Source organism: Cervus canadensis, chromosome 17 (genome assembly GCF_019320065.1).
Source record: "Cervus canadensis isolate Bull #8, Minnesota chromosome 17, ASM1932006v1, whole genome shotgun sequence".
NCBI lineage: Eukaryota > Metazoa > Chordata > Mammalia > Artiodactyla > Cervidae > Cervus > Cervus canadensis.
This window is the reverse complement of record NC_057402.1, coordinates 12,422,795-12,711,152: the sequence shown is the minus strand read 5'-3', so window position 1 is coordinate 12,711,152 and position 288,358 is coordinate 12,422,795. Positions and strand designations below refer to the sequence as shown.

The 288,358-nt window shown below is 46.8% G+C and overlaps 1 protein-coding gene across 3 annotated transcripts; it reads left to right on the top strand.

The window, feature by feature from the left end:
• The first annotated feature begins 78,108 nt into the window (after nucleotides 1-78,108).
• Nucleotides 78,109-263,616, top strand: SLC24A4 (solute carrier family 24 member 4). Of its 3 annotated transcripts, none has more exons than XM_043434429.1 (17): nucleotides 78,109-78,871; nucleotides 80,938-81,048; nucleotides 198,853-198,929; nucleotides 202,059-202,133; nucleotides 204,904-204,988; nucleotides 205,518-205,621; nucleotides 206,442-206,516; nucleotides 209,257-209,282; nucleotides 211,763-211,816; nucleotides 213,672-213,757; nucleotides 218,911-219,080; nucleotides 222,534-222,738; nucleotides 246,265-246,431; nucleotides 251,629-251,743; nucleotides 257,170-257,282; nucleotides 257,620-257,685; nucleotides 259,079-263,616. In XM_043434429.1, the coding sequence occupies exons 1-17, from the start codon at nucleotides 78,742-78,744 to the stop codon at nucleotides 259,229-259,231; spliced, it is 1,812 nt and encodes a 603-aa protein (XP_043290364.1). In that variant the 5' UTR covers nucleotides 78,109-78,741; the 3' UTR covers nucleotides 259,232-263,616. The 3 variants fall into 3 exon arrangements, 2 of the variants coding, with proteins under 2 accessions (XP_043290364.1, XP_043290363.1); XM_043434428.1 differs by having other exon boundaries at nucleotides 213,672-213,814; XR_006262956.1 differs by lacking the exon at nucleotides 259,079-263,616 and having other exon boundaries at nucleotides 213,672-213,814; nucleotides 246,243-246,431; nucleotides 257,620-257,646.
• Nucleotides 263,617-288,358: the final 24,742 nt, after the last annotated feature.

Below are 288,358 nucleotides of genomic sequence, written 5' to 3'. Positions count from 1 at the left end.
ACCCGAACACAGCAGCTGTTATACGCTATCCCCTCATTAAGCTTAGCTCACCAATCGGACTTCAAAGGTACAGAGCGACTCTGGGAGTGAGGACAAAGGAAAAAGGAGGAAAAGACAATGACCTCTTCTCTCTTTAATGGTGCAACATCAAGACAGTTTCATGGGCCTAGTGTCATTTTTTTCTCTTTTATCATGAAAGCATTAAACATCACCTACACCTTATTAACTTGGATTTAAAGGAGGGGAAGGTCTGAATTACAGCCTCTGTTCAAAGGAAGGCAGTTGGTTTTTACTCTAGTTTGAAGTGCACAGTAACTGGACCAACACAGGGTAGCGGTCCTGCGGGCCTGCTCCCAGGAAGACGCTATTAACATATTGTTGCCATGCCAACGCGAATCGCGTCTTTGGGGGAGTTTCTGCCTCAGGTCTACAGGCAAGGATGGCTGAGTCAGCAGTGTGCACCCGGGAACAGGGGCGGTGGAGGAGCGTTTAACCTATTTCAGGGAACAGACCGCTTGCGAGGAGCCTGTAGCCCCTGGCAGAACTACACGGTGCTAACTACGCATGTATTACAGCAGGTACTGCCCAAATGCTCACGGTTTTAAACCCGAGGAACCCTGACGGACGAGGCTCCGGGGCACATGCACCGGAAGCTATGCACACGCCTGGACTCACGTTCACGGGCCGTGACAACGCAACACACACGAGATCGGGCGGAAGAAACTTGCTTGGGCCTCGTGTACTGGCAGAGGATTTCTTCTGGGAAAGTGGCTACGTTTGCGTTTTTTTTTTTAGTAACCGCGGGTTACCAAGGCAGCGTGTGCGTGCATGTATGTGTGTCTGTGCGTGTATGCGTGTGAGGGAGAGATTGAGCACCAACTGGCAAGTGCTTCACTTGAATTGTAGAGATTTTTCCACAAGCCCTCAGATCCCGGAGAGAGATGCAAGTCCTTGGTGGAGACCCCAGTTCAGTTCTGCTTGTTGGCCTCCCAGATTGTCACTGAAATCTTAAAGGCTAGAGAAAATCAGACTATTGTTTTCCTAAGCAGATAAAAACTCATTCATTTTAGGAAAAGCAGCCATCTAATACTGGTGTGTATTTGGGAGGCAGTTTGTGACCCTATGGACTGCAGTCCACCAGGCTCCTCTGTCCATGGAGACTCTCCAGGCAAGAATACTGGAGTGGGTTGCCATGCCCTCCTCCAGGGGATCTTCCCAACCCAGGGACTGAACTCAGGTCTCCAGCATTGCAGGCGGATTCTTTACCATCTGAACCATCAGGAAAGCCACAGCTGGGGGGAAGGCCCCTTTTTAAAATAGGAAGCGCTCATGGACGAGAGGGCATCCCTCGGCACCTGCCAGGTGTTGAGCTACCTGGGAGCCAGGTCGCCCTCCTCCCTTCTCCATCAGGTGTGATTTGAGCACCTGAAAATGTCAGGCACTGTGTGGTGCGGATGCGGAGATGAGTGAAACACAGAACCTGACCTTGAGGGGCTCACAGTATAAGGGGAGGTGAGTGCGTGCACAGACACACAGACACACACACAGACACACAAGCAAACATGCAGCTCTAATGCGTGTGAAGATGTACGAGGAACACCGTGGAGCATTTAGGCTGGAATTTGAGGTACAAGGAGGCTTTCCAAGTGCAGGAGGAAGAGTCAAAAGCACATGCAGAGGCAGCAGGGAGAGCGGAGAGGTGGCTTGTTGGGGGTCCTGGGTTTCCCCCAGCCTGGCCACGTGGTACAGGGCTGAAGAGTCTGGGCATGGTAGGCAGTTAGGTGGGATGCTATCAATACCACAGGATGAGGGGCCCTTCATCCACTCTCTTGAAGCTGTTCTCTTGTCTGTGAAAGGAGAGTAGTAATCAAGATTGTAGAGGGCGACTGTGATTAAATGAGATGATGCAGGTAAAGTGCTTAGGACCCTCCGGGCAGGGTGTAAGCTTGTCACCCGTTCAGAGTGTTTCACAGGCATCAGTGTCAGAGGAGTTTGTGCGCTAGTCCTTTCTGAAGCCAGCACTCCCCCAGTTCTTCCAAGGCACTTTGGTCCTGCCAGGTAAGGGATGATCTTAAAAACTATATACTGTTTTCTAAAAGTGGGATTCCACAAGACATTATGTTGGATTGGAACTGTTGATATAAATCCATAGTCTCACAAAGAAATGTTTCCAACTGTGGCCAGATTTTGGCTTTTAACATTTGTTCTCCACTAATGGAATCAGGTCTCCTGGGAAGGTAGGTGATCATGTCTTGAATGGGGGAGGGGAGAAGACAAATCAAGCTGGAAAGTTCTGGATCATCTTATTATTGTCAGAAAGGAAAGCATGCTATCAAGGAGGTCAAGGGCATCCTGAAGGTGCTCACATGGACAAGTTTGACAATTTGACCTTCTAATCATGTGGTATATTGAGAGAACTCGTGAAAGGCCATGGGTTTTTTATGATATGCAAATAAGAATGGTTAGTTTGACGTCGAACAAAAGGGTAATTGAATGATTTGAGGTGGATGACTAGTAGGGTACAGTATTCACTTTTTATTCCAAGATTAAGTGATTGTTAATGTGTGTGTATTTTATTTCTTCTCTAAGTCATGTGACTGGTTGTAATAACTAGGGATGAGTGTGAGAGCCTTAGGTTCACTCCTGGCCTCTTTCCTCTGCGGCTTATCACATCGGCACTGGCTCCCACAGGCTGTGTTTCCCAGGCTTCTGGCTGGGCATGGCCAATTGGGAGGGAGGCTGGAGAGTGAGAAGGAAGGACAAGCCAGGCTGTTTCTCCCCACGCTTCTGTCTCCAGCGTCGGCTGCCTCACCTCCCAGCACTGCTTTCCATAGCTCCGGCTGCTGTCCTGTTGGAGGCTCCACACTGCCAGGTTCTTTTGAGGGGCCCCCAGTCCCAGCCCCAGGGCTGTACTAGCACCTTCTCCTTTGTCCCACCAGCCCAAAGGTGCTAGCAATTTCCTTGAATCACTAATCTCATTGTCCTCTGTCTTCCCAGCTGTATAGTCAATTCTCTTCAATGAATCCCTTCCATGTAAATTACTGAAATGACCTGTTTCCCAGTTAGTGTCTAATAGAATATGTCATTATTTCTATCCACACAGGCAGGAAAGAGTAAACAGCAGGAACTGTGAGTAAACCAAATAATCCCAGAATAAACGGACACAGTGGCAAGGGTGAGAAGGGTCAGTGAGCACTTCCATTGGCATAAAATCCAGGCAGGGGACTCAAAGCCGAGAGGCAGTCCATGCAAAAATCGAGGCGGGAGAGGGTTCTGCAGGACGTTCCTGGTGACATATTCAGCACGTCTCCTAAGGAGGGGGCTCACTTTGCACATTCAATCCCAGGAGATGCAATTTTTAGATGAATTATAATAAAATGCAAATAAAAGAACAATAAATTTCAAATAATATTGTTGGACCAAGTCAGTACATCCTAATAAGATGATGGGTTAGATGCTGTCAGCCAAGAGACGTCTAAAAGTGAAATCAATTCTGGGAAAACTGCCAAGAGAGGCAGGTGTCATCTGTGTCCTGTCCGGCTCCCTTTGGTAACCATCCTTTCCTTACCTGACACTGGACAGCTTTGGACCACCAGCCCTGCCACTCTTTGCCTGAGGTCTGTCTCTGGCCACTGGAACCTACATGGTCCACATGAGCAGCCTAGAAGTGTCTATCTCCAGGGCAGCCCTCAACCAATATCTGAGGAGAAGGGTGAATAAATATTCCAGCACCCCTGCCTACCACTTGGGGTAACTGAGGTGCCGATCTACCCCATCTCCCATGTTTCTGGGCAGGACTGCTCCTGGTCACCCACAGTGGTCACCTGCTTGCTGACACAGCCTCTCTGGATTCCTTCTTTCCTGGTCTCACGTCCCTGAGTCCTGCTGGGTGATTCCAGGAATCGCCTTCTAAAAAAACAACTTCCACTTATATTCTTGTCTCAGTGTCTGCTTCTGGGGGAGAGGAGACTAAGGCACCATTTAAAAGATAAAACTCATTTGGAATAATTTTAGATTTGGAGAAAAGTTGCAAAGATAATACAGAGACTTCTCACTCAGTTCCTTCCAAAGTTAATTCTTAAAAAAAAAAACACTCCAACTTTATTGAGGTGTAATCTATATACCAAGAACTGCACATATTTAACCTGTACAGTTGGATGTGTTTGGAAATATGCACACATCAGAATACCATCACCTCAATCAAGGTAATAGACATACTCAACACCTCCCAAAGTATCTTTGTATCCTGTTCCTTTTTTTTGGGGGGGGGGCTGATAAGGACACTTAACATAAGATTTGCCCTCAACAAATTTTGAAGTTCACCATACATAGTGGTAATCATATGTACTATGTTATGCAGCAGATCTCTAGAACTTATCCATCTTGCATAACTGAAACTTCATATCCACACATTATCATTTGCCATTTGTTAAACCTAAGAGGTTAACCCTGAGCATTACTGTTGACTAAACTCCAGGATTTCATCAGATTTTATCAATTGCTAATGTCCTCTTCCTGGTCAGGATCCCATAGGATCTGTGAGAGTGTCTCAGTCTTTCCTTATTTTTCATGACCTTGACAGTTCTGAGGAGTACTGCTCAGGCATTTTGTAGAATGTCCTTTGATTTGGGTTGATATTTTTCTGATATTTTTCTCAAGGTTAGACAAAAATGATGGGTTTAGAGGAAAAGTATTTCACAACTTAAGTGCCCCTCTCAGTGGATCATCTCAGGGAAGACACCAAATTTAAAAACTTAAAAAAAAAATACTTAATAGGGACTTCCCTGGTGGTCCAGTGGCTAAGACTTTATGCTCCCAATGCAGCAGGCATGAGCCTGATCTCTGGTCAGAGAATTAGATGCTGCAACTAAGAGATCGAATGCCACAACTAAAGATCACACATGCCTCAACTAATAGCCGGCACAGCTAAATAAATTTTTTTAAAAATCCATAATAAAAACCAGATGCTTAAAATTCTCAAGTCATCACAAGTAAAAAAAAATTTTTTTTATAAAACAGGATCCAGCTTGGAGTCCAGGGACTCATGTTTGCATCACCTTACATTGGACATCCTGGTCCTATGTCCCGGCCAAGAACCAATTAGCCAATTGCCCAATTCTATGTCCTCAGCTTGTTTGAGAAATTGTCCTCTGTCTTTTGGCTCTAGTAGGACTCCTCAGGAAGGAGTAAATATTACTGAAACCCTAGGATGATAGAAGAAATGCAGTAAAGAATAAATGTAGCAATAATCCTGGGAAGGTAATATATCAGGTGCAGAATAATGAATTAAGGCCATGGTGTGTATGTGTTCTAGGCTGGACATGAGTAGGTTCAGTAATAAGTTGTGTAACCATTGCATTTCTGAATGTTTTGTCTGCCATTTGAGATCTTTGAAAGAATTCTTTTGATCTTCAAAAGAATCAAATGGAGTGTTTGAAATGGAGCATTTCAAATTAAGAACATATCATTCATTATATTTGTAACTGAGAAAAATAGGCTTTCTGAGTTCTCTTAATTAAAGGTAATTGTAACAAATTAAGAATTAAGAAAAGCTTCTTTTCCTCCATAAAAAAGCCCCTTAGGCATTAAAACATCTACCAGTGGGTTACAATAGGACTAATAGTCCCTCCCCATTACCATCAGTAAAGCTGTTAGATTTCAGGCCACTGAAATACTAAGCCTCTCATGGATGTTTTAGGCATTTTCTCATCTTTCATCTCATTTTATCCTCATAAGAACCCGGTGGTATTATCTTCATTTGAGAAATGAAGAAAACTAAATGTGTAATTTAGGATGCATTTGATCCTGAGAAACAGAACACTGGACCAAAATGACTTAAAAGCAATAGGTTTATTATTTCCTTGAGAAGTAGTCCTGGTAGCTGCAGGGCTGGTTAATTCAGGGACTCGGTAACACCAATTCCCAGCTTCTCTGTGTGTGTCTTGACTACTCTTCATGGTCACAAGCTGGCTGCAGCAGTTCTAAGCTGCTCACACAGCCCTCGAGGAAAGCAGACTCTCCCAGGGGTCTTGTGCCGTTAAGGAGGGAATCCTCTCCCAGCTCTGCCTTGGTGACTTCTCCTCATTGGTCAGGATTGAGTCCGGTATTTAGGTCTAAGCCAATCACCAACTGAGGGGCGGAGTTATGACTGACTTGGACCAGTCAACCCTGATCCCCCGAGGCTGGGAGCAGGAATGGGCACCAGCACCAGCAGGGGAGATGGTAGGCATGGCTTGCCTCAGTTCACCCTTTCAAACCAGGACTGGATTCTTCGGTTCCAACTTACAGTTTGGCCTTTCCTAGTAGTCCTTGGAATTCCCTCCAAGTCCTTGGAATGAGCTCATAACTTTAAATGGTCTTCAACTTGGAAGGAGCCTCCAGGGACTTTTGGCCAGTCTCTTTCTGACCAGTTGGCATAGATGGGTTTAAACTCTGCAGAACAGAGTTGTCTTGCTTCTTCCCAAAGACTGTCACAGCTTCTGAGGCTCAGGGTCCATGTAGTGCTTTTATAGCACAAATGGGAGCACTGGGGTGGGTGTGGGGTGGGGAGAAGGGGCTTATGGTCACAACATGAAGGGACTGGAATCTGCGCCTTCAACTCCTCATTCTCTTTTTTTTCTTTAAATTAATTTTTTTTTTTGTTAGCTGTACTGTACATCATGAGCTTTCCAGGTGGCTCAGTAGTAAAGAATACACCTGCCAATGCAGGAGCTGCAGGAGACATGAGTTTGATCCCTGGGTGGGGAAGATCCCCTAGAGGAGGAAATGGCAACCCACTCCAGTATTCTTGCCAGGATAGTCCCGTGGACAGAGGAGCCTGGCAGGCTACCATCCATGGGGTCACAAAGAGTCAGGCATGAGTGAGCATGCACTAGTGCACGTGCAGCATGTGGGACCTTAGTTTCCCAACCAGGGATCAAACTTGCACCCCCTGCATTGGAAGCATGGAGTCTTAACCACTGGACCAATAGGGAAGTCCCTCAGCTCCTGCTTCTTGCTGTGTTGCCCTTTCTTCTCCACCTGGCTGTTTTGTAGGTGAATACTAGTAAAAGTCAGAGGGTATTGAAATCACTTTAGAGCAGCATTTGAAGTCATAGACAGTGGAGCTTGACTTCTGGCTTTGTATCCTTAGGTAAGTTTTATAATCTTTCTATTCCTAAGTTTCCTCATCTGAAAAAGTGGGTATAATAACTGGACTGCTTCCTCCAGTTATTGTAAGGAATAAATGAGTGAAGGCATGTAAGTTTAAAAGTAAGCCTTTACAATTATTATTTAAAAAGTAAAATTATTATAGTGCTCCTGCTATGTGCCCAGCACCATGCTCTGTGTTTGCACTTATCTAGTCCTTGTGTGCTGTGTACTAAGTTGCTTTAGTCGTGTCCAACTGTGTGAACCTATGGACTGTAGCCCACCCGGCTCCTCTGCCCAAGGGATTCTCCAGGCAAGAATACTGGAGTGGGTTGCCATGCCCTCCTTCAGGGGATCTTCCTGACCCAGGGATTGAACCCGAATCTCCTGCCCTGCAGGCGGGGTCTTTACTGCTGAGCCACCAGGGAAGCCCTCCATAGTCCTTATAGCACCTTTATTGTTAGCAGATTTGTCTTACAGATGAAGAAATTAAAGCCCAGAAGTGTCAGGTGACTCAGAGGGTCCCGTAGCTGAGGCCACACTGAATGTCAGACTACATCTGGCTCCTGTTAATCACTTTGCTCTCCTGCCTTCTTTCCCTGGTGTTTGGCCTCTTGGGTTCTCTACTGCAGATAAAAGAACTGAGGCCAGTCAGGAGAAGCCCCCTCATTCATGGTCACCTTGTTAGTCAATAAAAGAGCTAGGATACAGGGACCTTTCACCAGCCCACCCTCCCCTGTAGGGATAGAGGCTCCTCAGATTGTCAGCAAGATTTGTCTCAGCAGCTACTTCATCAGGCGTTCTTCCTCATGTCAGACCCAAATCTTTCCTGCTTTAATTTATGTTCATCTTTTGCTGCATCTCTACAGAGGCCTTTTTCTAGTCTATTTGGATTGTTAGTTTATGAGTCAATGAGCCTTCCCACCTGCCACTCAGCCCGCTGTGTGAGTCCCACGTCCACTTCAGCGCCTCTCCCTGAGGGTGTGGCCCAGGCCTTCTCATGCCACCTTCAGGGACAAGAGGACCAGGGGTCTCTAGGGAATGTCCACTCCTGCCACGGTCTCAGCTCAGCCTCAGCGGGATCCTGTTTCTCCCCAGGCCTGGTGATGAAGCGTCTCTTTCTGAACATCTCATGTCCTTGTGCTTCTCCTGACTTCCCACCTTCCAGCTGGTTAGGGAGTGATTATTTCTAATATGTGAAGTAGGGGTGGGAGACACTGTCCTCTAGACCTGCACTGTCAACCGCTTGTCACACCTGGATATTTAAATTGATGAAAAGTCAATAAAATTTAAAAATCCAGTTCCTCCACTGCACTAGCCATGTTTCAAATGCTTAACAGCCACACATGACTGGTGGCTTCTATACTGGACAGGGCAGACATAAACACTTGCACCACTGCGAAATGTTTCATTGCATGGCGATAGAGCTGTGGTTCTCAAGCTCAGAATCATCTGGAGGAATTGTTAAAACATCTAATACTGCCCATGCTCTCCCCCAGCCAACCCCAGAGTTTCTATCTCAGTGGGTCTGGGACAGGTTGGAGGATTTTCACCTCTGATGATTTCCTAGGTGATACTATAGTGGTTCCTCCAGGGCCCCTAATTTGAGAACCGCTGCTCTGTTCACCAACCACTGGAGAGCCTGGTTGGAAGGCCCTGTGTGCTGATCCTGAGTTGATGGTGCAAAAGAAGAACTGGTGGACACAGCTCCCTGAGCCAAGCTTCCAGATGGAAACTGGGACCAGTTTTCTAAAAGCAAACATTGGTGGGACAGTGGGGTGTGTTTTTGAATTTGCCCAAGAAACCCCCACCCCAACCCAACAGAACATTCCTGCACCCCATAGACTGGCTGGGCTTCATTTCCACTTGTCTGTATGTTCTCAGAAGGAGCCACTTCGTTCCAACCCTGATCACTGTTCTTCTCCAAATTCATAAAAAAAAAAAAAAATGAAGACTACAAAACAAGGACTCAGGGCTTCCCTGGTGGCTCAGTGGATAAGAATCAGCCTGCCAGTGCAGGAATCATGGGTTAGATCCCTGATCTGGGAAGATCCCACATGCTGCGGAGGAACATGCACCACAACGCTTGAACCTGTGCTCGAGAGCCCAGGAGCCACGACTGCTGGAGTCCAAGCACCCTCGGCCTGTGCTCCACAACCAGAGAAACCACCACGATGAAAACACACTCATCACAACCAGAGAAAACCCAGTGCAGCAGCGCAGACCCAGGACAACCAAAAATAAAAAAGTAAGTAAAAATGTTAAAAGATTAACAAAAAACGAGGAGCCACTCCAATGTCCCCAAGGATACTGGCCTTGGTTGCAGTTTTCTTTTTACCTTGATCTTTTCAAGACTCACAGGCACTTGTTAGCTTCTCTTTCTGAGAGGCCATTGAGGGACAGGAAAGCACTGGATTTGGAGTTGAAAGGTTTGGATTCAAGTTGTTGTATGATCTTGGACATTGCTCCTCTGAGTTCAATAATGGGGTAACATGGTCATGTTACTTACTTTGCAAAGCAGTTTTATGCTCAAGTGATACAGGATGTGATTTTAAGTCACAGAGTACTGTCCAGACCTCAGGTCCTATAGCTTGGTGTGTAACTATCAGAGCACAGACTCTATATGATTTAGAGTTATTTGTTTATATGCACATCTCTCGACAGCCTGAGAGCTCCTTGAGGCAGGGCTCTGTCTTAGTCATCTATTAATCTTTGAGCCCCCTAGTGCTTGACTTGTGGTCCAGGGAACAGTTATACTACTAGTGATCATTATACTAAAACATACATCCATGTATCATGTGTCAGACTCCGAACTAATATATTAATTCATTTCAGTCTTCCTGCTTCCTAACAAGGTATGTGTTACTGTTATGAGATTATACATAACAGATGCCAAGTAAATATCTACTGAAGCGTCTAGGACCGCCCTTCTCCAACTTTAACACAAACAGGAATCATCCGGGGATCTTGATCCTGTTAAAGTACATCCTGATTCAGTGGGGCTGGGGTGGGGCCTGGGATCCTGAATTTCCAAGAGGCTCTCAGCTGCCAGGTGATGCTGCCAGTCCACAGACCACACTGTGGGTTCAAAGATCTAGATCATTTAGCAAGTCATCAGCTAGAAAACATCCAGTTCCTTGCAGGGTGGATGCAGAGGTGGAAAACAGTCAGAAAAAAATAACTCATGTCTTACTTTGGTGGTAAGAGGATTACAGATCCTCAGGATAGACATTCTTTGAGGGGATGATGAAGTGAGTCAATCAAAGGCCACTTTTTAAAGTCTCATTGGAACAGTGTATTCTCACAGTTTCCAGGAAAGGTGCAGGGTAAATACTTTCCAACATTAGGAACAGAGCTTAGGTCTGGGGCTACATGTCTGAACTTAGCAGGGAGCCCAGCACTTGCTGCCAAATTGCCTGGAGTCTACTCTCCAGGGAGGGCTGTGAGACCTTCTCATGGCAGCCATGGTACAGGTGGGACCCAGGCCGATTCCCCCAGCAGGTGGAAGGATGTTCGAGGGCAGTGGGAGGAAGTGCGTGGCAGAATCAGACAGAGCCAGATTCCAATCCATTGCCACTTGCAGGCTGTTCAACCCATGGCAAATACCTTATACCTGTGGTTCTGTTTCTTTAGGATAGCATACAGATGATGCCAGGTTTGATCAAAAAAAAAAAAAAAATCAAAACTCCTGGAGGATTTAAAATAGAGTGATGTAATGTAGGGAACTGGTTACAGAGGAGAAGGCAGACTTGGGAAGCCATGTGGGGGAATGAGTGGCAATCAGAGATTAGAAGGGAGACAGCTGTGGGCTGGAGGCCCGGGGAGGAGGCGGTGTTTCTGCAGCCCAGGGGTCAGGTCATGGAGGGGGAGCCGGAGCCACAGAGAACACAGCCTTGCCAGGACGCTACCTGAACCAGGACTAAGCAGGAGGAATATCCCTGTTTTCCCCTCCACCACCCTCCAGTCTCTGCCATTGCTTCCCTTGGCTGAAAGGAGCTGGACGCTGGGAAACGGCCTGCTGGTGTCAGCCGTGCTGCAACCCCAGGGCAGAGCAAGAAACGGGAGGACCGGCTCCGAGGATGAACGCGTTCAGGACCTGAATCACAGGGTCAATGACTGGGCGGGGAAGCCTGTGTAAACGTCCCGGCACAGTGCCAGCCACATCAATGAAGCGCATGTCCTTCCTGCCCCTGGCAACAGCCAGCCAGGTTAAACAGGGGTTAACCATGTCTTCTGGGATGCCATCTTGACTGCCAGCGGTTTCCCTTGTCACCCCTGTCTATGTGGGACTGCAGGCTCTGTAACTCAAGAGAATCCATCTCCACTGGCCTGTCCTGATCCTAGGACAGGTGGGGAAGGGTTCTTCAGACCAAAGGACCAGGGAAGTACCTAAGGCTGGATGCGGGGACACTGGCCAGCGGGGAGGGCCTGGGCAGGCCTGTCGTTGTGCTGTCTATTCGTTCATTCATCTGTTCTTCTCTTACTCTTGCTTAGTTGCTAAGAACTGTCTGACTCTTTGAGACCCCATGGACCATAGCCCACCAGGCTCCTCTGTCCATGGAATTTCCAGGCAAGAATACTAGAGTGGATAGCCATTTCCTTCTCCAAGGGGATCTTCCCGACCCAGGGACTGAACCCATGTCTCCTGAATTGGCAGGCGGATTCTTTACCACTGAGCCGCCAGGGATGCCCATTCTTCTTTTAACAGGCAGTTATTTAGCCAGAATCACATCAGGTGCTAGAAATGCAGACGGTGTCTGGTGGGCAATACAGACCTGCAAATTAATGTTTCAGTCAAGGCTGTCTTGCTTGTAAGAAACAAAAACCCATTAAAAAAACTCAAGGAGTCTTATTGAAAGGGATAAGGGAATGTGATGGAATCAAAGTTCAGGAAATACAACTAGATCTCAGGGATCTGGCCTCATCTTGCTCTCTGCCTCTCTGAGCATCTGCAAACCACATCACATGTGGTTCCTGCTGCCCCAGAACATCTGCCTGTGGGGCAACGCTGGCTTCCCTGCAGTCCGCCGACTCAGGCCCTGACTTCCTGAGATTGTACAAGTCCAGCACAGTCTCACCAACCAAGATCACTGGTCTCTCTGATTACATTATGGAGAGTGTGCCTGGCCTTGCCCAGCTCTCTAGAGTCAGATCGCACATCCCATCAGGATGGCCTGGACAGGACAGACAGTGGGGAGGCAGGAGAAGGGCTGTGTGGGCTGTTCTTGGGAGGGGCAGGTTCTGACAAGGGGGTTGAGGGCGGGCAATGAAACATGCTTCCTGCAAGAAATAATTACAAATCTGGCTTAAGAAGTATACTAAATACAGAAGAGCATTTAAAGTGATAATAGTGACCATTTATCAATTTATCAAACTTTTATGTGTCAGGCATTATATAAGTGCTTTTTATACGTTCACCTCTTTTAAGTCTCACTGTCAGTCTCAGAAGTCAGCTTGATTATTTCCCAGCTTTGACAGATGAGGAAACAGGCAAGAATACTAGAGTCGATAGCCATTCCCTTCTCCAGGTGATCTTCCCAACCCAGGGACTGAACCCATGGCTCCTGGATTGGCAGGTGGATTCTTTACCACTGAGCCACCAGGGATGCCCATTCTTGGGCATGTAGGAGGGATATAGGAGGTTGAATACATTGCCTGAGATCAGGTGGTAACAGCAGACTTGTTCCATGTAGCTGAGCCACATGCCTGCGTCTTGTGTTTCTCTGCTTCCACCACGCACAACCTCCCAGAATGCTGCCTCTAAACCAAAACTTTCTTTTGTTAAGGAATTTCAGATGCACAGACTTGGGACATTATTGTCCCATTTTATGACTCACCATCACCATCCACCTGTGCCCAGATCCTCTTTTATCTTGATCATCTTTTCTCCTTCACACAGGTCCCCATCCTAGGCCCTTCCCCCTAGAGCTGTCCACTCTGCAGTCAGTAAGATGATGAGTCACTTTAGTCGTGTCTGACTCTTTGCAGCCCTAGAGACAATAGCCCACCAGGTTCCTCTGTTCGTGGAATTCTCCACGCAAGAATACTGGAGTGGGTTGCCATGTCCTCCTCAGTGGATAACACATGCTTCCAACTTACCTCTTGTAGGTTTCATTGATATATGTTATCCTTTGAAAGTGTATATGTGTTTGGGGGCTTATTTTTCAGGGAGTGTTTATTTTTTATTTCTTTTTTAAGATCATAATAAATAAATTTCCCTCTAAGCCCTGTTTTTGCTGCATTCCACAAATTTGTTGTGTTCTTATTTTCATGCAGTTCAAAATATTTTTAAATTTCTCTTGAGATTTATTCTTGGACCCATGTATTATTTAGAAATAGGTTGTTTAATCTCCAGATATGTGGGGATGGAAGTAGTCCATAGATGTCCTTTATACACAGCTGAATGATGGTGTTGATTTCATTCATGTCCTTACTGATTTTCTGCCTGCTGAATCTGTCAATTTCTGGTAGAGGAGGACTGAAGTTTCTGATCGTGGATTCGTGTATTTCTCCCTGCAGTTCTATCAGTTCTGTCCTATGTATTTTGTTGCTCTGTTGTTAGGCACATACACATTTAGAATAATTTTGTCTTCATGGAAATTGACCCCTTAACATTATGGAATGCCCTTATTCAGCCTTGATAGCTTTCCTTGCTCTGAAGTCTGCTCTAATATTACTATAGCTACTCCTCCTTTCTTTTGATATCTTAGCAATGTATGTCTTTCTCTATCCATTTTCCTTTAATACATATGTGTCTTTATATTTAAATTACATTTCTTGTAGACAATGTATCATCGTGTTTTGTTTTTTGGATCTCTTCTGATGGTCTCTTTTAATTGGGTGTTTAGACCACTGATTTAGTCAAAGTGATCACTGATACAGTTTGTGATACCACACTTATTTTTTTCTGTAAGTTGTCCTTGTTCTTTGCTTATATTTTTCTCTTTTTCTTTTTTTGTGGTTTTAACTGAGCATTAAAAAATTTTTTTTAGTGGTTTTCCCTCAGTGGTAAAGAATCCGCCTGCCAATGCAGGATCAGCCAGAGATGCAGGTTCGATCCCTGGGTCGGGAAAATCCTCTGGAGGTGGAAATGGCAACCCACTCCAGTATTCTTGCCAGGATAATCCCATGGACTGAGGAGCTTGGTGGGCTACAGTGCATGGGGTCACAAAGATTCGGACACAGTTGAGCAACTTAGCATATACATACACACTAGAGTTTGCAATATACATTTACAACCAATCTAGGTCCACTTTCAAATAATACTATACAGCTTCACGGGTAGCGCAAGTACAAAACAATAACAATAATACTAATTTTGCCGGTTTGTCCCTCTTATCATTGCTGTCATTTATTTCATTTATACCTAAGCCATATATATAGGTAACAAATACATTGTTAATGTTATTACTTTGCACATACCATTGTCTGTTAGATCAATTGAGTTTTTTTAAAGGTTTTTATTTTACTTTCAATTATTCTTTCTCCAGTGCTCTTTATTTCTTTATGTAGATCTGAGTTTCTTTCCTATATAATTTTCTTTCTCTCTAAGGAACTTTTAACATTACTTCCGTAGAAGCCTACTGGCAACAAATTCTCTTAATTTTTGTTTGTCTGAGAAAGTCTTTATTTCTCCTTTATTTCTGATAAATTATTTTGCAGAGTACAGAATTCTAGTTTGGTGCTTTTTTCTGTCAGCACTTTAAATATTTCACTTTACTCTCTTCTTGCTTGCACGGTTTCTGAGGAGCAGTTGGATGTAATTTTTATCTTTGTTCCTCTGCAGGTAATATTTTTTCTCTCTCTTTTTTTCAGGATTTTTTCTTTACCTTTGATTTTCTATGGCTTGAAAATGATATGCCTAAGTGTCGGGGTTTTTTTTTTTTGTTTGTTTTCTATGTGTGTGTTTAATTTATCTGGCATGTTCTAAGTAAGAGCTTCCTGGATCTGTGGTTTGGTGTCTGGCATTAATGCAGGGGAAATTCTCAATCATTTTTTTATTCATTTCTTCTGTCCCTTTCATCTCTTTCCTCTCCTTCTGATATTCCCATGATGTGTATCTTACAACTTTTGTAGCTGTCTCACAATCTGGATATTCTGTTCTGATTCTCAGTCTTTGTTCTCTTTGCTTTTCAGTTTTGGAAGTTTCTATTGCTGTATCCTCAAGCTTAGAGATTCTTTCCTCAACTGAGTCTGGTCTACTAATAAGCCCATTACAGGCATTCTTCACTTCTGTTACTGGTTTTTATTTCCAGCATTTCTTTTGGTTCGTTCTTAGAATTTTCATTTCTCATCTGTTTCATTTCCCATCTGTTCTTGCTTACTGTCTACATTATCAGTTAGCACCCTTAGCATATTTGGAGAAGGCAATGGCAACCCACTCCACTGTTCTTGCCTGGAGAATCCCAGGGACGGAGAGGCCTGGTGGGCTGCCGTCTATGGGGTCGCACAGAGTCGGACACGACTGAAGGGACTTAGCAGCAGCAGCAGCCCTTAGCATGTTAATACTAGTTGTTTTAAATTCCTGGTCTGATAATTCCAACATGACTGCCATATCTGAATCTGGTTTTGATGTTTGCTCTGTCTCTACAGACTATGGGGTTTTTTTTTTTGTTTTTGTTATTGCCTTTTAGCATGTCTGGTAATGTTTTCTTGATAACTGGACATGATATACTGGGTGAAATGAGCTGCTGTAGACAGACCTTTAGTGATGTAATGATGAAGTGTGTGTTTGAGGTTGGGGAAGCATTCTGTAGTCCTGTGACGAGGTATTGGCCTTTCCATGAGCCTGTACCTCTGGATTGTGAACTTTACTCATGCTTTTCAGTTTTTTTCTTCCCTTAGGTGAGACAGGATGGCTAGAGGTTGAGTATTTCCCTTTTTCCATTTGGAATGCTAACGCTACACAAAAGTCTAGGGGCCTCCTGATGATGGGGTCACCCTGGAGTGTTTTATTCCCAGACTTGATCACACTGAGCCTCCAGCAATTTGTTAATTACAGGTCATGTTTAGAGGTTGCAGCTTGTGGGTTTCTGCTCCAATAAGTTGTGATTCTCTATGTTTATCTATTGGCCTCTACAATTTGGGGGGCAGTGGTTTGTTTGCTGCGTGACCTCACTTCTTTTACAGATCTAAGGAGAGGTGTTGATTTTCCCGTTTATTTGACATTTTGCTTGTTGTTAGGATAGTTTGGTGACTTCCAAGAGCTTCTTATATGGTGAAACAGAAACCAGAAGTCTCCTATCTCTGGTTATAATTGAACATTTTCTATTATTTCATTTAATCTCTCCTCTTAACTTATCAATTATAACTCCTTTGTTTTGGTGGGAGCTTACAAAACACATTTTTAACCGATGTTAGTCTACTTTTTTTTTTTAAGTTTATGTATTTATTTGGCTGCTCTGGGTCTTAGTTGCAGCATCTGGGATCTTTGATCTTTTTATCTGAGGAATGCAAGATCTTTAGCTGTGGCATGTGAACTCTTAGTTTCAGCATGTGGGATATAGTTCCCTGACCAGGGATTGAATCCCACCGCCTGCATTGGGAGCATGGAGTCTTAGCCACAGGTCCACCAGGGAAGTCCCAATGTAAGTCTACTTTCAAATAACACAATACCACTTCACATGTGGTGCAGGTACTTTCCCCCCAATTTCTCCTTCTATTCCTTTTGACATTGCTGTTATGCATTTCACTTAGCATATGCTGTAATAATATATTTTATTCTTGTTGCTTTAAACAAATTTATTTTTTAGATCAATTAAGAATAAGAAAAGTAAAATATTTTCCCTCTCTGATGCTTTCCTTTTCTTTATATCATTTTCTTGCTGCCTACAGAACTTCTTATATCTTTTTTTTTTTTTTGCAGGGCAGGTATGCTGGTGTTACATTCTCTCAGTGTTTGTTTGCCTGAGAATTTCTTTATATCTCCTTTACTGCGGAAGAGTAATTTCTCTGGGTATAGAATTCTAGGTTAGTGGGCTTTTTCTTCCAACATTTAAAATATTCCATGCCATTCTCTTCTTGTTGGGAAGTCTACTGTAACTATTCTCTTTATTTCTCCTCTATAGATTTGTCCCCCCTCCCCCCCCAGCTTCTTTGAAGATTTTCTCTTTGACTTGGGTTTTCTGTCATTTAAACATGATGTGTCTAGGTGTAAAGTTATTTTGCTTGTTTGCTTGCTTGTTTGTTTTGGTGTTTATTCTGCATAGTGTTCTTTGATCTTCCTAGATCTGTGATTTGGAAAGGTTTTGGCCATTATTACTTCAAGTGTTTCTTCTGCTCTATTTTCTCTTTCTTGTCCTTCCAGCATTCCAACTATGCATATGCTATACCTTTTGATAGTGTCCCACAATTTCTGGATTTTCTGTTTTTATTCATGCTTTTTTCTCTTTGTGTTTCAGTTCAGGAAATTTCTATTAATCTGTCTCCCAGTTTCACCGATTCTTTCCTTGGCTGTGTTTACTCTCCTGATGAGCTCATCCAAGGTATTCTTCATTCTCTGATGGTGTTTTTGACTTTCAGCATTTCTCTTTTGATTCTTTCTTAGAGCTTCCATCTTTCTGGTTATATTATTCATATGTTCTTCTATGTTGTCTACTCTTTCCACTAGAGCCCTCAACACATTAACCACATTTATTTCAGTACTCTCTGATATCCAACAGGTGTAGCATGTCTGAGTCTGGCTCTTATGACCGCTTTGTTTCTTTGGACTGTTCTCACTTGCCTTTTGTCAGACTTTGTTATTTCTTCTTGAAAGCAGGCATGCTTTCATTGGGCATTATCATGCTCATTGGGCAATGAGGCATGGGGTAAATGGCCTTTAGTGTGAGAGTCTATGTTCATCTGTCTAGGAGTTGGACTATGTTTAATGTTTGCTGCAGCCCTGTGTTCCAGAGGCTTCAACTTCCTCTAGTTTCCTTGTTTTTGTTCCTGTTTGACTTTGGGCATTCAGTAGAAGATATCAAGAAAAGATGGCAAGAATATACAGAAGAACTATACAAAAAAGATCTCAGTGACCCAGATAGCTGTGATGGTGTGATCACTCAGCTGGAGCCAGACATCCTGGAGTGCGAGGTCAGGTGGGCCTTGGGAAGCATCACTATGAACAAAGCTAGTGGTAGTGATGAAATTCCAGTTGAGCTATTTCAAATCCTAAAAGACAATGCTGTGAAAGTGCTGCCCTCAATATGCCAGCAAATTTGGAAAACTCAGCGTGGCCACAGGACTGGAAAAGGTCAGTTTTCATTCCAATCTCAAAGAAAGGCAATGTCAAAGAATGTTCAAACTACCACACAATTGCACTCATCTCACACGCTAGTAAAGTAATACTCAAAATTCTCCAAGCCAGGCTTCGACAGTACGTGAACAAGAACTTCCAGATGTTCAAGCTGGTTTTAGAAAAGGCAGAGGAACCAGAGATCAAATTGCCAACATCTGTTGGATCATAGGAAAAGAAAGAGAATTCCAGAAAAACATCTACTTTGCTTCATTGACTATGCTAAAGACTTTGACTGTGTGGATCACAACAAACTGTGGAAAATTCTTAAAGAGATGGGAATACTAGATCACCTTACCTGCCTCCTGATAAACCAGCATGCAGGTCAAGAAGCAATAGTTAAAACTGGACATGGAACAAAGGACTGGTTCCAAATTGGAAAAGGAGTACATCAAGGCTGTATGTTGTCACCCTGCTTATTTAACTTTTATGCAGAGTGCTGCTGCTGCTAAGTCGCTTCAGTTGTGCCCAACTCTGTGCGACCCCATAGACAGCAGCCCACCAGGCTCCTCTGTCCCTGGGATTCTCCAGGCAAGAATACTGGAGTGGGTTGCCCTTTCCTTCTCCAATGCATGAAAGGGAAAGGTGAAAGTGAAGTCACTCTGTCGTGTCTGACTCTTTATGACCCCATGGACTGTAGCCTACCAGGCTCCTCCGTCCATGGGATTTTCCAGGCAAGAGTACTGGAGTGGGTTGCCATTACCTTCTCCTTCGTGCAGAGTACATCATGCAAAATGCTGGGCTAGATGAAGCACAAGCTGGAATCAAGATTGTAGGGAGAAATATCAGTAACCTCAGATATGCAGATGACACCACTCTTATGGCAGAAAGCAAAGAGGAACTGAAGAGCCTCTTGACGAAAGTGAAAGAGGAGAGTGAAAAAGATGGCTTAAAACTCAACACACGAAAAACGAAAATCATGGCATCTGGCCCCATCACTTCATGGCAAAATAGATGGGGAAACAGTGGAAACAGTGACAGATTTTATTTTATGGGGCTCCTAAATCACTGCAGATGGTGACTGCAACCATGATATTAAAAGACACTGCTCCTTGGAAGAAAAGCTAAGACCAACCTAGACAGCATATTAAAAAGCAGAAACATTACTTTGCTGACAAAGGTCCATCTAGTCAAAGCTATGGTTTTTTCCAGTGGTCGTGTATGGATGTGAGAGTTGGACCATAAAGAAATCTGAGTGCTGAAGAATAGATGCTTTGAACAGTGGCGTTGAAGAAGACTCTTGAGAGTCCCTTGGATAGCAAGGAGATCCAACCAGTCAATCTTAAAGGAAATCAGTCTTGAATTTCATTGAAAGAAATGATGCTGAAGATGACACTCCTATGCTTGGCCACCTGATGTGAAGAACTTATTCACTGGAAAAGATCCTGATGCTGGGCAAGATTGAAGGCAAGAGGGGATGACAGAGGATGAGATGGTTGGATAGCATCACTGATTTGATAGAAATGAGTTTGAGCAAGCTCTGAGAATTGGTGAAGGACAGGGAAGCCTGGCATGCTGCAGTCCATGGGGTCAAAAAGAGTTGGACACAACTAAGCAACTGAACTGACTGAAGTACTCTTCCTTAGAAAGAGTCTGTGTCTGGCATCCCTTTCAGCTATAATCCAGTATTATCATATTGGGGCACCCTTGGTGTGGCTTTGTGATTCACTAACTTTGGGCATGTTTCTTCACTGAGCTCATGTCCTAACCTCTAAAATAAGAATAGTGATATACCAAGATATGGAAGCAACCTAAGTGTCTATCAACAGATGAATAGATAAAGAGGATGTGGTATATATACAATGGAATACTACTTGGAATACTACTCAGTCATAAAAAAGAACAAAATTTTGCCATTTTCAGCAACATGGACTTGGAGAGTATTATGCTAAATGAAATAAGTCAGGCAGAGAAAGACAAATACTATATGATATCACTTCTATGTAGAATTTTAAAATTACAACAAACAAGCAAATATAACAACAAAAAAAAAAGCAGACTCACCAATATAGAGAACAAACTAGTAGTTACTAGTTGGGGAGTAGTTTAGGGGTAGGATGGTAGAAGGTACATACTATTGAGTATATGATGTATTTTCAGGGGTGTATTGTATAACATGGGGAACATAGCCAATATTTTGTAGTAACTGTAAAGGGAATGTAAACTCTAAAGATTGTATCAATATTTTTTTTTGGTCATGCCAAATGGCTTATGGGGTCTCAGTTCCCCAACCAGGGATTGAACCTGTGTCCTTGGCAGTGAAATCATAGAGTCTTCCACTGGACCACCAGGGAATTCCTAAATTTTTTTAAGTGGAAAAAATTCAATGTGGAGTGTTCTTCCCTGAAAAAGAAGAAGAGCTCCTTGTAGGGTTGTGCTGAGGATCAAATGAATTTCTAAATGCAGCACTGAGCACCATAGCCAGTATAGATTTGATTCTTGGCTGAATCAATGGGCCTATTTAGTTTTACATTGTTCATTGCTACTGGTTTAGTTGAATGGTAACCCCAGAGTATGGCTTTGCCTCCCTCAACTGCATAGTTAGAACCATCATCTGTCTCTCCTCATCCCAGTGGCTCAGCGGTATGAATGTTGCAATAGGTGAGTTTCTTAAAAATAAATAAAGGGTGACTTCTAGGTACCCCAGATGCTTTAAGCATCTAATGACATATTTAAGTACAGAACCTGCCGGAACCACCTCTCTCTCCTGAGAAAATAATAGCCTCCTTAATTGCACACTGATCCAAGATACATTCTCCCAAGTAAATAGTACTCTGTTCAGAAGCATCCTAATTAGGTATTTATCTAAGAGATTGCAACGGCTTCACCCAACTCCCCAGGGAAGTATTAAGCATCATATCAGGGCCGACAGGGCTGAAAAACAAGCCAGCATCAAGAAAATAAACCCTGTCATTGATTTTCCATGAGAAGCCAGAGGGCTGGTGCTCTGGGGAGGGGAGTCGTTGTCCAGCTGTGGGTGGGGCACCCTGCTGCATGAATGGCGGCAGCTCCCTTCAAAGATGGTCACAGGCCGGGCTCAGAGGCAGCCCCTTCTTGTGTTGCCTCCCCAGAACTAGCAGTTGAGTTTCTGCAGGGGAATGCCTTTGGTGCAACTGCCGGTTGCTGAAACAACAGATGTGGGAGCCGCTGAGGCTCCACATTTGATGCGAAGGGGAGGGGTCCTCTCTGTGTTCTCCTGGTGCTCATTGGCCTTGGGTCATGGAAGTTCCTGGAGAAGCCAGAGAGCCTTGGACGGCCTTCGCTGAAGGCAGAATTAACCGCTCACACCCACTCCCCTTTTCTATCTTCTCTTTCTTCCTCCATTTCTCTCCTGTCTCCCATGTCTATCTCATTCTCCCTCCATCTCCTTTCTTTTACCTTCTTCCTTTCTGCTCAACAATCCCCTTCTCCTTTGTCTTCACCTTCTCTCCCCGCTGGGCTTCCTTCTCCTCTCCTTGTCCCCCAACTCTCTTCCACTTACTGGCTCCTTGTCATGAGCTCCAGGGCGTCCAGACCCATCCTCCCCAGGCCCACAGCTCATGCCTCCTGGCTGGGTGTGGTACCCCTGTGGCAGGCCCTTGGTGCTGGGAAAGTGATGAAAGCTCAGGAAAAATGAACATCAGATTCTCACCAGGAACTGGCAGGTGATACTCCTCAAACCTCGCTCTTTTCCTGGCAGGCACCATCCACTGTGCCCTGGGATCAAGGTCATAAACCCATCACTGTGAGGTGCACAGGGGCTGCCCTCAAGAGCTTGCAGATCGTGCACACTCTCAGAGGTGAGAGTATGTGGGTGGTGAGATTCCTAGCAAGCTGGGGACCACCAGCCATCCCATTAAATGAAGGGGGCCCAGAGCATGTGGGAATCCTTCTCCTTCTGTCCTGTGACCTAAAGAACATGTCCTTTCACCTTCATTCTCAGAGCCCTTCTTTTACCACATTGAGAGCTTTGTTAGCATGGGCAGAGTCAAAGGACCTTAGGGACTGTCCTGATCTGGAATTCTTTAAAAAAAAATTTTTTTTTAAAGTTCTATTGAAGTATAGTTGATTTACAATGTGTTAGTTCCTGGTGATTCAGTTATACATATATGTTCTTTTCCATTATGGTTTACTATGGGATACTGAGTGTAGTTCCCTGTCCTATATAGTAGGTCCTTGTTGTTTATGATCTGGAATTCTTCAACTGGGTCTATGGCTTGGAGGGTTATATTAGTCTGCTTCTGCTGCCATAACAAAGCACCACAGACTGGGCAGCTTAGACAACAGACGTTTATTCTCTCAGAGTTCTAGAAGCTGGAAGTCCAAGATCAAGGTGTCCGCAGGTTTGATTTCTCCCGCGGCCTCTCTTGTTGACTTGCGGACGGCCGCCTTCTCCTGTGTCTTCACACACTCTTCCCACTGTGGTGCCTGTCCTGATCTCCTCTTTTCATAAGGACCCCAGTCCTGTTGGATTAGAGCCCAGCCTAGTGATCTCATTTTAACGACCTCTTTAAGGACCATATTTCCAAATATAGCCCCATTCTGAGGTCCTGGGAGTTAAGACTTCAACATAACCTATCTAAGGGTGAGGGACCACTCAGCTCCCAATAGGGTTTGTGGATAAAACTAGAGGAAAGTAGAAAGGAAAAAAAGTGACATTTTTATTTTCACAAACCTCTAACTGAAATGTGACATTTCCTTCCTACATTACAAATGTGGGCAATAAACCATGGTTGCACTGACAGCACCTGTGACATTATTACCAATAAAAGTCACAAATATTTTCACATCAAATTATAGTTGTCACAGATATCCTAAAATATTGTTTATATTTATAACTACTTTGAAATTGCAGTTGTTAAGCCCACTGCTGCTGCTTCTTCGTTGCATTTATTAGGAAGCCTATATGTTACTATATAACATGGTTTTCTCAGTATGTTGATAACTTTATGATAATTGGTTTCCCTTGCAAATTCAGTTTTATTTTTTGCACTTAAAAACATTATTCTTAGAAGGGGTCCAGAAGCCTCACCAAACTGCCAAAGGGATCCATGGCACATAAAAACCCTGGACCTAGTTGAAACCTTCATTTTTACAAGGGAGAAAAAGGGAGCCCAGAGAGGGAAATTGACTTATCTGTGGTCCCACAGCTTGGTTGGTGGGAGGGCTGGGCAAGAGCTGAAATCTTCTGATTCCTAGCCCACTGCTGGGTCCACTCCATCACATTTGCTGGGTATTCTCCCCTGGTGAAGATTAGTATAAAATCATTAGCTGTGATACAAATTTTGAAAATACCTTCAGATTATAGTGGTATATCCTGCATGTCCCCCAGATGGGCAGCCTTCAAGGTTACCCATCCCTTTACTAGCCAACTAGCCCCGTCCCCTTTCTGAGAGATGGAAAGAAGGCCAGCTTTTAACTGCTCCTCCTCCTGGCAGGTTAGGGAGATCTTGGAGGAGTGTTTACAGGTTTCATGGGCACTGGTTTTCTCTGATCACCCCATCTAGTTGGTTTCTCAACTTATCCTGGTTCGTCTGGAACTTCCCCAGTGTTTGCATTGAAAATCCTATCACCTGGGAAGCTCCTCCTTCCAGGGCAAGCAGGGGTAGTCGGCTATCCTCCGAAATCAACTTCTTACCTGAACAGCTGCTCCAGGCCCCTGGGGTCTTTCCTTACTCTCTCATTACTCACCTATCCAAGCTGATCCTTCTTTGCCTACCTTGAGTGCTTCTCCAAAGCCCAGCCTAAACCAAGCTGTCTCTTGCTTTGCAATTTCTCCAAAGACCTGGGAATTATATTATGGGTAAGAGAACAGCCTAATATCTTATTGTAGATCTCAAGGCCCCTGGCCAGCTGGGACGCTTGCCCAGACTGGTTCTCTCTCCTTGGTCACCAGCCTGCTGCTGCTTGGCGTGGATCACTATGGCCTCTGCTGAGGGTGTTCAGCCCCATCTCTCCTGAAGAGAGGACCCTGACCTCTTGGGCCCCAGATTACTAATATTCATGTCCTTCTTCCCAATCACTATTCCAATCTTTCTTAGAGGTGCTTCTCTAGAGAACACTGGCTCTGACATTAATACCATAGCACAGTTCAGCCTCTGATTTTCACGCCCCCAACTTGGCTTCACTTCTGCCAGTGAGAAGATTCATAGAAGTGGTTTTTCCAAAACAATCAGAGCTTCCTTCCCTCCAATGTGACTTCTTCAGTCATTCCTAGAGCAAGGCAACATTAAAATAGCAGCCTGCTCCTGACCCCTGGGACAGTAAAAAATAAATCATTGTTGCAGGCATTCATGTATGCACTCAAGACATTTACTGAGACCTACCATGTACTGGGCAGTGAGTTGGGATGTGTTTGTCAGAGGCATTTAAAGGTGAATGTTCTATTTGCAGCTACCTAAATTAGGTAATGGGGTTTCCCAGTGGCTCAGATGGTAAAAAATATACCTGCCAATGCAGGAAACACAGGTTTGATCTCTGGGTCAAAGACCCCTAGAGAAGGAAATGGCAACCCACTCCAGTATCCTTGCATGGAAAATCCCAAGGACAGAGGAGCCTGGTGGGCTACATACAGTCCCTGGGGTCACAAAAGAGTTGGACACAACTTAGTGCCTAAACAACAAAAAACAAGGAAGATAGATCATCATATGAGGCAGCCGTGGTTGTATGGTGCAATCTACCAGGTATTGGGTGAAACAAGTGAGGCTGTGGTTATTTCCACTCTGGTGACAGGATAGAGAGAGGGGAATGGAAGAGAAGGTGACTCTCAAAGAATGAATCTGGACCAGCTGCATCAGCATCACCTGGGAACTTGTTAGAAATGCAATTTTTCAGTCCAACCCAGACCTCCCGAATCAGAATCTCTAGGACTGGGGCCCAGTGGTCTGTGTGCTAAGAAGCCTTGCAGAGACTTTTACAGACACTCAGGTCTGAGACCCATCAGCACAGTGGATGTTGCTGGTGCCCCTCCCCCAGTGACCTTAACAGATTAGTGCAGGCATCGCCCAGCTACTGCAAGTGCTGGCTGCTAACCCCTCACTGATGCCCATTTCCCTGCAGCGGTGCCCTCTGGCAGGAAGGAGTTTCCCCTGGGAGGTTACCTCCATCTCTACCGTTACAGTTCACGGGCAAAGACGGACATGGGCTACAACCCAGCTGCTATCTTTGCCACAGTTCTGTGTGGGGGTAACTCTGGGGTACAGCTACGATTTAGAGCTCCCGTAAGCTCCAAATGAAGCTGGTCCCAGCTGAGTCCACATTCCTGCTTAGTTGGTTTCCCACCTCCATCCTGCTTCCCTCACACCTTTCTCCTGAGACCACCCTCAGAAGTCAACCTCATGCACCCCAACTTTAACTGACCTTCCAGAGCAGAGGGTGACAACACAGGGAAGCTTATACACAGACACACATATATAACGCATCCCAAAATCTAGACTCCATACCTTGGGTGGGTATTAGTGGATTGATTTGCACATATCTGGACAGAAGGGTGATCATTGAATACAGCTGACGTTATTCAAACATGCATTTTTCACCGGTGAAAATGCAAGGATGCTGGCCGAGGCAGTTTTTGGCAACGCTTTAAAGCAAAGAACTAATCAATCACTTCTGATTCGCTGGCTGTTTATTGGAGCCATCAGTCATGCTGAACTCTCTTGGCATTAATGGCAGTGTCATCAATGCTTTTACAGGATTCTCCCTGTGCCTCTGCTTTAAATAACAAGATTATTATTTTTGACATGTTATTCAAGCTGGGATTTCCTCCCCCACCATTGCTTCAAGTCTGGGAGACCCTCACCTTGGAAGTGCTTCTCCTTTTGGCCCATTGGAGGAAAGTCAATTTGCCTCGGATTTGAGGAAGAAACTAAGCCAAGATGCCCTCACACAGACTAGTCAGGGTTGGCTTTTAATTACAGGTGTTCTAACATCTTTGCAAAGGCTGCCACATGACTCTCCTGATGTTGGATGCTTTTTCCCCGAGGCTGGGAGAGGCCACGTGCTTGGACTTCCCCAGGGGTCTGACAAGTCTCTGGGGCTCCTGGTGAACTTTATGTGGTTGTAGTGATGTAGTCTGGGCCCTGAGACCTGGGACCCTTTACTACAGAGCTTGCACCTGGACAACCAACTCCTCGAGCAACAGGCTACCAAAAAACCCTAAGGGACTACGCATAATTGCACACATGCACAATTGGGGCTAATTATGAACAACACGATACAGAAAGGCCAAAACCTAACTGCCACTTCTGAGTGCCCGGAGCAAAAGCAAGGAACGGCACATGATTCCTACACACAGCATCACCAAGGGGGTGGGCAGAACACCGAAGCCACTGATCTGCCCCTGCCCCTCACCCCAATTAAGGAACCAGCTCACCTACCCCCCCCCACCTCAGGGAACAAACAAGGGTACCTGTTACTTGTTTTTGCTCCCCCATGTTGCAGCACTAACCCCAATAAAGCCTTGCCTGAATTTCTCATCTGGCCTCTTCTCAATTGCTGCTGATTAAAAGGAGTCCAGGAACCCAGGTTGGTAACAGTGGTGATGGTAATCTTGGTGATCTGTGAAGTGGGCTTTCTTCAATCACAAAAACTGATATAAAAATAGCACCCAGCTGTTACTTGCCTGTGATTATTCTCTTTGACCAAGAAAAATCTGTGAATCAGAAGAACAAATGCATGGATCCCCAAGCTAGTCCCCCAAAGTGAGCATTTCCTGGGGTCTTGTGAGATTAAAGGACTCAACAGCTGGGTGAGGAATTGAGTGAGTAGAGGGGGGTTGGGGTGATCTGGGGTGGAGCAGAGAAGAGTAGGGGAGCATGCGAGGCCAGGGTTGGCGTGCAGAACTGAGGCCCGCTGAGCAGTGCAGAATGGGGTCTGGTTTCCATCTCCACCATAGTTTTGTCTCATCAACCTTGACTCTGACCTTGGGTCCAAAAATGCCTCCTTGACAATCGTCCTTGTCAGCCCTTGGTTATTGCTGTCCGTCTGTCCAGTTCAGGGGTTACTGGACCCCTGTTATATTTCTACTTTTGGGTCCTTCTCTCCAGGAGTGGTTGGTGAAGCACAGCTGTGCTGGGCACAGGAAGAATGCAGCCCAGGTTTCACTCCCCAGGCAGTCTTGGAGAAGCCATGCTGTGGACAAGATGGTTTGGAATGGCATTATCTGCTGAGGTTTTCCCATTTGCACCTTCTCCTACCCCCACTGCCATTTCCAAGGGAAGAGAGTATGGGTTGAGTGAGTGGATGAATGAATGAATCAAGTTGATCTGCACCTTGCTTATTCTCCCCACCAGACCCTCATACTCCTTCTTAGTTTAGAATGTTCTTCACATACTCCATTTTCCAGCCCCTCCTATACCACCCTCGACTCAGGTCAAATATTGCTTGTACATGTCACTCTCTTGCTCTTTCTGAAAGACAAACATGATGCTGTCACCTCTGTGTTTAAAACTTTTAAATGACTTCCCATTGTTATGAATTTATTCAACAAATACACGTGGAACTCCTTCTGCAAAGATTGCCTTTTGGCTCCCTATGCCTGGGATTGATGCTGGTTACAGGCAAGACTGCAGAGGAAGTCTGTCTTCTTGTGGGACTGACCAAGTGAAAACAAACCAGAACATTCCAGACTGTAGCCTTCAGAGCACGTAATCTTGGACAGACTGGCAGATGGAAGGCCCATATTTAGTGCTTCTTCGTGAACCGCACTCTCATCCCATTCACCTCTGTTGTCTGTGTTTCTATCTCTGAATCACTTTCCTTCTCTTTGACATACACAGCTCCAGTTTCCTCTAATGTCATAGGAAGCTAGAAGAAGCGTCTGGATTGGCACCTTTTGCCAACATGAAATGGCCTTCCCAAGGGGGACCTGCCAGAGATATTGGTTTAGGCATGAGGAAAGGCCTTGATCAAGTGACCTCAGAAAGGGACTATTTGTCTCGGGGGCCACACCCCTATCTTCCAGCCTCTGTCTTCCCCTCCACTCCTTTCAGCCCAGGGTCTGTTCATGGATGGCAGTGGGTGAGCCATGGAGAAAATTCTGGTTTTGGTCCTAGGAGAGCTGGGTTCCAATCCTGCCCCTGAGGTGACCTCAGGGAAACCTCCCGTGGGCCCCGGTTCTCGACCCTGAGAAGACAGGGCTGTATTAGATGACATCGGTGCTCCCTTTCAGATGTGGGTGAGACCCGCGTCTGGCCTTCCTTGAAGCTTGGCGAGTCACTGTGCTTCAGCACCTCCCTTGGGGACAGCTCTGCTCTGAGGGTTAGTTTCCTGATGTGAAAAACACAGCGGCAGGAGCATTCATTCAGTGACGACTTTCTGGCGATCTGTCACACCTTGCAACACCTGCCCTCTCCTTCCACTCTCTGCTACTGGAGATCAAGAGGAAAGTGGAATTCCAGAATAAGGAAAGCACTGGCAGAACGGAGGGACGGGTCTCTGCTGAGGTGGTCAACTGCTAGTGCCAGGGTTTTCCTGCTCTCTGCCTCCTGGATAAGCAGTAGGGTTGCACTTCCTAACCGCTATGTGTTTGGATGGGACCATGTGATTAATTTTGGCCATAAGTTGTGAGGGGAAGTTTTCACATGACTTCCCAGCCAGAGCACGGAGGTGAGAGTGGCCACCCTTCAGTGCTCTTCACAGTGTTTGAGAAGCAGTCTGTTCAGTCAGTCTGGGCCTCTGGGTGACTGGGTTAAGCAGAGCATCCAGCTGACCCTAGATAGACATGTAACAGAAGAGAGAAATACCCTTTTTCCCTTAGGTCTCTGAAACTTGGGGGCTATTTGTTACTGCAGCATAACCCAGTATGTCCTGACTATTACACAAACCTAGATTTTGTCAAGAGAAGTAGAGAACATGGCTAATTTCCTCTGAGCAACTTTCACTTAAACCTTCATTGGTGAGAGCAAAAAACACAATATGCCCATGTGGAAGCTTAACTGAGTCTTTCCTTCCCATATTCCAGGGTGCAATTTTGAAGGATAAAGAGGCCTCGGAAATCCTGCATGAAAGTGAAGATCTGTGCAAATTCCTGCTGCATCCGTTTAGACCTTAGGATGTAGGGTCTGCCTGTCCTCTGCCTCTTCTCCCCAGCCTGACTCTGTACCCCAACACAAGGAGTTTCCTTTTCCTCTGAAGCTCTCTCTGAGTCAGATGGATGAGAAAGCAGTTGAGGAGGGGAAAACAAGACAGTTTGATCTTTCAGGAATGAGTCTACTGACATTTCCTGACTTAGTACTTTACCTGTCAGGGGTAAAAAAAGAAAATATTCATTAGGAAATTATCTTTAAGAGTCATGTGATGGGTAAGAACTTTCCTCATTGTTTTCAGTAATGTTGGTAGATTACATGATTTACTATGAATAATATAGAGAGGGATTATTACTGCTGTCCATCTCACTGTTTGCCTCAGGCATTTATTACCAGGGAAAGCCGATTACATGTGGAAGAATTTTCATGTCTAACCAAATAGTAGTTGATTTCAGCAAAGCGAATGTATGGACTTAAGAAAGAAATTTTAGCAGAAAATTTCCTGTTGAGAAAATTCTACAAATATAAAGTTTTTAAGTCCTATCATATTGGTTCCTTATCCCTGAAGTAGAACTTAGTGTGTTTCTAGTATGGGACCAACTAATGTGATTCCCAGTGCGTCAGTGGTAAAGATTCCGCATGCAAATGCAGGAGATGCAGGTTTAATCCCCGGGAGAAGAAAATGGCAACCCACTCCAGTATTCTTACCTGGGAAATCCCATGGGCAGAGGAGGCTGGCAGGCTATAGTCTATGGAGTTGCAAAAGAGTCAGGCATGACTTAGCGACTAAACAACAACAAAATATTTTGTTTGACAAAAGATGTCTGTGCCATCATGATTATCAATGATAGAATGTATATAAAACCCTTGGGCTTGCCCCATTGGTACCAGGGTCCCTGACTGGCTCCCAGATTTGGTGTTCAAAGGCTCAGATTCAAGACCCACCTCAGCTACTGATTAGCTCAGAAACCTTAAATGAATCAGTTCATTTCTCCAAGACCTGATTTCCTCATCAACAAAGTGGAGATAAACACAGCCACTTCCTAAGGTAGTTTGGAGACTCTGCTGCTCCTACGGCCCAGTTCTGGTCAGGTTCTCTCACCGAAAACTTTCCATTCCCATTACTGTGTCGTCCAGTATGGCGGCTGCAAGTGGCTATTTCAATTTCAATTTATATTAATTAATGTGAAATATAACTGGATATCGGGTTCCTCAGTTGCACTAGTTACATTTCAAATGTTTAACACCCACCTGGGGTGGGGAGTAGAGGTTACCGTATTGAACAGCACAGAAAGTTCTATCAGACAGCACTTGATAAAAGTACCAAATTCTTGGTTAAAAATGAAATCTTGTGAGCAGCTCCCCTGTGTTAAACAGATCAAAAGAGATATTCTGATTGAAACCAGATGGAGCTCAGAGTCCTGCTCTGCCCTCCACCTCTCCTGTCCACCTTTTGAGAGGCTGTAAGGAAGTAACCCCACGGGGGCCCTTGGAAAAGAGTTTGAGAACCCCTAGACGGGGGAGCCTGGTGGGCTGCTGTCTCTGGGGTCGCACAGAGTCGGACACAACTGAAGCGACTTAGCAGCAGCAGCAGCCGCAGTTCATAGGTAAGGTTCAGACTGCTTTGCTTTACGACCTGGCCTTGGCCTATTGTGTTTTCCTCCTCCATCTCCAAGTTGCCACCCCATCCCCAGCTTGAGTTTCCCCTCCCTAACATGCCCAGCCCCCTCCTCTGCTTGTATCATGTAAATCATCTTCCAGGATCCAGTTTGAATGCCCTGAAGTAGACCTCACTCAACTAGAAGGGTTAGTCACCGTCCGCATCCTTTCCTGGTGCCTTAACTGTCTTGGATTGGACCTGTCTCCCTAAATAGCCTGTGAGCTCCTGGAGGGCAGGGGCCATGCCCTTTATCTCTGTATGCCTGGTACACGGGCAGCACTTAGGGAATGTTAGTGAGGGGCATGGACGGAAGTTGGGTGGGGCCTTGCAATGGGCCTGTCTCCCCAAGTATACTTATGGAACCGGGATGCTGTTCTATTCTCTCAAGACAGCAAACTCACACTGACCACTGCATACGCACAATCCAGCCCCGTTTCTGGACTCCACGGCTGCCTGCAATTCTCCGGCCTGTCCCCAGTGCTAGCGGGAAAGGACTCTGTGGCCAGGCCAGGCCTGGAGCGCCCAGCTCCTCATTATTCCCTCCCACAAACATTTGTCAGCACCTACTGCAGGGATGGCAGTAACCGGGGGAAGGGGAGTGGAGCCCTGGCAAAGCAACACCATCCCCTGCCCTCAGGAAGTTCACATTCTAAGTAAATTAAAGAATAAATAAGTAAAACATTTATTTTGTCAGATGGTACAATGGAGAAAATGAAGCCTGGAAGGGGGAGAGGGAGGGTGGGTGTGGGGTAGGAGAGCCGTGCTGAGGGGGTCACAGTGTGAAGAAGGGTGGGCAGGTGGGTTTCATGGAAGGTGAGTGATATCAAGGTCATGTGGATGTCTGGGTGAAGGATGGTCTGGACAGAGGGGACCACAAGGACAAAGGCCCTGCGGTGGAAGGGTGCTGGGTGTGCTTGAGGTCAGATCAGGCAAAGCCATGTAGGTCTCTTACTGTGGACTGAGCCGCGTCCCCTCCAAATTCCCATGTTGAAGGCCTAACACTCAAGGTGGCTGTGTTTGGAGGTAGGACTTTAGAAGACAAAGTTAAATGACAGGGGGATGGGGGGTGTCCTAATCTGACAAGTGAAAGTCACTCAGTTGTGTCCAACTCTTTGCAACCCTGTGGACTGTATGTAGCCTGCCAGGCTCCTCTGTCCATGGAATTCTTCAGGCCAGAATACTGGAGTGGGTAGCCATTCTCTTCTCCAGGGGATCTTCCCAACCCAGGGATCAAGCCCAGGTTGCCCACATTGCAGGCGGATTCTTTACCGTCTGAGCCACCAGGGAAGCCCCAAATCTGAGAAGATTCTATAAGCAAAGGGAGAGAGGTATCACATCAGTGAGAACACAGTGAAGCCAAGCAGAGGGTCTCACCAGAACCTGACCATGCTGGCCTCCTGATCTTGGCCTTCCAGCCCCAACTGTGAGAAATAAATGTCTATTGTTTAGCCCCCCAGTCTGTAGAATTTGTTGTGGCCACTGGAGCCAACTAAGCCACCTCTGTAGGGACTTTGGCTTTTACTCTGAGTTGGGAGCCCTGGGAGGGTTTGAATTTGAGTTGCATGTACTGACCTATGGTTAAAAAAACTTGTCTGGCTTCTTGCCCAGAACAGAGGGGACAAGGGGACAGGGAGACCCAAGAGAAGTCTGTTGCAAACATTAGTCAAAGTCCACACAAAGGGATATACTTCTCAGCAATAAAAAGGAACAAAGTGAAACCTGCTGCAACATGGAAGAACCTCAAGGACACACTGCTAAATGAAAGAAACCAGACACAAAGACCACAGACTGCATGATTCCACTTACATGAAATGTCCAGAAAAGACGTGATGGAATGTTCTAAAACGAGACTGCGGTGATGGTTACATAACTATAAATTTACTCAAAATCACTGGGTTGAACCAGAGTGATAAGAGGGGAAGTGGTGAGAAACAGTCAGGCACTATTTTGTGGGGGCAACAAATAGGATTTGCTGACGGATTAGATGTGAGATGTGAGAGAAAGAAAGAAGAGGCAATTAGTGTGCTCATTCAATCAGTCATGTCCGTGCTCATACTAACAGAACTTACTATGCTGCAGACCCTGGTCTCAATCCTTCACAAACCCATTTAATCCTCATAAAAATTCTATGAGATAAAGACTATGAACCCCATTTTACAAATGAGAAAACTGAGGCACCACAAGGTGAAGCAACTTACTGATGGTCATGTAATTAGCATGAGTCCAAAGAACTAGATGAGTGGAGTGGATGCGTATTGAGATGAGGCAAGCCTGTGACAGGAGCTGGTTTGTAGGGACAGAAGATCAGAAGTGCTGTGTGGACATGTCAAGTCTGAGAAGCCTGGTGGACACACGTTTCAAGGAGGTTGCTTTGCTGTGGGACCCTCTTGCCTAAGTTTAAACCAAAGGTGTTTTTATTTGGAAATGCAACTTGGAGCTGTCCTAGCATGGTTAGATTGAGATGGAGGGCCTGAGCCCTAAATAGCTGGGAATGGGATGTCAGAGGTGGTAGTGGATTGGATCAGGGGAATCTGGCCATCATGGGTGGGGCACTTGATTTTTTGCCCCACCCTCAGGACAAGCCAAATGTGAGGACAAAAATTCTGATTTCCAGACATGAGTCAGTATACCTGGTGCTTCTAAGAACCTCAGGCACTGAGTAAGTTTCTCTTTAGCCGAGCAGACAGAGCCTCAACACAGAGATTTGGGTAATTAAAATCATTTGGGGAATTAATTGACCTGATTTGGTCTCATCTGGGTTATACAGGTCTCGTCAACATTTGCTTTAAATTAGAGGTTGTTCCCTGTTGACCCGCTGGTGGGAGACTCTTTCTGAGTTCACCTGGGGGGGTGTGAATGACTTCACCTGGATACAGAATTAAGTGCAGCGTTTATACTTTCAGCCCTGTGGTGTGTGAACAGTAGGTGGGAACCCATCAGACTGGCTGCAAATAATCCACAGACCACTTACACAGAGGGCAGGCAGTCAGGCTAGGTGATCTTCAAATCCCACCTGTATTAATCAGCTAGGGCCACTGTAACAGAGAACCACAGACTGAGTGGCTTAAACTGAAATGTATTAGCTCACAGTTCTGGAGGCTAGAAGTCCAAGACCATGTTATTGACAGGTTTTGTTGTTTCTGAGGTCTCTCCTCTTGGCTTGTAGATGGCCGCGTTCTCCCCGTGTCCTCACGTGGTCTCCTTTCCATGCCTGTGTCCTAATCGATTCTTATAAGAACACCAGTTATATTGGATTAGGGTCCATGCTAATAACTTCATTTTAACCTAATTACCTCTCTAAAGACCCTCTCTCCATATACACTTGCATTCTGAGCTACTAGGAATTAGGACTTCAACATATGTATTTGTAGGGACACAGTTCAGTCCCCAGCTCCATCCACGGTTCAGGAATTCAGGGTCTCCTCTCTGTTGCTAACTCCCCATGAACCTAGGTGTGACATCCTCCCTTGGGCCTCAGTTTCCCCATCTGCTCTGCCTCCCTCACCTGGGAGGCTCAAACTAGTTACTGTTCAAGAAAGTACTTGGTCATCTTCAAAGAGGTGGTCCTGGGAGGGACAGCAGCACCCCCCAGGGAATATTTTTAAAAATTTATTTATTTTTAATTGAAGGGTAATTGCTTTGCATTATTGGGTTGGTTTCTGCCATACATCAACATGAATCAGCCGTAGGTACACACATATCCCCTCCCTCCCATCTCCCAGCCCTCTAGGTTGTCACAGGGCCGCAGTTTGAGCTTGCTGAGTCATAAGAGCAAGTTCCCACCGGCCATCTACTTTACACGTGGTGACGTCTTTGTTTTCATGTTGCTCTCTCCATTCCTCACGCCCTCTCCTCCCGCCGTGTGTCCACAAGTCTGTTCTCTATGTCTTCGTCTTCATTGCTGCCCTGCAAATGGGAACATTTTTTTAAGTCTACAGCTTCATGCTTTGGGTTGTCACCATCGATGGAAGACCTCAGGACCTTCTGAGGGCAGGAGCCAGGAGCTGTCCTGCTTTGTGGGGGACATTTCCACACCAAGAAGGGTCCTCTGTCACTCACGACTTTCTAATATCCTCTGTGTGTCCATGTAGGTGAAAAAGACAACCGATAATCATCTGAACCGAGCACCTAATTCTATTTTACATGTAAACAAAAGGGATTTTGTTTTGCAAAGTTTAAATGTATACTTTTTACAGGGAGGCACTGCCAGGAAATCAGGGGAAGATTGTGCCTTGTTTTGTTTGGAACTATATCAAAAATTATTCATCACTTTAGAAAACGCACATTTTTAACAACGTACGTTCAGAAAACTGCAGTGCTGTGCGTTGGTGCTTGCATCACTGTTAAGACATATTTGTACCAGGTTGCTTGTGTGGCTGCCTCGTCCATTCCAGCTAGAGATGCAGGTGTCTCCTCAGGCTGTCTCCTAGCCTAACTGTGAAATGAAAAGTGAAACTATTAGTTACTCTGCTGTGTCCAACAACCCTGTGGACTGGAGCCCGCTGGTCTTCTCTACCCATGGGATTTGCCAGGCAAGAATACTGGAGTGGGTTGCTATTTCCTCCTCCAGGGGATCTTCCCAGCCCAGGGATGGAACCCGAGTCTCCTGCATTGCAGGCAGATTCTTTATCTGTCTAAAGCCCTGTCTAAGCCACCAGGGATGTCTGTGAAATATATTGTCCTAATTTACTTTCCTTCCATCCCTTTTACTTTTTTTTTCCCATCCCAGGGCATCATATATTTTCTTGAAATTATGATTTGGGTAGTTATATTATCTATGAATTTTACTTAAAGATTGTAAAGTGAAAGCTAAATATTTCTAAATGGTGCCTCTGATATAGGGGTTGAGAAATTCTGCTCAAAGTTACCACGTGGGTACCGACCTGTGTCTGGCTGGTCAGTGCGGCTCTCTGGGGATTTTGCATTTCTTCAGCACCAGGGCACGGGTGCCCTGACATCCCCAGTGATCTGGTTGCAATGGTGCTCCCTCAGAGAGGACGGAACTTCTTTGCTCTTGTCATTTCTCCTGCCTCTTAGCCGGTGAGGTGCTGGCATCTGTGTTGGTCACTACTCATCACTTTAGACAATAGAGTCGGTCATGGCTGAGGTCTCTGGGCTTCTGTGGGTGAGGGCACGGCTGAAAGCACAGCTCCCCCGAGCCCGGCTACCTGTGCCAAGCAGCTGGCAACAGCCCGAGAAGCCCGGGTCACCCGGAGGCTCGGCTGGGACAGAATCCTGGGGACAAGGTCGTCACCGCAACGTCACTGGGCAGGGCGGGGTGTGTGTGCAGCCTGCACCCTGGGGCTGGCCACCCTGCCGCCCTGACACTTGTTTGTGCTCCAGCCCGCTCCCAGCCTGGGTGCCAGCCCCTCCTCAGCCCTGGGGCCTCAGGCTTCATTAGCCGCACAGCACAGAAATGAAGTCTGGCTCCCCTGGGACGGCCACCCTCCCTGGGGTGCTGCAGATCTTCCCCCAACCTCTCTCCCTGGCCCGGATTGGCCTTACTGCTCCAGGTGACAGAGAAGGTCCACCAAGGGAGGCCTCTTTGGCAGCAAGCCAGAGATGGCCCTGCAGTTTCCCTCGGGGCACCTGCTCTGTGTTTCCTGTCTCTCTGTGATGATCTCTCTCCACTGCCTCTTCCTCCAGGTTATTTTCTCTGAACTTCCAGCTGAGAATTCCCAAACACAATGCCCTGCCCCTTCCTTGAAACTCCACAGCAGTTCCTGGGCTTCTACGAGAGATTCTTCAACATGTGGATTGCCTGCCTCACTGCTTATCAACATGCAGATTCCCAGGTTGCCCCTTGGACCCGCAGAATCACAGTTTCTGGGGATGTGGCCCTGGAATCCACACTTTATATATTATATGAGCTCCCTGAGTGATTCCGGTTTTTTGTCTAAATTTGGGGCATCCTGACCTACAGAATAAAGTCCAGTTGTCTTTGCGGCACTAGTATCTTTGACGGCTAGGCTCTGGTCTAATTATCCAGCCTTATTTGTCACAACAGGACTCACAGTGAACTTGTCATTCTTCCTTGCAAGTGTGGGCCCTACCCTTTCCACATTCCTCTGCACATATTCATCCTTCCGTCTGAAAGAACGGTCCCTCCATTCCCCCTTGCAAACTCCTACACACCTTTTAAGACAAGACCCAACAGCACCTCCTCTGGAAGCCTTCCCTGATTGCCTCCTGATAAGTCCTTGTGGCTGCAGTGCAAGGTCATACTGCTCATAACACTTTCTAGCCTGTTCTGTCCTCATCCTTCAACCCCACCTGGCAATGCCCCCGCTCCCTGTCAGCCCCAGGCGACAGGAGGACAGTCTTCTTTCTCTTTGAAACCCCAGCGACTAACATACTTTCTGGTATATCCTCGGTGCTTGGTAAATATTTGTGTAACTTTAAGTGGTCTCTTGGATATTAATTTCCCATCTCTTCTTAATTGGGATTCTGCCTTAGGGTGCTGGGCTTCATTTAAACCCTTGGTCATTAAAGAGCAGTTCCTTTGTTTCTTCTGCGTGGTTCATATTTAGCCAAAGAGATTTATTTCTCCAATAAACCCTGCTCTCCAGAGAGCCACATTCATCTGCTCCTCCTACTGAGAAACAGAGGGACAGGATGCACCTAGATCTCTGGTGCTGGGGAATGCAGAAGAAAGGGACCAGGAAAACTTGGTTCAGTCTCACCCCCAGCCAGCTGCTGATCAAGGCTGCTTCCCTGGCATTTGTTTCCTGTGGTTGCAGGGTTAAATGAGATTCTTTAGGGGGAAAAAAAATCGCAGAACTCTTTTCCTTATTCTATTGACTGCTCTAATTTTTAATATGGAAAAAAGAGAATCTCAGATTCGAGTTCTGAGATGGTGGCTAAGCTGTCAGGGAAAGCAGAGCTGACGGGTGTGTTGCTAGCAAACCCAAATGACTCCAAATACTAAGCTACAGAAGAAATGCAGGCTGGGGATATTTCATACCTCCTGGTGACCCAAGATTGCTGGAGAATTTCTGCCTGACATTGTGAATTCACGTACAAATTTGGTTTTAAGAGTTGGCTTGGGACATCCCTGGTGGTCTCGTGATTGAGAATCTGCCTTCCAATGCAGGGGATGTGGGTTCAATCCTCGGTTGGGGAACTAAGATCCCACATGCCTTGGAGCAACTAAACCTGCATGCCACAACTAGAGAGAAGCCCACTCACTGCAACTGAGACCTGATGCAGCCAAAAAATAAAAAATAAATATGTTTTGAAAAAAAGAGAAAGAAGAGTTGGGGTTGATACTCATCTGATTTCTTCTGCATGGATCTCTTCCTTTCTGTTTTTCCTGTGTGAGAATTTGATATCTTGAAGGCTTCCTGCTGCTAAACTGTTTTCATAGATGCAAACCAATTGTTCTGGTGGCGAGGCTATTGTATTCCCTGCTAACTTATCTCCAGGAGAATTAAGGGGTTTGGGGAAAGGGGAGGATGGCAAGCACTAAATGGATTGGCCAGGTTCTGAATTGGACACAAACAATACGGTCTTGCTCCTAGAATTCTGGAAGTTCAGGGTGAGAAGGAACTTTGGAGGTCACCTTGTCTAGCCCCTCTTTCCACGCTTGACCTCCCTTTGTGACATTCCCAGCAAATGTTGATTATCTAATCCCCAGGCAATCACTTCCCATGCCAGAGAACTCATTACTCTCCTAGGCAGCCCGTTCCATTTTCTGATTGCTCTGCTTGCCAGTTTTCTTATAGGGTTCAATTCAGTTCAGTCACTCAGTCATGTCCGACTCTTTGTGACCCCATGGACTGCAGCACCCCAGCCTTCCCTGTCCATCACCAACTCCCAGAGTTTGCTCAAACTCATGTCCACTGAGTCAGTGATGCCATCCAACCATCCCATCCTCTGTTGTCCCTTTCTCCTCTCACCTTCCATCTTTCCCAGCATCAGGGTTTTTTCCAAGGAGTCAGTTCTTCACATCAGGTGGCCAGAGGATTGGAGTTTCAACTTCAGCATCAATCCTTCCAGTGAATATACAGGACTGATTTCTTTTAGGACTGACTGGTTTGATCTTACAGTCCAAGGGATTCCCAAGAGTCTTCTCCAACACCACAGTTGAAAAGCATCAATTCTTTGGCGCTCAGCTTTCTTTATAGCCCAACTCTCACATCCGTACATGACTACTGGAAAAAACCATGGCTTTGATTGGATGGACATTTGTTGGAAAAGTAATGTCTCTGCTTTTCAATATGCTGTCTAGGTTGGTCATAGCTTTTCTTCCAAGAAGCAAGCATCTTTTAATTTCATGGCTGCAGTCACCATCTGCAGTTATTTTGGAGCCCCAAAAAATAAAGTCTGCCACTGTTTCCATTGTTTCCCATCTATTTGCCATGAAGTGACGGGACCAGATGCCATGATTGGGTAAGCTGATACTTCTAGAGGAGGGCCTTGCTTGGCCTGCTTGTGTCATGTAGAGAGAAGCTTAAGGACTGGAGGTTTTCTCTTGCTCAAACTAACCATCCCTGGTTCTGTATACTACCTCTGTGGGGGTTGGGAACCCACATCATTGTTACAGTTTTCCCACTTAAAGAGGTGTTGTGACAGGAGCCCTTTGCGGAGAGCTCCCCAGTGGCACAGTTCACTTACTTCCCAGGACAGGCATGTGAATTCCATCCACAATTTTTCACATCCAAGTGGCGGCTGTCACTACCTCAGTACTTAGTACCTTAATGCTGGGCACATACAGGGTACTCAGTAAATATTTACCGGATGAATACAAGGATAGACAGATGAATAGTTAGATGAATGGGTGACTGGCTGAGTAAATAAATAGATTAATGGATGAGTAAATAAAATTATGACTCACTAAAGTGGAGAAGGCCAACCTGGATGTGTTTGGATCAATCAATAAATATCTATGGAACCTCTGCTATACCTATATCCTGCTGGGTAGAGGGAAGGAATGCTGGGGAGAAAAATGAGTGGTTTACAAAGAAGTATAGATATGATCTTTGTCCTAATGAAGGAAAGAAGCTGGACCCAAACCTATGAAAACAGCTTCCTCCCTCTCTAGATCTGACTGTTGTTGACATCTGTCTGTGGCAAGTTACCACCAATGTAACTTTGGCTCTTTGGAATTCCATCCTGTGATTTGGGATTAAAAGAAGTTAGAGCTGTAAGGGGCTTCCCAGGTGGTGCTAATGGTTAAGAACCTGCCTGCTAATGCAGGAGATGTAAGAAATGTGCGTTCAATCCCTGGGTTGGGAAGACTCCAAGGAGGAGTCCACTGGCATGGCAATCCACTCCAGTATTCTTGCCTGGAGAATCCTGTGAACAGAGGAGTCTGGTGGACTGCAGTCCATAGTGTTGCAAAGAGTCTGACATGACTAAGCGGCTAATACACATAAGAACTAGAAGGGATATTAGTGATCAGTCAGTCACGCCTTCTCTTTACAGTGAGCATCTGGAGATGGGAGCCAGTTGCCCAAAGTCACGTAAGTCGTTAGTGACAGAGCTGCTCCTAGAATTCCTGTTTCTCAACTCCCAGTATAGCACCTCTTTCCAGCATCCTTTCTTTGCTCAGAGAATATCTGTTTCAATCCACATTCATTGTGAACTTGCTCCAAAATGTCTGCTTTGCAATGACTTTGCAGACCTAGCTGGCTTTGGATTCCATAGATTTCATTCATTCGTTCATTCTCTATCCAGTCACACTTGGGGGAATATTTGTTATTTCACTTAGACCATTAGTATTAAGGATAAATGATGCTCTGTGTATTTATTTTAAATAACTTGGAAAATAATCTCCTTGGTTTTTATGTAAGGTTTGCAACAATCTCCCTTGGAAGCTAGTGTGGAGATGAAGAAGGCTACATATGATTTAAATTTAAGGATGGGCCAGATATGACCTGTGATCAATTTTCAGTGGCTGTTGCGCACTTGGGTTGCAGAGACATTAAGGAAAGCTTGTAAAATACCTAACAGAGCACTTAAAAATCTAATAAATAAGAAATACAATGCCACTGTCAGAAGCCTTGATGGAGGTTGGAGGGAGCCAGGGAAGTAATTTGTGCAATAAATCCTGTGAATTCCTATTATTTTTTTTCCCCTTCAGACAGGCTAAAAATAGAAGTCCCAAATAAATAAATATATATTAGAGGAAGAAAAGAGAAAATTGTGATTTGGAATGAATTGCTTGATGGTTTAAGCTGACAACCTAGAAACTGGAAAGAGAGATTCTAAGTATGGGGTATGTATGATACCACCATGTTTTTTAGGGAGCCATATTTGATTTGGCAAAATACCTATTAATTAAGGGTTAGTTGGGGTGAAATGTTGCCATGTACCTTAGAAACAGATCAAGGCAAACAAGGTAAAGACCCAGGAAAGTCTGAATTTAGTCCTTACTTGGCTGATGTCTTCTGAACATTCCAGGGTCTGAGTTCTTCTTTATGGTCATTAATGACCATGATTGAAAATGTTTCAGCTCTGATGTCTCAAACCATCTGGCTTCCCTTCCTATCGTACAACTACTCTTCTGATGACCATCAGTGACCTCTTTTTCATTGAGGCCAATGGACACTTATCATATTTTACCCCTTGCTTCCTGTGGCACTGATATTGACTCCCTGAAATGTGCCTTTCTTAGCTCTCATGATACCTGCATCTTGTGCTTTTCTTCCTATTTCTCATCCCTGTGTTCTTAGTATCCTTTGCCGGCTCCTTATTACCACTTGTATTTGAATATTAACATCCCAAGGGCTATCCTTCACTCTCCTCTCACCCCACACATTCTGAGCAGCTTTGAGACTCTCAACTTTCTGTCTTCACCCATTATATGTCTTAGCTCCATGTTTTCAAATTCTTTCTTGATCTGTGCTGTTTAATATAGTTGCTGCTAGTAACATGTGGCCTTTTAAATTAAAAATCTCAAAATAAAATAAAATTTAACAGTTGGATTTTCATTCGCATAAACCACATTTTAAAAATTGAAATATAGCTGACTTACAATGCTGTATTAGTTTCAAGTGTACACTCTTTCTATTGTATAACTAAAGCTCTTTCTATATAACTAAAGCTCATATATATATGTACTCTTTTTCAGATTCTTTTCCATTATAGGTTATTACAATATATTATATATATAGTTCTCTGTGATATTCTGTAGGTCCTTGTTGTTTATCCACTTTATACATAATAGTATGCATCTGTTAATTCCAAACTCCTAATTTATTCCTCTCTGCCCCCTCTGCCCATTTGGTAACCATAAGTTTGTTTTCTATGTCTGTGAGTCTGTTTCTGCTTTGTAAATAAGCTCATTTGTAGCATTTTTTAAGATTCCACAGATAAGGGATATCATATGATATTGTCTTTGTCTGGCTTACTTCATTTAGTATAGTAATCTCTAGGTCCATCCATGTTGCTGCAAATGGCATCATTTCATTCTTTTTTTAATGGCTGAATAGTATTTCATTACATATACATGCACCACATCTTTGTGCATTTATCTATAGATGGACATTTAGGTTGTTTCCGTGTCTTGGCTATTGTAAATGGTCACACAAACCACATTTTAAGGGCTTGATGTCTGTGTGTGGCTTTCATGTTGGACAATGCAGCTACAGAACACTGCCATCATTGTAGAAAGTTGTTTTTTTTTGTCCAGCCCTGTGGCCTGTGGGGTCTTAGCTCCCCAACCACAGATTGAACCCGGGCCCTTAGCAGTGAACGCACAGAGTCCAAACCATTGGACCACCAGGGAATTCTCTGCAGAAAGTTCTGTTGGACATGCTGTTCTAGTTATTGCTGCCTGAATAGTTGGAGAAGACTCTTGAGAGTCCCTTGGACTGCAAGGAGATCCAACCAGTCCATCCTAAAGGAGATCAGTCCTGGGTGTTCATTGGAAGGACTGATGTTGAAGCTGAAACTCCAATCCTTTGGCCACCTGATGTGAAGAGCTGACTCATTTGAAAAGACCCTGATGCTGAGAAAGATTGAGGGCAGGAGGAAAAGGGGACGGCAGAGGATGAGATGGTTGGATGGCATCACCAACTCAATGGACATGGGCTTGGGTGGACTCCGGGAGTTGGTGATGGACAGGGAGGCCTGACATACTGCGGTTCATGGGGTCGCAAAGAGTCAGACACGACTGAGTGACTGAACTGAACTGTACTGAACTGAACTGAATATCCCACAAACACCTCAAATTCATCCTGAATCAAGTGTATTATCAGATTAACTTTGGTGTGCATGGAAAAGGCTGACAAAAAGACATAAGAGAGAGAAAAAAAAAACCTTTCAGTTGTAAGTAATGTAAAACACATCTCAATGGTCTTAAATCATAAGGGGAGTTTTTTGAGCCACAAAAAACTAAATGATCTAAAAGAAGGGCGAGTTCTAGCAATTCAGCAACTTTTTCAAGGACTACTATCTCTCTACTGTATCTGTAGTGTTGACTTCATCCAAAGGCCAGCACCGATTATAGACACAAGGTGGCTTCCAGAAACTTCCAGAGCAACAAACTTCCTCACTCTTGTTCAAGGAGGACAGGGTTAGTTTCAGGTATAGAACAAAGTGGGGTTTTTTGTTCTTTTTGCAGATTATATTCCATTGTACATTATTACAAGATATTGGTATAATTTCCTGAGCTATACAATAGATCCTCAATGCTTATCTACTTTATGTATAATAGTTTGTATCTCTGGGCTTCCCTGATAGCTCAGATGATGAAGAATCTGCCTGCAATGTGGGAGACCAGGGTTCAATCCCTGAGTCAGGAAGATTCCCTGGAGTAGCGAATGGCAACCCACTCCAGTATTCTTCCCTGGAGAATCCCAGGGACAGAGGAACCTGGCAGGCTACAGCCCATGGGGTCACAAAGAGTCAGACATGACTAAGTGACTAACACTTTCACTTTCAGTTTGTATCTGTTAATTCCTTACTCTGAACTTGGCCCTTCCTCTCTCCCTTTCCCTTTTAGTAACCTCAAATTTGTGTCATATGTCTGTGAGTCTGTTTCTGTTTTGTATATAGATTCATTTGTATTAATATTATTTTTTAGATTCCACGTTAAGTGATATAGTATTTGTCTTTCCCTGACTTATTTCACTAAGCATTATAGTCTCTTAGATCCATCCATGTTGTTGCAAGTGGCAATATTTCATTTTTTATGGCTGAGTAATTTTCCATTGTATACATGTACTATATCTTCTTAAGCCAGCCATCTGTTGATCGGCACTTGGGTTGCTGCCATGTCATGGTTATTGTAAATAGTGCTTTTGTCTTGGCATTATCAATCAAAATCTTGAGATTCACTTTGGTTGGACCAGTGTATGCTGACTGCCTATGCCTGAACCAATCACTGTGGCCAGGGGCGTGGAAAGTATTGACTGGCTCAGTGCAATGGTCCATCCCCAGATCTGGAATCACTTGGAATGAGCTTTTCCTGATGCACGAGGGTTCTCAGACAGAAACTGGGGGCTGCAGGGAAGACATGACAGAAACATGAATCAGAGGTCTTACCCACAGATGTCTCATAGGAGGGGATAGCATGATTTTAAAAGGAGATTGATCAGTGGAGTTTATTTTGAGTCTGCTTTATTTTCTGGAGAAGGCAATGGCAACCCACTCCAGCGTTCTTGCCTGGAGAATCCCAGGGACGGCAGAGCCTGGTGGGCTGCCATCTATGGGGTCGCACAGAGTCAGACACGACTGAAACGACTTAGCAGCAGCAGCAGCAGCTTTATTTTCAAGCTTTAGAATTGGAACTTGGGTACTTTGGGTTGAACTTGAAGAAAGCCAAGCAGCAGCTGCTGCAGGACCATGCTTCTCTCTTGTAACCCACTGTTGACGCCAAGCAGGACTGGGCTCCTTCCATCCCGTGTGTTTCCTGAGAAAAGCTTTTGCTTCTCAGCCACAGAAATGATGGAGTTTTCTGTGGGATCCAGAGGACCAGCAAATAGGGTTACTTTTTTAAAACAAAAACAAAGTGGGGGAAAATGTGTATTGCCCGTTTACTGTGATATATTCTTCTGTTATTATCCATTTATGTGATCTATTCTTTCTCAGGGGCTTCCCAGGTGGGGCTAGTGGTAAAGAACCCACCTGCCAATGCAGGAGACATACGAGTTGCAGGTTCGATCCCTGGGTTGGAAGATTCCCCTGGAGGAGAGCTTCACAACCCACTCTAGTATTCTAGCCTGGAGAATCCCCATGGACCAAGGATCCTGGCAGGCTACAGTCCATAGGATCACAAGTAGTTGGACAGGACTGAAGCAACTTAGCACGCACACACACATTCTTTCTCAAGTTGGGGAAATAAATGCAAAGAATCAGGAAAGGGAATGAAAGCAGATATAAATGAGCACAGTACCATACTTACTGGTTCAGACTGACAAAAAGTAAAACTGCTTCTCCAGTGGCACAACCAATTGTGATAGATGTCAAAATTAGAACAGAAAGCTACTCTATAATTTTTATACTGCTTTATTTGTTTGCCAATACTCCATATCATTAGTAAGAAAACCAAAAAGTCTTCTTAAAATTTCTGGCAAAAATTCACTTCATTGCATGGGACCAGAAGACAGTAAGTTCACGTCTTTTCGGCAAGTATTCAAGTGGATCAGACTGAAACTGCTTTCTTTTTGCATCAATGAGCATCTTAAATGCAGAGAGAGAGAGAGCAGCCTCACAAACTCCATTAACAAATAATACTTTATTTAGAGAGCCTTAAAAACGTCTTTTAGCTTTAAGTATTTGTCCCATCTAGAGGGTATCCAATGGAGGGGCTTCAGTTTTAAGTAATTTAGTGCTGGGGAAAATTGGCCAGAACTTGTTGAAATTCTCTTTTTTGCATAACTGCAGGTAAAGATTTTTCTCTGAAGTTGCTTAAGGTTATCTTTTTCAAAGTCAAAACTTCTGAAATGTGTCCACTGTGGCAAGCCATCTGGATAATTGTCTACGAAGCTCTGGAAAGTGGTGGAATAGAAGGCATTCAGTGTTCTGGGTTCAACAGTATTCTTCAGAAAGATATGCTGATGTGCAAACCTCCAGAACTTGTAAATAAGATTTTATTTGCAAATGAGGTCTTTGCAGATGTAATCAATTAAAGATGAGGTCACACCCAATTGGGGTGGGCCTCAATCCAAAGACTGGTGTCATCTGGATACAGAAATAGAAGCAGAGGCAAGAAGTGAGGAAAAAGGCAGAGGTGGGATTGGTACAGCTGCCGGCCAAAGAACAATGAACATTGTTCGAAGCCACCTGAAAGCTGGAAAGAGGCAACGTAGACTTTGTCCCTAGACCCTTCAGATGGTGTATGACCCTGCCAACACCTTGATCTTGGACTTCTGGGTCCAAAAGCATGAAAGAAAGAATTTCCGTTGTTTGAAGATCCCCTCTGTGCGGTAGTTTGTTATGGCAGCCTAAGCAAACTCTTACAGCCACTGTGGGTTCCCGGGTCCTCTCCCAGTTAGAACAAGACCCAGTCTCTGCCATTCCTGGCTCTTCAGAGAAATTCAGGTCCTAAACTGTCAGACTGACTCAGAGTGACCTTGCAAATACCCCATTCTGCTGCTATGGCCGCCTGCTGGAGTTGCTGTGTCATTTTTTTGCTTCCCAATCTTTTTTTAAAAAATATTTATTTATTTACTTGGCTGTTCTGGGTCTTATTGCAGCATTCGTGACCTTTGTTGTGACATGTGGAATCTTTAGCCGCGGCATACAGGATCTAGTTCCCTGACGAAGTATTGAACCTGGGCTCCCTGCATTGGGAGGGTGGAATCTCAGCCACTGGACACCATGGTAGTCCACTGTGTCCCAATTTTGAAGAATCCCTCGACCTTCTGAGTTAAGTCTCAACAGCCAGGTAACACTATTTAGTTACAACAGGGGAGATTTGGAGAGAGAAACCATACATGATCCAGTTTTCGGGGTATGAATTCACTTCTGAGCCCAAGAAATTTTGCACCTTCTGGTAGAAGGCCATTGACTACAAGACCTACTTCTGAAATCTAATGACTGGAGCCTTGAATAAGATGCTTAAGATCTGTAAGCCTCCAGTTCCTCATCTGTAAACTGGATCTATAATTCCTGCCCTGCCAATTTCTTGGGGGTTTTTTGGGATCAAATGAGAGTGAATATGAGTGAACCAGTTTGAAATGGAAATTGCATACAAATCTAAGGTATTGATTTTATCAGGATGGCCACAAAACCCAATTTCTAAGGAGGGAGGGAGAAAGTGTTAGAGTGGGAGGCTGCGGGAATTTAATACCAGCATGTTTCTAAAGCGGAACTCAGAATGGAGATCCGCTCAAGGTCAACCAGCAGAACCAGAGATCTTTAACCAGAGTTTGGCTCTCTAAAATTCACCATTCTGCCCCATTCCTCACTCCAACAGCCTCTCAGTTCAGTTCAGTTCAGTTCAGTTGCTCAGTTGTGTCCAACTCTTTGCGACCCAATGGACTATAGCACACCAGGCTTCCCTGTCCATCACCAACTCAAGTTTGGAGTTTGCTCAAACTCATGTCCATCAAGTCAGTGATGCCATTCAACCATCTCATCCTCTGTTGAGCCCTTCTTCTCCCGCCTTCAACCTTTCCCAACATCAGGGTCTTTTCAAACGAGTCAGTTCTTCGCATCAAGTAGCCGAAGTATTGGAGTTTCAGCTTTAGCATCAGTCCTTCCGATGAATATTCACGACTGATTTCCTTTAGGATTGACAACATTTGTTTTTTGTTTGTTTTATTTATTTATTTACTTATAATTTTTATTTAGCAGGCAGGTCCCTGGTGGCTCAGATCCCCTGGAGAAGGAAATGGCAACCCACACCAGTATTCTTGCCTGGAGAATCCCATGGACTGAGGAGCCTGGCAGGCTACAGTCCATGGGGTTGCAAAGAGTGGGACACGACCAAGCGACTTCACTTTCACTTTCACTTTTTATTTTATATTGGGTATAGTTTATTTATGATGTTGTGTTAGTTTCAGGTGTTCAACAAGGTAGTTCAGTTATGCATATACATATATCCATTCTTTTTCTGATTCTTTTCCAGATTGTTGTTGTTCAGTTGCTCAGTTATGACTCTTTGCAACCCCATGGACTACAGCAGTCCAGGCTTCTTTGTCCTTCACTGTCTCCTGGTGTTTGCTCAGATTCATGTCTGTTGAGTCGATGATGCCATTCAACCATCTCATCCTCTGTCTCCACCACCCGCTACCCTTTCCCTCCTGCCCACAATCTTTCCCAGCATCAAGGTCTTTTCCAATGAGTCGGCTCTTCGAATCTAGGGAAATACTAGAATATTGAGTAGAGTTCCCTGTGCTATACAGGGAGTCCTTGTTGTTTACCTGTTTTATATATAATAGTGTGTCTATGTTAATCCCAAACTCCTAATTTATCACTTCCCTCCCAACCTTTCCCCTTTGGTTACCATAGGTTTGTTTTCAGTCTGTGAATCTGTTTCTATTTTGTAAATTCATTTGTATCTTTTTAGATCTCACATGTAAGTGTTATTATATGGTATTTGTCTTTTTCCACCTGTCTTACTTCGCTTAGTACAATAAAGACTATACTTTCAGGGATCATTTCTAATAGTTTGTTACACATTTTTTTCTTTAAATTATTTTTTATAATTTAGGAAATGTCTGCCTCTGCTTCTCCCCCTCTCAATTCCTATCCTCTCTCTGTCCTCTATTCCTCATCCTCTTTCTCTCCCTCTCAAACCCCATCTTTCTTCTGAAAGGTTTCAAGTAGAATGAATTCAGTGTTCTCAGCCAAGTCTCTGCATAAAGAGCTCACTATGTACTTTAACAGAAATTATCTTCTTTGAAGAATCCCTACTTTAATCTCCCCCAAGGCAGGTTTTTGTGGTGTTAGAACAAAATGACATAATTCTCTTCAAACTAAAAGCCTTATTAAGTAGCATTCAGAAAATCTTGCCGCTTCCTCTTCTTATCTTCCTTGTAATTGGAGACTTAATTAATTGGATGAGTTTCAATGATTTTTTAATAGCATGTGGTTATTAGGACTAATCAAATACTCCAGAATAATTGTCTCAACTTTTAGAGGGGGGTGATGAACATCTCTAACATTGTTAAGATTTAAGAAATACAGCTTGACTGAGTTAAAACTTTTTTCTATATCATGCATGTCTCAGTGGGGCTGAAACCAACACACATCTGAGCCAACAGCCTTTCCTGGTAGATGTGGACCCAGCAGGTGACCCTGACCAGGAGAACATCTCTTTCATGTGAGGTCTCTTCTTGGGCAATGAAAAGCTTGGTTGTTTCAGGGAGACCTGTTTGAAGATCTGATTACAGATATGCAGGAGAGACCTTTCGATTATATCATGTGGTGTCATCTCACCAGGGAGATAATAACCACCACCCCAGGCTGGAAACGCCTCCATCCCTACTATGGGACTTCAGAAAAGTGTAGGGGTTATGAGGTTCTCAGCAGGGGAGTGGAGCTTAATGATTCCTGCCCTTACCTGCCCTATCCGCAGGAGAGACTGAGTGTCAGCAACCTTGACATCAAACTGCAAAACTGTGTAAGTGGGAAGTGCTATCCTCCCTGTAGTAAATGATCTGAGCGACCACAGAGAGACCGGAATGGGGTTGGTAGATGTCCCCTGTACTATGATTTTTTTTGACTTAAACATCAAGTGAGCTTCCAACCCAGCCCCTTCTCGGGAGTTGGCCTTGACACCCTGATTCAAAGAGGACGACTCTTCAGGATTCCCTGACATGTCCTTCCCCATTGATTTTGCACTACCCACAAAGAAAGTGTTGTACCCAGAGATCTCCCACAGCAAACTTAGTCCTTCCCCCATGGTCCTGCGGCTCCCGTGGCTGCTCCCCTGTGGTTGCTGAAGGCAAAGCCTTAGAGCACCAGCGAGGGGGAGGCCGCCCTCAGTTTGGTACCTCCGGCCGCCTACTGCCAGTCCAGCCATGAGGGAGATGCCCCTGCAGGTCCAGACACTGCCGCCTGCCGCTCTTAGGTTTCAGGGACAGTGGGCCACACCACGCCTCCATTTCCACCGTTCATCAGAAAGATCAAAACAAAGCAAAGCCTGGCCCCAGGACACACGCCTTACCCTTGTCAAATTTCCCCTCTTTTCCAAGGCCCGGGGCACAAGGTGGGGCTGGACCTGTTTCTGGCAGGGACGGTGCTCTGGGAGGTCTCAGAGAACTGGTCCCCAGCAACTGTGACGTCCTTGGTCGGGGGCTTTGATGCAACCTTCCCTACCGGGGAAGGTGGTGGTGGTGGTGAGACCGTTCCTCAAAGAGGCTCTGCCACTGGCTGGAGCTCACTCTCCTTCTTTGGCACCCTGATCCATGCAGTGGGTTGGCGGAGAAGCGGCAGGGACACAGTGGTCCTGGGAAACTTGGGGGTGGCCATTCTGCAGGCAGTCCTTCAGAAGGAGAATGAGGCTTCTTCACTCTTGTCAGCGCCTGCCTCACCGTACCCCTCAGTGCCACCTTCCAGCACAAAGGAGGATCCCTTCCCCTCCATGGGCAGCTCTGGGACTGCCTCCAGTGGCACATGAAGGTCATCTCTGGTTATCCCCTACTTCCCTGCAGTTCTAGACCATGTAGTTTAGTTCCATTACTAAATTCCTAAAATTGAGACAAAGTTTAGCGGTCCGATTGGAACCTGTTTAAGGGGACGAGAACTGAACCTGGGCTTAAGAACCCAGGAAATGTAAGGTTTCCTGTGAACCTCTCTTCCGAGCCCATATCTGGTTCTTCCATATTCCCAAGACAGGAGCCTGGAGTCATCCTCCCAACTCCTCCCCCCCACCCCACTGATCTTCAATCAGTCAGCAACTGCAGTCGGTTCATCTCCTAACTTTCTTCCAGGTCCTAACCCTGGTGTCTGCCCATTCACCCCGTCAGGCCTAGTCCACACTTGGCTTCCTCCATCTGATTTCCTTTGGTCCCTCTTCAAACCATCTTTTCTTACAGGCTGCATAGTGATTTCTTTCAAAGTCAAATCTGACCATGTCACTCACTCACTCGTGCAGAATCCCCAAGGAGCTGGTACTGTCTCCAGGACATTAACCCAGCCCTGTGGCCTGACACCCAAGGTCCTTGAGGCAGTGGCTATGGCTGTCTTCCCCAGGAATGCTTCAGCCACTTCCTGGCACATCTTCTTTCTCCCTGTTACTGTTGATCCTCTATTCAGGGGTGTGCCTGATTTTTTTTTTAAGTGTAATTTTTCTGAAATTCATACATGTCTGAAACTGACACACATACTTTCACCCCCCACCCCACCCCTGCCCCTAGAAACTTAATAAATCAATGGTGCTTCACAGAATCAGAAGTGTTTTGGATCAGAGGAGACAGCGTGGTAAGTGGCAGAAGTGACCATCACTTTGGCAAGTGAGGCAGGAAATGGGGAGAGCTGTTGTATTCTGGACTTGATCTAGTGGAGCTGCCTGAAGGGGGATGGGAAGGGTCAAATTGGTCTTTTGACAAGATCTGTCTAGAAGTCCAGTGAAGAATGGATTGGGATAGGGGTTCCCAACCCCCTGGACCACGGATCAGTACCAGTCACACAGCAGGAGGTGAGTGGAAGGTGAGCTAGTGAAGCTTCATCTGTATTTACAGCTGCTCCCCATCTCTTCTATCATCTCCTGAGCTCCACCTTCGGTCAGGGCAGCGGCAATAGATTCTCGTAGGCGCTCGAAACTTACTGTGACCTGCACATGTGAGGGGTCGATGAGAGTCTCTCTAATCCTGATGAGAGTCCAATGCCTGATGATCTGAGGTGGAGCTGAAGCAGTGATGCTAGTGCTGGGAAGCAGCTACCGATAGAGATGATCACTAGCAGAAAGGCTTGACTGCACAGGGACCATCATAAATGAATTGCTTGCGAACTCTTATCAAAACCCTATCAGTGAGTGGAAAGTGACAATTAAGCTGCAGCTGGTGAGTTGTATAATTATTTCATTATATAGCACAATGTAATAATAATAGAAATAAATTGCATAATAAATGTAAAGCACTTGAATCATCCCCAAACCATCCTCCTGCCCCCGTCGGTGGAAGAATGATCTTCCGCGAAGCTGGTCCCTGGTGCCAAAAAGTTTGGGGACCACTGGATTGGATGATGGAAGGGGGATGGGAGAGAGAACAAGACTTTAGAAGCTGAAATGTCTAGAGGGCACTCTGCAGATAGACCTTAAAGTAGGGCCCCTTAATGCAGTTAGTGCACATCGAGTGTGAGCCAACTTTTTCTGAAAAGGACCAGATGGTATCTCAGACTAATGAACGTCTTTAAGATATTCTGAAAAGCCTGTTCCGTAATCCTGCTTTAGTAACTGAGTGCATTGCCCAGTCCTTTCTAGCCAACAAGCATTTCCCGAAATCTGAACCTCAAGTTTAATTGGTGTTGTATCCTCTTGCTGTAACACATGGATGTCAGGCACAGCTTTAAGTACTGCGGATAATTCAAAGGTAATTAAGACTCCAGGAACCCAGAAATCTAGTCGAAGGGAGAGATCAGCTGAACAACCAGAGAGGGATTCAAACACTCTGTACAAGAGGTGTGAACCAAGGGCCATGAGAATACAGAGGAAAGAGGGCTTAACTTCCTGGTCGAACAGAAGGCTTTGCAGAGGGCTAATACTGGAACTGGTCCTTGAAAGATGGAGTAGGGTTTGTCCCAGAAGAGGAAACAGCCTGAGTGGAGACACAAGGTGAAAGTGGCATGTTCTGGAAGAGAAAGGGGCCCCCAGGGAGGGAGCTGGGGTGGACTGAGTGAGCGCAGAGCCTGCAGGAGAGATTAGAAAGGCAGGTGGGGTCTGTGGGGGGTGGTGGTGTAGGCCTTGAAGGGCTTTGCCCACCCTGCCAAGGCCATGGAGTCTGATCCTGAAGGCACAGCTGATCGAACAAAGACAAATACTGATTGCGCCCCAGACCCTGAAATACTAAACTTTGGTATTAACAATTGTAAAAATTCTCTCTAAAACTCAGTTCTCCTGCCTTCTCTGCCCTGACATCTACCTCAGTTGCAGTACAGCCACGTCTCAGAAACACCCCCACCCCCACCCGCCCCGAGTTCTGTTCAGCTGCTCTTGGCCGTGACGTGACAACTCTTCTTCCAACCAGTTAAATGCAAAATTTGGATCTCCTCTATTTCCACTTATTCCCTATGGCGATTGAAAGATTTGCATGATGGAAAGTGGGAAGACAAATTGTCTTCTCCTTGGAGACATCATCTCTGTGCCTGCCATTTAGAAATGATTCCAAGTTCATGCTTCATGAGAAAAGTTACAAATTGCTCCCTGGCCTGGAGTTAGTGTACCCATCCATGAGTGACCTCGCCTGGGTCTAGGTGTGCTGTTAGCTGCAACACCCCATTGATGCAGCCTTGGGGAAGTGAATGAAGTCACGGATCAAGGTCACTGCTCTGCATTCATTCACTTAGCAAATATTTATTAACAACTGATTAGGTGCCCAGCACTGGGCAAGTAGGAGGTACATACATGTGAATCAAAAAGTGCAAGTCAAATAGCACCACGTTGTATAGAGACTGTACTCTAATAAAAATTAATCTTAAAAAACCACAAGTCCTCCCCCACTAGAATATAAGGTCCACAGAGCAGGGACTTGGCTTGTCTGAGTCACTGCTTTATTGCCAGTCCCTATCGTGGAGAAGGATATGGCAACCCACTCCAATATTCTGATCTGAGAAATCCCATGGACAGAGGATCCTGGTGGGTTACAGTCCCTGGAGTCACAAAAAAATAGGACACAACTTAGCAACTAAACAACAGCAATTATGGTACCCAGTACATAGTGGAGGTGGGCTGGCGGGGGGCGGGGCAGCCAATATTTTTCCAAATGAATGAAGGAAAAAAGGCATTTATGTTGTAATGGAAAGAATACTGGAAACCTGGGTTTGAATCCTGGAATCTGAGTGTGAGCAAGCCAGTTTCTTTATCTATAAAAATGATTAAGTAGCTGAAGCTTTGATCCTAATAATATTGAATACCTATAATTCTACATCATGTCCCCGTATATCTTCCTGCATGGGAGAAACCAATCTAACAAAATACTGTAAACGTCATGGGTTCTAAAATGTCATCATCTACTCTCTGGGTCCCAGATAATATCAACTGATACTAAAAACAGGGGAAACCAAGGCTCCAACAGAATAGAGAGAAAAATACAGAATGAGTAACTGCTGCTTTTCTTTGTCGGCATGGTGTTTAAGAGCCAGAGGAAGGACAGAAGCCCCACCCCAGATGTGAGGCGCGAGTTGATGAACTTTCTCTAGCCCCCTCGTTACACAATCAGCAAAGTGACGCGATCAGCAGAGAGCTGGGTGCTCCGCCCCCACTCCCCTTTGCTTTTTGGTCAAGTGAGTCGCGATGGTCAGCAAGCCCGCCCTTCCTGGGTAGTTATAACAGTTTGGATAATAGACCCACAGGCGTCAGCCCTGCGTTTATCCTCTCACAATGGCTCAGTTCTGCACCGCAGCATTATTCCAAGCCCACTTTGAAACAAACGCGCCTTGAAACACACATAGATGCGTCCCCCTGCCCCCACATCTGCTGGAAACTTGAAAAGACACCTCAGCGAAACCAAGCTGGGCTATAATGAGAAGGGGCTGTTCCTGAGCACGAGCTCTGGGGCCGACAGAACCTTAATCAATAAACTCAAATTCCAGGTGAGCTTGAGATGCAGGGGCAGAGTGAGATGCCAGAGCCTGCCTGGCTTGCAGAGTTCCAGCTGATATAGGGCTTCTCCCAGACTTGGTCACAAACAGATGCGGAGGACATGGGCGACCTAAGATGTTTCATGATGTCCTATTTAGATGAAAATGCCATCTTCTGCCTCTCTGACTATCTCCTTTCATGCCTGAAGTGTCCAATGGCAGGCCAGTCTTTTACATTATTGGAGGCACTGGGTCCCTAAAGTTTCTCTCTAAATAATGGAAGTAGGAGATGCACTTATCGTCACCACCATCCACATCACTGTCCCCATGGTTATAAGCTGTGCTCTGATTCGCGTTCACAGTTACAAGGGGCTCCTGTTGGTTTGCCATTTAACCCTCGCAATACCCCGATTGAGGTATGTGAGGCAGAGACTCCCACATTTATAGATGAAGAAATGAGACTCATATAGGTTCAGTGACTTACTCAGGGTCACCAGCAAATACACAATAAAAACAAGGACTCTCATGTTTGGGATGGACTCAGAGCTCATCTAGTCCCAGGCATCTCTTCTCAGATGCCTCTTAGCCTCCTCGGCAGGCAGTCGCTTCACTTCCACTTGGATGCTTCAGGCAGTGAATTTACTTCTGCACAAGACAAGTGCTCGGTTCCACTGTTTCTCAAGCCTCCTCGTCATTCTGTTCTTCTTTATATTACGGAGCCCACGTCTGTCTGCCTTTATTTGATAACCCTCTTCAGCTACATGGAGTAGGTTGAGCCCTTCTCCATGACAATCTTTTTTGTCTTTGAGGATACTTATGCCTTCCATTCCCAGGTGTTCTTTAAGCCAAACAACTCCCCAAAGTTTCAAGGAACCCTCACTATCATTGTCAACCTTTCTTGAATGTGTTAAATTGTCAATATTTCTTTAAAGATAGAACCTATCTGAAATTGACATGATAGTCTACCTGTGGCCTGAGAAACAGTTGAACTGTTACTATACCCTTCTTGGATTAGGACCCTGGGCTTGTATTAATACCACCAGAGTCTGCATAGAATCTACCCTTCACCTAGAATAATGATATGTAGGGAAGGTAAGATTTGATAAACAAATCATAGAATAATGAGACAAAGGAAAGGTAAGATTTACCAAAAGATCCTGGAACAGCAAGTGAGACACAGGTAAGGTGAAATTTGATAGGAAGAAAGCATGGAATGCAACAGTAGAGAGGTTACCTTGGGGACAGGATGGTGGGGATCTTGTGGGTGCTGGAGCTGCTAGAGAGGACAGGCAAAAAGTCTAAGAAAAGAGGCCCTTGGGTCAGCCATACACCCACCTTCTCTGCCCTCCCCTGCGAGGTCCCAAGGGCTGCTTCCGTCCCCCATCTTGTGATGGCCATGGTGACCGAGGACATGTACAGCAGAAATGGCTCATGGTCCACAAAGTCTGTGCTCTCCTGCCATTAGTTAGAGAACAATAGGGTCAGAGCTGGAGAGGCGGCCACCAGTTGAGATGATATTTCCCAGCCCTCCTTACGGGTGGGCGTGGCCATGTAACATCCTCACCCATGGACTGTGAGCCGCTTGCTGGTCCAGGTCTGAGAAAAATTGGCAGAGCTTCTCTAGGACCTTCTCTCTCTCCCCCTCCGTCCACCAGCTGGGATACAGGATGCGGCAGGGACCCAACTTCAACCATCCCCAAGAAGGTAAAATCTGTGGCAGTGGTTCTGAAACCCAAGCTCGTCAGAATCACCCAGAAGGCTTGTTAAAACACAGATTGCTGGGCCCACCCCCAGCGTTTCTGGGGTGGGGTCTAATAATCAATTCTAACAAGTGATTTCTTTTTTTTAAATAATTAATTAATTTTAATTGGAGGCTAATTACTTTACAATATTGTGGTGGTTTTTGCCATACCTCAACAAGAATCAGCCATGGGTGCACAAGTGTTCCCCATCCTGAACCCCCCTCCCACCTCCCACCTCCCTCCCCATTCCACCGGCTTTGACTGCCCTTCTTCATGCATTGAACTTACACTGGTCATCTATTTTATGTATGGTAATATGCATGTGTCAATACTATTCTCTCATATTGTCCCACCCTTGCCTTCTCCCACATAGTCCAAAAGTCTTTTCTTTACATCTGTGTCTCTTTTGCTGTCTTGCATATAGGGTGGTCATTACCATTTTTCTAAATTCCATTTATATGCATTAATATACTGTATTGGTATTTCTCTTTCTGGCTTACTTCACTCTGTATAATGGGCTCCAGTTTCATCCACCTCATTAGAACTGACTCAAATGTGTTCTTTTTTATAGCTGAGTAATATTCCATCGTGTATATGTACTACAGCTTCCTTATCCACTCGTCTGCCAATGGCTATCTAGGTTGCTTCCATGTCCTAGCTATTGTAAACAGTGCCTCAGTGAACATTGGGGTACATGTGTCTCTTTCAATTCTGGTTTCCTCAGTGTGTATGCCCAGCAGTGGGATTGCTGGGTCATATGTCAGTTCTATTTCCAGTTTTTTAAGGGATCTCCACACCGTTCTCCATAGTGGCTGTACTAGTTTGCATTCCCACCAATAGTGTAAGAGGGTTCTCTTTTCTCTGCACCCTCTCCAGCATTTATTGTTTGTAGACTTTTTGATGGCAGCCATTCTGACCAGTGTGAGATGGTACCTCACTGTAGTTTTGATTTGCATTTCTCTGATAATGAGTGATGCTGAACATCTTTTCATGTGTTTGTTAGCCATCTGTGTATCTTCTTTGGAGAAATGTCTGTTTAGTTCTAACAAGCAATTTTTAACAGGAGATACTGCCCCTGATAATGAGGGGGCAGTCTGCAAATAATACCGTAAGAATTTCTGCCTCGAGGGGTTGCCTGAGTTTAAGGTCCCAGTGAAGATATCAGAGACTAGACCTCAGTGAACCTGGGTACACAGAGGCACCTCTGAGCGATTCCTGAACCATACTGGGTGGAGGGCCCAGGACCAAAGTCTGGGCGTCTCTGGTCAAGTCAGCATGCAGAAGGGTGAGCCATGCTCTGGCCTCTGCTGTGTGGTGATACAGTTTGCAGCTCTGAGCACACGAAGCAGGATGTACCAATGACTCAAGATTTTGTTCCTTTCAGTTCTCTGAAACTGGGCTCTGCTCATCTGAAGAGATTTTAGGAAATGTCACCTTGGATGTGGGGTGCCGGCCCCACCCCTGGCCTGGGACAGGGAGACGCTGTTCTCCTGCCATCCAGCAGACCCTCTGCTGTCAGCCACGACTGTCCTCCTGGGATGGGGGCTGTTTGGCTGCAGGTTCCCCATGCTGACCTGCTGGGGCACCTGTCAGGACCAGCCGGGAGCAGCCCTTTGAACGCCCCCTCTGCCCTCAGGCACTGTGCCAACTCCTCTGTGCTTGCTCCCGTTTTGATCCACTCATCTGGTTTATTCATATCCTGAAGGCTGGATTTGCCTCAAAAGGATTTTAAGGTGAATTTGTTTTCTGGCCCTCACAAAAGCCTGTGAGGTAAGGATTATTATTTCCATGTTAAAGTCCTTGAACTGCTGCTTAGAGCGGGGACATAGCATAGCTAGTGGCCATAGCTAATGGCAGAACTGGGATTGGGACATTGATCTTTTTGACTCCAAATCATGTTCTCTCTTCTTCCCCAATAGGTTTGTTTGTTTGTTTGGTTTTAAAAAAATATATGAAGAATTGATACATATAAAAGAATATACGTAAACTTATGTAGATTATGTGCTATGCTTAGTTGCCCAATTGAGTCCGACTCTGTGACCCCATGGACTGTAGCCCGCCAGGCTCCTCTGTCCATGGGGATTCTCCAGGCAAGAATACTGGAGTAGGTTGCCATGCCCTCCTCCACGATGTAGGTTATAACCCATAACCAAAAAAAAAAAAAAAAAATGCCCCCTGTGAACCTGCCCTCCAGGAGCCAAGCTGAACTGAGGGCCTACTGGTTTTTTCCTTTGTTCTGTCACTCTCACCTCCCCTGGGAGTCAGGCAGGCCATGCTCAGCTTGGAGTCAGAGAAACCAAGGTGCTGAACCTCTCCCAACCAGACCAGGATCCCAGGCAGGGTCCCAAGGTGACCTGAGGTTCACAGAGCCCAGGGCTTCCTCACCTGGCTGTTTGTCACAACCTCTGGGCCCATTTTCGAACATGTGGATCCCTGATCCTCCATCCCTGATCTCCAGGGCTGTGGTCCAGGGCAGTATGTTTTCAGAAGTCCATAGATGATGACCTTGGTGCAGCTGGCCCACAGTCCAGGTTGGGGGACAAGGTTCTTGGGCCCCAGGCTACACCGAGCGACCAGGGGAGCTGGGGATGGAGCTGCAGAGCCAAGGCAAACACACCTACTTGGCTTTGCCCCATCCCAGCTCTGTGACCTGCGGCCATGGGAGGGTGGGGGTGGGATGGGCTCCTGATTCAAACATGTAAACCTTTTCCTCAGCACTCCCCCCCCAAAGGCTGTCATTGCACATAAGACCAAGGTTAATGAACGAGTGTCAAGGGTTTCTAATATTTGTTGTTTATAAGGTAAAATGAGCCTATTGCAAGAGCTGACTGGGGACTCTTTAATTCAGTATTCTACTGAGAAGCCTGGCTGTCACCCAGCCCTTGGCATCAGAAATGGCTGGGAATCCTGCAACTTTGGGAAGGAATACACACTGCCAGAGTCCCACTGGTGCTGCCTTGCGCTCGCTGCCTGTGTTTCCAGCTTCACCAGTGGCGTTGGTGGTGAGCTGTCTGGTTAACCCTACAGTATGCAGTGATGTCCATTTGCATCAGCCGTTTGGGGAGTCTATAATTTTCCAATAACTAGATGCTAATATTATATTTGGGCTTCCCTGGTGACTCAGTGGTAAAGAATTCACCTGCTCATGCAGGAGACATGGGTATGATCCCTGATTCACAAAGATCCCCTAGAGAAGGAAATGGCAATCTACTGCCATATTCTTGCCTGGAAATGCCTGCCCATGGACAGAAGAGCCAGGCAGGCTGCAGTCCATGGGGTCATAAAGAGTCGGACACAACTTAGTGACTGAACAACATCAATAACATTAAATTCACATGCAAACTATCCACATGTCTGCTGCAAAGGCAGATGTGAACATGCACTTTGGTACCCTCAAATTTGCTTGGATGGTGGCATTGCATGTTACCACACAGTTCCTTTTCTACTGAAAACTGGGACAGGTGGGGGCATCTTTTATCCAATCAGGTTGCCAGGCGACAAAGTTTGAGATGCCTGAGCCTCTAGGCATCACCTCCTAGAGTTGGGAGGGACTTCTGCCCCGAAGCCAGGGAACCTCAGAATCTGCTATGGTTTCTTTCATAAACTAGACCCAAGAGGTAGTGTCTTCTAATTTCTAAGACCAGGCACATGTACAGTGGCCGCCTGCCCAATAACGTGCTATTTCATTTACAGCAGCCCAAGAGCGTGGCTTGTGCGTGTTAATATTGGATTATTTCTCTTCCTAGTTAGCTGCCTCCTCACTTCTCTGTCTCCATGGCAACACTTCTCAAACACCACTTCATACTCTGAATACACAATGTAAACAATCTGCAGTTGAACATTTCCCAATTTAGGGGTTTGGAGCCACAGCCAGCAGGCCTGCCGTTAGAAAGAAAGGCGAGACTCCAATCCTGGGAAGCCGCTCAGAAGCAGCGCGCTGTGGGAACACACGACAAAAGATGCCCGAGCCAGATTCTTGATGGACAAGGAGCCCAAAAGTCACTCACCAATACTCTGTTCTTTCTTAGTATATGAGGGACTCAAGGTGACTCACTGAACTGGCAGGGACTCCTCTGTCATTTAGAGACAGAGGCTTGAGAGAGAGAGAGAGAGAAGGCAAGTGACTTTCCTATTGTCACACGGGTTGTGATGGAGCGAAGACCAGAACCAGGGGGAGTCCAGGGAACTGCACATGCTCACCTCACTTGCGGTGCCCCAGAACCCCTGTGCTCACGACAGACATTGTTGGTCCATCCTGGAATTCTTTCCTGTTGAGCCTAGACTTATGCTTCTCAATTCTAGCATTAACACTCTGGGAAGTCATTGCCAGTTGTTTGGAAATGGCGTGTGAGATGGTGATGGGTTGCCATCCAGCATGACCAGTACTAGATCCAGTACCACAAAGAGAATGGCATCAGTGTGGGTCACTCGTATGTTCCAGAAGCCTGGGGATCCAAGAAATAGGAAGAAAAAGCAGAAAGAAAGTAACTCAATTGAGCATTTTCTGGGAGCCAGATGCTGACCAAGGTTGGTGCTCCCCGATGCATATGACCCAAAAGATGCCCATTCAAGGGGCATCAAGGGTTAGCTCAGTCCACGCAACAATCAACAGAGGGGCAGAGCCAGGTGGAGAATGTCAGAGAGGAACTAAGCGTGGACATAACAAGAAGTATAAGACAAAGCGAGTCCATGAATGGGCTCCAAGGAATAGATGGGGGAAGCCAAGATAGAAGAACAACCCCAAAGGAGGATGGTGGAGCCAAAAACAGGAGACCAAGCCCAGTGCTGGTGGGTGTGGGGCCTGGGGGGAAGCACAGCTGATAGGCAGAAGTGGGCAGGAGTGTGGCAGAGTAGAGAAACCTTAGGCAGGAAACTGGTGAGGTTGCCCCCTTTCCTCCAGGGGTCTGGTACAGGGGCAATGCTGGTTGTCCAGAGCCGCCTGACTTGGGGCTTCCTCAGTAGCTAGGGGCCACTCCATCTGTGTCTCTTGTCTTGAGAATTGCCTCTTCTGGGCTTGCTGGCTGCAGGAATGTTCCCCGAGACATCCCAGATTGGCACCCCACCTGTGCTTCAGGGAAAGGCATTGATCCATGCAGGCAGGGGCGCCTGGAGGAAAGTCGCATGTCCTTCCCCCCCCCAGCCCAGAAGAACACCCCTGGGTGCTAGGAGGGCCTCAGTGGGTTCCAGGTGCAGGCAGCTCCACTGTAGGAACTTCCTCCACTAAAGAAAATAGGTACTCAGCCTGCTAGGTGGGGAACAGCTTAGGACCCCAGTAAAGGGATTGTTTTTTTCTCTTCATCAAAGGAGATCTTTTTCTTTCTAGTCTCTACCCACGTATAGTAATGCACACATTTTCCACATAGTTATAAGCATTGCAAGGATGATTGTTGGGTTTTTTAAAATAGAAAAATCTCAGACCTTTTACTTTCAAAGTCTTAGCAACCCTTAGCATCCTTTGATTTCTGAGCAAATGATCACATGATTGCTGTATCTTTAGCAAAGAACCAAAGTACACCCCTAGACTTAGAAAGTTGAAGAGAGACTCAGACAGTGGGTCCAGGAAAATGCCACCAGTGGTGTCTTATGGGAGGAGGACCCTTTGCCATTCCAAAGGGTCAAGACTCTGGGAAGTGGATGAGGAGGGGGGATCCCCCCGTTTAGCTGCCAAACAGGCTTTGGAGCAGTGGGAGGATGGAGTCCAGGATTTCCAGGTTTTAAACAAGCAAACAGAAGGGGAGGCTCATCCCCAATATAGTTGATGCACAGTTTCTGCCTTGTCATCCACCTCCCAAGGGCCCTGATCCTGCCCCCTCAGCCATCAGAGTGCTGAAGACAAAGGAGTGCATGGCCAGTGGGGTTTTGCCAGTTGTTTGTACTCCCAGGGATGGCACATTGGGTTTCCCCGGTGAGACCAGGGGTGGGGGTCCCAGATCTATAAATGTCCCTGAGAGTCAGGCCTGGTCTTCAGGTCCCCATTCAGTAACCTGTTCTGGGCTGGTCTTGCCTGGCGCCCTCTTAATGAGGAGGCAACGTCCTTAGGGCATTGTCATGGAAGGAAATTCACATTCACATCAATGTTCTAGGCTGTGATGACCTGGGGATCTCATCTGAGCGTTAGACCTGGGACGCTGAGAATGCCCTCCGCCCTCAGTGCCTCGGATACTGTTTCTGCTTTCTGTTCATTCTCCTGCCTCCTCTCTGAGGAAAGACAAGGCTGATTACAGCATCCCCTGCCAGAGAAGACCTCTTTGCTGGGGCAGTTTGCTGAATGGAAAGAACTCCAAGCCAGGACACAATGGTCTGGCTTCAACTCTGACTCACTATGACCTTGGGAAAGTCTTGCCCCTTTTCTGGGCCCCAGTTTCCCCATCTGTAAAGTGCAGGGATTATATAGCAGAATTCCTCAAAACACCAGTTCTGTGGGATTATTAACTGGAGATAAGAGAAGAAAGGAAAGTGGGGCCAAATTAGTTTGGGAAATGTAGAATTCAGCAACATAAAAATGCCCCATTGCTGTGGATGTTCTCAGCGTCTTTAATACACTTTGCAGATTTCCCAAAGATTATAGCGTAAGGTATTTCCAAAATTTAGGCTTCCTTAGTGGCTCAGTGGTAAAGAATCCATCTGCCAATGCAGGAGACACAAGAGATGCAGGTTCTATCCCTGGGTCGGGAATCCCCTGAAGGAGGGCATGACAACTCACTCCAGTATCCTTGCCTGGAGAATCCCACGGACAGAGGAGCCTGGCAGGCTACAGTCCACGGGGTCACAAAAGAGTCAGACACAACTTAGTGATGACAGCACATTTGCAAAATTTATTTAAACACAGACCTTCTAAACTCTTTCAGGGTCAGTATTAGAATTCTTTTTCTCTCCTTGGAGAGCCTGCGAAGTCATTGATCTTCACTTCTTTGAGCGTTTCAGGCTGTTTGGTTTTTCAGTTTGTTTCTAAAATATAAATAGTCCTTGCGAGGTCTTGGGGGTGGGGTGAGGAGTCACCTTAAACCAGAGGCTCTTGAAAGTCCTCAGAAGATGGTTTTGGTAGGGAAGGGTTTGGTAGGGAAGTTTCTGCCTCTCCTGCAGAAACTGTATTCCAAAGCAGGTGTGTCTACTTTGTACACTTTTCCAGGGGGACCAGAGTAAAGCATTTGTCAAATTTTCAAAGGCATTTATACCCCAAAGATGGTGAAGCATTGTGTTCTGGCTCTTGGCAGAAATGGTTTGATTCTGTTGGAATTTGAATGAGACTTTGAAACCTTTAAAAAGTATTTCTTTATTCATTTTTGGCTGTGTTGGGTCTTAGTTGCGGCACACAGGATCTTTGTTGAAGTGCACGGGCTTCTTTCTAGTTGCGGCTCGTCGGCTCTCTAGTTGTGGCATGCGGGCTTAGCTGTCCCGCAGCACGTGGGGTCTTAGTTCTCTGACCAGGTATCAAACCCGAGTTTCCTGCATTGGAAGGCGGATTCTTAACCACTGGATCACCAGAGAAGTGTCAAGATTTGATATCTTGATTGGAATCAGGGCAGTGAGGAACAGGGAGCAGAAGTGACTGCAAAGTGGACAGAGATGGGGAAAAGAAGAGGGTCCAGCAATGACTGCATGTGGGGCAGCGCACAGCATTCCTGGGGTTCTTTCCTCTTCCCCCTGTGAGTGCCTCTAAAAATCATCATGTGATTCTTAGCGATGGAACTCAGCTACTGAATATTAATGCTCCAAGGCAGGGAGAAAATTACCACTGCCCCAGACAGTCTACATCTCTTACAGGTCGCCAGGGCTCCATTTATTAAATTCTTGCTCAAGGGCACAAATGTCCAGAAAATATCTGTCTCCTCAAGGCCAGATACTTTCTCTTCCTCAAAGACACTGGGGCCCCCACCTTGGATTCTGTACATGAAAACCAGTGAGGTTGCTGAAAAGCTGAGAAACGGTGGCAGCAAACTGCCCTGGTTCCATAGCAGAGTCCAAACAGACCAATGTGTCTGGAGGCACTGGGGCATTCACTGGGGTGGCTCAAAGCAGATTCTGGTGGAACCAAAATCAGAAGACCACATCCACAGAAGAAGACTTTGAAGTGTTAATTCAGCAGAGTTCTGAAGTTTACCACTCTGACCATCCTTTGATCACTGGCCTTTGCAACAGAATACTAATCATAAGTTTATGCATTATTATTTATCAGCAGCTCGGGGGATTAGAATTCTCTCTGCTTGAACGGCCTCATGACTGTTCACACACATGACCCCAGGAAGCATGGGGTTAGCAGCAGTCAGAGGGGAGAGCGTCACTTACTGTGTGTGCTCTCACAAAAGCTCTTTCTTTATATCTTCGGAAATATCTCCACCCTGCAGGTAAGAATTGACGTTCAGAACCTGGGTCAAATGGGGGAAGACAGGAAGGTCAGACCCCAAAGCTAATTGACAGCATTCATCCAAAATCCTTTAAATTAATTTAAAATGATGAGTCATACCCACCCATCCACATTGCATAACAGTCATGAAAGTATTAGTGTTACTTTGGGGGGCTCTTTATTATGCAACCCAGTGATGAATCTCCTCTGGGCCTTCAATTCCCACAAAGAGTTGCAGTTTGCTAATTTATTTTCCAGTGGGTTGAGTCTGGGTTGATCCCAGCCTTCTATTTAGCTTTTTGTCTCAGCTTAAGAATCGTGGACCATGTGAAAGCTGGTGTCTGGCCTAAAAACCTTGCTTGATGTTTTAAAAAAGACTTTAAATCATCTACCAAAGGAAAATCACCCATCCATTCACTTAGCAGGTATTTACCAATGGCTTAGACATGCAGGTGTGGGGGGAAACACGGACTGAAACCACCCACCCTGGCCAGGCACCACAGTGACCATTTGCATGAGTTATTTTATGACGAGAGGTCCTGATAAGGAATATGGAACTGACAAGCCACCATCAACCGGAAGAATTCGGGGACAGGTCAAAAGGAGACACCAGTCCATAATGTCCTACAAACCTCCCAGAATCCTCCTTGCTGGAATCCACCTTGACTGAGCGATGTGTGCACCATCAGGAAGGAGGCTGAGTAAGAATGATCGTCCAGAGACAATCTGGAAACTAACTGTATCATCATCATGCTTCCCAGGTGGCGCTAGAGGTAAAGAACCTGCCTGAAATGCAGCACACATCAAGAGACATGGGTTCAATCCCTGGGTCAGAAAGATCCCCTGGAGAAGGGAATGGTAATCCATTCTAGTATTATTGCCTGGAGAATCCCATGGACAGAGGAGCCTGGCGGGCTGTAGCCCACAGGGTCGGAAAAAGTCGGACACCACTGAAGCACTACCACCGTGAAAGGTGAGTCTGGGAGCCATGTGTCAGAGCAGTTCTGCTCTCCACCCGGGCACCCGATCCCAATAAAGTCTCTTGCTTTGTCAGCGTGTGTGCCTCCTTGGACAATTCATTTCTGAGTGTTAAATAAGAACCTGCTCCTGGGCCCTGGAAGGGATTCCCCTCCGTGCAACACAAACGGGTGAGCTCTGAGCTTCCATCTTGCTCTGGCTTTTCTGGGTCTCAGTTTCCCTACCTGTCAAAGGAGGGCTTGGATAGGAAGCCACCTTCTTGGGGCAGGACAATGAAGAACAGAGATCCTGGATCCAGACTGCCTGGCTTTGAATCCCAGCTTTTTCATTTACCAGTTGGGTGACTTTAGGCAAATTACTTAACCACTCAGAGCCTTGGACTCCTTCATCTATAAACTGATGATTATAGCTACAATTATCAGTAAAGTGCTGATCACAGAGTAGTTGGGAGGATAAAGAGGGTCGATAGATATAAAGTGCTTTGAACACTGCTTGGCCCCTGAGCAAGGATTGATAAATGGGCTATACTGTTATGATTGTTCTTGTTGAGGCCCTGGCGAGATGACTCCGTGTGCAGGGCACAGACCCCTCGCCATATCCGGGGCTCCCCAGCTGTTCAGCTGGACTGCATTTCCAGCCTCCCTTGCAGCCCTGGCACGTGGCTGAGTTCTAACCTCCCAGTGTGGGTGGAAGTGAAATCGCCACGTCCAGGTCTGACTCATAAAAACCTCCCCTGGAGGTTGGATTTTTCCTGTTTCTCCCTGTCTCCTGCTTCAGTGAAGGTGAGCCTGGCACCCCTAGAAACCCAGTGCTGAAGATGGTGTGGCCACGAGAGGGAAGGGACTGGGAACTCTGTCTCACCACTTGGAGAACTGCTGCCTGCCTCGACATCCAGTTCAGACTAAGCCAGTGAGATCTGTGGCCAGGCACCAGGCTAGGGTGGACATTCATGGCAACTCAAACATCTTTCCGGAGGGGCCGGACCTGCTTGTGGGTGTTCAATGTCTTGTCTCCAAGTTTCTGATGTTATCTGGGTGACTGAGCCAAAGGACACGCAGTTCTCTGGCTGGGGACAAGAGTTTGTATGTCCAGCAAGCCCTGGACTTCTCTCTGGCAAGCTCCCTACAGACAACTGCCCGAGTCTGGCCACTCGGGCTGGCTGCCCTCACTTTCTGGACAATGGGGCTGTATTTCTGCTCAGATGCCACAAAAAGCTACTCAGGTTCCCCAGCAGCAGCCGATGTTCAAAGTATTCAATCTCAGTCATCAGGTCTTGGTCCTCGCTTGTCTTCCCCATGGTAGTCCCTTGAGTGGGAATTAGCAGGAGGGTCGTGGAGAAGCCTCCAAAGTGGGCAACGTGAAACTTTTCCTCATTAGAACTCAAACTGTAACACCCTCCCTGATGAAGCCAGGGCTAGAAGGATGCTCACCATGTGAAATTGGTTTCTAGTGGGGAGTGGTTTGCTGACAGTGTACCTGAGTTGGAGACACATGTGTCCCCGTGGTCCAGAGGCACTTACTAATTCCCCTTGGAATTAATAAGAGAGTGGAGAGTCCCTCTCCCTTTGATGAAAATCTCTTCCAACACTTCCTCTGTCCCTCTCTCCCCACCCTTGTCATTTTCCTCTTGGCATGACTGACATTTCTCCCCGTGTATTCAGGCCCTTCTGGAGATGCAGAGAAGTCAGGGCTTTTGAGGTCTGAGCCATTAGAAAGAAAGAAAAGTGAAAACAAAATAGAGCACTTCCACAGAAAAACAAGAACCCAAGCTGCCCTAGCCTTTGGCTGAGCGGTACACCAATTATAAAGGAAAACCCAGCTTTTGTGCAATGTCATGTTATATACTGAGGTGGAGAGGTCAATCCAAAAGCAGAAAATTAGCAAGGGTCTAAACTGGAGGGACCTTTAGCTGCATCCCTTGCCAAAGAGCCCTTCCAACTGTCCCTTGGGGTCAGCCCTACCTGCCTCATTTCTACTCTCAGATTGACAAGCGCCAGGTGGTCAGAGAGGCAGTGGGCAGAGGGCACTTGGGAGTCTGCACCTTTGAATGGAGACTTGGACTGTGGCTGGTTACCCTGGGGATTTTGGCCAAGTCACTTAGTCTCCTTAAGTCACAATTTGACATCTGTGTGGAGGCTGATAGTTGCCCACCTAAATCCCTCCTCCTCTGTTTCCACAAGAACAGGATCCTCCTGGGCACAGGCTGCTCAGGTAGGCGTTTTCAGCCTTCCTTGGGGAGGCTGATCATGCGACTAAGTTTTCACCAATGGACTGTGAGAAGTGACACAGACTGGGCTGGGACTTCTGACACCGGGTGTTTCTGTTTTGTGCTAGCCTCCTCCGTCGGGTGGACCGCAACCCAGGCATGCTGTTGAATCAGCTTTGACCTTGAAGATGCTGAGAATGCCCTGGAGGATGGCAGAACCACAGCGTGGCAGGAGTCTGCGTCCCTGAGTGACGAGGAGGAGCAGAGCTACCCTACAAACCTGGATGGCCCTATGGGGACTCTTGCATAACAGACACTACTTGTTCTCAAAGACACTCTTGTTTAGTCACCAAGTCATGTCCGACTTGTCTGTGACTCCATGGACTATAGCCTGCCAGGCTTCTCTGTCTGTAGGATTTCCTAGGCAAGAACATTGGAGGGGGTTGCCATTTTCTTCTCCAGGGGATCTTCCTAACCCACAGCTCCTGCAGCTCCTGCATCGTAGGCGGATTCTTTACCACTGAGCCACTAGCGAAGGCGCTCTAAGACATCCTTCAGTTCAATTCAGTCGCTCAGTCGTGTCCAACTCTTTGCAACACCATGGACTGCTGCACGCCAGGCTTCCCTGTCCATCACCGACTCCCAGAGCTTGCTCAAACTCATGCCCATGTTGGTGATGCCATCCAATCACCTCATCCAGCTTTGACTAGGTGGACCTGTTTAAACATCTTTCCTCTCCTAGTTGGCCTTGACTGAGGTTTCCCATCATAGTCAGTAACCAGGAGCTGAGCCAGGCAGTAAACAAGGACGTAATGTATAGCCTTCTAACTCTGCCCAGTGAACTAGTTAGCACACCTACGAGACCTATTAGAAGGAGGAGCTGTGGCTTGGTGTGGTAGGTGACGGGTATGGTTAATGGGCAGAATATGTGTGTACTTAGTCACTCAGTAGTGTCTGACTCTTTGCGACCCTATGGACTGTAACCCACCGGCTCCACTTCTCCTCCTGCCTTCAATCTTTCCCAGCATCAGGGTCTTTTCCAGTGAGTTAGTTCTTCACATCAGGTGGCCAAAGTATTGGAGCTTCAGCTTCAGCATGTCCTTCCAATGAATATTCAGGACCGATTTCCTTTAGGATGGACTGGTTAGATCTCCTTGCAGTCCAAGGGACTCTCAAGAGTCTTCTCCAACACCACAGTTCAAAAGCATCAATTCTTCAGCGATCAACTTTCTTTGCGGTCCAACTCTCACATCCACACATGATGACTAGAAAAACCATAGCTTTGACTAGACAGATTTTGTCAGCAAACAATCTAGTGCTGGATTTCTTTGCCATGGTTTTTTGTTTACTGTTTAAACTTCTTTCCTCTGCTAGTTGGCCTTGGCTGGGAGTTCCCATCATAGTTAGAAACCAGGAGCTGACCCAGGCTGTAAACAAGGACATTGTGCATGGCCTTCTATGTCTACCCAGTGAACTAGCTCGCACACCTATGAGACCTATCAGAAGGAGGAGCTGTGGCTTGGTGTAGTAAGTGAGAGGTATGGCTGTGGGCGGAGTATGTGTATACTTAGTCACTCACTGGTGTCTGACTCTTTGCAACCCTATGGACTGTAGCCCACCAGGCTCCTCTTACCATGGGATTTTCCAGCAAGAAACTGGAGTGGATTGCCATTTCCTGCTCCAGGGGAACCTTCCAACTCAGGGATCAAATCCATGTCTCCTGCATTGGCAGGCAGATTCTTTACCACTGAGCCATCTGGGAATGGGCAGAAGACTGGCTTCAAATTCTAGTTGTACCTCTAACTCCTTCTGCAACCTTAAGCACGGCACTTAATTGTAAGGATCCTTAGCTTCCTGAAGCATCCATAAAATGGGGATCCTAATTCTGGCTATGCCTATTCCCCAGGGCTATTATGGGGGTCACAACACAAGATGGTGAAAACACCACATATGGCGGTTGCCAATGGGAGAAACAGATCAAGTCATATATGCTGAATGTGGAACATTGTCTCTTCCTTCCATCTGTATTTGCTGAGCATCTACCTAGTCCGGTGAGTGTGCAGGGGAGATGTGGTTCCTGTCTTTACAGAGCTTGGAGTCTGCTCCAAGGAATTGGCCAATTATAATACAGCATGATGAAATCTTTGACAGAAGTACAAGGCACCAGAAAAACAGAAGAGGATGCTCTCAACTCAGACTTCAGTGGTTCTGGGAGGATTCTCAGAGGAAATGATATATCCTTTAAGATCAGAAGCAACAGAAAGAGTTAGCCAGGTATCTTAGTCCAGGCTGCTTTAACAGAAGTACACATGGCAAGTATAAATAACAGAAAGTTATTTCTCAGAGTTCTGAAGGCAGGAAAGTCCAACATCATGGTGCCAGCAGATTCAGAGACTGATGAGATCCACTTCTGATTCATAGATGGGTATCTTCTTGCTGTGTCCCTACAAGGGGAGAGGGAGCCCTCTGGGGTGCTATTGTGTGTGTGTGTGTGTGTGTGTGTGTGTGTGTGTGTATGTTAGTTGCTCAGTCATGTCTGACTCTTTGCAACCCCATGAACTGTATCCTGCCAGGCTCCTCTGTCCATGGAATTCTCAGGCAAGAATACTGGAGTGTGTTGCCATTTCCTTCTCCAGGGGTGCTATTATAAGGGCACTAATCTCATCTATGAAGGCCCCACCTTTAAGACCCAATCACCTCCTAAAGGCCCCACCTCCTAACACCATCATATTTGACAATAGGTTTCAACCTGTGAATTTTGTAGGGACACAAACATTCAGTCCATACCACCAGGAAACTTGAGCTTTGGAGGTGGCAAGGCATGGTCATGGAAAATGAAACAAGGGTCACCTTTGAAGAGCAAGAAAGAGCCTGAAAGATGTTTGAACAGCTGAAGCCTGGAGTGAAAGTAAAGGAATAATGAAAGATTGAACCGGAGGGGCCAGGAGGTTCTGGAGCAGGTTGGGTAAAACAATCTTGGCTGCACCTTGTATGAAATACCATTGCCCAGCTCCCACCCCCAGGTGGTTAAAAAAAACCCAGGTGAATTGAATGCAGCCAGTGTTGAAAGTACTGATTAGATCAAGCAGTATCTTATTTGTTTAATTCAGGAGCTGGAGGTCTAGCTTGAAAGCAGCAGGGTGTCTCTGAGAATTCTGTGGGAGGAAAGGACATAACTGGATTTTTCCTTTACCCTAGCTGCTGGGTAGTCATTTCCAGTAGTCATGTGCAGATATGAGAGTTGGACCACAAAGAAGGCTGAACACTAAAGAATTGATGCTTTTGAATTGTGGTGCTGGAGAAGACTCTTGAGAGTCCCTTGGACTGTAAGGAGATCAAACTAGTCATTCCTAAAGGAAACCAACCCTGAATATTCATTGGAAGGACTAATATTAAAGTTGAAGCTCCAATACTTTGGCCACACAATAGGAAGAGCCAACTCACTGGAAAAGATCCTGATGCTGGGAAAGATTGAAGGCAAAAGGAGAAGGGGGTGGTAGAGGATGAAATGGTTAGATAGCATCACTGACTCAATAGACATGAATTTGAGCAAACTCTGGGAGATACGAAAGGACAGAGGAGCCTGGCATGCTATAGTCTATGGGGTCACAGTCACACATGATTTAGTGACTGAACAACAAGAATAGCTGCTGGATGGAGGAAGGAACGTGATGTAAAGACTGGTTAAGAAGGCTGCTCTGGGGTGCAGGTGAGAAATGGAGCCAGAGCTGATATGGGGGTGACAAGAAGGGGACAAACCTGAGGCCTAAGTGACAACAGACTGGAGGGAAGTGGGGAAGAGGCAGGAAGACAAGATAAGAATGAGCCCCAGATTCCTGACACAGGACTCAGAATTCCTGAAAAGACTCCAGATATAGACATATGAGTCAGGAGCAAAGAGTGAATAACTTCAGCCAGAGAATTGATGAGCTTTTCCGGGAAGAGGGGTGTAAAAAGAGAAGAGAGCCTAGGACAGAGGCACAGAGAACCAAGGGAAGAGCTGGTTGGAGAAGGAAGAGAAAAACTATAAGCACACACTGTTAAGGTCTTAAGTTAAGGATGTGACTATTGTAAGAAGGGTGTGTTCAGAGTGTCCAGTTGTGTTGAGATGTATCCACAGGTCACTGGTGGCCTTGACAGTGAAGACAAATGGGAACTTGGGGTGGCATTGAAGTGATGGGGACAGCGGGCTCCACCTAACAGAGGCAAGTATTCTTTATCTTTTTCACATTCTAACCAAAACATGTTCATTTATTCATTCCATAAATACTTCATTTATTAAGCACCTAATGTGCTGGGCACTGTGTTCGGAGCTGTGGATAAGACTTCAGGTCCTTGAAGTCCTCACTGGCCAGGAGGAGGCAGATAACTCTCATCCATTTCACGAAACCACGTGATGGAAGTGCTATACTGGAGATGCACGCCAGGGGCTTTGGAACAAGCTGGACCAACTCTATCAGGGAGGCGGAAGGGGCAGGCAAGAAAGATTTCAGAAAACAAGGAAGCGGATTGAGGTTTGCACTGGTACGGCTTTAATGGGGGTTGCCCACTGCAGAATGCAGAGCTCAGCCAGCATGGGAGGAAGGGCACTTCCGGCCCCTCCCACGATGCTGGGGCCATGTGACTAACTTTAGCCAATGAGTGGTGAGTAGTGGTGTGCGGAGCCCAGCGTCCTCGACTGCCCCCTGAAGTTCCTCTAGAGGGCTTTCTACCCTCGGGCATGACAAGCAGCAGTCTTTGAGATTGTGGCTGCTGCCAAGCACCCGAGTAACTGCCCTCAAGACAGACACCTCTTTATAGACAAGAAACGCACGGGAGTAAAAACTATTTTCCATCCACCTGTCTTAGGTTCATTGGCTGGGCCCTTGTAAATTAGACCAACAAAAGACAGACTAACAAGAGGAAAACAAACAAGTTTATTAACATGTGCCTCATGCATACACATGGGATTACCCAGTAATGAGTAATTCAAAGGGGGAGGTAAGAACTTGGGCTTACATAACATTTTAATGTACATTTCATACATAGAATATAAATAAAGGTAATTTCATATACACAATAGAATATTACTCAACCATTAAAAAGAATGAAAGAATGCCCTCTGCAGAAACATGGTGGCCCTAGAGAATGTCATGCTGAGCGAAGTAAGTCAGACAGAGAAGGAAAAATATGACATCCTTTAAATGTGGAATCTAAAAGGAAATGATACAAATGAGCATATTTATGAAACAGAAACAGATTTATATTGCCAGGGGGAAAAATAGGGGGAAGGGATAGTCAGGGATGTGCACACTGCTATGTTTTAAATGGATAAGTAACACGGTCCTCCTGTATAGCAGAGGGAACTCTGCCCAGTGTTATATGGCAGCCTGGAAGGGAGGGGAGTTTGGGGGAGAATGGGTACATGTATACCTATGGCTGAGACCCTTTGCTGTCCACTTGAAACTCTCACAACATTCTTAATCAGCTGTACTCCAATATAAAATAAAAAGTTATAAAAGGTACATTTTCAGAGAAGTGAGAAGACAAAAGAAAAAGACTTTGTGTTTCTAGCGGTGGCAAATTGTGGGAAGGCAAATGTAAGGGCTTCCCTGGTGGCTCAGTGGTAAAGAATCTGCCTGCCAATGCAGGAGATGCAGGTTTGATCCCTGGGTTGAGACAATCTCCTGGAGTAGGAAATGGTAACCCACTCCAGTATTCTTGCCTGGGAAATCCCATGGACAAAGGAGCCCGGCGGATTATAGTCCATGGGCTCACGAAGAGCTGGACACGACTTAGTGACTGAACAACAACAACAAAAAAAATATAAGGGGAGATCAATGGTGGATAAAGGTGAGTTTTAGCAAAGTTTGTAGCTAGATTCCTCTGGTGCTGTCCCTAGGTTGAAAAGAATCTAGAGTTGTTCCAGTGATTAACTTCTGTCCTTCCTGGTAGAAAGGAGGGGGGAACATCTCTACAAATATACTTCCTACATTTAGGCAAATAGGGGAAAGGCAGGTAGAGGAAGCTTTTCTTGTATTTGCTTCTTCTTATTTACCTTCAACTCAAAATAATCCTTATGCCAAAGTGGCATGTTTTGGGGTCAAATATTCTGCTATCCTGAAGCAAACTTTTGTTGTTTTACCATTTGTTATGGTTATCAGGGTATAATCTAGCCCAGTGGTTCTCAAAATATGGTTTCTGGACTAGCAGCATCAGCTTCACCTGGGAACTTGTTAGAAATACAAATTCTCAAGCCCCACCCCAGACTTCAGTTCAGTTCAGTGGCTCAGTTATGTCCAACTCTTTGTGACCCCATGGACTGCAGCACACCAGGCTTCCCTGTCCATCATCAACTCCTGAAACTTGCTCAAACTCATGTCCATCAAGTCGGTAATGTCATTCAACCATCTTATCTTCTGTCGTCCCCTTCTCCTCCCGCCTTCAATCTTTCCCAGCATCAGGGTCTTTTCCAGTGAGTCAGTTCTTCACATCAGGTGGCCAAAGTATTGGAGCTTCAGCTTTAGCATCAGTCCTTCCAATGAATATTCAGGACCGATTTCATTTAGGATGGACTGGTTGGATCTCCTTGCAGTCCAAGGGACTCTCAAGAGTCTTCTCCAACACCACAGTTCAAAAGCATCAATTCTTTGGCACTCAGCTTTCTTTATAGTCCAACTCTAACATCCATACATGACTTACTGAAGCTGAAACCCTGGGGTGGGGCTCAGCAGTTGGATTCTGAAGCATGAAAACTGCTGTCCTAGGTGTTGCCAACTGACACTGCCATTTGGAAGACACAGCAGGAGGAGTTACAATTCATAGAGAAAGTCATTCTGGTAAACTTGCAAAAGCTAAGAAGAATTAAATGGTGAGGCTCTTCTTATCATAGGAATGAATTTTTAAGAAAAAATATATTTTACCTATCTCCACCAACTGAGCCTTCCTAACAGAATGGTGAAAACTGGTCACTTGGACTGTCTCCTACTGTGTCACATGACAGAAAACACTCTTGCAAAGGGAATACTCGGAATACAACGTCACTGAAGCCAGAACTAGGCTAACGAAGACAAACCCAGAAATGCGGTTTCCATTTGTCTCCATGGCCCTGCTTAGAGAATGCGCCTGGATGCTTTGAATTGAAAAGAACATAAGACCCAATTCTCTCTTCTGCAGGGTGAGTCATTAGAACTGCAGCAAAGGCTATTTGGTAATGGGCACTATTTAAATGAAGCAAAAAGTACAGTTTCAAACGAATTGCTTTTTAAACTGTCAAATAAAAGGAATCCATTTGTGCATGTGAAATTATTTCAAGGGTTCTATTAACTGAGAGCAGGTGAAAGATGTCAAAGAAACGTTCTATTAAAGAACAGGTTAAATGTTTAAAGGCAGACATTGATGACTCCTTTGGCCTGTTTTCTATTCAGAAATGTCTCTTTTCGCCAGCCCTACATGAGCTCCATGGACAATAGTTTTAAGAAAATATTGCATGCTCGGTGTCTAAGTCACATCCCACTCTTTGCGACTCTGTGGACTATATAGCCTGCCAGCCTCCTCTATCCATGGGATTTTCCAGGCAAGAATACTGGAGCGAGTTGCCATTTTCTGCTTTAGGGAATCTTCCCAACCCAGGGATTGAACCCAAGTCTCTTTACCACTGAACCACCTGGGAATCCTAGTAATAAGATTCTGTTTTTAAAGCTTCAGTACATTTTTTTAAATTGAAATATAGTTGATTTACAATGTTGTATTAGTTTAAACTGTACAGCAAAATGATTCAATTATATGTATATATGTGTGTATGTGTGTGTGTGTTTTCAGATTCTTTTCCCTTATGGGTTGTTACAATATATTGAGTATATCTTCCTGTGCTATGCAGTAGGTCCTTATTGGTTATCTCTCTTACATACAGTAGTGTTATATGTTTATCCCAAACTCCTAATTTGTCCTCCCCATCCCCCCCCCACACACTTTCTCCTTTGGTAACCATAATTTTATTTTCTATGTCTTCAGGTCTAATTCTATTTTCTAATACAAGTGAATAAGCTCACTTGTATTATTTTTTAGATTCTACAATAAGTGATATATAATATTTGTCTTTTGCTTATTTCACTTAGTAATCTATAGGTCCATCCATGTTGCTGCAAATGACATTATTTCATTCTTTTTAATGGCTAAGTAATATTCCATTGTGCAAAAATACCACATCTTCTTTACATGTTCATTTGTCAATGGGCATTTAGGTGGCTTCCATGTCTTGGCTATTGTATTATAAATGTGCTGCAATAAACACTGAGGTGCATGTATAATATGCCATTTTGTTCATTAGAGTTGCCTTAACCAATGTGACCTGAATGCTCTCTTGTGGATGGGATGAAAGCATATTATCACTTTAACTCTTTTTCCTTTGGCGAAAATAGGATGCCATCGGCTCTTTGATAGCTTTCCAAATGCCACATTTAACACTGTTTTATGGCTTTTTATTTGCTATTGCTAAATAGCAATCTTTGTACAGCCTGGTCATTAAGAAAACTCTTCAAACATATGAAAAGTGGTTTTTTGGTCACCGGCAGGGATGCTTGGTAGAGGTCACCCATATAGAGGGAGGTCCTCAATGGTAAGGCTGCTCTACAGGCAAAACAGAACTCTGAGCTGTTCTATACAAGGCCTGCCCAGCTGTTTCCATCTCATTTACTCTAGGGGTTTCCACTGCAATTAGTCTTGTGTTCATGCCTCCAGTATCCGTGGGTACTGAAAAGGGACATCGGAAAATAATTAGTGAAACTTCTCCCTCCCCTGGCCCTCCAGCTACCCCTCACTTGTGTCACTAGGCCAGGCCAACACAAGCAAGGCTTAGTCGGAAAGGAACTGTGCAGAACCCTAGAATCAGTGGGACAGATTGGAAAGGGTCACGCTCCTGACACTTGAATGTGCACACAAACCTCTTAGGAGGTCTGGTTAAAAATTCACAATTCTCAGTAGGTCTGGGCTGGAACCCTAGAGCCTGAATTTCTTGCAAGCTCCCAGGCAATGCTTATGCTGCTGCGGACCACATTTTGAGTAATGATAAATAAAATAACACACGTTCTGCAAAAACAGTGACTTTTGTAACTGACTCTGTTAAACCGGCATTTATCCAAGGGTCTGGCTCCCCTTTGATTTGGGGTTCCTTGAAAGCAGGAACTGGATCGTACACATATTTTGGTGGTTTTGTTCTCTGACTGGCACTTGGCACTGATCCTGCGCTCGGTGGGTGTGTATTTATTTAATTAAACAGACCTGGCCTTGTTCCAGAAAGGATTTTAAATGGACTTAACCCCTAGCACGCTGTAACTAGGTGCTCGATGGCCAGGCAAAGAAGTCATTCCCAGGGGTTGAGGCCCTCACGCTCAAGGTCCCCACCACCTGCGTGCACCTGGATTACAACTCAGCGGCAGCTCTTCTGAAATTCTGCCTCCTGCCCCATTTTTAAAGCGGTTTACACTACAGGGCCGATCAGAGAGAAGGAGGAAAAACAAAACCAAACCCAGAAAGCCCCGTGAAGCGGTACGGCTCCAGAACATCAAAAGCTCAACTCTCCGCGGCGGGGCGGCAGAACTCCCTGGTTTCTCTCCAGCGGGTCTCCTGCGTTTTGCAGGTCAGCGTTGCGCCCCCGCCGCCGGCTCTCCCGCCCGCCCCGAGAGCCCTGCAGGAGCCGGTCCCCGCGGGCGCGGGCCCCTGTTGGCTTGGTGCAAGCGTGTTTGTTAGCTCAGCTCGAGCAATTAATCTTCTCCTGCATCTCCCGCCCCGCGGGGGTGTGGGGGCCTCGGGTCGCCTCGGGGGTCGTGCAGAGCCCGGACTAGAGCGACTGCTCTACAGAAACCCTCGTTTCTGAGTCCCCGCGGTGCCATAACCTGTTCCTCTCTGCAGCAGCCCCGCAGGGTTAGAGAAGGGCTAGTTTCGGCTCTGTAGGGGCGGGGGGAGAGAAAAAGAGAAGGAGGGCGCTTGTGCGGGTCAGTAGTCGAGCCTCGCCGGGGAAGGGAGGAGCGCACCGGCGAGTGCGCCCTAGGGGAGGAGTACACGTGCTGGGGAGGAGGGGCGGGAGGGGAGGAGAAGGGAGGCGAGAGCTGCGGGCGGGAGGCGCCACGGCCTCGCAGACGCAGGCGCCGGCAGCCGGAGACAAAGTTCCCGGGGAGAGCTCGCTCCCGGAGGGCCGACGTCTAGGCGGCTCGCGGCGAGGGTCGCAGGTCCCGCGCGTCCAGTCTGCTTCCCCACTTGAGCGCACTGGGCCGGCCCGGCTCGGCTCGCCGGGAAGCAGGGGAGCATCGCTGGCCGGCGACCGCCGCCAAACTTGGAGGGGGAGGATGCTACGAGTGGGAGCGGCGGCGCGGCGCGCGGGGGCGCCCTGAGTGCTCCCGCGGGCGCCCCCGGGCACTCTCCCAGGGCTGCGGCCGGGCGAGGGCGCCGAGGCTGAGCGGGCAGGTAGCGGCATCAGCGCCGGGACTGCGCCAGCCCTGCGATCCAGGGCCGCCAGCGCCACCGTGCCGGCGTCGCCTCCTTGTCCCCGAGCCATGGTGCGCGGAGCGCGCACACCGCGCGCGGGACTCTGAGCTCCGGCCGCGCCGCGCGCCCCCCACCTCCTCTCCCGGCTTCCCTGCCGAGCTCGCCAGCGGGCCATGAACCTTTGGCCTGGAGCCCCTGGCCTCTGAGCCTCGCGTCGCCCGCTCCAGTCCACGCCGCTCGGCCCCAAATAGCACTCCGGCCGCTGGGGCTCCCCATCCTCTTGTCAGAGGCGGCATCCAGGCGCTGCGGGATGGCGCTCCGCGGGCCCCACGGGCCGCGCAAAGTTCGTAGGAGGCGAGAGATGCTGCCGCAGCAAGTTGGCTTCGTGTGCGCGATTTTGGCCCTGGTGTGCTGTGCGTCTGGCTTCTTTGGCAGCTGGGGTAGGTAATGGTGCGGGCCTGCCCGGGGAGTTGGGGGGTTTGGGCTGGAAAACCGCGGGGCAGTTCTGGGAGGTCTTCCCTCTCTTCCCAGCCAGGTTAGCTCCAAGGGTTCATCCAGTCCCCTCCCCATCGGACTGGTAGAGCGCACCCAGGAGGGCTGATGGCTACGCTCTGAGCGCTGGTGCCGGTTCCCCTGAGCTGCGCGCGGCCCCTGGGGGCTCAAAACGCGGCTGCAGGTCTGTGTTACTAAGGCGAAAGCCTGAACCACTGGCTCTTCGGCGCCAGAGTTCTGTCCCTGGGGGTGCCTAGGGAGTGTGGGCAGCGCAGCGGCGAGGTCCATGTGTGGATTCTTTTGGCCTGGGGCGGACGAGACTGAATGGACCGCCTTCCAGTTTTGCAGAGAAGGGAAGATTGTTCTACGCGTCCCTCAAAAACCCAGGTTTTGAGGCTGGGAACTGAGTCTCCCCTCTCACCCCCGCCCCTGCCGAAGGGGCGCCCGGGATGTCCTGACGCGTCCTCTCCAAACCCTAAAAATGGTGGGGCAGTCTGTCCCCTGGGGAGGTTGCTGCTGTGCTTCAAAATCACTTTTCAACTCCTCTTAATCCCCGCGGAATTAGTGTTGGTGCCTGGAACCACTATCCACACGCCTTCCATCCGAGAAGAGACAAGGAAATTTGGGAGTTGCTTAGGATATCCAAATTTAAGATGGAGAGAAAAAGAAACTTACAAAAAATGTTAGGGATGGAGTAGGGGATGTGAGCCCAGGTGGAACCTTCAGAAGACAGTCAGGGTGGCTAACGTTCCCATTTTTATGGATGCTAGGGACCCTTTAGTATTGTTTTTAATATTCTAATTTTTAATGTTCTCTGGCAACTTTATTTCAACTTTTAAATTGAAGTATCCTTGATTGATAATGTGTTAGTTTCAGGTGTATAGCAAAGTGATTCGGTTATACATATATGTGCGTATGTATATATGTGTGTATTTTCAAACATTTAAGAAAACGAAAGAAATGCTGTGATTTATCAATCAGGATATGGGGAATAAAGCAGATGCTACCTTCTTGAGTAGTTAGGGACAATTTAGAGAGGCTCATGTTGATTGATAAAAATCAGGAACTTCATTAAACTTTATTAAACTTCATTAAACTTTATACAGCCTTTCAAAACTCAAACTTTGTGATTTGAGGATGAAAGATTGAACAAAACTGGCCCTTTCCAAAAGAAATCCAGAAAGGTTATTTGAACACCATAGTACCTGGTGCTTTGCAATTGGGCAAGTTGGTGTGTTTTCTCCCTCAATTACACACTAGAAATAACAAAATACCTAGAGGCTCTTAGATGTCAGCATTATAGAAGAGGTATTATTACCCAGCTGAAGCAGTGTGCACCTCAGGAGAGGTAAATGAATACTTTAAAGGTCTTAAAGTGAGAATTATTTTTTATTTGCTGGATCAGGAAGGCCTTTAGGAGTTCAGCTGCACTTGGTCACCAGCGTCCACACCAGTGATCTTCCTTGTTACTCAGTATGGCCCTTGGACCATCGAAATCAGTGTCACCTGGGAGCTTGTTAGTGCGGAATTCCAGGTCCTGGCCCAGACCTACTGAATCAGAATGTGCATTGTAATAAGGTTCCCAGGTGATCTGTATGCACATTCAAGGGTGCAAAGTCCCGGGCCAGACCCCATCACCTTTCTCCACCTGTTTGCTGACTTTATCCTTCAGGGCAGGGATACCTGAGCATGTTTACTGGCTAAGAACTTAATGGTCACCTGTCTAAACCTTGTATTGCACTTGTGAGGGGCTGAGACCGAAGCAATCTTGGCCAGGGTCAGAGCACATGCTGACCTATCTGGGACTAGAAACAATGAACTAGACCTAGGAAACAGATTACTGAAGGTGAGCAGGTGATACTGTGCTTCCAGTCACTGTATCACTCCCTGCAGATGGCTTTAAATAGTCAAACAGGGCTGTTGCTGACAGAGCTAGATGTACGCTGTAAGGCCATTGTGAGGATGTAGGTGCCATGTTGATCTCATGGTGTTTGTGACTTATTTTCCAATCCAGGGCACAGAACAGCTTCTGTGAGCAAATATGTTCTCCCAGATACATGGAGAAATAGAAGGCTGATGGCACCAGTGAATGGGACTGAGGCAGCTAAGAATTGCACAGATCCTGGTAAGAGATTCTTCCCAAGGCATTTGACTTGGCCTCAAGATGGTATGGATGTAGACAGTCATAACCAGAGCTGAGAAAAGATGGTTTTGTGACCCTGAATGGGAAAGGGTAGCAATAAGGAGTTGAAAGGTAACATATAGGCATTAATCAGCTGTGCTGCTAAGCAACTCACATTCTTTATCCAACAACCGAAAAGGTCACATTTGAGAGTTTTCAATTTTCAATTTTTGTTCTCACAATGCTCCTAAAGGGTCAGGGTTCTGCCCCTGCCCCCCATTTTGTTTGTCTGGATGTCTTCGTTTTCTTTCCCTTTGATTGCTGAGTCCATCTGATGGGACTCCAGGGGCAGCACACCCAGCTGCTCTGGGAGAGGACACTTTGGGATGACCCACCAGGTCATACCACCCGGGGTCGCTGCAGGGGTCGGACACGCTGGGGTGCTGGGGCCCCTTCTTTGGGAGAGGAATTCCAGGTATTATTGCAACCTGAGAGATGGTTCTGCTCGCCCTGAGAGGTGGTTTGATGTTCCTCTTCTGACTTCTCCAGGGTGTCAGAGGCTGTAGGGACCCCTTCTTGTCTGTTCTCCTTGCCAGACGCAGGCTTTGCTTAAATGGGTGGAGATTTCTTCCTAGGCATTGTACTGGCCAGCGAATGGAAGCTCAGACAGGCCAGTCCTAGGTTTTAGCTTTGGCTTCCAAACTCGGGGCTCCTTGTGAGAAGTACTCAATGGGATGATGCATTTGAAAGCTCTTTGGGAACCATGAAGTTTTATCTTCTTACTTAAAAAAATTGAACTATAGTTCATTTCTAATGTTGTGTTAGTTTCAAATGTACAGCAAGGTGATTCAGTTATATGTATATGCCTATTCTCTTTCAGATTCTTTTCCATTTAGGGTATTACAGAATGTTGAGTGTAATCCCCCGTACTATACAGCACGTCCTTGGTGTTTACCTGTTTTATGTATAGTAGTGTGTATATGTTAGTCCCAAGCACCTAATTACCCCCACCTCCCCACTATCCTCTTTGGTAACTGTAACTTGTTTTCTAAGTCTGTGAGTATTTCTGTTTTATAAATAAGTTCATTTGTATCATTTTTTAAGCTTCCACATATAAGTGATATGATATTTGTCTTTCTTGCTTGATATGATAATCCCTAGATCCATCCACATTGCTGCAAATGGCATTATTTCTTTCTTTTTTTTTTTTTTTTTTATAGCCAAGCAGTATTCCCTTGTGTGTATATCTTCTTTATCCATTTATCTGTTGATAACATTTAGGTTGCTTCTGTGTATGGGTTGTTGTAAATAGCACTGCTATGAACATTGGGGAACATGGGGTGCATATCTTTTCAAATTCTAGTTTTCTCTGGATATATGCCCAGCAGTGGGAGTGCAGGATCACGTGGTAACTCTATGTTTAGTTTTTTAAGGAACCTCCATACTGTTCTCCATGGTGGTTTCACCAATTTACATTCCCACCGAGGGTGTAGGAGGGTTCCTTTTTCTCCACACCCTATGGAGGTTTTATTTTAGATGGATACCACTCAGCTTTTCCACCAAGTTGCCAAGCAAGTCAGTCTTTTTAGGTGTCTGTTTTCTTACCTGTAGAATGGGAAGAATAGAACTTGGCCTCCTACTCTAGAGTTGCTGGAAGAACCGGGTGGGGCTCTGCATATGGGGCTGTGTGAAAAAGGAACTGGAAACCCAGGCCAAAGGAGCGGGTTAGGAGGCCGTCTTCCCGTGACTTATTCTCATGGGAGTGCCAGCAAAGCAGTGCTGGGCTCAGTTGCATCCAGTACTGTGCGCCCCCACGGGCTGCAGCCCACCAGGCCCCTCTGTCCATGGGCTTCTCCGGGCAAGAATACTGGAGTGGGTAGCCTTTTCCTTCTCCAGGGGATTTTCCTGACCCAGGGACTGAACCCGCATCTCTTGTGTCTCCTGCATTGGCAGGCAGATTCTTTACCACTAATGCCACCTGGGAAGCCCTTATTTTCATAGGCAAGTCTTATCCACATTTTACAGGTGGGTAAATACCTAGGGAGGAAACTGGAGTCACTCAAAGTCATGAAACTTTTAAGTGGGGAAGCTGGTCCTGGACCTAGGCCTGTGGGTCTGAAATGTTTGGCTAGTTCCATGCACTTATGAAGGTCAGGCCCTTCCCTCAAAGCCTATTTTCGACACCATCAACTTCCCTTCCCTCAAAATGCTGTCTGAGGAATCCATTTGGGACACAGAGGTTTAGCTAAATCTCTGAATTGTTCACCTTCTGCTTGATGGGGATGGGACCGGGTGAACTTGCAGAGAAGCAGCTGGGATTCCCTTTGAACTCGCATCTGTCCTGGTGACCCAGTGGGCAGTGGTGCTGTCCTGTCATTTCACCTCCCTCAGCACATTCTTCCAGCAGCGGGAAGTGGCTGACGCATGTGTGGGACTAACCCGTGAACATGTGTACAGCCAGAAACTGTGGCGGGGGCCCATCCTCTCATTCCAGTCTCCTGAGATGCTAAAATCAGCACCATCCACGTGGGGAACGCTTTCTCACTCTGGGTAAAGAGGGGGAGTGGGTTTTGGACTGATTTCTAGCTCACCAAGCTCTCATCTTGGGCTGGCTATTCCTCTTGTAGCTCCTGTCACGTGTAGTCTGGGCACATTGGCTTACTCAGGACCCCATTTCTTAGGTTAGAGTCTCCTATGCCCTTCTGTGGCTCCTATCTCTTCAGTGTACTGTCTGATCAAAAATTATTCCACTAACTATGAAGCAGTCAGCTCTATTTTGGGATGTCTGGTTTTGTCCCCCTTCAAAGAGGGAAGCAGGGAAACTGGCAAAATGTTTAGCAACAAGTCACTTGGATTGGGCTTCCCAGGTGGCGCAAGTGGTGAAGAACCCACCTGCCAATGCAGGAGACATAAGAGACACGGGTTTGATCCCTGGGTTGGGAAGACCCCCTGGAGAAGGAGATGGCAACCAACTCCAGTGTTCTTGCCTGGAGAATCCCATGGACAGAGGAGCCTGGGGGGCTACAGTCCATGGGGTTCCAAAGAGTTCACTTTGTATCAGCTGTTTCTGGGATAGTGTCCTGCACATTAGAAAGGACTCAGTAAATATTGGTCAGGTGATGCAATGAAAGTGCCTTTTCCAACAATAAACACCTCAGTGTTTTTGCAAAGATGAGGAACACAGGCTCAAAAGTTGAGTGACTTCCCAGGATCTCTTGGCTGGCATGAGCATCCTGGAGTCACCTGGCTCTGCTTGCATGCCCTCCCCATTGCACTTGCCCCTGCTCTCCGCCCAGCCCAGAGAGGGTCGAAGCCTGAGTTCCCTTCCAGCCTCCTCATCCGAGGACCATGAGAATACCTAGCCCCTTTTCCATTTCACAAATGGGCACTTGGTGGAGGTAGAAGCAAGTATAAGAGGCAGCCCATGTCATCAAGTAGATGATCTACAGATCATAATCGAGTAGAGAAGACAGAGAGTCCCAACCCAGGGCACTCAGTGACACGGGAGGCCTGCAGAGGTCCTCCAGGCAGCAGCCTCCCTGGACCGCATCAGGGGCTCGGAGAATGGTGAGTTGAGTCCAAGGCAGTTCTGCAGAGTCTGGGGGTCTAGGTGAAGCAGGCCTCTGCTGCAGTGACAGAAAACCTCCCCAAACTGGGTTTAGCAAAAAAGGGGATTTATTGGCTGAGATCAGAGGTGAACTGTGATGCTCACTTTCTGCCTCTGAGCTCAGATATCATCCAGCGTGCGGTGACCCACACTCTGGCTTTAGGTCCTCCCAGACCCCAAAGTGCTGGACAGAGTGCTGCTGGCTGAGGCGTTTCTGCAGAAGCCCCGAGATTCTGGTGGGTTAGTGTGACTTGAGTCACATGACTTCCTTAGGCCAGCTGCGTGGCCAGGGGAGTGTTGGGCCTGGACGTGCCAAGAGTTAGGTCACAGGCTCTGCCTCTGGAGGGATGGGACTGAAGCTTCCTCCTCCAACCTGAACTCCCCCTGGGAGCCGGCAGGGGTAGGCATTTTCAGGAGGTGGCTTTGTAACAGTCCTGTTCTGGGGCTGCTGTGATGAAGGTGGACCAGAGCTTCCTACCAGTTAGTGTCAGGGTGCCGGGGGAGTGATGACGAGGTGGCATTTGCTGGCTGCCTTCTTTTCTACACAGTTACAGGAGCTGCCCATAAAGAACCACAAGTTTCTTGCATCCTCTGAGACATCCACTGTGCATCCCTCCCCACCAGCTAGACTGCCCCCTTTGTGATCTACCAGATGGGGTCTTTTAGGGATGTGGTCTCCCCATGTGGTCTCTCCACATGTTTCTTCATGTGGAGCTGGAAGAATGACGTGCTATGTCAGTTCCCAGACCGGAAGCATTGCCCACAGTAGGTGTTCAGCAAACATTAGTTCATGTTTTCATAACCTCCAGGAAGGAAATGTGTCTTATTTTCCCTCCCCTCGGAGTGCAACCTGTGTGCCTGTCAGAGAGATAGCTTTGTGTTCTAAAGACACAAATGGGACCCTGCTCTTGTCATCCCTTAAGACTTGAGGTGGAAAGTGGGCTCTTTTCTCAGCCTGGGGTCATTTCTTCAGATCTCGGTGGTGTTTCTGTCTTGTTATTTCTGCTTCAGTGTAATTCCCGCTTGCCCCCTTCCTCCGACCCCCCGCTGACCTCATCACCTTATCCCATGTTGTTTTTATGACATATGTCTCTGCTGTCTAAAATAATTTAGTTATTTCTCATCTGTCTCCCCCTAAGGGCTACCTAGCTCACTGCTCTGTGTCCAGAAGAGTGATTCTTAACCCTGGCCGCACGTTCAGATCACTGAGCACTTTATTTATTTTTGGTTGTACCGAGTCTTCATTGCTGCGCGTGGGCTTTCTTTAGTTGTGGAGAGTGGGGACTACTCTGCGTTGTGGTGCCTGGGCCTCTCTTGTGGGGCTCTAGGGTGCACGGGCTTCAGTAGTTGCAGCACGCAGGCTCAGTAGTTGAGGTCCATGGGCTTAGTGACTCCAAGGCCTGTGGAATCTTTCGACCAGGTATCAAACCTGTGTTGCTTGCATTGGCATGTGGATTCTTATCCATTGTGCCACCAGGGAAGTCCCCACTGAGCACTTTTGAAATGCCTGGGCCCCACCCTGGAGTGTCTGATTGCCTTTGTCTGGGGTAGAGCCCAGAAATCAGGGCTTGTTCAGACCTCTCCAGCTTATTCCAAGTTGAAGCCAGAGTTGGTGCATTTGCTGGGCTGGAGTCCTGCTGCTCAGGGTGGTTGGCATCACCTGGAATTGTTAGGGATGCAGAGTTTCAGGCCCAGCCCAGACCTACTGCAGGTTTGCATGCTAACGGAATCCCCTGGGGGGCTCCCATGCCCACTGAAGGCCAGGCAGCACTGGGTTAGAACACTGTCTGCCACATTTAGGCTTTCAGTAAGTGTCTGAATGTTAAATGAAGGCTCAGACTTGGTCTGACATAGTGAAACACAGTTTGGTTTCTTTTTAAATGTAGGGAAGCTAAAAAAAAGCAAAATCAAAAAAACAAAACAAGCTTCGTTTTGACCACTGAAGTCTATGGAAAAGTCATTTATTTTGCTTCCCCCAGAGGCATTGGGTCCCTCCCTACAAAATGCATGAAATAGGAATGAAGGGCAGTGGCGCCGAATCCTGTGGGAACTGCCTTCATTTGGGCTGACGGAACAAAGCATTACAGGCTGGGTGGCAGACATTTATTTTTTCAAACTTTTTTTGGAGGATAATTGCTTTGCAATATTGTGCTGGTTTCTGCCATACATCAACATGAATCAGCCACAGGTACACATATGTCCTCTCCCTCTTGAAGCTCCCTCTCGTCTCCCACGTCATCCCACCCCTCTAGGTTGTCACAGAGCTCTGGGTTGAGCTCCCTGTGTCCCACAGCAAATTCCCACTAGCTCCGTATTTTACATATGGTGATGTATATGTTTCCACGCTACTCTCTGAGTTCATCCCACCCTCTCCTTCCCCACCGTGTCCACAAGCCTATTCTCTATGTCTGCATCTCCATCACTACCCTGAAAGTAGGTTTATCAGCAATATCTTTCTAGATTCCACATGCATGCATTAATGTATAATATTTGTTCTTTCTCTTTCAAGAGCAGACATTTATTTCTCACAGTTCTGGAGGCTGGGAAGTCCAAGATCAAGGTGTTGGCTAGTTCCATTCCTAGCTTGCAGATGGCTTTCTTCTTGCTGTGTGCCCATATGGTGGAGAGAGAACTGGAGGTCTGGTCTCCCTTCCCTTTCTTAGACGGGCACTAATCCTCTCATGGGGATTCCACCCTCATGACCTCAAATGAATCTAATCGTTTCCCAAAGGCTGCACCTCCAAACACCATCCCATTCGGGGGTTAGGGATTCAATGTAAGAGTTTCAGGGAGACAGAGACCTTCAGTCTGCATCAGGACCCAAAGGGTTTCCACACATCTCTCAGTGGTGACACCTGGAGTGTTTGAAGACAGTTGAGAGTGGGACCTGTGACTCTGGGAGGTTCTGAGAGTTACAGATTGCCTGAGCCTGGCGCTGACCTGTGAGATCCAGAGATGGGCACATTCTGTGGCTGACTTTTGGAGCTTCTGGGGACCACTTACTCCTCCACCCCCAGTCTTCCAAGATGGGGTCTTTTGTGTGATTGCCAGCTCCCACTGGTCTTTCCTGATCACCCAACCCAAAGTAGTCTTCTATGTCATTGATTCTCTTGGTTGAGCTTTTAACAGACTCTGTATCTATTGTTACATTATTTGCCTCTCTCAACTAGGATATAAAAGACAAGGCTCATTTGCTCTTTAAAACTGTAATAGGTACTTCAGTGTTTCCTTTTGTAAAATGATGGTGGTAAGGGGGTGATAATTGCATTCATTTTGTAGGGCTGTTAGAATTAAATGAGTTAATACCCATCAAGCATTTATACACACATGTTCACACATCAGCTTCCATTTTCATGATTATTTTTTTAATCTACTTACCCTGGAGATGACACAGTGCCTGTGTATTATAGGGGCTGGAAAACTATCTGTCAATTGAATTTTATGAGGACAAGTTAAGAAGTAAACATCTTACCACACACTGTTTATTTTCTCTTCTGGAAATACGTTTATGTTTCTTATTTGTTTTTAACCTTTTGGAGGGATGCTGGAGGATGGTGTACCTTGCAGAACTTGCCTCTGGATAGAGAAACTGGTTTTTTCTCTTGGCATTTAGGTGGCGTTTTATCCTTTGGCTTCTCAGCTGGGGTGGGAATGCCTTCCCCCATTCTTATACTGCCTTTTTCTACACATTTGAGATGGAACCAGTGGCCCTGCCTCGGCCATGTCACTCCTGTTCATTTGGACTCCCAACATCCGATGCCTTGTGCTTGAAAAGGAAGAGAGGAGCTTGGTTCCCACCGTTGATGCTGGAGGAATTTTCTTCATCATGTTTGATTTTCCTGCTTTTCACATATGTCTTTTGAAAGGGCTCATGGTTCTGTGTCTTTGCTTGGGTGGCCATAACAAAAATACTGTAGATTGGGTGGCTTAAACAACAGAGATGTATTTCCTCACAATTCTGGAGGCTCGAAGTCCAAAATCAGGATACCAGCATGGTCAGGCTCCTGTGAGAACACTCTTCCTGGCCTGTGTGTCTCCTCACGTGGCAGGAGAGAGCGAGTGAGAACAGCCCTGCTGGCTCTTCCTGTGAGGCCACTAATCCCATCAGGTCCAAAGCCATCCTTCATGACTTGTGTCACCCCGTGACCTCCCAGAGGCCCCATCTCTAACACCACTACCTTGGGAGGGGGGCAGTTAGTGCTTCAACAAAGGAATTTTGTGGGGACACCTTCAGTCCATATGGAGTAGGAAATGACAACCCACTCCAATATTCTTGCCTGGAAAATTCCATGGACAGAGGCGCCTGGTGGGCTGCAGTTCATGGGGTCACAAAAAAGTCATGACTGAGCATGCATGCATTCAGCCCATAAGAGTGTCCATAGAGGGAAGGCTGGGGGGACGAGAGGGCAGACAGGTTCTTGAGAGGCATGTGAAGATGAAGGGAGGCTCTAGATTTTCAGGAAAGCAGAGGCGTTGGATCACATTCTAGGTGGAGGATCTTTTGCGGTCAGCCTGCCTCTGATTACTTTCCCTTTCTGTTCTGGGTCAGGGCTGATGTACAGACCAGGGGGACAGGAGAGGGGGTGGGTGGAGGGTATGATGTCCTGCACGCAGGAGCTGGCGTTGAGCTGGGTTAGGAGGACACGTGATCACGGAGCAGGAACCCACTGCTGTGGGTCCCTGTAGGCGCCCCCGGTGTAGGGAGCAGAGGTGCAGAAAGCACGAGAAGGCAAGAGTAGGAGGAGGGGACCCAGAGCTGCAAAAAGTACATCAGGCCGCGTGGGTGTGGAGGTGAGGTGGTACCGGAGACGAGATGAAGTGTCTGGATTCTGAACGAACGTCTGTTCAGAGGCTGCTCCAGCAGGCTTGGGAGACAAGTCACACATCCCAAGTTTGAAAGTTGTTATGTAAAAGCAAACGCTGCTTTGGAAAAGCAAGAATTGAACTTATCCCTGTGGGCAGGGAGATCACGGTTCAGTTACTGTCCCAGGCGGCAGAGTAGGCTGTTCAGCCTGGGCAGGGGCTTTCCTGCAAGGAGCAACCTCCAGAGGAGCCGGGTGACTTCTTGGGGCCGTTGTCACCATCTGCCTTGGAACAGCGATAGGCTGGCAGAGCCACCACCCGGATCACAAGTGGAGGCCAAGGAAGAGAGCAGTCTGTCATCACAGCCAAGGGTGATCAACCAAGGGTGATCACTCTTGGCTTTTCTATGTGGGTGGAGTGGATATGTTAATGCAGCAGATCAAGTGGTTTGGGAGCCAAAGTCTGGGTTCTAGTACTGGCTCTGCCAAGATCCTACTTGGCCTTTGGAGTTGGTCTCTCCCCTTCTACCCCGCCTCCCTCTCACATACCCCTGTCCCTCTCTCACAACCCCCACCCTCCAAAGCGAGATTACATAGGATAAGTGCAAAACCTTCCAGCAGCCAGACAGTGGCCCTGTCCAGGGAGCACCAGATCTTTCCTTCTTGGACATGGCAGCTTGTGATGGGGAAGGCAGTCGTGTGGGTTTGAGTCCCAGCTCACTCTTACTGACCAGCCATGTGACCCTCAGCGAGTTATATAATCTCTCTAAGCTTCAGGTTTTCTCTGTTGTAAAATGAGGATAGCAGCATTTCCTACCTGCCTCATAGGGCTGCTGCAAACCTTAAATCCCATGATGGATGATTGAAGTATCTCAGGATCACTGGCACACGGTATCTGTGGCCATCATTGTAATCATGGCTAATACCAGCGTACTATGGGCAGGAGCTATTCCTTCTGTGTATTAACTTACTCCTCATAAAAACCCTTTGGGTCAGCTCTATTAGCTTCTTCATTTTGAAGATAAGGAAAAGGCCACTCAGGTTAAGTGACCAGGTCAAGGTCCCCCAGCCAGCAAGAAGAGCCAGGTGTGTGCGTGAGAGAGAGAATCCACAGACTTTGTTTTAGAGTCATTTTAGGTTTTTAGAATATTCGAAAGGAAAATAGAGTTCCTCTATTATTCCTCTTTTTCCCAGCTTCCCCGTTAATCCTTGGCATTACTGCGGTACATTTGTTGCAGTTGATGAGCCAATATTTGTACATTATTGTTAACCACATCCACAGTTTACACCAGGATTCACCCTTTGTGTGTGCATTCTCTGAGTTGTGATATAGACCTGTGATGACGTTGTATCCACCAGGACAATATCCTGCAGGACGCTTTCACTGCCCTAAACGTCCTCTGTGGGGCCAAGCTTTTTAATTTGGATGGTCTGAATTGTGTGCCTACATCCTTATGCATAGTTATGAATAAACCAAGTGGAAAAAAGATAATTTAGAGATGAGGACTTGCGTTGCAATCCCAGCCTCCGTCACTGACTGGGTGCCCCCCCAAAGGAACAGGGAATGCCTGCCCATCGCAACAGCAAACATCTGTGTGGGCCTCTCTTCTTGGTATGCTTCTAATACCAATTTGTTTGCAATCAAAAGTTTTTTTTTTCTTTTTGCCTTATCCAAACTATGGGGGCCATCTGCTAGCAATCTCGCCTCCTTGCTGGGCCATCTGCTCCCCCCGTTGACTTCCAGATTCTCCGCTCCTGACGCCATGCGGGCCTCCCGCAATCCAGAGCGCCCACTCGGCTTCCTCTTGAACTCTGAGGAACGTTCCTCCTTGAGTTAAAAATGGAAATCATTAAGCATTGCCATGTGTTGCCTTGGGTGGAAGAGATCCAGCCGTTCAACTCAATAGCAAAGTCAAATACTTGAAAAGGGTTTAAAAAAAAAAAAAAAAAAAAACAAGCAAACATCATCCATTATGAAGAGGCCATTGGAGCATAGCATTTGACCAAAAAAGAAGGAAGATAAATGTGCCGGAATAATTTACAGTTTCTTCTGAAAGGGCAGTGCATGTCCCCTTTGGGAAAGGAACAGGAAGGTCACTATGTGGCTGAGAAGCAGAGAAGCTCGCTGCCCAGTGGCTTGTCCCCTTGCACATAGGAAGGTGCCCCCAGATTCTGAGTCCATGGCAACCTTTGCTAATTCAGCACAGGAGGGGGCTGCAGCTCTGGGTCTCAAGACATTGCCTGAGGACATAATGGCAATGTGCATTTCTCAACTGTCTACAAAGCCTGAGATGTACTAGGCTGTGAAGCTGGGGGGAGCTAGTCTCCGCTGTCAGGGAATAGACTTTGCATGGAGGAGTCGGGGTCTTAAATAACAGAGTCACCTATGGCAAATACCTCTGGAGGAATGAGTAGGGTGGATCAGGGCAGGGGTCCCCTCCTTGGAGAAAGTGATGCCTGATCGAGCACTGGAACAGTAGGAGGTGGCGGTTGAAGGGTGTTCTGAAGTGGAGGGCTTGGTCCATAGAAAGTGCTGCGCAAGAAATCACAGCTTTATCTCCTACCTGAGCAATGCTCACTAGCAACCACCGCCTCATGCTCATTGGCTGTCCAAGGGGAGAGAGAAAACAAACACCTCCTAAGATTACCATGCACAATAGTTAAGTAATTAGGCTTTGGGGATTTAGCAGGGAGTCAGTGCTCAACCAGGGCTAGGCTGAATCAGATTACTTTGATTTTTTTTTTTTTAAAGCAGAAGGAGGCAGGGTCGGACAATATGCTGGGGCTGCTCAGGATGAAGTTGGTAAGCGGTTTCACGTTGCCCCCACCCCAAGTCACAGTTCAGGCAGTTCACCCCAGTTCACAGGTGGGGCTGGGCCCAGCACAGATGGTAAACTAATAAAAATATTTGCTAGTCTTCCCACACTAGCCTGGGAGCTTCTTAAGGGCACGGCTGTGTCCCCTGCATCCTTGGCTCTAGAACTGAGGCCAGAGTCAGGCATGAGCTCAGTTTGCGGCAAATAGTGATTGGACAACAGAGGTCCCCGTTCTGCCTGGCAGGGAGCTGCAGCCCACGAAAGCACTGTCCCCACTTGCCTGTTGATGCTTTGGGACAGATCAGGACACCCAGCCAAGAGGAATTAAGAGTTAAGAGCTCAGAGGTTAAGAACATGGACTCTGGAGTCAAAGTGCCTGGTTTCCAATCCTGCCGCTGCCCTTACTGCTTACCTGACCTTGAACTAGTTACTTTATCTTCTAACCTCACAGAAGGGACAGGGTTTGTTTTGTTCACTGATATAGCCCAAACTCTAGAACAGCGCTGTATGTGTGTGTGTATGTGTGTGCATGTAGAAGCCCATACAGTACCTTCCTCATGGGGTTGCATGTGCTTAGCGTGTTAATCTATGTAACGTACTTACAGGAGAGCTTGGCACAGAACAAGTACTGAACAGATTTTTGCTGCTGAAATTTCCTCCAAAAGATAACTCAAATGGAACATAATTTTACAGGATGAATTTTTTAGAACCAAAGGAATGAGGGTGAATTTTGTAAAGGCAGCACTTGCTTCATTTCGAGTAGAAAGGTTAAGAAATCGATATCTGGGCCTATGTGTGCCGTTGGCCTTTTGCATGGTTGATGCTGAGATGGCCCGGACTGTGCAGGATGAAGGAGGCCGCTGTGTGTTCCACATCTGGTCCTTTCTGTTGGTGAAGGGGGGACTTGATGAATGCGATCTGGAATTTGGAGATCAGAGTCTGCATTCTGGCCCTGATACAACCTGCACAAATGAGTCATTTTGGCTATTACAGCCTTGGTTTTCTGCCTGTGAGATGGGCATCCTGATGACGCTGTTTATCCTAAGGCTTTTAAGGATCAAGTGCCAGGTGCTGCACAAGTATTATTACTACTCTTTGCATAGCTATGTTGTTGTTTAGTCCCTAAGGCATGTCCGACTCTTTTGTGACCCCGTGAACTGTGGTCCGTCAGGCTCCTCTGTCCCTGGAATTTCCCAGGCAAGAATACTGGATTAGGTTGCCATTTCCTTCTGCAGGGGATCTTCCTGACCCAGAGATTGAACCAGTCTCTCCTGCTTGGAAGGTGGATTCTTTATCACTGAGCCACCAGGGAAGCCCTTTGTGTAACTATAATATATGCTTAACCTTTTGAAGAACATTCCTTCATTGTGAAATGGAGAAAATCAATTATTTGGGACTTTTCAGAACTGACTCATTAAACCACAAGTAGGATTTGGTGCAAGTGCTGCACATGGCCCATATGCAGGAAAGGCTCCCTTCATGGAATGTCTGGCTAGAAAAAAAAGATGCAGGAGGTCTTTTAGAACATCATTCCAAATACCAGCTTTTATGACCCCCCTCATTGGTTTATCTCATTTCACTTTATAAATGTCTGACTGTTGATTCCATTATACATGCCTAGTTCAGGGACTAGCCTTTTAGCTGGTTCAATCCCATACCAGCTCGTTCAACTCTGTACTTAAGATTTATGAAAGATTGAAGATTTATTAAAATAATCACATGGATGAAAAAATTACTTAGAAGGCCTCCTGAGAGCAGTTTCTTTGAGCTCAGGTAGGAAACCATCTTTGAGTTTAGTACTTGGTGGCCAGATGAGTGTTGATCAAACAACACTATCTTCTAGGCCCGTGGGGAAGTGAAAACTGACCTAGATGTGACCCTGCCTCCAGGGAGCTCTCATTCCAGTTGAGAGGCTCAAATACAAAATCAAGTATAATACAAGTAGGAATATGAAGTGTTCCAATCCTGCAGATTAGAACCCAAGAAGGACAGGTAGGTCGTAAATATCAGGATCCAAGAGCATCCTGTCAAAAGAGGGCCCTGAATGTGGGCCTACACATTCCCTTGCTGAGCATTGTAGCAATCCTAGGAAGGTAGGTGGTAGGTGGGTATTACTATTGTTTTTATTATATTCAGTTTACAGAAGATACGAGGAAGACACAGAGAGCTTAAATAGTTGGCCCAGGTTCTCCTAACTTGGAATTGGCAGAGCAGAAATTGGAACTCAGGCCACCTGGCCCCAAAGCTTGTATTCTTTGGGGAAGATGAGGAAGGGTCCCCTGGGTGAGGGACAGTTAGGTCTTGGGGTAAGCTTGGAGCACAGTGTGTATGGGCGGGTGTGGGAGGCTAGTCATCGTGTAACAAGCATGTTGGACCAAGAGACTCAAACATCTGAAAGCCTTTTGACCCCTACCCTGTACGCAGTGAGGGCCACAGATGGTTTCTGAGCAGCTGTGTGTTTTAGGAAGATGACTTGCTGACAACATGGGGGATAACTTTAAGGTAATAACTTTAGGGTAATAAGGTGAACATTCTTAGCATCATGCCTAGAAAAAAAAGTGAAGACAGGGAGAACAGTTATGAGCTATTGGAAAGAAATTAGGCAAAAGTGGTCATCTTGTGCCGGATGTGGAGGACTAGATGAAGAAAGGCATCTTCTGCAGGTCTCAGCAGATGTTGGAGGTAGGAGATGTCATTTCTGACCACAGTTGCAGATAAAGGGTCCAGACAAGCCACCATTTTCCAAGATGGGGGCCTGGGAAGCATCCCTTCCTTCTTTAGACTTGGACCCCTCTGCAGGGACCCTCGCCCCAAACCTTGTATTGAGCACCATGGCTGGTTTCTGTCCTCTGTTTTGTGTTCTGAAGTACACAGACACTCATTGGCCCTCCGTGTGTGTGGCCCTTGGTCAGTGCTGAGTGCTGAGGGTAGGGAGAGAAGGCCCTGTTCTTGGTGAGCCCACAGGTGTGACTGCCACGTGTGACCTGGAATGACACTCTAATGCCCGGCGTGGCTGAAAGACATCGTGCACCATGCAGGGTTGAGATGTGCTTTGACGCAAGTGGTATTTGCTGGACAGATGGAAACGTGCAACATTCCTTGTGGTGAGTACAGTGGTTGCAGAAATAGGGTGGTAAGAGAGGACCCGGCTGGATCAGGGGCGAGTGTGGCTTTTTTCAGCTGGCTTTGCTCGGGTGGGCGTGGTGGGCCCTGTGGCTGCATTGTGCTGAGCCCAAGGGGGCACTGCTCCTCCATCTGGCTCATACAGGGTGACAGATGCAGTTCTTAGCCTCGGGGAGCACAGCTGACAGTCAAGGGAGCACGGATCCTTCTGCACTCTGCCCCCCGTGTTGGGACGCCCGGGTTATGACACTTTCTCTATCAGCCAGGCTTAAGCCCCACGGGATTTTCCAGAGGCTTCAATTGCAGAGGTTTTTGCTGTAAGTGACACATAGGCATTTAAACAAAACCAGATTTAGCAGAGAGAGAATTCTGTGGCCCTTATTCTGGGTGATAGCCAACACTCAGAGCCCCACAGAGTCCCGCTTCTGCAGCTCTTTGCCTACTCTGAGTATGCAGAGGGGCAGCTGAGTGCCTGTCCTGGAAGGATTTGTGTCATCACAAGGACCCCTGGCAGAGTGTCAGCACTCCAGCCTCCCTTTGTGGGCTGGTGGCCTTTTGGTCCTACCTTATTTGGAGGTGAACATCAGGACAGGGCCGTTCACGTGCCATGTGAAATGCTCTCTCTGCTGAATGGGCTGCCACAGAATGGCTGATGACCTTGCCTGACCCTCCCCTCCCCCAGGGTGTGGACGAGCATTGGGTGGGGGCTCCCGGGATGCAGGACTGGCCTTACAGGGCGTGGATGAGAGCCAGAGATGGGAGTCCTGACGTTGAAAGGCTAGTCTGCAGTCTGGAGAAGCCCATTACCAGAGTGAAGTGGAACTTCCCTGGAGACCTGGAGGAGTGTCGATAGAGGTGATTAATGGAGTAGATAGAATGACTTAGAAGCAGAGATTAGAGCAGCTAAGTCACTCTGGTTTATTAAGCCTCTGTCAAAGCGGACTGTGTTGAGAAGGGGCACTTGACATGGTTTGGCAGTGATTTCACCGGGTTGCAGGAGGCTGTACCTGGGGAATCCTCAGACCAGGAGGGGAAGAGCCTCTTAAAGGAAACCTTGGCTTGTCAAACAGCCTCCCCAGGAAAATGGAAGCCCCATCACCTGGGCTGTTTAAATTAGATGGGGCAGCGTGCTGGAGGGTTTATAAGGGAACTGCTAACAGAATGAACTGGCTGTGCTGTTGCATCTTTTCTCTAATTTCTGAGTAATTCTTCTATGGGCCTCAGAGGGAGCAAACTCTTGAAAGAATTGCTTTGAAATCTTTTTGGTCACTTAAAAACCTTGCTTGTTTTTTCTTCGCTGGCAAAAAATCCCAATGTAGAGTGGTGTGACAAGTATCCAAATGACTTGAGGGCTTTGGGTGGCCCATATGCGTTTGGAGGAAGAAAGAAAGAAGTGGAGGAGATTGGTGTCTAATTTGCAGACCACAGGCACCGGGCAGACACTGCTGCTGCTTCCACAGCCTCCAAGCCCCAAGCTCACAGTGAATATTTAGACGCACTCAATGAAGTCAGAAGGGCCCCGAGAGATCACAGCGGTGCACGTGTTAGAGCACACAGCCATGCGTCTCCATCGTTAATGTGCCCATGGTCACCTGGGGACTTGGTTAAAATGCAGACGCAGGAGGTCTGAGGGAGGCCTGAGGCTCTACATTTCTGACAAGCTCAGGGGAGATATCAGCGCTGCTGCTTTGGAGTACAGTAAGTCCCCTGCCTACGAAACTTCAAGTTGCGAACTTTCAAAGATGCAAACATGCGTTCCTTTAACATCAGGCATGAGTGACGTTGCAGCTTGCCCTCTGTCTCCTATTGCTGACGTCCCTTCAGTTCTGCCATCTTCCACCTCCTCTCCCTCCTGCCGTCAGAACCTCTTCTTGCCTGTTCACTTGATGCCAGCCCCTGTATGCTAGCTGTTGTACTTGTGTACTTTTCAAGGTACTGTGCTTTAAGATTAAAAATGTTTCCTTTATTTTTTTGTGGTGGTTTTGTATGTGTTTGCGTGAAAGGCATAAACCTATTCCGGTACAGTACTGTATAGCCGATCGTGTTAGTTGGGTACCTAGGCTAACTTTGTTGAACTTAAAAAACACATTGGATTTTACAAACGTGCTCTTAGATGGAGCTTGTTCAAATGGAGGGAACTTAACTGTAGTGGGAGTAGAGTCCGCCTGTCCGAGATGTGAGTCCCAGCCCTGCCAGGGAGCTGAGCAGCCTTGGGCCAGTTACTTGGCCTCTCTGAGCCTCAGTTTCCCCAGCAATGAAATGAGGGCTATATTGCTTACCCAGCAGGGGTCTTGGTAGAATTCAGTGAGATCCTCCCGTTAGCCGCTTTGCTTAATGCTCCAGCAGCCACAGAGCCAGGGTTTGGATATGGAAAGCTGGTACCTAGTGCTTGCTTCAGCATTCTCCCAGTTGCTTCGAGGAGCACGGGTCCTGAAGGTGATCTGCCCCACTCCCCATCTCTTGTTCAAAACAGCATTTGTGATCAGATAACTTTGGGGAAGACTTGTGAAGTCTGCCTCTCGTGGAAACAGATTGGGTCACAATAGCATGTTCAAGTTTCTGAAATATTCTGCAGTCAGAAAACATTTAAACTTAAAAATCAGTATCATGGAAAGAGACATGAAAGTTACCATTTAAACCAATTTAAAGTACAAAGTGTAGTGGCATTAGGTGCAGTTCACCTAAGTATGCAGCCCTTAACCTCCATCCCTCTCCAGAACTTTCTGGTCATCCCCAGCTGAAACTCTGGCTGAAACCAGAGCTGACTCCTTTCCCCTCCTCCAGCCTCTAGCAGCCCCCATTCTCCTTTCTGAGTTTGACTACTGTGGATACTTTGTATAAGTGGAATCATACAGTCTTTTCCTTTTTGTGACTGGCTTGTTTCACTTAGCATAATGTCCTCAAGGTTCATCCACACTGTAGCATGTGTCAGAATTCCCTTCCTTTTTCAAGACTGAGTAATCTGTTGTTGGGTACAGACCACCTTTTGTTTATCTATTCATCCATCATTGGATATGTGGTCCTTTCCACCTTTTGACTGTGGTGAATGATGTTGCTGTGAATATAGGTCTACAAGTATCTGAGCTTTAAACTGTATTCAACTTACTATTTCCCACATATTACGGGAGTTGGGGAGGAGTTTGGGTGGAGAAATGCTCAACAGTCTAGCCCACTCTCTCCAGCCCTGTGTATTACAGGCCCGATGGGACGCTCAGGTCTGTAAGCTGAAGTTCTTAACCCGCCTGTATTTTAGACTCACCCAGGGAGCTTTAAAAAAAATTATCCATGCCTGGGTTTCACCCTGGACCAATCAAATGAGGACCTTGAAGGTTGGGACCTGGAGAGAGGTATTCTTAAAGCCCCCAGGTGACATTAACAAGGAGCTGGGGTGGGAGGACTTACAGAGGTTCACACACAGTGGCGGTGCAGGGCTGGGGTGAGAGCGGAGGCCCGTTGAGTCCCAGATGTTGCGTGCTGCAGTCCCTGCATGAGTCTCCATCACCCAGATCGAGCTCCTGCCCTGGCATTCCTGCCATGGGTGCCCAAGAGCAAGAGGATGACCTTGTGCTTCGCAGTCCCTCGGGTTCCCCTAAACCCAGGCCATATTGACAAGTGTATTTTGTCCCCCTCTGCTGGGGAGGTCCTGCCAGGGGCAGGCCTGCGCATGCATGAAGTCACATTTGGTGCCCAGATGTGGACTTGCCTCAGCGTGGCATGCCTCAGAGCTGACTACAGAGGAGACAAGGCCTTCCTGGCTTGGGAGGCTTTTTGTTTACAGAGGGTAGTAGGAGCACCACAGTTCAAGTACTTCTCATCCAGGAAGATGGCCGTGGATTCTCCTTGTCACTTTGAGAGATTGAGTTTCTGGCTTTCGTGCCATCGGCCAGATGGCCTGGGCTGGTAAACGCTGCCCCTCCCTGAGACAGGGACTTACCTCAGCAGGATTTGACCTTGGGAGCCATTGTTTAGTGGTCTACTGTCCATGTTTAACTTCCAGGAACTGGTGATCTTGATTGCCCAATTGCACTTTGGTCTGATGTGTCATAGTGTGGAGGAAAAACTTAAAGGCATTTAAATTGTTTTTTTGTGTGTGTGTCTTTTTTTTTTTTTAATAGCGTACCATGGGCCCAGGAAACATGCCAAAGGGCTGTTTTTCCTCCAAGTTAAGCCATCCAGCTTGGTCCTCTCTTCTTGAGAGTGCCTGGACCTGGGGTTTTCTGTAAGGAGACCTTCAACCCTGAAGAGATCATGCAACATTTGCTCCGTCCTGCTGGGTAATACACCAGAAGGCTGGGGTGAGATAAGCACCAGGGGGTCTGCTCCTTTCCTGGGCCCAGGAGCACAATTTGCAGGAGCAGAGCTGGTGAACCCATGGTAACCAAGCCCACACATTCACTTCAAACCGGTACCAGTCCCCTCAGTAGGCAAGCTGGCGAGCCCAGGGACAGGAAAGTCCCTTTCTGATTTGGTACCTCTGACCGTGGTGTAATGGTGGTGACCTTCCTCTTCACCCTTTCCAGTTGGAGAGAGTGGTACACGTGGTTTGAACAAACTGGCAGAAATATCTTCAAGCTGTTTTACTCCGTAGAGATATGTGATAGCAAAGGAATGATTTTTCAAAAACCCTCACAACCACAGGAAATGATTTCAGTTCTTGACCACATCGTTCTCGTAGGGAGTCTTTATGACTTTTTATACCCGGGTCTCTATCCATGGTGCAGAAGGAGGATAAGGGCTGTTTCTTCCTTTTTGTGCATCAGGCTCCTCCATGCCCATCGTCTCCTCCATGCCCAAAGTGGGTGCATCTCCTCCATGCCCAAAGGAGCAGGCGCTCCTTTGAACTGGCTGTGAAAATCTATCACGAAGAGTAGACCATGAAGCCCATTTGCATTTTAGGTTTGAAGAGTCAGGGTAGGAGCCTGTGTGGGTGAGTCGGTCTGGAGCTTACTCTGAGCTGCAGGCATTCGACATTGATCATCTAGCAACCAGCTTTGCTGGCTGTTGAAGGCGCATCACTACTCAGCTCATGCCATTCATGGTGTAGCTGCCTGTTCAGTTCACCTGTCTTAAAAGTCCACCATTTCCCTTTCTGCTGCGTTCCTGGTTTCATGTAACCCAGTGTCAATATAGCAACAAGGGACAGAGGTGACCCTGAAACTATGTAGTAGACTCAGTCTCTCATGGTTTGTTTGCTATGGTTTGTTCTGGCTCGTCTGTTTGGTCACCTCTTTTCCTCTCCTGTAATTGCATCTTGTAGTTGTCTTTTGGACACAATCTGTGTCTTAAATGGTAGTACCCTGTTGTCTCTTTCTAGGAGTAGTTGGCAGAGTAAGATGCAGTTTGCAGACTTATCAGAAATTCACTGTCATTCTCCATTCAATTTGAATAATCATTATTTTGAGTTTAGCTAATCCTCAAAGCCAGATTTTTCCAGTTAGCTTCTCCCTGCCTCTCAGATTGACTGGGTCCCCCCCTCCCCACCTCACACCTCTCCTGCTGCCTCTGGGGTTGAAGTCTGCTCAGACGATCTGCTCATTCATTTATTTACTCATTTGCTCATTTACCCAAGAAATTCAAGAGCCTCTGATGTGGGAAGCACTTTGCCAAGTATAGATGAATCGAACAGGGCTCACCCTAACATACAGTGTGGATGGAAAGAGGAAACATGAATCCAGTTATTAGCACATCATGATGAAGAAAAAAAAAAAAAAATCCCAAAAGTCAAATGGAAATCTAACTCTTTATTCTGAAAACTCATTCTCACATGAAATAAACATTGCTTGAATGCCCACCCTGTGTAAATACCATAAGCAGAAAGACCAACTCCAATTTCAAGGATCCTAAATTATAATTTGGCATCCCTGGTGGCTCAGTGGTAAAGAATCCTGCAATGCAGGAGACATGGGTTCAATTCCTGGGTTGGGATGATCCCCAGAGAAGGAAATGGCAACCCACTCCAGTATTCTTGCCTGGGAAATCCCATGGACAGAGGACCCTGGTGGGCTACAGTCCATGGAGTCTCCAAAAAGTCTGACATGACTAAACAACAAAGTTAAAATCTGACAGGAAGGTGAACTGTGAAGGACCAACAACTGAAACACTCTCTGGGGATATAGGGGCTTTCAGATCTACATACCTTCAGAGGCAGATAAAGCTGTGTCAAGGCTCAGAGAAGCAAGAGATTTTCCTTTGTGGTTGATCGTGGAGGAGCTGACCTTAAAGATGGCATGTACAACTTAGACCCCACAGATGGAGGGAACTCCATGAACCTAGGCCCTAATCCAACTCTTTAAGACCCCATGGACTGTTGCCTCTCAGGCTCCTCTTCCCATGGGATTCTCTAGGCAAGAATACTGGAGTGGGTTGCCATTCCCTTCTTCAGGGGATCTTCCTAACCCAGGGATCAAACCCAGCTCTCCAGGCCCTAAGGTAGAACTTTATGTGATTATTTGTTTCATGTCTGCACTTCCTTATCTCCAGCTCTCCCCATCTAGGTAGAAATGTGACTTGCATTATAGAATATTCAATCCATTGATGTTGGACAGGGACATGAAGCTTGCTTTGGCCAGGGGCACGTGAGCAGATGTGACTTATACTGTGTCTGAACAGAAGCATTAAAAGCCGCTGTGTGTCTCTGCCAGCCCTTTCTCTTTCCCCTTTCTCATGAGGATGGCATGTCCTGGATGGGCCTTATCCTTCTGCCTGGATTCTAGAATGGGAAGACAAGAGAAGTTAACTCATGATTGCCAGTTTACAATGCAAATATGAAATAAATGTGTGTTGTATGCCCCTGATAATTGGGGCTTGTTTGTTACTACATCATAACAGTCATCTAGTGAAAGCTAACTGATGACAGTCTCAGAATGGTGTGTTTTGCTCACATGTAAAGTGAGGGGAGATTTGTGGAAGAGAGATTGCCTTAGAAGCAGATGGACAACAGGGTTCTGTGGTCCAGCTAAGGAGTTTGGATTTCTTACTGAGACAGTGGGAGTTGGGGGAGGCTTCTGAGGGTTGATGGGATGAAGATCATGCTTTGGGAAGATGATTCCAACCTCAGGACAGAGGATGGAACTGGTCCTAGGGAGATGTTTGAGGCTGTTTGGGTTCCAGGCAGAAGAAGAGGAGGGCAGGAACAGTGGATAGAGACAGGGTCCAATTTCAGAGACTAGGTCACGGTCAGATTGACATAGACCTGGCAGCTGCCTGAGGTGGGGGAGAGAGCGGCACAGGGACCAGGTTCTTCCTGGGAGGGGGGACGCTTTGTCTTGTTAGACCCTCCATAAGCAGGGAGAGCTGGCACCATCTGGCCAGCTCACCACGTGCCTCAGTACCTCCTATTTCCAAGATGCTTCATTTTGCTGTGTCAAGACGAGAGATCTGAGGAGACATGCCAGGCATGGGGTGGACTTCAAGTTCACTCCCAGCTTTGAAACTGACTAAAATTCTGCTGCTGCACAAACTGTTTTGCTAACAGGGTAAAAGTGTGACCAGGGCCTGACCGAGGAGGCAAATGGAATGCCCGGGGGATGGGGTCCAGTCGGGGTGCAGTGCACCTCAGAGCAGAATGCAAGGGGACCCCATGAGGGACTTGGGGATTTGACTTGCCCCCATTCATTGATCAGTGTGCAGTTGTCCCCTGTGTCCACGGGGGATTGCTTCCAGGGACACCTGCATCCCAGGATGCTCAAGTCCTTTATGTAAAATGGAGCAGTAGAATCAGCCCTCCTTGTCCACAGGCTGAGGTGTGAATTTTGATCAGTGGTTGGCTGAATCTGGGGATTCAGAGCCTGCAGATATGGTGTACCAATTATAGTAGCATCACTCCTTCATTAATCATTCAGCAGAGTGGTTAAAGTACCAACTCTGAAGCTGGATTGCATAGGTTTGAATCCTTGCTCTGCCATTCACTAACAATGATGTTGGGCAGGTTATTCATTAACCCTTCTGTGCCTTAGTTTCCCCATGTGTAGGATGGTGATGACGTCCCTGAGGTGAGTTGTCTTAGGGTTCGAAGCATTAACATGAGTGTAGTAGTTAGAATAGAACTTGATACACAGTAAGGACTATTGAAGTAGCGGGGGTTGGGGGGCAGGGTGGTATTTATTGAGCACCTACAAGGTGCCAGGTACTGTCATAGGCACTGGGGATACAGGAGTGACCAGAGTCCCTGCCCTCATGAATTTTATTTTAGCGAAGGGGGCAGCACATAAATTTGCAAATAAGTAGATGTCTAAGATCAGATGGTAAACAGCACAAGGAGACATAAACTGGGATAAGGAGATAGTGACCAGGGTGGGTTTGGGGGTCTTCAGGGGGCTTTTCTGGTGGTCTAGTGGTGAAGATTTTGCTGTCCAATGCTGAGGGAGCAGGTTCGACTCCAGGTCAAGGAACTAAGATCCCACATGCCTTGGGGCCAAAAAAACCCAAAACAAAACAGGAGCAGTATTATAACAAATTCAGTAGACTTTAAAAATAGTCCACATCAAAAAAAATCTTTAAAAAATAGAGTTTTCAGAAAGGCTTCTTTGTGGATGGGCCCTCAGTGTGGTGAGGGAGGGCTGTCTAGCTGTCTGCCAAAAGAAAGGGAAGTTGTGTTTTTGGCTAAGGAAATAGAAAGTATAAAGGCCCTGAGGAGACTTTTTCCAGAACAGCAAGGCTATGTGGCTGGAACATAGTTTGCTCATTGAAATACGTCCACTTCTTTTTTAAGGAAATTGAAGTTTTCTGCTGCTTTTGCAGGGTCAGTTTGTATGGCAGATGGGATACACAATGGTGCTGGAATATATTGTTCTCAAATCTAACGTTGTTTCTGGAGCCTCAGTAAAATGGGAATGGTCATCAACAAATGGTCGCATCAGCAAAACGGGGATGGTCTTCTTTACTCCCTTGGGATGGTTGTGGGGAATACATGAGGTCATGTGTCCTCAATCTCAGCCCTGAGGATGTGTTCAGTAAACATTAATTATTAGAAGCCTTGGGAGAGAGTGATCTGAGGGAAGGAATGGAAATGTCTCCCCAATATAACATGTTGGGTTCAAATCTGAGGTCATAAGGGAGTGATGGATCATTACTGTAACCATCTAATTAAAAAGACCTTATATCCAAGCTGTTATCTACATTGCAGTAATAGCTATTTGTGGTGGTGATTTTACTTGCAAAAGGGGGAAATGACCATGGCAACTGTGAAATGGCATTGAACAAGGGCTGTGGTTCTCAAGTTTGGTCGCTCATTAGACTCACCCGGGGGATTTAAAAAATCCTGATGCTGAGGCCACATCTCAGACAAAGTAAGTCAGAATCCCTGGGTGTGGATCAGTCTGCAGTAGTTTTTAAAGTTCTCCTGGTGATTCAGATGTGCAGCCATGATTAAAAACCACTGAGCTGGGTTGGGAGTGGGGTGTGACCTCTTGTTCTGGAAGATTCTGCAAGGAGACTTGGGGGCTTGTGTGCCAGACGCATGATCCTTCCCCCTGGGATACAGGACTGTGGCAGGGGGTGGTGCTGGGGTAAGAATGACCTCAAGAGTCAGGACTTCACTAAGCTACTTCCTCTATAGTGGTATAAGCTACTTCCATTGCCAGTATGGTTCATTTATGCAGTGGGACATAGCTTGATTTTTAATCTTCTAAGAAAAGTGTCATAAGAATGAGTGCTTTACAGTGGCCTCCCTTTGTATCACGAAAAAGAGTGCAGGCTCTCTGGTAGGTTCTGATGTCAATCTCCTAGTTCTTCCTTCTGGGGAGTTGGTGATAACCCTTAGCCAATGTGGTGATGGGAATTAATGTGATACATTCTTGAACCAGTCCAACGTCCTACCACAGATTCATTCCACCTGGTTTGTGTTGGGATGCACCAAACCTTTCAAGGATCCAAAGACACCAGCTGCCTGATACGTCTCTCTGTGGGTTAAGACCACACTAATGGCGCACACAGAGTCAGAAACACTGGAGCTTCAAGGTAAAGTAGCAGTCAGGAAAGGAAGAGGCATCTCATTAGGCAGTGAGCTTCCAGTTCTTTGTATTATTTCCCTTCTTGCTTGGGCTGCCAGGGAGCTCTTATGCTCATTTGCCTTAGACTCAATTAAAAAAAAAAAAAAAACACTAATTCTCAAGTCCTTCTTTACCATTACTTCTCCACATAGCTACTCGGCTTTCACCTGTTTTCCAAGTATTTGGGCTATAAAAATACTTATAAAGAAAATTTAAAAAAATACTGATAAAGAAAATAAATGCTAGGTATTTTGGATATTATCCTGTGCCTCAGTAGTTGACTGCAAAAGAGCTGCTCTTATCATGTTCAAAGAAGTTGTTGGGATATTAGAGCTTCTTTTGTGACCCTGACACCCAGACCCAAGGAGCAGAAAGACTTACTCAGGAGATAAGATGATGCAATGGAGTGAGCCAGGCACTCCGTATCAGCTGGACAGGAGTCTGAATCCTGGCTTCTTCATTTACCAGACATGGGAACTCAGGCAGGTTTTAACCTCCTTATAAATTCCTTATTTATGAAATGGAGACCATCCTAGCTTTGCAGGTTTGTTGTGGGGATTGGATGAGTTAAGGTGTATAAAGCACTTGGCAGGGTGCCTGGCACTTGAAAACAGACACAGTAGCATTTTTATCATGATTATTGCCAAGTCTGGGGTCAGCAAAAATCTTTCTATAAGGGGCCAGATAGTAAATATTTTAGGTTTTTCAAGCTGTACGGTGTCTATGGCAATTGTTCAACTCTGCCATTGTACGACAAATTTGTGTGTGTGGACATATTGCAATAAAACTTTATTAACTCTGAGCTGTAGTTGGTGACCTGCCCTGGGTCACACAACCAGTTAGCAGTTTCCTGATTCCCAAGTCTCTGGGAATCAGTTCCTCTGGACTCCCCACTGCACACCATCATAAACGGAGACTGCACAGTAATTAGTCTCCTGGTGTCCAAGCTATTAGTTTTCTGGGTTAATGTCTTTTTCCTAAGGTTCATATGAAGACAGAGTTTCATCTTGAGAAATTGGAAACAGGATCAGCATGCCCATGCACTTCCTCTGGGCTTCATCGTCGTCTTCTTTTTTAAATTTATTTTTGGCTGCACTAGGTCTTTGTTGCTGCACACAGACTTTTTTTGTCTAGTTGCAGTGAGTGGAGGCTGCTCTCTAGTTGCAGTGCTCAGGCTTTCCACTGCAGTGGCTTCTCTTGTGGAGCACAGGCCCTAGGGTGCTCGGGCTCAGTAGTTGTGGTACACAAGCTTAATTGCCCCGTGGCATGTGGAATCTTCCCAGACCAGGGATCGAACCCGTGTCCCCTGCAACTGGCAGGTGGATTCTTTACCACTCTACCACGAGGGAAGTCCTGGGATTCATCTTCTGATGTGCGTGGGGAAATGTTTCTGAAGCACGTGGTTCTGAGTGCTCTCTTTGGGGAAGGCTTGTTGAAACCCAGGGCTGCCAAGGGATGGAGCCAGGTTCTTATGAACATGGGAACACCATCACTGAGAATGTTACACAGGAGTGAGAGTCTAAACTCAGGAAGGAAAGCAGGCTCTGCCTAAGGTTTAGCCACTGACCTTGGCTGATGATCTGAAGTTACCAGCTCGTAGGGAGGCAGCAGTGCATGCGGTAACCTCAGGAAGGCTCATAACGAACCATCATGGAAGAGCAGGCAAAAATGGGGACACTCCCCATTCCAGGTAGGAAGGCTGATGTAAGGATTACTGTGAATCACAGCCCTTCCTGCCCACCTCCCAATTTTCAGTGTTCTAAATAATAAGTGACTGGATGATATTTCTTGAGCGTATAATGCATATTCTTTTTTTTTTTTTTAAACATCAGCCCCCACCTTTTAGGGCTTCCCTAGTAGCTCAGCTGGTAAAGAATATGCCTGCAATGCAGGAAACCCTGGTTCAATTCCTGGGTCTGGAAGATCCTCTGGAGAAGGGATAGGCTACCCACTCCAGTATTCCTGGGCTTCCCTGATGACTCAATCCATCTGCAATGCAGGAGACCTGGGTTTGATCCCTGGAGAAGGGAGCAGCTACCCACTCCAGTATTCTGGCCTGGAGAATTCCATGGACTGTATAGCCCCATGGGTCGCAAAGAGTCGGACACAAGTGAGCCACTTCCACTTCACCCACCTTTTCAATGATTTATGTATTTGTTTATGATTTATAAATACATTGGTTTATGTATTTATGTTTATGTTTATGACTGTGTTGGCCCTTGGTTGCTGTGTGCATGCTTTCCCTAATTGCAGTGAGTGGGCTTCTCATTGTGATGGTTTCTTTTGTTGCAGAGCATGGGCTTTAGAGAGCGTGGGCTTCAGTTGTTGCAGCTCTTGGGCTTAGTTGTGCCACGGCATGTGGAATCTTCCTAGACCAGGGATTGAACCCCTGTCCTCTGCACTGGTGGGTGGATTCTTAATCACTGGACTACAAGGGAAGTCCCTTTCTAAGTTTTTTTTTTTTAATTAAACTTCTAATTTTGAGAGCTGTAGATTCACACATAGTTGCAAGAAATAGTACAGGGAGAGTCCGTATACTCTTGTTTTCCCTAATGGAAATATTTTGAAAAACTATTGTGCAGGATCACTGTCAGGATATTGCCATGGATGCAGTCGAGATACAGAACATTCCCATCATCCCAGGGATCCCTCCTGTTGTCATACAGCATTTTTTTTTTTTTATTAGTTGGAGGCTAATTACTTCACAACATTTCAGTGGGTTTTGTCATACATTGATATGAATCGGCCATAGATTTAAAAATCTCAAAAATATACAAGCAACTCCTGCAGCTCAATTCCAGAAAAATAAATGACCCAATCAAAAAATGGGCCAAAGAACTAAACAGACATTTCTCCAAAGAAGACATACAGATGGCTAACAAACACATGAAAAGATGCTCAACATCACTCATTATTAGAGAAATGCAAATCAAAACCACAATGAGGTACCATTACACGCCAGTCAGGATGGCTGCTATCCAAAAGTCTACAAGCAATAAATGCTGGAGAGGGTGTGGAGAAAAGGGAACCCTCTTACACTGTTGGTGGGAATGCAAACTAGTACAGCCGCTATGGAGAACAGTGTGGAGATTTCTTAAAAAACTGGAAATAGAACTGCCATATGACCCAGCAATCCCACTTCTGGGCATACACACTGAGGAAACCAGATCTGAAAGAGACACATGCACCCCAATGTTCATCGCAGCACTGTTTATAATAGCCAGGACATGGAAGCAACCTAGATGCCCATCAGCATACAGCATTTTAAAATATAAGCTTTTATTGAATTTTGGGGCAGTCAAATAGGATAGCATGCCAGCAGAACGGTTCAATCATTTGAATGACTTTCTTTTTCAAATACTATCTGTGGCTGAGAGTCTTGTTTCCGACAGCAGAATGTCTTTCTGAATTATGGATAAAGGAGCTTTGTAATTGTCTTCCTAAGAGGCCGTTCTTGTGGGTTTGAGGATGCTCCGTGACATTGATCCCACAGGACAGACACTTGCCACTCAACCTGGTGGACACTTGGTCACAAGGAATCCTTTTAGGGATGATTGTAGAGGGGAAACTTGCCTGAGCTCAGAATAATGCGTTTATAAACGATGGCTGCAGGCTTACAAATGTATTGCTCTTGCTATTTAGTTGCTCAGTCGTGTCCAACTCTTTGCAACTCCATGAACTGTAGCCCACCAGGCTTCTCTGTCCATGGGATTCTCCAGGCAAGAATACTGGAGTGGACCGCCATTTCCTTCTCCAGGGGATCTTTCTGACCCAGGGATCGAACCCACGTCTCCTGTGTCTCCTGCATTGCAGGCGGATTCTTTACCACTGAGCCACCAGACCCTATTAAAGTCTATCTAGAAAGACAGTGGAGAGTATTAACTGGTGAACTGACTCTGCTATTTGATCATGGGCAGCTGAGTACTTTGTGGGGAATTGCTAACACTGGAGGGTGGAGGAGCCTGAGGAGCCAGTTGCTCCTCAGCATAACCTTGCTGCCAGGTTATAAAGAGAGGAAGCTACCAGTCAGATTCTGCCATATGTGAATGTACAACTGCTAGTAAGATAAATGAGGCTCTAACACACTATCCTTTTAGGTATGCTGAGCACAACTTGTAGGGAAGTTCAAGGTAGAATTGATCATATATTCATGTGTCAGGATTCAGTTAACCTTATAGTTGGGATCAGATAATCAGAACCCACCCTGAGCCAACAGTCAGGTTCAGACCATTTGGCCATCAGGCAGCATCCTTAACGATGCAAGCTTCACTTCCTAGTTGCCCTGGGTGGTGATGACCTCCAAAATATCTCAGCCTGTCCACCCATCTCCAAGGTCGCTGATTTAATCAATGAGAGTCCATTTCTAACACCCAGTATGTTGATCATCAAATTAGGATTCTGGTTACCAGTATACCCAAGTCATTATGCAGATTAGCAGAGTCCCTGAATTGATGGGGAATAGAGGCAGCTGAAGGACCTGGGGTTTGGCCATTCATCATGCTAACTCACTACCCCGGGGGTGGGAATTCTAGATTAGGGCACCGGCATCCTCTAGGGCAGGGGTCCCCAACTTCCGGGATCTAATGCCTGATGATCTGAGGTGGAGCTGATGTAATAATAACAGGAAAAAAAGTACACAATAAATGTAAGGCACTTGAATCATCCTAAAACCATCTCTGCCCCTCTTTCCTGGTCTGTGGAAAAATCGTCTTCCACAACACACACACACACACACACTCTCTATACTGAAAGCTCAGTAAATTACAGATATCTTTTAAAAAGTGGCTGCAGGACAGACTGAAATACAGAATGCCACCCTTAACACTTATAGACTGTGGGACTCAGATTTTTTTAACTGCTGTTTCCCCATCCATGAAGTAAAGATAAGACCTATCTTAAGGGTTGCTGGTAGAGCTTAAGAAATGTTAGCTGCTGTTGTTAAGTGAAAAGAAATGCTTCTGAGCTTTTCTTCTGTCTCCACTGATATGAACAAGACACGTGCCCTTTAGAATCATTCTTTAGTGCTCCTTCTCTGATGGAAAAGCTACAGGCTTCATTATTGCTGGAGAGATGGGAACAAGACTGGCAGGGGCTGGGGGAGTAATAAGAGGAAAGGAAACGGCATTTCAGCACCTGCTCTTTGATCAGCACCGTTGTGGATGACAGTGAACAAGAGTCCTGACCCCCAGGGAGAAGTGGGGGCTCTCCTGGGGAGGAAAGGCCTTGAACAAGAATTCAAGAGTGAGATAAACTGTGAACAGGTGCAAGAGGCAGTCAGAGCATAAAAGGGGCTTGATCTCATAAGAGAAAGCTCCCCCAAAGCAGGGATATTTGACTTGAGGTATCATAATAGACAAGGTAGGAGTTACCTCAGTGGAGAAAGATGGAAGATGAAAATGACAGGTGCAAAGGCCCTGGGGCAGGGAAGGATGTGGTATATGATAGCAATACAGCCAAGTCTGGAGTGTGTAGAGTGATAGAGGAAGAATGTAGGAGGTGAAGGTGTAAGGGTGTTGTTGTTGTTCTAAAGGTCACTCAATCATGTCTGACTCTCTGTGATCCCATGGACTGCAGCATGCCAGCCTTCCCTGTCCTTTACCATCTCCCAGAGTTTGCTCAAATTCATGGCCATCGAGTCTCTGATGCCATCCAACCATTTCATCTTCTGTCATCCCTTTCTCCTTCTGCCTTCAGTCTTTCCCTGCATCAGAGTCTTTTCTAGTAAGTCGGTTCTTCTTTGCATCAGGTGGCCAAAGTATTAGAGCTTCAGCATCAGTTCTTCCAATGAATGTTCAGGACTGATTTCCTTTAGGATTGACTGGTCTCCTTGCAGTCCAAGGGACTCTCAAGAGTCTTTTCCAACACCATGCTTCAAGAGCATCAATTCTTCGGTGCTCAGCCTTCTTTATAGTCCAACTTTCACATTCATACATGACTACTGGGAAAACCATAGCTTTGACTAGATGGACCTTTGTTGGCAAAGTAATGTCTCTGCTTTTCAATATGCTCTTTAGGTTGGTCATAGCTTTTCTTCCAAGAAGCAAGCGTCTTTTAATCTCATGGCTACAGTCACCATCTGCAGTGATTCTGGAGCCTAAGAAAATAAAGTCTGTCACTGTTTCCGTTGTTTCCCCATCTATTTGCCATGAAGCGATGAGACTGGATGCCATGATCTTAGTTTTCTGAATGTTAAGCTTTAAGCCCCCCTTTTTGCTCTCCTCTTTCACTTTCATCGAGAGGCTCTTTAGTTCTTCTTCACTTTCTGCCATAAGGGTGGTGTCATCTGCATATCTGAGGTTATTGATATTGACAATCTTGATTCCAGCTTGTGCTTCATCTACCCTGACATTTAGCATGATGTACTCTGCATATAAGTTAAGTAAGCAAGATGACAATATACAGCCTTGCCGTACTCCTTTTCCAATTTTTAAATCAGTCCGTTGTTCCATGTCCAGTTCTAACTGTTGCTTCTTGACCTACATACAGATTTCTCAGGAGGCAGGTAAGGTGATCTGGTTGGTATTCCCATCTCTTTCAGAATTTTCCACAGTTTATTGTGATCCACACAGTCAAAGGCTTTGGCATAGTCAATAAAGCAGAAATAGATGTTTTTCTGGAACTCTCTTGCTTTTTCGATGATCCAGTGAATGTTGGCAATTTGATCTCTGGTTCGTCTGCCTTTCCTAAAACCAGCTTGAACACCTGGAAGTTCATGGTTCACATATTGCTGAAGCCTGGCTTGGAGAATTTTGAATATTACTTTACTAGCGTGTGCTGCTGCTGCTAAGTCGCTTCAGTTGTGTCCAACTCTGTGCGACCCCATAGACAGCAGCCCACCAGGCTCCCCTGTCCCTGGGATTCTCCAGGCAACAACACTAGAGTGGGTTGCCATTTCCTTCTCCACTGCATGAAAGTGAAAAGTGAAAATGAAGTCACTCAGTCGTGGCCAACTCATAGCGACCCCATGGATTGCAGCCTACCAGGCTCCTCCATCCATGGGATTTTCCAGGCAACACTGGAGTGGGCTGCCATTGCCTTCTCCGACTAGTGTATGAGATGAGTACAATTGTGCAGTAGTTTGAACGTTCTTTGGGATTGCCTTTCTTTGAGATTGGAAAGAAAACTGACCTTTTCCAGTCCTGTGGCCACTGCTGAGTTTTCCAAATTTGCTGACGTATTGAGTGCAGCACTTTCACGGCATCATCTTTTAGGATTTGAAATAGCTCAACTGGAATTCCATCACCTCCACTAGCTTTGTTAGTAGCGATGCTTCCTAAGGCCCACTTGACTTCACGTTCCAGGATGTCTGGCTCTAGGTGAGTGATCACACCATCGTGATTATCTGGGCCATGAAGATCTTTTTGTATAGTTATTCTGTGTATTCTTACCACCTCTTCTTAATATATTCTGCTTCTGTTAGGTCATACCATTTCTGTCCTTTATTGTGCCCATCTTTGCATGAAATGTTCCCTTGGTATCTCTAATTTTCTTGAAGAGATCTCTAGTCTTTCCTATTCTATTGTTTCCCTCTATCTCTTTGCATTGATCATTGAGGAAGGCTTTCTTATCTCTCCTTGCTGTTCTTTGGAACTCTGCATTCAAATGGGAATATCTTTCCTTTTCTCCTTTGCTTTTCACTTCTCTTCCTTTCACAGCTATTTGTAAGTCCTCCTCAGTCAGCCATGTTGCTTTTTTGCATTTCTTTTCCATGGGGATGGTCATGATCCCTGTCTCCTGTACAATGTCACGAACCTCTGTCCATAGTTCTATCATTCAGTACAGGGAATTTTTAAAAAATTTAGTATTTGAGTAAGTAATGTATTCGTGTGATTCAAAATTTCAAGAGGACAAAAGGTAATACCTAGAAATTCTCCGCAGCCGTCATCCCCATCCCCCCTCAGTTGTGTCTGACATTTTGCAACCCAATGGACTGTAGCCCACCAGGCTCCTCTATCCATGAAATTCTCCAGGCAAGAATTCTGGAGTGGGTTGCCATTCCTTCCTCCAGGGGATCTTCCTGACCCAGGGATCGAACCTAAGTCTCTTGAATTGCAGGCAGATTCCTTACCGCTTGAGCCACTAGGGAAGTCCTGCTGTCTGGCAGTTACCTATATCCATTTCGCAAGGCAACCCTTCCCCAGTTTTGGCATGCAGCTATACATAGAGCATGGGGCTGTGTGATGGTTCATATATTTCACACAGTTAGCATAGCAGACACATTGTTCTGAACCTTTCCTTGCTATTGAAAGCTATCACAGATCATTAGTAAATTAAATGTGAGTTTCTTCCTCTTTAGCCTGCATAGTATTCTGTTGTAGGATAGGGCTGTGATCTATTGAGCCGGGTCCCTCCTGACCCACCTGTGTAGACAGGTAAAGCAAAAGAGAGCAAGGAACAGAGCATTCCCTGCTGATCCAGTGGTTGAGACTTTGCCTTCCAGAGCAGGGAGTGCAGGTTCAATCCCTGGTCGGGGAGCTAAGATCCCATATGCCTCATGGCCAAAAAAACTAATACATAAAACAATCAGTGTTATAACAAATCCAATAAAGACTTAAAGGATCCACATCAAAAAAACTTAGAAAAAGAGAGAGCGGGAACAGTGTTGTGATGAGTAACTTAGAAGGGGGACTACTGGCCAGAGAGTATGTGAATTCGGGATTTTGACAGCTGGTACCAAATGACCCCCCCATCGAGTTTGGATCAATTTCCAACCTCTGTCCCATGAAGCCAGGGATGAAGACCCCATGGTGTCATCAGACTTGTCGAGGCTGCCAATCTGGCGGCTGGTTGGGGGGTGGGTGGAGTTTTTGCTTCTCACTCATGAGCGAGGTTGAACATCTTTTCCTGTTTGAACCATTTTGTGTCCCTTTCTGTTTACTATCATTTACATTCTTTTCTATGCGGACACTTAATCAATTGCACATGATGGCTGTCTTGTCAGAAAGGGGAATTGCCGCCCTTGAGGGATCCTGAAGATGAGTTTGGAGAGCCCTGATGTGGAAGGCCTGGCCCAGCAGGCTAGGGGAGGGGGTGCTCAGCTCCCGAGGCTGTTGTAACCCTCCAGGGGCTGGGGCTTCCACCCACTTGTGCTGCCTGCATCTACTGCGGTCCTCTCCCCAGCTTCCGGCGTAGCTGGCCTGGACCTGCCTGCCTCTGCTGCGGACTTCTCTCCAGCTCCCTGCATAGCTGGCCTGGACAGAGGGACAGGGACTGTCACCCACAGTCACAATCTATGAGAACTTGAACTGAATCACCTCCTGGTTTTCCAGGCCTTCCTAGTGAGCTAGGCAACAGGACTCTCCTGTTGGAACCCAAGACCATATCTTAGACCCTCCCCTGCTCCCTGGTTGGGTGTCCTTAGCCCCTGGCCACTCCGGCCAGGGGATCGTGGCCCTCACTGTCCTGACCTTGACTGCTTTTCAGTTCATTCATTTGTTCATTATCTATTGGTCTGCCTACAATGTGGCCAGGACCTTTGTAGTTTGGGGGCCACAGTAGAGATGAGAATGGATGAAGGCCCAGAATTTACAGGCCAGGTGGGAGAGGAAACAGACAGGATACATAGGCAAAGTATATACCCGCTGTAATAGACCCTCTCTTGTACACACAGATGCCCTGGGGCACCTTGTGAAAATGCAGATTTTAATTCAGGTGAAGCCGGAGATTTTGCATTTCTAACAAGCTCCTAGGAGATGCTACTGATATTGGTCTCCAGACCAGACCACACTCTCGGAAACAAGGCGCAAGAAGGTGTTAAAAGCAACGGGGAAGGTTAAGAATCCACCTTCCAACGCAGACGACATGGGTTTGATCCCTGGTCAGCGAACTTAGATCACAGATAGTGCTGGGGCAATTGAGTCCCAACTACTGAGCCTGCACACCACAACTAGAGATGCTGTGTACCACATCTAGAGAGACACTTGAGTGCCACAGTGAAGGCCCCATGCACCGCAACTAAAAAGCCTGATGCAGCCAAAACATTTTTTTTCTAAATTAAAGGGGGGGGGAAAAAAGCAACAGGGGAAAACATAGAGCAGGGAAAAAGGGCCCTGGGTGTTCTTGGGGGTGGGCCAGCGGGAATATCTCATGGGCTCCCCACCCCAGGCCTCGCTGAGAAAGTGATGTGTGAACAGGAATAGGAAGGAGGTGAGGGACAGGTTTGTAGACACTGAGGGGATAGCCAGTGCTCGGGCCTCATGGCAGCAGGAGAAGGCTGGGTCATCAGGGGGACAGCAAGGAGGTGCATGTGACTGGAGTCTTGTTTAGTCACCAGGTCGTGTCCAACTCTTTTGTGACCCTGTGGGCTGTAGCCTATCATGCTCCCTTGTCTATGAGATTTTGCAGGCAAGAACACTGGAGTGAGTTGCCACTTCCTTCTGCAGGGTATCTTCCCAACCCAGGGATCGAACCCGAGTTTCCTGCTCGGCAGATGGATTCTTTATCACTGAGTCACCAGGGAAGCCTGGCTAGAGTCTGGTGGGGGTCATCAGGAGAGTAGATTGTAGACGTGGGGCAGAAGGTCTCGTAGGCTGTGGAAACACAAATGCTGCCTTCATTTAGATAATGACAGTGGCCCAGTGGGTCTCACATTCAGGTCGAAGCTAAGGTCAGAGAAATTTGATGGTTTGTCTGAAGACAGCCCCTGAGCCCAAGTCCTCAGCCTGCAGATTTTTCTACTTGGAGATGCAAACCTGCAAAGCGTGGGACCTTTGTCAGTTCATGCAGAAATTGGTCTAGTGTTTCAAAATGCCTTTTTGCCCAAATATTGGAAGCAGGACTTGCTGGGGAAGGGCAGAGGGGAAGCTCAGGGCAGCTGGGCCTGGGAGTGCCATCTGCCCAGGCTGGGGGTGTCCACTGGGCACCCAGGCTTTGGAGGATCCCTCTGTACTCTCAAGCTGGGGTCGCATGCAGTGGCCTTTAGTGATGCTGGCCCCATGAGCTGGTGGGTAAATGGCCCTGAGTGTGGTCTCGGCAGGAAAGTCTTTCCATGGGCGGGCACTCACCCTTCCTCATAGTCCGCTTGTTCCCTGAAAACTGGGTTCGCCTCTTGGTGGGTGTCAAGAAAAAAGACCCAGCCATGCCAAAGAGCCAGAGGAGGAGGGACTTATTACTTGCAGCAAGTAAGGAGAACAGCAAGGATCTTTCCCAAAGGAGTGTGTCCCTGAACAGCACAATTGGGGGGCATTTTAAGTTAAGGGAGCACGCATCTTCATGAGGGCACTTGTACAGAGAGGAACTGAGCATAGACTTGGGACAAGAGTCACGCTAGGTTGGAGGAGTCCAGGTCCTAGTTGCTGGAAGTCATGAGAGGCAGCTGCGTGGTCAGCACCATCAGTTTTCTGGCACCATTTAGTCTGGAGGCCTATTGTCCGGGGGGTCTGGGCCCTGTAAAACAGCTTGAGAATGTGCGTCAGACTATTCTTCACCTTTGACACAGAACTGGGAGTCTTTGTGATTGATTTATTGTCTCCGTTATGGTTATTTCCCCCAGCCAGGCAATAGCTGCTTGTTCCCGCATTCTTTTGCTCCCTTAAAATCATTAACTACTAAGAGCTGTTCTTCTGCACAGGCAAGCATGGAGGCCAGGCTTAGACCACAGAATGGCCTCAGCCTACAATGGCTGCTCTTAAGTCAAGAAAGCCAGGCCTGGTTCTCTTCCCTGGGGACCCCAGCCATACCTGCCTACAACCCTGACTGGCTGACATCATGTTTATTTCCTTGTGGGTATGTGCATATCACAGAAGGTATGAGGTATACACCTGCCTCACGTACACCCAGTCTAAACAGGAAGCACAGAACTCTGATGACATTAATGTGACATTTGCCATGTTTTTCTCTCTTGCAAACCAGCATGAGCGTGCCGCCCTGCGGACTGTTGCAGGTAGGAAAGCTGAGTCTCTGAAACCAGAACTCCTGAATTTGAACCCCAGATCCTCCACTCACTAGCTATGTGAAACATTTGGCCTTTCGGTGCCTTAGTTTCTCTGACGGTAAAGTGGGGACAGCAATGGCAGTGCTTTGGTTGTCGTAAGGATTAGAGGAATTAGTGGATTTCATCGTATGGCATGGTGCCTGGCACATAGAACAAGCTTAGTGAACTGCACCATGTCCTCCTCCTTGATGAAGCTTCAGTGGGTCCCGTGGATACAGGATGAAGTCCAGTCTCTGCAGTGGGATGCTGTTCAGTTCTCTTTACAGCTCTCAGAGTACAGAGAAACCACTTTAAATGCCAAAGGAATCTTACAGAGATGTTGGCTGCTGATATCCAGGTTTCCCAGGTAACTGGACATGGGACATTTGCATCTGTTGGGCCTGAGTGGAGTTGTTCTCTTTGTATTTTACTCAGTTGTATTTCTAGCTTTGATGAGTAATCATTGGATAATTACATCTCCTTTCAGTATTAGAACCACATTTTTCAGTTTCTTGAGACTTATACTTGGGCTATTTCATCAAAAAAGGTCAAGTCAATGCTACAGCCTTCCTTGAAAGGGTAAGATTAGGATCGTCTCTGCTGGAAGGACTTGGCACAATTAGGACCTAGGGAGAAGTTCTTCTAAAATCAGTAAAGATCCAGACAGAAAGCTTGGTTGCAAAAAGGAATTGGATATCCTGGTGTAAAACCAGAAATTGGTCAGCTGAATTAAATTTCATTTAGGAAGCTTAGCTATGTAGAATACATGTTGCATTTTGGGACTTGAAGAGACATTTGTACACTCACATTCATAGCATTATTCATAGTTGTCAAAAGGTGGAAGCAGCCCAAGTATCCATCAATGGATGAATAGATAAAATGTGGTGTATACATACAGTGGAATGTTATCCAGCTTTAAAAAGGACCTCCCTAGTAGCTCAGCTGGTAAAGAATCCACTTGCAATGCAGGAGACCCTGGTTCGATTCCTGGGTCGGGAAGATCTGCTGGAGAAGGAATAGGCTACCCACTCCAGTATGCTTGGGCTTCCCTGGTGGCTCAGCTGGTAAAGAATCCACCTGCAATGTGGGAGACCTGGGTTTGACCCCTGGGTTGGGAAGATCCCCTAGAGAAGGGAAAGGCTACCCACTCCAGTATTCTGGCCTGGAGAATTCCATGGACTGTATAATCTACGGGGTCACAAAGAGTTGGACACACACTTTAAAAAGGAAGGCGATTCTGATATGTGCTACAACCTGGATGAAACTTGAAGACATTGTGTCAAATGAAATAAGCCCCTCACAAAAATATAATCCTGTGTGATTCCACTTATATCAGTTACCTAGAGCAGTCAAGTGATACAGAAGTAAAATGGTAGTTACCAGGGGCTGGGGGGAGGAAGGAAAGTTATCGCTTAAAGGGTCCAGAGTTAGGTTTTTACAACATGAAAAGAATTCTAGAGATGGAAGGTGATATGGTTGTATAACAATGTGGATGTACTTAATGCCACTGAACTGTGTACTTTAAAAATGATTAAGATGGTAGAGTTTATGTGTATTTTGCCACAGTTTAAAATTTTTAAAGAATATATGTTATGTTTCAGAAATGTGACAAGTAAAGGAAGATCGTCTCAACCTGTCTTGGGCTGTTTTTAGTGGAATGAAATCAATGAAGTCTCTCAGATCTCCCTAAAACACAAAACTAAATGTGAACAAATGTTTGTTTTTGGTTAAGTTACCTTCTGAGGATGTTCCTGGAAGGCCTGCTATTTAAGGCTGCTTTGGCAGAGAGTGTGGAGTGGAGAGAGAAATTAAAGTTGGTTCTTTTCTCCTGAATTCTCCTCTTCCAAAAATTGCTTGTTTCAGTTCTGCCTAGAGGGGACATAAGGTAGAAATATTGGGTAGGAAACTGGAAAAGAAAAGGAGAGTATGCTCAGAGAGGCCATTTAAATGCATTCAACTGGTATAGGTCTTTCTTTTTCTCCATCTAAAGAGCAAACAGTGGTGACCCATTTTGAAACATGTTTATATTTAATTAAGTTGACCCTTAGAAATGATGGACTTCTCTGGTGTCTCAGATGGTAAAGAATCTGCCTGCAATACAGGAGACCTTGGTTCAATCCCTCGGTGGGGAAGATTCCCCTAGAGAAGAGAATGGCTGCTGCTGCTGCTGCTAAGTCGCTTCAGTCTTGTCCGACTCTATGCAACCCCATAGACGGCAGCCCGCCAGGCTCCCCCGTCCCTGGGATTCTCTAGGCAAGAACACTGGAGTGGGTTGCCATTTTCTTCTCCAATTCATGAAAGTGAAAAGTGAAAGTGAAGTTGCTCAATCGCATCCAACTCTTAGTGACCCCATGGGCTGCAGCCTCCCAGGCTCCTCCATCCATGGGATTTTCCAGGCAAGAATACTGGAGTGGGTTGCCATTGCCGAGAATGGCTACCCACTCCAGTATTCTTGCCTGAAGAATCCCATGGACAGAGGAGCCTGGCGGGGCTACAGTCCATGGGGTCACAAAGAGTCAGACACAACTGACTGACTTTCACTTCATTTAGCAATGATAATAATGCTTGTGGGTTCTGCTGTTTGCAAGCACAGGTTGAAATCCTATGACATAGGAGAAGATATTATTTGCTGATCCACCGGTGTTCTGTACGTGCCAGGAGTGGTGGGTGGCTTGACTGGGCTGCCCAGTGACCACTGCTCAGCAGTCTTCACTCATTCTACAATGGAGAGCTCCCATATCCAGTGGCCTCCTGGACACCTCCTCTGGGATGTCCACCAGACACCTCCAAGTTCACACGATCAGTGCAGATTCTTGATGTCCTCCTTCATCCCTCCCATGCTGGCCCCAGCTCCTCACCATCTCAGTGACATCACCTGTCCAGGTGCACGAGCTAGAAGCTGTCAGATGTCCTTCCTTCTCACACCCCACTGACAGCCCCATCAGGCTCCACAGCACACCCTGAATCTGTCATTTTCTTCCATCTGTGTTATTACCTGTTCAGTCCTGGTTCCTGTCCTCTCTAATGTAGCCTGGGGTGAGAATCTAACCCATGGGGCTTGTCCTATCTAGTCTAGCCTAGGGAGCTAGTCTCTTCTAGTCTAGCTTAGCCTAGGGAGCTGTCTACCCTTATCTCGCCAAGCCTCTGGGGGGAGCATCTTACTGAGCCCCCGGCTGTCCCCCTCCCCCATAATCCACTTTTCAAACAGCCATGGTGATTGTTAAATCCTTTCTAAAATTATCAAATACTATACCACACGTGCAAATATATGCATAAAACACAAATAGAAGTATGAAAGTGAAAAAAGTGAAAGAGTCGCTCAGTTGTGTCCAACTCTTTGTGACCCCATGGACTGTACTGTCTGCCAGGCTCCTCTGTCCATGGGGTTCTCCAGGCAAGAATACTGGAGTGGGTTGCCATGCCCTTCTCCAGAGGATCTTCCTGACCCAGGGATTGAACCCGGGTCTCCTGCATTGGCGGGTGGATTCTTTACCATCTAAGCCATTAGGGAACACAGCATTATAAAGTGAAAACTTAGAGAAAGGTCACTCAGGTCAAGAAATGGAGCATTGTCACAACCCCCAGGGGCTCCCTAGCGTGTCCTCTGCCAACCACAGCCCTTTACTCCAGTAACCACCTTAGATGTAGTCTAAGATGTAGTCACTGCCTTGCGTTTCCTAAACTAGGTAACACTAGTTTTATTTTGCTTTAAAAGCCTTTATATTAATGGAGTTATATGAAAACACACACACACATTTACGTCTTTTTCTTTTACTCTGTTTTTGTTCATGGGTTCCTTGTAGTTGTAGTTCATTGCCATTGTGTTTATTTCAGACATTACTGTACATTATTTTATACACTACTATGCATTTTATTGAATGCAATTTATTTATCCACTTGCAGTTGTTAGATGTTTAGTGCTAATACCAGTCATGCTCCTATATCTATTCTTGTCCATGTCACCTGGTCCATGGGCTAACCCTACTTCTAGGGCAAGCCCTAGAAATGGAATTGCTTCCAAACAGCTTCCACGGTTTTTGTATCAATTTACATTCCCTCCAGTTGCATTTGTGAGTTCTAGGGCGCCATACTGTCATCCGCACATAGTATGGTGGCCTTTGTAACTATCACTCTCTGCATGGGGCTGTGTAAGTGACATCTTATTGGAATTGCACTTGCCCAGTGTCTTAAGAGCTGGAACACATTTTCATCAGTCTAATGGCCATTAGACGTCTTCTGTGTGAACTGCCTGTTTTCATTGTTTACTCATTTTTCTATAAGTTGTCTTATGGACTTGTAAAAGTTGTTTGTGTTTTAGATATGGGTTCATTGGCTTTTGCTCCAATTACCTCCCAGTCTGTGAATTGCTTTTTTTTTTCTCTCTCTCTTAAGGGTGTCTTTTGATAAAGAGAGGTCTAACTTTAATAGAGTTAAATGCATCAGTCTTCCTAGTTAGTATGCCCTGTGTTTTGATATAGATTGATTTCCCTACCTCAAAGTCACAAGGATATCCTCTTGCCTTGTCTTCTAAGAGCTCTGTTTTTAATTTTCACCTTCAATTCTGTAATTTGCCTGAGAATGTGTAAGAAAGAAGTCCAGTGACACTGTTTCTGGTGGATAAGCCCAGTGTCCTATTAATGAAGGGTGACCTTTTAAAAATGCAAATCGTGGAGTGTCACCTGCTCCTTTGAATCAGCTGTATTTAACCTCAAATAGCTTCTAAACCCCTTACCTCTTTCTTACCCTCCTGTTTAACCATTTTGGCTCTTGGTCTGTTTCTCAACTGGATAGTATAGCTGAGAGGTCTAAGGTGATGAAGTAAGGCTCCAGTCTCTTTGGAGTTGTGGGTTTGAATCCCACTGCTGCCAAGAAGCACTTTGGGCTTCCCTGGTGGCTCAGATGGTAAAGAATCTGCCTGCAGTACTGGAGACCTGGGTTTGATCCCTGGGTTGGGAAGATCCCCTGGAGAAGGGAATGGCTACCCACTCCAGTACTCTTGCCTGGAGAATTCCATGGACAGAGGAGCCTGGCAGGCTTCAGTCCATGGGATCATAAAGAGTCAGACATGACTAAGCAACTTTCACTTTTGTTTCTCAAACAGACCAAGCTCATTTCTGCCTCAGGGCCTTTGCACTTGCTGGTCTCTTTCCCTGGAATATTCTTCTCTCAGAGTTTTGCCTGGATGTCTCTTGTATCTTTAATATCAGTACCCCCTCTCAGAGAACCTTCTCGGTTTACCCACTAGATCTCTCCCCTCATTGTTCTTTCTCCTGTATTAAAATCATTGGTCATGTCTTAAACTATTTTTCTTTTATTTCTCTCTCCCTGGTCAAATATCACATCTTTGAAAGCAGAGATTATTTGGCTTGTCTTCTGCTGTGTTTCTGGTCCCCAAACATAGCCTAGTTAATAGTAGAAGCTCATTCACTGTTGAATAAATCAATCACAGTTCTGTGAAATAAATTCTGTGAAAAATAGCCACCAGGTGCCATAAAGGACTTTTGAAAAAATTTAAAAGGTGGTTGATGTACGTTGTGATGATTTTCATTATTGAACTCTTATGTAGTGCTTACATGTACTTGGCACTGTTTTAAATTGCTTCCTCAGATGAGGAAAATGAGGAAGAGACACAATAAATACTTAAGGTCACCAAATTGGAATGTTGAAGAGCTGGGATTCAAACCTAGGCAGGATTCATGTGAGCTGTAAAATTCAATGAATGAGAAAGGGGAAAAGTGTGAGAGAGCGTCAGTGTCTCTCTGGAAATTTGCAGGTTTCCCTGGGGAGCAGCAGAGCTTACCGAAGCATCTCCCACTGTGTTGCATAGAGTTCTAAACCCTGAAGATGATCCATCGATAAAAGATGCTGGGAAATGTGTATTTTGTGTCCTTTGGAGAGTCCCAGCCCAAGTTCAACATAATAAAGGGAAATCCTTTATCATGCAGCAGGAACTCTCTCCTGGTGAGCCCGGCATTTCCCAGTTTGTGTGAGCACAGCTTCCTTTCAGTATAACTATCAACACTCCATCAGTTAGTGTTCTAGGAACACATTTTGAACATACAAATAACAGTGTGCTATAATAAATAAAACAGCATGTGTGTGTGTTAGTCACTCAGCCGTGTCCGACTCTCTGCGACCTCGTGGACTGTAGCCCATCAGGCTCCTCTGTCCATGGGGGTTCTCCAGGCAAGAAAACTGGAGTGGGTTGCCATGCCCTCTTCCAGGTAAAGCAGCATATATATATGTATATATGTGTGTATATATACACACACATATATATATCTTGCTTCTATATCTTTACTCTGGGTTTTTTTGCTACAATAATTATTCATAGGTATGTACTTATTTGCCATGTTATTGATTGTTTTCTGGTTATTTTTGTAGTTTTTTTCCTGCTCTTTTCCCCTTGTGATTGGATGACTGTCTCAGTGTTGTGTTGGAATTGCTTCCTCTTGTGTATGTGTATCTGTTGTAGGCTTTTGATTTGTGGTTATCATAAGGTTCATAGATAACAATGTCTCCGTCTTTCTCTCTCTCTCTCTCCTGTGTGTGTTTGTGTGTGTGTATGAAATGTATACATATGTGTGTATATAGAATGTGTATATACACACATATTATTTTAAGATGATGAACTCTTAGGTTCAAACAGATTCTAACAACCTTGTTTTTACCACTCCCCACACATTTAATGTCTTTGACATCATGCATTCTTCTTCTTGTATGTGTGCTCAGTCGTGTCCAACTCTTTGTGACCCATGGACTGTAGCCCACCAGGCTCCTCTGTCCATGGAATTACCCAGGCAAGAATACTGGAGTGGGTTGCCATTTCCTTCTCCAAGGGATCTTCCAGACCCAGGGATCGAACCCACATCTCTTGCATCTCTTGCCTTGGCAGGCAGATTCTTTACCACTGTTGCCACCTCAGAAGCATATTTTATTTTAATTTATTTTTTTGTTTTGAGTATTCCTTAACTGGGCTTTCCCAGGTGGCTCAGTGGTAAAGAATCCACCTGCAATCCAGGAGACGTGGGTTTGATATGAGTTAGTGATTAAATAACAACAACATTCCTTTACTACTAATTGTGGGTATAGATGATTTTATTCCTTTTGTCTTTTAATTTGCCTATGATCTTTGTAAGTGATTGATTTACTGTATGTTTGCTTTTACCAATGGGGTATTTTCTTTGATAACTTTCAGATTTCTAGTCACAGTCTTTTATTTTCCACTTGAAAAAGTCCCTTTAGCATTCCTTGTAAATCTGGCTTAATTGTGCTGAAATCTTTCGGCTTTTGCTTGTCTGTAAAACTCTTTATCTCTTCTTCAAATCTAAATGATATCCCTGCTGGGTAGAGTACTCCTGGTTATAGGTTTTTTCCATGTCACTTTGTATATATTGGGCCATGCTCTTCTGGTCTGCAGAGTTTTTGCTGAAAAGTCACTTGATACTCTTACTACGGTCCCTTTGCACACAACTCATTGCTTTTCACTTGTCGCTTTAATATTCTCTTTATGTTTAATTTTTGCCATTTTAATTATAGTGTTTCTCGGTTGGGACCTCTTTAAGTTCATGGGGTTTGGACTCTCTGTGTTTCTTGCATCTGGATGTCTGTTTCCTTTCCCAAGTTAGGGAAGTTTTTCAGCTATTATTTCTTCAAATAAGTTCTCTGCCCCTTTCTCTCTCTCTCCTCATTCTGGGACCCTGTAATGTGAATGTTAATGTGCTTGATGTTGTCCCAGAGGTCTCATAAACTCATTTTAAAAACTTCTTCTTCTTTTTTTCTGTTTGGATTGGGTGGTTTCCACTACCATCTTCCAGTTTGCAGATCTGTTCCTCTGTATCATTTAATCTGTTTTATCTCATTTACTGTATTCTTCAGCTCTGTTTGGTTCTTCTTTATGTTTTCTAACTCTTTGTTAATCTTTTTGTTGTGTTCACCCATTCTTCTCCCATGTCTGAATATTTTCATGATCATTATCTTGATCTCCACTGGGTAGTTTGCCTATCTCCACTTCACTTAGTTCTTCTGGGGTTTCCTGTTGTTCCTTTGCTTGGAACAGTTCCTCTGTCTCCTCATTTTGCCTAATTCTGTGTGTGTATTTTTGTGTATGAGGTAGGTCAGTTACGTTTCCTGATCTGGAGAAGTGACCTCATGTAGTAGACATCCTATGGAGCCTTGCAGCAGACGCCCCTCTGGTCACAGAGCTATATGCGCTAGTTGTTGTTCAGCCACTAAGTCGTGTCTAACTCCATGTGACCCATGGATTGTAGCATGCCGGGCTTCCTTGTCCTTCACTATCTCCTGGAGTTTGCTCAAACTCATGTCCATTGATCCGGTGATGTCATCTAACCGTCTCATCCTCTGTTGCCCCCTTCTCCTCCTGCCCTCCTATATGCCCCCTATGTGGGCTCTATGGGGGTGGGGCTGACTACAGTGGGTGAGCTGGGGGGTGCAGCTGGCTCTGAGCCCAGTTGGCTGCCAGGCCCTGCCTTGTGTGGTAACTCTGGCCCCACTATCGGACGGGGCTGGATCCCAGGGTGGGAAGCAGGAGTCCAGCTGCTGCTGGACCACTGGAGGACCCCAAAATAGCAGTCCCAGTTGCTCTTACCCCTCAGTGAGGCTCTCTAGCATGGCCAATAGGTTTTCTCCACCCAGGCTCCTTTAAAATTACCACCTCTGTGCTGGGACTTAGCATCCAAGAGCTTTCGTGTGTGCTTTTTAAGAGCAAAGTCTGTTTCCTACAGCCTTCTGGCTGTCCATACACAAGCCCCACTGGTGTTTGAAGCCAAATGTTTCAGGGGCTCCTCTTCATGTTGTAGGACTCCTGGGCTGGGAAGCCAGTGTGGGGCTTGGACCCCTCATTCCTGGGGAAGGACCTTTGCAATCGTTATTATCCTCTCATTTTTGAGCCGCCTATCTGATGATGTTGGTCTTGACTATCCCTCCTCTCCATCCCTCCTCTCTTGTTCCTTCTTTATATCTTTGGGCTTCCCTGATGGCTCAGTGGGTAAAGAATCTGCCTGCAATGCAGGAGATGTAGGAAACGTGGGTTTGATCCCTGGGTTGGAAAGATCCTCTAGAGAAGGGCTTGGCAACCCACTGCAGTATTCTTGCCTGGAGAATCCTGTGGACAGAGGAGCCTGGTGGGCTACAGTCCATAGGATCGCCAAGAGTCAGACACGGCTGAAGCGACTGAGGACACACACACATATCTCCTCTCCATCCCTCCTGTCTTACTATAGTTCCTTCTTTATATCTTTAGTTATGGAAAATCTTTTCTGCTAGTTTATAGGTTGTTCTCATAGATAGTGACTCTGCAAATGGTTATAATTTTTGATATGCTCAGGGAAGAGATGAGCTCAGGGTCTTCCTTCTCTTTCATCTCAGTCATGCTTCTCTATGTATTCAGTTCAGTTACGCACAACTCTTATTAAAATCTTTGTCTATTTCCTTCCTGTAGCGTTGTTATGAGTTTTAAACATACCTGACTATATAGAAGATAAAAGAAAACTTTCTATTAAATTTTTCTTCCATTTAACATTTGATTAATAAATATGATTTTATAATTTTTGAAAAGATTATTTAAAATTAAAACAATTTGATCCTCCCCTTTATGATTTTATGCCCCCTTCACCCAACCATTGATCTGTTCTTTGTATCTATGAGCTTGTTTTGTTTTGCATTGATTTAATTTTTTTAATTCTATACATAGGTGAGATCATATGGTATTTGTCTTTCTCTGACTTATTTCACTTAGCATACATGTACTCAAGGTCCTTTCATATTGTGGTGAATGGTGAGCTTTCAATCTTTTTTATGTATGAATAATATTCCATTGTATATATACCACATCTTTCTTTATCCATTTATCTATGGATGGACACTTAGGTTGTATCGAGAGTTTGGCTATTGTGAATAATGCTGTAGTGAACTTAGAGGTGAGTATATCTTTTTGAATTACTGTTTTCATTTTCTTCAGGTAAATATCCAAAAGTGAAACTGCTGGATCATATGGTAGTTCTGTTTTTACTGTTTAGGGGAGTCTGCATACTGTTTTCTATAGTGGTTGTACCAATGTACATTCCCACCAGTAGTAAGCCAGGGTTCATTTTTCTCCACATCCTTACTGACACTTGCTATTTTGTTGTCTCAGATAATACCCATTCTGACAGGTGTGAGATGATATCTCACTGTAATTTTGATTAGCATTTCCCGGATGACTAGTGATGTTTGAGCCTCTTTTCATGTGCCTGTTGGCCATCAGTAGGTCTTTGGAAAGAAGGTCAATTCAGATCCTGTCCTCAGGTTGTTTGGGCAGGGGTTTGCTTTTGAGTTTGTGTAAGTTTTTAAAATATATTTTTGGTATTAATCTCTTATCAGATACATGATTTGCAAATATTCTCTCCCATTCAATAGGCGGCCTTTTCATTTTGTCGATGGTTTCCTTTGTTGTACAGAAGATTTTTATTTTGCTATAGTTCCACTTGTTTATTACTGTTTTTGTTGCCTTTGCTTTTGGAGTCAGATCCAAAAAATCACCACCCAGACTTGATTACAAGGAACTCTTGTGTTTTCTTCTAGGAGTTTTATGGTTTCAGGTCTTAACATTGAAGGCTTTAATCCATTTTGAATTTTGTATATGGTGTGAGATAGGAGTCTAGTTTCATTTTTTTGGATATGGCTGTCTGTTTTCCCCAACACCTTTTTTGCTTTTTAATGTATTTGGCTGCATAGGGTCTTCAGTTGCAGCGCGTGGGATCCTCATTGTATCACGCGCGTGCTCTTTAGTTGCAGTGGACAGACTCTCTAGTTATGGCATGTAGCTGCTCTACTTGTGGCATGTGGCTGAGTTACTCCAAGCATTTGGGATCTTAGTTCCCTGACCAAGGATTGAATCCATGTCGTGATCATTGGAGATTCTCAACCACTGGACCACCGGGCAAGTCCCCTCCAACACCTTTTATTGAAGAGACTGTCGTTCTCCCACTGTGTATTCTTGGCTCCTGTGCTGTAACTTAATGAACTATATATATGTAGGTTAAGTTCTGGGCTCTCTAATTTATTCCATTTAGCTATGTGTTTGTTTTTATGCCAAAGATTACTTGTTAGAATTACATCCTGAGAAGTGGCTACACCATTAAATTTAAAAAAGACTTTAGTTGTTAGATTTCTAGGTGGTTTCTAACTTCTGCCATCATAAATAAATAATGTTGGGATAAATGCCTTCTGTGATAAAGCTTTTTAAAAGACACGTAAAATTGTTACCTTAAGATAATTTCCTGAAAATGGAATTACTTGGGCAGAGTATACACGTTTTTAAGGCTTTGATCTATTAAACTGCTTTTTAAAAAAGAATCATGCAAGTTTGCTCTCTGCAGAGTATAAAATTCTTGGTTTTTTAAATAGATGCCGTGACCTGTTTTTAATCAGAAAATTCTACTACGAGGTGGATAATGGGTGCAATGAATTTTTGTATTCTCACAATTAAACTTGTTTCCTATGTGTTGAAGTAAGACTGTTGTTCAGGAATCATTCTCCCACATTTCACGGTTTGTATCTTTTCTGTAAATAGCTAAAAAGTCTGTTCCTTATCTGTCTGGGGATTTTGTGGCTTTACAACAAATGTGGATTTAAACAGACTAGAGGAAGGCCTGTGAAGATACTAAGATTCAGCATGGTTGCACAGGGCTTGGGGATAAATAAGAGCTGGGCCATTGGTGTGGGGGTAATCCCTTCTAGGTCAAGCCCAGTCTAGCATTTGAGACCCTCAAAGGGTCTGTATGCGGTTCCTTTGGCTCACAGTGGAGCTGACAGAGAATATGAATTTACTTCTTCCAGGTTATTTACATTTTAACAGCGTCTTGAAAACACCCCTCTGTGCAAACCTTCAAAGTCTGTAAATGAAGGGATTTCAGGTGCTTTAACTGGTTAGTGGAGAAGATGTTTTGGTCTGAGATGCCTGCCCAGTATTGACAATAATACAGCTTATATTCCTGTTTAATTCCCAACACCCTCGCACGTTTTCTCCTCTCACTTGATCCTCACGGAGGTGCTGTGAGGGAGGGAAGATGCTCACTGTCTGTTTTTAGATAAAGTGATGCCCCCCTGGACAGGTACAGGAGCAGCTCCTGGAGGAGTCAGCGCTCACTTACTGGACCATCCATCACCACCACTAGATCTGTAAACGTTTTGAGGATGAGTGTCCTTTTATCTGTGTTGGTGGTACCTGCACATTTCCTGTCCTCCAGAGTCATTTATCAGGGTGATGGATAACCTTGATCCTAGGACTCTAGTCTTCCTTCTTCGTACTCGCCGGGCTTCCAGGTTACCATGAGGTCTGAGTTTCTACAGCACAAAAATCTCCAATGCCCAACTTGGCTACACAATATCATCTTGTTATTTCAAAGGACAGGCCATTCTGTGTGTGTAAGTAATTAGAATAAAACTGTCCAGCCTCTTAAGTACACAATTGAAGTGAAACGGAACATTTTAATCTTATAAAAAGACATGGCGTTGCCATGCTCCCAGCAAGCTTTCAGGTAGGAGGCGTCAGGATGGAAAAAGCCACAAGTGTTCACGGCCAAAATCTGCCCGTGGCTGCTGAACGTTTCAGGTTGGCCCACAGTTGGCATCGCTCCCCACACGTTTCTCTTCTCGAGGATGTTGACGGATTATGTAATAGAACATTTTTTGCTGAAGATAGCATTTGAAACTGCAAAAATGTTCCCAGCACTAGCTAAAAAATGTCTGGGAAAAAAAAAAAAACCATCTTAGGCTTCAGGATTTCTTCTTGGAAAATGCCAACAGGGGTGGAAAAGAAGAGTAGTTAGGGAGAAAGGGGTCCTTGTGAAGGTATGAGGTGGGGCTCAACTGATTCCCTAAAGCTAAGCTCTCAGCTGCTAGAGTTTCTGGTTGCTAAGTCGCTTTGTAAAGATAAAGCAAACGAAGGTTGAGATGGAAAGGAAGTGAGTGAATGGAGGACGTTTCAGAGGCAAGGGCAGCATGCCAGGAGTCGTTCAGTCAACACATTCAGTAAATCTGATGCTTGCTGGGTGCTGGGACAGCAATTAACTAAAAGTTCTTGTCCTCATGATGCTGTGGTCTAGTGTGTGGGCAAAGAGAAATAGTAAACAAGCACTGTATTTGGTAGAAAAACCCAGGTGACAATTACAGAGACGAAAAGACTCTGCTTGAGTTGGGGGTGTGTGGGGTGGGGGTGGGGTAAGACAATGAGCTTAGCTTTAGTGTTGTTGAATTTGTGGTCTCCGTGGGTCCTCAGCTTGGTGGTTGGAGTTGGAGCCTGGAGAGATGCGGGCTGGATATGGGATCTTCCAGGGTTGGGAGGGGCAAGGAGAGCCTTGCGAAGCATCCCATTCTGGGGCCGGGAGGAGAACCCGTGCTTTGCCTGGCTCGCAGTGCTCAGGGAGGCTCCATCATAGTGTTCCATGGCATGGAACAACACGGGGACGTTAGACCAGGCATGGTCCCTGGACCAGGTAACTTGGGCATACAGCCCAGGACTTTCCTATCTTTGCTTGGCTGGAGTGAAACAGAAACCCCAGGCCTTGGCCTCCCTGTGGGATCCCAGCCTGATTCAGGTGGCTCTGGGGGCTGACTTCAGGGGCCTAGACCCTTGGCGCCTCAGGCCTAACCTTTTCTGTGTTGCTTCCCCCGGTCTCTGGAGAGAGAACTTCCTTTTCCAAGATGCCTGGATGGCAGCATCTTAGGACCACATCCCTCCAGGCTGGGGTGCTGCCTGACTTCCGGCCCCTTCCTGTGCTCTTGGTCCCTATGTTTCTCCTCCTGGAACTTCCCTCCTTCCCCTCCTCCCAGTCGCTCCATTCTTAGCTCTCCTGTGTTCACCTCTTGTTGCTCAGAGAGGCCTGGGGGTTGGGTACCAGGTGGGTAGCTGTAGATTGGATTGACTCCACTGAAATTTACTCTCAAGTCATTACGCCAATATATTCACACAGCCACTGACGCAAATGGGCATCCCTAAGAGGGATTTTGAGGGGCATGGTAGAGATGGCTTCTGGCTTAAGAGCTTCCAGGGAAATGGAAATGTGGGCTTAAAAATGAGGACTTTAAAAAACAGTTCCCTTTACCCCATCCCCACCCCATGTAGCACTGGCATCTGTGCTGGAGTGAACACGTTTTTTGCTCAACAAATTTTGCAGAATGAAGGTGCAAAGAGAGGAGACAGCTTGGGGCAGAAGCTGCAATGCTGTTGGTATTCAGTCAGCAAACACTGAATACCTGCTATATGCCAGAGGGTGGCGGCTGGCAAGGAACACGCACAATGAGGCCGTTTCTCTGGCTTTCTCTTAGCCAAGCCTTGTATGCCTCCTTAGTCGCTACAGTCCTGTCCAACTCTTGGCGACCCCATGGACTCTCGCCCACCAGGCTCCTCTGTCCATGGGATTCTCCAGCAAGAATACTGGAGTGGGTTGCCATTCCTTTCTCCAGGGGATCTTCTTAATCCAGGGATCCAACCCGAGTCTCCTGCATTAGAGGTGAATTCTTTACCCACTGAGCCATCTGGGAAGCCTAGTTAAGGAAATTTGGAGTTTGTTGGAACAAAGAAAAAGAAGGGTCACCAAGGAGGGGAGAATTCCTTCCATTTCTCAATCCCTTGTCTCTCCTTGGATGGCGGGTGCCGTAGCGGGATGTGAGGCACGTAAGTCAGGCAGATGGCTCAGCTGGTGCCTGGAGGACAAGCCTGTCCCCACCAGGGTCTCGGGTAACAGTTACAGGATGTGAAGCTGGAGCAGACCCGCTGGGTGCTAAGCGCCCGCATCGGGATGTGGGGGAGTTGCCGCTGGGCAGCGGGTGTGGACGTCTACAGTCTGGGAGAGATTCTGTTTCCGCCCTCTGTCCGAAGGCCACCCTGTGTCCCGGGGTCAGGTGGCCACCAGCTCACGGCCAGTGGCTGCTGCTCGGCCAGCACCACTTAGGACACAAGGCCCTTGAGGACGCTACGCCGTGTGAAGGGTTCAGGTTAATGATGCTGAGGGTCTGTCCTCGGCTCTGTCGTCCACGTGGCCAGGAGACCGCCCTTGTGAAGACGGTCACTGCCCAAGGCCCTGCTTTGTTAAAGTCTCCAGAATGCACCTCTGCGCTCGGGATGAAGAAGAAACTTCTCGGCTGAGCGCCTGGCGCTCTGGGCCCGGCTGCCAGGCCCCCTTCCTGCGCACTTCTCGGCCGCGTTTCTCACCCTCGGAAGCTTCCTCGGCACTCGCTCACCTGTCCCCTTCCTCTGCCCCACATCCTGTTATCTGGTGACTTCAGCTTCTTATTTCAACACCCAAATAAACAGCTGACGCCCTCAGACTGGGTTACCTGCTGTTGTTGTTGTTGTTTTTCTTTTCTATTACTGCTTTTGTAACATAATTCAGTTCAGTTCAGTTCAGTTGCTCAGTCGTGTCCAACTCTTTGCGACCCCATGAATCGCAGCACGCCAGGCCTCCCTGTCCATCACCAACACCCGGAGTTTACTCAAACCCATGTCCATTGAGTCGGTGATGCCATCCAGTCATCTCATCCTCTGTCATCCCCTTCTCCTCCTGCCCCCAATCCCTCCCAGCATCAGGGTCTTTTCCAATGAGTCAACTCTTCGCATGAGGTGGCCAAAGTATTGGAGTTTCAGCTTCAGCATCAGTCCTTCCAATGAACACCCAGGACTGGTCTCCTTTGGGATGGACTGGTTGGATCTCCTTGCAGTCCAAGGGACTCTCAAGAGTCTTCTCCAACACCACAGTTCAAAAGCATCAATTCTTCGGCACTCAGCTTTCTTCACAGTCCAACTCTCACATCCATACATGACCACTGGAAAAACCATAGCCTTGACTAGACAGGACCTTTGTTGGCAAAGTAATGTCTCTGCTTTTTAATATGCTATCTAGGTTGGTCATAACTTTCCTTCCAAGGAGTAAGCGTCTTTTAATTTCATGGCTGCAGTCACCATCTGCAGTGATTTTGGAGCCCAGAAAAATAAAGTCTGACACTGTTTCCACTGTCTCCCCATCTATTTCCCATGAGGTAGATTATAATAATTAATGTGTCACATTACTGTCTTTCCAGATGTGCTTAGAAGAGCTTCCCTGTAGCTCAAACTGGAAAGAAATCTGCCTGCGATGCAGGAGACCTGGGTTCGATCCCTGGGTTGGGAAGATCCCCTGGAGCAGGGAATGGCAACCCGCTCTAGTATTCTTGCCTGGAGCATCCCACGGACAGAGGAGCTTGGTGCTCTGTGTCCATGGGGTCTCAAAGAGTCGGACACAACTGAGTGACTTGCATTACTACTACTACCAGATGTGCTGTGAGCAACTCAGCTCACCGTCCAGCACCCAGCCCGTGGTTGGCATGTGATGGTCCCAAGCCTTTAGCAGAATGGCCCGAATCTGTCATGGTTGTGGTCCCCTCCTTGGTGACCCCCTACTAGACTCTTGGGGGCTGGAGAAGGGTGGGAAGGACAAGAGGAAGTGACAGGGGGGAGCCCCGAAGTGAAGGGGATGGGATGGCTGCCTTTGAGGATGAAAGGGAGAGACAGGGAGCGCACAAGTGTTTATCTGTAAACACAGGAGGAAACAAATGTGTACACAGACAGCAACACCTCTGCAGGTGTAGGGGGCGGGCGGGGCGATGGTGGCTATAGGCATGAGGAGGTGTCATTGGAGCGCAAGGCCCTTCAGATAACAGCCTTCTGCTCAATTACAGAGGCTCTGCCCCGTCACAGGAGGCCAGAAGCCGGGAAGGAAGGACTAAATGCACACTTGCTGTTCCCTTTGCACAGAGAGAGCTCCCCCCACCCAGGGGTCTCCTCCACCTCCATCGGGTGTTCCCTGGTGGTCCACGGGAACTCAAAGCCCCTCCCCCTCCCCCTCCAATGACAGACTGCACTAGTGACCAGAACAGCCTTGGCTCCTGCTTGAGTGTGTCCAACAGAACCTCCCCCAGCATCCAGCACACACCCGGGGCCTAATAAGTGTTTGTTGAATGAAGCCCCTGCCCTGCTCCCTCCACTGGGGCCCAGCAGCCTGCTGACTTCCCGAGCCCACCCTGTGGGCCCCGTCTCCCTGCCTTGCTCCTGTCTTTGCCTGATTCTCCTCCCTCTCAGCCTTCCCAGCTTCCTTTGTGTGATGCCTCCCTCGTGAAGCCCCCCTGGATATACCCCACAGTGTCAACCGGGCCCTTCTCCTTCTGTATGTCTGGGCCGCGTGGTGTGAACAGACTCACGTCTACCTACCACTTGTCTGTTGCCACCCCATCCTGGGGGCTCCCTGAGGACAAGAGCCAGCTGCTCACCCTTTGGCTGCCAGGACAGAGTGTTGTCTGACACATCTGTGCCCACTGGGAAAAGTCCGAGTTAATCTTCATTCACCTCCCGGGGCTGTTGGAGCCTTGATGAGGCTGTCTTGATGAGACTGGGTCTGCAGATCAGCCAGATACCTACAGTGATCTCAAGGCTTGCTATTGTCTTTTTTTCCCCTAAATATGTTTAAGAGTCAGTTCTAATGAGGCAGATGAACCTAGAACCTGTTATACAGAGTGAAGTGAGTCAGAAAGAGAAAGATAAATACTGTATTTTAATGTGTATATATGCAATCTAGAAAAATGGTACTGAAGAGTTTATTTACAGGGCAGCAGTAGAGAAACAGACATAGAGAACAGACATATGGACATGGGGAGAGGAAAGGAGAGGGTGAGATGTATGGAAAGAATAACATGGAAACTTATATTACCATGTGTAAAATAGATAGCCAATGGGACTTTGCTGTCTGGCTCAGGAAACTCAAACAGGGGCTCTGTAGCAACCTAGAGGGGTGGGATGGGAGGGAGATGGGAGGGAGCTTCAAAAGGGAGCGGATATATATATACCTATGGCTGATTCATGTTGAGGTTTGACAGAAAACAGCAGAATTCTGTAAAGCAATTATCCTTCAATTAAAAAAAAAGAATACAAACTTAAAACATTGAGTGAATGAGTGCTAGAAATCTAATGCACAGTGTAGTGAATATAGACAGCAGTTTTTTATTATGTTTTTGGTGCTACTTCACTTTTTTTTTTTTTTTTTGCTGCATTGGGTTGCATGTGGTGTCTTCATTCCCTGACCAGGGAACCTGCACCCCTTGCATTGGAAGTGCTGAGTCTTAACCAGTGGACCACCAGGGAAGTCCCAACAGTCTTGTATTATAATCATCAAGCTTGCTGTTGTCTTAACAATCGTTGTTTTGGAGCAGGTCTGAATGGGCTCATTGCTCACATGTCCAAAGGGCGAGAAAGCCTCCTTGTCTGGCTGGGCTGGCCTCTGAGCCCTAGCATTCGTGCTGGGGAACCAGGCTGGAGCTTCTGGGTGCTGGTTTGTGCTTCTCCCTTCCTCCAAGGCCCTCCCCTCATGCTCCCCCCTCTAGCACGTCTTAGCTGTGACATGTTGTCGGCTTCCTTCTCACCGTGAAGGCAGGACTGTAGCTACTCACCCCGCTGTCCCCAGGGCCTGAAGCTCAGAGAGGGAGCACAGTTAGGGAACGAGCCAGCCTCGGGTCCTAACATCCCTGGGGTGGTGTGTGCTGTGACAGGGAGGTCCCAAAGCAGGTGGAAGATGATTATAATAGCAGCTCATATTCATTGATGACTTCCTATGTGTCTGCCACTGTTCTTGGAATTTCATGCATAGAATATAACTATTCTTTTTATTGGTTTTTAATTTTTATTTTATTATAGTATAACTGATGTGCAGTTCTAAAATTCACTTTTTTAAAAGTCTTTATTGAATTTGTTATAGTATTGCTTCTGTTTTATGCATTTTGGGTGGTTTTTTGGGGGGTCATGATGTATGTGAGATCATAGCTCCCTGACCAGGGATCAAATCTACACCCCCTGCATTGAAAGGCAAAGTTTTAACCACAGGACCACCAAGGAAGCCCCAAATTTCGCCCATTTTAAAGTGTACATTTTGAGAATTTTGTTCATTGTGTGAGATTCTGTAACCATACTACAGTCAAGATGCAGAAATTTCCTTCACCCCCCAAAACTTCCTCATGCCCACTTTTGTCCTTGACACCTCGTTGCAGGCAATGATTGATTTGACTTTTGTCACTATAGTTTTGCCTTTTCTATAGTTTCATACAAATTAGATCATACAGTGTGTAGCCTTCCTCTTTGGCTTCTTTCATTCAGCATGAGTTTCTTAGGATCCACCCATGGTAATGCATGTCTAGATACTGTAGTCCTTTTTGTTGCTCTGTAATATTCCACACAGCGTGCTGGGACTAGACCCCAGTCTCTTGTTCTTAGTTCAGTGTCTTCTTGGCCACTCTGTAAAGCCCCCTTCCTAGCTTTGGTTGAGGAATCCGAGCTTTCCATCTGGCTTTGAGTCTCAGGAGTGGAGTGAGGGAGCAGGTGGCTGTCCCACATATCATCCAGGAATTGTTGGGTCCTTGTTGTCACTTTAATGCCTTCTGGTGCAGCAGGCATAAAGGAAAAGGCTCACCTGAGGTCTTGCTCATTCGGAGGTTGGGAGGTCAGTCCTTTGACACTAATCACGTGAAAGCAGGAGTGCAATCACTGCTTCTGCCCAGGCTCTGTGCTATTTTGGCGAGAGGCGGAGACGCACTTCCAGGAGCTATTGAGCACTTGTTACATGAGGTCAGGGGCTGCTATTTTTTTTAATTAATTAATTTTTAAATTGAAGGATAATTGCTTTGCAGAATTTTGTTGTTTTCTGTTAAACCTTGACATGAATCAGCCATCGGTATACATATATCCCCTCTCTCTCGAGCCTCCCTCCAGGGGCTTCTATTCTAACAGTGTTGTACTGAGTCGCTGGATCCTCACCACAAGGCAGAGGGAAGTCAAGGTTATCCTGCCCAGTTACTCAGCTGCAGAGCTGGGGTTCCAACCTCAACCCCCAGACGTGCTCTTTGTCCCACACGGTTTGTGGAGCACTGGAATGGAATTTAGTTTTCCCCAAGGTTGGCCCTGGCCTGGTTTGGAAGATGATGAGGTTTGAGGCAGTAAACTGAAATGCTCTGCCTAAGAAATGAACAAGAATAAAGGGATGCCAGCAGGTAGAAGGTAGCTCTCTATAAGAGAAAAAGAGGGTCGCAGGCTGCTCAAGGGGAGAGACTCCCCGTCCTGGGTCGTGGTTCAGAGTGGCTCCATAAGGCTCCGTTTCAGGTGGTGTTTGCACTGTTACACCAGACCTTCAATCACTGTGATGCTTTTTCTGGTCTGGGGTGCTTTGGGGAATGAAAAAGCAGGAGGTGACATCAGAGTGTGGGGCAGGGTGCAGAAAGGCCAGTGTTTGGTGCCTCTGAATCTCAGGATGGAGAATGGGCATTTGAGAGAAGCAGAAACTCAGAAGCAGGAGTACTTGGAGAGTTGTCAGAGTATAGTTTTGAAAAAGGTAAACGTAGTTCTCATACAAATGGAGAGCAAACACTTGTCAAAGGCTTACTTAACTCATTAATGACAACCAGCAGGATGACAAAGGTGGTTCTAGGAAAGATACAGACGGAAGACATCCCCATGACTGAAAGGATGCCGGAATCTGATTCTGAAGGGAGCTACCAAATCAAAGGGCATCCTTTAGGAAATGAAGCTACCACCTTTGGGATCATCTTTTATCCCGCTAGACAGAAACAAATGGCTGTTTACCAGTTCTCAGTGAGTTATCCTCTAAGTTTACTAAGTCTGAGCCACAGTGTTGTGTTTGTTCAATTGCAGAGTCGTGTCTGACTCTTTGTGACCCCACGGACTGCAGCACACCAGGCCTCCCTGTCCTTCACTATCTTCCGGAGCTTGCTCAAACTGATGTCCATTGAGTTGGTGATGCCATCCAATAGTCTCATCCTCTGTTGCCCCTTTCTCCTCTTGCCCTCAATCTTTCCCAGCTTTGGGGTCTTTTCCAATGAGTCAACTCTTCTCATCAGCTGACCAAAGTATTGGAGCTTCAGCATCAGTCCTTCCAATGAATATTCAGGGTTGATTTCCTTTAGAGTTGGCTATTTTGATCTACTTGCTGTCCAAAGGACTCTCAAGAGTCTTCTCCAGCACTACAATTCAAAAGCATCAGGAGAAAATTATCAAAATGACATTCCCAGGAGGACCAGATGACCTTTTGCTGGACAGGTTAGATGCTGCTCCAGTGTGACATTGAAGGGACAGCAGACATCCATCTGCCTCATTTCAGAGTTGGATAATTTTTCCTTAAGTTTTTAGTGACATCTGGGGAGAGGTTCCTCTGAATTTCCTGTCATGGATGGGTTTGGGACTCTCGCTGCTATTTAAATATTAAAGGACACAGGCTCACTGTCAAAGGTGGTGGATTGAAAATACACATCACCTTCACTTCTTCCCAAAATCCCATTGGAAGACCAGGAAAATGGTTTTTCTTTGGAACTGGAATCCAGAAAGATAAGAAAAAGGAAATATTAAGAATTTTGGAAGCTGGGGGGTAGAAATATGAATAGTAAGTCATCTTGCAAGTGGAAGGGACAGCGTAGTTGTGGGGGGGAGAGTGCAAGCACCTTTATAAGTGTTGGGGAGGAGGTGGTGGCTGAAGACACAAGGGTCGGTGGGAGGTCAGGGAAGCAGTTTGATGCCCTCTCCTCACTCCTCCTCCACTTAGGACAACCAGACGACCCTCCCGCTTTCTACTGTGGCCAAAAAAAAAAAGAGGGATTACTTTTTGGAGAGAGTAGAGCCAACAAAAGGGATTAGGAGAAGGTTTAGGGAGCTGACTGGAGATTCAGAGCTGTCTTCCCCACTCAGCTTTCAACAAGCTGGCAGCCAATTCTGTACCCACTCAGAGGAGACTGGGAAGTTCTCTGGGGACTGATCAGCCTGAGAATAAGGATCTGGAGACCTAACCTCCAGAGGTCCCCACCTAAACACCCTGATTGTGCTACGATGAGATGTTCAGCCACCAGCTTCACGCATGTGCCCTGCGTGTCCAGGCAGTGCTTCATACCTCTGTCTTGAGTCCAGATGACCAAGAGTCACCTGGTATCCAAGAAGAGCATTGACTTTGTAAGACAAACAGAAGAGAAGCAATTTAGAGTCAACCCAACTATGCATGGGTGGGGGCAGATGAAATTTGTGGCCCGGCATATATTCCTAGGATGAAGGTAGATTTTGTAGTACTGTGGCTCAGTGGTAATGAATCTGCCTACAATGCAGGAACTCCTGAAGACACAGGTTGGATCCCTGGGTTGGGAAGTTCCCCTAGAGAAGAAAATGGCAACTCACTGCAGTATTCTTGCCTGGGAAATCCCATGGACAGAGGAACCTGGTGAGATACAGTCCTTAGAGATGCAAAGAGTCAGACACGACTGAGCCACTGAACATGCACACATGTAGTATTCTTGCCAAAATCTTTAGTGTGGATCTAATCCTGGGGACACAGACAAATTCTTGTATGGATCAGTCTGCAGGAAACTGATATGGAGACCTCAAAGATAGCAATGAGAAGGAAAGTTGACCTAACTCTAGAACAAAGGAGATGAAGATGGTGTGTCTACCAAATTCCATGGTTGGATCCTGAACTGGAAAAAGTTTATATTTGCAAAACATATTTCGGGGATAGTTGGAGAAATCTAAATGTGAGCTCTATGTGAGTAGTATATCAAGATTAAATTGCTTGACAGTCACGGTAGTGATGTGGGTAGAAACAGGGTCTCTAAATTTTGATACTATTGATATTTTTGGTCAGATCATTCTTTGTGGGGGACAGGGGTGCCACCCTGTACATTGTAGGATGTTTAGTAGAATTCCTGGTCTCCACCCCCCAGATTCTAGTAATACCCTCTCAACTCTTGACAATAGAAACTATCTCCAGACACTGTGAAATTTCTCCTGGGAAAGGAGGTGAGGAGAGGGTAAAATCACCCTTGGTTGAGACCCCTTGGCATGAAGGAGAGACTTCTTTTTCTAAGGAGAAAGGTATTAAAGTATTGAGTTGGCCAAAAAGTTCATTTGGGTTTTTCATAAGTGGAAAAACCCAAATGAACTTTTTGGCCGACCCAGTACTTAGGGCTGAATTTCACTTCAGCAGTTGATCTTCGGATGGTTTAACAAAACAAATGTATGGTACAGAAAAAGTGTGACAAATGTTAACTGGTTAGTCTAGGTGAAGGGTACATGGGCGTTCATTACATAATTTTTTCTTTAAATTTTCCTTTAGGTTTGAAAATTCCCACAGTAAGATAATATAACAAATTGGCAAAGGAGAAGTCATAGAACTCAAAAAAATGGCTAACAGGCAGAAGTGAGAGTCTCCTAGGTATGGAGCAGAAATTAAACACAGGAGCTGCCTGAACCTGCCACGGTATTAACCATCTGACTTTGGGCAACTGTGTGACCTCTACAAATTTCAATTTCTTTGTTGGGAGAATGAAGCTCATCATTTCTGTCCTGCCTCCCTCATGAATGGAGAAGGCGATTGCTGTCTTTAATAGGGAACACATTTCTCTGACCCTTAGACTTTGTGTGAATGGGGTTTATATATATTCATTCATTCATTCATTTGTGAAATATTCTTTGACAATAGTTCTATAAATGAACATGCTTGTCTTAAACAGGAGGGGAAAAATAAGAAAATTAGAGATCAGAAGGTCCAACATTAGAATAATATTCTAGGAAGAGAGGATAAGAGAAATGGAGGGGCAAGTTATTAAAAATAATCAAGAAAAGTTTTTGGAACCAAATTTCCCAATGAAAGCTCACTAAATCTTTGGCAATGTGGACAAAAATGGGCCTTTCTAAGGCTTCTCACTGTGGAGTTGTCCCCAATGTTTAGTAAAGTGTCTGAAAGTTTCCAAACAAGGAGAAAGAGGTCACATCAGATGTCTTGAAAGACCAGGGAGTGACACCTTGGAAATCCTGGGAAAAAACCACTGCAGCCTAGATTCTCTGTTCTGATGAGCCTCTGATCGAGGTTGAGTGCAGAATAAAGGCATTTTCAGACATGCAGGGTCTCAAATGTATCTTGGTATCAGCCACTTTGCAAACACACACTCCTGTCACACACACTCTTGGGTCTGCTCCTCAGGTGGCCTTTGGGGCCTGGCTCAGTGTCCCCAACTGGCGCTGGGCCTTCCTCGGCCACCAAGGTAGGGGACGCCCATCCTCTCTCCCACGGGCTCTCATGTCTGTGCTGTTGGCCAGACACTGACCATCACACTGGGCTGGGCTCCTGGTCCACCGGGGAGAAGATGCCCAGTGGCGTTGGGTATTTCTTCCAGTCCAACACTGGCTCTGAACTTGGCCTGTGTCTCAGGAAGTGTAGACTTCAGAGGTCGTGACCCTGATTCTCTCTCAGACTGTCACAGTTGCGAGTATGTGAATCAAGAACAGAGAGATTTGTTCAAGAATCCGAGGATCTGGGATGTAAGGGTGGCTTGGAAGGAAACAGGCAATGATGAGTTTATATAAGTAAAATACATCGTGAAAGGAAGACTCCAACCTGTGGACGCCAGGAAGGGCTCTCAGGGTTCTGAGCTGCATTTTGAAGTTGGGGGGTGGGGGTGGGCAGGGCTTAGGCCAGCAGAGGAGGGGGGGGATCTCTGTGAATATATGCAGACATGAATCAGTACTGGGGAGAGGGCTTACAGGTAGAGGGGTCCCCTGTGAGTTTGAGGTTCCTTGCAGCCCTTGGGGACCAGTCAGAGCATATGAGTCTCAGAGGATGGACCCACCTTCCACACCGCCTCCCCCTGAGTGAAAGCAGCAAGGTGTATGGGGAACCCACAGCCAGGCTGGCTCTGACCTTGAGTAGCCACTGCCCACAGGTATTTGCCACTGAGGGCCTGAGTCTGACCCAGGAGAGAGGAGTATAGGGGCTCCTCTGTGCTCTGCCCCTGGGGGCGTCTCAGAGGTAGGCAGGGTATGGGTGGAGGCTTCTCCCATAAGTTCTACTGCATAGAACCACGAGCTCTGTTTGACCACATGGATTGTGAGCTGGGATGTCTCAGCAGTGCATCATCAGGGACTTTTAGGCAGTGTTTTTCAGCGAAGTGTGCCCCAGAATCTGGAAGGAGATTCACTTCCTTGGACCATCATCAGGCTCTGAGCCTTTCTGATCTCACTTCTCTTGTCCATAGAGTGGGGATGATGTCAGCCTCTGGGTTTCACAGATGTGGGTGGAACATTGCCCGTTGCATTGCATTTGTAATTCCATCAAGCCTAAGAGAACAGGGTTGGGTGGCAGGCGGTGGGGGGCATTACTGGAGTTCTTAAGAAAATTGTATATTTGGAAACAGAGGCTCTGGGAGGAGAATGCCTTGCCCAGGGTCCATAGGGAGCCAGGGTTAACTGAAATGGGTACCCAGGGTGCCCGGTATCCAGGGGTGCGTGTACCCTACATGGGGGCCACAGCCCCACTTTGCCTCATTGATTGTTTTGTTCTATGGTCACTTATCAGACATCCTGAGTGACAGTGTTGTTAAGTTTTGCAATAATTATTCCCTTTCCAAGTCTTTCAGATATCAGAGAAACTCACCACGTAGAATAAGGTTGGGGAAGAGATCTTTCTCCACCCCTAATGAACGTTTTTTTTTTTTGGCCGTGTTGGGTCTCTGTTGCTGCATGTGGGCTTTCTCTGGTTGTGGCAAACGGGGGCTGCTCTTTATTGTGGTGCTCAGGCTTCTCATTATGATGTCTTCTCGGTGTTTCGGAGCACCAGCCCTAGGTGTGTGGGCTTCAGTAGTTACGGCATGAGTGTGCAGTGGTTGTGGCTTATGGGCTCTAGAGCACGGTCTCGATAACTGTGGGACATGGGCTTAGCTGCTCTGCAGCATATGGAATCTTCCTGGACCAGGGATCTAGCCCCTGGTTAGATCTAATCCCCTGCATTGGCAGGTGGATTCTTAACCACTGGACCACCAGGAAAAGTCCCCCCAGCTGGACTTTTAAGATGAGGACTATGAACTCCATGGATTTGGACAGTCACACAGCACTTTTCTAATGAGAAAAAACACCCTTCACTTAGCTATGTGTGGGTATGTGTTTAACCATGGCCAATCTTATTTAAAACCAAAAAAAAAAAAAAGGAAATTTCAAACAAGTATAAAATTTGAGATAATAGTATAATGAGCCCCCCCCACACACATATCTGTCATCCAGATTCGTGGCCCATCCCATTTTATGGCTATCCCCCTACTTGCCCCTTCCCATTATTATTTTGAGGCAAACTCCACATATACAGGATATCATTCATCAGCTATTCAGCATGTATCTCTAAAAGGCTTTTTAATAACATCACCACTATCGCATGCCATTCTTGCATCTGAGAAATGAACTGTTTTTATACTTTTTTCAAACTAGACCTGGGTCTCCACTGCCTCCTTGGGAAAAGAGGGCCCCAGCCCAAAGGCAGAGGGGAACTCAGAAGTTCTTTGCTTTCGTTCTTCCCTGGACATGGCTCCTGGAGACAGAAGAGTGGGTTCATGGGCTGTCAGGAATGAGTTTGATCCTGGGTGATTTTTACCCTACCTCTCCTGAGCCCTCGTGGCTCAAGCGGTAAAGAATCCGCCAGGTGGCGCTAGTGGTAAAGAACCTGCCTGCCAATGCAGGAGACCTACGAGACTCGTTCGATCCCTGGGTGGGGAAGATTCCCTGGAGGAGGGCATGGCAACCCATTCCAGTATTCTTGCCTGGAGATTCCCATGGACAGAGGAGCCTGGCAGGCTGTAGTTGATAGGGTCACAAAGAGTCGGATGTGACTGAAGTGACTTAGCACTCAATGCAGGAGACGCAGGTTCAATCCCTAGGACAGGAAGATGCCCTGGAGTAGGAAATGGCAACCTACTCCAGTATTCTTGTGTCTGGAGAATCCCAAGGACAGAGGAGCCTGACGGGCTACAGTCCATGGGGTCGCCAAGAGTCGGACACAAGAGTTGGGTCCCTCTTGTGAGATTAAATTGGATCATCTTGAAGGGCGTGAGTCTCTGGTCACGGTTCTATAAGCCATTAGTCTCTTGGAAGGTGGCATCAAGTCACAAAGCTGAACTCCGTAAACAGAGGATGGGTGTTCTCCCACAGCCAGTGGTACTCCCATAGGTAGGTGCCTGGCAGGTGGACACCAAGCCTGTTGTATCTTTTACGGAAGACTTGGGCATTCTGGAAAGAAGAGTCCCTGGCAACAATCCCCTGCATCCACCTTCTCTTCCTTAACTCTCAGCATCACCGGCTCTCGCCACATTTTCTTATTATGCTCAGTGTTTGAGATTTCAGCCTGAATTTTAAATTCATGTTCTCAATATACTGAGCCTTAAAAAACAGGACATTTTAACACTGTATTACACAAAGTTAGGGGACCTTTAAGCATTGGGTCCAATGTTTTGCAATTTGCTTGCTTGCCCTATTTTTGTTAATAGACCTTTAATTCTCCTTAAACATTTGCTCCTATCTTTTGCTTTTATTAAATTTTGAAATGCACACTCAAAAACGTGTGTTTTTGAGTCCTCTGAGTAACAAAATGTCAACAGATTATAGAGTACATTTTTTTCCATGCCTGCCCTCCTGCAGAATTACAACAGTAATCTAAATCTGATTAGAAATGAGGTCATGACCCCCCAACACTCACCCCAGAACCTCTGATAATAAGACCAGGGAAACGTGAGAAATTAAACCAGTGATTAGGTTCCCTTCAAAACAGTTACAACTTTGTGCCAGATTTGTTTCTAGGGCTTAGCAGGATGTATCATTCAGTCCTTTATGCCCACCAGTGATCTGAGTGCCTGTAGAGTAAGGTTCATGAAGCATGTGATCGAGAGAGAGTTTGGGAGATGCTGTTTGACTCCCACTGGGGATGGCTGTAATTAAAAGAAAGAAAGAAGGGCTGGTAAGAATGTGGAGAAATTGAAACTCTCCTATACTGCTTGTGAGGATGTAAAATGGTGCAGCTGCCAAGGGAAATAGCTCGGAGGTCCCTAAGTAAGTTAAACACAGAAGGTGTCTGTTTTCACCCCCTCTGTGGTCCATCTGCTGCATGCTGCACGCAAGACTCTGGGCTGGAGCTGAAAAGCCCCAGAAGCCCCTTTGCCAGGTGCTGGGCGGGCCCATACCTGTCCAGCTCCTGCTGAGGGATGATGCGTGTGCCCTCGTCCCCAGCTGGGACCTGCAGGTTTTTCCAGGCGTGGATTAGCCCAGCACCAGGATCAGCTGCTTAATGCAGCTTTAGTTCGGGTGCCAGCAGAGTTTGGGAGTTCTGGGAGCAAAACCAAAGTCAGTGGTTCTCGACCGCCTCCCAGGGGGACATGTGTCAAGGTCTGGAGACATTCTTGGCTGTCACAACCCTCAGGGGAAGGGATTTTTAAGGGCATCCAGTGAGCAGAGGCCAGAGATGGTACCAAACACTGTGCGATGCTCAGGACAGCTGTGAGGACAGATGACTTTCTGGTGCAGAATGTCAGTGGTGCTGGGGCTCAGATCCCTGCGCTAAACACATCTGTCAGGAGGGCGGGTTTGTTTGTTCATGGCTCTGCTTGGTCTGGTTGCAGTGCCCGGGCTCTTCATTGCTACACTCGGGCTTTCTCCAGTTGCAGCAAGCAGGGGCTTTTCTTCGTTGAGGTGCCCTGGCTTTTCTTCGTGTTGTCTCTTTTGTTGCAGAGCGTGGCACGTGGGCTTAGTTTCCCTGTGGCATGTGGCTTCTTAGTTCTTGGACCAAGAACTAAGGATCGAATATGTATCCCCTGCATTGGCAGGCAGATTCTTAACCAATGGACCACTGGGGAAATCCCAGGAGAGCAGGTTTATAATGCCAGGGGAACACCCCAGAGGGGACTGTTCCTGCCTGCCACATGTGTCCCATCTGTTATCTCAACATCCGCATAGGCACCTCCCTACTTCATGGAGGAAGACAAGTGAGACCCAGGAAGGATCATTGTTCAGGGACCATTAGAAAAGACCCTGATGCTGGGAAAGATTGAAGGCAGGAGAAGAAGGGGACGACAGAGGATGAGATGGTTGGATGGCATCACTGACTCACTGGACATGAGTTGGAGCAAGCTCCGGGAGATGGTGAAGGACAGGGAAGCCTGGCGTGCTGCAGTCCATGGGGTCGCAAAGAGTCAGACACGACTGAGCGGCTCAACAACCACAGCAACAGGGAACACACTTGCCACGTGGCCAGGCTGGGATTGGAACTGAGGTCTGCCTCCCTCCAGGACCTGACTCTTCAACTGTTCATCAGTAAAACAGGGAAAATAACACATGTCTAGGACACTTTATGGAGACCAAATGGGTCAAGTGTGTTTTATTTAGAAAAACCAACATTACTCACTGCTTCTTGCCTGGGAGCCCTGGGGTATGGTCCTTGCTCACAAGGCACCTAGAAATGTGGTGGGTTGAGGGCGGGGGGCAGACCTTAAAACAAATTAAATCTATCACGCTAAGGATGAAGAGCTTCAGGGAGAAGGGTGCACCCACACTGAGGAGGTGCTGCCCGAGCTGAGTAGTCGGCCTGAAGAAGAAAAGCAGAGGAAGGTGTTTAAAGTAGGTGGAACAGCATGTCCAAAGGCATGAACCGGCGTGGAGCTGTGGCAGGAGCCGAACACCAGACTGGCTCTGGAGGCCCAGGTGATGGGAGAGAAGCGTGCTGCAGTAAGGGAACCTGGATGCTCTGCAGAAGGGCTCAGACTTCATCCTGAGAGTGAGAGGGGAGCGACAGGTACATTCTCAGTCAGGCATCCTGGCTGCTGTGTGGAAGAGCGACCTGGGCAGGTGATGGGTCAGGATGTCAGGTTGCTTTAGGCCGTGAAGTTGGGCTGAATCAGTGGGGATGGAGGTGGGGTGGGGAGGAGAAGACAGATTAGAGGCAGGAAGTGAACCAGGCAGAACTCCGTGATTGGTTTGCGCTTGGAGAAGAGGTGGGAGGGGGCTCAGGAGAGTTCTGGGTTTCTAGCTTGGTGAAGGGGAGTGCTAGGATCCTACCTAAAAAGGAGGATGCAGGAGATTTGGGGGCGGGAGGTCTGAGTGAGTCATGGTGGGACCAGTAGTGGGGTTTGTCCAATACGTGGTTGAGTCTGACCTTGGGGCGGTGGGTGTGTGTGCGGCCTGACTGATCTCACTCATTTTATATGTGAGACTCCTCCAAGTTGTGGGAACAACAGCTCGCTCTTTTTCACTGCTCTAATTCTGTGATATGACTATATAAGGGATTGGTTGGTCCATCCAGCTCTTGGCAAACATTTAGTTTGTTTGGAGCCATTAGGAATAATGCTGCAGCGAGCATCCTTCTGTTACCAACTCCAGTCCTTGGATTCTTTCATCAACAAAACTGGGTGAGAGGCCAGAGGAGGAATTCAGGGAAGGCTTTCCCTGGGTGCCTACAGCCCAGGGGCATGAAAACAAGTAGCAGGTGCCCTTGCTTGTTCCCTGAGTGGGGGTCAAGCTGATTCCTTAAATGGGGTGAGGGTCAGGGCTGGATAAGAGGCCGGATAATGAGGTGGGGGAGGGAGGTAGGCTTAGGTAATCTGCCCACCTTCTTGCTGATGCTGTGTGCTGGGATCATGCCCAGTTCGCTGCTTTTGCTCCTGGAGCCTCAGAAATAGCAGTTGATTTGTGGCCTTTTTTTGTATCTTCTTTTAAAAACAGGTTTTATTTATTATTTGTTTGTTTTAAAAATTATTTGGCCACACCGCATGGCATGTGGGCTCTTAGTTCCCCGACCAGGGATTGAATGAACTCATGCCCCCTGCATTGAAAGTGCAGAGTCTTAACCGCTGGATCACCATGGAAGTCCTATATCTTTTTGTTTATAATTGTCCCAACCATGCATGTATGCAATTATTATATTTTTATGTTATAGTTTCTATGTGTTCTGTTGCTTGAGGAAATGTGTTCAGGTACAAGAGCAAACTCGGGTTAAGGATGCCAGGTCCCAGCCTGTCTCACTTATATGTGTTTTTTGGGAGCCATGGTCTCTCATTTTTGTTGAGTGTTTAGGAGTAGAACTTCTGGGTCACGGGGATGTGCTTGGACATCTTTCACAGACTCGGCCAGACAGTTTTCCCAAGTGTACCTCTCTTCGCTTCCACCAGGGCATATGGGGGGCTGGTTCCTTTATGTCCTGTCCAACATTTCTCTTCCAGTGCCTTGTTGTAATTTTGAGCTTCCCTGGAGGCTCAGACGGTAAAGTGTCTGCCTACAATGATGAGTGGTTCTGGGCACCTTCACCTGTGCTTATTGGCTATTCACAGTTATCTTTTCTTCCCCCTGTGATGTGTCTGAGTCTTTGTCCAGTTTTCCATGCCTGCTAGGTCACTTCAGTTGTGTCTGACTTTGTGCGGCATTATGGACTATAGTCTGCCAGGCTCCCCCCTGTCCATGGGATTCTCCAGGCAAGAATACTGGAGTGAATTGCCATGCCCTCCTGCAGGGGAATCTTCTTGAGCCAGGGGTCGAACCCACATCTCTTACATCTCCTGCATTGGCAGACAGGTTCTTTACCACTAGTGCCACCTGGGAAGCCACCAAGGTTTCCATTATATTGTCTTTTTCTGATTAATTTGTGTCCAAGTCTCTTGATTGTCAGATTTGTGCGTTGTGAGTATCTTCTTCCTTTGTGGCTCAGCTGGTAAAGAATCCGCCTGCAATGCAGGAGACCTGGGTTTGATCCCTGGGTGGCGAAGATCCCCTGGAGACGGGAAAGGCTACCCACTCCAGTATCTTCTTAGATCTTCTAAGAGTATCTTCTTACTCCCATGTGTTTCATTTGCACTCTTACTGTTGCTTTTGAATGAAGGTTTTAAATTTTAATACATTCAAGTTAATAATGACACAATGAACATCTTTATTAAAACCAAAGCAAACTGGTAGCTTAGAACAGCAATTCCCAACCTTTTTGACATCAGGGACCAGTTTCATGGAAGACAACTTTTCCATGGACTTGGGGTTTGGGACGATTTGGGGATGATTCAAGTGCTGTAGGGTCTGCGCTCCTATGAGAATCTGATGCCACCACTGATCTGACAGAAGGTGGAGCTCAGGCAGTAATGCTAGCAATGGGGAGTGGCTGTAAATATAGAAGAAGCTTTGCTCACTGGCCTGCCGCTCACCTCCTGCTGTGTGGCCCAGGTCCTAACAGGCCACTGACCAATACTGGTCCATGGCCCAGGGGTTAGGGACCGCTGGCTTAGAAGACAGAGGAAGCCTACTACTCTGACTAGTGTGACTATTTTTGGCCATTCAATGTGGCTTGTGGGATCTTAATTCCCTGATCAGGGGTTGAACCTGCACCCTCGGTGGTGAAAGAGAAGAGCCCTAACCTCTGGGCCACCCGGGAATTCCTGTTAGTGTGATTTAAAATGTCTGGTGTCTTGAGAGGAGAAGGGAGGCCTCAGAGCGGATCTTGAGTCTTGGACCGTTATTATTTAGGTGGGTACCCAGGTCTCTGGCTATAAAGGGGATGCCGTATGCCTGGCTTCCTGGGGTGTGCAGAGAATCCAGGGAGTTCACACGGATGAGTTGTATGTTCTCAGAGATTCTGCTCTGAACCCAAAGGCAAAAGCGAGGCCCCAAACCACCTCCTCTCTGGCTACAGGGGCAGCCTCGTCCCCCACAACCACAGCAGGGGCTGCTGGAATAACTAGGAGGAAGTGGATCAGGCTCGGGCCTGAGGTGGGATGGGGGGAAGCTGGGTACCCCTGTCCTCTCTGCCTCCCCAGGGTCTCCAAGACCTAGGAGCCCTGGAGAAAGGAGGCTTCAGGAGGCTGGCTGGTCTGGATCCCTAGCACCAGGGATTGTGCCACCCTGGCAGGTGCCTGGTTTGAAGGGGCTGAAGCTCATTCTCACAAGGACCAGCACTCCTGCTGGAAACCCAGATCCTTACCACTCAGCACGGCCTCCCTCCCCATCACTTCTGCTCCAGCCACTTGACCTTCCTGTTCTTCGATCACATCACCACTTCCTGCCCTTGCCTAAACCATGCCCTGAACTTATTCTCTCTCCTCGCCCGCCCACCAGCACCACCCGGCCCTGTTTTCCCGTCGTCCAGGTCTCTGCTCCCTGTCTCCCCCCTTTGCCTGCCCTGGTCTCTTCTGGAGCTCAGAGCTCGCCTGAAGCTCCCTGAAGCTGGGCTGCATGCACGACTGGGTAGGTTCCCCCTGCCTCCAGCACGGACCTCACCCGGTTTGCTGCAGCCCCGTGACCTGTACGTGTGCCTGGCACGTAGTAGGAAGTCACAAACCCTGAAGATGACAAGGAGTCGGTCCTCTGCCATGGAAGGCGGGACAGGGTGGCTGAACGAATTCCACGACCAGAGGTGAGAGGACCCCGCCTTCCATCTGTGCCCTCTGATTTCAAGAGGACTAGGAGCAGAGCTGGAAGCTCCAAAGGCCAGGTTGAATTTTCTAAGAGGCGGCCAGCCACGCTCTCTCTCGTAACCCTTGACCCCGTCGGTCTGAAGGAGGGGGCCAGCAGGTGGCCACGTTTCCCAGCCTCAGGGAGGGCTCTGCCCTGAGAAGCCTGCTTCCTGCCCCTTGAAGTCACGCGTTGCCATGACAACCGCAGCCCCATGCTGGGCTTGGAGCACTGCCAGGTGGCCCTTTGCTGGGGCAGGCAAGTGTAGGTGCGAGGGTGGCTTTCAGGTGTCTGGGCAGACTCGGTCAGTGTGAGATCCTGCTAGCCTGGGGTTAGGTTTTCAGCACCCCACCCCTTACCAGTGGGGCTCCTCTGACCGTTAGAGCAGAACACGCTGCTTTTACAACTGTGGGATATCAGCCTTTGCAGAATTCCACTTCTGAGACAGGTGAGGTTTATCAGCCCCGGAAGGAACTTGTGGGTCCTATCCAGGGTCCCTCAGCACCCAGGACTCTCAGCCTGCGGGCGAGGCTGTTCCCCCTGCCCCGTACAGGTGCCAGGGTTAGGGTTAGGGTTAGGGTTACTGAACCACAAAATGCAGCCTGATAGTCACTTGAAAAATCTGAATTGCATTTGTATAACAGTACTTTGAAGTTCTTCAATTAAGTGATATTGTTTTGCTTTGCTTTTTATTCTCCTAGGCTCAGGATTTTCAACCATGCCTGAATAGTGGAATCACCTGGAGAACTTTAAAAAGTTTAAAAAAATTGTTTTTTTTAAATTAAAATTTGAGGTTCCCCATCCTCTCCCAGCATTATGATGTCACCACAGGGGCATAACCTGGGCCCCAGGATTTTTCCAAGCTCCCCAAGTGATTCCAAGGCTGAGAAGCCCCTGTTTTAGGACATTGTGTCTATATTATTTTTTTTAAGAAATATAATTTATTGGTATATTTTTGGCTGCCCAGTGCAGCATGCAGAGTTTTAGTTTCCTGACCAGGGATCGAACCCTCACCCCCTGCAGTGGAAGCCTGGAGTCTTAACCCCTGAACTGCCAGGGAAGTTCCACATGTATTCTTTGATTCACTGCCTTTTGGAAATCTGTAGGACACACAAGACAGGTAATTTTAAAAATCATGGGGGTTCTTAAAAGAAACTTAGCCTTATTGTGTCAATTTGTATCTATCATCTTGTCTGTTATTTGAAGTGTGTGGGTCAGCTCCCTAACTGAAAATCTCCACTAATTTTTTTTTTACCTCGAGTCCTCTAAACCCCTTCCTGCCTCACCGCTTTTGCACTCCCTGTTCCCTCTTTCTCAACACTCTTCCCAGATCTTGATAAGATGGGATCCTTGAAATCTATTCCCAGCTAGCTTAAATGTCACCTCCTCAGAGAAGCCCTCTCAGACTTTCCAGTCTCAAGCCACTCTCTCCCTAGTCACACCCTATCACATTACCCTTCATGGCCGGAACTGCTATAATTACCGTGTTTGTTTCCTTACTTATTGCTGGCTGCTCTGTTCTGGAGCGTGAACCCTTGAGAGCCTCACTCTCCGTTCACTGCTGGATCTCCAGGCCTGGCACGTGGGAAGTGCCCAGTGAGGCCTGCTTGAACGTAAACAGGCTTGAATGTGCATCTCTGGCATTTGTGAGACCCTTGAGCCCAGGCCCAAGGATTGTGTCCCTGTAAGGCCTTTTGCAGGAGTAGAGGCACAAATGGTGCTGATACATAAAAAACACATTAACCAACTTGTTACAGGATGAGGCGTCTAAACTAGAAAGACGGGTCTGTTTTAGGATTTTCTCTAGACTATTACAGGGAGGGGGGGAAATGAAGAAGGTACAAAATTGTAGTAGAGAGTTCTTCCTGAGGTCATGTGGATATTCCTATCAGTTCAGTTTAGTCACTTGGTCGTGTGCGACTCCTTGCAACCCCATGGACTGCAGCACTCCAGGCCTCCCTGTCCATCACCAACTCCTGGAGTTTGCTCAAATCCATGTCCATCGAGTTGGTGAAGCCATCCAACCATCTCATCCTCTGTTGTCCTCTTCTCCTGCCTTCAGTCTTTCTCAGCATCAGGGTCTTTTCCAAGGAGTCAGTTCTTTGGATCAGGTGGCCGAAGTATTGGAGCTTTAGCTTCAGCATCAGTCCTCCAATGAATATTCAGGGTTGGTTTCCTTTAGGACTGACTAGTTGGATCTCCCTGCAGTCCAAGGGACTCTCAAGAGTCTTCTCCAACACCACAGCTCAAAAGCATCAATTCTTCAGTGCTCAGCTTTCTTTATGGTCCAACTCTCACATCCATACATGACCACTGGGAAAACCATAGCTTTGACTAGACAGACCTTTGTTGTCAAAGTAATGTCTCTGCTTTTTAATATGCTATCTAGGTTGGTCATAACTTTTCTTCCAAGGATATTCCTATGGATATACTGTGATGCTGCTGCTGCTGCTGCTGCTGCTGAGTCACTTCAGTCGTGTCCGACTCCGTGCAACCCCATAGACCGCAGCCCACCAGGCTCCCCCGTCCCTGGGATTCTCCAGGCAAGAACACTGGAGTGGGTTGCCATTTCCTTCTCCAGTGCATGAAAGTGAAAAGTGAAAGTGAAGTCGTTCAGTCTTAGTGACCCCATGGACTGCAGCCCACCAGGCTCCTCTGTCCATGGGATTTTTCAGGCAAGAGTACTGGAGTGGGTTGCCGTTGCCTTCTCTGTTACTGTAATGATAGAGGCCAAAACTATTATGCTATAACCATGAAGATGCCAAAAGTCAAATGGTAATCTCTGGGTTGAAGGATAGCCAGGAATTTCATTTTATGATTATTTCATATTTTTAAAATTTTCTCTGGGCACATTTCCTATAACTAGATATACTAAATTTTATATGGGGAGATTTATAGTTTTTGAAGCTTCTGGTACAGTGGTTTAAACACTCTGACTTGCAAATATATATATATAAATAATATATATACTATATGTATACATACATATATATATACTATATATACACGTGTGTATATATATGTATATATAGTATACATGTATACTATATGTATATAGTATATATATGTACATATATGTACATATATGTATATATAGTATACATGTATACTATATGTATATAGTATATATATGTACATATATGTACATATATGTATATATGTGTATATATGTATGTATATATGTATATATAGTATATACACACACACACACACACACACACGTATATATATAAGTAAAAGTAATACCTCTGGCTCTGAACCTGGCTCTACAGCTTGCTAGCTCTACCTTAGGCCAATTAACCTCTCTAAGCCTCAGTACATCATGAGAAATGCTGGACTGGATGAAGCACAAGCTGGAATCAAGATTTCTGGGAGAAATATCAATAACCTCAGATATGCAGATGACACCACCCTTATGGCAGAAAGCAAAGAAGAACTAAAGAGTCTCTTGATGAAACTGAAAGAGGAGAGTGAAAAAGTTGGCTTAAAACTCAACATTCAGAAAACTAAGATCATGGCATCCGGTCTTATCACTTCCTGGTAAATAGATAGGGAAACAGTAGAAACAGTGACAGACTTTATTTTCTTAGGCTCCAAAATCACTGCAGATGGTGACTGTAGCCATGAAATTAAAAGGTGCTTGCTTCTTGGAAGAAAAGCTATGACCAACCTAAACAGCATATTTAAAAGCAGAGACATTACTTTGTCAACAAAGGCCCGTCTAGTCAAGGCTATGGTTTTTCCAGTGGTCATGGATGGATGGATGTGAAAGTTGGACTGTGAAGAAAGCTGAGCGCCGAAAAATTGATGCTTTTGAACTGTGGTGTTGGAGAAGACTCTTGAGAGTCCCTTGGACTGCAAGGAGATCCAACCAGTCCATCCTGAAGGAGATCAGTCGTGGGTGTTCATTGGAAGGACTGATGCTGAAGCTGAAACTCCAATACTTTGGCCACCTGATGGGAAAGATTGAAGGTGGGAGGAGAAGGGGATGACAGAGGATGAGATGATTAGCTGGCATCTCCAACTCGATGGACATGAGTATGAGCAAACTCCAGGAGTTGGTGATGGACAGGGAGGCCTGGCCTGCTGCAGTTCATGGGGTCGCAAAGAGTTGGACACGACTGAGTGACTGAACTGAAGCCTCAGTATTCCCAGCTGTTAAACGGGGGATAATTAGTCTGCCTCAGAGTTGTGGTGAGGGTTAAATACATTAATATACATAAACTTTGGTTAGCACATAGTGCTCAGTATATATTAGCCGGTAGTTTTACTATTACTGGGGTATTAGTGTATTTTAGGTATACCATCTCATATAATCATTTAATCCCCCAAACAAACCTGTGAGGTAGCTGTAGAAGCAGAAACTGAGGAAAATGAAGCAAAACTTGCCTTTGGTTGTTGTCAGAGCCCAAATGGGGGCACAGGTTTGAGCTATCTTCTCATGCGCTGACCACCTGACCCTACTGGGACACAAAAGAATGGGTCAGTTCTATAAACGGGTCCTAGAGCAATTCTTAGACCCTAGAAGTGCCCCTAGAAGTGGCCCTGTGTAAGGATTGTGGTGAGCGGTGATGGGGGAGGGGGTACGTGGGGTGGGAGAGGAGACTTCCCATGATTCAGTTGCTAAAACTCCGAGCTCCCAACGCATGGGTCCCAGGTTTGATCCCTAGTCAGGGAACTAGATCCCACATGCTGCAACTAAAGAGTTCTCATGCCACAGCTGAAAGATCCTGCAACTACGACCTGGTGAAGCCCAATAAGTACATGCATACATACTTTAAAAAAACAAGTGGCCCTGGAACTCAGAGGGTCCTGCCTTGGGCACTGTGCCCCGGCCCCAACCCCCCCCCCCCAGTGGCAGATACGGGAAGTGCGTCCGATCTAGGCCACAGAGCCTCTTGGCCTGGTATGAAGAGTCAATCTGTATCACCAGCTGTGTCTTCGCTCTTTAACAGTGAAGTCATTGGCTAATCTCTCTCATCCACTCCGCCTTCGCCCTGCCTCCCCGCCCCCAGCGTTTTCTGGACAACCGCAGCCTGTCTGCCTCGCTCTATGAGCCTTCATTCATAGAACCTCCTAGTCGTCTCCGTAGCCCGCAGATATGTTCTAGTCACTGTCATATGTTGAGGCCCTCTGCCTGGCCCTGACCCTGTTCATTAGCCTCATTTTGTGCCCACCTCTCCTGCACACCCCTGCGTAGACCACAGAGGGCACCAGGGAAAGGAAACAGGGGATGTGGAATTGACGGACTGGGGCAGGCAGACCCAGGGGGCACAGGTGTGACACAAAACGCCCCGCCTGCTGCCTGCTCCCTCCCGGGTGCCCTTCCCCCTCTGTCCCCAGGCCCCACCCCCGTGGCCTTAAAGGCCCAGCTCCCGCTCAGCTGGTAAGGAATCTGCCTGCAATGCGGGAGACAGGGGTTCGATCCCTGGGTTGGGAAGATCCCCTGGAGAAGAGAAAGGCCACCCACTCCAGTATTCTGGCCTGGAGAATTCCATGGACCGTATAGTCCATGGGGTTGCAAAGAGTCAGACACGACTGAGCTACTTTCACTTTCACTTTCCAGCTCCCCTCTTATGAGATATTTCCTGTTGACATGCCAGATAGCCAAGGACTGCTTTCTGCTCTCTTCTGTTCCCACCGTGCCTCCCAACACAGCCCCACGCCCCACCCGCCTCCCCCAGCCCTGCCCGGCCTCACAGTTGAGCCTGTGACACTGTTTCCCACTTGGTGTTCCCAGCAGCACTGGCTGCTTCCCCAGGGCAAGGGTTGAATCAGCTGTCAGGGTTGCTTCGCCTGTCAACAGGGTGCCCCTCGTGGAATGGGCTCCGGTGTTTATAAATGACTGAAGGTGAAGGCCACTTCCCAGACACCCAGTCCCTGTGCCCTGGGGGCCTCCTCCTGCAGAAACTCCTCCTTTTAAAAAATTTTTTTTCATTTTCTTTTTCTTTGGCTGTCTGTGCAGCATGGAGTATCTTAGTTCCCTGATCAGGGATTGAACCTGCATCCCCTGCTGTGGAAGTGCAGAGTCTTAACCACTGGACAGCCAAGAAAGTCCCAGAGGCACCTTCTTTATCTACTCCCTCGAGAAGATCAGCTTGGCCCAGAGCCATGCCTGGCTGGACCCCCCTCCCAGGTGCTAGAGATCGTGCTTTTGGCTGAGAGCCCAGTGACTCTGAAAGATAATCAAATTAGTCTTGACCAAACCGTTGCTTAGTCGGTAAAGAATCTGCCTACAATGCAGGAGACCCTGGTTCTATCCCTGGGTCAGGAAGATCCCCTGGAAAAGGGATAGGCTACCCACTCCAGTATTCTTGGTCTTCCCTTGTGGCTCAGCTGGTAAAGAACCTGCTTGCAATGTGGGGGATCTGGGTTCAATCCCTGGGTTGGGAAGATCCCCTGGAGAAGGGAAAGGCTACCCACTCCAGTGTTCTGACCTGGAGAATTCCATGGACTGTATAGTCCATGGGGTCGCAAAGAGTCAGACTCGACTGAGTGACTTTCACTTCCATACTTTCACTTTCAAACCATTGCAGGACTTCAGCTTGACTCACATGCAATAGGAACAGAATAAACACTGAGTGAAATGAATTTTTGATTACCACGTGAGCATTGTGAATCTTTGCGTCTTCCTCGTCCTGTGTTTCTCTCCCCCAGCTCAAGCCTGAATGTGTACTCCATAGCTCCTCTGGAGAGAGCCTGGCGAGCAAGGCCTTTGGGGTAAAGTAATGCTGGAAGTAGCATAAGAAAAGAAAATGACAGGCCTCTTTAGGCAGAGGTTTTAGCCTCTGCTGTAATTAAAATTTGCTTTAAATATCAGGACTGCATTTATCAAGACTAAAGGGCGGGCTGTACAGTGTAATGTGGTCATATTTTAGAGCTGATTTTTTTTTTCAGGGATGTTTAATGGAGGTTTTTAGGTCAGTTCTGATTTCTCAAAACATTATCTGCGTGTGCATCAGGAGCCTGCTCTTGACTGTGCTGCAGAGGAAATGGGGTGATAGAAAGGTGAACTGGGGAAGAAACCTGTCCTCAGCAAACAGCTGTAAATAATGTAGGACAGGTAGAAAGGTCTCAGGGTGCTAGGGAAAGGCAGCAAGTTCGGAACCCTAACATGTCCATCCTGGGGGGCTTCATGGAGGAGGTGGCCATCTAGGCAGGCCTTGGAAGACACTGAGGCTCTCAATATGTGTTAACTGCATCTAGGGAAAGGCAGCCCAGCTGGAGCGAGCAAGATAAAGGCCCAGAAAAGCAGCTGGCTCAGAAGCCAGGAGGCTGCCAGATGGGCCCAAATGGGAACCAGGAACAGGAAAGGGACAGGCTTGAGAAGGGAAGTTGGGGTCAAGTAGTGGAGGGTGTTTGAGAGTCACAGCTCTGGCAGTGGCTGCCCGTGGCATGCAAGAGCTCTTGTCACTGGGGGCATTTTCCACTGTTGGGACTGTGGGGATGACAATAGACACGAACCTGCCAGCTGGTGAATGGTGGGTGAATGTTCCCACTCCTTGAGCTCAGAGGGCAGCTTGTAGGGGCTGGTTACTAAGTGACCCATCCGCACGATGCAGAGAAAGGATCTGGCTTCTCTCTGCCTCCACCCCCACTCCCATCTGTTCTTTGAAGCCTGACTCAGGTTGACCAGTGCTAAGAGGAGAGTAATATTTAAGAGACTGAACTGGGGGGTGGTGGGGTGGTTTGGGGAGCACCCACTGCCGGGGCTGGAATCCTGGCTCTTGCTTGTGCTAACTGTGTGATTTCAGGCAAGTGATTTAACTTCTCTGAACCATCATTCCCCATCTGCAATCGACAAAGTAATTAGGATAGCACCTAAGAGGTAAAGTGGTTCTGAGCAGTAAAGGAAGCCGTTAGTGAGACTTAGAAACCGTGCCTGATGAATAGCAAGTGCTTAATAAGTGTGGGCTGCTGCTGCTTTGCTTGACTTACTGTCTTACTACCCAGTTTGGGTCATGCCTTACCTCTTAGCATCTCTGCTAAGACACAGTGCCTCCCAGTTCCCAGGTGTTCTGAGAGGGATCTGGAGGTAGTTCCCATGCACGGGAGCAGCAACAAGCTCAGCTGGAGGTCAAGGTTGCATAGCTCCATTTAGATGCACATACAGGGTTTCCAGGGCTTCCCTGGTGGCTCAGATAGTGAAGAATCTGGGCTTCCTAGGTGGCTCAGTGGTAAAGAATCTGTCTGCAATGCAGGAAATGTGACTTTGATTCCTGGGTTGGGAAGATACCCTGGAGGAGGAAATGGCAACCCACTCTGCTAATCTTGCCTGGGAAATCCCAGGGACAGAGGAGCCTGGTGGGCTGCAATCCATGGGGTCACAAAAAGTTGGACATGACTGAGTACACACGCGTGCATGACAGGGCTTCCAAATAGTGACTCGGCTCCCACAGCTTGCTCAGGAACAGGAATGGGTGCTTGTCACAGATTCTAGGTGAGCTGGCACCTGTGTGGCCTCTGTGCACACCTGTCTCCAGGTTAGGCTGAGCTGGGATGTCTCAAGGACTGTGTCTGCCTATCCCATGCGCCTCCCTTCAGCCCTTCACGTGCTTTCTGAACTTGATGTCTCACCTCCCAGGATTTGTGGGGAGAGGTGAGAGGGCAGCAGAGGCGAACCCTTATGGAAGAGGAGGGGCTTCTAGGTGGCAGGACTCTGGATGCTCAGAACTTGTGTCCCTTCAAGGCAGCTACCGCTCTGGTGAGGGTTCCAGGCCCTGCCCTGATTTGGGGAGGTAGGAAGGGGGTGTCTAGAAGATCTGTGAGATCCCTCGGAAGGGGAATTTTCAGACTCCAAATCTCCATTCCTGGGAGCGTGTTTCCCATGATGGTTTCATCTTTCTGTGCTCTAGATGCTCAGTGGGAGCAAAGTGGCCCTCTGGGGAGCAGGCGGCACGGAATGTCATATGACAAGCACTAAAATGGAGTAAACTCCGGGAGTCGGTGATGGACAGGGAGGCCTGGCGTGCCTCCCTAGGGGTCCATGGGGTCGCAAAAAGTCGGACACGACTGAGCAACTGAACTGACTGAAAACAGTGTTGGAAAGAGAGGGGCCTGGGTTTCACTCATGAGGACCTTGGAAAAAGTCACTAAAACCCTCTGCGCCTCGATCTTCTCAACTGTAAAATGGGATCGCACATACTTCCTGAGGTCACTGTGCAGATTGACTGAATGCACATAAAGCACTTAGACATGTTTCCCTCTACGATTCCCTGGGAGAGCCTGAAATCAGCAGGGCACCCGGGATCCCTCTGTGAGCAAGACCCTGCCCGGGGGGTCTGCTTTTTGGGGGAGGATGGGATAGGTAGCCTTTAGCACGGTGCCTGATACATGATAAACCCTCTAAATGATGCGTGGTACCTGCTGTTAACCAGAATTGATGTTATTTAAAGCCAGCTTCTTTCTCCCCTCCAAAGGCAGTCAAATCAGGGAAAGTCAGAGAAGAACGTTGTCCACAGCAGGAGCCAGAGCGACAGAAAGGGGTTTGTTTGGCGTTTCCTTTAATCTGTGTTTAATGTGTAAGCAGATTATCTGAGCAGAACTGGGACTTCTGTGCGGGATGACTTGCCCGTCTCTGGCCTGGGCAGCTGGTGGTGGAGTGACACCACCGTTGAGGCTGGGTTCACCGTTTCGGTTGAAATTCCAAGTGGTCCTCGGTGGAGAGATGTGGGCGAGAGGAGGAGGGAGCAGTCTTGCACGTTGCTGTAAAAATGTGTTCTCACGGCTGCCCATGAAGCAAATCCCCTTTGCCCTTGCCACTGCAGAGGCTCCTGCTCCCACTCCCACCCTCCCGAGTCTGTCTCCAGTCCCGCGGACCCTCCTCCACCAGCCTCCCATTGCGCTGTGGGATCTGAGGGAGAAAATGAATGAAACAGCAGGAGCTGAGGGGGTCTGGGGGCGACAGGCAGGGGTGAGGGGGAGCCGTCTGCCTCTGGAGAGGAGTGTTTGTATCACTGGCGTTTAAAGTTATATCAAGTTTCTTTTTAATCATGGGAAATATACATAAATTTTGTAATTTATTTTTTTATTTTTTTATCATGGGAAATATACATAACATGAATTGTATCATTTTAACCGTGTTTAAGTGTGCAGTTCACTGGCATTTAGTGCCTTCACTTCGCTGTGCAACCTCACCACCATCCATCTCCAGAACTTTCCAGACTAGAACTGCACACCCATTCAACATTAACTCCTCATCCTCCATCCTTGGTGCCCACCAGCCTACCTTCTGTCTCTACACATTCGACTGCTCTGTCTGTGTTACTCAGTTGTGTCTGTCTGAGCCACGAAGGAAGCCCCTTTGACTACTCTAGATGCCCTCTAAATGAGATTATGTAGTATTTAGCTTTTTTTTTTTTGGCTGGCTTATTTCATTTGGTATAATATGTGCAAGGTTCATCTGTGTTGTAGGTGTATCAGTCCTGCATTCCTTTTCAAGGGTGAAAAACATTCCATGGTATGTGTTTACCACGTGGTACTTCTCCATTGAGTCATAGATGGAATGTGGGTTGCTTCCGCCTCTTGGCTGTTGCAGATAATGCTGCAATGAACATGGAACTACAATATCTGTTTGAGTCCCTGCTTTCAATTCTTTTTCTTTTTCCCTTAAAAAAAATTTTTTTTTTGGCCATGCCGTGGGGTAAGTGGGATCTTAGGTCCCTGACCAGAGATTGAACCCCAGTTCCCTGCCCTGGAAGCTCGGAGTCTTAACCACTAGATGGCCAGGGAAGCCCCTTTGCTTTCAGTTCTTTCAGGTGCATACCTAGAAAAGAAGTTTCTAGATCATCTGGTCATTTCATGTTTAATTTTTTGAGAAACTGCCATACTTTTTAAACTCTTCATGCACAGTGTACCCCTTTATTGCCTGCATCTGGGGTTGACACACCTAGCCCTCCTTCGGTACCCATTCCTATACTGTTTTCCTCTGTTTTATATAACAAAGCCTTGAGAGAGACCTTAGGACTTGTGTGAGAGAGAGTTAGGTCTGAAGTGTGAGGAAGACCTGAGGTTGTGTCCTTGTCATGGGAGATGGGCTGCCCAGGACTCAGTATTGAGACCTGCAGCTGCTACCATCCAGCCTGGCTTCCCAGCCACATACTCTTTGGTTCTTGGAAGCTTCCGATGGCTGGACTTCCAACCTTGTTGGTTGAAGAAGGACCACTGGCACTGACTGGGGACACTTATCCTCTGGGCTTGACTTTAGCCAGTGGCCTGGGTTGCTCCCTCCCTTGTGGCTCCCAAGCCATTTAATGTCTACACTTCTGCAGTTGCAGAAGGGAGATGCCACCCTTCCCCTTTCTCCTCTGGGTACCAAGGAGGAGGAGAGGGAACATCAGAGGTGTCCTTGATCACCTGGGGTGGTCGATACCAGTTCCAGCTGATGGTTCTGGAACTCATGTTGTCGACCCCGAGTGATGTCAAGGCTACTGGTGTTCAGGTAATTGGGACAAGGACTTCAGGCTCTGGGGCAAACCCCCAAAGACCAAGGCTGGTGCCCGGGAGATGTCTCATGCTCACCTCTGGTCAGCCTGCATAGAGAATGGAGAACACCTCTAGAGCACTTGTCCTGATTTTGTGTTGCATTTCTTCAAAAGACAGAAAGACCCACTTCCATTTAGATAATGTGCACTAGAACATTTATCGTAGAAATACCATAATAACTGGAATTTGCTTCAAAATAAATGGGATGAGGAGACAGCGGGAGCCAGCAAACTGGCAGGAATATGAGATGAAACCAGATCGACCCTGAGTTGATAGTGGTTGAAGCTGGGTGGCAGACGTATGAGCGCTGATTACACTATTCTCTCTGTTCCTATGTCTGACCTTTTCCATGTTGAAAATTAAGAAAAATATAGCCTTTTCCTCCACCCCATTCTTGGAAGGAAACTAACCAGCGCCAAGCACGTCTTAGGTTTGGATGCTTCTCTAAGCTATTAAATGCTCACAACATACGAACAGTGGGTGCTATTATCCCCATTTTACAGGTGGGTAAATGGAGGCACCTTGACCTTTCAGCAGCTGAGTGGCTTAGCTGGGATCTGAACCAGGTCTGGTTCCCTTACTGCTGCTCTACCCCGTGGAGCTGCTGCCCCTGGATGGAGAGTGTCAGCCCCGGGTCTGTGCAGCCCCTGGAAAACCGTGTCCTGGGTAACCACTGACCCTGTCGCTGTGGCTTTGCCTTCCCCAGGAAGCCCTGCCTGCAAGACCTAGAGATCATTACAGGAAGAGGTAATGATTCGGCCCAGGTCGCTCAACTCCACCGGGGCAGAGCGACTCCCTTGCATCGGGCTGGAGCTCTTGGCCCAGCCCCAGGTACCATGTGCCTCATTAGCACGGTCTCATTTCCTGTGTTCTCCCTGGGCTCCTGAACTTCGCTGTTCAAATCTCCCCTCACCCTGGGGCTCCTGCGTTCCCGGTCGAGTCTCAGTCCCAGACATCCTCTTGTACTTCTTTTCCTCCCAGTCTTTTTGGTTTCTTAACTTGCCTCCTCTGCAGATGCCAGCTGGCCGCTCTGCACAGGTGGCTTCGCCCATCCTTTGCAAAATCCATGTATCTTTGCCCCATCTCTACCCCCTCATCCCGGGTTGTTCCCGCTTCCCTCTGGCCTCTGTCTCCCAGCTCAGCCCACACCCGGCTCCTGCCCAGCTGCCCCCATGGCCCAGGCCGATGCCTTCCTTCCACCCTCACAGAGGGAAGTGCGTTTCTCTCCACTCACGCCAAGGCGTGCCCACACCATCTCACCTTCCCCTGAGCGGAGGGCACAGCTGCTGCCAAACAGGACCTGAACTCCTGGCCTCCTACTCGTTTTCATCAGCCTGTCAGCCTATATTCCATTTAAGATATTTTTAAACCCTCTTAACACTTTTGCCTTAGTTTTAACTCTCTCCCCCCCCTCAGTTAAAACATAGCTCTCCTTCCAGTGGATTTTCCCCTGAAGATGTGACAATATATTTTCTTAAAATGGCTTCTGGAACTTGATTCCTTCGCAACACATTTGAAATGAGAACCACCACAAAAATGATAAAGCCTTCTCCTTGGCTGTACTGTGTACCTGCACCAGACTAGGTGGGGGAGGGGGGCTCCTCTGTGAACCCCATCAGCCTTCCTGGGGACCCATCTGTATCATTGAACTTACTTGTCACCAGATGAGCCTGGCAGCACAGTTTTTTTTTTTTTTTTAAACAAAAGGCACCAGGTTTACCAGGGAAAACTGCAGTTCCTATTTTAGGAAACTTGAGTTGACTGTGACCAGGAGGTGGTGTGGTATTAGATCGAGATGCCAGCTAGGGTAACAGACCCTCATAATTTCAGTGTCTTAGCACAATAAAGGTTTTCTTCTCACTACATAACGCTCCAGGGTGTGTTCTTGGCATGTGGAGCTTCTTCCACATGGTCACTCAGGGACCTGGGTTCCTTCCATCTTTGGCTTTCTCTCTCTAGGGTTCTGGGGAAAGAAAATGGTGAAATAAACACACCTGCTGCTTGATGTCCTTGGTCTGAAAGGATGTATCGCTTCCACCACTTCCACTTATGCCCCACCCAAGTGCAAGTTACATTAGAGGTGTTCCTGATGGGCTGGCAGCCCCAGCTGGGTTCCTAGCAGAGTTCCAGCGTCACCTGCCAGCCAGGTACGTGCATCATTTAGGATGTGAAGCCCAGTCGAGCCTTCAGATGACAGCAACTTCAGTCAGCATCAGGCTTAGCTGCCTGAGAGACCCCAAGTGAGAACAACTCTTCTGACCCTAGTTCCATGTTCTCTGTCCTGCCCACTCTTCCCACGGGGCCCCTAACCAGGCCAGGACCATCACCACCAGCTCTGGCTGCATGGCCACCCTCCTCGAAAGCACCTTTTTCAAACTTTTCTTTCCTTCCCCCCAGTCCCTTATGGATTTTACTGATTTTTCTCTTTCAACAGTATCAGAAACTTTTCATAATATAATTTTCTAGAGATCAGGAAGGATTTCTGCATTTAGAGATGAGTGTGTAAAAAACTAATATCTTGATCTGAAAAATACATTGAGTTGTCATCTCCTCACTTTTAATTTTAGGATCGCTGAAAGAAGAGATGATCACAATAGATTTTCTTTTCCTTTTCTTCCAAGTTGCATCAGCATTGCTTGATTTCGTCCTGAGATCCCATCTGCCTGCCACTTGTCTTCTGAATGTCTGGGCCCTGATGACTCCCATTTGAATCCTGGGCCAATTTTCCATCCTTCACATACAACACTGTTTCTTTTTAATTTTTATTTTTAATTGGATAATTACTTCACAGTATTGTGATGGTTTCTGTCATACATCAGCATGAATTAGCCATAGGTATACATGTGTCCCCTCCCTCCCCATCCCACCCCTCTAGGTTGTCCCAGAGTTTCAGCTTTGGGTTCTCTGTATCATATAGTAAATTCCCACTGGCTGTCTGTTTTACCTATGGTTTGACTTATGTGTTGGGGCAACAGCTTCTCGTCTCTGGCTTGTGGCCAGAAGCAGCCTTGTCTCCAGTGACTGCTCCAGCAGAGGGACATGCAGGCTTTGTTGATTGCATTTCATGCCCTTCTGGGTACCCCGTGTTCACTTTTAGGACCACTCCCTAAAGCAGGCCTTGGAATGGGAGATGGGCACCCAGGCACCACAGTGGTGGAATCACAAAGCCCTCTGAGTTGGTGGCAAAGGGTAAGAGGGAGAAACAGTTAGGATTGACTTTTCTTTTCCATCATTCAAAGAATCCAAGCTGCTGGTGAGCATCGCCCCTTCTGGAAGTTTCTATGGAATGATTTCTGCTTGGAGGCTCCAAGAGTTCCTACCGTTGTCCTTCAGGTGGTTACCGTGTCTCCTGCAGTGTGGTGGGTACAAGGGACTTGGCCCACATGGATACTGGCCATCCGAAATAAGAGGCCAATCAGGTGCCGAGGGAGATGGTCACGGTTTCTACCTAGTTCATACAAGACAAGATTTTAAGAACAAAGCCATGAGTCCTAATTTTCCCTTATTATTAATTCTCACACTTTGGATTTCGCCATTTGCTCTTTTTATAAATTAGAATGTTTTACTTGATTTGAGCAAGTCACATCTATAGGCAACATTGTTAAAATGGATAAGAAATGCAGACTTCTGCAAATAGTTAACAAGGATCATCAGATGAGAACTTACTGCACTTGTAACACTGCCTTTATCATCATACATAATCCTACACAAAGTTTAGTTCAAAATAATCATAGAAGAGACTAGGATCATATGCTTTTTCTGTAGAAATTCAGGTTATTCTTCCTATAACTTTGGACACTCCTCTGAACCATAAATAGCTGCTTAATACGCAGTCATGTACGATGTCAGCAATACCATTTACACATCCTCTCTGAATGTGGTTTAATTTTAAATGATGACGTAGGGTTGAAAACTGGGCACTAACTTGAATACTGCCATTCCAGGCTCTTCTGCTTCAGGGTCAGTTTCCTGGCTCCTTCCACCCAAAGAAAGCAAGGTGCCAATTAAGAGCTGCTTTGATACTAGAGCTGAAGGGTAACTTCCCCACTCAAAAGCCAAACATCACATGATAAGAAGGGAAGGCAGAGAAAACAAAGGGATTCAGTAGGAGAGGGACTGAGTGACCTCCCATGTGGATAATGTCACCCAACAGTTCTGAACTTGACCCCAGATGGATTTATAAACTGTCCTTCTATTTTTCTTCAGAAATTATACACCCATCTTTTGGCCTGACTTTTTTTTAAATTGAAAATAGTTGTTTTACAATGTGTTAATTTCTGCTGTATAGCTAAGTTGATTCAGTTATGTATACATTATGTATACATTATGGTACATGTATACATTATGGTTTATCACAGGATATTGAATATAATTCCCTATGTCTATCTATAGTTCCCTTGTTGTTTATTTTATATATATTAGTTTACACCTGCTAACCTCAAATTCCCACTGTATCCCTCCCCTCTCCCGTCCTCCTTGGCAACCACAGGCTGTTCTCTACGTCTGTGAGTCTATTTCTGTTTCATAGATAAGTTCATTTGTGTCATATTTTAGATTCCACATGTAAGCGATATGATATTTGTCTTTCTCTGTCTGACTTACTTTATTTAATATGATAATCTCTCAGTCCATTCATGTTGCTGCAAATGGCATTATTTCATTCTTTTTAATGGCTGAGTAGTATTCCATTGTATATGTGTATCATATCTTCTTTAACCAATCCTCTGTTGATGGACATTAAGATTTTTTCCTTGACTTGACTATTGTGAATAGTCCTGCAGTGAACATAGGGGTGCAGATATCCTTTTGAATTATGGTTTTACTCTGATATTAATATCTGTCCAGGAGTGGGATTCTTGGATTGTATTGGCCTGACTTTTACAGCCAGTTATTTCTGTCTGACTGAGGAGCTCAGATATCTTGGTTAAGGGTTAATCTTGGCTGTACTACTTTTTAAATATTTATTTATTTATTTGTGCTGGGTCTTAGTTGAGGCATGAGAACTCTTAGTTGTGGCTTGTGGGATCTAGTTCCCTGATTAGGCATCAAACCATGGCCCCTTGCACTGAGAGAGCAGAGTCTTAACCACTGGACCACCAGGGAAGTCCTTTGACTGCACGATTTTTATCTTGCTCTGAGTTGCCACGAATGGAAGCCAGGCTTCCCAACCACACTGCCTCTAACAAGGCAGTGATGCACAAGTGCTCTCAAGACCAGTGGTTCTCAGAGCAAAGTCCTCGGCTTAACCAGAAGACTTAGGGGGACTCCTGACAGGCCAGAGCTGATGTTAAAAAAAAAAAAAAATTTCCTCTGGTTCTTATGGACAAATGGCATGTGTGTGTATGTGCTAAGTTGCTTCAGTCATGTCTGACTCTTTGCAACCCCATGGACTATAGCCCGCCAGGCTCCTCTGTCCATGGGATTCTCCAGGCAAGAATACTAGAGTGGGTTGCCATGCCCTCCTCCAGGGGAATCTTCCCAATGCAGGGATTGAACTCATGTCTCTTACATCTCATTGGTAGGTGGGTTCTTTACCACTAGCACCACCTGGAAAGCCTGGACAAATGATATACCTAGGATTAACTCCAAAAACTTCATTTACGGGAATTGTGAAGGTTAACTATTACCCGACCTAGCTGTTAAGGACTGCTTTGCTAACACTTTTTATTTGTGAACTAAAATTTCATGAGTGTCTAGCATTTGAGGGCCCTACGTCAGGATTCTGTAAGAAGTCTGGATCCCACTCAACAGTTGGTGATACTGCCCAGCTCTGACCACACATGTATCCAAATAGAGTTGGAATCTCCTTGACTTGGAGGAAGTTTGCTTTACGAGTGCCCCTTCTGTTTATTGTCTTGAGATGCTCGTAGTTTTTAATTGCTGCTGTTCTTGCTTTTCATTTATAAGCAAATCCCTATTAGTTCGGCTTCTTTGCTAGTTTAGTTTGGTGTGGATTGTTTGCATCACAGGACAAAGTTTGTCACACCTTCATGTCAGAAAGAGACAAATACCATATACTATCACTTATATGTGGAATCTAAAATATAATACAAATGAACTTATTTACAAAACAGAAATTAAAAATGAACTTATGGTTACCAAAGGGGATGGCAGGTGTGGGGGAGAGAGAGAAACTAGGAGTTGGGGATTAACATATACACACACACATACTGCCATATGTTAATATAAAATAGGTAAACAACAAGGTTCTATTGTATAGCACAGGGAACTATACTCAGTATCTTGTAGTAGTGAAAGTACTTTATGAAATGTAAATAAGTTCATTTGTATTAATTTTTAGATTCTGCATATATGTGATATTATATGGTATATGGTATTATGGTATTTGCCTCTTTCTGACTGACTTCATTTAATATGATAAGCTCTAGGTCCATCCACATTGCTGCAAATGGCATTATTTCATTCTTTTTTATGGCTAATATTCCATGTATAATAACCTATATTATATTCTGAAACATATATATTTCAGAAAGAATCTGAAAACGACTATATGTATAATTGAATCACTTTGCTGAACACTTGAAACTAATACAACATTGTAAATTAACTGTCCTTCAGTTTTAAAAAGTGAAAGATGTGGGAACTCATGCTCAAAAAAAGACTAGGGCGCAGGAATCCTAAGGAGGGAATGGAGACCAAACCTAGGGAGGATGTAGGGTGACTTCCTGCGTCACCATACAGCTTAACGTCGTATTTAAAAGTGGACCCACAGCTTCTTTGTCTTAAGAGTCAGTTTATACCTAGCGCTGCTGCTGCTGCTGCTGCTAAGTTGCTTCAGTCGTGTCCGACTCTGCGCGACCCCATAGATGGCAGCCCACCAGGCTCCCCCGTCCCTGGGATTCTCCAGGCAAGAACACTGGAGTGGGTTGCCATTTCCTTCTCCAAATACATCTAGTGCATCTGTAGCTGTTTCTCTGCAACGGGACAAGATTTATACACAGTGTGTTTGACTTAGTGTTCTGCGTCTTCATCTGTCTTCTCTGTTCTTGACTGTGTCTCTCTCTGAGGGTCGGAATTCTGTTTTTTATGTGTACAGCAGTCTGCTGAGCTGTGATGTTAACAGATCTAATAGGGGCATTTGAAGGGCTTCCTGAATCTCTGTCACAGCCTCTGCTCATGATGGCCCACCTCCCTGCCACCCATACATCCTATTTCTCCCAACATATAGATAAGAATTGGCGTCTTTCTGTAGCATGGAGGGTTATAGGCCACCATCTACATGCCGGGCTCTGTGCTGCCCCAGGGATTTTAACAGGGACAAGCCACTGGCTCCTGCCTTCAAGATGTTAATAGCATTTTCTCATTGTCTGGTAGGTAGAAAGTATAATTTTCTTATCGCTCTAAGTTTTGACTGCTTATAAGGTTTATATAGAGAGGCATCAGGGGAAAGGAGAAGTTCTCTGCCATTTTTGCTATAGTAATACACACCAGAGGTTCCCTGGGTTGCCCTGAGGTTGGAGGATGGTGTGAAACATATCACAGTGGATAATCTGAAATTTGCATTTAGAATGCAGCAGTGTCTGTTCTCAGAGTCCCCTGGAAAGTTAGCCTCCCTCTGTGCCTCGCTCTTTCTGCTCCCGCCTGGTTCTCCCGGCTGTGATATTGGAAGGAGTCCCCGAGTCACCATGTGGAGTGACCATCTGTGACTGACGAGGGGTCACAGCCTGGAGATATGTGGGTGTCTGTCTGCGATGAGCAGAGTACCGTTCTGTTTCCTTAACTCTCAGTCCAGGGCTGTTTCCCCCATTGTTAATGAAGGAAAAAAGACCTTTTGCCTGAGAATATTTGCTTTGTCGTCTTGTGGGGTTTGTCTGTGCTCAAGAGGGATTTAAACTAGCAAAGGAAGGGGCGTGCATGAGTAAAGATGTAGAAGCCAGCTTGGCCAGACGTTGTGTGTGGGACAGTGATCAGGCTACAGGACTGGGGTGCCCCACCCCCAGAAGGAATGACTGGCAAGATTGGAATTGTTATGCTATTGTTTAGTCACTAAATTATGTCTAACTCTTTTGTGAGCCTTGGAATGTAGCCTGTTATGCTCCTCTGTCCGTGGGATTTCCCAGACAAGAATACTGGAGTGGATTGCCGTTTCCTTGTGCAGGGGGTCTTCCTGACCCAGGGATTGAACACGCGTCTCCTGCCTTTTCAGGTCAATTCTTTACCACTGAGCCACCAGGGAAGCCCTGGAATTGTTATCCAGGGCAACAAATTTTGGAAGGAATGAGAAGTGTTTCTGAAAGTTCTGTTTGTGATTATCTAAGTTGCAAATTGGGATTTGAAAAACCTAAAGAGCAAGCCCACTTGGTAGTGAAGCTTTTCTGACCTATGTTTTCCCTCAGCCTAAAAATAAAAGCAAATGACTTACGGCTATTTAGGATTCATAATGTTACTGGACTTAGGTTCGGCCACTTCACACTGAAAAGCCAATAGTTCAAGAGGCAGGTGTCAATAGAAGGGAAAGTTACTTTAATCAGAAAAACCAACAGTCTGGGGAGAAGGTCCTGAGACCAGCTCCCAAGATTCTGCTCAGCTGTGACAGTTTTTCAAGGGAAAACGGAGGAAAAAAATCTCATGGAATTGTTGAGGCAGGAGGTTGGGTTCTGGATCGTTCTCCACTGAGTGCAGGCTGGCTGGCTCTGTCTTCAGATGTTACTTTTCCTGCGTGATCTGCCTGCACAGATCCCGCACAAGATCTGCCTGCCTGTCTTGTATATGGGGCTGATGGAGGTAGAGAGCTAGTCATTCTCTTACTACTTCACTCTTCCATCCTCTTTTTATCCTCTTTTTGCAGGTTAGGCAAAGCGTGGTGTGCATTCAGGAAAACATTAAGTCAGGAGTTCATTCCAATTGCTTAGTGATCTCATTCCTATAATTAGGTTTTTAAGGTTGAAGGGGACAGAAATGGGTCAACAGGAAAGGGGCAAAAGAGCGGCTTTCAATTTTCCACTGTCAGACATCATTCCATTTCTATGGGATTGGAGGCAAAGGTCCGTCTTCTGTAACTCCTTCATGCTGACATAGGGCGTCATATTCTCAGAGTGGCATATGTCAACGTGGGTGGCATATCTTTGCTGACACTTTTAGTTGCCTGCTTGCATATATGGGTAGAGCAAGCTACAATTATTTTTGATGCCCATAAAAATGCAGTGTTATTATGAGCAATGATGTTAATCCTATTCTCTTGGGTCCAGTTCTTAGAACTGAGCTAGCCATAGACATGGGGTCGCAAAGAGTCAGACACAAGGGAGCAACTAACACTATAGGCTCAGCACAGCTCCAGGTGGAATACCTTATGTCATGGCTGCAGTCTGGTCTTCGTGCAGTTAGCTTTTTCCCTCTGGTGACAGTTACAGTGTCTGTACAGCAACCCAGGAATGTGTATCAGAGACTGAAAGAGAATGTGGCTCTCTTGTCCTAATCATTAGCGGCTCGAGCCTGCTCTTTCGTGACTGTGGGAGTCCTGGGAGGCTTCAGCTTTTCTGCAAACAAGAGGCAGGAGACTTAGAGAGGTTTTTGTACTTGACATTGGGGGAAGGTACTACAAGGTTCTGCTCAGTTTCAATAGAATATGTAGGATTCGATATATACACTATTGATACTGTGTATAAATAGATAACTAATGAGAATCTAGCTCAGGAAACTCTGCTCAATGCTCTGTGGTGACTTACATGGGAAGGAAATCGAAAAAAAGGGGGGATGTACATATACCTGATTCACTTTGTTGTATAGTAGATACTAACATAGCATGGTTAAGCAACTATACTCCAATAAAAATTAATTTTGAAGAATTTAAAAAATAGAATATGTAGGACTTGGCTCCAGAGTGGTCTGGAACAGAAAACTTAATGGAGGCCACAGCGAACCCAACCTGACTTCTCCTTTTCGAGAACAAGCCAAGCACCCAAAATAAGGGCTCAGCAGGGCTGGAGCCTGAGCTCGGGGCTGTGAGCACAGCTGCCACAGCGCCTCCCCCCGGGCCTGGCTCAGGGCTGAGCCTTGAGAAGGATGGGCTCCTGCTGTCACCCCTTTGGTCCACACCCACCAGCATAGGCCTCGATTCTGTTTTCTAAACATCCTCGCTGTTTGTGTGCTTAAGTTGGCAGAAACTTGCAAGTGAGTCACTTGGGGGGAGGGGTAAATTGTCATCAGAAACCACTGGGCAACAGAAAGGCGGGTCAGTGCCACCCTGGGGGTGGCCTTGTCCCTAGGGCAGCGGGGGCCACTGAGGGCCTCCGAGAAACAGCCTGGCACAACCACGGCAGGGCTGAGAAGAGAGGTGGGCCTGGCAAGGGGCATCCTCTAGAGTGTCAGGGAGGTGGGAGTGTGAGAGCCGTTTTGGAGGAAGAACTGGTGGGCTTGTTGGAGATAGGAGGGGAGGGATGGGAAAACACATGAAAGGGGTGAGCCCCCAAAGCCTGGTTTTACTGACATCTCCTCGTCTTCCTTGAAGCTTTCCATGCCCTAAGAAAAAGCCTGGGGACTTTCCTGGTGGTCCAGTGGCCAAGACTCCCTGCTCGCAATGCAGGGGGCATGGGTTCAATCCGTGGTCAGGGAATTATATCTCACATGCTGTAACTAAGATTTCACATTCAGTTCAGTTCAGTCACTCTGTCATGTCTGACCAGTTGCGACCCCATGGACACCAGGCTTCCCTGTCCATCACCAGCTCCCGGAGCTTGCTCAAACTCATGTCCATCGAGTCAGTGATGCCATCCAACTAACTTGTCCTCTGTCGTCCCCTTCTCCTCCTGCCTTCAATCTTTCCCAGCATCAGGGTCTTTTCTAATGAGTCAGTTCTTCTCATCGGGTGGCCAAAGCATTGGAGCTTCAGCATCAGTCCTTCCAATGAATAGTCAGGACTGATTTCCTTTAGTTGGATCATTTCCTTTGGTTGGATCTCCTTGCAGTCCAAGGGACTCTCAAGAGTCTTCTCCAACATCACAGTTCAAAAGCATCAATTCTTTGGCGCACAACTTTCTTTATGGTCCAAATCTCACATCCATATATATTGCAACTAAAGATCTCACATGCCACAATGAAGACCCAGATCAGCTAAATGAGTAAATAAATATTTTCGAAAAAGAAAGAAAAAGTGCCTTGCTTCTTCCCAGGGGCTTCTCATCTAGGTTCCTCACACTTGTCCCACCTAATGGGCCCAAACGGAGCCTTTCTGACCCTCATGATGTGGGGAGGGGAATTTCTATGGCTGTTTGGGCATAAATTACCACCAAGAGGGTGGGCTACACTGGATGGAGTTACCACATGAGGGACCCTTGTCTTCCTGTGGGGTGGCCCATCCCTGCCCAACGCCTGCTGCTGTCCCACCCTAGGATCCACCCAAGCCAGGGCCAGCCAGTCCGAGGAAACCTAGCTGCAGACTTCGTAACCATCCAGCATTTGAGGATGATCAGTGAGCTCCTGGAGGGGGATTCCAGCAAAATTTAGGATCTTAATTAACGACTGTAACAACCTAATTCTACTCAGCCTGGTTAGATGACATTTAAATGCCGGTACTCTCCTAAACTGCCTGCTGAGAGCCCTGCTAATTTGTTCAGGCCTCAATTGATGGTAAAATGCATTCTCAGTAAGATACAGTTATCTAGACCTGGGTTCTCAAAAGATAACATGTTGTTAATTTCATGTACACTGAATTAAAAATGTCACTCCATGGGTTCTAAATTACGATAAACTTGCTTAGGCAGTTGAATCTCACTTCATCTTTGGCACCTACTAGATAGGGATAGCTGGAGAAGGAAATGGCAGCCCACTCCAGTGTTCTTGCCTGGAGAATCCAAGGGATGGGGGAGCCTGGTGGGCTGCCATCTATGGGATCACCCAGAGTCGGACACGACTGAAGCGACTTAGCAGCAGCAGCAGCAGATAGGGATAGGTGGCTCAGAGGTTAAAGTGCCTGCCTGCAATTCGGGAGACCCGTGTTCGATCCCTGTGTTGGGAAGATCCCCTGGAGACAGAAATGGCAACCCACTCCAGTATTCTTGCCTGAAGAATCCCATGGACGGAGGAGCCTGGTAGCCTACCGTCCAGGGTGTCGCTAAGAGTCGGACGCGACTTCTCTCACTCACTCACTCACTCAGATAGGGATAAAGCTTTCCCATTTGGCCAGATGAATCTAAACAGTTCATCTGACTAATACACTCACATCCCTCCCCACAAAATGCTCCTGCCTTTTCTTAGGGTACAGGCCCAACAAAAGCCAAATTCACTCAGTAACAACAAAACTCATTCTGTTTTTCCTCTAAACACCAATACTCACAAAAGTAAGAGAAATATGGGTTAAACACATCCAAATCTTCAAGGTCCATTGCCCAATTTCCTTGATGATAGGCTACATTAGTTCCATAACATTTAAGCACTTGATAGTTGCTGATTATGGTCCTCAGATAATGTTTATCAACTTATACTCTTGTTTCAAGGTACAAGGGCAAAGCTGAACAAGATTAATGTTCTCTGGAATAAGTAAACCTTATGTCAAAAGCAAGACATAAAACTGGTTACCCTGGCTTCTAAAAATATCTCTGTGAGGCAGGCAGGATTATTGAATGCTAAGTGTGCTCACAACTTAATTTAGTATGTCTGCTTAGTGCTCTGTTGTGTCTGACTCCTTGCAACCCTTTGGACTAGAGCCCACCAGGTTCCTCTGTCCATGGGATTTTTCAGGCAAGAAATACTGGAGTGGGTTGCTATTTCCTTCTCCAGGGGATCTTCCCAACCCAGAGATCAAACCCACGTCTCTTGTATCTCCCGCATTGCAGGCAGGTTCTTTACCCTTTGAGTCACTGGGGAAGTATTTAGTATGGCTACCCATTAAATTGGGATGGTCCTGAAGTTACATTTTGGTAGTAGAAACTTCCTGGGTATATCTCCTTGAGAACAGCCATGAAGGGCATCCCAGCTCCTTCACATCACCTAAGTGTGATCCACAGACCATGAACAAAACCCCCCAATTCTAGATCATAGAGGTGGTTGCTTCAAGACTGACAGCATATGTTAGGAAAATCAGAAAATATTATTCCTTTGAATGTTAAGATAGCAACCACAACAGTAACCAAAAAATCCCCAAATCTCAGTAGCTTTACCCAGTAGTACTTAATTTTTCACTTGTTCAGCAATTCAGTGTGAGCACTAGGCAGGGAGTCTTCCAGGGAATGACACAGGGATCCGGGCTCTTCCTGCCTCCAGCGCCATCTTCAGGTGGCCTCCAGGACCCCCGTGGAAGGAGAGAGAGCATTGAAAGAAGCAGCGTTGGCTTCTGAGGGACTTTGGAACAGAAGTGACGCATGGCACTCACTGGTGGTTTGGCTGATGAAGTCCCCTGGGCGGACAGCAGCTTGTACCAGCAGCAAGCCTGTACTGTGGCAGGGAGCATGGCTCTTTAGGAAACGTCCCCCTCATGCAGTCATGAGTAATAGTATCCCCCCCCAACACACACACACACAGACACATACAGACACACAGAGACACACAGACACACACAGACACACACAGACACATACAGACACACAGACACATACAGACACACAGACACACACAGACACATACAGACACACAGAGACACACAGACACAGAGACACACAGACACAGACACACACAGACACATACAGACACACAGACACATAGACACACACAGACACACACAGACACATACAGACACACAGAGACACAGAGACACAGAGATACACACAGACACATACAGACACACAGACACATACAGACACACAGAGACACACAGAGACACACAGACACACACACACAGAGACACACACAGACACATACAGACACACAGAGACACAGACACACACAGACACACACAGACACACACAGACACATACAGACACACAGAGACACAGACACACACAGACACACACAGATACACAGACACATACAGACACACAGAGACACATAGACACACACAGATACACACAGACGCACAGACACATACACACACACACACACACATACACACATACAGACACACAGAGACACACAGACACATACACACATACAGACACACAGAGACACACAGACACACAGACACACAGACACACACAGATACACACACACACACAGACACATACAGACACACAGACACACAGACACATACAGACACACAGAGACACACAGACACAGAGACACACAGACACATACAGACACACAGAGACACACAGACACATACACACACAGACACACAGACACATACACACACAGACACACAGACACACACAGAGACACACAGACACATACAGACACACAGACACATACAGACACACAGAGACACATAGACACACAGAGACACATAGACACACACAGATACACACAGACGCACAGACACATACACACACACACAGATACACACAGACACAGACACATACAGACACACAGACACATACAGACACACAGAGACACACAGACACACAGACAAACACACACACACACACACAAACAGCAGATTATCTAAAGCCCAGAGAGTACTGGCTGGAGTTTAAGGTCCTGGAAACAGGTCTTCAAAAATCAAGGAGAATTATCCTCATCTCTTCTGGATACAATTAGGGCCAGCCTTTTGTCAAAATTTGAAGTAGGCATCGTCTCGCCTCGACTTCTTCTTTCTCTTACATCCTTCTAATGCCTTCCTCTGCAGACGCTGCTAAAAACCTCCATTTGGGCACCGCATCCCCACCCCCTCCGCTCTGAATTATATCCCTGTTCCTGTATTATACCCCTCCCTTCTCTTAAGTACCGCTGATGCCCAGTATTAAGAGGTGAAGCTGATAGGAGTCATTTATACTAATATGTAGTTGACTGACAGCTCTTTTTCTCTGGGAAATAATTGCATTTTTAAAAGAACGTGTTTGAAAAAGCTTTGCTTTGGGCTTGTCGGACACTCAGTTCAGTGACTGCATTAGAAAGAAGTGAACTGTGAAATTTAAACACAAATGTTAAAGAAATGGGAAAAAAAATGAACACTGGCCTTGGTGCCTGGATTCTACGCATGTCCATCTCCCTGTGCAGGGAAGAATGCAGTGTAGTGATGACGTGCTAATCACCTCGGTACAGACCCCTATTTGGCCACTTGCTGTGTGACTGTAGACAGGTTACCTAACCTCTCTGTGCCCTATGCTCGGTTATTGCAGAAATTTCTGCCGTACCTCAGGGATTGTGTGTTCCCAGCCAGCCAGATCAGGTAGATCAGTTTGCCCTTCAGCAGGGAGTCAGATCACCTCCAGAGAAATGACATGATTTAAGAACAGGGCATAATAGTTGTTTGTGTTTGTAACGAAATGGTAAATATGAACATTCAAGCGGGAGATTTTCTGTCAGCCCCTGAGTGGTCAAGATGGTGCCTGGAATTAAAACATTTAGCATAGGTCTCAACCGCTTCAGTGGTTTCCAGCATTAAGGATTGATTTCAGCATTAGAATCAGTTTGCAGGGTGACCTGATACAGTGAAGGCAGAGGGAGATATATATATATACACACATATACATATTTACATACATACTCATATAATATACATATACACATGGATGCCCAGTCACTTCAGTCGTGTCCAACTCTCTGCGACCCCATGGACCACGGCCTGCCAGGTATATGTATTTTGGGGAGGGGGGGCTACGTTTGTTTCTAGTATGGTTTCAGACAGAAATGATTTCCAGTGAACCAAAGTGCTAGCTTATAATGGGATGCTCATACCGTACATGTGTGCTTGTCCTTGCTGCAAGAGTGTGTATCTCTTTTGTTCTGCATCCACAAGGCGGGGGGGGGGTGAGTCAGGATGGAAGAAAAAACGGGGGGTGACTAAATTGACCTGGGATTCGAATCTATTATTGTACTTGTTGTGGTTAAATAGAGTCTTCTGGGTTTATTTGTTTAAGGAAGTGGCTTTCTTCATTATTTGCTTGGTTGTCCCAGAATAGCAAGAGTCAGTGCCTGTGTGTTGGAAAGTGCAGCTAAAGCTTTTCTACCTCTGCAAGCACATGAGTTTATGTTACCTTGGAAGCCTTCTAGGTGGGCTAATTATACTGGGGGTGGACCACTGTTTGTTTTACCTCTTCCTTTGTTTTAGAGCAGGTTAGTCTATTCCTGTTCTGCCAATAGGGAGGTTCCCTGTGGGAAGACTTCAGGCGGATGTATTACTGTATGCCTTTTCCTCACGTGGGGAACTTCGATGCCAGTATGTGTGGATTACAAGGCATTATTGTCAGGACTAAATAGAACATCCTGGGGGCTGGAGTTTTCTGAGAGAGAGAAGAAGCTATAGGAAATCTGGCCTGAGACCATCTGGCTGAGTCTTTGGGGCTGATTGGGGGTGTGAGTCAGAGAAGGTAATGGCATCCCACTCCAGTACTCTTGCCTGGAAAATCCCATGGATGGAGGAGCCTGGTAGGCTGCAGTCCATGGGGTCGCTAAGAGTCAGGCACGACTGAGCGACTTCACTTACACTTTTCACTTTCATGCATTGGAGAAGGAAATGGCAACCCACTCCAGTGTTCTTGCCTGGAGAATCCCAGAGACAGAGGAGCCTAGTGAGCTGCCATCTCTGGGGTCACATAGATTTGAACACAACTGAAGTGACTTAGCAGCAGTAGCAGCAGCAGGGGGTGTGAGTGGAACTTTGGATGGACTTTCTGTAGACAGAGGTGGGGCTGGGTCAGGACAGCCTATGGGAAACAGAGCCCCAGTCAGTTCTGATAAAGTTCAGCCTCCTCAGGCCTTTCCCATCTCAGTCACTGAGACACGAAGGGGTCCAGCAGGCTGACATCAGCAACTCCAGGTTGTAAGAGGAGGCACTGCTCAGCACCTGGGTGGAGGAATGGACCTGGGGGTGGGGGGTTGCTGGCGCTGTTTCCCAGGGAGCCTGTTTCTGCAGGGCTGGATGAAGATGGAGGCCGTTGGAGGCTGTGAGGTGCAGAGCAGGTAGAGGAGCTGCTCAGGAACAAGGAATAGGGAATGCAAATGCATTAAATACTTTCATTATTGGGAGCTTTGCAGCTGCTGCTGACCTTCTGTCTTTTTGTTCAAGAGTAGGTTGGGTTTTAGAACTTTTTACTGACATATAACTTACCTGAAAGTGGACTTAACACATTTTCCCACACCATGCATACCCGGTTCACCAGCACAAGATCAAGTGACAAAATATTGCTGGCCCCAGAAGGCTGCCTGCACCCCCTTCTGGTTGCCCCAGCCTCCCTGGCTGTACTGAGCCCTTGCTGTATACTGGGCCCTCTTCCACATGTTTACATAGACCGTCTCGCTTCATTTTCTGAACAAGCCTCAGAGGTAGCAACTAATATTGTGACCGTATCACATGTAGAAAACATAGACACAGCAAGTTAAGAACCTCATCCAAGGCCACACCACTAGCAAGTGGCAAACCCGAATTTAGAGGTGGTGAGAGGTCCATCTTGCCCATGGGGCCTCTGGGTGGAGATGAGGACCCTTGGAGGTACTGTAGTTTGCATACCAAGAAAAGAGAATGAGCAAGTGTAATTGTTCATTTAGTACTCTGATGAATAAACTATAAATGCATCTGCAGATAGAGGTCTAGACATTTCTGATGCTTGCACACGTAGGGGTGTGTTCACCCCATGTTCATTCAATACACTTGGGTGTGAGCACCTCTTCACCAACTCTGAGCCCTTCTCTCAGTTGGAGAAACTCTTCTCTGGTTCAGCCCTCTCATTTACAGATGAGGAAGAGGGTCCAGCCCTCTCATTACAGAGAGGAGAAGTGACTCATGGAAGGTCACACATTCAGTGAGGGTCAGAACTGGGACTCAGACGCGAGGGTGTGGACTCCTTGTATAGATCTCTTTCCTTTCTGCCCTGCAACACCCCTGCTCATCAGCTTCTCCGTGAACACATTTCACAGACACTCAGAGTTGAGCTGAATAGTGCAGAGCCTCTCTTGGGTCACAGGCCGGGGTCCCCAGCTGCCTGCCCACATCCCCCCTCCAGCCTTGGAATCAAGGCTGAACACTTAATAGACTCCGCTGTCCACCTACTCTCTGTGCCCAGTGAGCTGCTGCTGAGAGCCAGCATCTTCTGTGCCCAGTGGGAGGCCCACCCCTTTTCTGACCATCTCTGAGACCAAGTAATTCCCTTCTCTCATTTAGGCTCTCACCTGACACGCGGTGAGAACCGGCAACCCTCCATCTCTGCCAGCTGGAGCGTCTCTCAGTTGTTTGTATGATGCAGAACCAGGTCCCTGAAGCTCATGCATTCTCTGAACCCTTAGTTGGCGGGGGAAGACAAGAAATCCATACTGCCTGCTCTCTTCTGAGAGCTTCCTCCAGCTCAATGTGTTGGTGCCCTGGGATTATATGCCTTCCTTCTTGCCCCAGTGTTATTGGGCACCTGCTGTGTATAAGGGGCAATGTCCAGAGATAAATAAGACAGATGTGAATGCTTTAGATGAGGCCATTTATCAAATAACCCTCTTGGATGCACACTTTATCACATGCAGTTCCAAGAGCAAGGCCTCTGCCTTCCTGGGTTTCAGTCTAATAGCAGCTGGCTGATTTAAGACTTCAGTTGAAAGTGACCAAGACCCAGCCTGGACTGGCATGAGCAAGTGATGGGAAATGATTGGCTCCTGATCTGGGAGGTCTGGGGCCAGCTGTAGGCATGGCTGGATCCAGGGGTCAGTGGGCAGCAACAGGATAGGCCCAGCTCTTTTCCATGCTGGTTCCCTTCCCAGCCAGTTTTGCTCTACACAGGAATCCCAGAAAGTCACGGCCTGCATCTTTCATACTTTTAGGTTCAGCAGGAAGAAAGCTTCCCCTCAAATTCCTGGGACTGAGTCTCATTGGATCATTTACTTGTCTCTGAACCAACCATGTAGCCCTAGGGAGGGACCAGCCTCACGCTCATCAAATGGCCAAGAACAGGGAAAAGGTGCTCGCTGGAGGAGAACAAGGGTTGCAGGATGCTAAGCAGGCCAAAACAAGGACATCAACCCCATTGTCCACCCCAGGACTCTGAGTCCCCAACTCTGATATAATCTAGCTCTCTCTGAGTCAAGCACACCTGCGTTTGGGCCAGGCACGTCTGTCCTCTTGATCACAGGGTGAGTGGCCCCAAGCCTTCCTGACCCGTGCCACCTCCATATCATCACCTGCCTATACTCATGGCATCTCACAGCCCTCTCATCATTCTAGCCAGAAACCAAAGGTGCGTCCTTCCTGCCCACCCTTGGTCCTCCATCCTGCTGCTTAGGCGGCCACAGTATTTGTGCACCTGTCCCTTCCTCTCCATCCTCAAGTTACTCCAGTAGCTTCTGCCTGAGGTCCCTGCTCCTCACCCCCATCTCCCCACCACTCCAAATGATGTTTCTAAAACAGGCATCAGCAAACTATGGTCCAAGAGCCAAATCTAGTTCCCACCTGTTTGTAGATGGGAATACTAAAACTGGTTCCCACATTTTGAAATGGTTGAGAGAAATGTGTAAGAGTAATTGTTTGTGATACTCAAACATTATGTGAGATTCAAATTGCACTGAGCATCAAGTTTTATCGACACATAGCCATGCCCATCTATTGATGTGTGTATATATGGCCGCTTTCATTGCTACCAAAGCAGAGATGAGTTATTTGTGGGACTACATGGCCCCCAAAGCCTGAAATACTCACTATCTGGCCCTTTACAGAATTAAGTTTCCAATTGTTGGGGTAAAATATTCTAATCCTGTCATCCCTGTGCTCTGAAGCCTTCTAGTGCTCGCTGGTGTCACGGGGACACAGCTGATTGCCACCCTGGCACTCAGAGCTTCTCCTGATGGTCACCTCCCTTACTTCCTGGGTCCTGACTGCACGGAATTCCATGACTCAGAGGCTCCCTCCTTCCTGCCTCAGCATCCAGTTCATTCCTTTGCCTAGAAAGCTCGTCTCTCCTTCCTGGGAGAATCCAGGAAATCTTTGGAGCCCAGCTCTCTCATCTGCCTCTTTTCCCCTGAGTCATCTTTTCTGAGTTGGAGGTAATTGTTCCCTCTTCTGCATCCCACTAAAGCTCAGTCCCTGAGGCGTTTGTCTTGTTACAGTCGCCATCCAAACTGCACATGTTGTTCCTCCCTGCTAGATTGCAGACACTGCTGGGTTTATCTGTCCTCCCTTGCAGCCCCCGGCACAAACCCTCCCAGTAGATGGTACCCACTCAGTACTTGTCAGAAGGCGTGGAAGTCAGAGTCTGGTCTGCAAGCAGCTTCTGTCTGAGGGACAGACCTGCTGGTTGTATAGGAACACATGTGTTGGAATGTGCAGCTTGCCAAAGAAAAATATGAAACTATTATAAGACAGAATGAATAGGAATTGGTTAACTTAATGAGATGTTAAGCAGGGGAAATGGGGGAAGCAGAGGTTTCTGGCATGTTCCTAGGCACCCAGTTTGGGTAGAGAGGGTCCCGTGAGGGAGGAAGACCTGTGCTTAACAACATCTGGACTGGTAAACCCACTATGCGTGAGAGGCAGAGAGTGGACATGTTTTAGTTACAGGAGGCAGAGAGAGGCAGCCATCAGTGTTCAGTGGACAAAGACAGCAGCCACCATTTTAATGTGTTTCCTTCCCTAGACACACATCTCTCAACTATTGGCATTTGGGACTGTATGATTTTTTTTTCTAAGATTTTTTTTTCTGATGTGGATGATTTTTAAAGTCTTTATTGAGCTTGTTACAGTATTGCTTCTGTTTAATGTTTTGGGTTTTTGGCCGAGAGTCATATGGAATCTTGGCTCCCCAACCAAGGATCGAACCTGCACCCCCTATACTGGAAGGTGAAGTCTTAACCACTGGATCACCAGGGAAGTTCCAGGGCTGCACAGTGCTTCGTTATGGGGGCTGTTCTGTGCATCGTGGGATGTCTAGCAGCATGCCTGGCCTCTATACTCCAGATGCCTGTAGCACCCCTGCCCCCAGCATGCCAGCAAAAGGCATCTCCAGAGCTCGCCTGGGCAGAGGGACACAACCATTCCCAGTTGAGAAACACTTTCCCAGGGACCGCTTCTCATGTTTTCTGTGGTGAAAGACTTGTTTCTTTATTTTTACCAATATTCTTGAATATGCTACAAAAGTGTGTTTACAAAATACTGGGAAAATGAATCACTCAGTAAATGATCACATATTTGTTTGTCACAACATCAAATCTCTTGCAAGTGATTCACTGGTTTCTTTGCTTCTTCGCACTCTTGTTCTCCTCCTGTAGTGGACTGCTAACAAAGAGTCTGCAGACCACACTTTAGCACAGCTCTAGACCCGGGAGAAGGTTTAAGAACCTTCACTCTCTGCTCGAGTAGAAGTGAAGGATGGTTGCCGCTGAATGGGTATCACTTTCACACCGTGGCAAAGTGAAAGAGTCATGCATGGAATCATCGTTAGATCGGGAATGGTCTGTGGAGTGCCCTTGGGGAGGAGTCTGCAGTGCTGGGCGGGCATGTAGAGGGAGGCGATGGAGGCTCGTCGGAAAGTGAGACTCCTTTCCCCGCCTTAGTGATCAGCGTCTCTCCTGCCACATGCAGCGTGTCCCACATGGAGGGGACGAGACACGGAGGAACTGCGCTGAGGAGCGGTTGGGTCAGGCATCTCATTAGGGACCTCTTACTCTCCTCTTCCTCAGGGGGAAACCGAAGCCGCTCTGTCAAAATGACATTTAGTGGCAGAACTGAGGCCAGAGCTGAGCTTTCTGGACTCAGTCCAGTGACCACTGTCGATTCTGTTTTGAAAATTGATTAGTTTTTGGCCGCGCTGGGTCTCCGTTGCTGCACGGGCGTCCTCCAGTTGTGACAAGCGGGGACTATGCTTTAGTTGTGGTGTGCAGACTTCTCATCGCGGTGGCTTCTCTTGTTGCCGAGCACAGGCTCCAGACACATGGGCTCAGTAGTTGTGACTCACAAGCTTAGTTGCTCTGCGGCATGTGAGATCTTCCCGGACCAGGGATCGAACCCGTGTCCCCTGCATTGGCAGGTGGGTTCTTTACCCCTGGACCACCAGGGAAGTCCCTCATTATCTGATTCTTGACTGTCTCACAAATCTTAATTTTGTTGATATTTGTGAAGGGGGAGCACGGGCCTGAATTTCAGTGAACTCATGTGGTTCATTTTATAGTTTGTTCTGTGCTCCAATGACTCTCCTGTTCATAACAGGCTAATAACCTCCTCAAACCTCACAGTGCTTCATGGAAACTAAGGAGCCGAGTAATTTTCCACAAGCTCACAAAGGAAGGCCAAGAATAAAATTCAGACCCTAGTGACTCTTCATCGGAAATGTTTTTGACAGAACCTAAGGATGAGAGCAAGCATAGAACTTAGAAAGAATTAGGCAGACTTTTCTGATCTTCTGAGATCTTGGGAAAGAGACGTTGTGTGTCTAAATTACAACCGTCTGTCAGCAACTGTTTAGTTAAGCACCTACGATATGCTGGGAATCCATCAATCTGCCAGCCTCCTCCTTTCTGCTTGTCACCTTGCTTCACCCTATTAGTTGAGCTCCAGTGGCTCAATGGTCTCATTAGAGCTGTAAATGTTGACAAGGCCACCGAGGGACTGCCTGGGATTAGTACAAAAGGAGAAGCTGTTGTGTCCTTTTCAAGGGGGTCTCAGTGGGCCTTGCTGAATGTAACTGATGACCTCAGCCTCTGTTCGTACTCAGTCCTGACCGGAGGCTTCTTGCCTTGAGGCTGCTTGGGGGACCAGCATGGATTAAGTCTGGGAAGAGAGGCAGTTTTATAAGCCAAGGAGAAGGATGGCCAAACAGGGAGCCTCTCGAGTGAGGGCTGGAGAGACAGGGCGGGGCCTCGGAGTCCTGAAGCGGGGTGACTCTGCCCCACAGCTCTGGGTTATCAAGCCAGTGGTGATAGCAGCCTTCAGGTCCCTCTGCCAGGCTGGCCCCTTGGTGTCCTGGATTGGCCTCATAGAGGGCGGGAACGGCTCCTCATTCTCTGTCTCTCAGCCCCAATTTGCCAAGATCCAGTGTGTCAGTCAAGGTTCACCAGAGAAGGAGAGTCAATAGGAGATACACACCCTCTATATCTGTATGCATTATGCTAAGTCTCTGTAGTTGTGTCTGACTCTTGGAGACCCCATGGACTGTAGCCCGCCAGGCTCCTCTGTCCATGGGTTTTCCAGCCAAGAATATTTCCCAGGGACTTCAGCTGGGGTGGGTTACCATTTCCTACTCCAGGGGATCTTCCCGACCCAGGGATCAAACCGGTACCTCTTTCATCTCCTGTGTTGGCAGGTGGGTTCTTTACCACTAGTGCCACCTGGCAGCCCCTATATCTGTATATGTGTGTACATATCCATAAAGAGATTTTTTTCAAGGAATTAGTTCATATGATTATAGGGCCTGGCAAGTCTGGAAACTGAGGGGCAGGCTGGCAGGCTGAAAAAAACTCTCAGGAGCTGATGCTGCAGTCTTTTTCTTTTAAATTAATTTTTATTGGAGTCCAGTTGCTTTACAGTGTTGCCTTAGTTTGTTGTTGATCAGTCACTCAGCTGTGTCTGACTCTTTATGACCTCGTGGACTGTAGCCCACCAGGCTCCTCTGTCCATGGGGTTCTCCCGGCAAGAATAGTGGAGTGGGTTGCCGTTTCCTTCTCCAGGGGATCTTCCTGGATCAGGGGTCAAATCTGCATCTCGCACATTGATAGGCAGATTCTTTACCACTGGGCCACCAGTGGTTAAGCTTCTACTATACAGCAAAGTGAGTCAGTGACATATACATATATCCCCTCGTTTTTTAATTTCCTTCCCATTTAGGTCACAACAGAGCATCAAGTAGAGTTTCCTGTACTGTACAGAATTTCTCCTTTTTCTCTTCCAGGAAACTTCAGTTTTTGCTCTTAAGGCCTTCAACTGATTGCACAAGGCCCACCCACATTATTAAGGGTGATCTCCTTTACTTAAAGTCAACCAATGGTATTTGTTAATGCACATCTACAAAATAGCAAATAGGTGGAGAAACAGTGGAAAGAGTGGCAGACTTTATCTTTTGGGTTTCCAAAATCACTTTAGATGGTGACTGCAGCCATGAAATTAAAAGATGCTTACTCCTTGGGAGAAAAGTTATGACTAACCTAGACAGCATATTAAAAAACAGAGACATTACTTTGGTAACAAAGGTCCGTCTAGTCAAGGCTATGGTTTTTCCAGTAGTCATGTATGGATGTGAGAGTTGGACTGTAAAGAAAGCTGAGTGCCAAAGAAATGATGCTTTTGAACTGTGGTGTTGGAGAAGACTCTTGAGAGTCCCTTGGACTGCAAGGAGATCTAACCAGTCCATCCTAAAGGAAATTAGTACTAAATATTCATTGGAAGGACTGATGTTGAAGCTGAAAGTCCAATACTTTGGCCACCTGATGGGAAGAAATGCCTCATTTGAAAAGACCCTGATGCTAGGAAAGATTGAAGGCAGGAGGAGAAAGGGACAACAGAGGATGAGATGTTGGATGGCATCACTGACTCAATGGGCATGAGTTTGAGTAAACTCCAGGAGTTGGTGATGGACAGGGAGGCCTGGCATGCTGCAGTCCTTGGGGTCACAAGGAGTCAGACACGACTGAGCGACTGAACTGAACTGAACTGACCTACAAAATACCTCCACAGCAACCCCTAAGATTTATGCTTAATTAAATGATTAGATATATTGCCTAGCCAGGTTGGCACACAAAATTAACCATCACCTCTATCATATAGCCTGGCCCTGATCTCAGGACCGGAGTATGTCAGAGGTGAAAGGAGAGGCCATTCCAACCTTCCTCCAAGTCCCGTCCTGGCTCGGGGGTAGCCTGAACTACTCACTCTTGGCAAATCGTTCACCCTCCCTTAGCTTTGTCCTCGGGAGAGGAGGCAGTCCTGAGCCCAGGCACCTGCTTCAGCATCTGTCTTTCCCCAGGGATTTGCTTGAGCCTGTCCAGATGACCCTAGTGATAAAGAACCTGCCTACCAATGCAGGAGATATAAGAGATTTGGGTTTGATCCCTGGGTTGGGAAGATCCCCTGGAGAAGGGAATGGCAACCCACTCCAGTATTCTTGCCTGGAGAATCCCAGGGACAGAGGAGCCTGGCTGGCTATAGTCCATAGGGTCGCAAAGAGTCAGACATGACTGAAGTGATTTAGCACTTCTAGGAAGGGGACGTACTGAATGTCTATGTCGGAAATGGTGGAAGTCTTTCCTGGCACATAGGCAGGGGTTAACTTGAGCTCTCTTGACTAGTTGATAATGAGTTTTTACTAAAGGGCACTTAACTTCTAATGAACAGAGTAGCCATAAAATTTATCATCAAACTGGTACACTTGGGAGAGTGAAGGGGACATATTAATCATTTTGGGCAGCTGATGTGAATAAGATGGTTTGGGAGCATATAAAAGACTGAATAACAACCATTATTATATTGTTCTTAAGAACCCATTAATGCAGAGTGGTCTTCTGTGTTCTGTAGATAAAGGTTAATCAAGTCAACAAATAAACACAATTATAGTGTTGAGCTGTGTCCCCCTAAAGAGGTATGAAAGTCCTAGCCCCTGGCATCTGTGAAAGTGTTGGTCACTCAGTCGTGTCCTACTCTTTGAGACCCCATGGACTGTAGCCTGCCAGGCTCCTCTGTCCATGGGATTTCCCAGGCAAGAATACTAGAGTGGGTAGCCATTTCCTTCTCCAGGGGATCTTCCTGACCCAGGGATCAAACTCTAGTCTCCTGCATTGCAGGTGAATTCTTTACCATCTGAGCCACCAGGGAAGCCCAGCATTGTGACTGGGAATGGTTCAGAGTTGTGTTGCTGTGTAATGGACAGGAGTCTTGATGACTGATCCCCTTCAGATATTTTATTGGCCTTTCTGTAAAATGCTCTTGTTGGATTCAGTTGGATTGAGTTGGAAATCAGGACAAGCAGTAGAGAGGCTGACCCTTGCTAATCATGTCTTGACCATCTGGATCATTACTCTGGCTGGTGGGCCAATTACTATGGCTTTTAATTGGGCTTCTTGGACTAGCTATTGCAGAGGACATGAGTCAAAGTTCTGTTGTCCTGTGTGGCTTGGCCTGTGTCTGTTTGTATGTTCGGGCTCTTGTCCTGCTGCTGCTCACCAGCGGTGATGCTGAGGAAAGCTCTTGACCTGTGTGGAATTCCATGTTCTCTCTTCCCTTGAAAGTGGGAGGTTAAGCCATTGTCAATGGGCAGGACAAGGATGCTCAGCATCATGGCAGGGAGAGAGGTGGAGATGGCAAGGATGGCTTAGAAAATGTTTCTTGGGTGATTTTGGTAAGCCCAGGTCCCCTCCTGAGTGGAGAACAGCTGGGTCACGTGGCATCTGGAACTTCTTCCAGCCATAAAATTCCACAGTGGTTTCTCCTGGAGAGAACAATACTTCCACTGAACCTTCCAATCATATTTTTAGTTTTCATGGTGCTTAATCTCTTTCAGAATGTATTGAAATGAGAGAGCAGATTTTAGACTCATTTTCATGCTGGTTAAGCCAATGATTTAATCTAATTATTTTTACTTCTGTTTGGGACATGGGAGTGATGCTATAAAACCTATACATTTCAACGTTGTCCTTGAAAAATATGCAATTCTTTGCAACATTATTTTAAAGCATAGAATTGGGGGGAATCGTGACTTTTGGTTTTTTGGTTTTTTTTTTTTGCTTTTGGTTTCTGGCACATGGGTGATTTCTAAAACACAGAAGTTGGAATGATAGAAATTTGAAGCTCTTTCAGTTACTCCCCAGACCGCCCGTCTAGCTTTCATAGTTTCAGAATAAACGTCAGGGCTTAGAATATGGGGTTATTTTTAACCAGGATAGATAGCGAAGAGAGAATGGCATGTTTTGAGGCAATTTTTTTCCTTTTGAAAAATTCAATTCACAGTTTCTATTCCCTAAAGGGAATACGCTAATTAGGAGGTTTAAGAAAGATCAACATCTAATGGAAGCACATCTTTGTCCAACCCGCTCCATCAGGGAAGGATCATGGCTCAGCATCCAGGCAGCAGTTTGGAAAGCCAGGAACTGGGGAAGGAGACGAGCTAGCCACACCATCTCCTGGTCATCCTTCCAGGCCGAGCCCATCCTAGCAGCTCCTGGGTTCATGTCAGAAGAAAAGTGGAAAGCCAAATATTCATGACTCAGCAGGCGTTTCCTGAATACCTTACCTTGTGCATGGCAATCCACTCCAGTCTTCTTGCCTGGAGAATCCAATGGACAGAGGAGCCTGGCGGGCTATGGTTTCCATGGGGTCACAAAAAGTTGGACGTCAATGAAGTGACTTTGCACACACGCACACACACATACCTTGTGCCAGGACCTGGCCGTTCACAGATGCGACCAGTGCAGCCGGAGCAGAGCAGAGTGATGAAACTGTCAGGGCTATACCACACAGGGCCTTGAAGACCTTGAGAGGGTTCTGGGCATTCATTTGCAGAGGAATGGAAAACCACTGAAGAGTTCTAAGTCATAGATGCCTGTGAAAAGGCTTGTCTGACTGCCGTGTAGAAATCCTAAAGGAGCACATTGAGAATGGATGTGGGGAGATCAGGCAGGAGGCAGGTTTGGTGATCCAGCCAGAGAGGATGCAGATGATGGAGATGAGAAAGCTGATGGACTCAAGAGCTGTTTTGGAAGTATGATTGTAGAGAATTGGCCCAAAGAAGGCAGAATTAGCTTTTAGGGCAGGAAATAGAAACCATTCTCAAGATTTTTAACAGAAAGGAATTTAATTCAGGGAATTAGGTTCTTACAAATTGCAAGAAGGGCCAAAGAAGCAGGAATTGGAAATGGAATATTCAAATTCATGAATATCTTATGTTCAAATAGGGAAATATAGGTATTATTGTCAGGAGAGCCATTCAACACTTGGGTCTCCAAAACTTTGGTTACCAGAGGAAGTGTCTCTGCTTCTTTTCTGTCCTCTGAATCTGGCAGAACATACTTCTTAATCAGAACCCTAGCTGCAAGCCTGTCCAGGCTCCATAGAATATGAAGTAGGACTAGTATGTGTAACTATGCAGTGCATGGCTTGCACCCCCATACTTAGTGTCCTGGATGGGAAGGCTCATGGAAGGAAGTCAAAACGGATGCTGAGTGCCAACTGGCCTGTCCACCAATCACAGGGCATGAGGGAGGAGGAGGTCATCAAAGATGGCACCAGACCAGTGTGAAGGGTGGGCCATTCACTGGGGACGGGTTTAATGTATTTATAAGGTGACCAGGGAGGGATGTGCAGTTGCCAGCTGGATGTGTTAGGTCTTGAGCTCAGGAAAGACTGAGATCTGGAAGAAGTCTGCAGAGATCAGAAAGTCAAAGCCAGGCCACCTGGCGAGAAGAGGGCTCAGGGCAAAGCCCCTAGAACCCCAGCATTTGGGGTCCCACAGAAGAACGGACCCTCTAAATGATTGTGGGCACGTGAAGACAGTGTGGGTCAGAGAAACTAAGTGAGGATGTTGCAGGAAGGTGGAGTCATACAACTGTTGGTTGACTCTGAGTGCATTTTGTCAAATGAAAGAAGCCAGACCCCAAAGACTGTATATTCCTTAATTCCATTGACATGACATTTCAGAAAAGGCAACACATCAGAAGTTGGGGCTTGGGGCGGGTTTGACTATAAAAATGCCGTACAAAGGAATTTGAGGGTGATGGAACTCTTCTGTCTCAGAGACCTGAGGATGCATAGAAGTGCACATCCCAATGAATGAATTTTACTGGATGTAAGATAGATATATGGATGGGTAGATAGATAACACATATATTCATTCATACCTTCATATATATGTTCATTCACACATATAGGAAGTGATCAGTTTTATTAAACATTTCAAGGAAGTCAAGGAAGATGAGTGATAGGTTTCCCCTGGATCCGTGGAGTAATGGGCTAGACCTTGGTATGGGTGGGCCCTGGGCTCTAAGTAGAATTGACCTAAGACAGGCTATGTGCCTTTCTCTTTTCAAGAGAGTGACTTCTTTCTTTTTCACCTTTTTATTTTTACTGGAGTATAGTCAATGAACAATGTTATGATAGTTTCAGCTGCACAGCAAAGGGACTCAACCATACATATACATGCATCCATTTTCCCTCACACTCCCCTCCCATCCAGGCTGCCCTAACTCTGAACAGAGTTCCCTGAGAGCACGACTTTTTCCCATGGCCCACGGAGCTTCCGGAAGTATGGAGTCTGCTCCTTGGTTAAAGGAGACCTCAGTTCTGAGATGTGGGTAAAATGCTTAGGTGAAAATAACCTGGCATTGGTTGGGCTCCCAGCCTGGGTTTTTCTCTCTTCTGTGTCAAACAGTGGTTTTATGACTGCAGGTGACTCCTGTAGCTTCTCAGAGCCTCAGTCTCCTCATCAACAAAACAGAAATAATGATCTTCTCAGGACTTGACATGGCAGATTAAAGAACTTTGGAGGTCAGTAACACAGCCTTCAAAATTTGACTCCGGAGAAAACCATACTTCAGAAAGACACATGTACCCAGTGTTCATTGCAGCACTTTTTACAGTAGCCAGGACATGGAAGTAACCTAAATGTCCACCAACAGATGAAATTGTGGTACATGTATATGATGGAATATTACTCAAGCATAAAAAGGAAGGAAACTGAGTCAGCTATGGTGATGTGGATGAATCTAGAATTGGTCATAGAGTGAAGTAAGTCAGAAAAACAAATATCATATATTAATGCATATATGTGGAATCTAGAAAAATGGTACTGATGAACCTATTTTCAGGGCAGGAGTAGAGAGGCAGATGTAGAGAGCAGACTTGTGGACACAGCTGGGGAAGGAGAGGGTGGGATGAATTGAGAGGGTGGCGTTGACATGTGCACGACCATGTGTAAAATAGCCAGCTAGTGGGAAGCTGCCGTGTAGCCCAGGGAGCCCAGCTCGGTGCTCTGTGATGACCTAGAGGGATGCGATGGGGAGGGGATGGGGGAAGGCTCAAGAGGGAGGGGATACCATATCCATGGAGCTGATTCACTTCATCACACGGCAGAAACCAACACAACATTCTCAAGCAATTATCCTCTGGTCAAAAAAAGAGAAACGTGACATGGGCATCGCTCTTTCCACAGGCTTGCTGCCCTTCCCACCTCCCCCAGGTCGGTAACCCCTGGCTTCCTCATGCCTCACCATCACAGCAAGCTTTACTGTCTCTCAATTATATGTTGACTTGTCCAATTCCCACCAGCCCCTTAAGAGCCCATCCTCAAGGCTCAGTGCCTAGCCTGGTGCCTGACCCATAGTCAACTGTTAAGAACCCTGTATTGACTTGTACTCATTCAGGATCAGGGTGTCTGCCATCCTGCTAACCAGTTACTTTCTGAGTAGCTTTGGCTTTCTCCAGAAGACCCATCGCCCTCCAAGGTGAGGCGCTGCCAGGCCTGAGGATGCTCGTAGAGGCATCAGGACCTCATCTGCCTGCTCCCAGAGAGTCCAGCGCCTGCCAAGTGGGGGCTCAGTAAATACTTGTTAAACAAATTCATACATTTTGCAGCTAGCAGCAATGTCAGCCAAAGTACAGAGCTTTGAAAGGGCAACATGAATTCAGGGTTTCTGAAATATAATGGCATCACCCATCTAACTGTGTGTGTCAACAAAAAAGGTCAGCTGTGCCCTAGGGTCTGGTTTATGTTAGAGAACTTGGTAGCTTTTGGTGGGGAGGGGATGACAGATGTCCCCTGTGGCCTTATGATTTTCCCTCCAATGTTTGCAGGCATGCTAAGTTGCTTCAGTTCAGTTCAGTCACTCAGTCGTGTCCGACTCTTTGTGACCCCACGAATCGCAGCACACCAGGCCTCCCTGTCCATCACCAGCTTCCAGAGTTCACTCAAACTCATGTCCATCGAGTCGGTGATGCCATCCAGCCATCTCATCCTCTGTCATCCCCTTCTCCTCCTGCCCCCAATCCCTCCCGTTGCTTCAGTAATGTCCAATTCTTTGCGACCCTGTGAACTGTAGCCTGCCAGCCTCCTCTATCCATGGGATTCTCCAGACAAGAATACTGGAGTGGGTTGCCATGCCCTCCTCCAGGGGCTCTTCCTGACCTGGGGATTGAACCTGAGCCTCTTATGTCTCCTGAATTGTCAGGCAGGTGCCACCTGGGAAGCCTGGGTAAAGCCCTAGTGTTTAGGAAGGCAACTGACAGGAAAGACCTCTTGCCCTAGTCCCCCGCCCCCACCCCCTGCACACAGTGGCAGGGGCGGGGGGGTGTCCCAAACCAAGAGTGATGGAGAAACCAATGATGGGCACTGAGGTTCACGGGAAAGAGTTCTAAGAGAAGGGTTGGGAGTGGCTGCTGAGTCGCGGGCAGCTCCTCCACCCCCACCCTGCAGTGTGGACAGTGCTGGAATCATCTTTGGTGTTCTGAGCTCCGCTCCACCTGCAGACACATCTCTTCCCCCTCCCCACACCCACCACCCCCAGATTTCTACGGCTTAAAGGCTTAGGCGTGACCTCAAAAGCCGCTTGTGTGCGCCCTGTTGATTCCTCCCTTCTCCCTGGTGGGGATTTGATCAGGTAAGGCAGGCGCAGCCCCTCTCGACATGCAGACGTCCTGCCCTTGAATGTGGTCAGGGGCTCGTGATCCCAGCAAGCCCGAGAGAGAAGAAGGTTTTCTCAGGAAGCTGGGATTAAACTGCACCTGCATTCAGATCCTACTGTGGCCGATCTAATCATGCTCACCCTTTGCCCCACTGAGCTGGCTTCGCCTTCTCTTTGGTTTTCACAAGCCGAGGCTCGTCCTCTGGATCAGCGGGGACTGACCTGGTGTGGAGGGAGGAGCCTGTCCATCAGTGATCCTCAGAGTGATGGCCGCCTAGCTGGGCTAAGTGCCGTGCATACATTATCTGTATCACTTGGTCCTTACTGCAGCCTGGCAGGCAGGGTCTGTAGCATCCTCATTAGAGATGAGGTCACAGCCAGGAGGTGTTCAACAACTCCCCAAGGTCATACAGGTAACAAAGGACAGAGGCACTTCCTGAAACCTGCAAGTTATCTGCTTCTGGAGACAGAGCCCTGAGCAGCTGCATAGGCTGCCTGCAGTTGAAAACTGTTGCTGTTGATGACAAAGGTGGGAGGGCTGGAGTTCCTGCTATTAATGCATTGGCTCTGTGGCCTCTACACTTCCCCCCTCCCCCGTATGCCGGTTTCTAGAGGATTTGGTTCTTGAATTGGAGAGTGGACGGGTCCCAGTTACCAGCTGCTAACGGGGGAGGGCAGGGTGACCATTTCCCTGCTTGTAGCCTTTGATATCCATGCCAGGGCATGCCGCACACAGTAACAATGACTATTTCACCCCGTTGTGTGGTAGCAGATTGCCACAGAAGAAACGGAAAGGACAGAGAGGTTAAATGGCCCACCCAGGGTCCCTCAAGCTGATGGGTAGTTGAATCAGGACCCGAGTCAAGTCCCGGTACTGTGTGATTTCCATCCGTGTTAGAGGGAGTCCTTAACCCTGCATGAGGGTCTCCATGCTAAGTCCCGGCTTATGTGGTCCCTGAACAGATCATTCCCCTGCTGAGTCTTTGGAAAACAGGGACATTTGTGGCTGTGGCGCCTGCCTCATGGGCTCAGGGTGTGTCCAGAAGACTTGGGTAGGTACAGAGGGCAATGGGTCATGAGCAGCTCGTGGCTCTGCTGGTTACTCTGTCTCTGCTGGCAGAACTCAGGCCATGATGGCATTTGCTCCCCTCCACAGCCCTCCAGCATATGCATGGGGTCACAGAGCAAGGTGCTGCAGCTGAACCAGTAGAAACCATTTCCTACCAAGGACAAAGTCATTTATAACCCACATCCCCCTCCCCCCGGAGCCCAGATAATATGTCCTTACAGCAGAAAGGCAGCCTTACTTGTTTCTAATTCTCAAAGAGTGCCTAGGATTGGATAAATCACCAGCTCACAAATCATTGGTTTGGAGAATCAAAAACGGACTCAAATTTTCATGGCAGAAATGTCTGTTTGATCTGCCCTTATATCCCAGACAGTTCCATTTCTCCTGGAAACAAGATCCTGGACGCAAGAATGCCAAGTTATTCCCTCTATAATTCTCCATCTCTGAGCCGAGCCTTGAAGCAGACTCCTGCCCTTGAACTGACAGCAGCAATTCTATTAAAGAAGTTTGATTACAGGGGGGAAAAGTGAAAGAATCTATATTTCATTAAATGCTGCTTGTTTTAAAGTGGGAACATTTTCTGAATGTCTGGGGGAGCTAATAATGTTTTCTAGGTCTTATTGGGAGACTTAAAAAGCAGAATTTTTAAATCTGTTTTAAAGGAAACCCCATCACTTTTAGAGCCAAATTATATTCACAGAGTAGGGACTTTTATCCTGGAAGTTTATAATAAGCATTTGGGGCTTCCTAGGTAGCTCAGTGGGTAAAGAATCTGCCTGCAATGCAGGAGACACAGGTTCGATCCCTGGGTTGGGAAGGTCCCCTGGAGATGGAAATGGCAACACACTCTAGTATTCTTGCCTGGAGAATTCCATGGACAGAGGAACCTGGTGGGCTACAGTCCATGGGGTCACAAAGAGTCGGACATGACTGAGCAACTGAGCATGCACTTATAAACGTTTATTGAGTGCCCACTCCGAACCAGAAGAGGTATCATTCTAGGTCTTTAAGAGTTTTGCAAGAGTAACGAAAGCATTCTAACAGGATGAGATGGTGTACATTGTCGTTTTTGTTAATATGTGAAAGTCGCTCAGTTGTGTCTGACTCTTTGCAACCCCGTGGATTACACAGTCCATGAAATTCTCCAGGCCAGAATACTGAAATGGGTAGCCTATCCCTTCTCCAGCAGATCTTCCCAACCCAGGAATTGAACCAGGGTCTCCTGCATTACAGGCGAATTCTTTACCAACTGAACTTTGAGGGAAGCCCTTTTTGTTAATATAGAGTTGGCCCAAAAGTTCATTTGGGTTTTTCCAGAAACCCAAACATACCAGAAACACAGTATGGACACACCTGAATGAACTTTTTGGCCAACCAAATATTACAGCATTGTTTTTTCAGTTGACTGTTAAGGTCTATTGACAACCTACTGTGTGCCAGGACAGTGTGGATCAATGCCCTCCAGAAGCTTCCAGGATAGCTGAATCCATGAGGACCAGTGATGAGGATATGGGGACGCGGCAGTGTCTGAAGGAGAACCTGCAGAAATGACATAGATAGCATACTCACCTGTTGGTCACCCACTGGGGGCAGTTGTTTTTCAGTCACTAAAGTCATGTCCAGCTCTTTGTGATCCTACAGACTGAAGCATGCCAGGCTTCCCTGTCCTTCACTGTCTCCTGGAGTTTGCTCAAACTCATGTCCATTGAGTCGGTGATACCATCCAACCATCTCATTCTCTGTTGTCCCCTTCTCCTCCTGCCTTCAATCTTCCCCAGCATCAGGGTCTTTTCCAGTGAGTCAACTCTTTGCATCAGGTGGCCAAAGTATTGGAACTTTAGCTTCTACATCAGTCCTCCCAATGAATATTCAGGGAGAATTGATTTCTTTTAGGATTGACTGGATGGTGAGAAACAGTTATTCCTCCATTACAGATGAACATTTTGAGGCCAAGAAGCAGATGAGTTGTTCAGACTACTTGGGCATGTCGGGAATAGTACCTGCATCCCGAGTGTTTGGTTCCCAAAGCAGAGGGTTCTCCACCTTTCGGGGCTCCCCCCACAGTCCAGAATGCTGCAAGCCCAGAACGCATGGTGGTACCCACCCCGCAGGGGCATTCTTGGGGCCAAAGAAAGGTGCATGAGGTGGTGCTCAGTGACCTGAGATGCTGCCTATACTAGTGGAAGCGTACCTGGCCTTGGGGTGGAGACGAGGGTGCTCCTAGCCCTCCCTCCTCCCTTGTTCCAGCTTGGCTTCAGCTCCCCTTCCAAGGCTGACCTGGAGCCGCGCCTCCCGTGGACCGTTTTCCCTGCTCTGTGAGGTTCTGCTGAACGAGTGCTCAGCACAGGGCAGAGTTTCCTGGTGCCCACAGTGCCACCCACCCCGCTGACAATGTCACTTGACCTCCCTGGGATCTCCGCTTCCCCACCTGGAGTGACAGATGCGTTGTGGGCGGGAGGAGAAGGCAGGAGAAGGGACTGATGGGTCCAGACCGGAAGGTCTTTGCAAGATGCTGCCTGTCCCCGAGTTCTGAAGCGACTCCAGCCTCTTCTCTTCGTGGAGCTGCTTCTCAGCTCTGACTTGACAGTGGTGAGGGAAGAGGATTCTAGAATCCTGGGGTGAGGGTGCTGGTTTGAAGCTCACCATGAGCTTGAAACACTTTAAGGCATGTTATTAAAGTGAAGCTCACCATTTTACCGATGAAGAAACCGAGGCACAAGGAAGTTAAGGAACGTGTCCCTGTTGATCCAGCCTGTAAATATTAGAACTAAGAACTGAAATTGGCCATGTGAACTCAGAGCCTGCTCACAGCAAGACAACTGACTCCAGCCTCGGCAAGACTGTTGGTGGGGAATGTGTTTGTAACAGATCTGAGTGTGCGTTGAAGCCAGTTGGAAAGCTCTCTGCTAAGAATGTGATCAGAATCCTTTGACAGAATGAGGAACCAGCCCCTGATTTTCCTTTTTGGCATCTTTCGATTTTTTAATGTTTTTTTTGGTAACAACTCTGTGCCAAGTCGCTTCAGTTGTGTCCAACTCTTTGCGACCCCATGGACTGTAACCTGCCAGGCTCCTCTGTCCGTGGAATTCTCCAGGTGAGATTATTGAAATAGGTTGTGATTTCCTTCAGGGGATCTTCCTGACCCAGGGATTGAACCTGTGTTTCTTCTGTCTCCTGCGTTGGCAGGCAGGTTCTTTACCACTAATGCCATCTGGGGTCACAACTTTATTGAGATATAATTCACATACTATATAGGTCATCTGTTTAAAACATAGAATTCAGTGACTCTTCATATTTAGAATTGTGCAAGCATTGCTGCAAACAATTTTAGAAGATTTTCATCACCCCAGAAACACTGTGCCTCTTAGTTGTCATCCCCCAAACACCATACCCTCCAGCCTTAGGCAACCATTAATCTATCTCCATCTTTATAGATTGGCCTCTTCTGGATATTTTATATTAATGGAATCATATAATAAGTAGTCTTGTGATTGACTTCTTACAACTCTTTCACTTAGCAAAATGTTTTTAAGCATCCTCCATGTTATAAGATGTATCGTACTTCTTTTTATCACCAAATAATATTCCATTTGTATGGATGTATCACGCTTTATCCTCTCATCAGTTGGTAGATGTCTGGGTTGTTTCTGCATTTTGGTTATTACGAATAATACCACTATGAACATACATGTACAGGTTTTGTGTGAGTGTATGTTTCCGTTTCTCCTGGGAAGATATTTGGTAGTAAAATTGTTGGGTCAAACTCTCTGTTTAATCTTTTGAGGAACTGCTAGACTATTTTCCAAAGTGACTGCATTCCTACTACTAATGTATGAGGGTTCCAGCATCCTTGCCAACACTTGTTTTTATCTGTCTTTTTGTTTATAGCCATCCTAGTGGTTGTGATGTGTTTCATGCTCTCTTTTTTTAATTGCAAGGGATATACAAACCATGGTCAACTCTAAGGTACTGGAATATCTAGATAATCCATATCCAGCAATGTTTTCCTAAGAGCTCAGATCTGCCACAGACAGAGGAGAAATAGCCAGCCTCTCCCCAGGTCCAACACCAGGGGCCTCCACAGTTCCGTGGCCAAACCCCAGGGACACTCCTTGAGAACTAACACCTTACCCTGTCCTCTTGTCTTCCAGCGATTCACGAGTTCCCCGCAGACCTGTTCTCCAACAACGAGCGACAGCACGGGGCCGTTCTGCTGCATATTCTCGGGGTAAGTGGCCCTGTTGGGGTGGGACATCCCTCAACTTCCGGCGGGGAAGCCTGTCTGCAGAGCACAATGTGTCAGAGATCTCACCGTGTTCTTCTGAGAGCCCTCTGAGAACAGGTCCTGGACGTTTCAACCGCAAAGAAATGAAGTCTTAAGGATGTGAAGTGACTAGCTCAGTGTCATGCAGCGAGTGACCCCAGAGCCAGGACAAAGATTCACGTCTTCTTGTGCCTCCTTTTCTGCTTTTCATAAAACAGGAGTGACAGCATTTCTTCCCCAGATGTGGAAATACAGGCGAACATGGGTCACATCCTTCAGTCATAGCAGGGAATGGGATAATGCTCTCCAGGACCCCCCCACATTTTACCGTCCTGACATAACTGCGGTTTGAGACTTTGGTGCCCTTCTTCTCAAACTTCCTCTGTGTTAAATGAGCCTGGTGAGCAGCGGCAGAGTTTGAGTAGCAGTTCAAAAAGGCATAGAGGGCTCAAGCCTATATGATAGGTAATAGTTGCTCTTCTCTGCATGCAAACTACAGCCCACAGCCATTGCCCATACTTATCAATAAAGTTTTATTGGAACACAGCCATTCTCATTCATTTCTATATCATCTGTGGCTGCTTTTCTGCTTCACTGGCCGACCTGAGTAATTGTGACAAAGACTCCAGGATCCACAAAGAAAAAAGATTTTCTGTCTGTCTCTTTGTAGAAAAAGTTTGCCAGCCTCGTTTTCTGATGCAGGGAAATGAAAGCACTCAGGGTTTAATTTTCTACTTTGGATCAACCACAGCAAATGTTCCTCCTGATGTGGTTCCCTGACCACTCAGCACCATCTGCTTCTATATTTAAACCCAACCAAGTATTCATCTTTGCAAGAGATAATTAAGCAAGGGAAAGCTGGGATTCTCACATACATAGTAGCCACCTGAGAATAAGGGGTGAGTGAAGTTTTAATTAACAGAATAAACCATTAATGAAAATGAAGATTGTAGGCAAATTTCAAGTGACAGCCTTGTGTATTATTTCTCAAATGGAGTTATTATCTTTCTAGTTTCTCTGGCTTTCCCCTGCCCTCCCCATTCACTGTTGGGATGTAGGTTTGACCGGTTAGTCCCACAGTCTGTCCCTCTGCCTCACCAATGTCTTGTCAAAGCCTTTTTTCCTGAACTCGAGAGGTCCTCGGGAATTTTGCAGGAACCCTTTTAGAGCAAGCACTACCCAACTACATCTGGAGAACAAAATCCAGCCCACTTCCTGTTTTTATAAATAAAGTTTTATTGGTAGGCAACCACCCTCATGTCCATGGCTGCTCTTCTTCTGTAGCAGCAGAGTTATGGCAGGCTGTACGGTCTGTAAAGACTCATCAGACACTTTTAAGAAAAAGTTTGCCGAGCCCTTCTTTAGAGCAGGAAAAAACTTGAGCTTTGGAGCCAGGTTTTGTCTGTAGCACTAAGAAGCTTCTCAGAACTTCCTGCCCAAGTGAAGGAAATAGTGGTGCCATCGTGGCCCCCTTTTCTCTCCAGTGTTTCTGAGATGTCAGGGGAGCCAGAGGCTCTTTGCCTGGGAAATGCTGCAGAAGGGAATTTTTGAGGGTATGAATTTAAGTTGGGATCCTGAGATTTGTAGCAGTGTCTCCTCTCTCTCTCTCTCCTTCCTATACCCCCAGTATTTGTTTCTTTTTGCTTCCCCCCAAAAGATAATCAAATTCAGGGATAGCCACACCTGGACTCCAGTACACATTTGCCTTGGATGCTGTGGTCACAATTGATACATCTTCCACTTTGTCTGTGGGCTTCCCTAATAGCTCAGTTGGTAAAGAATTTGCCTGCCAATGCAGGAGACACAAGAGACACGGGTTTGATCCTTGGGTAGGAAGATCCCCTGGAGTAGGGAATGGCAACCTACTCTAGTATTCTTGCCTGGAAAATTCCATGGACAGAGGAGCCTGGAGGGCTACAGTCCATGGGGTCGCAAAGAGTCGGACACAACTGACTGACTGAGCATGCATGCATGCAATTAATTGTAAAGTTGTTGGGATATCACACCATTTAAGCTGAAGCGGCCCAGCCTTTCCCTTTTTTGTGAATAGGGCATTCATGTCACTTTTTCTTTGAATTAAAAAATGGCTTCCACCAGTGTTCAACATAAAATCCCCTCTCCTTTCCACAGATTCTGGTCCTTGCCTCTCTCTCCAACCTCACATTAGTCATTTTCCACTTTACTTTCTATATGTTCTGCCTGCACCAATGTCCTTGCTGTTTCTCAAATGCATCAAACACATTCCTGCCTCAGGATGTTTGCATGTGTTGTTTCCTGACCAATATAGATACTTTATTTGCCTATGTGTCCCCCACAAAGAGGCAGAGGCTTTTCCTGGCATCCTTGTCACCTACCCCTAATGGCTAGAATAGTACCTGTCATATAAGCTGAGCTCAGTAAAGTCATGTTGGGTGGACAGGTCAGAGAGGAGTTCTATAGATAACACCATCTAAAAACTACTGATTGTCTTGCTCTGTCATCAAACAGAAGAAACTGTGACCTGGAGACATGATTTATCCTCAATCACAAGGCAAAAAATTCCCAGGATCAGCCCTATAACCTGGACTCTGTTCCATGAGCCTCCCAATGTTCAGTGGCTCAGGTATTTTAACCTGGACCAACATCAAGCAGTATCCCGGGAAACGCTGGGTCTCAAGTTGTCTGTTTTGGCAGGAGGTGGACAGTTGGTGACAGGAAATGATGCCTTCGCTAAAACTCGAAGAGGGGAAATCAGGATGATGATTAATTTAAATTCTTAAGATAGTGGTTTTAAATGCTTTCCTTCTTGGCCCTTGAGGCTTGGATCTTGCCTGTTGAGGGCCTACTTGTGTGTTGGGGAAAGAGGGTTGCTTGTTTAAGAAGAGAGGAAGGGACACAGGACCCTGTGGACTGACTTTTAGTACCCTCTGATGCTCAGCAGGTTATTTCTCCTGTCTGGGCCCCATCTGCCAGTGAGAGGATTGAGGAAGCACATTCCAGTGGTGCTGGAATTTTCCTAACCCGAGCAGGCTGGTTTGGAGCGTGATGGATTCCTGGCCATGCCCATTGCTGGCGGGAGTCCTGGCTGATGCTATCTCCCTGTTTCCTTTGCAGGCTCTGTACATGTTCTACGCCTTGGCCATAGTATGTGATGACTTCTTTGTTCCATCTCTAGAGAAGATCTGCGAGGTGCGTGGGAAGGACTTAGGACCTTTGGCAAAGCCTGGGTGGGGGGCTGGGGGTGACTGACACTTGGTGTGTTAGTACCAGGCCAAGATGTGGGGAGCACTAGGACGATGAAGGTTGTCAGGCCAAGTACTTGGTGTTGCTAGTGCAAAGCCCCGCTCTGAAGCTCCAGGTTAAAATTAGGGGGTGGTGTCCTTCCCCAGAGCTTGGCAGAAGAAAATGCTCCCCCAGTGAAATTATTACCCAGGACCTCTGGCTTCATAGCAGGTGCTGGTAGTTAAGCCAAAGCTGGTTAGTTAGGAAGCATTTGCCAAGAACAGCTGCAGGTGGCAGGTACCAGGTGGGGCTCTGCGTCCCCAGGGAAGATGCTGAGCTCAATGGCAGGGTATGCCCTTGGTCCTAACCTTTGCAGCCTGACATTTTCTCCTTTTAATTCTTTTGTTACGTTTTCCCAGTCTTGCCCCCTCCTCCCTCAGCTTCTAGCCAAGGAAGGAAAACTGTCTCTGTTTTTAGCAACTACTGTGTTCAGACTGGGGGCTTCCCAGGTGGCGCTAGTGGTAAAGAACCTGCCTGCCAATGCAGAAGACACAAGAGATGTGGGTTCAATCCCTGGGCTGGGAAAATCCCCTGGAGAGAGAGCACGGCAACCCACTCCAGTATCCTTGCCTGGAGAATCCCATGGGCAGAGGAACCTGGCAGGCTGCCGTCCATAGAGTCGCACAGAGTCGGGCAAGACTGAAGCGACTTAGCCCACATGCACAAGTGCAGACTGATCTGGGTGTCACTGCACTTTATCCACATGAAGTCTCCCAGTTATTTGAGGTCATACTGTCGTTGGCAGATTTGCAGGTTGGACATGGATTGTTAGGGGTGGGCACGTCCCCATTACTTTACCCTCTGTTGAGCTCACAGCAGGACTGGCTGCTTTTGACCTAGTTCACTAAGTGGTGAGTGACCTGGCAAAAGTGTGCAAAGGCCCTGCCTTCCCTTTGCTCCACACTTGACCCCTTACCCCACTCAGGTAAAACCATATGCTCTTTTCCAAGACACTTGTCAGTGACAGAATTGAGCCAGAGCGGGAACAGAATCAGGAAATGGCTACTGGGATGTCAGGGTTGAATGCTCAACCTAGAGGCAGCCCGTGGGTGGTGGGCTATCAGTTCTTCACAGGAGGCCCTCAGGAAAAACAGTCAACTGGTCTTTCCAGAATACACACCCCAGAATAGGTTGTGGGTCACAGCAACAAGGTTGGGTCCCCTGCCCTCTTTGGGGTGACAGAAGCCCATGGACACAGGACCACATTCAGTGGAGATGCTAGATGAGTTTACCCATCTCCCTAAAAACACAGAGGTGAGGAAGGGTGATGGTCCTGGCCTCATAGGGAAGATTGATGGAAGAGACCTAGTGAGAGCCATCAAAGGCACTGAGGATTCAAAAGGAGGGAGGGAGCATCTCTGGGGAGAAACCAAGGAAAGCTTCATGGAGGAGGTGGCATTTGGTCCAGGCTTTGGAAGTGAGAAGTTCCACCAGCTGAGCAGAAGGAGAAGGTCATTCCAGAGGGAAGGAGTGACCCAGGCAGAGGCGGGAAGGCGGCAGGACAGGATATAGCATGGTTTGGATTCTGCTAAAAGCTATCATAGGTGCTTTGATGGCCGAACCTCTGTGACACCTCCTCTTTGGCAGAGCTAGGGTGGGTGGACTTCTGTCAGGGGGGTCAATGCTATGCCCCCATCCCATTTTCCACCAAACCCACAGCTCCAACCCTTTTGAGGACTCCTTCCGTAGCAAGCTTACTGAGGAGGTTGTACTGGCCCAGGGAATGGATTCCTCAGTGGCTTCAGAGCCCAGGCTCCCCAGGAGTGCTTTGAGAGCTGGGAGCTGGAGGAGACCAAGTCCTGGTCTGAGCCAGTCTTCCCAGAGGCCTTCTAAGGACCATAGCTGGGCACCTTCAGGTTGGCATTCAGGGGGACTCAGAATTTTCATGGTTTTCCCAAGCACCCAAAGCCCCCAGCCCCAAATTCCAGATCAGAGGATGGGCCTCTGTGTCCAGAACATGGCCCAAGCAGAGTGGGTCTAGATAGCTCTAGCCCTGTCCCAGGGCTTGGCAGAAGAAAATGCTCCCCCAGTGAAATTATTACCCAGGACCGACTCAACTCTGAGGACAAGAGGTAAGGTCTATTCCAGTGGGCAGCCAGGTGTCCGGCCTCCCATTGAGAAGGCCTTCTGGGATGCAGGGGCCAGGCTATGCACCTGAGTTTTCCACATCCCACAACCTGATGTATGGATGTTCGCATGGTACCCAAGGTCTGCGTGAGCACCAGAAGTGACAGACGCTAGACTAGCAGGCTCCCCAATGATCTCCAGCTCCTGTTCCAGGCATCCAAAGGTGAAAAAAACCCGCCTTGTCATCCAGTGGGGAAGCACGCACGTGGACCTCAGATCCTCACTGCATGAGTCATGTTTCAGCTTCTCTTCCCTGGGGTAGTGGCTGACTCGTGGTGGCCCTTTTAAAAAGCCTTCATCAAAGAGAGACTATTTAAGCGTTCAGACAATGAACAAAAATTGACCAGTGGGGGAAGGGAAGAGGGGACTCGGGGGTGAGCATCAGGCAGAGTGGAGGAGGGCGTGTGCTCAGGATGAGTGAAGAGAGGCCACAGCCCTGAAGCTTGACTCTGGCTGCGGGTCTGTGCCCCGCGCTCTCTGTAAGTGTCCAGTAGGCGTGTTTACTGCTCCCGCAGTACAGCCTGAGGGTCTGCGGTCGCTTCTGTTTCAGAAACTCCATCTGAGCGAAGATGTGGCTGGAGCCACCTTCATGGCTGCGGGAAGCTCAACACCTGAGCTGTTTGCCTCTGTTATTGGTAAGAAATCCTATCAGCTTGAGACACGGGATATAGGAAGAACCCAGGTTGGATGCCCAGACTCTTGTGGGCATGTTTTTTCAGCTCTGAGTGTCAATTTTCTCATCTGTAAAATGGGAGACGTGGAGAGAAAGTGAATTAGTGGTTCCCTGGGGTGTGGAGTGGAGTAGGGTACTCACAGGTATGGGATTTCTTTTTGAGGTGATGAAAATGTTCTAAAATTAGATTGTGGTGATGACTGTATAATTCTGACTATACTAGAAAACACTAACTTGATATTTTAAATGGGTGAATTTTACAGCATGTAAATTTTCAATAAAGCTGCTCCCCAAAATGGGAGGATTGGTGTAGCGGGTCCCTAAGGACTCTTCCATGTCTGGTTTTGTCATTCTCACCAGCATCTTGGGTGTTCCCTGGTAGTAAGAACAAGTCCTGTCCATTCATGGGATGGGGGACACGGAACCGGCCAGGGTCTGAGGAAGGAGTAGGCCTGGGCTTGCACATGAGGTTTGTGCCTCTTTCTTCCCAGGCGTGTTCATCACCCATGGAGACGTCGGGGTTGGGACCATCGTGGGCTCTGCTGTGTTCAACATCCTGTGTATAATTGGAGTTTGTGGATTATTCGCAGGGCAGGTCAGTGGTGTCTCTCTTCTCATGAAATGACATAAGGATAACGTGGGAGAGACCCAAGGCCCAGCCTTAGCCATGCCTGTAACTCCCCATGGCTTTGAGTGGGGGTGTCCGCTCCAAGTCCATTTCCTCATGTGTAACAGGGGTGTCCTATGTTCCTCCCACAAGTGGGTCTGAGAGCAGAAAGAGTGCCAGCTGCACCCTTGGCTGGTCTGGGGGTGGGATGTGGGGCATTTGTTTGACAGCAGTAAATATTTAAGAAGCATTTCCTGTAATGTAACCCTGACCATGAGCTAGACTCTGGACTTACTTGGGGCCTGTCTTCGGCCTCCCTATGGGTACATGAAGCTGGCTTTTCAATTCCTTATCATATCTTCCTGATCCTTGGAGCCACAGGGGGACATTAGACTTGACCTCAGAGAGTTGGGCTCATGGAAGGCTGTGTTTGGCCAAGGGAGATAGAGGGAGGCAGCCAGTCACCCCCAGAAAGTTCTAGCACTGAGAGAAGAGTGAGTATCTCTGGCCTCCCACGGCCACATGGCTTCTCCTGGGATACGTGCCATTTGGTCACCGTGAAGGAGCAGGGGGCAGCTTTGCCATTACTTATGAACGTGAACATGCTATCCTTCTGTCCCCAAATATGACCAAGAGTGCAAGGTGGCCTTGAGCAGCCAGACACACTGTGGTCCTGGTGGACAGTTAAGATGAGCTCCGAGGGCATGTGTCTGCAGCGGCAGGGGTCTGGGGATGATGGGACCCCCAGCTGTGACCCCCCACACCCCATCTCCCCAGCCGGTAACACTAACGGCCCTTTGCTCGGCAGGTGGTCCGTCTGACATGGTGGGCCGTGTGCCGAGACTCCGTGTACTACACCCTGTCTGTCATCGTGCTCATTGCCGTGAGTTAACGCGCCCTCCCCCTGCCCCACTGTCCTGTCCCTGGCATTATGACCAGAGAACCCCCGGCACCCCAGGCTGGCCACTCACTGTGGTCATGTTGACCTACTCCCCACCACGGTGCTTCCCTGTCCCGAAAACCTCATACCTGATGCCTTGATTATCAAGCACATCCAGGTACCACCCTGAGGGCAGAAAGGCCTTGAAAAAGCTAAAGCAGGCATCATATGGTTGATGCAGTTAAGCTTAAGAATGTGCTCATCAGAGGCTTTCAGATCCTCACTTGGAGCCGGTTTCCTAAGGAGCAGAGTTTCTGGTCTCCCAGCTCACTGCAGAGCTGGGAAGAGAGAGACCAGCTGGGAGCCCTCGGGGTAGGCAACTGGGAGCAAGGATGTGGGCAGAAAAGGCAGAGAGCCTGAAACAGGGACCCCTGAGGGCTGGGGTGACATCATACATAGCATGAGACAGTGACACAGCAGTGAAGCCCAGGACACGGTTTACTGCCGAGGACCATCCGCAGGGGAGCAGTTTCCATACAAAAGCAGCTTTCAAGTGAGTGCATGAGGGCAGGTCATATCAAGAGGGCAGATGCATGTGGCATGCCCAGATCTCAGAGTATGAAATGTGTTCTAGAATAGTTCTCCACCTAAGGACATCTAGAGCCAACTGGATTTGATAACCATGATCTTTGAATTAGTTAGCTTTTGCCATGTAACAAATTTCCCTCAACTCTCAGCAGCTTAAGACAGCAAACATTTATTGCCCCCTTTTTCTATGGATCAGATCTGGGAGTGGCTTAGCCAAGCCCTCTGGCTGAGGATCTCTCACCGGTGTACCCACCGGCCAGAATACAGTTATGGCACGGCTCCCCTGGGCAACAATCTGCTTTCAAGATCCCTCGTGAGGCAATGGGCAGGCCTCAGGCTTGTCCACAGAACAACTCACATCACTGGGGACTGCTTCCCCTCCCAGCAAGGGCGAGGAGGTGCCGAGATGGAAGCCACAGTCTGTCTGTAACCGAATCTCGGACGTGACAGCCATCACTTTTGCCATATTCTGTTAGGAGCAGATCCCTAAGATCAGGCCACATACACAAGGGGAGCTTGAATGTCAGGTATGTGAGAGACTGCCCACCACACCCCCAAAAATGAAAGAGGTAAAACAATTTACCTATATACAATTTTACCAAATCAGCATAATGCCCAAACTATATCATAAAAGACAAAAGTAATTCATAATAAAAGAGTACATCTAGTGTATCACTGTTTGGGCAGGAAGATGCTAGAACGCTGAGTGATGTAATCTGTTGCCCTCATACAGGAAGTCTCCAGGCCCTATGGCTCCCAGTGCAGGCTGATATGCTGGACTGGCCTCCCCGTGAGTGGTGTTGACATTGATGATGGAATTTTCTGAAATTATGAATGACTCCTGATAAAATCCTAAACTGAGCCAAGTGCAGTCATCCCTCTCCACTTGCGTGATAGCTAACTCACTAGAAAATTAAGTATTTATTAAAACTGTGTAAAAATACTTTGATTTATAAAATGGAGTTAAGTTCAAAGCTCAGGTCATTTTTTTTTTTTTTTTTTTTTGCTGCTGGCTTAAATATCTAGCAGGACATTTAAGATGTATGTCAAATATGGATAACTCCTCTGGGAGAAACATTTTACATGTTCGAGACTGGTGTCCCTGGTCTTCATCCTCCAGTAGCCTTCCACTGGGTAATAAAAAGCTGACACTGTCCCCATAAGTGTCCCCCAGGTTCCCCAGGTGGTGATACCAGGCTCCGCTCTGCCTCTTCCTCAGAGCCTTGAGTCTGGGGAGCCTCAGAGCAGTGCTCAGCCAGGATGACCCTGTCCGGGTGGCCTCCCAAAGCAGATCCTGTGTGTGCTGTCCTCCTGACAACCAGCAGAGGGCGCAGTGGGCCCAAATCCAGACTGCAGCCTGTGGCCTGTCCTGGCTGGCATTGTATGTAGGGACCCCAGTGTCTCCAAGATCTGATTGGTGGACACAGCCCCCTCCTGTGTGCACTGGGCCTGGCCGGGGCAGTTACAGGATACCTCCCAGGACCACAAAGGCATCATTTGTCTGCATCCCACATAGGGGATGCTGGGTGGAGATGTTGGGCAATGTTAATGCCCTCTTACGAAGCTGTGGCAACCTTGCCATCAACCCCGGCCTCCCTTCAAGTGGTACAAGTGGGTCCTTTGTCCTCAGAGCTTCCAAAAGGGTTATTCTTTATTTTTAAGAAAATGACACCCTTTCCTCCCCACCCACCCCACCCCACCCTATCCCATCCCACCCCACACAGAAGTACCAAAGATGGAGGGAGGGATAGATAGATAGATAGATAGATAGATAGATAGATGGATATGCAGGCACAAACATACATACAGAGATACCTTTTCAGTTTTTAAGATTCTTGATTTCAGCAACCCTGTTCCATTAATGAGGGCAGACCCCTGCAGATGGGCCCCCATGGCTACTTGCATTATCAGAAGGCCAGACCAGTTCTCTTTGGAGACCCATACTAGGCCTCATCCTGCAGCATCTGCAGACCAAGGTTTCCACTAAGGAAGGGTCACTTCTACATTTGAGAAACCCAGACCCAAAGAGAGGTGCCAGCTTTCTGTGAAAATCAGAACAAGCTGGTGTGCGTCTCCTCACGGTACTTAGGGGTCTGTGTATGCTTTTCTTTTGGAGTAAATCTGTCCCCCACTCTTGTTTCTTTTGCCTTCCCAGTTCATATATGATGAAGAAATTGTATGGTAAGTTTTAAACATTTGTTTCTTTTTCACTTTTCGTTAGTATCCTTGTTTGTTGGGTGCACTGAATCTTTTTAAAAATTATTTTTACAAATATAAGAACTTGTGAAAGTAAAAAAGGCTATCATTCTTTTGTACTATTTATTTATTCTTGACTGTATAGAGCCTTAGTTGCGGTATACAGAATCTTCATTGCAGTGCGCGGGCTTCTACTTGTGGTGTGGCCCCAGAGGGCATGGGCTGTCTATTTGTGGAGCACGGGCTGAATTGCCTGTGACATGTGGGATCTTAGTTCCCCAACTGTGGATGGAACCTACATCCCCTGCATTGGAAGGTGACTTCTTAACCACTGGACCACCAGGGACGTCCCCAAAAGGGTATCATTCTAAGCAGTCATACCTTTATCTATCCTTTCAAAGTGACAAAGATTGTTTTCCTTAATATTACCACCCTGCCAGATAGCAAGATATTTTATAAAGCTAAAATAATGAAAGCAGTATGATGTTTTGCACAGGAATAAACATGAGCTAATGCGGAATATGGAACCGAGAAAGCAGTAATGGGCAGTTCTGAGTTGGGGCATCATTACAAGGCAGAGAGTTGGGGATGGGGAGGAGGGAAGCCTCAGATTCTGCAAAAACGAAGAATCCATGTAGATCCCTCACACCTTATAAAGAATAAATCCCAGATGAATTCAAGATTTTGCTGCAAAAAGCAAAATTAAAGCATTTCAGAGTAGAATATAAAACTCGTCTTTATGACACCGAGGTTGGAAATGATTTCTTAATTAAGATACAAAAGGCACAAACTTCTAAAGAGAAGGTTGATATTTCCACTGTAACCTTTAAGGCATGAATGTATTGGGTTGGCCAAAAAGTTCATTCAGATTTTCCCCATGATGTTGCTGTTCAGTCACTAAGTCTTGTCCGCCTCTTTGCGACCCCATGGACTGCAGCATGCTGGGCTATCTGTCCATCACTATCTCCCTGAGTTTCCTCACTCATGTCCATTGAGTCAGTGATGCCATCCAACCATTTCATCCTGCAGCCCCCTTCCCCTCTTGCCCTCAATTTTTCCCAGCATCAGCGTCTTTTCCAGTGAGTTAGCTCTTCGCATCAGGTGGCCAAAGTATTGGAGCTTCAGCATCACGTCGTATTTTCCATAATGTGGTAAAAACCCGAGCAAACTTTTTGGCCAACCCAATATCTTCCACAAGCCATAAAAACATTCTCTTCGTTGACAGTGATTGAGATCTGTATCCTGTATGTGATCATTTGTGGGAATGTATTCACGAGGCCTGACGTGAGCAGCTGCATGCTATGGGAGCAGAGCATGCTGGTTCTGGGTCTGCCTCACCCTGTGAGCCAGAAAGTCTCTTTCTTCTGGGTCTCCTCTTCCTCACCTGTAGACGGAGTTCTGAGCAGGTGGTCAAGTTGTTTGCAAACCCCTTTATCGCTCTGCTGAGCTCTGGGCTCTGTCAGCAGAGGAAGAGCTCCCCAAAATGAGTATAGCTCATGCTGGGCACTTAGTAGGTCTTCAGGTCACATTACTCAGATGACCCAACAAGTTAAGCCATGGGACTGCCCAGAGGCTTCTGTTCTGAGCTACAGAAATCCCTACCACGTGTGGGGTTGGATGCTGCTTCTGCAGGACAACAGGGAGAGTGCACCCCAGGAAGACCCCCACCCCACCGGCCCCCAACCCGTGTTCCACCCAAGAGGCTACTGTGCCCGGCCTGTCTCTTCAGGCAGTTCTTAGAGTTCCTTGCCACCCGACCCCAGCTCCTCTGGTCGCTGGCCGAAATCTCGATTGACCACAGGGCCCTTTAGGGTCAAGTCTGCATGACCCCTGGCCACTCCCCTCCCTTCCCTGGGAAGAGGTGCTCTGCTTAGTCACTCAATCATGTCCGATTCTTTGCGATCCCATGGACTGTAGCCTCCCAGGCTCCTCTGTCCATACGGATTCTCCAGGCAAGAATACTGGAGTGGGTTGCCACTGCCTTCTCCAGGGGATCTTCCCAACCCAGGGATCGAATCCATGTCTCCCACATTGCAGGTGGATTCTTTACCATCTGGGCCACCAGGGAAGCCCAAGAATACTGGAGTGGGTAGCCTATCCCTTTCCCAGAGGATCTTCCTGACCCAGGAATCGAACCAGGGTCTCCTGCATTGCAGGTGTATTCTTTACCGGCTGAGCTCCCAGGGAAGGCGTGGGATGAGGTGGTTCCTCCCTTTTCTAGGTAGCTAGAGGAGCTCCTCCTGAGTCCCGCTGAGCCCCTGTAGTTGAGAAGACCCCACCCCAGCCTTCTCTGTTACCGAGCGAGTGCCAGATTGCCGGACAGATGGGGGCTGGGCGGCTCGTCCACCGGGCTGGGTCCTGGGTCAGGGAAGGTGACGGGACACCCCGCCCTGCCCCACCTGCCGTGCGGGCACTCCCAGCCGCGGGCTTCCCTGGTTCTAACCAGTCTCCTTTCTCTCTCTGAGGTGGGAAGGCCTGGTGCTCATCGTCTTGTACGTGTTTTACATCCTGATCATGAAGTAAGTGCCCTTTCTCCTCTCCTGTGCTGCCTCACCCCTGGCTCCATACCTGCCGCAGCCTTTCGTCAGAGTCAGAAGAAAACCTCTGTTAGCCCTTTCAGTCATTTTTGGCCACCCGTTTCTCCAGGGGACACCCTGCTGGGGCAGCCAAGGTGGGAGAGAGATATTCAGACTCTCTTTTGGGGTACTGTCCACATTTGGGCCAGGGCGGGCGGCTGGTGGCCGGAGACGGAGGCCGCTCCCCGAACCAATAACAATCAAGGACCTCTCTCTCACCGAATTCCACACCCTTGGCCCCAGGGTGACTGCTCCTGTTTGCTGTCTCTATAAATCGCCTGATAATTTAATGCCACTCTTTCCAAAGAGCCAGGCAGCTCCAATCTCTCCAGACTCATAAAATGCCACCTCTGGAGGCTGTCACCTTGCATAGCTGCAGCGGGTACCGCAGGCAGTTCTAAAGGTGCAGACACTGGGTGGGGGGTGTGCACCCTTGAGGCCCTCTGGAAGCTTCCCTGGGTCAGAATCATCTCGTAACTACCCATGATGAGTAGCAGTCAGTCATGAAAAGGAAAGTGTGACTCATGCCATGATGTGGGTGAACCTTGAGGGCATTATACCGAGTGAAAGGAGTCAGATCACGAAAGGACAAACACTGGGCCGTTCCACTTCTGTGAGGTGCTGAGGAGACTCAGATTCCTAGAGGCAGGCAGCAGATGAGAGCTTGATTACCGAGTGCCTGGGGGAGGGCGTCATTAATGATCGCTTGACGAATGAGACCCGAGTTCTGTTTGAGATACTAATAATTTGAGGACTCGATAGTGGCGACTGGTTGCACCACCTTAGAGATGTAATTATGGCCACCGAACCGTGAGCCTGAAAATGGAAAATAGTTAAAATAGAAAATTTTATGTCAGATGTATTTTTCCACAATCGAAAAAAAAAAGCTACCCGTGAGCTAAGCCACATTCAGATTTTTAATTTTCTCCTCACACCTCCGCAGATAATTAAAAAAGAAAACACCACTGAGGTTTATGAGACTATGAATCCCGTTAACATAAAACACGTATCGTGTTTTCTAAAAATGGATGGTAAGCTGTCAAAACTGCAGGAGAATTGTCTTTAAAGGTCTCCTCTCTGAGTGCCTTTGGGTGAGGCCGCCAGCCTGCGGTCTGGGACGGAGTCTCCTCTCTGTGGGGACAGTGGCGTTTGTGGGGCGGTGTGGGGACAGGGCCTCCGGGCACCCACGGGAGCAAGGCCAGGCCTGGGAGCGCCTGCTTCGAGCCTCTCCCGAGGCTGGGCTGAGCTGCTTTCGTGAGGACAGGCTTATGGTGCGAGTAAGTAGGCGTCAGTCATTTTCTTGAGCTCAAAGCTCTCTTATGACCCCAGGAAGCCCACTCAAAAGGGGCAGGCCCCATTGTTCCAGGGTTCCTGTCAGGAAACTCTGTCAGCTCAGCTGAAAAGATTAGGACTAACATAAATACACTATTGACACTATGTATAAAACAGATAATGGGAAACCTACTGTATAGCACAGGGAACCTACTCATTGCTCTGGGATAAGTTTAACTGAAAGGAAGTCGCAAAAAAAGAGGGGATATCTCTGTGTTTGGAGCTGATTCACCTTGCTATACGGTAGAAGCTCACACAACATTGTAAAGCAACTATTAATATAATTGAATAAAAATTAAAAAAAAAAAACCCTTAGCTCCCCACCCCCTCACCCAAGGCCGAGCTCACTGCAGGTGCGCAGGGGAGGGGGGTGGGGAGGAGGCCCCTGCCCACTCCCCCTGCCCCTGCCCACTCCCCTGCCCAGTCTCTCCCGCAACTCTGACCTCCCGCCTTAACTCACTTGCAGGTACAATGTGAAGATGCAGGCCTTTTTCACAATCAAACAAAAGACTGTTGCAAATGGCAACACGGTCAACAGTGAGCTGGAGGATGGTAATGATTACTGTGATAGTAGCTCTGATGACCCTTCCCTGCCATTGCTGGGGCAAGGTAAGGCTGAGCAGACAGGAGTGGGCGAACATGCCATTAAAACCACACAAACACACACACCATAAGCTGTCACTGTCTCCCTTGGTCACAGGACCCTACATGAGGAGGGCAAGTGATGTAGGAGCTATGGCTCAGATGGGACAAGAATGAGCCCAGCGTCCACAGTCATGTCCCCAGGGGTCACCCCAGGCCTACTGAGGAAGGCTCAAGGCCTCCCTGGCTTTCCTGAAACACAGTAAACCATATATCTGACCCAGGTCAAAGGCCAGTGGCAGGAAGCTGAAGACTTGGGAAGGCAGAGCAGGTGGGGTCTCCCTGTGGTTTCTCAGATGCCAGGCCCAGATCTGGAGAGCTCTGTTCTAGAGAGACCACTGACTCATTGCCCAGAGGAACAGCAAGGCTGTGAAGGATGCCATGGAGCTGGTGAGGAATTCCAGACCTGCTCCCAAGAGCCCCACTGGAAGCCCCTTCTCCTGGGGGCTGTGGTCTGGTCTCCTCAGCTTCTCTCTGGACCCTTGTCTGGGGATTCTGGGCCTCTGAAGCCAGCCCGGGTCTGTCAAGTACCCCCAGATGTCTGGGCCTGACCAGCTCCTGCCTTGGGAACCTTGTCCTCAATTCTTTTTATTTTTTGGCTGAACCTTGCTGCATGCAGGATCTTAGTTTGCTAACTAGAAATTGAACTCATGTCCCCTGCAGTGGAAGCTCAGAGTCTTAACCACTGGACCACCAGGGAATTCCATATTCTCAGTTCTTAACCCAGCCAGTTATCTGGTAACTGGTTACCTGGTAACTCCATCCAGCGGGGCAGTTCTGCCAGGGAGCCAACAGCATTGATGCCCTCTCCCACCCAAGACTTATGCTAAGGTATGAATAGGTTCTTGGAGTCAGGATCCAGGGGAAAAAACAGCTTTAACTGGCATTGCCAACAAGTTCCACCCACGGTGTTGGTAAAGGTCTCCTTTAACCAGGAAAAAGCACCATGGACCAGGTATTTCTCTTTTATTCCTCAAGGCCTTGGGCAAGTCACTGTCTCTCTTAGGTCACTTTAATTCCTAATTCCTATAGGCTCAGAGGGGACTGTTTGCCCGTGTCTGGGACCCTTAGGGGCCAAAATCTATACTCCTAGGCACTTCCCCAGCCCTCACCCTGGGGTGGATCAGGGTAGGAGACTCCTCACATGTGCACTCTGAGCAAGTGCTGGGTTGGCCAAAAAGTTCATTTGGATTTTTCCATGAGATGGTATGGTGAACCCGAACAAACTTTTTGGCCCACCCAATATGTTCTGTCCTGTCTCAGGTAACCCCCCAGGAGGAGGGCAGCTGTCGTGGGTGCTGAGTGAGGGGTGGATCTCTCCACGTGGAAGGAGGAAGGCAGCTGGGAAGAGGGTATGGGTGCAGCCAGAGTCACAGGCCCACCCCGGGGGCCCCAGGAAGGAGGCCAGCAGAGCACGGGCCTGTGCCGTGTGCATGTACCTTAGACGTGAGCAGGCTGCCCCAGAGGAGAGCCGTTTCCAGAACAGCCTTGTCGGGCGGGGGAGGGAACAGTGTGGACGCTGTCTGGGATTTCTAGCTCCACAGACACGGCAGCTCCAAGGCGGGTCCCCACCCCTCACATTTTCTTAAGACAGAGGCTCTTCCTGTCCATCCTCGTACATTGAGATCAGGGCTCCTGGGGTCCTCCGGACCTTCGTGGTGAGAGGAGCGATTCCATGCGCTGAGTCATTCGGGCCAGTGGGAGATGCCCGCATCCTCAGGCGCCAGCCCCGGGAGCTACCTGCTGCCTGTGTGGCTGATGGAGGAGGCTGGTCCCCGGTGCCACGTGTCAGGGACGTGAGCACTTCCTCTTCCAGGCAAATCCAGGCTGCCCTGAGGCCACGTGGGGCCTTTCCAGGTGCTCTCTGATGGCCCTCACTTTTGTATCCATGTCAGTAGGATTTCCCACAAGTTTATTGCTTTCCCCCAAACCTCAGAGTCCAGGACAATTTCTAGAAAATTGGAATATTAGACACAAGACTGTCCCCTAAGGCCAAGGAAAGGAGGGGACATAGGTCTCCCTCCAGCTCTTATGGTGAATGCACTTAGATAAAAGCCAAGGAGGAAACGGGCTGGGGCAGGGTTGGGGGACATAGACCTGGAATCGGAGAGGTTGGAGCCCAGAGACGCAGGCCCGGATGGTGGCTGCTCCTTTCAGGCCCGTGTCTTCAGGCCTCCTTCCTGGGTCTCCTTCGGTGGGTGCCTCTCCCCAGCAGCCTTCCTCCTTCCACGTGGAGAGATCCACCCCTCACTTAGCACCCACAGCAGGCGCCTTCCTCCTGGGGGTTACCTGAGACAGGACAGAACAGATTGGGTTGGCCAAAAAGTTCGTTCGGACCCTCCATCCCATATTAAGGAAAATTCCACACGAACTTTTTGGCCGACCCAATCCTTGCTCAACATGCACACAGGGTGGGGGGTGGGGGGCAAGCGGGGCAAATGTTTGTGACTCACTGAAGGGCACTGTCCCCTAGAAGCAGACTGACTGGGGCAGGAGATTACACCCCAGTGGGGGCTGGGAGTGGCCTGAGGAGAACAGGGCTTCGTGATTTTACCTTTTCTGACAGTGTTGCCACAGAATCTTTCAAACTCAGAGCTCATCTGCCCTGGTCCTCCAGGCAGGTCACATGAACCACCCCATTCAGGGTTGTCAAAGATTTCTGGCTTAGAGATGCTTTCAGGAAGACACACACACACAAAACCCTGATTTTGCTATTTTGCAGTTTGGGTATTTCCCATAGATGTAAAATCAAACTTTTTTTTAACCCAATGTCTTGACAGGAAAGGAGACGTTGTCTTTTTACCCCGCACTCCTATAAAATGCCATTATGTACTTGAATGCTTTTAAAGATCATGCAGTTCAGCTCACCAGATCAGCACAAGCTGGTGTTCTCTTTTAGGGGGAATAGCACCCTCCAATTTTGTTCTGCATGCAGTTTTTTTTTTTCCCTAAAAGTTTTACACATTTTTTATACCACATTTCAATTCTGCTCAAGAAAGCAGAGCACAATACACCAAGAAAAGTGTCCAGGATGGAGGTAGGCAGGCACCCCATTTCCTGTGATGGCTGGGGGGTCTGGCCTCTCCTTTCTGGCTGTCAGGGGGCCTTGCACATGACCCGATAGCCAGGACCATTTTGACCACCAGCTGGGCTCACTGTAGGACCTTTCCAAGCTTCCCTGGCCCTGGATACAACTCTGTCTTGGAACGGGGAGGGAGCGGGTGATACCTGGCCTTAGATTGAACTTCTGGGGCAACATGGTGACATTGGCTGGGTTACCTTCTAAGCAGGTGGTGGGTGGTGCCAGGATGAGATGCCCAAGAAGCCAAGTATCATGGTCTTTGCCTCCTCCTAAGCCCAATTGTTCCCCAAGGCGATGCCTGTGACAGGGCTGGCTTTGCCTATGGAGTGTGTGGATGTATTCCTGGTTTCCCCTCCCTTGGAGGTGGGGGCTCCAGAGGACGGGGGTGTCAACTAAAAAAGATGCACAGGCCCCAATTTGTAGTTGACAGAGAGATTCCAGTTTTCTTGCTGCAGGGCGGGACCTCGGGCATGAAGGTTCCTGCTCCTCAGGGTAGAACCGAGCTGTGGAGTTCAGCCAGGAGAGGGGCTGTCCCCAAGGCCAGAGGTCCCGAGCATTGAAGTCCCCCTACTAACACCCTCCTTCACATAACCCCCGGCATCTTGGCCACCATCAAGAATGCTGCCCCAGACTCCTGGCGTCCACCGCACGCTAATCATCTCTGCAATCTCTGTTGGCCTTTGTCTCCTTAACACTTCTCTTCTAAATTGTAAGTAATCTGCTTTGACCCAAGCAATAACACATGCATTTAAGAAACAGAACCCACGACTCCAATGCACACCTCATTGGCAGTTAATATTTGCCTCCCACAAATGCATGGTCCTCCCGGCTTTGGTTCTAACCACATGCCTCCTGTCTGCTGAGCCTTGCTGCCTGTTGGGTGAGGGGGTGTGTGTCTAGTGTACATTTGTTCGTGTTTGTGCTATTAACTCTCATGCAGGTTTGCTCTGACTGCTCCTAGTTACCCTGGTATCCAGGAAGGACACTCCTCTGGAGCTGGTGACCAGTGGAGAGGGACAGGCATACCTGCTTTGGCAGCCCCTCGGAGGGGAAAGTCTCCCCTGCTTCTGTGTGCTGTGTTCAGGAGTGTTTCTATTTCTGGACCCTCCTGGGCTCTGGAGTTAACTGTCAAGCCCCCCAGGGACTCCAGCCTAGAGCATGTTCCTGAAGGTGGCGGGGAAGGTCCAGGGACCAAGGAGATTTGGTCTTCAGCCTCATGAGTGGAAGCAAAGGGTCAGAGAGAGTGGCCTCCCTGCTGGAGGGTGCTGGTTTCACTGGAGACACTGGTCTTGGCCAGCAGCTCATTGTGCACCCCTCACAAGCAGGCTCCTCTCCTCGGTCTCAGTTGCCTCGTCAGGGCCTGTGAGCCAGATCTTTGACCTCGCTGCCTACCGCCTCATGGAGAACAAATTTGGAAGCATACTGTGTGCAAGGTGGAGATTGTTCCTCTAAAACAGAGCAGGTAGCTTCACAGGAAGCTTAGAACCAGTGCTCTCTGTTACCTCCCAGCATTTTCCATTTAGGGGACCCTTGTCTGTTTGTTAAGTTTTGTGTGAGCCTCTGTAAATGGTGGGGAAGAAAGGTCCCCCTCAGAGTCATTGGTGAGAGGTGGCAGGGATCCAGTGCACTTTGTAAGTGGGCTGCCCCATGAGGCTTAGGTGAGGAACTGAAAGACCCTTGCATTTAGCCAAGACTGGGCCCTGAAGAGAGGGTCATCAGTCAGCAGAGGGACTAGCCCTGAAGATGTGCGAGTGATCCTGTAAAAGAGCGACCTGGGGATCTGTTCAATACTTGTGGGTGGTTCAGACCCAGGTGGTTTGCTCTACTAATGGGAGGATCTGCAGCCAGGCTCCCATGTGGCTACCAGCTGCTGAGACCACAGCTCAAGAAGTCTGCACCTTGGGGGGATGTCAGTCACCCAAGCCCTGGGGTTTTGCCCTGGGGGTTCTCAGCCCTAATCATGGCTTTGTGCTCGATATAGTGAAGGAGGAGCCACAGTACAACAAAAACCCAGTGGTGATGGTGGACGAGGTCATGAGCTCCAGCCCTCCCAAGTTCACCTTCCCAGAGGCAGGCTTGCGCGTCATGATCACCAATAAATTTGGGCCCAGGACTCGTCTGCGAATGGCCAGCAGGATCATAATTAATGAGGTAAGTTTCCTTCAAGGCCCATGAGACCACACGAGCCCAAGGCCTTGGATGGGTTCCAGCACTGCAGGAAGCCCTGGTTTGTCAGGACACTTGCTGGCGTTGGGCCTGAAGTGTCCTCTGCCAGGCTGGTGTTTATCACAGCACCTGTTGAAGCAAGGAAGCCCAGACAGCACCCACAGGCAGCAAATGATCCTATCGGGAAGGAGTTTAAGGCAGATAGCAATAGAATACCATGTCTGCCACGTTCCATTAGGTATTTTGTCAAGTACTAGAGAAAGACTAATTGGAGAAAGACTGGTCTGAAGTACAGATTTTTTTTTTTTTAATGTTACTCAAGGCTAAAAAAAAAAGAATGCACACCTATTCTCTCTGTTTAGAGCAACTCTAGAAGAAAACTGAAAAACTATAGAAGCCTTCTGGTTTGTCTCTCTCAGCATGTGGATCCATCACCTCCTTTGTTATAACAAGAAAGTGAAGTGAAAGTGAAAGTCGCTCAGTCATGTCCAACTCTTTGCAACCCCATGGACTATATAGTTCATGGAATTCTCCAGGCCAGAATACCGGAGTGGGTAGCTGCTCCCTTCTCCAGGGGATCTCCCCAACCCAGGGGTTGAACCCAGGGCTCCCACATTGCAGGCAGATTCCTTACCAGCTGAGACACCAGGGAAGCCGAAGAATACTGGAGTGGGTAGCCTATCCCTTCTCCAGTGGATCTTCGCAACCCAGGACTCGAACCAGGCTCTCCTGCATTGCAGGTGGATTCTTTACCAGCTGAGCTACCAGTGTTATAACTTGTCTTTTTTAATGCAACCTCAAGATAGCTGCAGATTTTCTTTTTCCAAGGATAATTCTCTCTTGATTCCTATAAAGTTAGAGTCATGACCACCTTCCCATTGCTACCATTCATACTCCTACTGAGTCACGCCCCACCTCCTTACAATTCTGTCCTTGCACAGCTGTTGCTGAGTCCAAACTTAGCCTGTCACCACAGGACAGGCCAATTAACTGAGAGATTAGGTGTTGAAGCAATGACTAGGACATTATTTGGAAAGTGACTGATTGAGAAGGTGGCAGACTAATGTCTCAATAGGACAGAGGTGGGGAGGTGGGTAGTTGAGTAAATAAAGACCTTTATCTTGCAGAAATCTTCTGGAATGGCCAACCTGGGAGAAGAGGGGTGATGTGTTAATCAGAGGGGCAGGCTCCCCCGAGGCAGGCCTTTAGGGAGGGAATGTGTTAATCTCTTCGGGAAGAGGGTCAGGGTTCCCTGAAAAGTATTAGTCATTCAGTCATGTCCAACTCTTTGCAACCCCATGGATTGTAGCCTGCCAAACTCCTCTGCCCATGGAATTCTTCAGGCAAGAATACTGGAGCTGGTGGCCAGTCCCTTCTCCAGGCGGGATCTTCCTGGCCCAGGGTTCCCTGAAGCAGGTTATTATGTTTGATTATAATAACAAAAGGTGGCATTAGTGGTATAGAACCCACCTGCTAATACTGGAGACAAAAGAAACTCTGCTTGGAAGATCCCCTTGGGTGGGAGGCATGGCAACCCTCTCCAGTATTCTTGCCTACAGAATCCCGTGGACTGAGGAACCTGGTGGGCTCCAGGTGAAAAATGTAATTTTTCAAAGGTTAAAGTCAAACAGACCCATCATGGAGTCAGAATTGGTTCTTCCCTGCAACACAGCTATTTGCAGGGTTTTTTGTTTGTTTTGTTTTATTTTGACTGTAAGGAAGACCTTTCATTTACCCCTTCTTGGGCAGTAAAATATTATGCCTGGGCGTGCATCTCAGATGTAGATCACTTTTCTCTTTTAGGTGGCTAAATGTTGTGGACATGTTTGTAGGAAAAAAAGTTTTAGATTTTCCACCCAATCCTAGACTTCATGATGTAGGAGTCCCTGCCTAAAACCAATATGAAGCCAGTTAATGGTCAATTCCTCTTTCTTTTGGAAAAATAACATGTTTCCATTTTAAGTAATAATGACTTTTTTGCCTATCTTTTTGCTTCCAGTAACCACAAGGATAAGTGTTAGGCACACAGTTATGGAGTATTGCCTTGGGGGCCTGTGTACTGATTCTTGGTTTCCTGCTGATGTAACTGCGAAGGAGCTTTGTGTCCATGTGTGATGATTATTACCCACAGGGCTTTAATCCTAAAGCATAAATATTTTTAATGAGAGCCAGATAAAGATGAGCTGTGCAAAGGCAAACATTTTCAGAAACATGGAAACCTGTTAATTTCTTGGTATGTGGTTTCTGCCTTTCTCCAGTTTAGTAGAAACCCACTGACTTGGCTTCTGCTTGGGTGGAAAGAAGGCAAACTTGGTCAACAGCTATAAGGAAATAGGGGAGGGAAGAGGTTTGATTGGTTCAGAGGACACCCATTACACATAGCGAAAGATTTGGACAGCAGAAGCCTTTCAGATGGCTACTAACCCTATAAGATGCTCAAATTAAAAGGGAAATGCAAATTAAAACCACAATTAGATTCCGCCACACATCTACCAGAATAACTAAAATGGGAAAAATTGACAATATCAAGCATGGACAAGGATGGGAAGCAACTGAAATTATAATCTGTTTCTGATACAAGTGTGAAATGGTTCACCTTGCACCTACCTTACGATCTCACAATCCCACTTCTAGATAAATACCCCAGAGAAATGAGTTCATGTGTCCACAAAAAGGCATGGTCATGGCATTCTTCCTGATAACCAAAAAGAGGAAATAACCCAAATGCCCATCAAGTGGCAAAGGACATACTGTGTGTTATTCACACAGTGGAGTACTATAAACCCCCGGAAAATAACGAACTACTGATTCATGCAACAAGGTGGATGAACCTCACAGATATTAGGTTGAGTGAGAGAAGCCAAATATAAAATAATATGTCCTCTCTTAATCCATTCATAGGAAATTCAAGTTCAGGAAAAACTTAATTGATGTGTATAAAAGTCAGAATGGGGTTACCTTAATTACTTCTGGAGAGAGGGGACCCTTAGCGAGTTGTCTGAGAGGCTGGAAATGTTCTACATCTTAATATGAACCATCACTGGACCATCGTACACAATGTAAATGCAATTTTTGCATGATATACCTGAAATAAGATTTTTTAACTATGCAAAGCCTCTCCTGTGAATGTCTTCTGGTGGTTTATGACCATCCACTGGGAAAGTCAGAATGTGCTTTTATCCAGTGTCATGGGCTAGTTTTCAGATTGGCACTAAGAAGAAACCCTGGGCTCTGACCAGTACCTTCGCTGATACTGGTCCGAGTGGAAGTGAGCAAACTTAGCTGGATTCTAAGGTCCTGGAGCCATGTCTCAGGCAAACCCAAAGCTGGGGGTGTTGTTCTAGAAACCCTTAAGGGCCACCTGCCTGTGAGGAACCAAGCAGCAGGGTGCAGCTTTGTCACATGCCTGGGTGTCTGTCTTGCCTACTGTCCACACAGAGGCAGAGGCTGATCAACTCAGCCAACGGCGTGAGCAGCAAGCCGCTTCAGAACGGGAGACACGAGAGCATCGAGAACGGGAATGTGCCCGTGGAAAACCTGGAAGAGCCACAGCGGGACCAGGAGCCCCCGCCGCAGCCCCCGCCGCCTCCCCAGGAGCCAGAGCCCGTGGAGGCCGCTTTCCTGTCCCCCTTCTCCATGCCTGGTGAGTCCTGGGGGCCAGGGCTCTCAGGCCATACTGCTGGGGGCTCCGAGGGTCCAAGTCCGGGTCTTCAGGATGGAGAGCTGGACCCAGGAGGGCGGGGGAGGCTGGTGTGAGGGTCCGACGTTAAGTCATTCAATGAACACCTCCTTGGTGCTGAACTGTGGGTTAGAGCCGCCATAGGAGGCAGGCACTGCCCAGGGCTGGGGAGCCTGGGGTGCCAGACAGCTGGCCAAGTGGAGGCCTGGGAAGTGCCCCAGTAACCCCTCGTAAATGCACACAAGTGCCCAGGGCAGCAGGGCTTTCTCATGCAGTAAGAAAAAGCAAGCACATACGTTATTTTTATGGACATGCTCAGACTCTCCAGCCCTTCCAGTGTGGGCAGGCCATTTTGCCCATGTGTTGCATGGTTGCTGGGGCAGGATATGCTAAAGCCACACATGATCTTTAGACAGTTACACCTTATGTGTTTGGTGATAACTCCTACCTATAAATAAGTTAGAGCAGATGTGGCTCTGCCCCAGGCCTAAGTGTCCTCCCATCTCATTGGATGGGCCGTGTCATCTGATTGCCAGCTCCTCGCTGACCTCACCTGTGCTCCGGCCACACTGGCCTCCTCACTGTCCTCAGAAAGCAGCAGGTATGCTCCTGCCCAGGACCTTTGCACTTGCCCTTTGCTGAAATGTGCTTTGCTCTGCTACCTGTATCACTCACTTCCTTACCTTCCTCGGGTCTCTGCTTAAATGTCACCTTCTTGGTGTGGCCTTCTCTGACCACCCTAATTTAAGTACTTTGAATATTTTTTTTATCTTGTGTGTCTCCCCAGCCAAAATATCAGCTCCGTGCCAGCAAGTATCTTTGTCCATTTCATTCACTGTTGTATCCCCAATGCCCAAGCCTGACACATAGTAGGTGCTTCGTAGATGTCCATCAAGTGAATGATTTCAGGAATTTGTGTGTGAGAGCATCCCCAGACACACCCAATCTGTCTTCATCTTTAGCCAAACTCCTCTGCAGTCCATGATGGGAAATGAAGGCCTGAACTCTTTGGCCCCATCTCGGAGGTTTTTTCTTGGCGTCCTGCCATCCTGAGAGGGAGCAGAATTCCAAGATTTTCAAGTCCAAAACTTGACGTTTTTCCAAAAAGATTCCTGTGTTTAACAACAGGCTCACAGATGGCAACTGATTTGGGAAATGCCTTGGGGTGGGGAGAGGAGAGGAGAAGCAGTATGGTCCCGAGGAGGAAGATGCAGACATGGTCCAGGAAACAGCCTACCTTGCTGGGGGTTCAGATTGAGAAGAAGCTACCCGTCGGGGGTTCTGTTCTCCAGCCCCAGGAGGTGGATGGAATCCCCGTCTTACAGATGTGGGGCCTGACGGGGTCGTCACCACCACCCCCTACTGCCACTTCATCTGGATGCTGTTCCTGACCCCACTTATTGTCCAGGGCTCTGCAGGAAACCAGGGAAGGGACCTGCCCTTTGGGGCAGCTGTCGTTCTGTAAAGGGAGGCAGCCTCATGTTAAGGGCAACTCATCTTTCCGTTTCCTTAAAGCTTTGAGTTTGGCAGGACTGCACTGGGTGGTCCCCGGGGCCTCTCGTCCTGGTGCCAGAATCTGATGCCTCTTAGAGAAGTGGCTTGTGGGAAACTGGGTCCAGCTCCCTGCAGGGACTCTGGGCAGGTCACCTCCTGAGGTGAGGAGCTCAGAATGCTGTTCTCTTCAGGGCTGGGACCAGATCGCTCCCAGGTTCTCTGCACCCACGAACCCGTTCCCAGGGAGCTCCGCCTTTCCTGGCGGGTGGGAACTTCCTGTTGAAGTTGGTTCCACATTCCTCTGCAAGCCAGAGGCTCCGGGACATTCCCCTGGGCTGGCCCTCAGCAGAGCTTCCGCCCAGGGCTCGCCTCTGGAATGGGCCGGGGCTTCCTGTGTCCCTGCGGAAGCTCCCTTTGTGTCCCTGCGGAAGTGTTTCCAGGTGGCGCCCTGAGAAACCGCAGGTACTTCCTCTCCATCTCCTCTAACTTCAATGTGAGAAGCGGGGGCGAGGGAACGGGGTTGTGTGGCTGCTGCCTGTTTAGGTGTGTCCAGTGGCCAGGGGAAATTGAGGCCAGTGTGGACAGGGGTTCACAGGAATGTGGAGCCAGACAGCGTGACACAGCGCCTGTGAGAAATTCTGCATAGCCAGCTGCAGGTCCTCCGTCCACCCACTCATCCTCGTCATCTTTTCAGCTTGTCTCTTGTGGCTCAGTGGTAAAGACTCTGCCTGCAGTGCAAGAGACTTGCAGGAGACATGGGTTCGATCCCTAGGTTGGGAAGATCCCCTGGAGATGGAAATGGCAACCCACTCCAGTATTCTTGCCTGGGAAATCCCATGGACAAAGGAGCCTGGTGGGCAACAGTCCATGGGGTTGCAAGGAGTTGGACACGATTGAGCGACTAAACAACTGGTTGTGGCATCACAACCATCTGAGACCGTGGGGAGGCCCTGAGGGGCTTTAGGGGTGGGTGGAGCTAGTGTTCCCCTAAACTGGGGCCCAGGAAGGAAGCTGGGGCCAGGGGAGGGATAAGGGGTGGGGTGCTGGGAAGAGGGGAGGATATGTTCCACTCAGAACTTTCGTGGCTGCAGATATCAAGGAATGAGCCCAGGCTGTCTGATGTGCAGCTCTTCTGTGTGGTTGGGGACAGGCTGGGAGGCAGGCACTGGAGGCTAGAAGTCCTGGGTTGGAATCTTGGTTCTACTACTCACCAGCTCTGTGACTCTGGGCAAGCTGTTTCATCTCCTAAACTCCAGCTCCTCATCCACAAGATGGGATGAAGGCATCCTCTGTAAGCCGTACGTAGGTTGTTATTCACCCCTTCTGTGCACCGTGTGACACACGGGTGCTCAGTAAGTGTTCATTTGCATGACATGTCGTGTCCATCTCTTTGCGACCCTATGGATTATAGCCCACCAAGCTTCTCCGTCCATGGGATTCTCCAAGCAAGAATACTGGAGTGGGTTGTCATTTCCTACTGCAAGGGATTTTCCCAACCCAGAGATCAAACCTGTGTCCATTATGTCTGCTGCATTGGTAGGTAGGTTCTTTATCACTAGAGCCACCTGGGATGACAACATGCTTTAATCACATGGTTTCTGTTACACTCAGCTTCTCACGCTCTCTCCTTCTTGGACCATAAACGATGTTCTAGAAAGTTCACGGGAGTCAGAATCCCTGGAGGTCTGGCACCGTGGCCATTCCCAGAGTCAGGAAGAGGGAACTGGTATCTACTATGCTATCCACCTGTTCTGTGCCGGGCACTGGGCTTCAGGTACTTTGCAGACAAGGTGATTATTTCAGTCAGTAAATATTTGGGTACCAGACTCTTGTGGGCCTTGGTGATCCAGGCCTGTTTCTACAGGACACCCATGGATTCTGGGAGCTTCCAGGCATGTGGGTTAAATCTGAGCAGATGACCACACGATACATTTTATGTATCATCTCCTGCCCTCACCACACAGCTGAAGGGTGGGGGTGGTGGAAATGCCAGCCCGTGGCCCCTGGGCTCTGCCCACCCACATAATGCGTCACTGGACTTGTACACCAGTGCCCGAGGGCACGCAGCCGTAGCCTGGCTCCCGTGCCCACCCAGTCTGATGCTGGATTTACATCTACATGTGGTGCAGCTGTGCTCTTCCCACTTCAGGCCACGGAGGGTGGTAATTGGGCCTCCTGGGCCAGCTGTTGGCTGGGGGAGAGGAAAAGCAGAAGCAGCTCTTTCTCCCGTGGGAACTGTGGTCTGCAGTGCAGGCATTGCCCTGCAATGGCCAGCCAGTGACCCTGAGCCCCAGTCTGGCTGGGGAAAACCCTTAATACATGCTGTTTGTGGTTGATGTCCTGCCTGGGACATTCTCCTGCCCCATGGACCACACCCCTTGCCCTCCAACTGAACTCTTCCTGCTCCCGTAAGGGTAAGGAAATCATATCTTGTGTCCGGGATGCTGGCCCTCATGTCCACCATTATTATAAGTGGCCACATATACTGGGGACTTGCTGTGTGTCGGGCACTGAACGAAAAATAGGGAATTCTTACAGGGCTCTTCTGGGGCTTCTGTGTGCCATGTCCTTTTCTAAGAGTTTTACATGTATTCCCTCATTTAATCCTCATGACAGTACATAAGGTGGGGACGATGATCATCTCCAGTTTACGGAGAAGGAAACAGAAGCACAGAGAGCTAAGGTGACTTGCCCACAGTCACCCAGCTACTAAGTGGAAAACAAGGGTTTCCAACCTGGCCCAGACTAACCACTGTCTCTTTGTACTGTACATTTTCATTCCATCCTTGCAGCTATCTTGAGAATGAGGCATTACCATTACCCCCATTTTACAGAGAGGGAAACTGAGGCTCCAAGAGGCTATGGGACTTCCCGAGTCACACAACTATTATGTGGGTGAGCCTCCTGATCGACAAATGCCACCCCGGGCTGGTCCAGTCAGAAGCAGAAATCTAGACCCTTGGTGGTTCTTGAACCGTGTGTGTGTGTTCTTCACTCAGTCATGCCCGACCCTTTCTGACCCCATGGACTGTAGCCTACCAGGCTCCTCTGTCCATGGAATTTTCCAGTCAAGAATATTGGAGTAGATATTTCCTTCTCCAGGGGATCTTCCTAACCCAGGGGTCGAACCCAGGTCTCCTGCATTGCAGGCAGATTCTTTACCATTTGAGCCACCGGGAAAGCCCCTGAATGGTAACAGAAGGTGAAGTTTACTGAGCACTTCCTGTGGATCGGGCAGGGTGGTTCACACAGACACACTCATTCAGTCCTCAGAACAGCCCTGGAGGGTGGGTACTGTTACTATCCCCATTTCCCAGGTGAAGAAGCTGAGGCTCAGAGAGGTTTATTTGCCCACGACCACACAGGAAGAAGGGACAGCACCCCACACTGGCATTTTCACCCCAGACGTTCCTAAGGGACAGTACTGTGGCCAACCAGTGGATTCTTCTGCGTTCTTCCTGTGGAATCCTTAAGAAAATGCTTGTCTCTGTCCATGGTGTCTTCTAGCTGGTACATAGGTGCCAAGGAACTTGTCTGTGTTAAGAAACCATGTTAAATTGAGTTGAATTATAGGCCTTTGGGGACCTGGCACGCTCTCTTCAGTCCTCGGATGACACAGCTAAACGTTTTCTTCATCAGAAAACTCAGCACAAGCCATCTGAAGATTTCGGGAAGTTTCTAGGAGGTCTTCTCCCCACCCCACCCCCATCTTTCTCTGTCCTACAGGGAACTAGAGAGCCGTGCTGGCTGGGAGAGGAGGGGTCTGCTTAGTCTCTCTGAGTCCAGTACGGGTGACTGCAGAAATGGAGCTCTAGAAAACCCTGGGCCCAGCTGTTTCCTCTTAGCCACTGGGCATGGCTGGGAACACGGAGGAGAAGCTGCTGGTGCCATGGGCTCACGTACATGTGAAATTCCACACCCAATTTCTGTCTGCTCCAGGCCCCCAGAGGCACACAGCACTTCACAGTGAAAATGATTTGTTCTTGCCTGGGTCATGGGACCCGCCAGAGAAATCATACAGTCGGTAGACTGTCTCGTAAGTCAAGGTCAGGATTTCAAAGAAGTGGCCTTGTCAGTCACTGTGGAGCCCTGAGGTGTCAACTCACACCTAATTAGAACAAACACTGGCTGAGCACTGTAATTTCTTAATATAGCAGCTTTATTGAAGTGTAATTTACTTACCGTAATAGTCACACCTTTGAAGTACACAGTTGAGTGGTTTTTCTTCTACTCACAAAGTTGTGCAACCATTACCACAATCGGTTTTCTTTAGCACCCCCAAAGGAGCCCCCTACCTGCTAGCAATTATTCTTCGTCCTCCCCCCCATCTCCTGGCAACTGCTACTCTACTTTGTCTCTTTGGGTTTATCTATTCTGGATATTTTATATAAATGGAATCATTTAATAAGTGGCCTTTTGTGTCTGCCTTCTTTGTTGTTGTTGTTCGGCTGCTAAGTCATGTCTGACTCTTTGTGACCCCTTGGACCGCAGAATGCCAGTCTTCCCTGTCCTTCACTGTCTCCCAGAGTCTGCCTTCTTAGCATGATGTTTTCAAGTTTCATCCACATTGTGTCGGTCCTTCATTCCTTTTTCACGACTGAATAATATTCTATTGTATGGATGTACCACATCTCTCCATCATTGGGTGGACATTTGGATTATTTTCGCTTTCTGGTGATAAGTGGTTTATAAAAACAGCTGCCAAAGCATAATAGAGAAAGGGTTTTTTTTTGGGGGGGGGTTGTTTTTAATCTAAATGAAAGCAATATTCCTCTGAATTCTCTGTGGTTAACAACAGATGATCTCTGAATGGTCTCTGAATACTCCGGTTAAAAGCGATCTGGGGGATTTTAGATCAGCCTTCTTGTATGCCAAAGCAGAAAACTGAGGGGCCGGGGCTTGCCCAGGGGTCAGTATTGACCAGATGGAGCCAGACATCTGGGCCCCCTGCCCTGGAATCTGCTCTGTGATCACCCCACAGCCAGACCAGCACAGCCCAAACTGGGAGGTGGGAGGTGAAGGGGCTCAGGACTTGTTGTGGGCTGGGCATGTGCTGGGGGCCTGGAGTGTCTATGGATGCTGGCAGCAGAAGCCCACATGAGCTTCCTTGAGATAAAAGGGGACCTTAGTTATCATAAGGATATAGGGGTGTGTTGTGGATCCCACAAACAGTTGAACTCACCCAGAGGCTGGACTCAGAACCTCCATGCGTGTTGAGGCTCTTCCTGGCTCTTGTCTTCCTTTCACGTGCCTGCCTGTCTCATTCTGCTCCTTGCCTGTAGACTGGCTTTTCTCAAATCCACTGTCAGTGCCCATGGCAGACCGTGACCTCCCACTGACCCCAGACTGACTTTTGCTATTTCCTGCCTCCCTCACTTGGTGTTGCATCTGAATTCCAGAATCCTGAGAGGGAGAATGCCATCAGTCCAGATGGCAGGGGTCCACCCCTGGTCAGTAGCCATGCTGGCCAGCATGGCTTTGGTGGCCCCTGGAAGGGAGGGTTGTTTGGAGAGAAGAGATGCTGAGCACACACACCTGCACCCCTTGTGGGTCTGTGACAGGTGCCTCGGGCATTATCAGATGATGGATACTGATTGTTAATGTGGGAGAAATAGAAATTGATAGACCTAGTAGGTGGGTCCCTTATGCAGTGGTGGGAAGGACACTCCAGGCTGGGTATCAGCAATGACTCCCGCTGAACTGGCTGCCACCACCTCTCCCAGAATCAAGGAGGTGGGGGTCTGGGGAGTGCTGAAATATACAAGAACTCACTGTCAGAGTCACGACCCAGGGACCAGGAGGCCACTGCCACAGCTCTGCTGCCACCAGCAGCTGCCACCGGGCTGCTAGTCGGGCCTGAGAAGGCATCCCTGGTGCCCACTCTGCTAGCTCCTGGGCAGCAATGCGCCACTATAGCCAAAACAGCATCCCCAGAGGCCTGCTTCACAGCCGTGCATGGAAAGCAGCAGAAAGGTGGCCCAGCTCCTCCTCAGTCTATTTTTCAAAGTAAGGAGCCCAATTTGAGTCTAGAACTTCAACTGCAAGGGAGTCTGGGAAGTGCCTCTATGGACACCGTAGGAGGGGGTTGGCGTGGGGGCTGCTGAGGGTTGGCTCAGCATATCCACTCCCATGGGAACTGCAGGGATGCCTGGAAAAAAGCCGTGAAACTGCTCTTTGCTGATGACTTAGACCAGAGCAGACCTGGTAAGGGGCTCATGTGGCTTCCAGTCGCATGGTGAGGCAGAGGAGGGGGCTGGGCCCTGACCTATAGCTTGGCAAACACATTCTTCATGGAGCTTGGGCCATACACACCTCATATTTGGTGCTTAGAGTCTGCACACAGCCCTGCTGTGGGTCTGGTGTGGTCCCCATTTCCCAGGTAGCTGCACACAGGGTAATAAGGGCCTCAGGCAGGGCTGGTACCCCAGGTCTGCCTGAGCCCTGAGGGCTGTCCTCGGCCTGGTCCCAGTGTTGACTGTGGCCAGGAGGGCCCTCTGCCAGGCTGGAGTGTGTGCTTTGGAATACAGGGGCAGCAGGAAGGAAGGGGAGGAGGCAGCCAGCTGCTGTGTCTACGGGGTTCGTCAGCACTGGGAACCCACAGCCCTGCCCTGGATGTTTGCTGGATGGAGAGAGCGAGATGTTTAAGATGTTTAAGACGAGAGGGCCTGCCATTGGGAGGAGGATCAGAAAGCATTCCTGGCTCTTATTTCACTCCCCAGGGCCTCCAGACTCAAGGTGCAACCTTCAGAAGCAGGATGGTCAGCTTCGTACTTCTTGTCTTTCTTTTGTTTCCCTGTAGATCCTTGGGGTGGGTGAGATGGGGGAAGTTATCACCTCACAGCTGAGGACAGGGTAGCTCAGAGAGGTTGAAGGTCCACCCGCTGCCACAAAGTCACAAGTGACAGAGGACAGACAGCTCTTTGGCCCCAAGCTTTGAGGTTCCTGCAGTGGAGTGCAGAGCTGGTCATAGCTTGGGGTCATCTTTAGATCAAGAGAGGTGACTCACCGACATCAGCTCTGGGACCCACTTACATCTAGTCCAGAAGCTGGTCTGCGCCCGCTGAGGGAGCTCTGGGCCTGGCTTCTGTGTTGGCTGGGGGATCCTGGTCTGCATGTCTGGTCTTTCCCCCTTTTCCCAGGGGGAGAACACTTCTTGGGAAAGCATGAACAGGGTCCCAGAGGCTGAACCGTGGTACCTGACTGTGGTAAGAGGGGGAGACCAAGCCAAGGCCGCCTTCCTGGGGACGGCCTTTCACAGCCCCCCACAAGCTCTCCAGTCTCTACACTGGGCTGCCAGGGCGTCTCTTCCTGGGCCTTTGGTCCCTGTGCACTCAGGCCTGACTGCTCACGTCTCCATGTCAGCCCCCAGCAGGTCCTGCCTCCGACCTCGCCGAAGCCTCTTGTTTTCTCTCACATGCTCCCCTTCTGTCTTCCCCTTCCTCCCAAACCTCAGCCTGGCAGCTCAGCTTAATCACAGCCCTGATCCTATCTACTTCCCACAGAGTACGCCCCTGGTCTCTCTAGTGCCTTAGGCTCAAAACCCACACTCCAGGGTTCAAGATGGTGTCATTAAGAGGCTTTGGTATTGGACTTCTGGGTCTGCCACTTCCTAGCTATGTGACCTTGGGCTAGACAGCTTACTTCTTGAAACCTGTTTTCAGTTCAGTTCAGTCGCTCAGTTGTGCCTGACTCTTTGCAACCCCATGGACTACAGCACGCCAGGCCTCCCTGTCCATCACCAATTCCTGGAGTTTACTCAAACTCATGCCCACTGAGTGAGTGATGCCATCCAACCATCTCCTCTGTCGTCCCCTTCTCCTCCTGCCTTCAATCTTTCCCAGCATCAGGGTCTTAAACCTGTTTTAGTTTCCAGAAAAGCACCCAACTCAGTGCTTGACAGTGGTAGGTACTCAGTAAGTGGAACTTAATTGACCATTATTATCAACAAAAGCTAAAATTTAGTGCGTACTCTTCACCAAGTGTGCTAAATGCATCTCGTATGTTGGCCCATTTTAGTCTCATAATAGTACTGCGAGGTAAGAACTGTTGTTATCCCCATTTCACAGTTTAGGAAACTGAGATGCCCAGAGGCTAAATACTTTTCCAAGGTCACAGAGGTAGAATATGCCGGATCTAGGGTTTGAACCTGGCAATCTAGCTATCATTAACCATGAAGTTTCTGTGCCCTTCAGAGAGCAATCAGGATATAAGGATATAAGGATAAAACAAAAATGTATTAGAAGTAACTAAAAATTGATGGTAAGATTCATTCACCCCCAAGCAATAAGAAAACTTTAATGGTTCTGCTACTTAAGAGGATTTTTCTGTTTCGATCACAGCCATGAGCTAAAAGTATAAGACTCTAATCTGACAGTTGATGACGCTGCCCACCAGTGGGCAGCAAAAGGACTTTCACAGGCTTTGAAATCATGGGACTCAGAGGGCAGGCAAGTAGGATAGTACAAAGGACTCAAGATTTAGGCTCTAAAGACCTGCATTCAAGTCCTGGTACTGTCTCTGAGCTTGTGATGTTTAAGTCACTGAACTTCACCAAACCTTACCTGTGAAATGGGGAGAATATCTACCCCAAGTTGATATGAAAAATAGTGTTTGTGAAAACCACCTCCAAAATGTGTGAGGCACAACACAAGTGTTGAATAATGGTGACAGGACAGTTCTTTAACCCATCCCTGACAATGTTCCAACCTCAAGTGCATCCCCTTACCTCGCCATAAGGACCAGCTCAGAGGTCACTGGCTGGGCACGCAGGGTCTGTTTGTGGCTCTGCCACTAATTTTCTGTGAGATTTGGGCAGTTCATTAACCTTCATGGGCCTTGGTTTTCCTCTTTAACCAAGTGAGATTTATCTCGGGAATGCAAGGTTGGTTTAACACATGAAAAACAATAAGACATGCTGTATTATTAGAATAAAGCCCCAAAATTGCACAATCATCTCAACAGACAGAGAAAAAAGATTGGTCAAAATCCAACATCCTTCCTTAATGGGGGAAAAAAACACTCAAACTAGGAATAGAGTGAATTCCTCAATCTGATAAAGGGCATCTACAGAAACCCCCAAATGAGTGTCATACTCAGTGGTGAAAGATAGAAAACTTTCCCCCTAAGATTAGAAACAAGACACCTCTCACCTCTTCTATTCAGCTTTGTGCTGGAGGTTCTATCCAGGGTAAATAGGCAAGAAAAAAATAAAAAGCATTCAATTTGGAAAGGAGGAAGTAAAACTGTGTTCATAGATGACACAATCTTATATATAGAAAATCCTAGGGAATCTACCAAAACACAAAAAACAACCATTAGAATTAATAACCTTGCAGGCTCCAAAGTCAATATACAAAATTCAACTCTATTTCTATACATTAACAATATGAAAAATGAATGTAAGAAACTTCATTTATAATGCAATCAAAAAGCAATAAAGTACTTAGGGATAAATTTAACAAAAATAGAACAAGACTTGTACACTGAAAACTATAAAACATTATTGAAAGAAGATCTAAATAAATGAAAAAACATCCTAAGTTTATGGTTGAAAGATTTAAAATTTTTAAGGTGGCAATAGTCCTCATATTGATCTATAGATTTCATACAATCATTGTGAAAATCCATGCTAGGTTTTTGGGGGGGGGGGTTGGGGTTTTTTGTTTGTTTTTTGCAGAAATTGACAAGCTGATCCTAAAATTCACATGGAAATACAGGGGATCCAGAATAGCCAAAACAGTCTTGAACAAAATTGAAAGACTTACTGACTTCAAAACTTATTACAAAGAAATAGTCATCAAGACTGCCTGATCGTGGCATGGGATAGAAATATAGCTTGGTGAAATAGAACTGAGAGTCCAGAAATATGCCCAGACATTGCAGGAGATGCAGGAGACATGTGTTCAAACCCTGAGTCGGGAAGATCCCCTGGAGGAGGAAATGGCAATCCACTCTGGTATTCTTGCTTAAAATATCCCATGGACAGAGGAGCCTGGTAGGTTACACTCATGGGGTCACAAAGAGTTGGATTGAAGCATGAAGAAAGTAGGGAAAACCACTAGACCATTCAGGTATGACCTAAATCAAATCCCTTATGATTATACAGTGGAAGTGAGAAATATATTTAAGGGACTAGATCTGATAGACAGAGTGCCTGATGAACTATGGACGGAAGTTCATGACATTGTACAGGAGACAGGGATCAAGACCATCCCCATGGAAAAGAAATGCAAAAAAGCAAAATGGCTGTCTGAGGAGGCCTTACAAATAGCTGTGAAAAGAAGAGAAGTGAAAAGCAAAGGAGAAAAGGAAAGACAATCCCATTTGAATGCAGAGTTCCAAAGAATAGCAAAGAGAGATAAGAAAGCCTTCCTTAGTGATCAATGCAAAGAAATAGAGGAAAACAACAGGATGGGAAAGACTAGAGATCTCTTCAAGAAAATTAGAGATACCAAGGGAACATTTCATGCAAAGATGGACTCGATAAAGGACAGAAATGGTATGGACCTAACAGAAGCAGAAGATATTAAGAAGAGGTAGCAAAAATACACAGAAGAATTGTACAAAAAAGATCTTCACGACCCAGATAATCATGATGGTGTGACCACTCACCTAGAGCCAGACATCCTGGAATGTGAAGTCAACTGGGCCTTAGAAAGCATCACTACAAACAAAGCTAGTAGAGGTGATGGAATTCCAGTTGAGCTATTTCAAATCCTGAAAGATGATCCTGTGAAAGTGCTGCACTCAATATGCCAGCAAATTTGGAAAACTCAGCAGTGGCCACAGGACTGGAAAAGGTCAGTTTTCATTCCAATCCCAAAGAAAGGCAATCCCAAAGAATGCTCAAACAACTGCACAATTGCACTCATCTCACACGCTAGTAAAGTAATGCTCAAAATTCTCCAAGCCAGGCTTCAGCAATATGTGAACCATGAACTTCCAGATGTTCAAGCTGGTTTTAGAAAAGGCAGAGGAACCAGAGATCAAATTGCCAACATCTGCTGGATCATCGAAAAAGCAAGAGAGTTCCAGAAAAACATCTATTTATGCTTTATTGACTATGCTAAAGCCTTTGACTGTGTGGATCACAATAAGCTGTGGAAAAATCTGAAAGAGATGGGAATACCAGACCACCTGACCTGCCTCTTGAGAAACCTGTATGCAGGTCAGGAAGCAACAGTTAGAATTGGACATGGAACAACAGACTGGTTCCAAATAGGAAAAGGAGTATGTCAAGGCTGTATATTGTCACCCTGCTTATTTAACTTATATGCAGAGTACATCATGAGAAACGCTGGGCTGGAAGAAGCACAAGCTGGAATCAAGATTGCCGGGAGAAATATCAGTAACCTCAGATATGCAGATAACACCACCCTTGTGGCAGAAACTGAAGAGGAACTAAAAAGCCTCTTGATGAAAGTGAAAGAGGAGAGCGAAAAAGTTGGCTTAAACCTCAACATTCAGAAAACTAAAATCATGGCATCTGGTCTCCAGATTTTTCTGGACTCCAAAATCACTGTGGATGGTGATTGCAGCCATGAAATTAAAAGATACTTACTCCTTGGAAGGACAGTTTTGACCCACCTAGATAACATATTAAAAAGCAGAGACATAAAAAAAAAAAAAAGCAGAGACATTACTTTGCCAGCAAAGGTCTGTCTAGTCAAGGCTATGGTTTTTCCAGTGGTCATGTATGATTTTGAGAGTTGGACTGTAAAGAAAGCTGAGCGCCGAAAAATTGATGCTTTTGAGCTGTGGTTTTGGAGAAGACTCTTGAGAGTCCCTTGGGCTGCAGGGAGATCCAACCAGTCCATCCTAAAGGAGATCAGTCCTGGGTGTTCATTGGAAGGACTAATGATGAAGCTGAAACTCCAATGCTTTGGCCACCTCAGGCAAAAATTTGACTCATTGGAAAAGACCCTGATGCTGGGAGGGATTGGGGGCAGGAGGAGTAGGGATGACAGAGGATGAGATGGCTAGATGGCATCACCGACTCGATGCACATGAGTTTGAGTAAACTCTGGGAGTTGGTGATGGACAGGGAGGCCTGGCATGCTGCAATTCATGGGGTTGCAAAGAGTCGGACACAACTGAGTGACTGAACTGAACTGAACTGAGTATTAAAAGAGAAAGAACTTTAAAGTCAAAAATTCTTGGTAAGGGTGCCAAAACAATAGGGGAAGGAATAGTCTTTTCAACAAATGGTGCTAGGAAAACTAGATAGCTTTTTAAAAAAAGAAGTTGGAGCCTTAATTAACACCACATATGAAACTTGAGATAGACTTAAATGTAGTAGCTGACAATATGAAACTCTTAGAAAACATACATGTACATATTTGTGACCATGGTTTCTTATATATATCAAAAGCAGAAGTAGCCAAAAAATGAAAATTAAAAAACAAACTTCATCAAAATTAAAACTTTATGGGATTTATGGGATCTATGAAGTAAGTGGAAAAACTCCTGGAATGGGAGAAAATATTTGTAAATTATATTTCTGATAGGGACCTAGTATCTGGAATATATAGTTCTATATAGAGAACTATAGAACTCTTAGAACTCAACAGTAAAAAGACAACCCAGCCTTTAAAATGGGCAAAGGATTTGAGTCAGCAGTTCTCCCAAGATTTATAAATAGCCAATAGATCCATGAAAGATGCTCACCATTATTAGTCATCAGGGGAATGCAAATCAAAACCACGGTGTGATTACCACTCATCACTCAGTAGAATGGCTATAATTAAGAGAGACAACACTAATGTGTTGGCAAGGATGTGGGTATATTGGAAACCTCATATACTGTTGATGGGAATGTAAGATGGTGCAGCATCTTGGAAACCAGGCTGGTAGGCTTTCAGAAGGTTAAATGTAAAGTCACTGTTGTTGTTCAGTCACTCAGTTGTGTCCTAACTCTTCGCGACCCAGTGGACTGCAGCATGCCAGGCTTCCCTGTCCTTCACTATCTCCCCATATCTCCCCAAACTCATGTCCCTACTGAATCATACTGTATGGTGCATCAATTCTAGTTATAACTCCTTGTTATATATGCAAGAGAAATTAAAACATATGTCCACAGAAAAACTTGTACATACATATTCATAAGAGCATTATTCATAGTAACTTAAAAGTAGAAATAATCCCAGTATCCAAGTGATGATCAGGTTAAACAAAATATAATATATTCATATAATGGAATATTATTTGGCCATAAAAGGGAATGAGATACTGTTCATGCTACAAAATGGATGAACTTTGAAAATATTCTGCTAAGTGAAAGAAGCCAGGCATGAAAGGCCACATATTATGATTCCAGGTATATAGAGTGTCCAGAATAGGCAAATCTGCAGAGACAGAGTAGATCATTCATAGAGCTTGAGAGGAGAAGAAATGGGGACTATTGGTAACAGGGAGGGGGTTTCTTTTCAGGGTCCTGAAAATCTTCTGGAATTATATAGCTTTCTAATATACTAAAACCACCTAATCATACACTTTAAAAGTAGTGAATTTTATGATATCTTTTTTGTGTGTGTTTGTGTGGAGAACTCAGGTTTATTATGCCGGTAAGCCCAGAGAACTTAACACTCCAAGCTCTGAGCCCCAAACAAAGGGGTTACAGAGTTTTTATACATGTACAGGCATGATTAAGAGAGTTTGCAGGTTTGCAGGGGCTTGGGCAATTGCAAAGAGGAGGACAAAGGTGAGTGAGATAAATCCTAGTTCCTGGTACTGTGAGTCCCTACATTTTGAGACCTACATGATCAAGACTTTGCAAAGAGCAAGCTGAATTACAGAGGCAGAAGTGAAGAAGGAATTCATAGGACCTGGACTCCATCTGAGGCCTGTCTGTGCTGATCGTGCCCGGCCACCTCTCCTTTGTATGATATCTTTATTATCTCAGTTTTTAAATGGAGTCAATCTAGAATGGTGTTTCTCAAGCCAGGTAAGCAGCTTCAGTAGCACCAGGGAACTTGTTAACAAATGCAAATTCTCGAACCACCTCCCCCCCGCAACTCCAAAGCTGCCCAATCATTAGCTCCAGGGGATTCTGATTTATATTCCAGTTTGAGAACCACTGGTCTTAGACCTATGCTCTCGTGTAAACACTCCTAGTTTAGGGCCCACAAATATCTACTTCATTTAGTAGCACACACCCCCTCATACCACAAGTTAACCACTCTAGGTAGTTAATTGTCCACATTATTTTGTTTGAAGTTTATCGTTAGCATCTGCATCTGTTCTTAATTTTTTGCACCAGTATGATTAGCCATCTGTTTTGATAGAGTTCATTTGTAAAGATTCTTTTCACATAATTAAATTGTGATTCCCTGCTTCAAAAAAAGATGAAATCTAAGAGGGAAAGAAACACCAGCAGCTCTTCTTTCTCTTGCTTATGTTTGCACATCAGAGTCCACAGTGAGCATCTCTCAGATGTCCTTGACATTGCACTTGAAGGATGGCAGTTGGTGATGGGTGGGAGGGGCTCATTGTATGTCAGAGGAGTGTCCCTCAGGATAAACACTGTCACCCCCGTAGCCCCCCAACCTCTTATCACTTTGCCGCATAAATTAGTCTAGGCTTCATGTTAGAGAAATCCAACTCCGGTTGGTTTAAGCCAAAGGACCCACAGTGGCAGATTCACCGGGAGAATCTACCTTCAGGCAAAGCTTGACATTGGGCTCAAGTGGTTACAAGACCCTGTCCATCTCAGCAAGGCTCTCCCCTGCACTGGCTTCATCCTCAGGTAGCTGGCAAAGATGACCACCAGCCGTCAACGCTTATATCCCATTGGGTTAACCCAGTGTACATACAAGTGGTGCCTCTGGCTGACTAAGGATTGCATTGGGCCGCATGTAACAGAAAATTTAAGTGACAAAGCCTTCACCTCAAGGGATTTATTTTTAATCACATACTAAGTCCTGAGATTAGGAAGTCTTGTAGCTCTGTTATACCATGGGTGTTCCATTTCTGTTCCTCCGTCCTTAGCACGTGACTTTTGCCTTCAATTTGCCAAGTGGCTCCTGTGGCTTGTATGTTCATGTTCCAGGCAGGAACAAGGAGGAAGAACAAAAGACGAGAGGTGTGTCGACAAACCATCTCTTCTTATCAGGAAGATAGTCACATTTCTGGAAACCCCACCATATAGACATCTACTTACATCTCATTGTCCAGAACTGTCTGTGGCCACTCCTTCCTGCCAGGAAGCCTAGGAAATTAAGGTTTTTAGCTGGGAACCTACTTTCTCAAAGCAAAATAAGATTCTGTTAGTAAGGAGGAAGGGATAATGGATATTATAGACAGTGATTCTCAGCAAAATCCACACATAGGTCTCTAAATGGGTTATCCACTCAAGCCCAAACCTATGTAAGCCATTCAAAGGCAAGGGTTGTTGACTTGTCCGCTAGTAGATTCTCAGAACCTAGAATAGTGCCTAGCACAGAGAATGAACACACTAAGTATTTATGGAATGCACGATTAGCCAAGCTTGACTCGCACATCCCACCCATAGAACTAGGAAGTAGAGTCAGCCCTCCAAATCACAATGATGTGGCATGAAGGGTCGGTTCCCTAAAAAAAAATTAGCTTGCTGTTACCAGTAAGGGGGAATGGATGCTGGGCAAAGAAGAACAATAAATGCCCAGCACAACCGAGTATCGCTCCAGCTAGCCAGTTCTTAGAGATAGCAAACTACCCATCCAGAACTACACTTTTCATATGCAGACTAACCAAGCCTGAGCCCCGTATTCTGAATCACTGGCCTCCATCTGGCTCTCACACGCCAGCAGGCTCTGTTCCCTGATGCTGATCAACCAGGGTCCCATCTGGCTCTCTCACTGCGCGAGGCTCTATTCCCTTGCCCTGATCACCCAGGGTCAAGTACCAGATGACTGGAGACAGCCCTGTGCTCAAGAACCTCCTGAGATTGTTCAAATGAGCCAATCCTAAGCCTGCTCACCCTGCCTTGCATTTGCTCCTGGAAAACACAGTAATCATTTCCGTGTCTGGTGTCTTACAATGCCTGATTAAACAATAGAGAAGACCGGTGGAAGGTGGGGGTAGGGGGTGGAGGGAAGGGGCACAGCATCACTGTGAATGTTTTCCACACTTGGACCATGACCCACAGTAACAAATATCTTGTGCATGCACGCATGCATACACACACACACACACACACACACACACACACACACACACGGATATCTATAAAAAGGAAACGGAAGTCTTAAGAGTAATATTTAATATACCATAGCTATGATACTTTTTTCTTTTTAGGGGAATACTAGATGCCACCCACTTAATTGATTTCACAATCCCATCCACTAATGGGTCTCATCCAACAGTTGAAAAATAGCCATGGAACAGGTCTAATGGAGCATTGTCTCTTAGTAAACAATTTTTGGCCTTGAGGCTTGCTAGCTGAGTGGGGCCAGATCAGATGTCCAAACCAGAAGTGAAATCCATACTAGGCAAACTGACATCAGATGCAGTTTGGTGTCTGTGAAAATAAGAAATTATCCTTTTGCTGTGGCATGTATATGTGCCTACAAAGACACTCCTAAGCCTGTAAGTGTCCAGGTTTACACTTCCCCAAAGTGAATCCTTCCCTCATATGCAGGGTTTTAGGTCATTTATGGGGATTCCCTCCTCTGGCAGTCTGGATGAGTCGGGATGTGGGTTGAAATTTTGGACAAACTAATCAGGAAAGCTTTCTTCTGTTTGTGCAAGGATTACAAAATACAGAAAGGCGTATGTGGAGGAAGATCTCGGAAGACAGATGTTTTTCTAGGTGTAGCATCTAGAATGAATTTGCTGATTTCTAGCTAACTGTATTTTCCTGATTCATAAACAGGCTGGGTGTTTTTTTTTTCGCAAATACGTTTTTAGTGACTTAGGAAGATTCAAGCACAGGTGTTCAGAGCTAAAACTGCCATTGCCAGCCTACTTTGCAATTTCTTTTTTACTGAGCTATAATTTATCAACCATAAAATTTATACTTACAAAGTATACAAGTCAATGTTTTTTTAGTATGTTCACAAAGTTGTGCAACCTCACCACCATATAATTTTTTAATTGTTTATTTATTTTTCGCTATACTGGGTCTTCCCTGCTGCACGGGCCCTGCATTGACAGACAGATTCCTATCCACTGTACCACCAAGGAAGTCCTGGCTTCTTTCATTTCATACAGTGTCTTATAGGTTCATCCATGCAATGTAGTATCAATGCTTCATTTCTTCTTATGCTTGAAAAACATTCCACTGATTTATATGCTGCATTTTGTTTCTCCATTTATAACTTCATGGTTATTTGGGTTGTTTCTTCTTCAGGGCTGTTAATGAAAAGTGCTACTATATATATTTGGGTACAGATTTTTGTGGGACGTATTGAGGAATTGCCTACAGTTCCTGACTCAAACTTCCAAAATAGTGTTGAATAGAATTTCTAAGAGCAGAGATCCTCATCTTGTTGAAGGTTTTCAGCCTTTCACCATTAAATACGATGTTAAGTGTCAGGTGTTTGTAAGTGCCCTTTATCAAGCTAAGGAAATGCTTTTCTATTCCTAGTTTGCTAAGTGTTTTATCATAAAAGAGTGTTGAATTTTGTATCAATTGAGAGGATTGTGCTTTTTCATCCTTTATTCTGTTAATGTGGTGTATGGTTGAATTTCATATGTCAAACCAACCTTACATTCCTGGGATAAATTCCACTTGGTTCAGTTCAGTTCATTTCAGTTCAGTCGCTCAGTCGTGTCCGACTCTTTGCGATCCCATGATTCACAGCACGCCAGGCCTCCCTATCCATTACCAACTTCCGGAGTTTACTCAAACTCATGTCCATTGAGCCAGTGATGCCATCCAGCCATCTCATCCTCTGTCGTCCCCTTCTCCTCCTGCCCCCAGTCCCTCCCAGCATCAGGGTCTTTTCCAATGAGTCAACTCTTTGCATGAGGTGGCCAAAGTATTGGAGTTTCAGCTTCAGCATCAGTCTTTCCAATGAACACCAAGGACTGATCTCCTTTAGGATGGACTGGTTGGATCTCCTTGCAGTCCAAGGGACTCTCAAGAGTTTTCTCCAACACCACAGTTCAAAAGCATCAATTCTTGGGCACTCAGCTTTCTCCACAGTCCAACTCTCACAACCATTCATGACCACTGGAAAAACCATAGCCTTGGGTATAATTCTTTTTATGTGTTGCAGGATTCAGTTTGCCAGAATTTTAAGAATTTTTGCATCTATATTCCTAAGGGATATTGGTCTGTAGTTTTGTTTTCTCGATGTCTGACTTTGGTATCAGGGTACTACTGGCTTCATAGAGCAAATTGGGAAGTGTTCTCTCCTTCTTTATCTTTTGGAAGACTTTGCAAAGGACTCTTCTTTAAACACTTGGTGGAAATACCCATGAAACCATCTGGTCCTGGCTTTACCTTAAGGGAAGTTTTCTGATTACTATTTCAGTTTCTTGTTATGTGTCTATTCAGGTTTTCTGTTTCTTTTTGAGTCAGTTTGTTTCTGTCTTTGTGGAATGTTTTTTCTGTTTCACCGAGGTTACCTAATTTTTTGGCACGTAGTTGTTCATAGTGTTCCTTAATAATCCTTTTTATTTCTGTAAGATTAATAGTGGAATCCCTCTTTAGTTCCTGATTTAAGTAATTTGAGTCTTTTTTTCTTGGTCACTCTATCTAAAGATTTGTGAATTTTGTTATCTTTTTAAGAACCAATTTTTCATTTAATTGATTCTGGGATTTTTTTTTTTTTTCCTATTTCACATACTTCTGCTTCAATCTTGATTTTTTCCTTTCTTCTTTTTTTGGACTTAATTGGCTTTTTTTTTGTTTCTCAAAGTGTAAAGTTAGGTCATTGATTTAAATCCTTTCCTCCTTTTTAATATAGGAATTTATAGCTATAAATCTTTCTCTAAGCACTGATTTCACTTCATTCCATATGTTTTGGTGTGTTCTCTTTTCATTTTCATTCATCTCAAAGTATTTTCTAATTTCCCTTATTATTTCTTCGTTGAACCATTGGTTGTTTAGGAGTATGTTATTTAATATCTACATATCTGTAAATGTTCCAGTTTTCCTTCTGTTATTAATTTCTAATTTCTTTCCAATGTGGAAAGGTTGTAGAATAAACTTTACATGATTTAAATACTTAAATGGCAACCCACTCCAGTATTCTTGCCTGGAGAATTCCATGGATAGAGGAGCCTGGCAGGCTACAGTCCATGGGGTCGCAAGAGTCGGACACAACTTAGTGACTAAATCAAATCAAAGGTATTGTTGTTTGTTTTATGACCTAACATATGATCTATCCTATAGAATGTTCCATGTGAACTTGAGAAGGTGTCTTCTTCTTGAATGTATATATTAATGTTTTTCATCAGATATGCAAAATTTTTGAGCATGATTTCAAGTATTCTTCCTGCCCCCTTTTCTCTCTCCTTTTTTTTTATATTCTCATTATGCATACATTGGCATATTTGATGGTGTGCCACAGGTCTCTAAGACACAGTTCATTTTTCTTTACTCTCTTTTTGTTCCTGAGACCAGATCTCAGTTCACCTATCTCTGAGGTCATTGATATTTTTCTTCTTCCTGCACAGATTTGCTGTTGAGCCCCTCTAGTGAAATTTTCACTTAAGTTATTGTACCTCTCAACCCCTCTCAACTTTCTGTTGGTTCTTTTTAAAGTTTTTACTTCTCCAATGATATTCTCTGATGAGAAATCATTCCTATACTTCTCATTTATTTTTGGGACATATTTAAAACTTCTTTGTGCACATTTAAAATCAGCTATTTTAAAATACAGCTGATTTGAAGCCTTTGTCTAGTAAATCCAGTGTCTAGAATTCCTCAAGGATAGTTTCTATTAGCTGCTGTTTTCATGTGTATGGGCTGTGTTATCTTGTTTCTTTGCATGTCTCATAATTTGTTGTTGATGAAATGGGCATTTAAAATAATATAATGTGAAGTAATAATAAGAAATCAGATTCTTTCCCATTCCCATGGCTGTTTGTTGTTGCTTTACTATTGTTGTTGTTGTTTGGTGATTTTTCTAATTCTGTAAAATCTATATTGTTTGTTGTGTGACCCCTGAAATATCTGCTAATGATTACACAGAGATTTCTTTAGATGCCTGGCTCAAAACAAGTCTCCTTCTCTTTGCTGGGTTCTGTGTGTGTTTGGGGGCACGCCTTTAACACTCAGGCAGTTTACAACTCCACCTTAGCCTTTACTTCTTGTTTTCTCGGAGTCTCAGTGTTAGGCAGAAGTGAAAGCTTAAGGTCTTCTCAAGTCTTTCCTGCATGCTTAGTTGCCCAGTCCTGTCTAACTCTTTACGACCACATGGACTGGGGCCTACAAGACTCCTCTGACCATGGGATTATCCTAGCAAGAATACTGGAGTGGATTTCCTCCTCCAAAGGTTCTTCCCGACCCAGGATCAAATCCACATCTCCTGTGGCTCCTACATTGGCAGGCAGAATCTTTACCACTGAGCCACCCGGGAAGCCAAGTCTTTCCTAAGAATGCAAATAACCCTGGGAACAGCCCTATGCCTGTCATGAAATTTCAAATTCCTAGAACTACCTGGGAGCTTTTCCAAGTCCTCTAGGGATATCTCATTCCCAGCTTTTCCTTTTAAGCTTTTTCATTAACCTATTGTTTGTCCAGCTGTTTTCCACCACTGCAGGCAGCACAGTTTTCAACAATTGTCTCTGATAGTTTTCAACAAATGCCCTCAAGGAAAAGGCTATTCATACTGGGTGAGCTCTGATTCAGGTAAAATAAAGACACCTTAAAAGTAGGGTCTTCCAGGAAACCAGCAGACAGGTCAGAAAATGCCAGTCCTCTGGGAACAGACTTGGAAGGAGCTCTAATCCTGTCCTTCCCCCTCTGGTGGATGCCAGGCTACTGGTTTTTCAAGACTGCTCCAAAGCTGATGAAAGAAAATGAAAACAAGGCAAGTTAAAACTCTATAAAGTTCACTGTTGTTACTTTTACCCAGATTATTTTCTTAAATAAACACTCCCTGGATGGCTACAAGGCTTTGGTTAATTTCCAGAGTTCTAAACAAGTTGACTCAGACCATTTTTGCTAATGTTTTCATTGCTTTTATGGAGGAGAGGATTTTCAGAGGTCCTTCCTCCACCAAATCATTGGCATTACCCACAAGCCTGTTTTGAGGGTGCGTGTGCTCAAAATACCCAGTGGCTTATTAAGGATAAGCCACTAATTAAGGATAATTACACTATGCTTGTACTCAGTGGCCACTTTTCCTCAGTTAAATTGTTTGTGGGTTCCCTTGGTAGGGGTCAGTGAGGTCATACCTGTCAGCAGAACACCACATTTTAGTCTTGCATCTGCCACTGGTTGAGTATATGACCTTGGAGCAAATGAGCTGAGATTTCTAAAGCACCTTCTTTGCCAAGTTCTTTGTGCTGGGTGTTTTACATACATTGCATCATGTCATTTTTGCAACAACCAAGAAAGGGGTAATGTTCCCTTTTAGCAGAGGAAACTACTAAAATGCAAAATGCTTAGCATTATGCCTGCTTCACATAGCAAATATTCCCTGCATCAACTATTGTGTTGTCACTTACATCTGTTACTGTCAGAAGAGGAAGTGGAGTTGAGGGGATTGCTCAAGGTCATTTGAATTCCAACTGCAAGTTTGACTCCAAAGCCTGTTCATATTCAACATCCCATTCCAGCTGCCCTGTACAAATTTGTTCCAGCTCTGGGTCTCATTTTCCTCCTCCTGTCAAATGAAGGATTTGGACTGACTGGTTTTTCAGTCAACAAACACTCAACTGTTTTACTGAGATCACTTCCAGGTCGACAGTACGGAGCTCTGTCGTTCTGTGAAGTCCGATGTTGGGAGGCCTATTCATAGCATTTTCTTGTTTGGCGTGAAAAAGTAAACCTACAGGTAGACTGGAGGTGTGTAACCTAGTGTGTATTTCTCCCCCTTCTGGCTCCACCGCATCCCTCTGCAGAGGCAAGAGGGGACAAAGTCAAGTGGGTGTTCACCTGGCCGCTCATCTTCCTCCTGTGCATCACCATCCCCAACTGCAGCAAGCCCCGCTGGGAGAAGTTCTTCATGCTCACCTTCGTCATCGCCACGCTGTGGATCGCTGTCTTCTCCTACCTGATGGTGTGGCTGGTGAGTGGCGGGAGAGGGGGTGGACTGTACGGACAGCCCCTGCCCGGCATCTGCCAGAGGTGGGAGAGCTAGGATCAAGAGTGACCACAGGCCCTGCTGGATCACCTTCAGCAACTCACCTACCTTAACAGACCTCGGCTTATTTCTCAGTAGGAAGGGGTTTCAGCAGAGTCTTATGAAGCCATGCTGTGTATCACAGACACCCAGAGAGACACAGCATGGTCCATGGTGTCCATGGGAGGGAGGGTTACCTTCACATGGACAGCCTGGGACATGTCACCGTGGAGTGATGGGAAGAGGAATGTGGCAGGGATGGCAGACACTCTCTAGAAAGAGCTCTGGAGGGCTAATCATTAGGCCCCCTTCCTTTTCAGCATCTGTAGAGGAATGTGATGGAGACTGGAGTTGGAGGGAGACAAACATGGCCCCTTTCCATGGCCCCTGCCCAGTGATGTTCTGCTCCCCTTCCTATGTTCAGGCACAGATATAAACTGTAGGTAAACTGTTCTAGTCCTCACAATAACCCAATGGGGTAAGCAGTTTTACTGTGCCCATTTTATAGATGAGGAACCTGAGGCCTAGAGGTTGAGTCATTTGTCCAGTTAGTTATACAGTTAGCAGCTATTGAACAACTAGTTACACAGCTAGTGAATTCTAGAGTTGGGATTAGAACTTGGGTGTTGAGCTCCAGAGTCTAAGATCTCAGCCAGTCACCTCAGTTTGCTCTTAGAATCTTCAGGCAGAGAGGCTTTGGCATAGCCCCTCTGGCCCCACATGACTGCTCCCTGGGCAAACTTTCACTGGCGGGGTGGGGCCAAACAGGAGCCCCCTTTTTCTCACTCTTTATATCATCTTGTGGGGTTCCCCCTCTTCCTTTCACCCACCTGGGAAGCCTGTGAACAGCGAGAAAAGCGGGCACAGAACCTCTGCATTTCTACTGTGAAGTTCACCTGCAAGCCACTCACACCTCAGTAGTATCCATGCAGCCATTTCACTCTCCTCCTAACACCCAGTGCCGCCTAACACACAGGGCAAAGGTGTGTGTTGGCCTCAGAGGCACAAGAGCAACATTCTCTTAACCCAAGAGGAACAGTTTGGTGGGAGAAGAGCAGCTGTGGGGTCCCATGGAACTGGCTGTGAATCCTGATTCTCCCCACTGGAGCCATGAAACCTGGACAGGTGACTCAGCTTCCATGAGCCACAGTTGTCCCCTCTGCGAAATGGACATGATCACCACTGTCTGCAGGTTATTGGGAGATGAAAGGGTTCTATTCAGGCATCAGGTGTGAGCTAGCAACATAGCAAATTGATCATAACTGTAAATATCAGCCATGTTCACCATGAGATGCAGCCAACACTGCTTCCAAGCTTATTCAGATAGAGGTTTAAATCCCCATGGATGCCAAGGTGTGTGTTTTTACATAGAAAAGAAGTTGGAAATAGCTACTAACAGACCCCCGCCCCCACCAGAAAAGGATGACAGTCAAAGATGTTGTTGTTGTTCAGTCACTGCATTGTGTCCAACTCTTTGTGACCCCATGGATTTTAGCACTCCAGACTTCCCTGTCCTTCACTATCTCCCGGAGTTTGCTCAAATTCATATCCATTGTGTTGGTGGTGCTATCTAACCATCTCATCCGCTGCCGCCCTCCTCTCCTTTTGCCTTCAGTCTTTCCCAGCATCAGGGTCTTTTCCAGTGAGTCAGCTCTTGGCATTAAGTGGCCAAAGTATTGGAGCTTCAGCATCAGCTCTTCCAATGAATATTCAGGGTTGATGTCCTTTAGGACTGATTGGTTTGATCTCCCTCCAGTCCAAGAGACTCTCAAGAGTCTTCTCCAACACCACAATTGGAAAGCATCAATTCTTCAGCACTCAGCCTGCTTTAGGGTCCAACTCTCACGTCTGTACATGACTACTGAGTAGGGTGAAAGGCCAGCCCATCCTTACATTTTGATAAAAGGATCCACCAATTTCTTTTACTAAAGTGCATTCCACAAGCAATATTGCAAGTGAAAAAAGTATTTCATGACATTTGAGTGGGTGTGAGAGTTAGGGAAAATCAAATTAATGAATGTGTGAAATTTTTTCTTCTTTTTAATTAATGAAAACAACAGTATTATGAAATCAGTTCTACTAATTAGCTGTGAGGTAGGACATTGAATAACATTCCCATCCCCCTCACCTTGTCTTATAAACCCCATTCCTGCTTCTTAAAAGAGAGTCTTGGCAGTGGCTTGGCCAGAGTTATAGGAACCACCTTGCTGCGGCACTCTTACCTGTGATTTGGAACTTCACCTGGCCTTAGTTTCGGGTAATTGAGTGGTTTCCACAGTAGAAAGTGGTAAAGACAACAGTGCCAGGTTAGCCTGATTTCTGTGAAAGCAAGATGTGCCAGGGGCCAGGCACTTACATTCCTCATGTCCTCATGGGGGCGCCAGAGAGCACTGACGTCTCACCTGCCCATATTTTACCCCCCTGTCCTTCACATCTCTCAACCCTGGCTTTGGGGAAAACGATTCTTGACTGTCAGCATCCAAAGGGAGGGAATCTCAAAAAGGAGTCATCCAATCCAGGACCTTTGCCCAACTGGGGAGACTGAGGACCAAAGAGCAGGTGTGACTTCAACAAAGTCAGGCAGATCAGCCCAGCTCTGGACTTGGCTCTGCTTCCCTTTCTGAAATCCCAACATCAGGAGTTCAGAGGGTCCCAGGCTGGAGTCCAAGGCAAAGCCACACTCAGGTAGCATCTCTGGTCCTGAATGCTTGGAGTGTGTTCAAGTGGTAGTCGCTCAGTCATGTCCAGCTCTTTGTGACCCCATGGACTGTAGCCTGCCAGGCTCCTCTGTCCATGGAATTCTCCAAGCAAGAATACTGGAGCGGGTTGCCATTGTGTGTACACACACAGAACCTTCCTTATGTCCTTCCACCCTCCAGCTTCTTAGCCAGGTAGTCCAGTGATATAAGGAAAGGAAAGCAAAGGAAGCATCCTCATTATTGCCAGAATAACCCAGGCTCCTATACGTATGACATCTGGTATCACCCATTAAGCACATGTCAGCCACAGCCAGGCTGTGCTTGTGGAGACCTCCCTCATGGTCAGTGTGGGTTAAGCGCCGATGCATCAGCTGTGTGGCTTTGGTGTCCTCAGTCTTTCTCCTTGCACAGCCCAGAGCAGGTCAGTCAGGGCACGCACTGCCCAGTTCCTGGTGATGCCGAACTGAGCACTGTCTTTTAGGGTCGAGCATCTCCAAACCCATCTGCAAGCTTTGTCCTAGGAGGGATATCGTTTTAGTCCACAAGCTCTGGCTTCATTCCAGGGCTGAGCTCTGCCCTTAGAAAGCACACTTCATCTGGGCTAATCACTCACATTTTCTGTGCCCCCATAGATTGCAAGATGAGTGATTGGAAGTGAAGGGAAACATACATCTATGAATGTCTTACACAGCCCGTGCACTGTCCCCTCATCTTTTCTCTTAATCCTCATTTAAAAGCCCATTTCACAGATGAGGGAACTGAGGTTCAAAGAAGTAAACTAGCTTACCCAAACATTTGCTGGGACTGGAGCCATCGGCTGAGATGTGAACAACCCTGAAAGATCCTCCTGTTCACATTTTCTAGTTGGGGAGGTGAGCCATCTAAGGGATGTTTTGAGTGAGGTTGTCCAAGTGCTTCTAGGGCTTTCCATTCAGCTGCTGCTCACCATTTCCCGAGTGTCAGGCATTTATTAGAGGAGTTATGTGACCATGTTTCAAGATCCTTAAAAGCCTGTGTATCCTTCAATCCAGTGATTCTATTTCTTGGAACATTTCCTAAGGATATAATAGTAAGATGAGAACCCAGAGATGTTCACACAAGACAACATGATGCTCAAGAGCAAGGATATATATATACACTTATATATGTATGTATGTATGTATATAATATATATAAAACACACACATTCATACACTCACTGCTGATCTGCATTGTTGAGTGACAAAAACCAATGCAACTTTGTAGAGCAGTTACCATCCAAATAAAAAAGCGTGATGGCAAGGTTGGAGTGCAGACTTTAGAGTCAGAAAGACTTGGCCTGGAATCCCTGCTCTGCTGCTCACAGACTTGATGTAACTTCTCCCCCTCTGACCCTCATTTCCTTGGGCATAATAACAGTGGCTCCCTCACCAGTGGGTGGTGCGTAGAGCAGATGAGATTGTGAAAGTAAACACTTGGAAAGAACCTGGTACATAGTAGGTGCTCAGTAAATGTTACATGTTACAATACAGTGATATTTTAAGAACGAAAACAAGCCATTTCCTATCCACCAGTGATGGATGGACAGGAACTTCACAGCTATGCAGTGGAATCCACGCACCAGTGTAAAATAAGATTGTAGATGAATATTTGTGATGGCAAGATACTCACAATGTATCATTGCATGAAACATACAGTCACAAAATATGCCTTGATAGTATAATCTGATTTCATATTTTTCTAATACATACACCAAAAAGAAGGTCAAGGATATATTCTAAAGCCCAGGGATCAAACCCAGGTCTCCCACATTGTAGGCAGATTCTTTACCAGCTGAGCCACAAGGGAAGCCCAAGAATACTGGAGTGGGTAGCCTATCCCTTCTCCAGTAGATCTTCCCGACCCAGGAATTGAACCAGGGTCTCCTACATTGCAGGAGGATTCTTTACCAACTGAGCTGTGAGGGAAGCCCATAGTCTAAAGCAGGGGTTTTCAAATGTGGTTCCCAGGTCAGCAGCCTCAGGGTCTCAACCAACTAGGAACTTGTTAGGAATGCAGATTCCTGGACTTTACCCCAGATCTCCTGAATCAGAAACTGGGGGTGGGGCCTGGCAGGTCTTATTTTAACAGCTCACTACAGGATTTCCTACATTTTCAAGTCTAAGACTCACTGGCTTGTAAAAAGTGTTAATAGTGGTTGTCTGAGGGTCTTGAGAAATGGTAGGTGATTTTTACTAATACTTTCATTTGACTTTTTTTCTTAACTTTTAAAAACAGTAAACCCAGATTACTCATGTAGTCTGTAAAAAAGAATACTCAAAAGACAGTTTTTTAAAAAATGAAACCATATTCCAGATTTTTCTGTTGGATACAGGAGTACTATGTTTAAGTTAAAAACACTGCGTTGTAAGCAGGGTTTTCACGGGTGCTCCTCTGTGAGTTGATGTTTCCCCCGTCTTCTGCAGGTGACCATTATTGGATACACCCTTGGGATCCCCGATGTCATCATGGGCATTACTTTCCTTGCAGCAGGCACGAGCGTTCCCGACTGCATGGCCAGCTTGATTGTGGCGAGACAAGGTACGGATAGTGTCTCGGGCCCCCAGCCATCTGCATCACCAAGTGGACCCTCCCCCCTGCCTGAGTTACAGTTCATAGCTCTCAGGACTGATAGTCATTAAGTCCTGCTGTGGAGGAAACAGTGATGACTGGAAAGCATCATGTAGATTCCATCCATGGAGAGAATTACTACCAAGATCACCTCCTCTAGACCTCTTGAAGCATCTGTGTGGAGGTGAATAAAAATGGACTTGTTCTGGGAGCTCCCTGGTGCCCTAGTGGTTAAAATTCCAGGTTTTCACTGCCAGAACTGAGATCCCACTAGCTGTGTTGCCAAAAAAAATGAACTTGTTCTGACATCACCAGTGTGAGATTGAACAGAGTGGGAGCCCAGAATTTTTAGAGCAAATGCACTAATGTTCTATTCCCAGGCAGGCCAAGTGGGGATATCCTATGTCTCCAGCTATTTTCTGATTCCTCTTCCAAATTCTAGAACTTATATGATGTTATGGTTTGCTTGGTGGATTTTCTTTGGAGCTAAGTGCCTTGGGGGTGAGCAGGCTAAGGAACACCGGTGTACTCCTCGATGGCAGAACAGAAGGTCTATGAAGAGCCAGCCTTCCTCTGCTGCTCCTTTGCTAGCAGTGAGATAGCATCCACGCCTGGACTTCACTGACCTTCCTCCGTAGACAGTAGTGTGAAAGGATGGGAGGCAGGCAGGGCAAATAGTGGAGTGAAATCTCAGAGGAGACAGGAGAGGAGAGAAGTGTCCAAACAGAAAGTGGGTTCAGAAAGGAGGAAAATGTTTCATTTCTTCAAGATGAAAGAAAGGTTGGTGAGTTGGCTGATCCGTCCTGAGAAAAGATGAAATGAGGGGAAGGGAAGGGTGGGAGTATATTTGGCAGGAGGCTGGAGCCTCGAGGAGAATGTTGACAGCTGGGGACGGCAGCTGAGGGGGATGGAATTGAACTGAGTGACCTTCAAGGTGAGTGTATTCATTTCCCAGGGCTGTCAAAACCAAAGTACCCCAACTGGGTGACTTAAAACAACAGAAATGGATTCTCTGGTCCTGGAGGCTATAAGTCCAAGGTCAAGTGTTGGCAGGACTGTACTTACCTGGAGGCTCTGGGAAGGAATCCTTCCTTGTTCTCTGCTAGCTTGGGGAGGGGGGGGAGGGTACCAGGAATCCTTGGCTTGTGGCTGCCTCCCTCCAGTGTCTGCCTGTGTCTTCACATGGTGTTCTTCCCTGTGTGTGTGTCTGTGTCCACAGACACACACCAGTCATTGAATTAGGGCCCACCTTAATTCAGGATGATCTCATTTTAATTGGATCACATCTGCAAAGATTCTATTGGTCACGTTCACAGGTTTTGGGTGGACATGAGCGCGGGCCGCTATTCAACGCGGTCCAGGGAGGAAACGGAACAATAAACCCCGAGGCTGACGTTCAGGGTTGTGAATTTGGGTGGGGTTCCAGCATGAATTTGGAGTTGTACCAGCTCCCACGACACACAGATGAATTCATCCAGAGCTGGGGGTGGCTGGGTGGACACAGTGGAAGGTCAAGGGGCCAAGAGAATGTGCCATTTAAACAACTGGCCTTGGAGTCCAGGCTAGTGGGTCAGGGAAGATACGAGAAGATTAAGAAGGGGAGGGGAGCGTCCCAGCGTGGTCCAAAGGGGCTCTGTAGGAACAAGAACAGGTGGGGATATCATCTCAGAGTGGCTCCAGTGAAATGTAGAAAGACACGAAGGAAGGCTGAAGTGGGGGTGAGAGTGTATAGCTGTCCTAAGGGTGATGCTGATGTGAGTGACAGAGGATCCAGCAGACAATATTAAACATAGATTCTTTATGGTGGAGGATGCAGAAACCTCTGCCCAGAGCCCCCTGCATGAGGCAGGAGCTGTGCAGTAAGCTCTAACATTCAGAGACTGCATCCTGGGCTCCCTAAAGTCTCACAGCCCACAGCGTGGTCCAGGCTGGCAGCATTGGCTTGAGAGAAATGCAGAGTCTCAGGCCCCATCCCAGCCCCACTGAACCAGAGTCTGCTTTTCAGCAAGACCCCAGTGAGTTGTTTGCTCTTTTTTGTTAATTAAAAAATATTTTATTGGCGGTATTAGGAGGATATGGCCCAGAGTGGGCCGAGAGTATTTGAGAAGTAGAAGGGGATTCACAGAGAGCGAAGAGCAAAGAAAGCCTGAACAGAAGGGACTTCTAACCACTTGCCATTGCGGCAGCAGAAGTTATCGCGCTCCGGTAGAGTATTAGAATCAAGAGTTCCGTTTTCTGGCCACTGGGACCTGTTATCAAGTCGGTTTTGCGGCCAGTGTTAGAATAAACTTTGAATATCCCAAACAACTCCGTCCTGGCCTGCCGAGTCTCTACTGTTGGACACTCAGTTGTGTCCAACACTTTGCAACCCCATGGACTACATCACGCCAGCCTTCACCATCCTTCACCATCTCCCAGAGCTTGCTCAAACTCACGTCCATAGAGTCGGTAGAGATGGCAGAGAACACAATCACCAAAGCAATGACATCCTACCATGTACCTGAAGATGTGTTATTATGCTCTAGCAGAGATATCACATCTGAAACAGAGACTAAGAGTAGAGTGAATTCTTGGATGAGTTTGCAGGAGTCCACTACCAGATATGAGGGGCTCAGATATGATGGAGCTAATCATTGTGCCTTTTTTTTTAACTCTTTAAAATCTTTAATTTGCACCATCCACAGAAATGTGATCTTTTTTTCTGTTTGTGTTTGGTTTGGATAAGGGTGGTGATAAGGGGGACTCTTTCAAAGATACAGTAGGCTGAATAGTGGACATCCCAAAGTATGTCCATGGTGTAACTCCCAGAAACTATGAAATTGATTTTCTATGGAGAAAGGATCCTTGAAATGCAAAGGCTTACCTCGTTTTGTTGTGTTTTGCTTTATTGTACATCACAGATATTGGCTTCTTACAAAGTGAATATTTGTGACAACCCTGAGTGAATTAAGTCAGTCCATGCCATTTACCAATAGCCTTTGCTTATATGCTTGTGTTACATTTGAGTAATTCCTGCAATATTTGAAACTTTCATTATTATTATATTTGTTATGGTGATCTATGGTCAGTGATCTTTGATGTTACTGTTTTACTTTGGGGGAAGGTGCACTAGAAAACCTTACCCATATGAGATAATGAAATTAATCCATAAATATATATGTTCTAATTGGTCCAAAAAAAAAAAATTTTTATTGGCATATAATCACTTTACAGTGTTGTGCTAGTTCATTCAACAAAATGAATCAACTGCATGTATACGTATGTCCCCTCCCTCTTGGACCCCCTTCCCACCCCATCCCACCCAGCTAGGCCATCACAGATCACCGAGCCAAGCTCCCTGTGCTTTATAGCAGGTTCCCACCAGCTGTCTACTTTACATATGGTAGCGGATACATGGGCTTCCCAGGTGGCTCAATGGTAAAGAATCCACCTGCCAATGCAGAAGACACAAGAGACATGGGTTTGATCCCTGGGTTGGGATGATCCCCAGAGAAGGAAATGGCAACCCACTCCAGTATTCTTGCCTGGGAAATCCCATGGACAGAGGAGTCTGATGGGCTACAGTCCCCGAGGTCACAGAGTCGGACACGATGGAGCAACTGAGCAAACACACAGTATACATGTGTCAGTCCTAATCCTAAATACACATCTCTCCAAAGAAGACACACAGATAGCCAAAGAGGCACATGAAAAGATGCTCAACATCACTAATTATTAGAGAAATGCAAATCAAAACTGCAATGAGGTATCACCTCACACTGGTCAGAATGGCCATCTTCAAAAAATCAAGCAATACATGCCAGAGAGGGTGTGGAGAAAAGGGAACCTCTCTTGGACTGTGGTTGGTGGAAATGGAAATTTGAGTCATGTGCTCTCAAAGTCTGAGAATTGCTGCTCTAAGGTTCCTTAGGGGGCTGCACCCACACAGAGCCCGGCAGTCCAACCTGAGAACACACTCGCTCTTCTTTCCCAGACCCGGGCGGGCATTTGGTTCCTCCTGACCCATCCGGCTAGTGCCTGCCTCCCCACCAGGGATGACTAGCTGGCCCAAAACCGGAGCTGCACGTTCCTGTTTCACAAGGTCCTGGGAGACTGGAAGGCAGGTTTCCCAGAGATACTGCCCCCAGTAGGACTAAGCTGCCAGGGTTTCGAAGGCACTCAGATAGGTGCCCAGGCCCCAGAGGGATCTGTGAGGCCCTCAGGGAGACATTGTGCTCTGGAGGTCAGTGGATGACAGCAACAGGGTGGGAGGAGGTAGCCTGGCTAACACTCGGGACGGGCGGTCGAACAGAGGTGAGGCAGTCGTCTGGTTGCTGGTCTGAGTCTCTGCCAGCTGCTCAGTGACCAAGATGGCTTTATGGTTATAGGCACATGCATTTCAGGCTTCTTCTTTCCACGGATGTTTGTGGCCAGATTATGACAGTCTGTCATACGTTGTTCTTATGTTGAATTTGGGCTAGGGAGCCAGGTTAGAAGAGATTTCAGCCAGCATTAAAACTTTGTTTTCTAACTTTTGAAGTCTCTCAAGTTATTAAGTTCCTAAGACTGTTTGGCTGGTAGGAGACTAGACAGTGGGGCAGGAAGGGGGAAGGTAATGACATAGCCCCTCGCCTCTAAGATGCTTCTAGTCTGTTTGGGAGCAAAGAGTCCACTCTTGGGAGACCAACCAGGCCTAAGACCAGCTGCTCTGTCATCCAGGTCAAGTTCATGGTGCCATCGCCTGGGTCACAAGTATGCATCAAGGACAAGGCCCCCTCCCTCCCAGAGAAGGCGGGCATCTCAAATAAGGAGAAGCATGTAGTGGGTCATCCCAGAACATAGGCTGACACCCCTGCAGGAGAAATAATGAAGGGCTCTGGGTGAGTTTCCTAGGGCAGCATAATTACCGCACACTGGGAGACAGGAAGATGGAAACTGATGGTCCCACAGTCCTGGAGGCTAGAGGTCAAGGTGTCGGAAAGTTTGGTTCTTTCTGTCTGCTCCAGGCCTCTCTCCTTGGCTCATAGGTGGTGGTCTTCATGTTCGGATGGAGTTCTCCCTGTGTGCAAGCCTGTGCACAAATTTCCCCTTTTAATGAAAACACCAATCATACTGAATTAGTATTCATCCTCATGTTAACCTGATTGCCCCTGTCCGATTCTTTGTGACCCCATGGATGGTTAGCCCTCCAGGCTCCTCTGTCCGTGGAATTCTCTAGGCAAGAATGCTAGAGTGGATAGCCATTCCTTTTCCAAGGGATTTTCCCAACCCAGGAATCGAAACCGGGTCTCCTGCATTACAGGCAGATTCTTTACCATCTGAGCCACCAGGCAAGCCCTGTAGAGACCCTATCTCTGAATAAAATCACATTCTGAGGTACTGGGGGTTAGGAATAACCTGTCGGTTGTCCCCCGCAGGCCTTGGTGACATGGCGGTCTCTAACACCATAGGAAGCAACGTGTTCGACATCCTCGTGGGACTCGGCATACCGTGGGGGCTGCAGACCATGGTTGTTAATTATGGGTCCACGGTAAGTTCGTCTCACTTCCTTAGTGAGATGACACCCGACGCTTGTGCTTTACAGGGAGCGAGTGTGTGTTGGCCCTGCAGCTAAGAGCTGCAGGGGATGCACTGCCCCCATCTCCTCTGCAGGCTGGCCGCCGCTTTGTGCAAAGGCGTCCAGAGCAGCCTGGGGGTGCCTGCAAGAGGCAGCTCATGTTTGCCTGGAACTCACAGGTGCTTCAGCTGTGAACACCCACCTGTGGCTTCCAGAGGAGGGAAAGGATAAGCCAAGTGCAGTGGGCTCCCAGAACAGATGGGCCCCTGAGCAGCCCAGAGGTTCAGGGCATGTGTGTTTGTTTTTCCAGGTGAAGATCAACAGTCGGGGTCTGGTCTACTCCGTGGCATTGCTGCTGGGCTCCGTCGCTCTCACCGTGAGTTTTTACAATTCCAGCATGGCAGTTTGACACACGCATGGTTTTCCTCCGATTCTGCACAGTCTCTGAATTCTTCCCCTTGGCCGTGAGGGATTAAGCTGAAAAAACATAAATTCACAGATACCCCCAGACACAATTTATGCCAAGAATGTTGGCATCCACCACTACACTTTTCCCTGAGCTGGTGAGAAGTCCCCAGAGGGAGGGACTTAGATTTCCTCTCTTCTTGCTGCCCCGTCTGTCTCCCCTCAATGATGCAAGTAGGAGACACATTCCCCCCGCCCCCAGCCCAACTGAGCTGCCATGGGGGCGTGATGGTCAGGTCTCCGGGCTGGTACATGGTGACACGGAGGTCTCCTTACTTCACAGGCCCCAAACTGTGGTAAACAATGCCTCAGCTTACTTTAGTCCATCCTTACAAGCACCTGATGGTTTTCTTCTTTGCAGAAGAAATCAAGGCTCGGGAATTAAATAACTTGTCCCAGGTCACAGGGGTAGGAAATGGCTGTTTCCCATAATTGTTCTTTCCCATAACTGTCCCATTAGTGCTATTGCTTAGAAAGGAATCCCTTCTTCATGGACCCCACATTTCTAAAACCTTTTAATGAGGACCAAGATTCACTCCCTTTGTGAAGTCTACAGGGATAGGAAAAGCTGGGATTTGAACCCCTATTGGTCTGTCTCTAAGGACCCACAGCATTGGAAGTAACTATGATTCAACTCTTGGGGAGCCTTGATTCATGGATAAGAAAGAAAGTAGTTTCAGGATGGAAGGGACATGTGTACACCCATGGCTGATTCATGTCGGTGTATGGCAAAAACCACCAAGGTATCGTAAAGTAATTAGCCTCCAGTTAAAATAAATTAATTAATTTTAAAAAAGAAAGACGGTAGTAAAAGGAGGTAGGCAAGTATGAAACGAATGTAGAAAGAGAAAGCATTCCAACCCTGTCTCCCAAACACACACACGCAGTCCAAACTGAAGGTGTCTAGACAGTGGGCCAATGGGAGCCTTGAAGGTTTTGCTAAAGACAGTTGAGGATGGCAAGTTCTAAAGCAAAGGAAGGAGCCAGTGGCAGACCCCAGTTGTCACTAAAGAAGGCTTGGAAGGCCTGTGCATCCCCAGAAAGGGGTGTGCCTGCCCGGGGAGGGCCGGTGCCCTGAGGACAGCTGCTGTGCATGCCTGGAGCCAGCATCCTCTCATCAGATAAGTCTAAAGCCTACAAGGCGATTCTGATCAAACCAATGATACACCCGGCAGCACCCCTCTGTTCTTGTCCACATTTTGGAGGAAGTGCTGGGGTTCATCGTTAGTGTGTGATTTTCCAGTAAAGGCGCCTTTTGTATTTCTTTGCTCCCCGAGCCCAACACTCTCCCTGTCCCCTTCCAGGTCCTCGGCATCCATTTGAACAAGTGGAAGCTGGACCGGAAGCTGGGGGTGTATGTGCTGATCCTCTACGCCGTCTTCTTGTGCTTCTCCATAATGATAGAGTTCAACGTCTTTACCTTTGTCAACCTGCCAATGTGCCGAGAAGACGATTAAAACAGCCACTGCCCCCTGCCTGGGAGCTGTTCTGGACACTCCGGCGCTGGCGTCCTTTTTCCCTGCCCCTCCCCACCACGGATCTCTCCTGCATCGGCCGCCACCGTCTGTTCTTTCATCCATGGGAAGAAAGCACCATCGTGGTCTTTGTCTGGTCACGGGCCAGTCTGCCAGGCGTCATCCTCCTCCTTGGAGTTCTGCCCCCACAAAAAGGCAAGATTCAGGGGCCGCTGCTGGAGCAGCTTCTCAGACCTCCGAGCCGCCGGCCATAGGGAAGTGGCATGTATCTCCTCTCGGATGCTTGGATCAGGAGGACTTCTGTATGTGGGTTGTCTTTCTGTCGCACGGCAGCCTCGGAAATGAGGCGGTCGGTGAACACAAGGTCTCCTGGGGCAAGTGCAAAATAGGAGCGTTGTTCTCAAGGGGCCCCTCTGGACCAGAGGGTGTGGGTTCCTTGAGCAGCATTTGTTCCTTAGAGCTTCTTAATCCTGCTGGAAGCACTCAAGGTTTGGAGAGAGCGAGGCTCAACCTGTTGGGAGTTTGGGGCCATGACAACAAACACTCCACCCCTTTTCCTGGACAAATTTGGAAGAATAGAAACAGTTGTTCACAGCGGAAGAGAGAAAACAAGTGCATACTCTTCTCACTTTCATTGATGCATTCAGAGAATGAGCAATGACACAGTCAAAATAAAATGTCAGCTATAGATCATCATACTTGAAAAATACCATCGCATACAAAGGACCTTGATGGGGACCAAAAAGGTAATACTTATGGGAAACAGATCCTATGTGTATCATGTTGCATTGACGCTAAGACATTTGGTTTGGAACATAGAGAGAGTAGAAGACTAACATCTAAATGGGTGCTAACTCAGAGACACAGTGGAGATAGTACTTTACAGCCATTCATTCCAGACCTCCTGTGGCATGGGACGCGCTGTCAGTTTCGGTTTTGTCATTTCTTTGTTAATGCCCTGCCCTCAACATCACCCTGTTCAAAGACCCAATTGTTTATATGCCCAACAAATTTCATAGCCTGCTGAACTGGAATGCGTGTGCCAGAAGTAACGGTTAATGACTAGAAGAGAGATTTCCTGCAGAACCACCAACTGCTCTCTGGTGAGCTGGAGGCAAGTATGGAAACCGTAACTTGGAAATTTTTAGAGCTAAGGTTCTTGAATCTCATCGTTTACTATGCATGAAAGGCCAAAGATGGGAGGTTAATTCAAAAATAGATAGAAACATATTAAACAATTCTGACTGCTTCGTAGCTCTCAAATATATATTAAAAAGATTTACGAACACAAACCATTTGTGGTTTCTGAAAAGAAAGCACAATTCATTTTATAGAGAGGTGTCCTTTTTATTTTTTTAATGTTTCTATTGCAAAGAGTCTATCAGATTTGATGCACTTTTAATACTGGGCTATTTTGCACAGACGACTGTATGGGGAACGCCCCAATGATGGTATGAGGAAAGGAGGGTTTTAATGATTCACTGATAATTAGTCATGGGTGATGAGTGTAGATCCAATAGCTGATTCTTTCCTGAGACACAATGGTTGTAACCCGCAGTGGAATCTGTGGCTGTGCTCTCTGTGGCCTCCTGAATTTCAGAAGGAGGGCATGTTTAAGCTTGTGTTCCTAAAATTTCCTTAGCATGAGCCTCAGACATGACAACTCCATCACCAGGTTTCTATTCTGGATCCTCATCAGTGTTAGTAGCTACACCAAGTCAAGACTTCTTTTGTTTCTCTTCTTAGATACTCAGTGGTCTTCCAGTTGAGGACAAGGGTCATTTTCCTGAGAAATTAGCTAAATGGGTGGCCAGGGAGCCCCAAGCTTCATCAGCATAAACGTTTAGACACAGAGGGTTTCAGAGTTGTCGGAACCACTCTGTGCCCGCAGAGAATAGCCACCTGGTCTCCTTTGTCTTACAGCCTCATCCAGGTTTCAGAGCGTATCTGTCTCCGTTTTTGAATCTCAAAACTGCCCTGTGATGTAAGTAGGGATTATTTTCCCCATTTAACAAGAAGTTCAGTCTTGGAGAGGTCAGGTGACTCTAGGTCAATGGCTAGTAAGTTGCAAACAGGAGCCGAGCCCCAGGTCACCACCCGGCTCGGCCAGTCCAGTGTGTGGTCATCCTTGATCATGCAGGCGTGGGTGTGTCCTTTTTTTTGTCCTTGGGGTTGGCCCTTATTGTTTGAGTCACAACTTCATCACATTTCTAACTGACATCTGGATGCTCTGTCTCCCATCCTAATATGTATCCCCATCCTATGTCCCTATTATTTTCTGATAAAGATCAAAAAATATTTTTAGCTAGGCCACATGGGCCCTGCTGAGAGCCCTGCTGGTGTTCCGTCTTTGAATCCTTGTGTAGCTTTCAGAGAACACACCCTCATCACCCACCTCTTCCTCAGCAGAACCCATCTGAGATGATAAATATGCTGCAGTTCCAGTTTGAGACAAAAACTAATGTTTCTAGTATGTAGAACAGCCCTCCTGGCTAATCCTCTCATGACTTTATTGTGCCAATGTAACTTCCTTAAAGGATCTATGCATTTATTGTATCTAGGAAACTATATATACACAGTGGGTGAAGAAGTCTCTTTTGTAACTCAATATTTTTTCCATTTCAAGTTTAAAGAATTACTTGATTAATTAGGCCTTCATTTGAAAAATAATGCTTTCGTCACTGCACAGGGTTACTTCCTTTATTTTATTCCCAAAGCTAATTAGCACAGGGTAATTACTCTGCTATGAAAATAAGCAATCTGAAAAATAAACTTGGCTCTTTGAATTGGGGGCAGAAAAATGAACCCATTGTATTCAGATAGAAAATGTCTATAGAAGCAGGAACAGGAGGTTCCTGGCATCTCTGGTTTGGATTTGCCTTTGCCAGCCGAGCATAATCAAGGGGAAGGTGTGGGGTGTCCTGAGAGCCTGGCCCTGGAGGAGGGCTCTGGATCAGCTGCAGTGAGAGACTGATGTTAAAGGCAGATCAGAATGGTCTCATTCCCATCCTTCCTGTAACCCATGGTCTCCCGACCTCTGTGTTCACCTTCCGTGTGCACCGACCTTGTGAGTTTTCCTCTGTTCATTACGTGCTGCTCCTCCCCTCGCCCCACCTGTTAGGACTCGTTCTTGCTCCTCCAAATGGCGCCTAGTGGTAAAGACCCAGCCTGCCAATGCAGAAGACATGCGACACCAGTTCAATCCCTGGGTCAGGAAGATCCCCTGGAGAAGGAAATGGCAACCCACTCCAGTATTCTTGCCTGGAGAATTCCCTATGGACAGAGGAGCCTGGCGGGCTACAATCCATGGGGTTGCAAAGAGTCAGACACAACTGAAGTGACTGAGCACATTACTTTTCCTTGTCAATCTTTTGCTTTTACACACCCAAGCAGCTGAAAAGAATAACCCTTCAGGAGCCAGATGGGCATGCCCATCCCTCCAGGGGGAGAGACCACCTGCAGACCCCGACCAAAGACCCCCTCCTGGGTTTCCCAGGGTCTGGGTTCTAAGCGAAGAAACTACCCCACCTTTCCTTTTTTAAATTTTTTCTAAAGATTTTTTTTATGTGGACCATTTTTAAAGTCTTTATTTAGTTTGTTACAATATTGCTTCTATTTTATGTTTTGGATTTTTGACCAGGAGGTATGTTGGATCTTAGCTCCCCGACCAGGGATTGAACCTGCACTCCCTGCGCTGGAAGGGCTTTGAAGTCCTAACCACTGGACCACTAGGGAAGTCCCCCTCTTCCTTTCTGGGGAGGATTTGCATGCCTTGTAGCATCAGTGGGCACTCAGCCCTCAGGAAACACCGGGCTCCGCACACAGGCTGGGAATCCAGGAAGAGTGTGGGCCTCCTGGCCTGATGCCCTCCTTTTCTCCTGGCATATCCCCTCCCTGAGCTCTAGGGCCCCTCCCTGTCCTTAAGGTGGGGGTGGACAGAGGCAAGATGAACTGGAAGAGGGTCCATTCCCCCCCCCCTTCCCCAGGTGTGAAATGCGCTAGCTGAGTCAAGGTCTGGAACAGGACAGAGAAGCAGACACTCTTCGGCTCGGGCTGGCACTGCCCAGTGAGCTCGTGGACCCCCATCCGCCCTGACACTGAGTGGGTCCTTAGGGGTTGGGCTTGGCCTGTCTCTCAGCCTCACCTTTCCTTTCCTGGTGGGAAAAGATGGGTGTGCAGCATATACGACAGGCTCTCAGCAAATGCTTGTTGCTTGAATAAACAAAGAACTTGCTGGTTAGGGTGAAAACCTTTCAGAGATTTGGGTCTTTTAAGGGCTTCCCTTATGGCTCAGCTGGTAAAGAATCTGCCTACAATGAGGGAGACCTGGGTCCCTGGGTTGGGAAGATCCCCTGGAGAAGGGAAAGGCTACCCACTCCAGTATTCTGGCCTGGAGAATTCCATGGACTCGATAGTCCATGGGGTTACAAAGAGTCGGACACGACTGAGCAACTTTCAGTTCACTTTCACTGTGTTTTATATGGGCTTCTCAGGTGGAGCTAGTGCTAAAGAACCCGCCTGCCAAATGCAGGAGACGTAAGAGACACGGGTTCGATCCCTGGGTTAGGAAGATCCCCTGGAGCAGGGCATGGCAACCCACTCCAGTATTCTTACCTGGAGAATCCCATGGCAGGCTGCAGTCCATATTTCCGGGTCCCTCTAATGACCTCTGAACATCATTTCTGTGAGTCTTCCTCCCCTTGGGGCAGTTAGCAGATGCATTCAGGATCCCTGAGTTGGGTCACGTCTTAGCAGCTTCGTCACCACATGGAGCTCATTCCAGACATTTTTGAAAATGCTCTCTGGGCAGCTCTTGAGTGGCAGGAAGAGCGTCATCCCCCATTTACTCCTGGACCCAATGTGCTGCTTCTCGCCCCTGCCCTCTATGTGGATTCACCCCAAGTGTCTGGGCACCCCTCCAGCTATGAGCCTTTCTCTCTGCAGCTGGTCACAGGAGCCCCTCAAGCGCAAAGATGCTCTCAGGACCTTCTGGAGGCATATAGAAGGGGCCTATCCTGTACTGTGTCAGTCATGTGGGTGGTAGAACAAGAGTACCTTGGCATAGGTCCATCCTCCAAGGCCAAGGACATGAGTGGGAGGCAGATTTTTGTGACCTGGCTCTTGTGGAGCCCCTTCGCCTTGACGCAGAGAACTGTTCTCCCAAGGGCACAGTCCATTTAGGCTGTTGCATTTGCTTCTTAATAGGGAAAGCCAAATTGGGACACTAGCTTAGTATGCGCTTAATTCCAGACCTCATAGCTGATGGGTCAGTATCCAAAGTCACGTGCTTCCCGACCTCAAGGAAATGGTACCTGCATGAAATCGGGAGAAGAGGTGTTTTCTCCCATCTCGCCACCCAGGAGGAGCTGTTTCTTCCATTACAACAGGGAAGCCAGCTAGGTTGTATTAGAGCTTTGATTATTCTATGGGGTTTTTAAAAAAATTCTAACTTATCACTTGACCAATAGTTCCCAGGTTCCTTTGGTCTCTGCTAAATCCTCATGCATTGCAGGGGGGCATGCTCGTGTCATCTTTTACCTGCACAAGCTTCCAGGCTTTCCATCACCTCTTATGGTGTTGGCATCCAGTTGTCAAGGTGGTGTGTCCTCCACACACTTCATAACAGGGGCTGAGAACTTACCGTCTTCTAATCTAGGAAAATGTCTGCTGCCCGGACACCCTGGTACAGACCCAGGGTCATGGCAGGTGGCTCTGACAGTTAGAAACGCTCCCTGAACCCATGTGAAAGTCAAGCCCTTGCTGGTGTGGTGTTTCCACTGTTAGATTTATGCATCTGGGATGGGCTGCTGCTTTATTCAAAGCCCTATGACACATGCAGACCTATTCCCTCCATTGCCAGAATTCAGACAGTTGCTTTTTATACAGCACGTTGGTTGGGACTTATCCACAGTAGCAGCCAATAAAGCCCTTAATCCTGGAGAAAGTGTATACCCTCCCCATCCCACCACTGAAAAATGTAGTTTTTTTAACTGTTGAAAGTATGCTCAGCTTTTGGTCTCTGGGTGTGTGGCTTGGTCTGGTCAACCTTTGTGCATAAAGCGGGGTCCCAGACAACAGAGCCCCACACCCCGACTCCAGAAAGTTCCAGACACCTGGGAGTATCCTGACAAACGTGAAGTCCCCTTTCAACAGGAGCGAGGCCTTTCTTCCCACCGAAAATGGCTGGGATGTGAGCCAGACAGCTCTGTTTTTCCAAATCAGATGTTCTGGTGGGTTTTTTCACTGGCCGCCAGGGCATCCCTGCTCTCACCTCCAGAGGTGCCCTTCTGAACCCACGGGACACTTCCTGGCACTTTCTCCACCTGCCTGGACCAAGAATATCTGGAGGCCCAGGGAGAGAACTGTGGCTAATCCTCTGTGGTCAAGTCTAAGGGAGCCTCCTCGGGGGGGCTGCTAGTCTGGGAGGCTGGGTTTCCAGTTCGGAGCACACACTCCCTGGTAGGGTGCCTGCCCTTTGTGGGTGTCTCCTATCCAGCTGCTGCCAGCCCAGAGCAGTTGCTGGGTGTCTGAATACAAAGAGAGCCTTGATTACCTAGAGAGGAAACAGGGCTGCCAGCCATATGGGGCCGGGCTCATGCACAGATGCAGGAGCTGCCAGAGAACGGGCAGGGAAGGCCTGACCCAGCCCAGGGCCCCACAGGGCCACGGGATCTTCCTGGGGCTCAGGTGTTACCTAGCAAATAGCAGGTAGATAGAACCAGAGCTCTCATGCCCAGAAGGAACCCCCCTTAGAAACAACCAAAACGCAAAACTTCTGAGGCTGTTACATGTCACCTGAGTAAGACATTTCTGGCATGCTGCCATCTTTGTTCATCACCTTTAATGGGCAAAGCAGGAGCCATGAGCTGAAAAGTTGTAAATAATAAATATATTTATCCCACTATTTATTTTTTCAATAACTGTGACCTCCTGCACTGTGAATGCTCTGTGATATGAGATTCTTAGTTTAATAAAATTGTCATTAAATTTGAATGAATTGCTATTATTGATTTCTAAACACTGGCATGAGCTTATTCTTATTGTGAAGACAAATCTAGAGTAAATACGAACTAAACCTTTATAAGACATCTAGCAGTCAGTATTGTAATGCAATCTATGAAAATCTGTACACTGTCAATAAAGTAAATGAACACAAGTTGTCTTTCCCTATAGAGAGCTTCCAGTCATGTTTTAATAGACACATACATATTTGTATTTTTGGAAAGAATTCTTTACACTGGAATAAAAGCCATTTATGGAAATCATTTCTATTTGCATATTAAGAAAAATAAACTTTGAAAAGGATGTGGGTTGGTGCTTTTTAATTATGATTGATAATAAAACGAAGCAGGAAACTCATAACTTACCTTGAAAAATGAAAGTGTTAGTCACTCAGTCATGTCAAACTTTTTACAACCCCATGACTAGGCTCTTCTGTCCGTGGAATTCTCCAGGCAAGAATACTGGAGAGGGTAGCCATTCCTTTCTCCAGGGGATCTTCCCGACTCAGGGATTGACCCTGGGTCTCTTACATTGCAGACAGATTCTTTACCGTCTGAGCCACCCAGGAGGTCCACATAACTTATCTTAGCAAAGCACAAGTAAATCCAGAATGATCCAGCCTTCTCTTGTCTCATCAGTAAGGCCAGCTTTATGGGCAGGGCACCCACGGGGTCAGCCATACAGGGCCTCACACTCAGAAAGCCCCCAGGCTCGGTTGTCACCATCTTGAAATCTTAAATGATTATTTTAAGGAGACCTCACATTTTCTTTTTTTAAAATTATAGTTGTTCAATATATGTTATAGATGTACAATATAATTCACAATTTTTAAAGGTTATACTCCATTTATATTTTTAAGATAATGTTTTAATTCCCTGATTGTACAATATGTCCTTGTAGCACATGTTTTCATTTTGCCCTGGGCCCTAAAAATTATGAATCTGGTCCTGCTCATTAAGAACAAGGTTATGCTATACATAACAGAGATTGGTATCCTTAGGCAAAGAACTCTTGCAAGCTAATAAGAAAATGGCAAAAACATTTCAATAGAAAAATGATAAAGAAAAAGCAATTCTCAAAAGAAGCAGCATAAATGGCTAATTAACAGAGGAAATTCAATCTCACTGACCACAGCAGGGAATACATATTAAATACAGTAAAATATGCAGGGACATAGGTCTATAAGGCTTGAAGCAAAGAAGTCAGGAGCTGGGTCTTCAATGGGCTTCCCTGGTGGCTCAGATGGTAAAGAGTCTGCCTGCAATGGGTCTTCAAACCTATGAATGCAAAACTGAATGTGAATGTGAGTATTTTTTAGAACGAGAAAAGGAATCACAACAAATTTCATGTTTTTAAAAGAAAGTCTCACAAATGTAAAAAAGCCAGTAAAAATACAATAGCATTTTTATTAATCATATAACACTCCTTGATAATATTTTTTCTACATTTTCTGGCTGTGTATTTTTCATCATCTCTTCATTTGACAGTGATTTTGTGTTCCCATTTCCTATGAGGATAGAAATATAATTCAGTATTTATCCTGGCATGGTTGACTGAAAGGTTTATTTCCAGTTGGAATTAATAAAGTGGATAACTTCACACAGATTTACTTGCTAAAAATTTTTAGAAAAGAATGTTATGCCATCAGCTGTTGTGTCATGAGAAATTGCAGTGGGGGGAGAGGTTCTGGTTAATTCCTTCATTTGAAATGTTTCCTGAGTCCCAGCTGTCTCAGTGCCACCATAAACTTTAACATGCATGTGAATCACGTGGGTGTCTTGTTAAAAAGCAGATTCTGATTCAGCAGGATCAGATGGGGCCAAAGATGCTATAGTTCCAGCAAGTTCCCAGGTGTTGGCAGTGCTGCTCGTCCATGCAGAATAGTGAGAAGATAGATCAATACCAGGGCTTCCCAGGTAGTGTTAGTGGTAAAGAATCCACTTGCCAATGCAAGAGATGAAGGTATGATCCTTGGGTCAGGAATATCCCCTGGAGGTGGTAACTCACTCCAGTATTCTTGCCTAGAAAAATGCCATGGACAGAGGAGCCTAGAGGGCTACAGTCCACAGGGTCACAAAGAGTCAGACACCACTGAGCACAAACGGATTAGTCCCACTCAGAGTGTGAGCTGGGCATCTGTGTAGCCTCTCAGACTGTTGTCCATCTGCCACAAGACACGTACAGAAAGTGAGAGTATAAACATTTATGGCAATATGATGAGTAATTTGTGTCTGAACATGTTTTTTTCATTGCATTTTTCTAGCAACGTTTGTTGTACTCATGGAAACATCTGTCCACATGAATTAAAAAACTTTAAATGTTTTTAAAAAGTCTTCCCCACAGGTTCTACTTCAGATGAGAAGTTATACTTCAGATGAGCGTTTAGATGGGTTTGACCCTTTTCTGTGTAAAAGTCAATCCACAAGGTGTGAAGGCCTTTGACTTGGTAATTCCAGTTCAATCAGCTCTGAGGATCCTGCAGCCTCAAGTTCTTAATTCTCAGTAGCTCATTGTCCCTCAGTCCATCTGGCGCTGCATGGCTTACAAAAACCAGTGGAATACAGGAGAGTAACAGAAAATATCTCCATTTCACAGATGTAGGAGATGAGGTTCAGAGAGCATGTGTGCTGTGTGCAGGGTCTCTCGTCCACTCACCATGAGAGCCAGCCTGAAGAGCCAGGCCTGGGACTGCCCAGACCGGAGAAAGGAGAGAGTGGTTGGTGGAATCTTGGAGCTCATCTCCTAGTTGATTTCACAACTCAGGCTCTATCAGCTTGTTTTTGATGTTTTCTCAAACTTGCTCCAGGCACTTCCAAGTTCACCGCGGTGCTGGTGCAGGCAGTCCGATGGTCCCCTGGTGCGAGAAGCAGGCCTTCTCCTGGGCTTTTGTTTTGCCCATTCCCTGGTGACTCAGACGGTAAAGAATCTGCCTGCAATGTGGGAGATTCAGATTCGATCCCCGGGTGAGAAAGATCCCCTGGAGAAGGGAACCAACTCCAGCATTCTTGCCTGGAGAATTGCAGGCTGCAGTCCATGGGGTCACAGAGAGTTAGACACAACTGAACAACTTGCCCTTTTCACTTTGCTAGCTGATGTCCTCCAGCCAGGCAAAGGGCAGGAGTAGATTCTGACCCCTGCCCATCCCCACCAGTGAGCTCTCTACTGAGATTCAGCCTACACCCACTGCCTTTGAGGTCTCCCGTCCCACTCTCTGCCCTGAATGCGTCTTCCGACCATGCTACCCCTAGGCTCTGGTTCCTCTCAGTCACTCTGCAGGTTTTAATACTGCAGATTACGTCCTTTCTAATAAACAGACTCACACTGGTTCTCCACTTCTTTATATCTCCCTCTCTTCTCCTGGCATCTCCTCCACCTGCTCCTTAAATGAAAGTGTTTACCCGCATTCCACCCTGGAGTGTTTCTTCTACCTGGCGGACCACTGGAGTCATCCTGGGAGCTTTAAAACACAGGACTGTCCAATCAAGCTGGCCTGGGCCTTAGGGTTTTAAAAGATCCTGTGCTGTGCTTAGTTGCTCAGTCATGTCCAACTCTTTGTGACCTCATGGACTGCAGCCCGCCAGGCTCCTCTGTCCATAGGATAGACATTCTTGCCATTCTCCAGGCAAGAATACTGGAGTGGGTTGTCATTCCCTTCTCCAGGGGATCTTCCTGACCCAGGGATCAAATTCAGGTCTCCTGCATTGCACGCAGATTCTTTATCATCTGAGCCACCAGAGAAGCCCTAATTTGCAGATAAAAATTCCAGGTAATTGTAATGTGCAACCAAGATTCCATTGATCCAACTCAACCTTCTGAGACACAGCAATGATTAACAGCTTCACTGCTGTCCCTCAAGATAGATACTGCCAGCCACAAGTTTCTCTGTCCCTCCAGACCCCCTCACAGACAATTTTCACCCCCTGATGTACTATTTAGCTTCCCAAGTCCCTCACAGTCAGTATGATCAAAAATAATCCAATTTTTAAAAACTTTATTTTTGACTGTGCTAGGTCTTCATGGTTGCACATGGGCTTTCTCTAGTTGCAGTTAGCCAGGGCTACTCTTTGTTGCGGTGCACAGGCTTCTCACTGCGGTGGCTTTTCTTGTTACGGAGCACGGGCTCTAGGCACATGGGCTTCAGTAGTTTCAGCTCTTAGCCTCTAGACCACTGGCTCAGTAGCTGTGGTACACAGGCTTAGTTGCTCTGCAGCATGTGGGATCTTCCTGGACCAGGGATCAAACCCATGTCCCCTGCAATGGCAGGTGGATCCATCACCACTGGACCACTAAGGAAGTCCAAAAATAATCCAAGTTTTTAAAGAGATAAATGTGCATAATTTTTTCATAATACCCCAAAACTTGAAATAGCTCAAATGTCCATCAGCAGGTGGATAGAGTAAAAGAGAATATTTAATAACTTAGAGAGATGTTGATGTTATCAATAGGGGGAAAATCTTAAATATTGAACTCCAGGTAGTGATATCCTGGCTCAAGTGTTTAGGGGTGAAGGATACTGATGTCTGCAACTTACTAAGATACCTGGGTGGGTCATTGACAGATACGTGATACAGCGAGTTTGGTAGTTAGTGGTAGATTGTAGATGGTGGGTGTATGAATGTTCACAGTACAGGGTGTTTTTTTCTATATGTTTATCTTTCATAATAAAAAGTTGGGGAAAATCACCAAACTCTCCTCCCACCCCCAATCACCTTTTGCTCTTTCCCAATACCTCACCAGTCACCAGTAAAATGTCAACTCCTCCCACTGCCCCTAGTGCTATCTTCTTGTTTTCTCCCTTGCGGTCATTTTTGCAACTTCTCACTCCCTTTCCGCTCCAGCCTTCAGGGCCCCACTGGCACTGTTTATATGATCCAGGGCAGAGGCTCTGAGCTGGTCTCCCTGCCTCCACCCTCATTCCCTTCCCAGTCTAGCCTCCATTCAGCAACTAGAGGGATCTTCTAATGCAGAAATCTGATTCATCTGTCTTCTAGAACTTAGAAGCATTTTGTTGCTGTTCAGTCGCTAAGTCATGTCCGACTCTTTGTGACCCAATGGACTGCAGCACCCCAGGCTTCCCTGTCTTTCAAAATCTCCCAGAGTCTGCTCAAATTCAAGTCCATTGTATCGAAGATGCCATCCAACCATCTGGTCTTCTGTCATCCTCTTCTCCTCCTGCCCTCAGTCTTTTCCAGCATCAGGGTCTTTTCCAATGAATCAGATCTTCTCATCAGTTCAGTTCAGTCACTCAGTCGTGTCCGACTCTTTGTGACCCCATGAACTGCAGCCCACCAGGCTTCCCTGTCCATCACCAACTCCTGGAGCTTACTCAAACTCATGTTCATCAAGTCGGTGATACCATCCAACCATCTCATCCTCTGTTGTCCCCTTCTCCTCCAGCCTTCAATCTTTCCCAGCATCAGGGTCTTTTCCAATGAGTCAGTTCTTCACATTAGGTGGTCAAAGTATTGGAGCTTCAACTTCAGCATCAGTTCTTCCAATGAATATTCAGGATTGATTTCCTGTAGGATTGATTGGTTTGATCTCCTTTCAGTCCAAGGTACTCTCAAGAGTCTTCTCCAGCTCCATAATTCAAAAGCATCAATTCTTCAGTGCTCAGCCTTCTTTATGGTTCAGCTCTCACATCCGTACATGACTACTGGAAAAACCATGGCTCCCAGTTACCTCAGACCTGCCATAACCTTAATACATTATCTTCCTCTTTTTCCTGCATGACTCTGCCTAGTCTCAGAGACTCTACTATTTCCTTTGCTTGAAATGGTTTCCCCACCCCTTGTCCTGCAGAGGAGGGCCCACACTTCTTCTTTCAAGGCCTACCTAGGCCTCCAGGCCAGAATGAATCACTTGCTTCTGTTTGTTTTTTAATTTTTTTTAGAGAGAACTTGGAAACAGCCTATTTTTTCTTTTGACCATATCCCATGGCATGTGGGATCTTAGTTCCCCCACCAAGGATAGAACGCTCTCCCCTTGCAGTGGAAGCACAGAGTCTTAACCACTGGACCGCTAGGGAAGTCCTCTGTTTTGTTTTTAACTATCTTTTTTTTTTAAATCTGTAAGCTTGCTTCAGTTATTGATACTTTTTGACAATTATGCATTTGGAATTTTCTAGAACAGTCTCATATACTTGCCCACAGCCTCCACCAACTATTGAAGGTCACCAATTTTGGGGTTTCTGTACTACCCATCTTTTAGACCAGCCCTTAAAGCTAGAAAGAGCACAAAGTTTTTGGTCACTCCCTGATTTAGTCAGTAAACATGAATTGAAGGCCTGCTCTGCAGCAAGCCAACTGCTGGTTGGAGAGATGGGAGGCCTACTGCCTGTCACTTCAAGGGACCCCCATGTTCTCGGAGGGAGTGAGCCCAGAAGGCAAGAGCACAGAGAAGCCCAGACACCCTCGCAGTCAGGGAGATGTTGACTCAAGCTGAGCCTTCAGGGATAAGGACAGTCAGGAATCAGGCTGGGAAATATCATACCCACACATGAGCCACGCAGAAGGGGACACATTCTAATCATAGCAAGCATTTCATGGTTTAAAAAGAGTCAATGAATAACCAGGAGAAAATATGACAGAGATGTTCAAATATTTTGTGGATGAAAACAATGCTGTCTGCCATTTCAGTAAACCACGAATGTTGCCCACACCAATCCAGCCAGCCCAGTGCTGCGCCAGAAGGGGAATCCAGGATGGAGAAAAACAGGAATACTGGCCCCAGGTAGTTAAGATGCATATCAAAGGAGTAATTTCAATGAGCCCAGATTCTGGCATCTTCTGATATGTCAGAAAGCATTAAAATCATTAACTCGAGTTTGTGTGTGTGTGTGAGAGAGAGAGAGAGAGATTAGCTGTAATCATTCGATGTTCAGCTAGATGGGTTTTTGAGTTTGTTTTCAGCAAACACTTCTATACATTCTGATTCCTCTCTTACCACTTTGGAACTGTCCTCAGAGCAACCTAAGACTGATTTTCTGGCTACAGTCCTCAGTGCTGCGCTGTGCTTAGTTGCTCAGTCGTGTCGGACTCTTTGCGACCCCATGGACTGCAGCCCGCCAGGCTCCGCTGTCCATGGGATTCTCCAGGCAAGAGTACTGGAGGAGAAGATTCCCTTCTCCAGGGGATCTTTCCGACCCAGGGATCGAACTCGGGTCTCCTGCATTGCAGGCAGATTCTTTACTGTCTGAGCCACCAGGGAAGCCCCATAGTCCTCAGTAAGTTCCCCAAATAAGACGTAACTCAACTTGTAGGTAGTGTCTATTCTTTCAGTCAACACTATCTCATATCGTACACAAAAATCAACTCAAAATGGAATGTAAGGCCTGAAACCATAAAACTCCTAGAAGGAAGTAGGTGGTATGCTCTGTGACATTAGTTTTAGCAGAATCATTCTACATATGTCTCTTCAGGCAAGGGAAACAAAAGCAACACTAAAGAAGAAGACTGTGTATGGGTTCGCTCAGTCATGTCCAACTCTTTGCTGCCGCATGAACTGTAGCCTGCTAGGCTCCTCTGTCCATGGAATTTTCCAGGCAAGAATACTGGAGTGGGTTGCCATTTCCTTCTCCAGAGGATCTTCTCAACCCAGGGAACACACCCACATCTCTTGTGTCTCCTGCCTTGGCAGATGGATTCTTTAGCAATATGCCATCTGGGCGCCTCAAGCAAAGAGGACTACATTAAGCTAAAAAGTTTTTGCATACCAAAGGAGACCATCAATAAAATGAAAAGGCAACCTTCCAAATGCGAGAAGACATTTGCAAATCTTGTATCCAATAAGGGATTAATATCCAAAATATATAAAGAATTTAGCAACTCAACAGCAAAAAACCTATATTTTAATAGGACAGAAGACCCAAGTAGACATGTTTCCAAGGAAGACATACAGACAGCCAGCAGGCATATGAAAATATGTTCAAACACTGTCAGAAATACAATCAAAACCACAATAAGATATCACCTCACACCTTTTAGAGTGGCTATTATCAAAAAGGCAAGAAATAACAGGTGTTGGCAAGGATGTGGAGAAAAGGGAACCCTCATACACTATTGGTAAGAATACAAATTGGTGCAGTCACTATGGAAAACAGTATGGAGGCTCCTCAAAAAATTAAGACTAGAACTACCATATTCCAACCCAACTATCCCATTTCTGGGTATTTATTCAAAGAATACAAAGACACGAATTCAAAAAGATGTCTATGGACTTCCCTGATGGTCCAGTGGTTAATAATCTGCCTGGCAATGCATGGAACGTTGGTTCGATCCCTGGTCCGGGAAGCTTCCACCTGCTGCTGGGCAACAAAGCCTGTGTACCACAACTACTGAAGTTTACGTGCTCTAGAGCCTGAGGGCTGCCAGCTACCGAAGTCTGAGCGCCTACCGCCAGTGCTGCACAAGAGAAGCCACCACAATGAGAAGTCCAAGCCCCACAGCTAGAGCAGCCCCTGCTTGCCCAAACGAGAGAAAGCCCATGCACACCAACCAGGACCCAGGGCAGCCAAAAATAATAAATGAATTTTAAAAAGATATATACACCCTTATGTTCATCACAACATTTTTTACAGTAGCCAGATACGGAAGCAACTGCACATTAAGTGAGGAGGGATAAATATATATATATAGGAAAGTGAAAGTCGCTCAGTTGTGTCCAACTCTTTGTGACCCCATGGACTGTCTCCAGGCTAGAATACTGGAGTGGGTAGCCGTTCCCTTCTCCAGGGGATCTTCCCAACCCAGGGATCGAACCCAGGTCTCCCGCATTGAGGCAGATTCTTTACCAGCTGAGCTACGAGGGAAACCCTATATATATATATATGTGTATATCAGTTCAGTTCAGTCGCTCAGTTGTGTCCAACTCTTTGCGACCCCATGAATCGCAGTACGCCAGGCCTCCCTGTTCATCATATGAATACTATAAATATATAATAAGAATATATATATATATAATGAAATACTATATATATATATAAATATAATGGAAGACCAAATATGTATAATGGAAAACTATGTATATAAAACTATATATAATGGAGTACTATGTATACATATAATATAGGGTATATATATGGAATACTACTCAGGCATAAAAAAAAGATGGACTCTTGCCATTTGTGACAACATGAATGGACCTTGAGTGTATTATGTTAAGTGAAAGGAGTCAAGGAGAAGAAAGCAAATACCATATGATTTCATTCATATGCCAAATATTTTTTAAAAAGCAAAATAAAGAACAAACAAAGCCAGATAAAACATGTAGATGCATTGCCAAGTTTTAGCAAGAATCCTGCTAAGTCAGTTTATCCAGATCGCCCATTCTCCATACTGATAACTCTCGATATCTGATCCAGTTTTTCATCCTCCCCTGACTCCAGGTGATGTTTGACTGCACTGCCTGCCTTCAATAGGAATCTTGTTAGGTCAGCTTAGTCAGAATCCCTCTGACTCTTGATATTTCCTCTTAGCAGTATCCCATCCACTGACTCCCACCCTGCTCCCACTTGCCTTTGTTCTATTTGGATCGGACAGGTTCAAGACCCTATGGCGGTGGTCCCTGTGCCCACGGCGACGGCCCTCCTTGAATAAGGCCTGCCTGTTCTTTAATGAGGATCATGAAGACTGTTTTCTTTACCACTGCCACATGCTGCCTTGGGGCCTCTGGGAGGAGGCACAGTGCCTGGTGGCCAGAGCCCGCTATCTGGGCAACAGAGTCCAGGGGTGGGTAGCAAGGCCAGGCACAGAGAGAGGATGCGTCCTAGATTCAGGAGCCAGATTACTTCCTGTGGGGCTCCTGACCCACGAACCATCGCTGACGTGGGCCTCAGGGCCACAGAGCTGGATGGGGTAGGGGCTGAGGGACCCGCAGGGCCAGCGAGGCTCCCAGGGGCTGAGCAGGGTAGAGGTGCTACAAGCAAGCTGGCACCTTCCCCTGTCCTGGGAAACCCCTCAGGCCGGGACCAACTAAGGTCACCCCAGGCCACCCCAGGCCAGGGCCAGGCTCATGGGTGTATGGCCTGTGCATTCACAGAGCCCACACTTAGAAGATCCTACACTTAGGCGGTCTTGTGCTCGGTTTAATATTCTACTGCCATTGTCTTGAAATCTGTATCACTTTTTGAGCCAAGGGGTCACACATTTTCATTTTGCGCCAAGTCCTGCAAATCGTGTAACCAGCCCTGCTCGAGGCCCACACCCCTGTGAGTATCACACACTGCAATGCCAGCAGCCAAGGTTTCTGCGGACGACACCCCTGAAAGGCAGGGACCCCCACGCCTTCCTTTCTGATCCTCAGCATCAGAGGCAGTGTTAATTAATAGCAGCTGAATTGAACTCAAACTTCCTTAAACACACATCTTGGCACCCCTGTCAGGGGAAGAGCATGGGGTGGAAGGCGCTGCGGAGTCCATGGAGCTGGGCATCCATTCTTCAATTATAAAAATCGATAAGTGAGTGAGGGGTTCCCTGGTGGTCCAGTGGTTAAGAGCTACTGAGCCTGCATGACCCAGAGCTCATGCTCCGCAACGAGAGAGTAGCCCCCACTTGCCGCAGCTAGAGAAAGCCCAAGCTCAACAACAAAGACCCAGTGCAGCCAAAAATAAACATAAATTTTTTTTTAATCAATAAGGGAAAAAAATAAAAGGGCTTCCCTGGTGGCTCAGAGGGTAAAAAATTTGCCTGCAATGCGGGAGTCCTGGGTTTGATCCCAGGGTTGGGAAGATCCCCTGGAGGAGGGCATGGCAACCCACTCCAGTATTCTTGCCTGGAGCATCCCCATGGATAGAGGAGCCTGGTGGGTACATGGGGTCACAAAGAGTCAGACACGACTGAAGTGACTAAGCACAGCACTGCACAAGGGAAAAAACAAAAAATAAGTCAGAGAAGGGAAACTGACATTTGTCACAAACCTGCTACTCAATACACAGGGAGCCACTTCCCATACAATCTTCACAAGCAGCTGTGAGGTAGGCGTCCACCCATCCTCCAGAAAAAGAAACTTGGGCCCCAGAGAGGCTAAGAAACTTCTCCAAGGTCACACAGAGGGCAAGAGTGTCACTGAAAGGGAACTGCATTGTGTGGTTTTGAAGCGGCCAGAGCACGCATCATCTCAGCACCCACCCCACCGCCCAGCACCTCCTGAAGGCAGGGAGTCCACGGTGGGGAGTGTTCTTAAGCTGAGGTCCCAGGAGCCTCCTGCAGGGTGCACACCCCTCTGGGGACTCTCCCCTGGGACGGCAGCAGAGGCCCAGGTTGGAACTGTGGTCAAGAAGACCAGTGCTGGGTCAGGCTTCCTCTCACTCTGACCGACTTGTTGCTGACCCATGATTCTAAAGGACCCACCCTGGGTTTTTCTCATGAGGAAGATGCCTTGAGGACACCACACTTGATTTTCAGAGGAAGTAAATAGTCCCAAAGGGAGAAGTGAAACAGAAATAAATCATGGCCTCTCTCCCACATCATGATAGAACATCTTTTTTTGCCGAGCATGCTGTGCAGAGGTTTAAGATATGATCCTTGGGGCTTCCCTGGGGGCTCAATAGTAAAGAATCCGCCTACCAATGCAGGAGGGGCTTCCCTGATAGCTCAGTTGGAAAAGAATCTGCCTGAAATACAGGAGACCCTGGTTCGATTCCTGGGTCAGGAAGATCCCCTGGAGAAGGGATAGGCTACCCACTCCAGTATTCTGGCCTGGAGAATTCCATGGACTATATAGTCCACGGGGTCTCAAAGAGTCGGACACGACTGAGTGACTTTCACTTTCACCAATGCAGGAGACACTGGTTCTACCCCTGGTCTGAGAAGATCCCACAGGCCTCGGAGCAACTAAGTCAATGTACCACCACTATTGAGCCTGTGCTCCAGAGCCCAGGAGCCAGAACTACGGAAGCCTCCACTTCCTAGAGACTGTGCTCTGCAACAAGAGAGGCCACTGCAATGTTCGCACCGCGCCACAGATAGAGTACCCACCACTCCAGCACCTAGAGAAAAGCCTACACGCAACAAAGACCCAACATAGCACAAATAAATAAATAATAAAATACATTTTTTAAAAAAGATACACTCTGTGCCCTCAAGGCAAAAGACAAATGAGGAGGATGAGCTATGGTGAGCGTTTCCAGCTCCTCTCAGTGGTGGGCACTTAAGCTTTCTTAGGCAGTAACTCATTTTTCCCTCATTACTATCTTGACAGCTAAGTAAGGTCCTACCTCCAGGCTTCTCTTCATACTGCTTTCACCTCCCCCTAGGATGCCCTTCCCTTATTTCTGCCTGTTGGAACCTTCCTCCAGAAAACCACCAAAGACCAGTGGCTTAAACAGGATAGGATTTTATTTCTGTCTCGTGTAGAAGAAGACAAGGGTGCTCATTCCAACCTGTTGGGGCACTCCATGGTGCCAGGGAGTCAGCCTCTTTATCTGTGGTGGCTCTGTCTTCCTCAGGATATAGATTCTGCCTCACAGCACAAAACAGCTGCCTAACTTCATCTTGACTGTAACCTCATGAGAGATCCCAAGTCAGATCCAAGCAGTTAAGCTGCTTCTGAATTCCTGACCCAAGGAAACTGGGTATGATTCTAAAAAAAAATTTATTGTTGTTTAAAGCTGTTAAATCCGAAGGTAATTTGTTACACATCAATGAATAACTATTACACTGTATATACAGGTTTAGTCTGTTTACTTGACTGTTCTGAGCCCCCAGTCCGGACACCCATGGATGAATCAGACAAAGTTAGACTATCGCTTGGAACATGAGGAATTACAGGGGAGAGGGTGGAAATCGAGTCCTTTGTGTCCTCACCCTTGGAGCCCTTTCTCCACCTTGACACACAGTAGGGTCACAGGCCTTGGCACACAGTAGGAGCTCTGCTTTCCAGAGAAAAGCTTCTACCTCCTGGCTTGCCTTCTAGTGAGATGAGCCAGCTGAAGAGATGATGAGCTGTTAATGCTCAATGGTCTGGCCTCCGGTCAAAAATGTGGATTCGTTTCTCAGAGGTCACCGTTTCAAAGCCTCTTTCCATTCCCTCACTCCCCATGCTGCCAAGAGGAAGGACATGCAAACCAGGCAAGTGAGAGCCTTTCCTGAGCCAGCTGCCTGCAGCTGGAGAGGAGGCTGCTTCCTTCAAGGCTCTCCAAGGCCTGCCTCCTCCAGGGCTCCCAGGTCATCCTTCACTCAGACAGAGGGGCAGCAAAGAAAGAAAGTGATCTTCTTGAGAAATGATTCCCCACACTGAATCTTTATGAACCATACTGTCAGAGCAACTTGAATTATACATATAACTCGTGGCTTTGTTTTCTTAAATACTACATAGGCAACACTCTACTATGAATTCCACAGAGCCTATTGACTCTCACAGAATGCTTTCACCACTTTTCACCACAACACTTGAATCTGTAACCAACCCTATGGTTGCAACTGATGGATGACAGGAATGTTGTAAATAACACAATTTACACTAATGGATATAACCAAAGCAAAACAGTAAATACATAGTCAGAATTGTACTCATTCATTGATGACGTGAGGACTTCTCTACACAATTAGACAATAGTTTTTGAAGACTGGAAGAATGTTTGCTTAATTTCTTTGTGCTTTTCATAGCATAATGACTAAAGAAAATACATACTTTCAGAAGTAGCTTTTTTGAAGTAAAATTGACATACAAGAATTGTACATGTTAAAGGTGTATATTTGATGTCAATATATGTAGATACCAATGAAGCCATCACTACAAGATAATATAATATATTATATTATATAATATATTATATATATTATATTATATATTATATATTATTATATTATATATATGATATAACAGCCACAAGTATCTCCTCACATATGACCTTGTTTTTCTGGTCATCTCTATACAGATGCAGTTGACCTTGTTGGCTATCTACCCTACATCCATTCTCTTCTTCCTTCTCATAATTTTGCTAGGGTTTCAACCACCCCCCAGCATGATCTGAAGGAAGGTCATCTCTAAGCCCAGGACCAAGTGTGGATCTTAATCAACCTAAGCCAACTGGTGTGTAACATTCTCCTGGTGATTAGGCTAGACATGTGACCTAAGATGGCCAATCACACTGGAGGACTTCGGTTGCATGCTTCGGAAACAGACTTTTCCCCTCTCTTGCAGGATGGCCTCATAGAACATGATGTCAATTGCATTTGGAAGCTGTCTTAGAACTGTAGGAGAACCAGCCTGAGGTTAAAGTCAATGCTGAGGAGGCCAGAGCAGAAAGAGGGACCAAACCTAAGTGACTAATGGTAACATTGAGTCTTTTTACTAGGCAGCATCCAAGATGGCTCCAAATAGTCCTTGCTTGGTCTTCATACCTTTGTTTAAGCCTCTCCTGCTAAGTGTAGGCAGGACCTATGACTTGTTTCTAAAAGAATAGGGCAATGATGATGATTAGGTGGTACGAGACTGAGACTTTCATCTTTCTGGCAGATTTTCTCCATTACCTTCTAAGCGTGCACACTTTGATGAAACAAGTGGCCATGTTAGACATTTCCACATGTCCAGAAATGGACATGAAGATGGCCTCCAGCCAACAGCAGGCAAGGAGCAGAGGCCCCTCAAAGAACTGAGTCCTACCAACAGTCAAGTGAGTTTGGAAGCAGACCCTTCCCAAGCTGAGCCTTCAGCTGAGACCCCAGCCCTGGCTGACACCTTGACAGCAGCCTCATGAGAGACCCTTAAGCAGAGGCAACCATCAAAATTGTGCTAAGAATCCCAAGTCACAGAGATTGTGAGATAATAAATATGTTGTGTTAAGCCACTGAGTTTGAGGTCATTTTTTTACACAGCCGTAGATAACAAGGCTGTATATTGTCACCGTGCTTATTTAACTTATATTCAGAGTTCAGTTTAGTTCAGTTCAGTCACTCAGTTGTGCCTGACTCTTTGCAACCCCATGGACTGCAGCACGCCAGGCCTCCCTGTCCATTACCAACTCCTGGAGTTTACTCAAACTCATGTCCATTGAGTTGGTGATGCCATCCAACCATCTCATCCTCTGTTGTCCCCTTCTCCTCCCACCTTCAATCTTTCCCAGGATCAGGGTCCTTTCAAATGAGTCAGTTCTTCTCATCAGGTAGCCAAAGTATTGGAGTTTCAGCTTCAACATCAGTCCTTCCAATGAACACCCAGGTCTAATCTCCTTTAGGATGGACTGGTTGGATCTCCTTGCAGTCCAAAGGACTCTCAAGAGTCTTCTCCAACACCACAGTTCAAAAGTATCAATTCTTCAGTGCTCAGCTTTCTTTATATGCAGAGAACATCATGAGAAATGCTGGACTGGATGAAGCACAAGCTGGAATCAAGATTGCTGGGAGAAACATCAATAATCTCAGATATACAGATGGCACCACCCTTATGGCAGAAAGCAAAGAAGAACTAAAGAGCCTCTTGATGAAAGTGAAAGAGGAGAGTAAAAAAGTTGGCTTAAAACTCAACATTCAGAAAACTAAGATCATGGCATCCAGTCTCATCGCTTCATGGCAAATAGATGCGGAAACAATGGAAACAGTGACAGGCTTTATTTTGGGGGGCTCCAAAATCACTGCAGATGGTGACTGAAGCCATGAAATTAAAAGACACTTGCTCCTTGAAAGAAAAGTTATGACCAATCTAGACAGCATATTAAAAAGCAGAGACATTACTTTGCCAACAAAGGTCCATCTGGTCAAAGCTATGGTTTTTCCAGTGATCATGTATGGATGTGAGAGTTGGACTATAAAGAAAGCTGAGCAGTGAAGAATTGATGGTTTTGAACTGTGGTGTTGGAGAAGACTCTTGAGAGTCCTTTGGACTGCAAGAAGATCCAACCAGTCCATCCTAAAGGAAATCAGTCTTGAATATTCATTGGAAGGACTGATGCTGAAGCTGAAACTCCAATACTTTGGCCACCTGATGCGAAGAACTGACTCATTTGAAAAGACCCTGATCCTGGGAAAGATTGAAGGTGGGAGGAGAAGGGGACTACAGAGCATGAGATGGTTGGATGGCATCACCAACTCAATGAACATGAGTTTGAGTAAACTCTGGGAGTTCGTGATGGACAGGGAAGCCTGGTGGGCTGCAGTCCATGGGGTCGCAAAGAATTAGACATGACTGAGCAACTGAACTGAACTGAGATAACAGATGCATTTCCCTAATCTGGGCTGTGAGTTATATGAGACAAGACATTTCCTTCGGTCCACTTAGAGTCAAGGTTTCCTGTCACTCAAACCCAAAAGCATCTTCCTATGGCATATCTCATTCCACTAGTTTGAAATCTCCTCAAGGACAGGCCTTCCATGTCCTCCCAGAGCCTCACTGGTGTCATAATTAGTAGACTGTATGAATTAAAGACATTCTTTTTTTCCCCTAATATTTATTTAGCTGCATAGGGTCTTAGCTGAGGCATGAGGGATCTCTTGTTGCAGCATAAAGATTCTAGTTTCCTGACCAGGGATCAAACCTGGGCCCCCCACATTGGGAATGCAGAGTCTTATCGACTGGACCACCAGGGACGTCCCAATTAAGGATGTTCTTGACCCTAATTTTAGCTCATCTTCTGACAGCACAAAGCAGGGACAAATCAAATGATGAAACAGGACTCAGAAATGGAGCAGGCTTTCTCCTTGGTTACAAGTCTTTTTATTTAGACAATAAGAGATTATTAAGTGCCTGCTATTTGCAAATCCCTCCTTTGATTGATGAGGGGAGAGAAAAAAATTTTTTTAAAGAGGGCGTATTCCCTGCTCCTAGGGAGCTGGCACTCTCATGCTAAGGATAACAGAGGCATGAGGAACATCGTAGTGTCTAGAACTATGTAACAAGTGTGGGTTAAGAGGGCACTTCAGTAGGGAGCATGCAGGCTTCAGAGAGGAACCTGGAGTCAGATGAACCAATGCAGTGACTGGACAGGAGAAAGTTTCTCTAAGAAAGATCTTGAAAGCTTTCAGTTTCTGCCACAGTGAAGAGTGGGGCTGGCCAAGGGCAAGTGGGAGACCAGACAAGAAGCTGCCCCAATAATCCAGATTGGAGGTTGCTTTAAAAGTTTCTTGGGGTGTGTCCTCACGAGCACCCTTGCTCTCTGAGATTGCCAACCCCTCGCAGCCAAGACGATAATCAGATGATTTCTCCAGAGAACTGGGAATTGGGACTGTGGGACGCTGGTCAGTCTCTATACAGAGCTGACTGAGACTAGGAAACTTGGGGGTTGTGGGGTTGTCTGTCTACAGAGAGGAGGGAAGAAAGACAGGTACCTGCAGCTAGAGGACAATGAGGCAGAATGCCAGAGACTGGGATTAAAGATATCCTGCTTGGTTCTAGGGGACAGAAAAGCGTGTTAGGCGCTCAGTTGTGTCCGACTCTTTGCAACCCCATGGACTGAAGCCCACCAGGTTCCTCTGTCCATGGGATTCTCCAGGCAAGAATACTGGAGTGGGTAGCCATTCCCTTCTCTAAGGGATCTTCCTGACCCAGGGATCGAACCTGGGTCTCTTACATGGCAGGCAGATTCTTTACCATCTGAGCCACCTGGGCCAAACATTATCTATCAGGATCCCATCCCTTCTGGATCCATGGAATCCCGGTGCACCTGTGGGTTCCACCAGGCACAGCTTCACACGAGTCAAATTCACCTTCCTGCCACATGGAGTCTCAGAGTGGCTGAAGGTACAGAAGGTGTGGTCAGATCCTAAGCCAGCATCCATAGGATAACTGGGCTTTTAGAAATGCTTCTTTAGTCAGGGTCATGTTCCAGAAATCTGATATAGTCCTATAAAAATCCAGAATCCCAGTTTTTACTCTTTTTTTAAATTGTAAGGCCCTTTATGCACAGGCCCTCATTCCTGCTGGGCGTCTGTCGGGGAGAACTGAGAAAAGGCTGCCACTTCCTCTAGAGCTGGATTCTCAGGTCACCCCAGGCCCCACCCAGTCGGGGCAGACACTGTGTTCCTGGCTGACCCAAAGTATACTGATGGATTTTGCAATAATAAAGTTTTTCTCCACCACTTTCAACATATTTCACCAAAGTAACAGGGAACAGAGATGTCGGAGCTCTGGTGGGGGAAGGAGGTCAGAAGATGGAAAAGCCTCAGGAAGAGAGCTGTTTTCTGTGTCTATCTTTGCAAAACAAAATTGTCCCAAACATTTTTATTATATTTCATGATTTTCCCAGTCAAGAATTCAGGTAGGACTTGTCCAGTGATTCTCCTGGTCCATGTGACATTGACAGAGGTCACTGCATGATATTTGGCTAGCAGATGGGCTGGTTTGGAGGATCCAAGATGGTTTCACTCATCTGTCTGGTCCCTTGGCTGATTTGCCCAAGATTGCCTGCCAAAGTCCAGTAGGATTTGAGCTCATTTTGTTTGATTCCACAGTTTTGCCCTCCTGTCCTCCCTGACCCCAGTCCTTCCCCACACCCCAGGAGGCTGACCCACAGGGACTCCACACCTATAGGGACTGACCAATAGTCTCCCAAACCCTCTGGCTTCCAGCTGGCTTTGGCGACTGAAGGGCCCACTGCTTGCTGGAGGTTGGAGGGAGGGAAATGATTCAGATTATTTATTTTCCTAGCTGCATCCCTGGACTGAGGGTCCTTGGTCCACTCCCTAGGTGATCACTCTACAGGACAGGACTCTCTGCTTCTGGGTCTGGTAACCACTCCTTCTTGTCTTCAGTCTGAGGAAGATAATAGACCTAAGAGTGATAGCACAGTCCCTTTTACTTCCCACTACACATTTATTAAATCCTCCTCATGCACATGCAACGGTAGCCCACCAGGCTCCTTTGTCCAGGGGATTCTCCAGGCAAGAATACTGGAGTGGGTTGCCATGCCCTCCTCCAGGGGATCTTCCCAACCCAGGGATCGAACCCAGGTCTCCCGCATTGCAGGCGGATTCTTTACCGTCTGAGCCACCAGGGAAACCCAAGAATACTGGAGTGGGTAGCCTATCCCTTTTCCAGGGGATCTTCCCAATCCAAAGACTAAACCCATTTCTTCTGCCTCTCCTGGATTGCAGGCGAATTCTTTACTACTTAAGTCATCAGGGAAGCCCTATTCAATTTATCCTAATCAGAAGTACCTGTGAGAGCTGACTAATTCATTTGTGCTTAGTCATAGCACAAATAATTGTTAATACTTATTGAGTACTTACTACATGCCAGGGTCTGTTCTAAGTCCCTTACGTACATTAGTTCATGCAACAGTCACAGAATCCCTATGAGGTAGGTGTTATTACTATCCCATCTCACAGATGAAGAAATTGAGTCACACAGAAGTGAAGTAGTTTGCCTAAGACTACACAGCCACTGGAGAAGGCAATGGCAACCCACTCCAGTACTCCTGCCTGGAAAATCCCATGGACAGAGAAGCCTGGTAGGCTACAGTCCATGGGGTCTCGAAGAGTCAGACACAACTGAGTGACTTCACTTTCACTTTTCACTTTCATGCATTGGAGAAGGAAACGGCAACTCACTCCAGTATTCTTGCCTGGAGAATCCTGAGGACAGAGGAGCCTAGTGGGCTGCCGTTTATGGGGTTGCACAGAGTCGGACACGACTGACGTGACTTAGCAGCAGCAGCAGCACAGCTGCTAAGTGGCAGAGCTAGGATTTGAACCCTGGCTGCCTGACTCCAACCCCTACTCTTGACTTAACTACTCCATATACTAGGAAAGAGTAGTTACTAACTTTTAACTACTCCATAAACTAGGAAAAGTTCTGTTGAACAAATACCCTCTGTTTCCTCAAAATCTGTAATCCAACTCAGAGCAAGATTTTGGCAAGTTTTGAAAAATAAGACTGTGCTGTGAAATGTTTTTCTTTGCTAATCGTCCCCAGAAACTCCAGCAAGGTTTGGAGTTAACCTCCTGAAGGTGACTTTCCCCTGCAAATTCACACATTCCACCTCTGGATCAAGCCTCACCTGAGTGGAGGGAGGGGAAGGTGGAGGAGCTTGTGGAGGTGAGAGCTACCCCAGGAGGACCCAGAGAGGCAAAGCAGCCTTTTCTATTTGGGGGCAATAAGTTGAAGTATTTACCTCTGCATTCCTACAGCCCTGCCACAACTGGACATCCTCCAGACCCAGCAGGGAGTGGAAAGTGGAAGGTGGGGCTGCAGTCACGGACAGCTTGGAGTCTTTGCCTGATGGTTAACAGAAACCTGACCGAGATTTGGCTTGAGTTTTCAGAAACGGAAAGAAAATATAAACGACTATATTGGTTCTTATACATGAGATGTCTAATGGTGCTTTAAGCATCTCAGAATCAAGACCTCAAAAGATGTCATTAGGACATAGTCTCTCTCTGCATTGCTTTCCTTTCTTGACTGTCTTTTGAGCACAATTTTACCACATGGTGGCTCAAGTAACCACTGGGCTGCCCCAAGCTTATGCTCTCCCAGGATAAGGCCAATTTGTGGTTGGGGGAAGACTGCTGGTATTTCCTGATAGCGCCAACATAAAGTCCCAGGGAGGGATCTTATTGGCCCAGCTTAGGTCATGTGCTCATCCATGAGCCAATCACTGGGCCTGGTAAGTATAGGGCTCTGATTGGTCAGATTAGATTGGTGTATGTCCTCTACAGTGGGGGTAGAATCTGGTTATCTCCGCATGACCTTAACTGAGGAGGGTTGATTCCTTAAACGGAAACCAGGTCCTGGGGTACTGTTAACCAGAAAAGGTGAGGGTAGAGGAAGAAGCTTGTAGGCGTAAACAGCTGGAGATTTTCACTTCCCACAGGAGTCCTCAGATTCATTCCAGGGAGAGAAGTGGGGAGTGTTAGGATTTGAGAGGAAAGGGGGACCCAGGAAGGAATCCAAGGGCTAGCCTGGCAGAGGCCATGACTAAAGGGGGCTGCTCAGATTCCAATCTTGCAACATCCTCCTCCACAGTTACCAGCAACAAGGTCAGTGTGGGGCCTCATCTGGTGTCCTCTGGAGGAGTTCTATCTTCACAGAGAATGTGAGGAGCAGGCCTTGTGGAGGCCTCTGGGGGCCATGGTTAGAGCCCTGGAGATGGTTTCATGGAACCCAGGCTTTGAAGAGCTTGTCCTGAGTTTCTCATACATGGTCCAGGGAGCGGAGTGAGTGCAAGTCGCTGTCATGTTCAACTTTTTGCGACATCATGGACTGTAGCCCGCCAGGCTCCTCTGTCCATGGGATTTCCCAGGCAAGAATACTGGAGTGGGTTGCCATTTCCTTCTTCTGGGGATCTTTCTGACCCAGGGATCGAACTCGGGTCTCTTGCCTTGGAGGCAGATTCTTTACCATCTGAGTCACCAGGGAAGCCCACCAGGGTGCTGAGGGAAACCTTTATTTGTGGAGGCCATGGAAGAGTGCGGTTACTCTCAATCCAGATCAGCCTAGAAGGACCTGGAAGACTATTCTAGGTGTGAGAGTTGGATGGACCCTGGGGCCCAGGGAGCCCTGAGAGTGGCCTACAGGCTTGTTTTAGCAACAGCAGAGGACCAATAATAATGGCACCCTGGAGTGCCCCCCTCACCCGCTCCCCTTTATACATATCACTTCTACAGATGCGCAAGCAGGGGTAGGGAGGGCAAAGAGGCCTCGCCTCCGAATGCTTTCCCCAGAGCCCTGGGCCTCAGTCCTATGGCACCTTACCTTGCCGTGTGCCTCCCGCAAGTCACCTCCTTTGTCTCAGTTTCCTTATCTGTGAAATAAAGATGTTAGACCAGAGGGTCTCAGCGGGGATGCTTGTGGCCACCAGGGATATTTGACAATGTCTGGAGACGTTCTGGGGTTGTTACAAGGAGAGTGTGATGCTACAAGCAGAGTGGGCAGAGGCCGTCCTACAAGATACAAGACAGCTCCAACAACCAAGCATTATCTGGCCCCAAATATCAATCGTGCGGAGGCTGAGGAACCCTGCATTAGACTGAAGTCGCTCTGTAGGGTTCAGTGCTGACCAGTCACTGTGAGATGTTCTGAGGGCAGCCCAGGCTCAGGAGGCATTTTTGAGTGCCCAGGCCTTTAGAAGAGAGGCCTCCTGGTCCCACTAGAGTAGCTGTAGTTGTATTTGTGTAAACTGACTGGCTTTATCCCTCTGCTCGGATCTAGGCTTAGTACCTAGAATAGGTGAATTAG

Excerpts from the sequence above, each read along its gene's own strand:
- SLC24A4 (XM_043434428.1), top strand. The coding sequence starts at position 78,742 with ATGGCGCTCCGCGGGCCCCACGGGCCGCGCAAAGTTCGTAGGAGGCGA. Across the intron at positions 198,930-202,058 it reads TTCTGCTGCATATTCTCGGG|GCTCTGTACATGTTCTACGC; the intron begins GTAAGTGGCCCT and ends TTTCCTTTGCAG. Across the intron at positions 211,817-213,671 it reads TTTTACATCCTGATCATGAA|GTACAATGTGAAGATGCAGG; the intron begins GTAAGTGCCCTT and ends ACTCACTTGCAG.